We start from the raw sequence: 246,482 nt of genomic DNA on the forward strand, positions 1-246,482 counted from the left end.
TTCGACGATCGGCTGGTGTCTTTGCGGACAATAAGTCGAATCCTCCTGCTCAACGCTGGCGAAATTTTCTTGAGTCGACCACTTGAAATTCTCGTTCCGTACGCCTTAAGGTCTTTTAAGAAATTTGCAACAGCAGTTTTACTACGCCCAATCTTACCATCGATGGCACGTTGAGAGTGACCTTGATTTTGCAGTTCGACAATTCTGCAACGTTCAAACTCTGTCAACTTTTTAGCCTTTGCCATGTTTTTACCCAATATAACACAGATGTTGACAACACTAATGCTTGAACACAAATGACTAAATTTCGTTAAGTGTTTACCGATTAACGCTTCGTTTCAGTATGGTCTTAAACTTTTGACCAGCTAGTATTTAGGCTAATTTCATAGTGTTCGCACCTTCCCTGTTAAATGCTAAAAATGTTTATTTTTTTCATTTTTCCTTTTCTTATTTTCATCTTTCGAAACTCTATTCAAATAAGTGGTTGCGTCTAACAACGCAAAATGCATATTTTTTCTTTACGTTCATTGTCCTTAAGATTTTGGCCAGCAGTGAACATGCAACTAACGTCCGTTATAGTAAGATGACAGCGACTTTTTTCAAATATAAACCATAATATGGAGAAGTTAGAATTAAAACTCTTGCAGCAAGTTACTTTTATCATATCAATTCGTGTCGTAATCGTTTGTTTCAAATATATAAATGATTTTTTTCACAAGTAGTTAAAAACTTGTAAATTCTAATTAAACGTGTTATGTGTTTTTGTTTAGAAAACAGAGAGCCTCGCACTAAGATACTTTCATTTTGTTTAGGTAGGAAGTATTGCATTCATTTTTACAAGGATTTAGTTTAAGTTCTAAGACGGAAAGTAAAATTTGTGCGAAAATTTCTGAGATATTTAATGATTGGGTTATGGTGATAAATTCATTAACAGACGAATTTGTCAATCTACCCATAGAAGTGGAAAAAAACAACAAACTTTTATTACTAATAAGATTATAAGAATTATTAGTTTTTGTGTGTATATTAATTATATTTATTTGGATAAGTACATTTATAAACAAGTAATTGGAATATATATGGGCATAGCGGCATGTCTGCAGACTCACGCCGCTGGAGACCGGGTTTCGATACCCTCCTGAGCAGAGCGTAGATACTTTATTGTGTAGCTGTGTGTTTAATTCTAAACAGACAAATATTTGAGCTGTTTTGGTAACTTCTCTCTTCATTAATACGAAAATAATTTTTAATCCAGAATTATTTTCCTTAACGTACAGATACATTGACGTTTTGATTAGTATGAATAATCCAGGAATAATTAATTATATTGGCAACATTTATCCTTCAATTCTGCAAATTAAAAACACTTCTATATCAAATACTGATCTACGCTGTTTAAATTTAAACATTAACATAATTAATAATTATTGTAATATAAATATTTATAACAAAAGAAATTTCTTTCAAAATTTTGGACTTTTGTCTCCTCACAGTAATTTACCATCAAATGCTATACCGATCATTATTCTCTCATAATTTCTTAGGTATTATAGAAGTTGCAGTAATGTACAGTATAATGCAAAAGCGCTAGAATAAAGACAAATTAAATTTCAGGTTTCTTTCAAAGAACAATATGAGGTAAATCAGAGGTAAAACATCAACATGTTATTAATCTTCATATTTAGTACAACAGAAACTCAGTGGAAGAGTTTGAGTTCAGTAAACAGTTAATATTTTGTGTCCCCCTTTGCTTTATTAACTGCAGTCAGTCTTTCATGCAGTGTTACAACATATTTAATCAAAGTGTTCTTTGGAATTTTAGTCCAAATGGCTGTAATATATTCCCATAAAGTTGCTTTGGAAGCAAAGTTTGATTTGTAAAGGTTTTGATCTATCAAATCCCAAAACTGCTCACTTTGGTTGAGACTGGAGGCCACTACATTATTTGAATGACTCCAGAATCTTGTTTCTTAGCTAGGTAATTTTTTAATATGTTTGATGAATTAAGGACGGCTAGCGCAGATAGCCCTCGTGTAGCTTTGCGGGAACTCCAACACAAAAACATAAACTGATTTTTATTGGGTTTGGGAAGAAAAGTTTAACTAAATATCTTAAATTATTTTACAATAAATATTTGTACAAATTTAAAAATAGTAATTTAAACAATGTTATAATATTCACAACAAAAGTATTTTGTACAATTTATGGTATGGGAAATGAATTATTTATTGAACGTTTCATATGGTGTATAGTTAGATTAATGTAGTGGTAGTTATATCATCTTTCCTATATGTGAGACCTGCTAATGTGGGGATCCCTCTACAACCGGACCCGGCATGGCCAGGTGGTTAAGGCACTCGATTCGTAATCTAAGGGCTGCGGGTTCGAATCCCCGTCACACAAAATATGCTTGCTCTTTCAGCTGTGGTGGCATTATAATGTGATGTTTAATCACACTATTCGTTGGTAAAAGTGTTGGCTGGGTGATGATGACTAGCTGCCTTCCCTCTAGTTTTATACTGCTAAATTAGGGGCGGCTAGCACAGATAACCTCGTGTAGCTATGCACGAAATTCAAAACAAACAAATCATATTATTTGTACCCTGGTGTTGGATGTTTGTATTGAGGCTGCTATTATATTTTGTTTCATGAATTTACATTTAATTTGTATTTCATCTAAAGTTTGGATATGATATGTAGGTTCGCGCTAATCTTCTTTATGTTTTTAGGTTTTCTAAATATATGTATGTATATATGTATATATAAAAACAAGAACAAGGAAAGTGGGTGAGATATGGATATCTTAAGGAGTGGATTATATATCTGACATCGTCTATTTTTTTGTGAAATTCACTCTCCATGGTATGTAGAATCATTTTGTTTTATTTTATTTTTACTTGCTTAATAAGAAGTCTGTAAATTTCTATTGTAGTTGGTCTGTATAGTGATTTATTAGGTTGTCTAGAAATAAATGTCATTTTTCAATTGCGAATTTTGGAAAAGTATAAATCAGTGTTGTAAAACATGCTTTAATCAAAGTAAGCACCATTTGTTTCAACACACTTTTGCCAACATGTAACGATGCTGTTTATTCCCCTGTTGTAGAAGTATCTTCTTTTGTATCTGCCTGGTTTTGAAAGCATTTATTGTTCAAAAATTTTTTAAAGTGCTTGAAGAAATGAAAATCTGTAGTGGGAAAGGTCTGGGGAGTAAGGTAGATGAGGCAGAACCTTGATTCCCAATTCGTTACAATTTTTGCAACTATCTGTGCTCTGTCCACCAAGGGTATCGAAACCCGGCTTATAGCGGTGTGAGTCCACAGACATACCGCTGAGCCACTGTAATAAACAAACTAATAATCTGATCTAAGTAACAGTTTTATAAAAAAACAACAACAACTTACGTAACATAAAAAATGTGAATATTAAAGCAAAATTAATTTTTATGAAGTTTAAATTCTGTGTTGTTAAAAACAACAAAACAAACAGCAACGAGAAGAAAATATAAAATTAGAGGGAAGGCAACTAGTCATTCTCACTCACCGCCAACACTTGGGCTACTCTTTTACCAACGAATGGTGGGATTGACCGTACATTACAACGCCCCCACGGCTGAAAGGGCGAGCATGTTTGGTGTGACAAGGATTCGAATCTGCGACCCTTGGCTTATGAGTCGAGTGCCTTAATCACCTGGCCATGCCGGACCGGTAGTTTTTTTCTTTTCTTTTTTCTAAAAGCTTTACCAAAATGTGTAAATCCCTCCATTATGCACCGCAAATATTTATAAGACAATCCAGTGTTGTTGGTTTTATTTACTCAAGTCATTTACATAAGTTGTATATACCAGCACAGGAACATGTTAAAACGTTATTTCGATGAGTTTGATCATATGTTTTTTAGCCTATCGTATGAGAGTTTCTAGAAGAAATAAGTATATTTGAAGTTCAACTGTTCATTTCAGTTGCCGAACGCCGCTGTAGACGATTGTCTATGTTCAGTGCCAAAGCTCAAATGACCAGCACGTGAAGTCTCAGTTAAATATGAAACATTCTACTCAGTCTATTGACTAGTAGTGGTATTGTTTGTTTTTTGTTGTTTGTATTTTTGAATTTCGCGGAAAGCTAAGCGAGGGCTACCTGCTCTAGTCGTCCCTAATTTAGCAGTTTAAGACTAAAAGAAAGGCAGTTAGTCATTACCACACATCTCCAACTCTTGAGCTACTCTTTTAACAACGAATAATGGGATTGACCGTCATATTATAACACTCCAACGGTTGAAAGAGTGAGCATGTTTAGTGCGACGGGGATTCGATTCCCCGACCCTCAGATTTTACGAGTCGAGCGCCATAACCACCTGGCCATGCCAGGCCCAGTGGTATTAAGCGAAAGGCCTCGTCAGCAATGTCGCGTCACATACTGTGCCTCTTTCTCCTTCTAAAATGTCATACAGAGCGATATGTGGCAAATGTGCACCAGTAATATCACGATGCAATATCACATAAAACTAGTAATTAGCAAATGGTGCATCGATAGAGTTATAGATCATCTGAATATTTATTAGCCAGACCTGGTGGTAGTGGTATTGTTTTCATTCCTGTATGTGGGAACATTATAATTCGAAAAGGATTTTCTTTTTATTTTGGTTAAATTTTGTACGAAGATTGAGTATTTCTAAAGGACTAGTTGGTTAAACACTTGGTTAATATAAGTCAAAGATCAAGGTCACAATGACGCGCTCCCAAGTGGGACAGCAGTATGTCTGCGGACTGACACCGCTAGAAACCGGGTTTCTATACCCATTGTGGGCAGAACACAGATAGCCTAATATGTGTTTGATTACGAATAATCACGTCAATAACATTGATAATCAAACGTTTTTGTTATAATAGTAGCAATTGATATTTTGAAAAAGCTGTCCAACATGACCAGGTGGTTAGGCGCTCGACTCATAATCTGAGGATCGTGGGCTTGAATTCCTGTCACACCAAACATGCTCACACTTTCAGCTGTGTAACGTTATAATATGACGGTAAATTCTCATTATTCGTTGGTAAAAGAATAGCCCAAGATTTGGCGGTAGGTGGTGATGACTAGCTGCCTTCTCTCTAGTCTTACGATGCTGAATTAGTGTAAGATAGCTTTCGTTTTGCTCTGCGCGAAATTCCAAAACAAACAACAACAAAAAAAAGACATTCACAACTTGAGGCATAAAGACGGCAAGGAATTGTTTGTTTATGTTTCAAATTGGCTGCTACAAAATGAAAAAAAGACTTCGGATCGGGAGTTACATTATGTAGTTTTGTTTATTTTGAGATACTATAATATGTTTTAAAATTTTTAATTTTTTTTTCTTTGTGAAAGTTTCTTGTCGAAGTAGATTTAGATTGTATTCATTATAATACAACGCCCTCTTAACTTATTTATTAATTGTACTCATTATAATACAACGCCCTCTTAACTTATTTATTAATTGTATTCATTATAATACAACGCCCTCTTAATTTATTTATTCGTTTTTTCATACAAGGTATGAATATAATAGTTTCGGGTGGCTAAACATATAACACTGATAAATAATTCAGTTTACTACTCAATGAATACACGAAAAGCACTTAGAAATATATACTTACCATAATTGTCTGTAATACAATTCAGTTGTATTCAGAAGTAGATTTCAATATATGTAGGTACCGTAACACAAAATTAGTGTTATTTTGTGATTTTTGTATTTACGTATTTGAAACAATAAACATGCATCTATGAGAAATGTAATTTGAAGATGAATAAGGATTACCACGCTAAAAGAAAAATCGTATTTGTTTTCTCTCTCTCTCTTTTTTTTACTACTTAGAAAATAAGAACGCTTGTGAGTGGTGGCGCCTATCGAGCATTGTAAGATTGTCGTTTGGTAATTTGATTTTTTCAGTACGAATAAAAGTGTTCGAGAAACGTAAATTGGTGCTGAATGTATAGAGGTCTTATTGAAAGAAAAGTAAATTCTGAAAGTGATTGCTCTTTAGTACACATTAAAAAAAGCCTTAACGTTTATTTGTTTTGAAACGAAAAGCCAAACAATGGACCACAGGCGCTATGTCCAATATGGGTATTGCATATCGATTTTTATTGTTATAAGGCCATCGAAGTGGGTGCGGGGAGGGGGGTACGTTTAAGGGAAATTATTCCAAAAGGAGTAAATCTTTAAATGGGTTACTGATCATAATTATATATACTATGGACATTTTCCTATATTTTGAAATACAGATCACATTGAATAAATTATTAAAAATAATAATAATAAAACATTATACCCTAAACGTTACAGATTAAACGCTGTAAGCCAGTGAAATATTAGAAAATCGATAGACCTGAAATTGTTATAATAATTATTATTTCTTATGTGGCATAGAAGTACAATTACAGTGCTTTATTTGTTTGTTTGAATATAAAAAAATTAACATTTCTACAATATTTAAAATTCTGAACACAAGTTGAATCAATACTGTAGTTGGCCCGGCATGCCCAAGTGATTAAGGCGTTCGACTCGTAAGCGGAGGGTCGCGGGTTCGAATCCCCGTCGCACCCATTATCAACATTCCCTTTCAGCCGTTGATGCGTTATAACATGACGGGCAATTCTACTATTCGTTGGTGAAAGAGTAGCCCAAGAGTTGACGGTGGGTGGTGATTACTGGCTGCCTTCCCTTCTAGTCTTACAGTGTTAAATTAGGGAAAGCTAACGCAGATAGCCCTCGTGTGGCTTTGCGCGAAATTCAAAACAAAGAAACCTATACATTTTATGTGGTATATGCAAAGTTGTATTTTAGATAATAAACATATCAGTATTTGTTAGGATAATTTAGAAAGCAGATTTCTTCAGGAGAGTTTTGATCTAAAAGATTTCCATGATTATAAGTTGGTAAAATAAGGGATATTGTAGTATAAAAACAATAACAAGTTAACGTTATTGTTGTTCTTTTAGATATTTTGAGCTAGGATAAGAATATTTAAACACAAAGATGGTAAGTAACACGATAATTTGAATGAAATTAACAATGCGTTATTTCTCTGTAAACATTTTCTGTGGTTAATCTTCAGGGGTCCCTGTAGACGCCGTCATAAAAATTGAGTTTATAAACATTTAAATAATAATAAAATATTATTTTGAAATAAACATTAACACTCAAAATCGTTTTCCTTATTAGTTAGTGAAATTTGTTTCTAATTAAGCTACACAGTAGACCATTTATGCTCTGCTCACTATGAGTATCGAAATTCTAGCGTTGTAAGAAAATGGGGGACCTTTTATTAGTTAGTAACTTAACAGTGAATATTAGAACTTGTTTCTTTTCTACCACCTAAACTAAGTGTAACAATTTAAGACAAGCTAGCCGAATACTTAACTCAATAAACATGTACGTGCTTTCATCTGTCAGCGCAGATGTTTCCATTTGGGGTCTGTAAAAACCTCGAAAGAAAAACTCACAGTTAAATATCTGTATTCATTGGTTTCGGAAAGCGAACGAAAATACACATAGAAACAATCGATTTTAAAGTGTGTTCTCCTTGTTACCATTTTATCACCTTGGGTTGTTTGTTTGTTTTTCAATAGCTATCTGAGCTAGCCGTTCCTAATTTGGCAGTGTAAGACTAAAGGGAAGACAACTAGTCATCACCACCCGCCGCCAACCCTCGGACTACTCTTTTACCAACGAATAATGGGATTGACCATAACATTATAACATCCCCACAGCTGAAAGGGCGAGCATGTTTGGTGCGACGGGGATTCGAACCCGTGACCTTCAGATGACGAGTCGAACGCCTCAATCCACCTGGTCATGTCGGGCTAACTGTCACCTTGGAAGATATATTTTTTATAATTTCACAAGCAAGATTTATAATTATATTTTGTTAATTTCATATAATAATTCTTCTAACGAGCTATTTGTTTATATAGAAAGCTTTGTTACATTCCTCCATCTTAAGGATGTTTCTTTCTTTCTTGTAGACTCAGTTATATGTTAAGATATGCTACTATAATTTACTTTAAGGACTTTATTTCATGGTTATGATAATCAAATGTTATAATTTGAACTAGCTTGACGTATTTTCAACTTAAAGTATGATTAATGCTGTGAAAAGTATCGTAAGTTTCAAAATATTACTATTATTGTATTTATATTTTCAAGTGTTAAATAGGCACAATATATATATATAATTCCTTGTAACACTTGATGAAACGTTGATAATTGTTCTACCAATTATAATAGTAATCGAAATCAGAAATCACCATTTGTTCTCAGAGTGATTATCTGCTACACTGTTAAACATAGTGTACGAGTCCTAACCAAAATATTTTCTGTAAATGCACATTTTGTGTCTGAAGTTTACCTTTGGCAAACTTTAATTATATATATACACATACATACATACATACATACATACATAAACAAAACAAATAAGATTCAGTCTAAACTATTATTATCATTGAATGACTATTGGCCTTAAAATAGCTAATAGATATTAGGTTTCTTTAGTTTGTTTCCTGTATTGTATTTTAGACTTCAGATAACGTTAACAATGTTATGTATTATTAGTTAAATTACCTACAAAATATGTTTAAATCATAAATATTTTCGATATTTCTAACACAACAGTATTTCTGGACAGTAAATGTTAAGAACTTTAACAAAGCTGAGTTACTTTTTTCAACTTGAATATAAACAATAGAACACGTGTTTTAAGACACTGACTTTATTTCTAAACTACATAAATTGTTTCACATTTCTTGCTGTTTTTCTCTACAATATTAATTATGACTCGGAAAGTGACAATTTAATATACATCGCTAGCTCTCTAAAACTCTACCAGCTTCATCATTTAGAGAAAAAAATATTATATTAAAGCAATGAATTTACAATATTTCAACACTAAACATCATACATAAACATCTGTTTGGACCTATAAAAATGTTCAAATGCAGGCTATTGCATTATAACAATATTGAAGGCTGACTGTTGGATAATAAATAAATTTCAAATAGAAACTCGTACTTTATTTAACAAGGTTTTCATTTGAAATATGTTGATGTCTATGCACTTTGTAGAGGGTTAGTATTTATTCCATAAAAATATAGTATTTAAGATGTACGTGAAAAATTGGCTGTTTGGGTTTTGGGTTTTAAAAAACCGTTCTGGACTTTAAATATTGTCGTTTCAGAACGTAATTTCTTTTGCTAGGAGCGGTAACAGTTATAATCACTTTTTCGTCTGCTTATCTTTTCTCTTTTTTTTTTGCTGTCTTCTTTTACACGTTCTTGTTCTAGAATGAAACATAGAATTGAAAACAATTATCGTAGACACTTTACAAAAAACAAAACAGTCATCTAATATTCCCGAAACTTCACAGTGAGTTATACTTAAATACTGAAGTGCTCGTGTTAGACTTACTGAATATGTATCCGTTTACTGTAAGTTTATCACACTTTATAAAAAATTATTTTACTCATGCTAATATAATTTTTTGGAAATATATTCTATAGAGAGCACTGTACAAATGTATATTATACACGTATATTTGGGTGTAGAAAAAAACGAAACTTCCAATGTTTCTTCTGGTTTCCTGAAGATGGTTGATATCGTTTTCATCGAAACACGGACATTGTTTAACTAAAATTTTACCATGAACTTTATGCAATAAATTATTTTATAATTTTAAATATTCAAATACTCACGTGGCCCGGCACGGTTAAGGCGCTCGACTAGTAATCCCAAGGTCGCGGGTTCACACCAAACATGCTCGCTCTTTCAGCCCGGGAGCGTTATAATGTGACGGTCAATCTCACTATTCGTTGGTAAAAGAGTAGTCCAAGAGTTGGCGGTGGGTGGTGATGACTAGCTGCTTTCCCTCTAGTCTTACACTGGTAAATTAGGAACGGCTAACGCAAATAACCCTCTAGTAGCTTTGCGCGAAATTAAAAACAAACAAACAATACTCACTTATTTTACGAAACCACTGCGCAAGGATGGTCATAAAATATACTGAAAAGTTAACCGTTAGTTTTTTGGAAGAAACTTAATCTTCGCGCTGAATATCAATAAAAGCAGGTGAAAACTCCAGATATACTATTGACACACACACATAAACAGTATACCCACTATCAAATGGAGGAAATAAAACACACTGTTTATCAAAAGACTGACGTCTAAGTTCGAGAGGATTCAGTTGTAAGTATACTTTGCAAATAACGAACAATCAACTGCTAATAACTAAACTTAAATTACAATATTAAAGAAGAAAAAACTATTATAATTCACGAACCTTTAGAAACAATAATAAGTTGTTGTTTTTTTTAAATTTCGCGCAAAGCTACTCGAGAGCTATCTGTGTTAGCCGTCCCTAATTTAGCAGTGTAAGACTAGAGGGAAGGCAGCTAGTCACCACCCATGACCAACTCTTGGGCTACTCTTTTACCATCGAATAGTAGGATTGACCGTAATATTATAACGCCCCCACGGCTGAAAGGGCGAACATGTTTGATGCGACGGGGATTCGAACCCGCAACCCTCAGATTACGAGTCGAACGCCATGACCTACCTGGCCATGCCGGGCCTAATACATTAATTGAAACCTACATTCATTGTTTTCATTTTTGCCTTTTTTGGATGGTAAATAGTTCTTCCGTTTCACATCGATGCCTTTTAGATTTTTGTATGTATCCTTTTTCAATCAAACTGTAGGCAGTGTCCAGAACTGTCTGGGAGAGGTCACGAGGAGTGACACCGATTATTTCTCTCATCTGAAAGATTAGAATTGGAGAATGTTTGAATTTCTTCCAGCGTTATGGGATGTAACGGAAAACGAACTGAAAATATCAGAGTTACAATTATTTTGTAATCACGCAATATATTTTTACATTAGCTTTTCTCATGCAATTTCCAAATTAAAAAAAGGATCTTTAGACCCGTTAGAATTATGTGATAATGAATATCTATTTCACATTTCTCTTTCTTTCAAGTTAATAGGACATTGGTCGTAATGATTTGTTTTGAATATTGCGCAAAGATACTTGAGAGTTGTGTGCGCTAGTTATCCATAGTTTAACAGTGAAAGAATAGTCACCGCCACCCACAGTCAACTCTTGGGCTATCCTTTTACTCACGAATAATGGAATTAACCGCCACATTATAACACACCCACGCCTGAAAGGACGAGCATGCTTAATAGGACGAAGATTCAAACCCATGACTTTAAGAGTGCAAGTCAAGTGCCTTAACCAACTGCCCATACCAGACCTCACTGATCATACATTAGTTCACATTATGTAGTTAATATATTCTATTTCGATACTCTAGTTTAAGAAAAATACTAATTTATTATCACCGAGACAATACCATCTTTCAGAAACTACCGAGAATATCAAACCTACACGTTCAGAAAAAAAACAAAAACACACCCCAACAACAAACAAGTTCGTTGTATTGATTAGGCATGTATTAAGTTAATTCTTTATTGGTTTTATATTTTTAGTTTAATGATGAAGATAGAAACAAAGTGTTTTATTAACTTTCTAACGCTTCGCATGCCTACGTACAAACAAAAAATAGTTGGATGTCATTCTACAAATCGAAAAGGGCACAGAAAGCTGAAGTTGTGGCCCAGCATGGCCAGGTGGGTTAAGGCTTCGACTCGTAATCTGAAGGTTGCAGGTTCAAATTTCCGTCGCACCAAATAAGCTCGTTCTTTCAGTCGTGGGGGCGTTACAATGTGACGATCAATCCCACTATTCGTTGGTAAAAGAGTAGCCCAAGAGTTGGCGGTGGATGGCGATGACTAGCTGCCTTCTCTCTAGTCTTAAACTGCTAAATTAGGGACGGCTAGCGCAGATAACCCTCGAGTAGCTTTGCGCGAAATTAAAAACAAATAAAAAATGCTAACGTTGTGGTTGTTTCAAGAAGAGACTCCAGAAGATCATTATATTAAAAACAAATAAAAAAGCTAACGTTGTGGTTGTTTCAAGAAGAGACTCCAGAAGGTCATTAAATTAAAAACAAATAAAAAAGCTAACGTTGTGGTTGTTTCAAGAAGAGACTCCAGAAGTTCATTAAATTAAAAACAAATAAAAAAGCTACCGTTGTGGTTGTTTCAAGAAGAGACTCCAGAAGATCATTAAATTAAAAACAAATAAAAAAGCTAACGTTGTGGTTGTTTCAAGAAGAGACTCCAGAAAGTCATTAAATTTCCGTTAATATATTTAGTTGCGAAAGAAAAAGTTACTTCAATTTCATTACCTTTACATTCTTTATGACTGAGGTTAGTCCCACAGAAGGACAACGGTAAGCATACGGACTTATAACACTAAAATCCGGGGGTTTGTTATCTGGGGTAAACCTAGCAAATATCCCAACGTGACTTTGCTATAGAACAGATTGAGTGAGGTAATTTTGTTGTTACTAATAGCACTTTATTTCTTCTACAAACATCAGAGGTCAGCCATGCTTTACCATAATAGAAAACAATTTTTTTCTTTTCTTACCCTTTTATTGTCGTAAGAGCATTCCCTTCCAATTCGCCTAATCATCATATTATCCGATCTTTCGAAAAAACTGCTTAGCCACGTCACGAACAGAGGAGCTACAACAGTAGGTATATGGTAACCTGTCGAACGATGAAGAAATGCATTGATGCTTTGAACTTACTGAAAAAAATATTATATTCTTAGATATAAAAGATTATTGAATTACTAAGCCTTATGTTTTTTACACTGACTATAAACGTGAACCATTTCAAATCTACACAATGGGTTGGTTATCTGTGATCTACCCACCATGAGCATCAAAACTCGATTGCTAGCGTTGCAGGTCCGCATTCCAAGTACTAGAAACGATGGTTTGCAATATAAAAATATATCTTTGAGAAAATATTAGAATGGCCATATATTTGATAAGTAGTAAAGATTAATAATACATTTACTAGTCTTAACAGGACATGGACTAATTGTTGTCTTCTGAGAATTTATGGTTCGCGTCCCATTGTTTTGCAATTTGAAGCTGTATGTGTACTGTTCGATCAGACAAGAGTAGTCTAAAAGTCGACGGTGTGTACTATTGACTAACTGCCTTTCTTTTAGTGTACCAGTTTAAAATTAGATATGGCTAGAGCAGAGAGCCATTATGTAGCTTTGTGCGAAAATCCTAAACAAACGAAGTAAACATAATTCGCCCATTCTTGTGTGTGTGTGTTTTTCTTATAGCAAAGCCACATTGAATATCTGTAGAGCCCACCGAGTGGAATCGAACCCCTGATTTTAACGTTGTAAATACGTAGGCTTACTGCTGTACTAGCGGGGGTCCCATTTTTGTATTTCTATTAATACAAGTCATCAACTCCTTTTACATATTCTAATCATTATCTGATATGATAATTTATAGTTGAACTATTAAAGTCCTAATAAGTATTAAAATTGAACCTCCTTCTAGCGTACATGTGTGATATTGTGGTCTTTGTGTAAGTAAGGTATAACAGCATATTTCGTTAGGAAATAAGGAAGTAAAATGTAATGCATTGCTTTCTTCAGAATAGACTGCTATATAATTGGAATTTCTATTATATTCTCTTAAGGATCAACTCAAAATGTTAGGAAGAGACGTTCTATTAAAAATCTATTTTAAAAAAATACGAATCCCTAGATCACGAGTTATTTCGGAAGATGGGCCTTTCTTCATCAGAAGCAGACTGATAAGGAAAGGTCCACCCTGAGAAAGAGTTATGGTTATGAAGTTTTGAATTTTTGTCTTCGTTCGAGTTTAAAATATCAATTTCTTTGTAACATCGTTCTCAGACACTTCTATCAACTACATTCAGCATAGGTTTGTACGTAAATTACACTATGTAACAAAAGTTTTACTTTTTCTTGTTCCTGGGCAGAAAGTGCTATTTTCCAATTGCTTATGCCTAAAGTAAATGGGAAAGACCTATTTTTTCTCTTCAAACTTTGCTTTTGTGACCTGGGAGCGTATAACAAAAACATGATGGAAGACTATATTTCGGGGCTGAGATGTGAAAGTGATTTATATTACAGTCGCAAATCTCGAAAAACTACTCACTTCTAAACATTTTTGTTCATTTTTATATAACTTTAGTATAAATACATGTAAATCTTGATTCATATGTTGTGCAAATTTGCCTGTTTTTACATAGAAAATAGGTTAATTTCTAAATTTCATTATCCAGGTCACAAACGCAAAGTTTGAAGAGAATAATGGTCATTTTCTGTACTTTTACAACATAAGCAATTAAGAAATAACACATACTATCTAGGAACAAAATTTGTGTTGCATAGTGTTATTTGTGTTACATTGTGTTATTATTCTATGACATGATTCTAAGATTTAACTTGTGATACTTCTATCACCTTTAGGTTTAAACTCGGTAGCTAAAATGTGACCGATGTCCTTCCACCAAATAGATTCTGAACACACAATATGGCGATGCGTGGCTGCTGATGGGAGGGTCATGACCTTTAGATGAGCTTGTGCCACATCTCGGACATCAGAAACACAAAAATGCACCTTGGGAATCAACTGAAATGGCCCCTCGAATAATTTTTGCACGATCTGAAAGATGTGTGAGAAAGGAAAAAAAAACTCAATTTTTTTCATAGTTGGTCGCATATTTTCTTCTATCTGCTAAAAGAGTCATACACCTGTGGTTAATATTATCATAAGTATTAAATTATATTTTGGTGTTTCATTACTCATACTCGTTGTAAATATCATCAAGAAAAAACGAAACCGTGTGTAATGTTTATCACGAAAGACGCTAAGCAAACTGAGATTCATGATGCTGCTGATAGAGTTTCTTATTATGAAATGCTGTAGCGATGACGAAAGTTAATTATTCTATGGTAGACAAACAGGGGTTATTATGGGGCACATTCCTCTAGCTCTGTTACATTACGTCGCAAGTTTTACTTCTTATTATGAAATGCTGTAACAAACAATAATATTATCATTTACCTCTAAGTTCCTGCTGGGGAAGTCACACACCAAGGGACCCAAAACCAGACCTGGGTTGATAACAGCAAGTTCGAACTTCTTTTTTTCTGTAAATTATATTTGGTAAAATCAAACTTTTGTTTAATTATTACACTCACGTAGTGTAAAGTGGTATAGAGTTTGTATGTTGTCTTTAATGTCCGTGCATCTGGACAATAGCCTTTCAGTGTAAACTACTCCTTCATAAGGCTCTCATGTTCAGAGCACACATTGTTACGCTTAACTACACTTTAAACCTTTTTAACAAAACACATAGTGTAAAGTGGAATAAAGTTTTTACGTTTTTCAGGTAACATATATTTTGGAAAATTCAGAAAATGTTAGGCTCTTTTTAAAACTATCTATCGTCTGCTTAATTACCTTGAAATAATTAATTGACATATATTTTTGTGTGTATTAAAAGAGATAAGATGATTTCTACAGTATTTCGTATTGCAGAAGTATAGTAAAATATATAATTCAATGCCTTAAAATAACTGTTTTTAATTTAAGTTAAAAGATATTTCATGTTAAGTCCACTCAGTTTCCCTTCTAGCACACAACACATTAGTTACTCTGCTGTTTGGGGCCTTACATTTGTTAAGATCACTGGTGTTTCTATATAAAGAGGGTTAAGTAAGATCTGCCAAAACTACATCCAATCATGTTGTCTTTGATGTCCGTGCATCTGGACAATAGCCTTTCAGCGTAGTTTTCACTGCAAAATACTCCTTCACAAGGCTCTCATGTTCAAAGCACACCCCTTAACAGTGCATGCTTTTCATTAGTCACTTAGAGTACCTCGCTTTCTTTTCAACAGTCCGACTGCAATAAAATAAAATAAAAGTGTTAAGAACTACATCTGGTGACTTTACTGTGTATAGCATAGCATGCATATCTCAAGACGACGAGAAGCCCACATGAAGTAATTATAAACTATTCTCGTTTCCAGGTACCTCTTCAATATTTTACATAATGTTGTTGGGAGCATGTGGATGACTTTGCTAGTAATCTCTGTGCTCATAAATTCTCATTTGTTATAAGTTGCCACATGCTGCTTACCATGACTAAGAAATGACTTGTTGTAGGTCTTTTACTGGGTTGTGCTGGTACTCCAAACTGGTAATTATTATCCACTCCTGGTATAATTGTACTTTAATGTGTTTTTAGAAGTAAAGACTTGAAATAATTAATTATACGTTAGAATGTTGTATTATAGAAACTTACAGTAAGTATAGGTTATGGTGTTTTGTTAAAAAGGTTTAAAGTGTAGTTATACGTATCAATGTTTCATTACATAAATACACAGTACTTACACATTAGTATGTCTTATTATAACGACACATTGTAATTACTTGCTAGTATGAATTGTTGTAAGAACAAAAAGAAAATATGTTTTTAACCATAAAAATATTCTTGAGAGTTATTGCTTGCGAATTTTGTTGATACTGTTCTGTCAACAAACAAGACGTAAAGTGTTTTGAAAGATGTTAGATATTATAATATCAATATAGTTTTAGGGCTACATCATATTGTTATGACGACTGTACTTCTGTCTTTTTTTAAAATGACCGAGTTCTAGTTACTATCAGGTCATCCCTTAAGTAATGTCAGGTTTTAGGTTCAGAAAAAGAGAAAGGATTTCAAATGCTTTTAATGTTATTTAATCAATAATGTATGTTCCATTATTATTAATTACTTCCTGCCAATAATTCACAAACTTCTGAATGCCACTCCTTTAAAATTCTTGGGGCTTGCAGGAAAACAATGTAGAGAGGGTAGTTTTGACATCTTCATTGTTCCAAGTTCTTTTCTAACAAGATAGTTCTGCAAACTTCGGAACAGATGATAACCAGATGGGGTAATGTCTGGAGAATAAGGAGGATGTGGAAGTTTCTCCCAGTCTACCTCTTGAATCTTTGCAGATGTGATCCTTGTTGTATGGGGCTGTGCATTATCCTGGTGTAACACAACACTTTTATGATTGATCAAAGTAGGCCTCTTTTCTTTCAGTGCAACATTCAAGCGTTCTAACTCTTGACAGTAGAAGTTGGACATAATCTTTACATTGAGTGGCAGCAACTCAAAATGGATCACAACAACAATATCCCACCAAGCGCTTAACAAGACTTTCCTAGGGCGGTGGTCAATTTTGGACTGTTTTTAGCCAGTTTACATTGTTTCTGGCACTTAACATTTTTTATAATATATCAATTTTTCATCTCCAGTCATTAACGTGTCTAAAAAAGGTGAGTTACTCTCAAGAGAGTTCAGAAAAGTGCAAATGTCCACTATCGCTCTAAGATTGGCTTCTGTCAAGTCATGGGGGATCCATTTTCCAAGTTTTGACACCTTTCCAAGCTGTTGCAGATGACGTGAACTGTTGAATGGGTTGAATGAAGCTTCTGTGTTAGTTTTTCAACTGTTACAGCCCAACCTTCATCAAGTGCAGCCAACAGCAAGTCATCATTAAACTCAACAGGACGACCTGAACGTGGCGCATCACTTGAGCTGTAGTCACCTAATTTGAACTTCTGAAACCACCTTCGACATTTTCTTTCATTGAGAGTCTCCTTACCATAAACACCTTGAATGTTTCGTGTAGTTCCTGCCATACTATTGTCTTTTTTTTAATCTCATAAAGCATTATATGCCTAATGTGCTCCTCAGACACATCCATCTTCATAAAGGTTTATTTAATTAATGATCTGAAAAAGTGGGGTTAGGTTAGTTCCTTTTATTTGTCTGAACATTTTTATACACATCCTACTACATATTTTAGTCATTAAAGCTTTCTACAAAGACAGAAATGATGATGCACTTTCTGTATTAAATTTTCGGACATTATTTATGGTATGATCTGATAGACGATGTTGTTACCACAACTCTACTTGTCTTTTAAACGACCAACCTTTATTTATACGCAATACTATTACGAAAACTTTCACCTTTTTAACAATCAAGTTCCAGTTAGATTATATTGTTACAACAACTTTTAAAATAAAAAAAGACTGCTTCATATAAATAACATATGTTATTCATCTTGCTGTATCCTAAAATAAACATAATGTTATTATTGTTTTCTCCTTTCAAATTACGATATTATACAACTTACACAGGTCGTAATATGGTTCACCTGACCTGGTAATTCTCTAACGAAGTCCCACGCTGCTCTTTCTACCAGTGTGATGGTTTTGGCGCCAATCTCAAGACCCGGTGATTCAACGTGACTCCAGTCTGCTTCATTGTATAAATATTTTTTCTCTTCACCCATAAATGTTGGTTCTGTAGAGCTGTGATCTGTCATGGGTTAATTAAGAAAATGACTTTAACATTCAGCTAAATATTTAATATTTAATCTCATATTTCGTGAAGTCGTGTGGCATCGTGATTCTTGTTGAAATTGTGATTTCTGAATACATATTATACTTATTTAGGATTATAACAATGAAAAAATATGTTCCTACTAGTTTGCGACTACTGTCTTGCGGTCTGGGACAGCTGGAAAAAGTCGAAACCTTATTCAAAACAAACGAATAAACGTGTAAATTCACTCGATTTTTACAAAGTAGCGCATTTTTCAAAATGATTTTGTTTCCATCAACTACAGAAAGTTTTATTTGTGTTTCAATGAAAATCTCAGATGAGAAAAAAAAACTCACCCTCCTTTTTTTTTTTATTGCAACAGCAAGCCAACTGTGTAAATTGAAGGATATATTCATTACGTTACATTAAATTCGAGTTACTACTAAAGTGTTGGCTATGTAATTCAGTTGACACAGAGATTAATGCAAGAAAAAACACAACACCTTAACACAGTTTTCCTACCGTGAATGGCGCTTAGTGAACTCGTTAGTACGACCCTTTTCACTCCGCCGTCGTCTGCGCATGCTTGGAGAATCCGTTTTGTACACTGCACATTAAGCTTGGGGTAATCATTGTTGAGGGATGCAAACTCAAGAACGTTGGTTGCGTCATGGATGACGTACCTGCAACCCTTTACTGCACTAAATAATAATAATAAAACATATTGCTAATCAAAGCTAGTGTTAAGTTCATTAAGTGTTAAGTTTAAATAATATTTATTAAGTATAAATTACTTCGGACGAGTCTCTGATTTATGTGAATTACGTATTACTCTTTTAATTAATCGGAAATACTAAATCTATGATATTTGCTAACAAGATTAATACACACGATTTTCGTTTTGAACACAGATACATTTTAATATAGAGACAAAAACACAAAAACAATACAATTTATAATAACAATTTTTACTAATAGTTGTAACAAATGATGGTTTATATACAAGAGTTTCACAGACTTACAGACCATTACTATTCTTATATCCGGTCTAAAACTGAACATTTTGTCGACGATCCAGATACACAGTGAACAAATTAACCTCGGAACTGGAACTTTTAATCCGAGCAACACTTGTTGCGCACGTGAGCTAAAGGTTAACTCAGTGATTTAGGTATAGTTCTTTTTCCAACTACTGATGTCCCCCGCAAGTACAGCGGTAAGTCTACGAATTTACAACTCTAAAATCAGGGGTTTCGATTCCCGCTGTGGACTCTACAGATAGCATCATGTGGCTTTGCTATAGGGAAAAACACTTCAACTCCTGTTTAGATGAAAGACAAGTAGCCTGCCAGTTATATCACACTCCGCCAGTAGGGCTTTGTCTGACTCATCGAACCAAGTAACGAGAGTGATACCACTTTTATAGTGTTCACTGGCTCGAACCCTGAACCCCTCAATGTACAATTCAACACAGTGACAATTAGGACACGCCCAGCTATTTCACAACGCTAGAAAAATTCAACTAAGTTACTTTAATATCCAGTATTTTCTCTTACTCTGTATTTTTTCTTTTATCTTATTAAGCTGTCACTATTTTATAGACGCTGTACATCGGAGGAAATTAAAAAAAAAATAAAAGATTGCTTTGTACAAAGACTTAAACAAAACACTAATGATGTAAAGCAGACGTTTCAGCCTCATACTGTGGAACACCAAGTCGTCATCATATTTCCTAACCAAACATATAAACGAAACACTGGAGGTTTGGCATGACCTGGTGATTTTGGTACCAGACTCATGATTTGCGGATCGCGGGATCGAAAGCTATCGCCAAGCATGTCGACCCCTTTTCAGCCGTAAGGGCACTATAACGAGCAATAAATCTCGCTATTAATTAGCAAAGAGTATCCCAACGGTTGGAGACCCGGCATGGCCAAATGGTTAGGGCGCTAGACTAGCTGCCTTCCCTCTAGTTTTACACTGCTAAATTAGGGGCGGCTAGCGAAAATATCCCTCGTATAACTTTGCACGAAATTCAAAAACTACAAACAAATCCCAAGAGTTGGCGATGGGTGTCATTGACTCTTTGTCTTCTTTATAGGCTATCACTTTAAAGTTAGAGTCGGCCCTGAAATTGAACAAAATAAACAGAAACAAAGTATTATGCTCATTGAGTATTAACATTTTCAAAGCCTCTTGGGGGCTGGCATGGTCAGGTGGTTAAGGCACTCGACTTTTAATCTGAGAGTCGCGTGTTCGAATTCGCGTCGCACCAATCATCAACATGCTCGCCCTTTCAGCCGTGGGTGCGTTATAATGTGACGGCCAATCTAACTATTCGTTGGTAAAAGAGTAACCCAAGAGTTGGCGGTGGGTGGTGATGACTAGCTGCCTTCCCTCTAGTCTTACACTGTTAAATTAGAGACAGCTAGCGTAGACAGCCCTTGTGTAGCTTTGCGCGAAATTTAAAAACCAAAACAAACAATCAAAGCCTCTTTGCTTAGTTTACAACATTATAGGAAGTTGTAAAGTTACAAATCTAGGTAGCTTGCCAGTTACGTTGCATGGCCTACACCGTACTGTTGGGTGCTATATAGATTAAGCAGCAAATTATCACATCGGCTGGACATATTCCTAAAACATATTTAAAGAACACTGAATTTCTGTATATATGCAAAATTGACTGATTACTTGGTGTGTAGGGTAGTGACTGAAGCCATCCATATAAATTCAAGATACATCCATAAGTCAGTTATGGTCTACGAAACTTTTAAAGTCAACGAGGCCACAGTAGGCAACCCTATACAAGAAACATTTCTTTTACCAAAGATCGTTTCTAATTCACAAACATCTGTCATCACAGTAGTAATTAGGAAACACGGTTATCCTCTGGGAAGAACTGAACTACTGCTGATGTGTAGACAGATAATCGAAGTCAATAAAAACTTCGATAATGGTTAGAATTTGATAAAGAACATTAAACATGACATACATCAACCCAAAAGAAGTTGGAAAATCGCTTTTCTAAGATGCAAACAAAATGAGCACTATGTTACCAGTGTTTAAGGCATAAATTGTGGTCAGTGAATAAATAGAAAGTAGTGACGCAGTCTAACAAAACAGATTTTCTCTTTTCTGAACTGAGGGTACAATGAATATCCTATGACGCACATCCCGTGAAAGCCCATATAATGGATGTGGATAATTTTATTATGGCGGAGATTGGATCTCTTCTTTCATCCTGAATAGCGAATAAAACTGAAAATGATTCTAAATAATGTTAATATTTACATTACATTTGTAAACCTTATCAATGAGGATTAACCCAATAAAATAGGTTACCAAGCACGTTTATGTACTGTCCAAAATTAGTTTGAAGAGCACAAAAGTAGTTTTATTTATTCTACTGGCTAATGAAGATAATTTGAGATACTTTTATGATCCTTGAACTAATTACAAACGTTTTACAATTTAAAGAAGTTTGAACACTGCAGTTACTGCCGTAACTTATGAACTAACAACAGACCGTATTATTCTACAGTCAAACAAGACAAAACCTGGTATTTTGTGGTATTAATCGTCTCGAATGTTAGACCAACACATGTCAGGTTGGGGTCCTAATAAAGTGGCCAATCATCGTTCACAAAGATTGATTTGTAATTAACATGAAGGTCATCCATGTTTGGTTTTGTTTATGACTTTATGTCAATGTCACATGCTAATCTTGCGCCAATTTTAATAAGAATTTTAAGTGTCATAGGTCATCTCTAGGCCAGGGATCAAAGTTCCATTTTTCCATGGTAATCAGAGGACTTATTCGAACCAAAAGATGAAATCTTTCCGACTTGTAGAAACTAAAACTATTAAATATGAAAGTCTTATCAACTGGCTTTATGAAGTTTTTGATTTAGTTTTGTATTTATGTTTAAAGAATTACCACCACGAGGCTTGAAATAATATTTTTTGTTTTAAATAATGCATGGGTGATCTCACATAATCTCATCCACATCGAGATCAAACATATCGATAACAAGCGATGTATAGTTTCAACAACGACCGAATAAAACAGATGGTGGTAATCAAGAAATTAAAATCATTCTCAATTATTATTTATCAACGATAAAAAATACTTAAACATTAAATTAATTGAAATATCACAGGTGTCGTTTTGGAAATGTGAGGCGTGAATCGCTAAATATATTTTGTTGTCTTGGTATCGTTAATCACGAGTGTTACGTCCATTTTGTATAACATTACCTGGTAGTCTCTAAAATCAAACGTAAAAATTTTGTCATAGGATATCCATACTTTATGATGTGTGGAAATTAGTTACGTAGATGAATGTCTTTGGGTTCAACACTTGAACCATTTTTATATATCAACTACAATGAAAGATAAGTAAGAGAGAACAAATATTCAGGATTATTTGTTTTGATGATTTAACAGTCGTGAACCTTAATCACAACTCGAGAATATAACTTCAGTTTCTTCTTTTTTGTGTTGAAATTCTTGGTCAACTTTATGGATCGGGCAGTATTTCATCTCCATTATTATTTTTCCCAAACTTCCGCTTCCTTCAACTGGTAGACCGGCATGGCCAAGCGTGTTAAGGCTTTCGACTCGTAATCCGACATTTAAAACAAACAAACAAAACCTTCAACAGGTTCTCTAATCTTGTTGTAAGTTGGAAACAAATTATTAACGTTTATTCCTTATCATCTTATATTGTTTTTGAAACGTTTCCAAGCTGTGATCTGAAGTTCACAGACGCTTCTGGTGGTTGAAAGGCACAAGCTAATAATACCTTAAATCTTCCAATTCACAATTAGTTACTTGACAAAGAACTCTTGGAAATTTAATTCTTGCATTAAAAATACTCACTAGAGGAAGCACTATATACGTAAATTGGATTTAAATTTTCAATTAGCTGGGAAAAAGCAAAATGTTCAAAGAAATTAGGGATATCATCATAACAAAATTTTAATCTGTAATATATGAGAAAAATGCTATTTACTTTAAAAGACATGGCATACTTTACTTTGAAAATTACATATAATAACCTACTTCGAAAATAATAAACTTCGTAAGTTAAATTATGTTCTGTGTGGTCAACATAATGATTATTTAAATAATTTCATAACATTTGCTTCAAATTAGCTGCCTTATCGTAAGGTTTATGTTGATGATATTGGAAAGTGTGATATCGACACCTCATTAAACGTCCACAGAAACATATTAGATACCAAAAAATTCTACTAACGACGAAGTTAATCTCTGACGCATCAAAAAGCAGGATTCGTTTTTAAAAGTTTATTATTTATAATCTATTTTATAAAAGGTAAAAATAATGAAGCACGAATATCTCTCTTTAGTTTTGGGAGTTATTTTTAAAAATAATCTTGAATAGTTTGTCAAAAAAGGGCACTTAGAACAAAAGTGTGTTTGGAATTAAGCACAAAGATACACAATGTGCTATCTCTGTTCTGCCAGCTACGAGTAACAAAACCTGGATTATAGCGTTGTAAGCCCGCAGACATACCGCTGTGTCACTGAGAATATGATAGAGTGAGTACCGGTTTCTGTATCATTGAAATAGTTTTATGGGTAATGAGAAACTGACCAAACATTTATTCTTAGGCGTTCAGATGGTAACCTATTAAATTTCAAACAACATATTACGTTAAGGTTACTCGTTTTTAATCTTTGAAACAGTGTCACCTGGATGAGGTTTTCTGTTGTTTTTCTTTGCTGTTGTTGTTGTTAAGCGCAAAGCTACGCAATGGGCTATCTGTGCCCTGCCAACCACAAGTATTGAAACCAGAATTTCATGGTCGTAAGACGGCAGATTACTCAGCCACTGGAGGAGGGCAGATGAGTTTGGAATAAATTCCATTTGTACTCCTTTCCAGACGTTGCTGGAACACCACAATTATTCCTGAAATAGAACATTTCAAACGATGATGATAACTTCAACGATAGTTTGTCTTCTAGAATTTCGTATAGTTTATCTGGTCTGGAATAGAGCACAAATCTACACAATGGGCTATCTGTACTCTGCCCAGTTTCTACCAGCATGAGTCCGCAGACCTTCCGCCATGCCACTGGGGACAATCATTTGTTTGTTTCAAATTATGCACAAAGTTACAAAATGAGCCAGGCCCGGCATGGCCAGGTGGTTAAGATACTCAACTTGTAATTTGAAGGTTGCGGGTTCGAATCCCTGTCACATCAAACATGCTCGTCCTTTCAGCAGTGGAGACTTTATAATGTGCGATTATCCCAATATTTGTTGGTTTAAGAGTAGCCCAAGATTTGGCGGTGAGTGATGATGAATAGCTGCCTTCCCTCTAGTCTTACACTGCTAAATTAGGGACAGCTAGCTCAGATAGTCCTCGTGTAGCTTTGCGCGAAATTCAAAATAAACCAAACATAATGGGCTATCTGTGCTCACCACGAGTATCGAAACCTGGATTCTAGCGGTATGAGTCACTAGAGATATTCATACAGTTTTGTCACAGATTGTATTGCTTTTCTCGAGATTATTCATCATACCAAATCATCTGTTTGTTCTTCTCACTTATCTTCAATGATATAACGTTGTCCTGGAGCTTGTGTTAAGAGCAATTTTCTACAAGATATTTTCACACTTAAATACTTTTATTTTAGGTCTGCCTAAAATTATTCTACAATATGATTGATGGATCAAAACGCTGTTTTTTCTATACAAAAATTTTGTCAGGAACATAAAATAGGGCTAATCGTAATATATGAATAGAAGACTTAGTCATAGGATATTATATTTAAAAAACAAATGCTTTACAAACAGATGCATCTGTTTAGACCAATTAAACGTACCTGTTCCAGCTCTGGTCTTGAAGAAAATTTTTGTCCACAATTACTAAAATGAGACGATTTTTTTCTGAAGCAAGCTTTCCTGTCCCAACTTTGGTTTTTCCACAACTTCTGGACTGAAGCAATTTCTTACCTCAGTAAACCAACCAATCCCAGCTCCGGTCTTTTCTTGAAATAGATCTCCTTCCACAACTTCTGGACTGAAGCGATTTCTTACATCCGTACACCTATCTGTCCAAGTAGTAATTTAAATAATCTTCCAAAATTTCTACATTAGAACGATTTCTTAACTCAGTAAACCTGCCTGTCCCACTTCAGGTCTTCAAACTGGTTTTTTTGGTTTTTTTCCACAGCTTCTAGATTGAGACCGTTTCTAATCTCAGTAAACTTACCTTTCCCAACCGTGGTCTTGATATAGGCCTACTTCCACAGTCTCTAGGTTGAAATGACTTTCGGGACACAAGCTACGAAGCTGGCTTTCTTCTTGTGAGTTTGTGACAGTTGCTCGAACCCGATAACCATCTTCTAAGAGCACTGTGATCACGTGACTGGCTATGAATCCAATTCCTTTGGTAACAAGAACAGCTGTTCAGAGAAACATCATTTGATACAGTTAAATCTCGACTGTGAAAATAGTTCACCAATTGATACTTTAACTTCAGACTCAGTAAGTTTGAATTTCGCGTAAAGTTAAACGAGTGCTATCTGCGCTAGCCGTTCCTAATTTAGCAGTGTAAAACTAGAAGGAAGCCAGCTAGTCATCACCACCCACCGCCAACTTTTGGGCTAATCTTTTATCAGCGAATAGTGGGTTGGTTTGCTATGGCTTGTTTTGAATTTCGCGTAAAGGTACACAAGGACTCTCTGCGCTAGTCTTCCCTAATTTAAAAGTGATAACTAGCGGGAAAGCAACTAATCAACATCATTCACTGCGAATTCATGGACCACTTTTTTACCAACAAATAGCAAGATTGATTGAACATTATAACGCCTCCACGGTTAAAAGAGCGACATTTTCGAGACAGATTGTGAGTCGAACGCCCTGAGCGTCATGCTAAACCTTGGACTTCATGAACCACACAGTTATTTTTATATGTACGCATCTAATAACACTTATCCTGGTAAACGTCTACCATATCATTTATTTCGTCTAAACGTGTATAAATGCTAACCTGTCTATTTTCGTTTTCTTACGCATTTTTGTTCAATATTTTATAGTCTATTTAATAGTGTGTATTCAGTTAGGGCCTGGTATGGCCTAGCGCGTTAAGGCGTGCGCTTCGTAATCTGAGGGTCGCGGGTTCGCGCCCGAGTCGCGCCAAACATGCTCGCTCTCCCAGCCGTGGGGGCGTTATAATGTGACGGTCAATCCCACTATTCGTTGGTAAAAGAGTAGCCCAAGAGTTGGCGGTGGGTGGTGATGACTAGCTGCCTTCCCTCTAGTCTTACACTACTAAATTAGCGACGGCTAGCACAGATAGCCCTCGAGTAGCTTTGTGCGAAATTCAAAACAAACAAACAAGTGTTCAGTTAACTTTTACATATGTTGCCAATATAAAAATACCCTTCCATATCAGTGGATCAGCGTTAACATTATAGGCTTAAGAAGCTAATATTCAATTTTTTAATCCCGTAATGGGCAGAGCACAAATGGTTAATTGTGTAGAGTTGAGTTTAAGAACAACCAAACCAATATACAAAACATATTTCTGTAAACAAAAATTCTACAACAACAGTAATACATTCACACTTTACAAATTTAACGGCTCTAGAAACTAATTAAATTCATAGTTAGTTTTAAAAGTACAGAATATGGAGTTTAATGGCCAACTTGTGAATAGTCGCCACAATGGTATTTAAAATAATGAAGGAGGACCGAACGCGAATTCATGACCACAGTCGCTTGATGCCGACATTTCAAGAGAACTGTTCCTATTTCAAAGGCCAGGTGGGTTAAGACGTTCGACTCGTAATCTGAGAATCGCGGGTCGATTCCCTGTCGCACCAAACATGCTCGCCCTTTCAGCTGTGGGGGCGTTATAATGTGACGGTTAATCCCATTATTCGTTGGTAAAATGGGCGATCTCAAGAGTTGGCGGTGGGTGGTGATGACTAGCTGCCTTCCCTCTAGTCTTACACTACTATATTAAGGACGGCTAGCGCACATATCCCTCGAGTAGCTTTGCGCGAAATTCAAACAAAGAAACATTTCAAATTACGACACTGGCACATGCAGCTAATGAATGAAATATACCTAGGATTACTTGTTTTACAAGTTGAGGCACCAATCCTAATATGTATAAATTAAACCAAGAACTTATATTTATATACATAATTTATTTCATTCGTAATTTACTTACAACCATGTTATTTCACGTTCACATTACAGATATAGTGTTACAATAATCACCTTTAATAATACCTCCCTACAGTCTCAGTGTTTGTTGATATTCTATTGTTTTGTTTTCTACTTCTTCATGGACCACATTAGAAGTTTGTACTTCGTCCTGGGCCAAAATAAAAAGAATATTAGTGTTTCTACACTTGTACATCCAATATAGAACTGACCATGGGTTTTCAAATGCCACCTAAAGCGTCTGACCTTGTGCATTTTTTTGCTTGGAAAAAATATGAACATTTTTCATTTAAAAAACTCAATATAAAAATTTAGAAATAAAAAATGAACCCAAGATTGTAGAGTCATTGCGTAAATTAGCATATTTCTGCTGCGGGAATTGCTCAGGGCGGGTAAACCAGGTAATAATCACCCTATGACACGCCCTTTGGTCCTATGTGCCATTCTATCAAGTTTGGTTGTGATTGATCCAATAATTGCGAGTGGTTTGTGGACGAACAAAGAAACAAACTGTTACTTTAATTATTAAATTTATATCATGAAGTATGTGAATATTTTTACTTCACACGCATGCGCACTTCTTCTGTAAATCGGCCTTTCGCATGCTAAAAAAAAATCCAAAACACCACCTTTACCAGAGTGTGACACAAATTGAGTGTATTAAACAACCTTGTGAATTTAAACTTCATAACACTTGTTTTGGTTTTAATAGCGGATTTTCCATAATCAGCTGCACAGATTTCAAAAATATTTTTTTTTATCAAGTAAGGATTTTTTTACAAATCGGGAACAAAATCTTTTATTTAGATCAAATTATTATTTCGTTTACCACAATGAACATTTTTATTATGTTTGTTGTGATTGACTGGTTTGTAGAATAATCGATGAGACTCTCACGTCGCGATTGGTCTAGAGAAATTTATAGCCAGTGGTTGTCAACATGTTAAGCATATTAGAATGTGACCCGATTTCGATAAAAATAATTAACTTACGTAAAAATAAATATGGCATTTTGTGAAAATCTGTACGTGAGCGAGAAAAATATATATCATTTACAGATTAAGTGTACAGGAATCTCTGAAGAACATTTAAACATTTTAAGACAATAAAACCCGTGTTATCAGGTGCACTGACTTTAGGGGGTTAAGAATAGTAGCTGTTCTAACCTGGATTCTGCAAAAAAATTATTTCGGGGTTAAACTGAAGTCTGATCTGACTGGACTGAAGAAGGATATTGGAAAAAATTTACGTATTTCCATACACGAATAAAACAGTTGATATTCACAAGACAAAAGTATTTCACAGTAATTTTATAAATCGAAGATCTGTTACCCCTGAGAATCTGGTCGAACAAATCAATCAGTCAATTTACTTGATTGGTATTTTGGTCTTAAATCATTCGGACCTTAAAGAGGAGGCCTGAAGGACAATAAAAGAATGCTTATAAACTATTGTTTCCCTTCATATCACATGTGCTGAATTATTATGTCTTGATTGAGATGAGGTCTACCATGGGCAGGTAGTTAGGACGCTCGACTTGCAATCTGAGGGTTGCGGACTTGAATCCCCATCACGGCAAACATGCACCCCCCTTTTCAGCAGTGGGGAAATTATAATGTGTCGGTCAATCCCACTATTCATTGGTAAAAGAATAGCCCAAAAGTTGGAGGTTGGTACTGATAACTAGCTGCCTTCCCTCTAGTTTAAACACTGCTAATTTAGGGACGGCTAGCGCAGATAGCGCTTGTGTAGTTTTGCGCGAAATTCCAAAAAACAAAACAAACTGAGATTAAGGGCATGTGTGTGTGTTTTCTTATAGCAAAACCACATCGGGCTATCTGCTGAGTCCACCGAGAAGAATCGAACCCCTGATTTTAGCGTTGTAAATCTGTGGACAGAGATTCAGGGCCGAATGTAATTAAATTGGTGAATGATAATGTAGTGTGATTTAGTTTATAAATTTAATCTTGACTTGCAAGGGGATCACCAGTTGGTACTCTTTTAAGGTAGTCGAGAATGTCAAGCTTATGTGTCTGGAGACCCGTAACTAACCAGGTGATGAAACGAGGAGAAAGAAGTCCGGCGGTGACGTCAAAGATGACAGTGTTCAATATTCCAGGAAAGTCGCCAAAGAAAAGTGCTTCATAATTACACAATCTTGGTGTTTTGTTTAATAAAATATACGTTGATATAAATAATTTTCTATAATATGTATAAGAGAGAAGAAGATATTTTAAGCTGTTAGAGTTATCAGTTTAAATTAACTTCAAGTTGTGTAAATAACCGAGTAAATCTGTGAGAGTCAACAATTATGTATTGATTCCAAGAGGGTCACATGTCCCAGTTGTAACCCACGTCACCACATTATTCTCAACAAAGGGAATTCAGAGACGTCTAAGTCTCTCCACATGTGGAATATTAAAAAAATATCAAGGGTCAATGAAGCTTGATCGTTTACGATGAACACCATACAGGTAATACGGTCATCAATAGGTTAATATGTGCGCTACTACCACATGTATGATTTTTGTTTAACAAGTGTTCACGTTTCTAAACTGAAAGAATGAGACAAAAGAGAGTAACATACATTCATATGCTAGTGTAATATTACTGGGAAAAATACGTTTTACCTTAGGCTTAGAAACTGTAATGGTAAAGTGTTGCTATTCATCTCTTCGGCTAAGTTTAGCCTTTCTTACACCTCTAAGTCTGTGTAAATTGTAATGTAGGACATTTTATCACACCTTGTACAACCAACCGAGAAGTACAGCTTTGACCCAGCATGGCCAGTTGGGTTAAGACGCTCGACTCGTAATCTGAGGATCGCGGGTTCGATTCAACGTCACACCAAACTTTTTCGTCCTTCCATCTGTGGGGGCATTATAATGTTACGGTCAATCCCACTATTCCTTGGTAAGAGCATAGCCCAACAGTTGGCGGTGGATTGTGATGACTAGCTACTTTCTCTCTGGTCTTATACTGCTAAATCATGAACGGGTATCGCGGATAGCCCTCGTGTAACTTTGCGCGAAATTTAAAACAAACAAACAAACAAACAAGTCCAACTGTGAACAGCAAAGCTTTGAACTGACCTACGTCATAAACGAAACTTTCAAACGATTTCAGAGTTAACTATTAGCTATGAATCATACTTCACCCAAAAGCAAAGTGTAAAAGATACGTGCATATAATTCACCACATTTTTGTTGGTGCAAAACACAGTTCTTGTGTTAGAACAGCTGTGGACTGCTAGGCACGTGTCTCGTGTTCGTACGTTCTGAAAGCCAGCTTCCAATCTGCCATTAGCAGTGTAGTTTTTTGGTTAGGTGTTGTTAACTCAACGCAGCAGCCGGTTAGAAGGCCATAGCACATGACTTAAGTCCGTTGGAATTCATCCAAACTGAGATGAATCTGAGCGTGATGAGATATTTATCATTGTATATTACTATTTGCATCTGACAACTCTAATAGGAGAAGCGAAAAAATATCAATTTCATAGATTTCCTTAAGCTGTAATTTATTCCAGCTTAATTGAAAAGCCAAAAAAACTTTCATTTTTTCCGCATTAGTAATTTGTTTCTTAATTTAGTAGTCTTGAAAGAAATTTGTAATTACACAAATAAATCAGAAGGAGGGCTACTTCACAGATTACCTTGGTAACTTAGAGAGAAAAGAACCCAGAGGGCTCGGCTTGGCAGATGGTTAAGATACTCGACTCGTAATCTGAGGGTCGAGAGTTCGAATCCACGTCGCATTAAACATGCTCGCCCTTTCAGCCGTGGGTCCGTTATAATGTTATGATCAATCCCACTGTTCGTTGGTAAAAGAAGAGCCCAAGAATTAGAGGTGGGTAGTGTTGACTAACTGCTTTCTCTCTTGTCTTATACTGCTAAATCATGAACGGCTATCGCGGATATTCCTCGTGTAGCTTTGCGCTAAATTAAAAAACAAACAGAACCTAGAAGTAAATAAAAATTAACTTTTTTATACGACAACTACTTCAAAGTTAAGTGTTAAAATAAATCGAAAATCAAAATATGCAAGAGTGACATTAAACACTAGTCATAGGTAGTTATAGTTTTTGTTACTGCGATTTACTTCGTAAAAACTAGATTACTGTCTTTGTAGGCCATCCGATTTGTCCAGAAGAATTTTGTTTTCAGTATTATCTGAAATACAAGTCACAGTTATTTGAGTCCGCCGAAAACAATATCGGTCTTTTGAACGAAACGTCTATACATTTGTTTATAGTAGATTCATACAGCTATATTTGTAAGAATTGGCGGCATAAGATGTGGCATAATATTCTACAGCGTGCGCATGATACCAAAGTTATTCAAAAACTAGAATATGCTTAATATTTGAGGAAAGGCGGAAGCGTCAATTTTTTTTTGTCATAGCAACCAGTCATCGGAAATACTGTGAACGAGAAACAACTGCAGATTCCAAAGAGTGAAATGGCTGCTGGACGAACACACGTTTTAAAACAACAGAATCGGTGTCTTATTTTCTTCTCCCCAAACTCTAAGATCGTTTTAATTGCTTTTAATAACTGTGACACCTTAGTATTATTTATTCTTTCTGGGAAAGCGATTTTTTTACACCTTAAATCCGCTTTTAAGTTTCGCTACAAAAATGAAAGCAATGTAAACGTCATAAAAATATGATTCATTATAAATATTTTGCAAAAGGGATCATAACGGAGACTCGATTCAGAATTAAGGAAAATTTAAATATCTTAATAAAATAATTTTGTTACGAAATTGTGTTTTCAGAGTATATAAATTCCCGTCGCGCTAAACATGCTCGCCCTCCCAGCCGTAGCGGCGTTATTATGTGACGGTCAATCCCACTATTCGTTGGTACAAGAGTAGCCCAAGAGTTGGCGGTGATGACTAGCTGCCTTCTCTCTAGTCTTACACTGCTAAATTAGGGACGGCTAGCACAGATAGCCCTCGAGTAGCTTTGTGCAAAATTCCAAAAACAAAAACAATCCCTCTAGTCTTATACTGCAAAATTATGGACGGCTAGCGCAGATAGCCCTCGAGTAGCTTTGCGCGAAATTCAAAAACAAATAAACAATCAATGTCGTACATTTATAAAGGCGAAAGGCATGAATTAAACACAGTTATTATTTATCATACGACATATAATCGAAAGCCTAACGTGCGCAGCTTGCCTGGAATCGAATGAAAGGTCTTGATGGTGCCTAAAATAGATATGAATTATATAACACTAGCTACGGTACCCGTACCCTGAACGGAAGTTACGTAATTCATGATTAATGAAAGGTCATCTTAGGACATGAAAAGTTGTTTCCTTTATATATAATTAAGAAAACAAACAAATCAAAAAGCACATAAATACAACAAAACACAAAACGTGAAACCGTAAATTTGCATGTATCTTCTCATGAATAAAAAATTTCTATATCAATTTCGGTGAAGAACCATCCACACTCTGCGAAGTATCTACATGGACATGCAATAGACAGTACTATTATATTTATATAAAAAACACGAGTGTATTAAATTAGCGTATAACGTATTCGTGACGTCATATCCGCACCCTCAGAATGAAAAAAATAAAGTTCTCTGTGACGGGAAACGAAGGCTAAATAGAAAAATCATGACCCCTATTGCAAATTTACAAGCACACAGGATACAAATTTCGCGAAGTTGGGGGCTCCATTTTGCGTAATAAAAAGTTTATACAGTATCATATAAGTAAGAGTTCCATTACAGTATGATGTATGCAGATACAAGAGACGTGTGTAGCAATACGCATAGTGTTATTATGATAATTCGTTAAATGTATTACTCTGAACGTTTTAAAATTGTACAGGGCGCAACTTTACCGCTGTACCAACGAGGGGCAAATATAACAAACAAATATATATAGCAGAAAAGTTTGTTAGTCTACAGAAGTTTGCGGCTTAATAAACTAATCCTGACTATGATCTCGATCTTGCGATAAAATAAAGGAAATCTGAAGAAGCTACAATAATTTATCTTCGTTGTACACATGTGTTCTGTATGTAGCTCGACTTTCTTAGCAACATATGTCTTTAACTCTGAATATTCTACAAAAATGAAACACGAAAACATTATTTGGATATATGAACCATTAATTCTGGTTTACACTCGAGGTTACTTTGTTCAGCCAATTGAAAGGTATTGTAATAAAATACACGAAAATCCAATAATTTTATTTATTCTTTATCGTTGTAATAATTTTTAATTGTCAAGCGCTAAGATAATGCACTATTATTAATTATCGTAATAATGTATTCAAGAGATTAGAATCTTCATTCATAATTATCGTAACAATGTATTCAAGATACTATAGTCTTCATTTTTATTTCTTAAATTAATTAATTAATTTTTAATAAACAGAAACGTATACCAATAATAAGGTTTTATAATTAAAATAACATTGAGTACGTTTCAATAAGTATGGATCATGGCGACTGAGAGAACACGAGTACTAAAAAAAAGGAAAATTAATATCTGTTCTACCATCTGACGTTTATAAACGTTATGTTCTGAAATAGTGTCCTGACTTACTAGAATGATATTAACCTTACTGCTAAACATTGGTCGATCCGGGCTGAGCCCAGTAAAATCATGTTGCATTCAAGAAAAGATTTCATGTCAAAGTTGAAAAAGGCACTGAAAATAGAAATACTGATATTTAACTGAAAAGAAGGAAGTGTTACTAGTATTAGGAGAGGGTAAGATAAAATAACTTAATCTGTTTGTTTCTTTCCTTGTTCTTAAAAAACACAAAGCAATATAATTGGGCTATCTATGTTTCGAAACCTGGTTCTTGTTGTTATAAGCCTTCAGACTGAGCCAGTATGTATGGGGGCAATCCAGCCTATCAGTATTCACTTGCTTTCTAATTGGCCTAATCATGCTGACCGAATATTTGAACCATATTCTAAATATACATACAAATATGAAGGTGTAACATAGCTTAATCGAGGTACACTGTGTCACTGAGAGGCCCATGTACTGAACCAGTATATGCTGATATCATGATGTCTTCTTGTATGTTAAAGGAGGGTGTTTTTTATCGAAGAATAAGTTTACACAAAAAATCTAAGACACCAAAATAGACTAAAATATCCTAAAATAAATGCATGTTTACGAAGGAAGAGTTGTAGATCATAACTATCTACTTAGAGCAATTAATTATGAACGCCAACTTACTGTAATTCATCCTTGAGCTGTCACATGTAAATCTAGCCCACAGTGGCGCTATCAGGGGAACATCCTTAAGTTAATCGACTTAAATAACATTTATTGGCATATTCCATTAGCGGCAGTTACCGAAGTGAATTTGTTTATAAGCTTTGGTGAAAGGAAAATATTTTCAGTATTTCAAAGGGGACATGCTCCACTCTTGTGCTTGTACATGTATAGTGAAGTCTATGTTAATTTATAAAAGTAAAATTAATTTAAAATACGTGTTTCATTCTGAAATTGTATAACAGCGGGTTTCGTAACTGTGAGACTGTATACAGCAGACGGAATTGTGTTAAGACGTTGTTCGCTCCTCTACATAGTGCTTTCTCTATCCATACCAGCCGTTTTTACATATATAATGTGTTAAGACTGTAATTAAACATATACATCCATTATAATGTCAGGTTATGCCTGTTGCAGCCAAATACACATGCCTCTAAATACAGTGGAGCGCCGTTAAGCTGCGGTATTTGGGGGGTCAACCTGCTTAACCGCGGCTTAAACCTTCGTGACTGAAAAGCCGAAGTCGCCAACAGCTCCGCCGAGAAGCCTCATCCGGGCCATTGCGTGATTATTATAATATTAATGTATAGACTATTCAGATACAATTGACAAGTGCCGTTTTCACACAAACGACCAATGTATTGCGATGGTTCGCTTTTCCCTGTAAAATTTCGTCTTCCCGTGTTACATTCGGGCCGCCATGTCAATATGATGTGCTTACTATTAATTCAGAAACTGAAGTGATTTCTATTGGGTTTGTGGCCAATATTTATACAATTCCATAAAATATCGGATTATCGAATTAAAAAATAATACTTTAATTATTGATCACTTTTTTCACGGATTTACCGCGGATTAACTTTAATGTATGGAGCATGGCCTAGCGCGTAAGGCGTGCGACTCGTAATCCGAGGGTCGCGGGTTCGCGCCCGCGTCGCGCTAAACATGCTCGCCCTCCCAGCCGTGGGGGCGTATAATGTGACGGTCAATCCCACTATTCGTTGGTAAAAGAGTAGCCCAAGAGTTGGCGGTGGGTGGTGATGACTAGCTGCCTTCCCTCTAGTCTTACACTGCTAAATTAGGGACGGCTAGCACAGATAGCCCTCGAGTAGCTTTGTGCGAAATTTCAAAACAAACAAACAAACAAACAAATAATGTATGGAGAGGTGTGATTCGGTAACAATGGCGGCCTCCATAAAGCTGACATAGAGAGCGGATAAGGTAGATTAACGGTCGATTTCTATTGTAATATATTTTATTTATTTCCCAAATTAAAGCAAATCCTTTTTAAATATCCCCTTGAAGTTATAAAGACAAGGAGAGTGTGAGAAACTTTAAAAAGCCAGGTAGTAGATTTAACACATCAAAAATTTTGGGACAAGACTTGCTACAGCGACTTAAGCGATTTTGCGGTTTACTGGTCCGCGGCTTAATGGCGCTCCACTGTATGCAGTAACATAAATGTTTCCAAACCTAGAATGCTTTATTTTTAAAACGGACATGAGCAAATTACTCTTACGACAATGAGACGCCCACTATGATTTAGCTCGTGCACGCGGAGAATCGATACAACTTTTTATGGAGAAAGGCGCCACGTTTCAAAATATAACGACATTTGTAAGTCTGCAGTCAGTCCAAACATCTTTACTGGAACTACTGGGAATCAAAATAGTCGTAAATGTTTCAAAACGTTTGTGATACTTATGTGAAATATAGACTTGCTTGTACCGTAAATCAGCTAAGTAAGCATGCCATTTGGAACTGGAAATGTAAAACTTAGTGAAACAATTTGGATTTGAACTCAAAGATGTTCGTACTTTACAGCAACAAAAAACCCCAAAAATACAGAATCATGGAGTTAAAGGTAAAAACAAATCTTGTTAGTACTACACATCAAATAAATACATCTCCAGCTTATTTCTTATGAGTAAGAGTCAAAATACTCAACACGGTGGTTCTATTATGTGGGTTTCAATACTTCTGAAATCATTTCCTCTGGAAACCTATACATCGTTAACCTAATGAAATCATTCTTCTATATTGACGTTGCGTCTTTTAATGATAAACAATAAATCGAATTTAAATGAGCTGGAACACAATTTGTTTGTTTTTATTGTCCCGCAAAGCTACACAACGACTATCTACGCTAGCCGTCCCTAATTTAACAGTGTAAGACTAGAGGGAAGGCAGCTAGTCATCACCACCCACCGCCAACTCTTGGGCTACTCTTTTACCAACGAATAGTGGGATTGACCGTCACATTATACGCCCCCACGGCTGGGAGGGCGAGCATGTTTAGCGCGACGCGGGCGCGAACCCGCGACCCTCGGATTACGAGTCGCACGCCTTACGCGCTTGGCCGTGCCAGGCCAGCATTTTTGGTATGACGGGGATTCGAATCCACGTCCCTCGGATTACGAGTCGAGAATCTTAACCACCTGGGCATGCCGGACCAGAAACACAATTTACAGGTACTAGTGTACTTGTAGGTAAGTAAAATTGATGAAAGTTAATAAAGGAAGAGAGCATGGCCAGGTCCAAAATACGTTATTTTCCAAGTTTGTTTTGTTTACTTGAAAAAATATTAATATAAGAGCAAAATTTATCATTGCATTTGTAAATCATATTTACTGTTGTTGTTTTAGAGTAAACGTTCACAATGAACTATCCATTTATGCCCATCGTGGGGAATCAAGCCCTAGATTTTATTATTGTAACTCAGTGAACTTACCGCCGACCCACCGCAAGATTATTTATTTGTGGACCTAGGCGTAACACCCAAGACTTGTTACAAAAACCAGCAGGACAACCCTTCATTAAATATTTGGTAACTGTTCGATTTTGTTAAAAAGATCAGTAATTATAACAACAACAGTGTAGACAGGTAAAAAAACTCTCAGCACACTCTTACTTCCAATCATCAACACATTCCCCTTAGACTCACATTTCACCCATTCACAAATAGCATATCGTTTGATAACTTCCACATCACAAACAGGAAAATACATTGAGTCACATGTTCCTTAACAAACCTGTACTTTCTCTTTAACGAGACACTAACATTATAAATGTATTCGTCCACAGTTAACTTCCAAACAACATACAACTATCATATAACATTAAAGTTGGTACATAGAGATATCAGAGGAGTAGAACCAACGATTGTTCTTACGTGTATCATAAAACATCGGTTAGAAGCCTTAAATAAACGTATTCTGTGAATAGATATTTCGTCTGTACATCTATATGTTTAGTGTATTGTATTACTTGTAACAAATATGGCCAAATGTACGTATGAGGAACCAGTCGAATACTCGCAGAACGTACATGAGAACACTTACTAGAGATCAACATTTATTTGTGTTTCGGCACTTCAACACAGCTTGAGCACTTTCAAGAACTTGCCTTAAGTCATGCTCCTTCCAACACCAATAAAATAACCATTATCGAAAAAGAAATAATTTAGAGTGATTGTCTAATTTTTTTCAACAGTACGGTTGTACGGGAAGATTAGATAAGCTTGCCAAGTTACTTCGGTTATTGAGTGTGACGCCACTGAGAGGAATTCCGATGTTATCATAGGTAACTGGTTTTAAACACTGATTTTCTTTTATATACGTTGTGATACAAATTGACAATTTCAAACACTTATTTCTCCAAAACCACTGTCTTTTTCATATACAGAGAAACATCAACATACAAATAGCTAAGAAATATCCATAAGATGTAATAGTGGGTCCGCCACTGAAAAGTATGTCTCTCTCCCTCTTTGAAATTACATGGTGACTAGCTTGGTGACAGAAAACAAAGAAGGGCTGTAGTCAACAACATCTATCACAAACTCTTGGTTTAACTTGTTTCTAGAAAAAACATAATCTCAAACTCAATGCTGGGTTAGAATAACATAATCTCAAACTCAATGTGGGTTAGAATAACATAATCTCAGACTCAATGCTGGCTTAGAATAACATAATCTCAGACTCAATGCTGAGTTAGAAGAACGTAACTTGAAACTCAATACTCCCACTAGTGGTACAGCGGAATGTCTGAGGATTCATACTACTGGAAACCGGGTTTCGATACCCGTGACTGGCAGAGCACAGACAGCCAGTTGTTTAGTTTTGTGTTTAATTCCAAACAAACACTCGTTCAAGCTCAATGCTGAGGTAGAACTGATTTCAATTCAATGTTGAGTCGAGTCTATATGTTATTTTCTGCAAGAAGAGCCGAGAAGTTAGAAATAAAATATGTATAATGTGAAACTATTTTGCCCACAAGTACAAGTATATATCCGGATACACAAGTCTCATCTATATACAAATACTAGTTTATACTCGGATACACAAGTCTCATCTAAATACAAATACTAGTTTATACTCGGATACACAAGTCTCATCTAAATACAAATACAAGTATATATCCGGGTACACAAGTCTCATCTATATACAAATACTAGTTTATACTCGGATACACAAGTCTCATCTAAATACAAATACTAGTTTATACCCGGATACACAAGTCTCATCTATATACAAGTACTAGATTATAGCCGGATACATAAGTCTCATCTAAATACAAGTACTAGTTCATACCCAGATACACAATTCGTATCTAAATACAAGTACTAGTTTATACCTGGATACACAAGTCTTATCTATATACAAGTACTAGATTATACCCGGATACATAAGTCTTATCTATATACAAGTACTAGTTTATACCCAGATACACAATATCTGGTATCTAAATACAAGTACTAGTTTATACCTGGATACACAAGTCTTATCTATATACAAGTACTAGTTTATACCCGGATACACAAGTCTTATCTAAATACAAGTACTAGTTTATACCCAGATACACAAGTCTTATCTAAATACAAGTACTAGTTTATACCTGGATACACAAGTCTTATCTATATACAAGTACTAGATTATACCCGGATACATAAGTCTCATCTAAATACAAGTACTAGTTCATACCCGGATACACAATTCGTATCTAAATACAAGTACTAGTTTATACATACACAAGTACTAGTTTATACCCGGATACACAAGTCTTATCTATATACAAGTACTAGTTTATACCTGGATACACAAGTCTTATCTATATACAAGTACTAGTTTATACCTGGATACACAAGTCTTATCTATATACAAGTACTAGTTTATACCTGGATACACAAGTCTTATCTAAATACAAGTACTAGTTTATACCCGGATACACAAGTCTTATCTATATACAAGTACTAGTTTATACCCGGATACACAAGTCTTATCTATATACAAGTACTAGTTTATATCCGGATACACAAGTCTTATCTATATACAAGAGGCTACTTTATTGTGTTTTTGACAAATATTTCATTCTTTAGTAAGAGTTAATCAGAAACACACACACACGTACTTTACTTTTATATTATCAGAAACTGAAGTTGGAACCTTATCAGCATTAGGAGGTTTCTGTTTTCATGGTTGTATTGTTTTGAAATTTTTACATGTTCTACAAACATTCCTGTATGTTGAATCCAATGATATCCAATTATCTTCATCACTCACAATTTTTTTTTTTCACAAAATATCATGTGTAGTTTTAAATACGTGAATCATTTTCATTGAAATCAAGTTACATAGATTTCTCTAGAACAATCGCCTTATCGATCGTTCAAAAACCTACGAGAAACAAACCGCTGGTATATAAATATTAACGACGACGTGACATTTCTGAATCTGATAAGAGATTCAAGGATTTTCAGATGTTTGTGGTGCAAATTTTTGGTTGAAAACTTACTTTCTCGGACATCATTTTACTGGTTCAAAAATCGTGAGAAATAATTCATACTTTTTGCAAGAGGTTCACTGATTTATTGCAACAACATTGCTAAAACAATTCACTATCAATATCTATATGTTTTTATTTAACAGAAAAACAAGTTAACACCTACTGCACGGCTGTTTGACATAGTGTAACACAATAATACACGCTGAAACTGAAATACACTTGCAACAGTTGGCTCAGATACTTGGAGGTTATGTTTTAGAGAATGAAGTCTATAATAGTTTCTGAATGTTGTTTTTCATTCTGATTTACTATATATATATTACCATATATTTTTACCATAAGTTATTAAAAATTACGAACTATCGAGATTAGTGGGAAATCAGCTAATCAATATCGTTTGTTCAATCTTTCAGATAAGTTTAGATTAATCAAAATCGTAACAAACTTTCTATACGTTTTCTAATCTTGCGGTAGAAAAATGTTTCGAAAAACTTATGTCACATTTTCTATTGAACAATAGACAGGAAATGTCATTTTGATGTTCACGTACCAGTAATCCCATCGACTGATATATGTAGGCTATTATATTTATTGCCGATTTGTACGCTATGTTAATAAGCAAGCATCAGATTGGTGTATTTTTCTCTCTTTAAAAACGTTGTAAAAACAAGAAACTATTATTTCTATAACAGATAAAATTAGATCTATCTAGATACTGTGGAGCTGATTTTGTTTTAGCGCAAAGCTACATGGTGGGCTATCTGCGCTGTGTACACTGTAGGATCTCGATCCCTGAATTTTAGCGGTGTAAGTCCGTAGTCTTACCGCTGATCCATCAGGGAACTTAACACTGTGAACTATCACCAGAACGGAGACATACAAAATTATCTGCAAAACTAAAACATAGCAAATAATCGACTGCGGATCTCTTCTTTAGATTAGTGCCAGTATAACCACGTGGTTAAGGCGTTGTTAACACATTTAAAACCACAATACACAAATAACTTGTAACGTCAAAAACAGCACGATTATATATTTGTTGGAAGATTAATAGATATGATAATAATGGCTGTACGAAACCCGCTGGCACATCATGACCAGATGATTAAGGTGCTGGATTCGTAATCTGAGTGCCGTGGGTTCAAATCCCGATACATCAAACATGCTAGCCCTTTCAGCAATGGAGGCGTTATAATGTGACGGTCAATCCTACGTGGTAAAAGAGTGGCCCACGAGTTGGCGGTGGGTGGCGATGACTAGCTGCCTTCTCTCCAGTCTTACACTACTAAATTAAGGACGGCTAACGCAGATAGCCCTCGTGTAGCTTTACGCGAAATTCAAACACAAATAAACGAACTCTAGAAAATAAAGCCTGGCCTTATTTCAACTTGAAATAATCTTTGTATTCGATTTTTTATAGTGGTGGGATATGGGTTTTAGAGTTTTCCGGAAAGTAAAAGAAAAGCCATGTTAATAATATTAACATAGGTTCCTGTATCATTAGTGGCGTGAAAAGAGGGGCTGTATTGATATAAAAATGTCTGTATGTTTTTGTTATTGTTTTAATAACTAAAATATTGTCAGAAAATAATGTGCATTGTGTTAACGTTTAACACACATGTTCTTATTAAAATACTTGTAGTGTATGGATGACTACTGTTGCATGCAAAAAAGTACGATACGATGTATAGTGACTATTCAGTTGAATACCTATGGTGACTATTTAGTTGAATACCTATAGTGACTATTCAGTTGAATACCTATGGTGACTATTCAGTTGAATACCTATAGTTACTATTCAGTTGAATACTTATGGTGACTATTTAGTTGAATACCTATAGTGACTATTCAGTTGAATATCTATGGTGACTATTCAGTTGAACACCTATAGTGACTATTCAGTTGAATACCTATGGTGACTATTCAGTTGAATACCTATAGTCACTATTCAGTTGAATACTCATGGTGACTATTCAGTTGAATACCTATAGTGACTATTCAGTTGAATACCTATAGTGACTATTCAGTTGAACACCTATAGTGACTATTCAGTTGAATACCTATAGTTACTATTCAGTTGAATACTTATGGTGACTATTCAGTTGAATACCTATAGTGACCATTCAGTTGAATATCTATGGTGACTATTCAGTTGAACACCTATAGTGACTATTCAGTTGAATACCTATGGAGACTATTCAGCTGAATAACTATGGTGACTATTCAGTTGAACACCTATAGTGACTATTCAGTTGAATACCTATAGTGACTATTCAGTTGAACACCTATAGTGACTATTCAGTTGAATACCTATGGAGACTATTCAGCTGAATACCTATGGTGACTATTCAGTTGAACACCTATAGTGACTATTCATTTGAATACCTATAGTGACTATTCAGTTGAATACCTATGGTGACTATTCAGTTTAATAGCTATAGTGACTATTCAGTTGAATATCTATGGTGACTATTCAGTTGAACACCAATAGTGACCATTCAGTTGAATATCTATGGTGAATATTCAGTTGAATACCTATGGTGACTATTCAGTTGAATACCTGACTCTTCCTGACCTAAAGTTTATTAACATTCTCAGTCTGCACATAAACTAAAAACTGTTCCTCTGTGCTACACAAGTAAGCCTAACTTCAAAAGTTCAGGTTTTAATCTTCTGGTAAACATATTGTACTTAGGACGTATGTAACCCGGATGAGAGCTGTATGTTACCATTTAACTGGAGCACTGGCAGGATAAACACTGACATATATCTCTTCTAAACTATTTTTTATAAAGATTTTGATGAAACGCGAGTAAAAACATTAAAGGGTCGTCACGATTTAAATCATTATTTTTACAGTTTTGTATTTGGTTGCTTTTCTCTTTACCTACTATTTGTTTCGGATATTCCTGCGAAGCTACACAAAGAACTATTTGTGCTAGCTGTCTGTAAATCTGAATTAATAGACTAAAGTGAAAGTCAGGAAGTCAGCATCACCTACTTTTGAGCTATTTTAATCCAGTAATGGTATTTGACCACCACTCTTTAAAACGCACTCATGGCCCAAAGTGCGAAGCGCGATCTACGAGACTTCGATTCAAAGTCTGGCACAGTAAATAGTAGGCCACGCGTGGCCTGTTACGTTAGAATAGATGTACATTAGTTAATCATTTCTTTGCCCGTCTCAATAACTTGAAAATATATATGACACATTTCTACATGGCCCCAAAACTCCTAAGGAGTCATCAATCACTTGGTTGACTCATGGAGAATGAATGTCGCGACGCATGAGTGTCGTACGTTACAGCGTTTGTTTCTTATTATTGATTATAAGTTATATTCATTCTCTTGAGAAGAAGAGTGGAAAATATTGTGTGTATACTGTTGCTGGTAGATATTCACTTCAGACCATTAGGATAACGTTCTGGCTACTTAAAATGTACGGTTAGAAGTCCTGCAAAATGTTTATGGAAACCTGAACCCCTGTATTAGAATGAAGTGAGGCCTAGCATTATAATAAAGCACACAAAATTATTCCTGAAGAACGGAGAGTAAGTAGCCTAGTAGCCTCAATCAGCGATTACCGTAGCAACGGAGATACTTCGTGTTATAATTCGCTGTTTACACGCACATCTAACAAACTCTGGATTATAAATATTAGTTGATCGATGATATAAAATCAAAGTGTATCTCATATCTTGTGTTTATAATCATATAAAAATACTCACACAAGCTGTTAGTCGCCATCCTTCCTTATTGCTTCAGCCCCACGCTCAGGAAGGCTTCATTCACTAGTGGAGAGTTAAGTGTCTTGTGCATCTCGCGTTGTAGCGCGAGCGACTTGATGTGACACTTTGATGCATTCTGGATTATTCAAATTATATTCGTTTTTAACAACTCAAATTGCGTAAGCCTTACTAACTATAAACATCGAATAATTCTTCAAACATGCATTAGTCACTAAAATCACACTGAATTTTTAAACTTTTTTTAAAAATGTAAATATCATTATAATTATCATTTTAGGTAAACGTCACCAGATGGCAGAAGTTTCAGAATTATGTGTTTATTGTTCTTCAATTTTTTAAAATAATTAACAACGTTTATGGACATTAATGCAACATAATCATATCTACATAACAGAGCTAAATTAAACAACACGGTAGTAAATAGCGCATTGTTTCTGATATATTTTCAGAAAGTTTCTAAACAATAGAAAATGAACTAAAATCGCAGTACTGAACTAAAGCTGAATATTTGATTTAATTAGTAAGTATTAGAAAGTTAAGACTTTGGTGTAGAAAAAAAGAATTCGCAATTATAAAAGCACACAAATGGATGTTTAAACACATTCTTGCTTAAATTAATCGTTAATGTATTATAAATTAGTTTAAATATATGGTTTGTTGTACACTTTTATTAAATCGTGGCTTTGATTAATATAGTTTTTTAGTTTACCATCGTACAAAGAAATATCTTTTTATGTTTATTACTTCATTAGAATAATTTGATAAATGTTTATATATTTAACTAGATAAACATTGTTGGATCCAGGAAAGCACAGGAGAAATTAATTATTCTAAGATCTATTGTTGGAACAAGTTACTTTAACTAGTTTAGTTGACAAGAGATTGTACTAAATACTTTTTTATTAATACATAAAGAAAATTATCAAATTTCTAATGGCAAATTACTCAATATTTTCAAGTTTTATTTTAACTTGATGCAGTATGTGAAATGCTTAAGACTGTTTCTTCTGTCGTATTATAGGTTCGAAGGTTCTGAATTTTAACCCAAGTTCATCAACCATCAGAAATATGAAAAACAGGTCATTCATAACAAATGTACTGTTCATACAAATCTTTTGTATGAAAATAATTACGAATATGACATAAAAAATATATACATTTTAAAAATACTTTCTTTGATGCAAATTACCTTCACGAATATTAATTAATAGATTACGTTATGCGCTTTCATTGATTTAGGGCAGATCGACTGGTAGAAATTGAAAACTTTTAAAAAATATTAACTTATATGGGAACAGATGGCGCCACATATAAGATTTTTTTTTGTTTCTTTGATTTTGTTTTAATACAATGTGCAAAGCCACATCAAGCTATCTGTTGTGTATACCGTGGGAATTCAGCCTTAGATTTTAGCGTTTTAATTCAGCAAACTTACCACTGACCCACCGGAGAACAACAAATATGATGTCCGTATTAAATATGGTGATTACACAATTTGAGATGTTGGAATTAGTAGAATAATTTAAACTTACCGGAAATGTTTTATTTTATTTCAGTCGTGCGATTTCGTATTCCCACACATTATAGAAGTTTCAGTACATCACATCACATGTATTTATAATAGTGTTATCGTAGCTTTCAAATACACATATCATTTTGTAAGTAGCCAAAGGTCAAAGATGAGAAGTTTAAAAACATAAAATTAAAGTACGTTACTTTATCCATTTAACATCTTTAACTAAGCCTTGTTAGGACTAGTTCCTAAAAGATGTCCCTGTTTTATTCTTTAAGTGATTGCAACAGATAGACTTTTTACTAAAAAGGATCAAATAAATTTGTGAAAGTATGACACAGGAAAGATAGTTATTACAGTAATATAAATATATTATTTATTATACTATCGAAGATTGTCATTATATTCACATTATGTAATCCTTTTAAGACGACTGGTGGTATTTTGCTCTACTAAATAAAGTCACGATTTTTTTTATCCATAAACAGTGATAACGAAAAAACAAATAATTTAACAACTCATAATTTCACTTATTACGAAACAAAAACTACCGTAAATGTGAATATTTCGCAATTATTTCATCTATAAGAAACCAGGGACATTTCGGATTTCACTTTTCTTTCAAGAGTTCTAATTCGCCACTTGACTTCTAGTGGCACAGCGATATGTCTCTGGACTTACAACACTAGAAACTGTGTTTCGATACCCGTGATAAGCATAGATAGCCCATTGTGTAGCTTATTTAGGCTTAATTCCAAAATAAATTCGCTATTTTGTTTACCCTATGTTCTAATATAAACCGCGCTTTTAGTCCCTTAATGTAATTACATACCATTATATCTTTAATAATTTTAAGCTGTGGAATCTTTTGTTTTTTACATCTCAAACCAATAACTATATATCGCACTTTTGCATAAGGTAATAGTGAAATTACAGAATTCAATTAATTTAGAATTGTTATTGCTTTTACAAGAGTTTAAGTATCAGTAATCCTAAGATTGACATGTTCTTTCTACAATAATTGAATATAATTTGAAAATTATGTTTCGTAAAGCTTCAGTTACAAATATATATATATATATACCAGTTACCGGTGGGCTGAGCAGATAGCCCTTTGTGGCTTTGCTATACGAAAAACACACACACACATATACCAGTTACCGGTGGGCTGAGCAGATAGCCCTTTGTGGCTTTGCTATACGAAAAACACACACACACATATACCAGTTACTACCTATTACTGTATTGGAATACGAACACAATTCGCTTTCTTTTGCATTTATTAGTCCTAACTATGCTAGGTAATGCCTCATGTATAAACCTCCACTGTATGCCCACTTGAATTTAAAACGTATTCTCAAGACGGCTGGTATGGGCATTAAAACTTTAATTACAGTACAGAAAGTACAGAACCTTTGTTAACCTGAAGATGACCTAAGAAGGTCGAAATATTGTTCTGTATTTTATTTTAATTAAAGTTTTAATACCCTGTTCCGGATGTTTTTAGAATATATCTCAGCATCTTTTTTCCATACAGTTTTGTTATTTAGGATGTTAGTAATTCAAACCATTTTTCAGTTTTCTTTTTTATCAAACTATTGTACAAGATTATGTTGACTTGTTTTGTAACTGGTGATTTTATGACAGATGTGTTACATTTTTGCAATTTTCTGCTACTGGTTAATCCAGTAGGATTGACTATGTGTTTAAATTGTGTTGTAATTCGATTCAGCGATCGATCCAAACCTTCACCAGTCAGTAAATGCGGGTGGAAATACTAACATTTTGTTTTATTATTACTGATATAATTTACACAAAGTAAAAAGTAAAAACAAACAAAAACGGATTTCCTGTTTTATTTAATAAAAACAACGATAAACAAACAAATTTCCTGTTTTATCTCGAAAAAAATAAAACATCAAGAAGGAAAGTCACTTAACAGAAAAGTGTTTAGCATTCCTTATGTTGACACTGTTTAAAGTATAGTTGTAGAGTATATATATATAGCTCTCTAATGCTCATATACGATCTAATAAAAAATTGTTTGTTTGTTTGATTTGAATTTCGCGCAAAGCTACATGAGGTCTCTCAGCGCTAGCCGTCCCTAATTTAGCAGTGTGAGACTAGAGGGAAGGCAGCTAGTCATTAACACTCACCGCCAACTCTTGGGCTACTTTTTTACCAACGAATAGTGGGATTGACGGTAACATTATAACACCTCCATGGCTGGAAGGGAGAGAATGTTTGGTGAGATTAGGATTTGAACATGCGGCCCTCAGATTGCGAGTCGAGTGCTCTAATCATTAAAAGAATTATAAGAGAAACAAAACGCTAATATTCTCAGTTAAATATAGATTGTAATTCGAATGGGCGAGATGGTCGTTTATATAATATACTTTGGAAATATCAATCCTACAATCAGTGATTTCGAGAAAACCCACTTGTAGAAAAAAATATATATGTAAAAACGGCTCGTTTGGGTTGAGCCATTCATTATTATTTATTATTATTATCATTTACATATATATTTTTCAATCCTACACCAAATTCATTAATCATTCAGAAGTATATTTAATCCACCTTCTCCAAAAAGCGTCTCCTAGTGGCACAGCAGTAAATCTACGGACTTACAACATTAAAATACGGGTTTTGATACCCTTCGTGGGCAGAGTACAAATAGCCCATTGTGTAGATTTGTGCTTAATTACAAACAAACAAAATTCTCCAAAAGCTGAACGCAATATATTTCTATTTAAACGATGAATGTTTCTTCGAACTAATTGTATGAAAGCATTTTAGTATGAAAGTCCTAGGATATTCTAATACATATTTAAAGTCTATACCACGTTCTACATCAGATAATTCAATTACGAATTAACATTTTTTTTCCTTTTTAATGATAAGAAGAAAAAACGTTTCAACAGTTGGCAATAAAATAAGCTGTAATAATTTTACAATATTTCTATTTTAGCTCCCTCTAGATTCTTTGAATCAAAGTACTTTTATTCCAATTTTCGACAATGTAAGCCTCATTTTATTTTCCATGAACTAGACCATTTTTTTTTCAGGTATAATTAAAGTATATTTATTGTATATTAATATATTAAATCAGGTCATTGATTATCATTAAAGATTGATACTAGAAATAAACAATTATTATTTTTACATTATAAACAAAATGCCCCATATTTAATGTCAATAATAACATTCTGAAAGCAATACGATGATATTTTTATATATTTCGTGAACCGCTCTCTATAACCTCCCTGTCAAAACATAATTTTGAGTATCTTTTTTAATTAGTTACTGCTTGTGCGGTCGAATGACTTTTCATGATCTAAATCATTTACAATGGCCAAATAACTTTTATATCACGCATAGCATTTATGTTACCACAAACTCATCGACCTGGAACAAAATGAGGCCGAATCTCATAAATCAAGTAACTTCTTCCAAGTTTGTTATGGTTTTAGGAATAATTTATTATCAGTACGTGAATCCTTTGCCATTTTTTTAACTTTGTCAAGTGTTTCTATTTTGTTTCTTTATTAATTCTGATAGTGTTTTCTTTCATACTTCAATAACTATCGCATACGTGTATTCGGAGATTAAAACTTCAACCACTGAATTGGTAAACTGAAACCAGAACTTAATTAACTACTCGACCGTTAGGTAGTCATTTCCAGAGGATATGTTTAATGATAATAATCAGCAAGCAGCAGTTATTTCCGTGAGCGTTTATAAAACGTGTGTAGATTTACTCACATGTTTTGTTAACGCCGCTAAGCTTTCAAACAAGTAGTCGTTACCTTGGTTAATTAGTGTTCCTCCTGAATATAATCTCTCACAAAAATTATCCACTTATAATTTTTTAAAATTTTAATTTCGAGTTACGTTTTTATTTTTAGTCGCGGCATAACGGCTTATAGAACGACGACTCAGTTTTTTTCTCGTATAAAAACATTTAACTCATACCTCTCTCATCGCTTGACCGATATGAGATTTAATTACAGTTTTGAATTCACGAGGTTAAACCTTTTTGGCATGTGGTTAAGGCACTCGACTCTAATCAGAAGGTTGCGGGTTCGAATCCCCGTCGCATCAAACATGCTCTCCCTTTCAGCTGTGGGGGCGTTATAATGTGACGGTCAATCCCACTATTTGCTGGTAAAATGAATAGTCCAAAAGTTGGCGGTGGGTCGTGACAACTAGCTGCCTTCCCTCTAGTCTTACACCGCTGCATGAGGGACGGCTAGAGCAGATAACCCTTGAGTAGCTTTGCGCAAAATTCAAAACAAACCAAATAAAACCATTGTATTTAACCACGCCTAAGATCTTATTCATTAATTTAATCAAATCTTGCCTAAAAAAAATTCAAATGTCGCGGCTATTGAGGATCTCCCCTTCTTATTTTTCAAAGGTATTAATATAGCTTCGTTTGTACACTTTACGTTTGTCCTAATTGAAGATACTAAGTATAGGAATTTCAGTTTGTCAAAATATTTTGGTTCCTTCCTAAATTTCACATTACTTCCCATGATTAACATGAAGTTTTTTCAACGGTGAGTGCTGTACGTGTTTTCAGAAGAACTGTCTTTATTTCTAATTTATCATTTGGGTTCTTATTCATTTTTCTTATGAGTTAACTTAGTACAATTTAATCACTCCTTTTATACGGTTCCACCACTCGCTAACGTTTTAAATGATTCCCATGTTCGTTGTCTTAGAAAATCTATTATAATTAGTGTAAAAAACCGTCAAATATGACAGAGATCCACTGGAAATTAAAACTATTCCACATAAAACTGGCAACACACAAAAGAAACAAATAAATGAATATATAAATGTTCTTTCCCAATAACTTGATATATATTGCTCCTGAATTCACTACGTATAGGAACAAACATGCTATGCATTGGCATCTTCAGATAAAAGATTAAAACATATGACTACCATGTAATTATATACACCTCTGTTTTTCTGCTGATGAAATATCATTCTATTCTACATGTATAATAGGTATAATATGTACAATATGTACAATAGGTATAATATGTACAATATGCACAATAGGTATAATAGGTACTTCCAATCTGTTTAAGAAAGGTTTTTTTCGTAATAATTGCGCTATTTTTTGACTTATTTTTTACGGGAATCTTTTAGGCTTTCTTATTAGGAGTCTATCTAACTTGACGTTATAATGATGTGGATGATGTGATATCACACACATAACGTCATTTTTGACCTGGTCCTTGGAATTCCTTCCTGGACAAGCATTTACTGTATATTGGTTTGGTTTGTTTTGAATTTCGCGCAAAGCTACACGAAAGATATCTGCGCTAGCCCGTCCCTAATTTAGCAGTGTAAGACTTGAGTGAAGGCAGCTAGTCATCACCACCCATCGCCAACTCTTGGGCTACTCTTTTTACCAACGAACAGTGGGATTGAGCGTGTTATTATAATGCCCCCATGGCTGAAAGATCGAACATGTTTTGTGTGACGGGAATGCAAACCCGCGACTCTCAGATTACGAGTCGAGTTCCCTAACTACCTTGTCATGCCGGGCCAGACATTTATATAGCAGAAAAAATTCCGAAACTTAGGATTTATTTACGCCCCTATTAGCAACTAAACTCAACTAAAATGGAACGGGCATGGTAAAGAGGAAGTATTATAGAAGAAAAAAATGTAACTGGACTCACGTAACTCGCGGAATTCGGACAAATGCACAGAACGATCGATCGACACTCGGCTTTTATATATAACGATAACACTCAGTTACTGCCGTCTCCAAATATTGGCGCGCACTTCATTTCAACAAATAGAAACAAAAGATAGGCGTAAATATACCTATTTAAAAAATGTCCAATTTTATATTGTATAATAACATTTTACGTTTATTTATTGCTAGTATTAAGTAAGGTAAAATTAAACCCTAAATAAACTAAAGCAACAAACGTACACAAGTTGGTGTTAATTTATTTCTTTAACGAATACAGGTTGTACTTAATAAAAGCTTAACTAATTATATTTATAGATTTCGGTGTCTACAAATATAATTATTTTGTATTATTCTATAGATTCTGTATTTAAAGAAGTAACGTTACAATAAAGGTAATAATTTGACCACAAGCGTCTTGCGGGACTCTCCAACCAGCCCGGCATGGCCAGGTGGTTAAGGCACTGGACTTATAATCCAAGGGTTGCGGGTTCGAAGCCCCTTTGCAATAAACATGTTCGCCCTTTCAGTCGTGGGGTCGTTATAAGGTGACGATTAATCTCACTATTCGTTGATGAAAGAGTAGCCCAAAAATTGGGGGTGGTTGGTGATAATAGGTGCCTTCCCTCTAGTCTTACACTGCTAAATTAAGCTAGCGCAGATAACCCCCATGTAGCTTTGAGCGAAATTTAAAATCAAACAAACATAATGTGTTCGTGTTTTTTTATATAACAAAGCCACATCGGGTTATCTGCTGTGTCCATCGAGAAGAATTGAGCCCCTCATTTTAGCATTGTAAATCCGTAGACTTACCGCTGTTCTTGTGAGCGACACATTTCAGAATACATTCGATTTACATAACCCTAGGAGAAATAACTTGAAACTGCTAGGGAAAAGCCCCAAAAGTGGCACAGCTAGAAACCGGGCTTTGTCCAGATTGTCTTCTGATAGTGATATAAATAGGCATTCACTGGAAATAACCTGGGCCTGGTGGTTAGGGTGATCGACTCGCAATAAAAGGTCCGCGAATTCAAATCTCCCTCACCGAACATATTCGTCCTATACAATAAATGCTCGGGTCATCAACTCGGATGTAGAGATACTGGCCGTCCGAAAATGATAACGAAAACAAAATGGAATGATCTAGAAATAAAACTTCCGACTGAAAAAAATAAAAATATTCGAATCAATCCTTTGATTACTGAATAAAACAAGAATGTTAAAAAAGAATAGACAGCGTGCAATTGGAATGTATATATAGTTCAGGTAATCCATTACCCATCATCTCAAACGAGGTTAACTGGAGTGATCACGTGATTAGCGGTTGTTCTGGAAATCCGAACACAAGTTTATTAATTGAACTGAGACGAACAGGACTGTGATTCGGGATTTGACCTAAACTTGGAGGAATATATAGTTTTGTGGCTTAAACGCAGGCACAATTACTGGCTTAAATCAGACATAACTGCCCATAGAAAATTCCTTCTAATCTGAGCCCGTAAAAATCTCAGCATAATTCAATTGTTGTTCATTAACTTCTTAAGAGTTCATTGTACTTTCACGCTGTAGTTGATTTGTGTAATACATTTTACGTGTCGTCGATGTTGTATAAATAAAATCCTGACTATTTGACATAGGCCTAGTTTTCGAGTATATTTTAAAACTCTTTAAATGTTTTTTTTTTTTTGTTATAACAACGGGAATGTATTATACAACCTGTTTGTTTTGAATTTCGCTCATAGCTACTCAAGGGCTATCTGTGCTAGCCGTCCCTAATTTAGCTGTGTAAGACTAGAGAGAAGGCAGTTAGTCATCACCACCCACCGTCAACTCTTGGGCTACTCTTTTACCAACTAATAGTGGGATTGACCGTCACATTATAACACCCCCAACAACTGAAAAAGCGGGCATGTTTGGTGTGACGGGGATTCGAACCCATGACCCTCATATTATGTGTCGAACGCCTTAACCCACCTGGTCATACGGGGCTATTATACAACCTATCCATCTTTTTTTTTGCTTCTTTCGTTAAAGCGGAACAATGTATGAAACACGAAAACAGTTAATATTGATAATTTTATAGAATATGAAAGGTAAAAAAAAGTTTACGAAGGAAGTATGTATCACTGACATTGTTATTCCGTGTAAATTATTTTAATTATCGAAATGAAATTGGTAACATAAGAAACATAAACTGGTATAAATTAACATCAGTCAATTAAACTTAGGTTACGACCAGGTGAACAATTTTAGCTTTATAAGACCATTCTGGTCGGACTCATGTAGGACACAAAATGAAACCAAGCACGGTGGGCACAATATTGTTCTTTGGTCCTTTGTAAAACACAAAATGGATCCAAGTTCAGTGGGCACAAAGTATACGATTAATGTTCTTAGGTCCCTTGTAAGACACAAAATCGATCCAAGTTCAGTGAGCAGAAAGTGTACGATTAATGTTTTTTGGTCCTTTGTAAGACACAAAATGGATCCAAGTTCAGTGGGCACAAAGTATACGATTAATGTTCTTAGGTCCCTTGTAAGACACAAAATCGATCCAAGTTCAGTGAGCAGAAAGTGTACGATTAATGTTTTTTGGTCCTTTGTAAAACACAAAATGGATCCAAGTTCAGTGGGCACAAAGTATACGATTAATGTTCTTAGGTCCCTTGTAAGACACAAAATCGATCCAAGTTCAGTGAGCAGAAAGTGTACGATTAATGTTTTTTGGTCCCTTGTAAGACACAAAATGGATCCAAGTTCAGTGGGCACAAAGTATACGATTAATGTTCTTAGGTCCCTTGTAAGACACAAAATCGATCCAAGTTCAGTGAGCAGAAAGTGTACGATTAATGTTTTTTGGTCCTATGTAAGACACAAAATGGATCCAAGTTCAGTGGGCACAAAGTATACGATTAATGTTCTTAGGTCCCTTGTGAGACACAAAATCGATCCAAGTTCAGTGAGCAGAAAGTGCAAGATTACTGTTCATATACATTTATGTAATTAGTGTTTTTATTTTATATATTCAGATATTTTTTTATGATGCCTCTGTGTTGCTCTGCGACTAACTCTATCATCATCTCTTCTATGAAACGTCAATGTCACTTTTATCAACCCTTCGGAGCCAACGCCCCCTATTAACACAGTAAACTTTTTTTTTCATAAACAAGAAGAATGTTTTTGTATTGACACAAGACCCACGCTTCTTTCCGGGTATTTGTTGTCACGGTGACTCAACTCTTTCTACACTAGGTTATCCCACCCGCTACTAAAAATATAGAGGTAGGATATTTTTACAACCCTTATCTCAAACCTTTTCTGGCTTAATTAACGTTCAGGAATTATTAACCGACAACAACAATAATAAAATCCTGGATTACGTGAACGTAACGTTGAAAGCTCTTTGTTTTTGACGAATTAAGAGCATTTGCTTTGTTAATTATATATGAATTATTTGTTGTTGAGCACGAAGCTGCACAAGAGCTGACCTGCACTGACCTTACCGCAAAATTTAGCGTTATAACTCTTCTAGCTTACCAAAATTGGGATTATCAATTATGTTAATTTGGAAACGTAAATTATTTTTACTATTATTTACAGTTTAGGAAGACATATAATATATTATAAACATTACATTTATATCTATATAAATAATATATAATTACCTTATGGACAGGTATTAATGGCAACAACCACAACTTAATATTAAGCATCAAACTAGAAAAACTTTTGAATTTCGCGTAAAGCTACACGAAAGCTATCTGCGCTAGCCGTTCCTAATTTAGCAGTGTAAGACTAGAGGGAAGGCAGCTAGTCATCACCACTCATTGCCTGCTCTTGGGATACTCTTTTACCAACGAATAGTGTGAACGACTGTCACATTATAACGCCCCACGGCTGAAAAGCAAACGGCATGTTTGGTGCGACGGGGATTCGAACCCGCGACCCTCCGATTACGAGTCGTACGCCTTAACCCACCTGACCATGCCGAGCCTACATTTTAAGTTGTGTTCGGGACAACATGTTGTCTGAGAAAACGGATGATATTTTGGATATCTTGAATGTTTTATTTATCCCGTAAAATTACCCAAATAAACTGTACAAACCAGCTCCTAAGTAGATCTAGCGTAACCTGGGGACGAAAATGCTCGATTGTTAACCCGGGGGTTGTGGGCTCGAATCCCTTCATTGAATATATTCGAACCATGTGGGCGCTACAATGTGACGGTCAATTTCACTTTTTGTTGGCTATGAGTTGTTAGTGAGCGATGCTGATTAGTTACGTTCCTTCTATGCTATCACTTCTAAATTAGGAATAGGTGGCGTAGATAAGCTTTGTGTGAAATTCAAGAAATAAACAAACAAACTCATATATTCTTGCTAATTATGTCTCTTAAACCACAACATATATGTACATGTTTATAATAAATATATAGTGAATTTATAAATCGTGGACACCGGAAATGAACTGCGCTCGTGTTAAGCCTTATTGATTACATATGAGCATTGTATATTAAGTTACATATTAACTGCACGAATTTTTAACATTTGCGAAATACAATTCGTCACTAAGATACATCCGATTTGATAACTAATAATGCTTACAAATAAAAAAAAAATCCCTTTTCTATCTACAGTCAAAGTGGAGTATTTGTGCACTAATTAAGATTAAAGCGTTAGGGAAAAGAACCAGAACTTGAAACTAACTAAAATAACCGAGGAAGGTTTCTAGGCATATTAATTACGTCAAGTTTCGAGACTGTTGGCCTAAAAATAAAATAGTGGCGTAAAATTAATAAAATTATGGGGAACTTCAAATCGAAATAAGTTATTTTTAAAATATTTGACCTTGGCCCCATAAAACAAGAACTTGAAACTAAGTAAAAGAACCGAGGAAGGTTTCTAGGCGTATTAGGTCAAATTTTGAGACTGTTGGCCTTGAATTGAAAGAGTAGCGTATAATTGTGATTGTTAGGAAGAAGAAGAAAGAAATATAGTAAATATAATGTTTCTTTACCCTTGGGTGATACATAGACAATGCCTCTAAGATACCTGTGTGTATATATATATATATATATATCGCTCAAAAACAGTTAAAACATAATTGAAGTTTGAAATACTATAGTTACGAAAAGGCATAAAAACAGATTATAAAATAAGCGTCAATTACTTATTTGTTGATTTTTATCGAAATGAGGCATCTGTTCATCAGTAACGTAATTACAGATGTACATTGTTGGCTTATCTCTTAACCAACCATTTGGTAAAAGTGATTCGTGTTTTGATAGTTAAGCACAAAGCTACACATGGAACTATCTGAGCTCTGTCCACCACGAAAGCAGCTTTACGTCTTCAAAGTTAACGATATTTCAGTTTAATATGGGATAAATACAACCTGATATGGATATTAAATCTGAAAGTAATATGGAGTAATGAGAAGGTTCTGAAAACGTACTTTCGGAATAACTATATGGAGTTTCCTTTATTAGGTTGAAATTCGATGAGTGTAAATTTCATTCTCTTATGTAATTTCTTTTGTGTGCAAGAAATGCGTCGACTTGTTTACCTTGGTGAGAGTGGAGGTACTCACCATTTATTCTCAATTCAGGGTCATTTGTAATAAGGGGTCGAAGGATGTGGTCCTTATTATAGGGGGTTCTAATGGTATATTAACCGTTCTGAGACCTTTCCGCTTATGAAACGCGATGTACATCAGTAGTTATTTCAACGTGCACCATTGCTATGTGCGACATGTTCTCTTATTAACAACAAAAAAGAAAGGTTGTTTGTTTGATTTTGTTTTTTGAATTTTGCGCAAAGCTACTCGAGGGCTATCTGTGCTAGCGGTCCCTAATTTAGCAGTGTAAGACTAGAGGGAAGGCAACTAGTCATCACCACTCACCGCCGACTCTTGGACTACTCTTTTACCAACGAATAGTGGGATTGACCGTCCCATTATAGCGCCCTCACGGGTGAAAGGGCTAGCATTTTTGGTGTGATCTGGATCCGAATCCGCGACCCTCAGATTATGAGTCGATTGCCTTAACCACCTGACCACGCCGGTTCCCCCCCCCAAAAAAAAGGTTAAATCTTATTCCTGATTGTCTCTGAACGTGTGTAGACCTTTTATCTGGTTTCAGTGTGACGTGTAACTTGCCTTTACAAGAAAAAAATATTGTGCCTTATGTTTTTTACCCTCTCTGGACATATTCTTGATACATTGCAAGCCAATTATTCGTGCCTTGCTATCGATGGAATAACATCTCATTGCGCGTCTGGGATACATTCACTTTTCAAACAAATATTTTGAAATTGGACACATCTAGGATAAATTCAAGTATACTGCATTTTTTTTTACAACAATTCAAAACTGGACACGTCACATACGGAGATTGTAAAACATTTAACACACTTTCCTACAGGTTGAATCATTTTAGACAATTATTTCCATTTTTTAGATTGTCAGTTTCAAGTTTCACTAAAAGATGTGTGGGTATGGTACTTATTTACGATCTTCATCAAAAATGAGATTAAGAAATTTATGGGAATGTTCAGGCGGAAAGAGCACTTATTTGTATGTGAGTTAAATGACCAAGTCAGAGATCCCAATGAATCTGATGCAAGCAGCTCTTGCTTTGAGCAACGTACTAGAGATACATTTGTTTGTAGTTAGTAGTTAAGCACAAAACTACACAACGGCCTATTTCTGCTCTGCCCACCACAGGTATTGAAACCAGGTTTATAGCGTTATACGTCTCTAGACAAGCCGCTGTGCCACTGGGTCACGATTAAAGAGAAGTAAACCAGTATTAACCATCAGCACCTCTTTTAAACCAAATAATGAGATCAAACGGGCTCGGTTTCATTGAGTCTCGAACCTCGAACTCTTCTATACGCAGGTTGATACGCTAGTCTGGTTTGTTTGTTTTTGAATTTCGCACAAAGCTAGTCGAGGGCTATCTGTGCTAGCCGTCCCTAATTTAGCAGTGTAAGACTAGAGGGAAGGCAGTTAGTCATCACCACCCACCGCCAACTCTTCGGCTACTCTTTTAGCAACGAATAGTGGGATTGACCGTCACATTATCACGCCCCCACGGCTGAAAGGGCGAGTATGTTTAGCGCGACGGGGATACGAACCCGCGACCCTCAGATTACGAGTCGCACGCCTTAACACGCTTGGCCATGCCGGGCCCGCTAATCTGGTGTCTTACCATCGGCACGCACACGCACCATTGTTGGTCCGTGGCAACCACATTGTTACAGAACAAAAGAAAAATCTGACAGAACATTCATATATAAATATCGTGATTGTTTTGCCCTTCTTCTCGTGTTTTAGTGGTCTGCGACAGATTAGGAAAGCACCAAGCCGACACCCAAAAGGTTGGGAGGTACCGCACTAGTTAGTTAACTACTCTCAACCCATTGACAACAATGAAACGATTGTGTTTCAAGTGCGATATCTGAACATTTATTTCATATCTGTACAACTAACATCTTTGTTAATCGATAAAAATAAATTCAAACCAATATTTTACGTAAGTCAAAACAGAAACAATAAAAATATAACTAGAAAATATATTGTATATGAACAATGAAGAATCTTGTTTGTAACTAAGAGCAAAGCTACACAATGGGCTATCTCTACCCTGCCCACCACGGGTATCAAAACCCCTTTTCTTGTAGTATAAGTCCGTAGACTGTGCCAGTTATGGGCTAAGGATCACGTAACCATACATAATCGTTTGATTTACGTCGAGTTCATGCTTGTTTAGTCCATATTGGACCGATGGACTACGTGCACGATTTAACAGAGTTTAAATTTACATTTCTATCAATTCTACCCATTTTGGCCCTACATGGCCAGGTGGTTAAGGTACTCGACTCGTAACGTGAGGGTTGCGGGTTCGAATCCCCATCACACAAAACATGCTTGCTCTTTGAGCTGTAGGGGCGTTATAAAGTGACGGTCAATTCGTTGGTAAAAGAGTAACCCAAGAGTCGGCGGTGGATGATGATGACTAGCTTCCTGTTCTCTAGTCTTACACTGCTAAATTAGACACGGCTAGCGCAGATAGCCCTCGTATAGCTTTGCGCAAAATTCAAAACAAACCAAACCAAGTACCTATTTCATACAGGTCTACGACACTATCTTTTAGGTCTCGTTTCCCTGCTGTGAATAGGCGATAATCCAACATGGCTTTGCTTTAAAATAAACAACGTTAGCCTTCTTTACTATCAGACGTGTGGAGATAATATAAATATAGCACAACAATATTTTCAAATCATAAGAATTAGCATGTAGTCATATTATTAGCTCTTAAAATTGGGCCTTTTTTACTTCCAGGGAAAATTATACACAATCAGTTAGGCAAGTAAAAAATTAAATAGAGGAAAATGATATTTTTACGTGTATTATTGATAATATAGATACTTTTCGAAAAAAATTTTGTTATCCAGGAACTTGTAAAAGTCTGCATAACTATCATCATTAGTAAAATCTTCACGACATGGGTCACTTACTATTTGCGTTCAATTGCATTTGTTATGGTGGCTAAAAAAATCACGATCTCAGTGACGTATGCTATAGTGACATCATATAGTGCGCTAAAGCTTGCCTTATAGCCAGCTTTAGAAGAAAATGAGTCATTCCGAGCTTTATAAGTATTTGTACAGATATAAACAACAACAAAAGACAATAATTACACAAAACAGTCGTAACTGTTAATTCACGGTTTTAAGACTTTCATACAGCCAAAAAAATGGAAACCGGATTTTAAACATCCTTGAAGATCATAACAGGACATTGACACAGTATCCTAAAATCCGGGATACCTGGTCATTTTGAATAATTACAGTAAGATGTTTAATCCTAAAATAATCCAAGCTCTTAACATTAGCATCAAAACACTAACTCAATAGCTCTTAAAACTACTGTTTTTATTTGTATTCAAAACATTAAATTTAAATATAAAAATATAAAAGTAAAAAAAAAAAACAGTGTTTATTTGTCATCAAAATGTTGTCTTTATTTGTCATTGGAACATTAACCTTACTCAGAAAACAACAGTAAAATGTTGTCTTTATTTGGTCATTGGAACATTGACTTTATTGAGAAAGCAACATCAAAATGTTGTCTTTATTTGGTCATTGGAACATTAACCTTACTCAGAAAACAACAGTAAAAATGTTGTCTTTATTTGGTCATTGGAACATTGACTTTATTGAGAAAGCAACAGTTAAAAATGTTGTCTTTATTTGGTCATTGGAACATCAATTTTATTGAGAAAACAACAGTTAAAAATGTTGTTTTTATTTGGTCATTGTAACATTAACATTACTCAGGAAACAACAGTAAAAATGTTGTCTTTATTTGGTCATTGGACATTAACCTTACTCAGAAAACAACAGTAAAAATGTTGTCTTTGTTTGGTCATTGGAACATCAATTTTATTGAGAAAACAACAGTTAAAATGTTGTTTTTATTTGGCATTGTAACATTAACATTACTCAGGAAATAAGAGTAAAATGTTGTCTTTATTTGGTCATTGGACATTAACCTTACTCAGAAAACAACAGTAAAAATGTTGTCTTTGTTTGGTCATTGGAACATTAACTTTATTGAGAAAACAACAGTTAAAAATGTTGTCTTTATTTAGTCATTGGAACATTAACCTTATTGAGAAAACAACAGTTAAAATGTTGTCTTTATTTGGTCATTGGAACATTAACCTTACTCAGAAAACAACAGTAAAAATGTTGTCTTTATTTGGTCATTGAAACATTAACCTTACTCAGAAAACAACAGTAAAAATGTTGTCTTTATTTGGTCATTGGAACATTAACTTTATTGAGAAAACAACAGTTAAAATATTGTCTTTATTTGGTCATTGAAACATTAACTTTATTGAGAAAACAACAGTTAAAATGTTGCCTTTATTTGGTTCACTTTGTTTTTGTGTTTTATTATGTGACAGAATGCAAAAAATAGGAAATGGATGCAAAATTCCGAATCTTAAGATGTTTATGACATCAACACGTGTTGAATGATGACAGTTGTGTATCAAAAATGTTATTTTGTTGTGCAGCTCTTTAGATGGCTCGTTGGTTCGTTTTATCTGTCAAAATATATTTCTTAGAAAAAACAAACAAACTATGGAGCTCTTTAGACGGCTTGTTGGTTCATCCTGTTTTCAAGACATGTCTCGCACTTTAAGGAAAAGTATACATTTTAAAATCTTCTGACAACAATGGAGAAAAAACAAAGAAGAAACAAAATTAAAACGTATAAGAGAAATATATAAACTGAAATATCGGAAAATGTTGTTTGTTTTTGTTAAATATAAATTTTCACAATGGGGTAATTACGCTGTGTATTCCATAGGTATCGAAACTAGATATTTTAGCGTCATAATGCCCAAAATTACCAGAAAAAGCGGTAAGAATATTGATATACTATAAAAAAAATTAGCTGTGGTGGTGCTAAAACAGGGTGTGGTGGTGGTGCTAAAACAGGGTGCGGTGGTGGTGCTAAAATAGGGCGCAGTGGTGGTGCTAAAACAGAGCGCTGTGGTAGTGCTAAAACAGGGTGCGGTGGTGGTGCTAAAACAGGGTGCGGTGGTGGTGCTAAAACAGGGTGCGGTGGTGGTGCTAAAACAGGGCGCTGTGGTAGTGCTAAAACAGGGCGCGGTGGTGGTGCTAAAACAGGGCGCAATGGTGGACAAGAAATTGTATTAGTTTTTCATCTTAATTTCACTTACTCTACTGTGTACAAACCAGGACATCTCTCTGAAGGTGAAACAATATATATATATATACCTTGATGTTATATTACAAACAATAGTATTGACGTATTTGTAGATCAAATTTGGAACTGATGTATTAGTACATATATAATTTTAGGCTTCTCTTTTCTGTTTTAATAATAAGAAAACTGAAATGTACATAACTGTTTCTTTTTTCATACACATTTCAGTGACTGGAGCCTGAAAAAACAAACATGGAATAACTGAAAGAATTATCAGCAACAACAACAACAAAAGGGCAACAGGGTAAAATAAAACAAAGTACCATAGGTTGATTGATTGATTTGTTATTAAGCACAAAGCTGTACACAAAGGGCTATCGATGCTCTGCTCACCAGGGGTAACGAAACCTGGTGTCTAGCAGTATAAATCCGCAGACATACAACTGGACCAATGGAGGGTTGCACCGCAGAAGAGCTGAACACCAGACGCAAATGAGAACCAATAATATAAATTACAAGTTACAAAAACAATTACAAAAATCGAAATATTTCTCTATAATTTGGAGACTAAAGTAGATAAACGATCCTTAATGGCTTCGTAAAGACAAACTTTAGAAGTATTGTCAGAAAATCGAACCTGGTTTTCAAAGCAAGTATTTTTGGATTTGGAATTTCAGACACAGATCCAGTGTGTATATTCCAAAATATGGCCTTATATACAATCTGTGGAACAAAAATAAGCAGGTCAAAGACTGCATCTATGAATTACATCACCAATTATATGTAAGCAAGAAACACTTTATTTGTTAGTGTTTAACTTATAACTTTTAATGTCTAATTCTATATTTTTTGAGGGGGTTAGTTTTTTATTTCTAGCAGAAGTAAATTTCGTTACTTTTGTGAAAAACCTCAGTAGCATTGGGTGTATCATTGCTACCAAAGGGTGTACGTTCTGGACAATCCTGGGTGTATCACTCTCACCAAATGGTTATGTTCTGGACAATAGTGGGTGTATCATTGTCACCAAATGGTGTATGTTTTGTACAGTCCTAGATGTATCACCCTCATCAAATGCTTATGTTCTGGACAATAGTGGGTGTATCATTGCCACCAAATGGTGTACGTTCTGGACAATCCTGGGTGTATCACTCTCATCAAATGGTTATGTTCTGGACAGTCCTGGGTGTATCGTCCTCATCAAATGGTGTATACTCGTAAAATAATTATATATCATTAAATATAATAATTTGTAAAATTAGATGTAGCTGTTATATATTTCTACGGCATCTCCATAGCCTGAAAATATTCATATAAATACGAAAGAAGACTCATGAATGTCCTGAAAATTCAGAGACTTCCAACCATACTTCGTTTCATAATCCTTTTTACAATTTTGCATCTTTTACTGTTTTGTAATGCTGTTGATAATCAAAATTGACCCCCAAGTAATACAGTGGTACGTCTGCGGGCACACATTGCTAGAAAACGGGTTTCGATACCTGTGATGGGCATAGCACAGATAGCCCATTGTGTAGTTTTGTGCTTAATTGCAAACAAACAGTCAAAATTCCAGTCCAATTAGCGTCATATTTGTCGGTTGTTTCGCACACACACATCTCAACGTAACCGTTAGTAATGACACTGTAGGCCCAGGACGCGCGTTTTGTGAGAGTTACTTTCATTGTTTTCACCTGTGTCGATACCTGTGATTTAATTAACTGTTAAGGTTTGTCTCAAGTAAACACGCACGAGGAGATCCGCGTGCTCTCCTTTCCTCCCGAATAGTGGGCGAGCCCTCGTGAGACAGCTTTACGCCGACACCCTAGCAGGATGTGCGAGCGAAACTGGAGCATATATAGCGGGTCAGCGCTCATCCCTAATAAAACGTTACGAAGGAAGTCGCGCTGCGCTAGTCACATTGTTAACGTTGCGAAGAGTGGTGTGTTGTGTTTGTAGGCAGTCTGATTGGCAGGGGCCACAGAGGCGATAACAAAAACACTTCGAGGAAAGATCAATCTAGTAGACCCACCGATAGAACGATTTCTCGTATTGGACTTATTACTTCATGTGAGTTTTTATATCTTTATGTCGTGTCTATCGTTAGGTTTTCTAGTACTAATGACTTTCGTTTACGTAAACACTTCTAGACATTAACTGTGTACTTCGGTTCTAGACCGCAAACAATTTACTACGTAAGGTATTCTTTTAACCGCACTTATAATACTTCTTACTGAAGAATGAATTGTCCTTACAATGCTTCTTACTGAAGAATGAATTGTCCTTACAATGCTTCTTACTGAAGAATGAATTGTCCTTACAATACTTCTTACTGAAGAATGAATTGTCCTTACAATACTTCTTACTGAAGAATGAATTGTCCTTACAATACTTCTTACTGAAGAATGAATTGTCCTTACAATACTTCTTACTGAAGAATGAATTGTCCTTACAATACTTCTTACTGAAGAATGAACTGAAGAATGAATAAATTGTCCTTACAATACTTCTTACTGAAGAATGAATTGTCCTTACAATACTTCTTACTGAAGAATGAATTGTCCTTACAATGCTTCTTACTACTTCTTACTGAAGAATGAATTGTCCTTACAATACTTCTTACTGAAGAATGAATTGTCCTTACAATACTTCTTACTGAAGAATGAATTGTACTTACAATACTTCTTACTGAAGAATGAATTGTCCTTACAATGCTTCTTACTGAAGAATGAATTGTCCTTACAATACTTCTTACTGAAGAATGAATTGTACTTACAATACTTCTTACTGAAGAATGAATTGTACTTACAATACTTCTTACTGAAGAATGAATTGCACTTACAATACTTCTTACTGAAGAATGAATAAATTGTCCTTACAATACTTCTTACTGAAGAATGAATCGTACTTACAATACTTCTTACTGAAGAATGAATAAATTGTCCTTACAATACTTTTTCCTGAATAGTAAATCGTACTTACAATACACATCGCTAATCTACAGATCGTGCGAGCTTTTGTTTGTATTAAAATAGTAGAACAGAAACTTGTTGACAGTTATACCTAAAATGATTAAAAATCTTTCACAAAAATGTTTTCTGTGTTTGGTAGCTTCTAATATTAATACTTAGTACGTCATAACAGTTCGTATAAACACCAAACATAACTCAAAGTTACAGAAAGCAATATTTAAATATAAAAATTAACCAATACCGTGATTATAAATAAAGATTTCAATAAATACCAAGAGTGAGACCATAACAGAAATATCAGTTCTTGTTTTTAATGTCTCAGTATTTACAGGTTTCTCTAAATATCGGAGTTCGTATCTGCCTTGTATGAGCATGTTTGACTATTATGTTTCTATAACAATAATATCATAAAACAATATGTCATATGTATCTTTTGATTATCATATTTCCGTAACGCTTTTATCATAAACAACATATCGTATGTATGTTCTGATTATCATGCTACTGTAATGTATTATAAACAGTATGTCATAGACATGTTTGACTGTCATGCTACTGTAATACATTATAAACAATATGTCATAGACATGTTTGACTATTATGCTACTGTAATACATTACAAACAATATGTCATAGAAATGTTTGATTATCATGCTAATGTAATACATTGTAAACAATATGCCATAGACATGTTTGATTATCATGCTAATGTAATACATTGTAAACAATATGTCATAGACATGTTTGACTGTCATGCTACTGTAATACATTATAAACAATATGTCATAGACATGTTTGACTATTATGCTACTGTAATACATTACAAACAATATGTCATAGACATGTTTGATTATCATGCTAATGTAATACATTGTAAACAATATGCCATAGACATGTTTGATTATCATGCTAATGTAATACATTGTAAACAATATGCCATAGACATGTTTGATTATCATGCTAATGTAATACATTATAAACAATATGTCATAGACATGTTTGACTATTATGCTACTGTAATACATTACAAACAATATGTCATAGACATGTTTGATTATCATGCTACTATAATACATTATAAACAATATGTCATAGACATGTTTGACTGTCATGCTACTGTAATACATTATAAACAATATGTCATAGACATGTTTGACTATTATGCTACTGTAATACATTACAAACAATATGTCATAGAAATGTTTGATTATCATGCTAATGTAATACATTGTAAACAATATGCCATAGACATGTTTGATTATCATGCTAATGTAATACATTATAAACAATATGTCATAGACATGTTTGACTATTATGCTACTGTAATACATTATAAACAATATGTCATAGAAATGTTTGATTATCATGCTAATGTAATACATTGTAAACAATATGCCATAGACATGTTTGATTATCATGCTAATGTAATACATTATAAACAATATGCCATAGACATGTTTGATTATCATGCTAATGTAATACATTGTAAACAATATGCCATAGACATGTTTGATTATCATGCTAATGTAATACATTATAAACAATATGTCATAGACATGTTTGACTATTATGCTACTGTAATACATTACAAACAATATGTCATAGACATGTTTGATTATCATGCTACTATAATACATTATAAACAATATGTCATAGACATGTTTGACTGTCATGCTACTGTAATACATTATAAACAATATGTCATAGACATGTTTGACTGTCATGCTACTGTAATACATTATAAACAATATGTCATAGACATGTTTGACTATTATGCTACTGTAATACATTATAAACAATATGTCATAGAAATGTTTAATTATCATGCTAATGTAATACATTGTAAACAATATGCCATAGACATGTTTGATTATCACGCTAATGTAATACATTATAAACAATATGTCATAGAAATGTTTGATTATCATGCTAATGTAATACATTATAAACAATATGTCATAGACATGTTTGATTATCATGCTAATGTAATACATTATAAACAATATGTCATAGGATGACATGTATAATTAAAAAAAGATTAAATAACCCAGAAATCAGTTACTTTATGCACATATCTTAAAGAGGTCCTTTTTCAATATGTTGATTTCATACATTTTCGGTTTCATTAAACTGTTTGTTTTCCATATTCGCACAAAGTTACATATAAGGAAGGGCTGACTTACTGTGCTAGCTGTCCCTAACCTTGAACTTACAGACTAGAGGGAAGTTATTATCCACCTGTTAATATTAATAACACTCCATTTTTAAAATCAAATGCGCCCTCCGCCAACTCTGAGAATCATCCTCAAGACGTTATCGTTTGAAGGCTTGTGGTCGTGTTTTGATTTATGTTTGTTTGTTTTTTCAAACTGTGTGATAAGAATAAGGAAACGCACGAGTAAGAATTGTATTTCTGTTTACAGTTGTATGTGAGTATGATATTTACGTAATGATAACAAAATGATGTATTTATGGGTGTTGTGATATTATACGTTTTCGTTGGTATCGACACTGGTGTCTATGCAAATCTGATGGGTGGAAAAGTACCTCCAAGTGTAAAGGACCATGGTGAGAACGGACACAGCTACTACCTCACAGTGGATCGTGTGTACCAGAGACAAGCCTAAATAGTAAAGTTTTAAAATCTGGGATTCCACCAGTTTTAGTATAACAAATCCAAATTCCGCATTCTTCAAAATATATTTAACAGTTCTACGTAGCATATCACAAAGGTGAAAGTTTGAGCTGAAGAGTGAAAACTCGACACTGTAAGCCTAGAATGGACATATTAGGTAAACTATGTCATCAACAGATCCTTTTTTTAAATTACAACTCGACAATATGAGCATATAGTGGACACATTAGGTAAATTAAGTCATCACACGATACTTTCTTATGTAAATGTACCTATATGATACATATACCGATAAATATTTAGAGATATTCCGTATGATTGTAACTGTTTGAAGAAACATGGAAATCTTGTTCTAGTTCCTGTTTGTTCACGTTCTCCATTAACCCGCATGCCAATCTTACTTCTGTTTAAGAAGAACTACAAGTGTTGTGAAACACAAAATTAAGACCATTGTAGATCGAATTATGTAAATATTCAGTTGTAATAATATGTATATGCGTAATATCGTTTTATTTAGAAACACAAAACAATATGCAATAGCAAATGAAACGTCTTATCTCCTGGAGATGGCCCGGCATGGCCAGGTGGGTTAAGGCGATCGACTTGTAATCTGCAGGTCGCGGCTTCGAATCCCGGTCGCACCAGACATGCTCGCTTTTTCAGCTGTGGGGTTGTTATAATGTGACGGTCAATCCCATTATTCGTTCGTTAATAAAAAGAGTAGCCCAGGAATTGACGGTGGATGGTGATGACTAGCTGTCTTCCCTCTAGTCTTACACTGCTAAATTAGGGACGGCTAGCTCAGATAGCCCTGGAGTAGTTTTGTGTGAAATTAAAAAAAAAAAAACAGTAATTTCCTGGATGCTCGAATTCTCGAAAAATGAGGGTGGAAGCATATGAACTGGTTGAATAATATATAAATTATTAATAACAAAAAGAAAAATGTAATACGAAGCTGGAGGATTTAAGATAAAAAATGATTGAAGTTACTGTTGTTGAGACAATAACATGAAGTTATATCTACATCTTATTATTTGAAACAGCCAACCAGTTGTTGCGTTTAGTTTACAAGTTTTGAAAGTAAAGGGGTAAGGCCAATCACGAATACTGCCTGCAGTTGAATATCAATGCTCTAGTTGTATAATTATATAATATGAAAAAGATATTAAGACTTAGAGGACTATAAAAGTCGTGTAATATCATATAATATCTCTTGTGTTCGGTGTAAAGACGAGTCTAGATAAATGACCTTGTGGTCACCACCTGCATAAATGCCATATCTCAACCAGTATATATCGTAATAATACACGTGCAACATAGGAAATCAAGGAAGTGATAGAGTTTATTAACTGGAATATTACCTGAGGGACCCTGTACCAAGATTATAATGAGGAGAGAACGTATCTATGTGTGTGTTCGGTTGTTGTTGGTCATAGAACTCTTTTGAAACGTTGTGTACAGACTGTCGTTACCAGTGTGTGATAGTAATCTAAGATATATTCACTTTAATAAGAGAAGAACTGCTTAATATCGAATACAATAAAGTCACTCTAACCAAGTACGTAACATAAGGATGTCAAAAGCCGAAGGTGGTCACCCACTTAAGTGGAAGCTACTATATAATCATCCTTTAGGCTACGTGTATATGTTAGAATGGATTCAGCAGTTGTTTGTATTCTCCAAACTTGAAGACGAAAAGTAACCTTACGTCATTATTGTGTACTTCCACTTCTCCTATAGCTCAGTAGCAGGTTTTTGTAATTATAACACTAACATTCTGAGCTCTATCCCTGAAGCGGTCATAGTGCAGATAGCCAATTGTACAGCTATGTGCTTAAATTAAATCAATCATACATTAAAAAGACTCAATAAGTTGTTTATAAACAATTTTCTAATAAACTTCTATACAAATTTCAGCCTATTGTATAACAGTAATAGGTAATAAATTCACTCTTTCATAAAGGATGTGACTTTCGGAATATGTATGGAAGGAATACTATAAACCAGCAGAGACTTCCAAAACGTTTGCTGACAACTTAGTCTCTTTATTACAACAGTACTTATTTAATTCAAAAAAGTTATAGAATAACACAAATGATACTTAATCTTAGACAACGAAATGTGCAAGTCCACTTGTAATAAAGTTATTCTTTATTAAATCTTAACTAGGCCTAAATTTGTTAAAGATTTGTGTTAGTTTAGTTAGGGCTGAGCTATGCTGTATTTGATACTGCCGATAAATAAACTTATAACATTATTTTAGGATCTTACGTCAGACCTTTTCGAAAACTTCAAGCTTTTAATGTTATTTTACTGAGCGATTAATAAAGAAATTTACATTCATCTTTGTTATTCTTTCAGTTGTAATGACTTCTTCGTTGAGCTTTCCAGCTGTCTGGCGCAGGCAGGCGCTTGCACTAATTTTATGGATAAAATCTTACTGCGTATGCTTATAAGACATAGTGACAAAAGTATTATAGTATGTGACAATATTTCGCTGTCAGAGGTTAAAATTATTTTGTATTATTCTAGAAGACCTGTATTTAAAGAAGTACCGTTGTAATAAAGATGCTAATCTGAGTGCAAGTTTCTTTCGGATTTCTGTTAATCTGTTGTAATAATACTCAGTTTCTGTCTGTCATGAAATATGTACGCACCTTATAATCTAAGAATGCGCGAACACGTTATCCGTAATAGAGAGATTATCAGTCGTATTATTATATAGATAAATGTTGTATGTCTCGCTATCAATAAAGCGAACGAAGGATTTCACTTTCGAAAAATGAGAAAATAAAAATAACATGGCATTATACAACTGTGTGCTTGTAAATAGGGTACTTTCTATAGTGCTCTATATGCTTAAATATAAATAACGTGGCATTATACAACTCTCAGTAGTTAATGTGGTACTTTCTATAACGTTCTACATGTTTATATATAAATAACGTGTAAATATATTGGAGATATAACAGCTAATTCCACAGAAGATAAAATAATAATTTTACTTTCAGTATTTAAAATTGTATAACATTTAAGAGCCCAGAGAAAGGGAGAAACTTTCGTTCTCAAACAGATTTGTTGATTAAAACACGTGCTTGCCGAAAATATTTGAATAGCCACGTCGTTAGGGTGCTCGACTCGTAATCTGAGAGTCGCGGGTTCGAATCCCCGTCGCACCAAACATACTCGTCTTTTCAGCCGTGGCGGCGTTATAATGTTACGGTCAATCCAACTATTCGTTAGTAAAAGAGTAGCCCTAAAGTTGGCAGTGGGTGGTGATGATGACCTTTCCAGCTAGATTTACACTGCTGAATTAAGGACAGCTGCCGCAATAGCCTTTGTGTAGCTTTGTGCGAAATTAAAAAACAAACAAACGAAAATATTTGAAATATCAATTTAGAGAAGAAAAGACAGTCACTTCATAAGACGATGAAATCAGTCTTAAAGAGAAACTTATTTCCACATTTTTACACATGAATACAAGAAGAATACAAATATCCACTCTTGTGGCCCATGGTAAGAAACAAGAACCAAAGAGCTTCTCGGTCCTTTTTTGTGTGTGTGTGTAGCGTTGGTCTGAGAACAATAAGGATCATTTGTGTAGCACTGAATAGTATGATCTTCGGTTATGGTTACAACATAAGTCACTTGAAGTTTTCTGTTAATACTGAGTCACTGATTCGAAACTTTGCAAGAAAAGCTTGGTGGTGATTGTCTCGTTTCTAGTGCATGCCGTGAATTCCAGTGTAAACCCAAATAGACTTGTCCTATATGCGTAATATAGCTGTTGGAAGCATTATATGAAGATAATGCCCTGTTACGTGAAGAAAAGACGTCTGAAGAATCTGTAATCTGTTGTTAGTAACAATTAACGTGTAACACCATCCTCTATTCCATTTGAACGGAAAGTAGCTCGCGGTGAACTTCACGTAAGTAACTAGGTTGCTAACAGAGGGCGAGCTTCGATGTAGAATGAAAGATAATTATAAGCTAGGCTAGAGTGCACTTGTGTGTGGTTATGAATGTCCGTATGGCTTAGTTACCTAAAAACAGTGGTAGCAACAATAGGTTTGTCAGCTGTTCACTTGAGTCTTTCCTTTTTATAGACATATTAATCACTAGAAGATCGAGATATATTTGTCTTAAAAATTAAATCGTGTGTCGATTCCGTTTAAAGTTTTACCACATTTTAGTAGGACTGATAGACTGCACCATAAATGTAAGTAAGTATTGTATTAAGTTCCATTTTGGAATACCTGTTGTTGAGATTTGAGGTGACGGTATCAAGGAATAATTTGAACTGATTTTCGTGTCGTAAGACCTACATTAGATGCATTTATTGATGAATCGGAGATACATGATTTCGTACTCACTTGCTACCTAGTGACACAGCAGTTTATCTGCGTACTTAAACCACTAAGAATCGAGTTTCAATACCCGTGGTTGGTAGAGCACAGATAGCCCATTGTGTAGCTTTGTGCTTAATTCTAAACAAAATCATACGCACTCTGGCAATAATCAATAACTATTGGAAATCTATCAAAGATGACGTATACTTTGAAATAGGGAGAATTTATATTAAGAATATACACATAGTACGATCGTGGAAACATTAACGTGAAGAGTTTTAATGATGTTTTATAAACTGTTTTTATTAGAAATCGTTTGTGGTAAAAATAACTAAAAATAAAAAAAAATGTTTAAAGTGTAACGAAAAATTAATAAACCAGTAAACAAAGAACGGTCCCTATATTGGGAAGTCTTTGTAATAATGAAATATGAACGTAATATTTTAATTCTTGTTGAATATGTCGGGTGACGAGGAATTTTACGTGCAAGTATAATCTAAGAATTTTATAAATATTTAGAAGGCAAAGAATAGCCTAACAATATAGTAACGAAGTTTGGCGCTTGATTTCTAAATGAAAATAAACAACAACAAAATCCTGTACCATGTGATGTGTTTCTGGGACAGTCTTGAAAGGAAATGTGACTTATAGACAGTTTTGAAGATAATATTTCAAGGAAAACGTACCATGTAGCGTGCTTCGAAGATAGTCTTTCAGGGAAAATGTACCGTGTAATGTGTTTCGAAGATAGTCTTTCAGGGAAAATATACCGTGTAGTGTGTTTCGAAGATAGTCTTTCAGGGAAATTGTAGCATGTAGTGTGTTTCGAAGATAGTCTTTCAGGGAAAATGTACCGTGTAGTGTGTTTCGAAGACAGTTTAGGGCAAATGTACCATGAAATATAATATTTTAGTTTCTTATTAAGTATGTGGTTTATCTTATATACTCTAAACTTATATGGTAAATGTGCCATGCACGCACGCGGAGTTTATGCATGGATTATAGTCAAGTAGCAACCCGTCGTTTGTTACTAAGCAAATGTTACATAAGTGGCTATCTGTGCTCTAACCACCACGGATATTAAAACCCGGTTTCTAATAGTATATATATATGGAGGATTCATGTAGCACAATAAGAATGAAACCTTTAATCTGTGAGGTAAATATAGTGAAAAGTTCATTATGTTGTTTATGTTTCGAAAATCCTAATTACAGTAATCAAATGAAGCATCTGACACGATGCTGTGTATTATAATTGTAAAAACATAACTTTAAAACTAATCTTCTCTATCGAATACTGTAAGAAAAGCTATACAATGAAGCATCTACCACACAGACAGCTAGTAGTAAACACAACCACCCAAAGAATAACATAGATGCACCAGTGTAGTTGAATGATCTATCATGCTGTTAATGTATTTTTGATAACAGTATACAGTCCTAACACAGTCACTACACGGTGATTCTACCTGGAGTAAATCTACTAGATAATTTTAACACGATACCTAATGTAACCTGTAACAGGGTTAAATGCTGAATAGTTTTAATATAATCTTACCGTATTCGTTAGTTTTGTGTATTTTCTAAATATACAAATATGATTAAATGTCTACTTTTAATATGCTTGTAAGTTGAACAGCTCTCCATATAACACACTACGAGTATATTCCAAGTGCTAAATACCAATCAGTTTGTTTAGCTAATGCTCTTAAGACATATCTTTAGTGAAAAACTTACCTATGCTGTCTGATGAATGTTTTAAAGTTGCACATTTAGTAAAGGATGTGACATTGCTGTCCGTCCAGTGAATTTTTTAAAGTTGTACATTTAGTAAAAGACTTAACATTGCTTTTTGTACAGTGAATGTTTTAAAGATGTACACTTAGTAAAGGATGTATCATTGCTTTTTGTACAGTGAATGTTTTAAAGATGTACACTTAGTAAAGGATGTAGCATTGCTGTTTGTACAGTGAATGATTTAAAGATGTACGCTTAGTAAAGAATGCAACATTGCTGTCTGTTCAGTGAATGTTTTAAAGTTGTATATTTAGTAAAGGATCTAACATTGCTGTTTGTACAGTGAATGTATTAAAGATGTAGACTTAGTAAAGAATGCAACATTGCTGTCTGTTCAGTGAATGTTTTAAAGTTGTATATTTAGTAAAGGATGTAACATTGCTGTTTGTACAGTGAATGTTTTAAAGATGTAGGCTTAGTAAAGAATGCAACATTGCTGTCTGTCCAGTGAATGTTTTAAAGTTGTATATTTAGTAAAGGATGTAACATTGCTGTTTGTACAGTGAATGTTTTAAAGATGTAGGCTTAGTAAAGAATGCAACATTGCTGTCTGTCCTATGATTGATTTAATAGTACATATTTAGTGAAGGATGTATTCTTTTTCTGCTCATAAAAACACATCAATAATAACAAAGAGAATATCCTGATGGACCAGAGTTAAGTATACGGTCTTAAAATGCTAAATTCTGAGTTCGGTTCCGTGCGGTGCACACAGGAAGCACCACAAAGTGGCTTTGCGCTAAAACAAACAAATACTAAAGAACTGACACAATAACATTAAACGTTTAATAAACCACAGTGTGTTGTTTCTTACATATAAGTTCTTAACATATTTCTGTATTAACGCAGGTTTTGCTAACGTGTGGAACCGGAAATTAAAGTGAGAAACACTACAGTATGCTTCAACGAAGGTTACTTTTAATACCTATTGTTATTGTCTTAATAACACAGGTAAGTTTCAGTCTTACATAAATTATTTTTCTTGTAAATTCATACAAAGTGTCATCCCCTTCAAACTAAATATTGTTATTTATTTTACGAGAAAAAATTCATAATATATTTTACTGTAGCTTTGCACAAGCACTATTAAAAAGTAATATATTTTTTTTGTTACACTGGAAACATGAAAGTACTTAGAAAAGAGTCATAAATAGTAACTTAAAATCAAACACACTTAAAATGTTTTAAACCTACAGATAAATGAAATAAAACAGTAAGTACGTTTCACTATCAAACATTTTTATTAAACACATTATTATGTTCGAGTTCACGTTAAATAGCAAAGTATTCATGAATACAAATAACGCAAGCAGAATATAGAGAAAGAATATTCATGAGCAAAATTGTCCAACTGTTACGTATTGTTTTAGTAAAATCAGAACAGGTAGACTAACTAGGTAGAGAAGACCATTTGATAGATAAAGATCAGAGTACTAATGTACTATACTGTACTGACATTATTAGTCACTATCTTCTAAGAATCTTGAAAGACCCCAAGAAAATTATTGTTTCCGACTCCTTTTTTGTGTGATCACAACGGGTCGAGTATAGTATATTAAAGATGGTTTGAATATGTGAATCAAATGTTGAAACAGACACTGAGAAACCGTTGTCTTCATACACAGAATGGATTGTGAAAATCCTGCAGGGAGGAGTGGTGTGCTTTGGATAGGACATCTTTAGATTGAGGCTTTTGCAATGGAAACTACGCAGAAGGGATATTGTCAAGCGCACGGTTGCCAGATTTCAACGTGACTAAGCCTCACGATATGGACTGTAACGACATGTTGAGGCACTAAAATTATTGTAACAAATACAACTTTAGTACAAGCAACGCCTGTTGTTACTTATGATATATGCTGGTCAGTGATGTTTATTACATAACGTAAGTTGACCAATCGTAAAACATAGTAATCAATGAAGTTTGGCCCCCCCAGTGGCACAGCGGTATGTCTGCGGATGCGCACCGTTAAAAATCGGGTTTTGATACCCGTGATGGGCAGAGCACAAATAGCCCACTATGTATCTGTGTGCTTCGTTCCAAGTAAATAAACAATGAAGTTTGTTACTGACATTGATTCAGTTTATCAATATCACATCGGAAATGAATTGTTAATAAAAACACTAAAACCAATTGAGCTTTATTTGTTATGAGATAGCAACCAGCTAACACTCAAATTCGTGATAAAATATATCAATTGAGGCCTTTATTTATTAATTATGAGTTAACATATCAAATAACACCCAAATAAAACCTTTATTTGTTGGCCCGGCATGGCCAGTGGTTAAGACATTCGACTTGTAATCTGAGGGTCGCGGGTTCGAATCCGTGTCACAACAAATATGCTCGCTATTTCAGCTGTGAGGGCGTTATAATGTGACGATCAATCCAATTATTCGTTGGTAAAAGAGTAGCCCAACAGTTGGCGGTGGGTGGTGATGACTAGTTGTCTTCCCTCTAGTCTTTCACTGCTAAATTATAGACGCAGATAGCCCTTCTGTAGCTTTGCGCGAAATTGAAAAACAAAAGAACACAGAAATTGAAATATATATTTGGAATAAAAGATTTAATTACATATTAAAGCCTAAAGTAGAAATGACGTCCATTTTGTTCTCTTAAAATCTAAATTCCAGCAAACAAATTCAAACCAAACTTTTAGTTGTTAAGAAATAACATGTTAACGAATACCCACATCAAGTAAGATCTTTATTTCTTATAAGATAGAGTATAACTCTTTACTTTATATGCTTTAAATATTCTTCAAGAGAAACGTCAAATGAGAATTCAGGTAGAAGACATTCTAGCTCATATTTCCTGCCTGCAGAATTTATTTAACTTACGCCCGTGAACAATGTTAAGACTTCAGACTCTGATACTGAAAGTAATGTTAGACATATTATAGTACGTAAATTCAACCTCATGTCGTCAGTAAAAGAATCGCTGTATTTCTTCACACGTAACTGATTTTGACTAGAGCTGTATGAACCACACGGTACAAGATGACCCACTGACTTCAAGTTCGGTTTTCAGTTTAGATAAAGAATAAGACCCCGAGGCACGACTAGTGTAGCGTAAAGAAACGAAAGAAGCGAACAAATCCACTCTATACTAGCGAGGAAGTTCGTAACATCTTATTTCACGGTGTTTTTCTTCTAGTTCGTTACGGTCATACACATAATGCCAAGATAAATAAACACCCGGAGACTTCCGTGTTCGTGTCATTAAAAAATAAAAACAACAGAATACTGAGATGTCGTCAGCCCTAAGCGTGTATACAAGAAGTGATTTATTAATATGTATGCTTGTTTTTGAATTTTTGCGCAAAGCTACACCAGGGCTATCTGCTCTAGCCGTCCCTAATTTAGTAGTGTAAGACTAGAGGGAAGGCAATTAGCCAATACCACTCACTGGCAACTCTTGGGCATTTCTTTTTACCAACGAACAGAGGGATTGACCGTCACATTAGAACGCCCTCACAGCTGAGAGGGCGAACATGTTTGGTGTGACGGGGATTCGAACTCGCGACCCGCGACTTATGTGTCAAGCACCCTGACCACCTGGTCTTGCCGGGCCTTTATTAATAGGAACACAGTATCTTCGTAGGATAAACATAGGTAAACAGAAAATTAAGATTCTTAGTGGAATTTTAACTCTGGAAAACAATGTGTAAAACATTGCTGAAACAGTGTCACATGTATGTATGCTTTTTTATCTCCAAAATCCTCATCATACTATAAAGATCTTGAGGAGTTATCATTATATCTGAACAGTATCTTTCTATATTAACTCAAAGACAGAAGTTTTAAACAAACAACCGACTTACTTTCAACTGACAAATCGGTAAATCTAGTTAATAAGATCTGTGTTTGTTTAGATAAATTGTATTTTTTTCTGAATTTAAAGCATCAACATATATATTTATGTATTCCTTGTTTGCCACTTTACTAATCATGAACCAAAGCTTTATTAGGTTACTATTGTTTCTAGTTTAATTTTTATTGTTTATTCATCATTATTTCAATTTTGTCTCACAAATATGAACAGGTGAGTTTCTTCTTTAATCCTTTCTAGATATCGGCTAAAGAGATTCATAGTTCCCAGGACCTACAACAAGAAGAATTGGCTAAAATACCTGCTGAACATAGGTCTTATCCACAGATACAAGGTAACGGTCCGGCTTATAATGATGTACCTGTCTATGTATCTGGTGGAGGAGGTCCTGACCAAGGAACATACCCTGAAGTAGGACCACACGATCTATGGCCTGCAGGACGCCCAGACATGCCTCAGATTAATGCTTTGAATGTCAAATGTGAGAAAAATCACATGAAAGTGAATATCGAATTCGACCGTCCATTTTATGGGATGATATTTAGCAAGGGTCACTACAGTGACCATAATTGTGTCCATTTACCTCCAGGGATTGGTCATGAGATCGTTAACTTTGAGATATTTCTAGGTAAATGTGGGATGACTAGTAGCCAACAACAACATGGCCCACATGGAGGTGAGGGAGGGTATGGGGGTGGCCTATTCATCGAGAATACAGTTATTATCCAGTATGACCCCCAAGTTCAAGAGATATGGGACCAGGCCCGCAGACTTCGCTGTACTTGGTATGACTACTACGAAAAGGCTGTAACTTTCAGGCCTTTCAACGTAGACATGCTTGATGCTGTAACAGCCAACTTCTTGGGTGATAACATCCAATGCTGGATGCAGATCCAAGCAGGCAAGGGACCTTGGGCTAGTGAGGTAGCCGGGATTGTTAAGATTGGCCAAACAATGACTATGGTTCTTGCCATCAAGGACGATGAACACAAATTTGACATGCTTGTGAGAAACTGCATTGCTCATGATGGTAAAACTCAAACTATCCAGTTAGTTGACAATTATGGGTGTATAGTGAGATCAAAGATTATGAGCAGGTTTCAGAAAGTTCCAAACTTTGGAGCGTCTGCCTCCGTCGTCTCTTATGCTTATTTCCAAGCTTTTAAGTTCCCAGACTCCATGAATGTCCATTTCCAGTGCATTATCCAGGTGTGTAGACATGAGTGCCCTATTCCACAGTGCGGAGGAGATTTGGGTGGAGGCTACTTGCCTGCACCTCGTGACCAGTCTGCTGCTTATTCAGAGGCAAAACCAGTCAACGCTGATATTAAACCCACAAGGAAAGAACCAAATCCCAGCTCCAGTCCTTATGGCATTTCTGATTCAGCCCAGTACTTGGGACCTAACAGTCCTCATGATGAGGACTATCAATCAGCGTTCTTAAACCGTGATGGCGAACAGCTTCCAGAAGGAACAAGTGATATGAAGATTTCCACAGGATATGCTGTATCTGGTACCGGAGGGGTAGGTATGCCCCGCTCCAGTGACGCTTCTCTTAGATCAAAAGAGCTGGAACTCAATAGCACGACAAGACGACGTCGACAAATCCCCGAATCTACGGATATCCGGACTCAGAGAGTTATTCAAGTAGTCGCTCCTGGTGACGTAGACTTCACATTGCCTCTTTCAGGAACTAAAGAGACCCCTGTTGATGTGTACTCCAGCGTCACTGGATTTGAATCCAGCGCCATCTGCATGTCTGTTCCGGGATTTGTTGCTGGATTAATTATTCTCTTGCTACTCTTGATTGTCTCTTCATTAGTGGCTGCCTTTCTCTTCCTTCGAGTTCGCCACTTAACAACAAAAGACATCCCTTCTGATGAAACTGTAATATGTAATGAACACCCGGAATTTGTAAGAGCATCAACAGAGACTGCGACACAATGAAAAGTCACTGGATGTAACTGTTAGCTTTCCGGGTTTATTTATTTTTCAGGAAGACATAGCTGTTGAAGGACTGTCTATGAATATTGATGTGTAAGTAACCAAAACGCGGTACATAATGACGCTGTTAATTTTTATTCCAATACAACAAACTTCTGCCTGCTCATACTTAAAAAAAGCAAACGACACTGAAGGACGATGGAACTTCACTTAATCTGTTTAAATATAAACAAAATATCCGTCCGTGACATTTTGGTATACTTGCCTGCCAATGAGATTTCTCAAAAAGTCTTAGTTTATTTCGCTTGTTTGGAAGGTAATGGGTTTGTGATATTTTTCACTAGGTGTATCAAATGATGTAAATAAGGAAAAAAATCTATTGATAACTTACTTTCAGATAGCCTCCATCCTAAAAACGGTAGAATAACAGATTTACGTTACTCTATAGTTATTTGATAATGTTATGAATTCTATTGTTGTGATCCACACCAGAGGGATGAGTGCTTTTATTCACCTTGTTGGTATTTGTGCTGCATTGGATCTACTGAATGGATATAAATAAACCTTACTGTGGATAAACCTAATAACAATATATACTAAAGTGCTGTGAATATAAAAGGTTTTTAAATAATTGGTCACAGGTAACTTTACAGACTTAAATGCTAAAGTCCAGGTTCGATTCTCCGTGATGAACCGAAACAAACATATCATTATCGTAAACTTCCACAAGCAAGTTGTTACTTAACGTTAGACTCAAACGTACGTAAGTAAAATGTCGACATAAGTATGGTCTCATAATACCACTGCTTCCACTGAAAGATAATAATGATAAAAATAGGGTTTCTATACCCGTGGTAGGAACAGCACAAACAACTCAACGTACTGCTCTGTGATTAACCACAAACAAGAACACTGCTCCTGCAACTGTCTCCCAACGGAGTTTAAAATAATTAAATAAATAATCTAAGGATTAAAGCATTCTGTGTGTAAAGATACTTTTATAATTTAATTACTGGTGTTAAAAACAGCTAAGAGTATTTGACTGAGATACATAGTATGTAACTCCAAACATACGTAATAAATACAAATTTTAATTATAGGTCCAATCATATTTTTGGTTTCCTCGATTAATCAATCTTAACAACGGTCAATGAGACAATTCCATTGTTGTGATCCACATCATTATTTCTATTTCTATTGTTGTTATCCAAATCAGCTGGATTACCTCTTTTATTGACTTTTCCATTGTTGTAATTCACGCCAGGGGGATGACAACTTTTACTGATCTATTGTTGTGATCTGCACCAGAGGGATGGACAATTTTATTGACCATTCTATTGTTGTAATTTACGCCAGTTGGATGACAACTTTCACTGACCTTTCTATTGTTGTCATTCACATCAGATGGATAACAACTTTTACTGACCTTTCTATTGTTGTTATTGTTGTTGAGGGGGCGCTTTTATTCACCCTGTTGGTGTTTGTGTTGCATTTGTTTGTTTTTCTTAATGATCGAAATATGTGCTGTTTTTTTTGGAATTTTTACAATTGAACATGTAGTGGTAGTGTGCTTATCTTGTGCTAAGGGCTGATTTTCTAATTTAATGGACGAAAATTCTAACATTTTAAGTTGGAATGAAGTAGATCCCCTCCAAATAAAAACAAATTGCCACAATACTACTAGCATTGTAGGCTCACAATGCTGTTAGTATTGTAAACTTCAGCTATATGTTGTTTATTTATTCAACTTTAGAGCCCTTTAGTGGCTAATTCAGGCACATGAACTCATACATAATTAACAAATCTAACCTGACAGAATGATTCAAATTTAAAAGAGGACAACTTACAATAAAAATAAACAGAGTCTGTATCCTAGACTCTAGACACATCTGTTTCATAGTTCTTAATTTTATTTGAAATACTGTGTAGGTAGGGTATGAATGAAGTAATGGTTTTCTTCATGACATATAACAGACGGCGTGTTTATTTTTCAGTTTTTCCTGTGGATTATTCTGTTTAAGAACGACAGACAACGGAAAACGATTTCTTTCTAAGTATTTCTTTAATGTTCTCAACTTAAGTTATAATAAACATTTTACCTGTCCGGTAATTTAAAGGCTGTGAATAACAAGTTTTTAACAAAATTGTCTCAAAAAAACCGAAAGAGTGAAGCTTTCAAAATGGAATAAAGTAATCTGAAAACAGATTTTGTTGATTAGATAACTGAAACTAGAATTAAACGAAACTCTTCACCGTTTCCTTTGAGTATACCCTGATGTTTAAAATATGAACGAAAATTTATCATTCTGCTGATTTTCATTTTTAAACTTTGTATTGAAATATTTACCAATGACTCTTCAATTTTTTTATCTTATATAAAATAAAACACTTTTCCATTTTAAAACTTGTTTTTATTTTACTAGTAAGGATGTGAATGAATATCATTCTCAAAGTAATATTTAAATAATAATGGGATGTAGCTATTATTTAATTTTGAAACTGGGAGATTTTCAAAAGCGGAATTAAAAAAACGAATATAAATGATATTTTAGTTTTTGAATCAATCGGTGACTAAGCAGTAAGCTTCACGACTTACATCGCTAATATTCGGGATAAAATCCCGTCAGATTACATAGACCATATATCCCACTGTGCAACTTTACACGTAACAACAAACAGTCATTCTGTTTATCGTGGGCTGTAACCGCAATATGTGTTGCACAGTTGCTCTCATCAAAACGTCCCATTTTTAACAGGCAAAGTTTGTGAAAATATTTGACCTAAGTCAAACTCAGAACGGCTAACATGTTTCAAAAAGTATTTGTTCGAGTTAATTTTAACAGATTATTTTTTGCTGTATGTTTAATTATTTACCCAAACTTATTCGCATCGTATCGTTTATTGCAATATACTATAAATTTTTAACTCGTTTCCATAACAAAACAAAGTATATAACATTGAAGAGCTGACTCTGTTAAAATTAAGAACTTTGGTTTAGGGGAAAATCTGTCGTCGTTTCGTCATTACATAGGTTCCTATCCATTTCTTTTTTTATCAGACTTACTTCATGAAGTTTAAATTTGAGAATGGGTAAATTTTAAAGTAATTTTCTAGTAATGGAGTTTCTCACCAGGTGACAATGTACACGCTACTATTGCACTGTCTGTGACGGAAACAACTGAAAGATATTTTGCGTGATTCAGTGTCAACGATAAACAGGTACTGACACAACACCTAATTAAATAATACCTATTTTTCAAGCTAAAATGATATTACATGAAAAGTAGAATCATTATGTAGTTTTTGAATACATTAGAATTATTAAGATGTTATTTAGGCAGATTTTACAGTAATACACGCTTAAATTAAAACGTTATATATTTATTATTAAATCTGGTTTGTACTTAATAACTGAATATATTTTTGGAAAGTCGTGTTTAACGAGTATTTTCCGATGTCGTATCGACTAACACGAAACAGGACAAATAGTTTGCTGATATAATATAAACATTATTATGTGTATTAAAATGCTTTCTGTAACACTATTACTTGTAACACGCTTTTAGAAACCGCAGTACATGTAATAACTGAAACCATTTTGTGTAAAAAGGAAAAAAAGTTACACTGACAGTTTGTGTAGAGAATTTGTCTCTGTCAGCTGAGTTATTAAAATGTATATTTATATTTTTAAACACAGCATAGTTTGATTGTTTGTTTCTATTTAAGCACAAAACTGCACAATGAGCAATGAGTGCTGTCCCCATCATGGGTATCGAAACCGCAAGCATACCGCTGTGTCATTTGGAGGCGACACAGTTTATATAGCTCATTGTTCAAATTTGTGCTTAATACAAAAACAAACAAACGTTGCAGCAAATAAAGTTGACTTAACTTTTCCATAATCTATCCACCAAACGCTTATTTCTATAATTGAAGCCACGCATCTAAAAAAATTGTGATTTTAAAATGAAACAAAAAAATGAGTGAAGATGGTGAAATGGGCGAAGATGGTGAAATGAGTGAAGATGGTGAAATGAGATGGTGAATTGCTGACAATAGAAACAAAAACCAACGTTTCATTGTTGCTCATAACCATAGTTAATTGTTGATAAAATAGATGCTATTACAACCGAGTTTCTTCATTTTCAATTAATATTTATACTCTTAAAGGAGTATATTCATTAACTGGTATCATTTAAGTCGTTCAGTTCCAAGCTTGTTATCCATTTCTTAAGTTACTACTTATAACAGTGTAAACATTTTCAGTTCGTTATTTAGAGTACACACATCATTTATAACTCATGTTTTTATGGAGAACATGAAAGAAGCGAAACTACATCAGACTCCAGACTATGTACTCACTGTTACCACGATTTAAAAACATTATTTAGTAGTTTCAAACATAAATGTAGTTTGTTTTTACCCAGCAATTTGATCCAGCATGGCCAGGTGGTTAATGCGCTCGAGTCGTAATCCGAGGGTTACAGGTTCGAATCCTCGTCACATCAAATATATTCGCCCTTTCAGCCGTGGGGGTGCTATAATGTGACGTTCAATCACATTGTTCGTTCTTAAAAGAATAGCCCAAGAGTTGATGGTAGGTGGTGATGACTAGCTGCCTTCCCTCTAGTGTTTCACTGCTAAATTAGAGAAGGTTAGCGTGGATAGCTCTCCAATAGCTTTGCGCGAAATTCAAAAGGAAACAACACAGAAATTGAAATATATATTTAAAAGAAAGGGTTCAATTTCATATTAAAGACAAAAGTAGAAATTGGCGTCCATTTTGTTCTAAACAACCCCAGCAGCTACATGTTTAATGACCACAATAATAAATAAACAATCCTCATTTCCCATAATGCAGTGTATTCTGGTTCACAGTATGCCTTATTTCTTAAGGATTTTTTTTTCAAAATAATAATACAACTGACTGTATTATAAAGCCCAGTTATTAACCCTAAAGCAACGTAATTTTTACATTGCTCATGTTCGTGAGTCTATGACGTTGCTGGTTTTATGTCCCACAATAGAATACCAGTCGAACAACAAATCTAAAAAAAAAATGTTTGCTGGGACACCCTATGTGCTTTACATAAAATATGATAATTTGACCCCATTTTTGTAGAGTTTAAACAATGATTTTTAAATTAAGATATGCATAATATTACTCAGTATGTTGCAATATGTGGACCCTTCCGAGGTAGTGTACACTCTACAAAAACAACTCGTAAACTTAATTAAGAGGTTATGGAACATTTATAGCATTGTCGCCTTCGAGACTTTCTTATCATGTAAAACTTATGTGGAACTAAATATTTCTGCAACTTTTACAATTAATCTGGATTAATCTGAGAGTTACGTGTGTACATAGGTAAACATCATTTTAGTTACAGCAATTTTGCATCTTATGTGAGCTAAGGTAATTTAATGTCTTTTATATTATTTAATACAACCACCTTATAGTACTGTATCGAAGTGTTTAGGTTCCCAGTGTGAATGAAACTATAAAAGATTGATGCCACACAAAAACGTGATTTTATATTATATCATTTAGCTGGTTAGTATGATGCAGAAAGGTATAATACTTCTCAATTCACTTTAGTGTGATGCAGAACGGTATGACACTTCTCAATTCACTTTGTACTGGGAAACAACCTTTCTATATTTTCGATGACATTGATCCAGAGGTATCGCAGACATCCTGTGCCACGACGATCGTGGTTACCGAAATCCAAATTTTATCAAGTTAAGCTTTCGGATTTTTTGTGAGCAAAGAAATTAGTAAGGAGCGCCATCTTGTGGCAATTCTATACATTACTAATATATATAAGGCACTAGTAACGTAAAAACATTCTTCTCGTTTTGTATTTTATTTTTAAATACACAAGTTCTAAACACTGATATTTAAACTGTGTGTATGTCGTAAGCTTTTACCAAAATTATTACTTTATTTCGAAATTCTTATTGTGAATTATTAAGTTTATACCAATATTCTAAACGATAAAGAAAGAAACATCACACAATCAAATTATAAGAAAAAGATATATCACAAAAGTCTCAATGAGAAAAATAATTTAAGTTCTCTTACACTTATTTAGTTACAAATATTCTGAAATACCAAATCTGTTTATTTAAATGTTTAATTAATCTCAGTGCTTTCAAATATAGCTAACAGATGGCACAAGAGAAATTTCCATGTAACATTGTAATAACCGACGACGGATTTGGTTTAAGCCTGAATGCAGATTACAGTATTGTTTAAGGGATAAAGATGGTATATTTTTTCTTGAAAAATTTTATATGCTATACGTAAACAAATGCTGTAAATGCTTTTTAGTTTATATTAGTTCCACCAGTAGGTGATTAACAATTAGCATAAAATAACATGGTAATTTAGATAGATCTGTTTGTTTATTTGCTGCTAAATTTCAAACAAAGATATTCGAGATCCATCTGCGCTAGAAGTCCTTAGACTAGAAGGCATACAGATAGTTGACACTGTTTATCGCCAACTCTTTAGTTACTCTTATCGAATAGTGGGATTAATCGTCACATTATAATATCCTCACATCTGAAAAGATGAGATGTTCGTTTTGAGATTCAAAAGTAGTTAGGACGATTGTCCTATGCCCAAAAGATACCGCCTAATTGGAGGATCGCCAGGCAATAGGGAGGGTACAGAGAAGAGTTAGAGATGATGACGTCATAGTTCCACGAAATAGAATCAGAGGTTGTTGGTTCCATGACAACGGTAGAGTCCAATCAGATTACGAGTCGAGCGTTCTAACCATCTGGCCATACTGGGGCAGCAAAGTAAGAGCCAGAAAAGTAGGATAACCAATCTCTATCGTCAAAAACCTTATGTGAATAATGTATTTCAACCAAGACCACTTCTCACAAACCTTCACGGTTGAAAGATCTCGAAAAACGAGTGACATAGTTAGTACTGTTGGCAAAATAATTCTTAGAACTGTTACTAGGTAACGTCACATACAGGCTGAATAATGAAATATCCAACTATTAATTTTTCAGGATATTCTTACAATTTTACGAAATATTGTTTATTTTGTCCTCCCTCCCTCATTCACATAATATTTCTCGTACAGCATAGACATCATTGGGAGAATTCATAACACCTTGTAATTCAGATTTGTAATATGTTGCATTTACTTTTTCTCTAAAATAGTTTTGAACTTTACACACTGGCATATGCCGAGTAAGATATCCACCTTTAGTTACATAATCCACCCAGTGGCATCATATATTTACAGTAACACTACCCGAATACAGAAACACCTTTGTAAAAGTATGTAAGTTATAGCTATAAAGTAACATATGAAAAATTTAGATACTTTGTCAAGAACAATAAAAATCATAATTGTATGGATAGAAGAATAGCATGTTTAATTCTTAAAGCCATATTAGTGAAACAATAAGTTTATTTTTAAAATAATAATTTACTTGTAACTTTTAGGAAACGTAATTGAATCTAGACATTGATAATTAACGCACCCTCTGATAATGCTTCATAGAACTATGACGTCATCCTCTCTATCCCGTTTGGACATAGAACAAGTACTCTAATTACTTTCGAATCCGCGATTTCATGATTGTGTTTGTTTGTTCCTTTTTTTTTAAATTTCGCGCAATGCTACACGAGAACTATCTGCGCTAACCGTCCCTAATTTTGCATTATAAGACTAGAGGGAAGGCAGCTTGTCATCACCATCCACCGTCAACTCTTGGGCTAATTTTTTTTTTTACCAACGAATAGTGGGGCCCTCCGCTAGTACAGCGGTATGTCTACGGATTTACAACGCAAAATCAGGGGTTCGATTCCTCTCGGTGGGCTCAGCAGATAGACCGATGTGGCTTTGCTATAAGAAAACACAACACAACAACGAATAGTGGGATTTACCGTCACAGTATAACGCCCCCACGGCTAAAAAAACGAACACGTTTGGTGCAAAGAGGATTCGAACCCACGACCCTTAGAGTACAAGTCAAGCGCCTTAACCACCTGGCCATACCGGGCCTCAGGATGGCTGAAATTTAAGATTTGCGAATGAAGGAAAGTTGAATGAGCAAAACAATTCGGCTCGTTTACCCTTAAATCTATGAGTACTGAGGACGTGTAATTGTAGAACTTTTGTTTCACGAAACAACCAATAGTGGAACAGAATAATATTCAAGTGACATCTGCAGGGTTTCTTTACTTAAGCCAGTTTTAAGAAGTGATTTGGCTTTAATAAAATAAACGACAAAAATAAAAACATCAAGCGACACATATGAGAGATTACTAAATAATACACATCACCTGTTTATACTAATATTTGAAATACTGATTTATTGTGACAACTAATAATTATCTGCAGAAGTATGTAACACCTATTTATTAATTAAAACTTGCGTGCTATGCTGTAGTTATGAAAGAAAAAATATAAGCCATTCTAATGTAAGTGGACAATTACTGGAAAAATAGCAACAGAGCACAATCATATATTTTCAATGTAATGTGTTATAGAAATAATTTTATTCATAAACTATTATTTTCCTACAATATGTAATTAGTAAGTTTCGGGATAGTTTTGTTTTAACTACAGAGATATACGAATCAAAGCATGTAACTAAAAGCATTCTAGTAACTATGTATGCTGTGAATAAATAAAATACACTAGCAAAATAGACGTGGAAATAAAAATATCCCTTCAAATAACAACACAAAATCAGGTAATACCAGGAACAAGTGTTATAAATGTTGTGAGAAATCATTCTCTGAAAGTTAACAAGCTGTCATATGGTGTTCAGGAAAGTCCTAAATTAAACTGATTAATTATGTGTTTAGAACAGAATGACTGAATGGATTCTGTACATTAGAATGGACATACTTCCATCACACATACTTCATAGAAACCACTTTAGAGTGCATGGCGAGGTGGTGAGGGCACTCTACTCGTAATTTGAGAGTCGCGGGTTCGAATCCGCGTCACACCAAATATGCCCGCTAGTTCAGATTTGATAATAATGACTGTTACAAGTCCGTTGTTAATACATAAAAACTCACAATACACAAATAACTTATATGACGTCAAGGACAACAAGACTATATGATTATTGGAAGATAAACAAATTTTGATAATGATGACTGTACGAAACCCGCAGGTCTGGCATGGTCAGGTGGTTAAGGCGCTTGACTCGTAATCGGAGAGTCGCGTGTTCGAATCCCTGTCACACCAACTATGTTCGCCATTTCAGCCGTGGGGGCGTTATAATGTGACGGTCAATCCCACTATGCGTTGGTAAAAGAGTAGCCCAAGAGTTGACGATGGATGGTGATGATTAGCTTCCTTCCTTCTAGTCTTACACTGCTAAATTAAGGAGAGCTAGCGCATATAGCACTGGTGCAACTTTGCGCAAAATTCATAAACAAACAAAATATAATGTTAAATGACGAACTTTAGGCGCAAATCATAAAGAATCAATGGATGTGTACATCACCCAATAAGACAAAAAAATCACCTGTTTAAAGTGGCTGAAAGTCATAAATATACGATAATAAATGATGTGTGAAACTGTGTGAAGACAAGGAGTGAACTTGAGGGAAATATTAAAGTCGAGAACATCGAGCTACAGCGGGATATCTTAAAGATATAAGTTTTGTTTTGAATTTTGCATAAAGCTACACGAGGGCTATCTGTTCTATCATCCCTAATTTAACAGTGTAAGACTAGAGGAAAGGCAATTAGTGAACGTAGCCCACCATCAACTCTTGGGCTATTCTTTTAACAACGAATATTGGGATTGACCGTCACATTATAATGCCTCCACGGCTGAAAAGGCGAGCATATTTCGTGTGACGGGGACTCGAACCCGTGATCTTTAAATTGCAAGTCTATCTCCCTAACCATTTGGTCATGCCGGGCCATAAATGTAAGTAACCAAAGCCTAATTTGTGCCTGAAGGTAATGACTTATTGTAAGAGACTTGTAAGAATTGAAACTTTGTAAGTTGTTTTCAGTAATAGTTGGTCATAGAGGATACTTTGTATTGGTTAAATAGTGATGTGAACATTTCAGTTTGTAAAAATAAGAGAAAGGCTGGTGGACAAATGCGACGTGAAACATACCAGTACTTTCTAGTTGACGAACGAGTAATAGTGAGTTGTGTCTCTAAGTACATAATTACTTAAGTAACATAATTATGGGTTGCTTTAAAACTAATTTATGTTGCATTCGTTGAGAAGTTCAATCTCTAACTTTTCTAGGAACATTTTTTTACCATCGTTATTTAATAAATATTGATGTTAAATATTCATGTTAATGACTCGACAAAAGAGAAATATGTACAAAAAATAAGTGATAATAGTTCGATCTACATGAGTGAGTGTAGCTATGTTGTCGCTCTTCCATTTTCTTTTTCACTCGGTTCCCATAACAACAAACTTATTTTTAAATCACATTAATTCTCATAAAATGCTCTTTCATAGCACCTGAAGCCACTGTGACCAGAATGTCGTCCCAAATATTCATTCTATTTCTGTTTATAGCTGTCCAATCTCAACAACTGAACTCCAGCATGTTCCTTCAGTTTGTTCTCTCCAAAGAACCGACCACCGGACATCTTGGGCCTTCTTACACGGTGGTTTCTCTCATCCACTGTTGCGGCTTGTGCTTCAAGAATGAACTCTGTGTAGGAATAGGTTACAGCATGAACTTACAAAAATGTCAGCCGTTGGCTGGGATTTTAGACAGCGGTTTCATGGACAACATGGATTACAGTGTATGGGTGAGAAAAGTAAGAGGTCAATTTTTTAACCCTTGTTTTTAAATTAATACTCAATATGGGAATAGAATTATCTTGTAATTTTTATACAACTGTTTGTGCTTTACCCACGTATTTGATTTGTCATGTTTGTAAAGCACCATTATTACGTGGTTCCGGTTATGAATTACAATGACAATTTTCATATTATCCTCTTTTAAAGCTTTGATCTCACTTTTGTCTTGGTTTTGGTTTGCTTTTGACTTTCGCGTAAAGCTACAAAAGGGCTATCTGTGCTAACCGTCCCTAATTTAGCAGTATAAAACTAGAAGGAAGGCAGCTAGTCTTCACCACCCACCGCTAACTCTTGGGCTACTTTTTTTACTATAGAAAAGTGGGATTGACCGTCACAGTATAATGTTCCTACAAATGAAATGGTGAGCATGTTTGTTGTGACGAGGGTTCGAACCCGCGACCCTCAGATTGAAACTCGAGCGCTCCAGCCACTTGGCCATGCCGGGCCTATCTAACTTTTGGATGTGAGGATCGATGTGTTGTTCTCTTTTCTATAAGTATTTAATAAATTTTGTAATTTTTACTTCTATTAACTATCGGGAAACAGTAAGTTCCTTCTCCTATATTTTGGGTGTAAAACAGTTCGCGAGTCTGAATTTGTTAAATGAGGTTATCATATTTCACGAAGTTTTTAGAGGACGAAATAAAAATAATTATAAAGATTCGTGAACTGAAAAGCAATAACAGCATCTTAAGCGGGTTCGAATCTCGGTCGCACCAAACATGCTCGCCCTTTCAGCCGTGTAGACGTTATAATGTGACGGTCAATTCCACTATTCGTTGGTAAAAGAGTAGCATAAGAGTTGGCGGTGGGTGGTGATCACTAGCTGCCTCCCCTCTAGTCTTACACTGCTAAATTAGGGACGGATAGTGCAGATAGACCTCGAGTAGCTTTACACGAAATTAAAAAAAACAAGCAAACAAACGAGTCCAGAGATATGCCGCTGTGCCACTAGGGGACCAGTAGGTTGTGATATGATATATTTTTTGGAGTTGTTTGTGTTTGTTGTAGCACAAAGCTACACAATGGGCTATCTGTGCTCTGCCCACCACGGGTATCGAAACCCGGTTTTTAGCGTTGTAAGTCCGCAGACATACCGCTGAGCCACTGGAGGGCCTTTTTTTTTTTTTTTTGTAATGCACGATATAACATTTCCAAGTTTGGGGAATATGCTATAAAACAGATCTAGATTATAGAGAGCAAAGTAAAAGCCAAATTTTGTACATGATTAAAGTTTGATATACACAATTTGATATATAGTTATAATCATTTTGGAAAAACAATACAAAAACATTATTTATTAATACAGTTCATCGATGCAATCCTTTTGACACAAAGTGACTGTTACAAATAAATAAAAAAGTGTTCTACATACACATAAAATACAGTCAACAAGAAAATTGTTTCCTAACATAAGTTTGTCAAAACGTCTACGACGTTTGCGTAACATTTGTTTAATTTTATAAAGCTGTCTTGCAAGGAAAATCCATGCAAGAATGGAGCCACTTGTCAAGATGATTCCTATGGTCTTTACAGTTGCACTTGCTGGTCCGGCTTCACAGGATACAACTGTGACACACGTAAGTTGTGTTTCTTTCATCTTTCAGCACCTTGAATACCTCATATTTTCGTCTAATAAAAATAAGTTTTGATTGAAGAGTTCAGTTATAAGTGGAACATGATTTTATCCCGGAAGTGAAGACGAGAGATGGACTAAAAGTTCCTCCTTTTGTGTTTATACTTCCACATCATATGAAGAATGTTTCATCCATGACAGACTCGGCATGGCCAGGTGGTTAAGGCACTCGACTCGTAATCCGAGGGTCGCGGGTTCGAATCCCAGTCACAGCAAGCATGCTCGTCCTTTCAGCCGTGGAGGTGTTATAATGGGACGGTCAATCCGTTGGTAAAAGAGTAGCCCAAGAGTTGGCAGTGAGTGGTGATGACTAGCTGTCTTCCCTCTAGTCTTACACTACTAAATTAGGGACGGCTAGCGCAGATAGCCCTCGTGTAGCTTTGCGCGAAATTCAATAACATAAAACAATCATTTATGACGTAGCTTCTAAATCACCTTGTACTTGTATCTTTTCTTAGTTTTCTACAATAAATACAACATTTCTTTCCTTGGTAACGCATTTTTTATAGTGTTGAAACATCACAATGAAGCAAACTTAATATTTATAGCAAACAAACACGAAACAGAATATCCAATACTATTAACAGTAGGTATTATCTAACTGAAAGTCATCATGTGTTCACGTCGGCTAAGTGGTTCCATTGGATCTCTAGGTTTAAGATATAATCGAAAGTTCTGTGATAACATTCACCGACAGAAGACATAGTCGCAAGTCAGCTAACAACGTTCACCGACATAATACATAACCGAAAGCCAGCTAAAGCATTCGTTCGTAGAAGACATAACTGGAAGTCAACTAGCAACATTCACCGATAGAAGACATAGCCGAAAGCCAAATAGCAATGTTCACTAACAGAAGACATAACCGAAAGTCAGCTAACAACAATCTTCGACAGAGGAGTTTTGTTTTGTTCTGTTCTATTAACAAATAACAGAATTAACTGTTAATTTTATAATGTTCGAACTGAGTTCAATAGCATCATAACTTGGACCACGGAACCTTCAATAAGCAGCCCACCATGTTAACTCCTAGTCCACCGCTGACCTAATACTATTGCTCTAAATTAGAATACAAACAAACATCAGTTTTTGTCTTAAATTTATTCTGATAAAAGTACGTGCTTCTTAACATCATAAACAAATATTTAATGTAGTTAGAAGTTTAATGTTCAATATATTCTAAACAGAAATAAATAGTAATAAAACATTTGGTAGAAGTTAACTTATTTCTCTCGAAGTTTTTAAGTAAACTATTAACATTTAATTTCTAATTCAACTACTTCTCTGTTGGTTTAGTTTTATCCTTTTCTTTCAGCACCGGATGGATACCAGTTTCACAACGGATCATACTTCAAGTATTATACTGTCACTAAGACTGAACCAGAGGCTGCTGCCGCTTGCCAAGCAGAAGGAGCACGTCTGGCTAGAGTGCCAGATTTGGCTACCCATGAATTTTTGAAGAGCATTATTATTCCTCCTGCCAGTACCTGGATAGGTCTTTACCGAGTAAATGGCGTTTGGCAGTATGAACCGAGTGGATTCACAGCTTGGGCGCCCAACGAACCACATGCAAGTGATTGCACTCAAATGTGGAATGCTGTTAATCTACTATGGGATGATGTCCCATGCACGTCCTTTTATCTTCACTATATATGCGAATTTAATTTCAGTCAATAAAAACTCCTGGATTTCCTGATTCGTTTACCTATTACAAGGACACTGCTTCTGCAAATTTAAACACACAGTAAATTATTTTTGCCTAAATTCTCCATTTATAATTACATAATAATTCTCATGATGTTGCAATTTTTTGAATATAATTACTTTACGATTAACCACGTAATAAAACACGAAACATAATGTACCTACTCAAAAGACAAAGACCTTAAATATCCCTCATTTATTGCAATTAACATAATTGACTGACCAAATCAATATTAGAAATAGTGAAACCTTGTGGTTTGTTACAAAAGTAAGAGTCCCCCGGTTGGATACCGGTAAGTATACAGACTTACTACCAGGCATAATTGTGAGGTTAGGTTATTTAATTGAACAAATGAGCCCAAACAGGCAAAGCTATGTTATTTCTGACCCAGTTCAAAGGTCTCGGAACAAATTGGGCCTGCATGGCCAGGTGGTTTAAGGTACTCAACTAGTAATCCGAGGGTCGCGGGTTCGAATCCCCTTCACACCAAACATGCTAGCCCTTTCAGTCGTCGGAGCGTTATAATGTTACGGCCAATCGCACTATTCGTTGGTAAAAGAGTACCCCAAGAGTTGGCGGTAATGACTAGCTGTCTTCCCTCTACTCTTACACTACTAAATTAGGGACGGCTAGTGCAGATAGCCCTCGAGTAGCTTTGCGCGAAATTTAAAACAAACCAAACCAAAACCGAACAAATTATTAAAACTAACGTGTTTTAAGTACAGAATAGTTTTGGTTATTTGAACACAAAATCACGAAGTCCAGTGTAATAAGAACTTACTTCAGAAAGGTTTCTTTGTTTTGAATTTCGCGCAAAGTTGCACGAGGTATATCTACGCTATCCCTTCCTAATTTAGCAATGTAAGACTAGGGGGAAGGCAGCTAGTCATCACCATCCACAGCCAACTCTTGGGCTACTCTTTCACCAAATAATAGTGGGATTTACCTTTATATTATATCACCCTCACGATTAAAAGGACGAACATGTTTGGTGTGACGGGGATTCGAACCCGCTACTCTCAGATTACGAGTTGAGAGTCTTAACCATCTGGCCATGTCGGGCCTTTTTCGATCTGCCTTCACAGATAAATAACACAATTTATTAGCGTTATAAACCATACTTAAATTCTAATACTAGAAACTGGAGTACCAAGAATTTTGAAAACTCTATTAGTTGTATACGTTTGGTTTTGTAGTAATTCCTAACCGAGCTAAATGCTTTTAGCCATCAAAAGGTTCGATTTTAAAATTTGGCAACACCTGAACTCTATTTTTTCTTCTCTTGCCAGTTTGCAAATTTACTGAGATTAGACATAGACTTTAATAAATAATAACGCGAGTACCTTATCCCACATGTAATATATAATTACAATTAATTAGTAATAGCGTTACAGCAAGTACCTGCCAAAGATTATTAACATATATCAAAACGTCAGTGCAATTTGTCTGCCTAAATTCACGTGAGCACAAAGAATACAATTATATCCATTATTTGTCCTGTGCTCCTATAATCCTTACACAGCCCTAAATGTAAAAACCTTACAAATGTTTTCGTACGGAACACTTTGCTATGACAAATTATATTATAATGAGATGAACCCTACGTTGTAGTAAGTTCCGTGTCAATTGATGCTTGGTGGAAAAAATGCATTTGTACTCTTTGTTTCGTATTTTTGGAATAAACATGCATACAGCGACCTGAGGAAGTGTGATTCATCTGTCTGTATATTTGATTTGTATGTTTCCACTTGTGTAAAATGTTGGTATTTCACTAAGTCTTGTGAGGTTATGGTGATACCAGTTTACAGTATGTTTATATCATTTGTCTGGTGGCTATGTAATTATATGATTTGCGTGGTGTGACTTTGTGGTTATGTAATTATATCATTTGTATGGTGTGGCCTGGTAGTTACGTAATTATATCATTTGCCTGGGGTGGTATGGTGGTTATGTAATTATATGATTTGCCTGGTGTGATATGGTGGTTATGTGATTATATCATGTAGCTGATGTGACCTCATGGTTATGTGATTACATAATTTGCCTTGTGGTTACGGAACTCGACACGCAACCTGGATGCTGCAGGTTCGAATCTTGTCACCAAACACGCTCGCCCTGTCCGTTGTGAGGGAACTATAATGTGACGGTCAATCCGGCCTTTCGTTGGTAAAAGAAGAGCCAAAGAGTTGGCGGTGGATGACTATTGACCAGCTACCTTTCTTGTAGTTTATCACTTCTAAAGTGGAAACAGCTTACACAGAACACCCTTGAAGTTCAATAGAACACAGTTTTCCCCTTTATGTTGCAGCTTTGTGAGGTGAGGTTGGTTTTTGAATTTCGCGCAAAGCTACACAAGGGCTATCTGCGCTAGCCGTCCCTAATATAGCAGTGTAAGACTAGAGGGAAGGCAGCTAGTCATCACCACCCACCGTCAACTCTTGAGCTACTTTTTTACCAACGAATAGTGGTATTGACCATCACATTATAACGTCCCCACCGCTGAAAGGACGAGCATGTTAGGTGTGACGTGGATTCGAACCCGCTACTCTCAGACTACGAGTCGAGTGCTTTAACCACCTGGCCATGCCGGGGCCTTTGTGAGATAGGTAGTACAGCCATTTTAAACGATGACCCATTTGAAGTTTGTATTACGTGAATGTCGGTTGAACTCCTGGTGACCTATATATAATTACTATGTTGGAATTTTGCAGTTTTTCTACTTACAACTGATTATACGTTCTTATTAAATATTGAAATATTACACTTAATAATATATCTAAGATTTGAAAGATTTAAGTTTTGGGAATACCATTGTTAATATTATAGTTTTGCGTGACTATAGGTTTTCTATATGTTTCTGGCGTAACTAGTAATTAGAGTCATTACTGGGTGTTTTCATGCTTTGTCATGTGATTTTAAAAATCGACTCTTTTTTATCTGTACTATTATGGATTTTATGCACGGCGAAGGCTTTATCTTGGTTAGTTCTAATTATGTTTATTTTCTTTGATATTAATTATTGTTCTATTTACATAGCCTGTTCGAATTATACAGCGTAAACAGAAAAAAAACAACAACACACTAATTCTAGAACCGTTTAAGCGGTACTTCTTTTAATTGAGCGAGAGGAGGTGTTTGACAAAACGATCTGATATACGAATTATTCTATTTAAATAATAAACTCAGAAACTGTTCACTAGATATTTTGTCAACATTTTGATAAAGTCTTGTTGAGATCATATATATTAACTTTCTGCGAATCTTACGTAACTCTACGATTCATAAATTTGATGAAATAATTTTTAACCTCTATGATAATACAATAACAGAGTTGTTTACAATTCACTGATTTTGAATGTTCTGATGACAAAATTAGAATACTTAAAAAGTTTCTGTTAGAGGGTTTTGGATGTTGTCATGTTGCAAGAATTTTCAAATTTTCAAAATTGTTTTAACTTATTTAAAAACGTGAATAAAACAGTTTGCATTCGAAACTTTGATCACAGTAGCAAAACCTGTTTGCTAAATAAATATGCTAATCTTTGTTTTACACTTTATTTCCGCTATTAAACAATTTAAAAGGTTTATTAATTTTTTATCTAACTAATTATCTTAGGTTATTAGAAAATCAAGCGTTTTTCAAGTGTTAAGAGGCTTAAAAATCAACCAGGAAAGAGTACGTTAAAACTAGAATATGTTTCACACTACGAATACAGTAAAGTTCAGTTTCAGTAGCAAATACATGACTCAATATGAAGTGGTGGAAACATACAAGTATTCTGTATTGTCTATGGAATAGCATGGAACGAGTACTTGATTGTTGTTTCATTTAAAACGAACTGATTTACTCTGGATTTCTAGCTACGTACCTTGTTAATAAAATCGAGTTTTACTTGATGAATAAAATACCGATAGTTGAAATAAAAGATATAATTCAGGTTAGGTTAATACATTTTAATTTCACCGAAGAAATAAATTAAACTTTACATTCTGCACTAAGAGTGAAACTAAATTCGTGCATTTAGGCTTAGTTCACTATCTTGTATTGTGAATGGAACAAATAAATTATACTTTATCGAAACAAATGTTATTTTATCTGCTTCTCTCTCTCTGTGAAGGCCCGGCATGGCCAGGTGGTTAAGGCTTTCGACTCGTAATCTGAGGATTACGGGTTTGAATCCCCGTAACACCAAACATGCTCGCCCCTTTCAGCCGTGGGGGCGTTATAATGTTTCGGTCAATCCCACTATTCGTTGGTAAAAGAGTAGCCCAAGAGTTGGCGGTGGGTGGTGATGACTAGCTGCCTTCCCTCTAGTCTTACACTGCTAAGTTAGAGACTGCTAACGCAGATAGCCCTTGTGTAGCTTTGCGCGAAATTAAAAAAGAAACAAACAAACAAACGCTCTGTTAACCTCACTCATATTCCGATATATGCTTCAGAGTGAATATAATGTAATAATTTACTAATGTTATTTAGTAAAGGTAATATTAGAAAAACAGTGATTAAAATTTTCTTACATCACAGTTTTATGCACTAGAAAACGTGTTTATATCCGTAAAAGTTCAGGCCCACAAAAATAGCTATTCACCCATATTTATTAGTCCATCTGATTGGTCTCATCTTCTAAAGTAAACTAAAACTATTGAATAAAAAATCAACTTAAACCTAGTTCTTGTCATTCAAATAGTTGTAAAGTTTTCTCTTAAACTCAATTAAATTTACAGTATCTACAACATTCGAAGACAACCATTTCCGTAGGCCAACCACCCTGCTAGAAATATGAAACTGTCTTAGCTGAAGATGGCTTCTACCTAACAATACTGATAGTTCTGTTCCCTAGTTATACTTTTGTCACCGTTAATGTAAAAAGGACTTTACTTAACAGCCTTAAACAATTCAAACCCGGGTGATTAGAATGCTCGACTCGTAATCCGAAGATCATAGCTTCGAATCCCTGTCACACCAAACATGCTCGCTTTTTCAGCCGTGGAGGCATTATATGTGACAGTTAATCCGACTATTCGCTAATAAAATAGTAGCCCAAGAGTTGACAGTAGGTAGTGGTGACTAGCTGCCTTCCTTCTAGTCTTACACTGCTAAATTAGGGACGGCTAGAGCAGATAGGCCTCGTGTAGCTTTGCGCGAAATTCAAAACACAAACAAACAACCCCATCAGATTCACTCTAATACTTAACCTCTTCCATATAGTGGGCCCAGCATGGCCAGGTGGCTAAGGTACTCGACTGGCAACCCGAGGGTCGAGGTTTCGAATATACGTCACACCAAACATGCTTGCCCTTTCAGCCGTGTGGGCATTATATAATGTGACAGCCAATCCCACTATTCGTTGGTAAAAGAATAGCCCAAGAGTTGATGATGACTATCTGCCTTCCCTCTTGTCTTACAATTAGGGACGGCTAGCGCAGGTAACCCTTGTGTGGCTTTGCGCGAAATTCAAAACAAACCAAACCCGTATAGTGCTGTATATTACGTTCTTCAACTTTTTGAATTATCTTTTTCAATATCAAACATATTTTCTAAGCCTGCTACCGAGCTTTGTTTCAAGTAGGCATTTTTCACTTCTATCTCTATTCAGTTCAACTGGAACAAAGCAATAATTTGTAATTTGAAAATATATAATAAATATTCCACCAAGAGATGGCACTAACCTCACACTTTCTGTTTATAGCTATATCTTGAGGTCTTACAATATTTTTACATATATATAAATTAGCTTAGACATGTGTGAACTCATTACAATTTTTAATCACAGATATGAATAGAATCTTAATTAAACATAACACACTTATTTTTTTAAATGGAAACAATTACAAACGATTAAGACGAACAAGTATTAAAAATATAAATATAAGCAAGCATTTTATTAATGGGAAATAGTGTTTGGATAGATTTTTCGCTTTAATTGCTTCAAATGTTACTGGAATATAAGATCTGGCACGAAAATCATCTGGTTTTGCAAAGAAATATGTTTTCTTTGAGATGAAAAGTCAGACTTCTTTCTAATCTTCAGCAGACAGTGTATTATTGAAATAAGATTTTTGTACAAAATGCATATAACCTATAAATGTCCAGATCGTAAAATACGATGTACAAATTACAAATGGTTGAATTTATATATGTATATTAATTTCAATTTTTACATATGCTATAGCCTTTTACGAAATTGCATTCAAACAACAGTGAATATCACTGCTTTGTGTAGCTCAGACGTTATAATGGAATAAATATGATACTAGTTATACGTTCTATTGAGAACAACCTATTACATCACTACATTATAAATCACATTGATCATCTTCAGTATACTCTTCATTGTTATCACTATGGTAATTATTTAAGTGTATTGTTTAGTTTTAACAACAAAAATTTCCACGGCTGTGTTATTTTCACCCTGGAACTGAACAATAAATACTGTATGAAATTTCTAATAAGAACACTATGTAACACAAATTATGTTCCTGGATAGTATGTGTTATTTCTTAATTGCTTATGTTGTAAAAGTACAGAAAATGGTCATTATTCCCTTCAAACTTTTCCTTTGTGACCTGGATAATGAAATTTAGAAATTGATCTATTTTCTGCGTAAAAACGGGCACATTTGCACATTTTCATTTGCATAAGATCTGAATAAAACAACATATGAATCAAGATTTAGATGTATTTATACTATAGTTATAGAAAAATGAACAAAAAATGTTCAGAAGTGAGTCATTTTTTGATATTTGCGACTGTAATATAAATCACCTTCATGTATCAAACAGGATACATTGTAGAAGAAGCAGGGATCATCTTGACGAGTGAAGAAGCTTGAAAAATGTTGGTATCGTTTCCTCTGACTTGCAACTTGCACACTTTCATCTAACAAATTCCACTCCTTGAGCCTAGATGTCAAAAGCTCTGCATTCGACTTTGTTAGACCAAGATCTCTGATCAAGTCATTGAGGTCTATTTGGTTGGATTATTATGGGTTTCTCTCACCAGCTACACCTCTGAAATTGTAATTTAGATCTTCAACGTCTACCTCCTCTTCTGATTTCTTGCTCTCTTCTGAGGATGGCTGCTTTCTCTCTGGCAGAGTGGGTATAGGGAGCTCAAGGCAGTGTGGCACTGGAACGATGGATGATGGAAGGTCCGGATAAGTGATAGCAGATGCATTCTTGCCAGCCCGATGTTTGAAAGGTTCAACAAGGCAGAAGTAGGAATTGCTTGAGTGGTCAATGTGTTCACGCCAAATTCTTGGAATAGCGAACTTCATGGCTCTCTTTTCTTCTCTGTACATCCTGCAAAAGAGCAAAAAATTGTTATTATGAAGAATAAATTTATTTCACCCACAACTAATGTGTAAGAGGTTCATGTAAAATATTTTATATGTGATATTTTTCTATACTATTGAAAAATAAAAAATAAAAGATATTTAAATTTTAAAAGGTCTAAAATTTGTGTAATATAAAACCTTACTATTCAAGCAAGCAAAAATTGTTCGTCTTACCTTCTAGAGTTTTTTGCAGTGCTCGCAGGTAAAATGAGGTGCCCAAGGTTTGTCTTGATCCCCGACAAGTATGCCGAATTCACACATTTTAGCAGATGCTTTCACAGATTACTTTTTCGCTCTTGTCTTGATAAGTTGGCCGTATACATAGCAGAATGCATCTGGAGAATGCTTGTAGCTTCTTGATGCCATCTCTTATAAAATCAGATAGGTCTATGTGTTCACTTAGGCAGCTAGAACTAAACTGAAGTGGTGAGCCCCTTTTTATATGCTACCGTAGAAGTTCTAGAAAATTCTAAAGCATTCTAGAAAATTCTCTATCAGCTATTCAGCACTGAATCTACCTGGAATGTTCTAAAAAAATGAGTAAATTTAAAAATTTTATTACCCAGGTCACAAACGCAAAGTTTGAAGAGACAAATAAGTCTTTTCTATTTACTTTAGGCATAAGCAATTGAGAAATAACACTTTCTGCCTAGGAAAAAGAAAAAGTAAAAATTTTATTACATAGTGTAATACAAGTTCTATGTTTGGGTGATCTAGTCCTTCAAGCTTTAAATAAAACCTTTACAGTTGGATATTATGACTCTGAGTGTCTCAGTTTTCTCTTCAACATAGCACTATCATTAAACACTTTCTGTGACTGCACGAGTCTGGTCCTCAATAATAACGTTCTGGACACTATCACTATCAGTTGCTTTAAATCTCTAGTTCAGTCCTCAACAGTAAGGTTCTGGACACTATCAATATAAACTGCCTCAAAGATTTGGTTTAGTCGTCAAAAACATTTTTAAATTTTTGTGATTTGCTATTACAGCCTTGATCATTAATATTAGATACCCTGTTTGTCCAGTTCTCAAAATTATGACTATACCTGTTCAGACATTAAAATATAATTCAAATATCTTTGCTTGTTGAGTTTTTATTTTTACTTTGAAGCAGCCCGGCGTGGTTAGGTAGTTAAAGCGCTAGACTTGTAATCTGAGGATTGCAGGTTCGAATCCTCATCGCACCAAACATGCTCACCCCTTTCAATCCCACTATTCATTGGTAAAAAAGGAGCCAAAGAGTTGACGGGGGGTGATGATGACTAGCTACCTTTCCTCTAGTCTTACACTGCTAAATTAGTGACGGCTAGCGCACATAGCCCTCGTATAGCTTTGCGCGAAATTAAAAGCAAACCAAACTTTGAAGCAATAACGCTTAAGGCTTAACGCTTTCAACATGATGGTGCAATGTGTTAAGACTTAGGTCGGGTGGCGTAATCATCCTGGTCAACAAATAACTCCTGTTGAAAAACAGGAAACATTGTTTTTAATATGGGTCACTCAGAGAGAAACAGACGTATCACTAAAACAATATTTTGTTACATCACGACACGTCATGCGACGTCATTTCCTGGTCGGTAAAGCAAAGAGTTTCAACTTACTTCCGTGTTTTGACAAAAAATGACAGTTTTAAAATAATAAAACGTATGCAATACTTACTAAACCTTTCTCCTGAACATCAAGTAACGAAATTGAGATTGTAAATAAAAATACTTAACAGTGTTTAAAAAGTTAAAAATTCCAGTAAAGTCCTTGAGCCACGTGTAAAATCCCCAGTTGTAAGAATACATTATTTAAAAAGGTTACAGATTTGTTTTGCTTGTTTGTTGGCTTTCGTCCAAAGTTTGTTCTTATATAGAAATGATAGACTAGATGTAAAGCGGCTAGTCAACACCAACCCTGTAAAGTTTGGGGCGACGAACTCTTAACCAACGAAAAGTTAGATTGAGCATTCCATTACAGCGTCCTCCCTGTTGAAAGGATGAATATGTTTGATGCTGGGATTTTCACACTAGGCCATTTGAGACCATTTCACGGTTTTGTTAGTAACTGGTCTGTTAACACTAGTTGATGTGATAGCATTTAAAACTTAGATAAACCTTTGGCTCATTATTTTTCGGTTCAATTCCTTTGACTTTATATTTAAAGAAACTGAAGAATAAAAACATTGTCTTTCATTAAGCATTAAGATACCCTGTTTGTCCAGTTCTCAAAATTATGACTATACCTGTTCAGACATTAAAATATAATTCAAATATCTTTGCTTGATATTCCTAGCTTTTGGTAATAATTCGGTGTTATTTTGTGTAAATTAATTTGACTTTATATTTAAAGAAACTGAAGAATAAAAACATTGTCTTTCATTAAAATAGTCTTTAAATGAAACACCTCACCTTCATAAAGTTCAAATATTAGTTAACCACGTGACATCTTTCGACCACTTGAATACAGATATTATGGTATTGCAATATAGATATATAAATTTCAGTTTTATTAATTAGAAACTCATATAATTTTCCATAAAATTTATTTGACCAATTTAAAACGTGATTATGTGTTCTAAAAGTTGTGCTGATTATAGTACAATGACTATCGCGTTTATTTAGGTGTCCAACTAATACTGGGTTGGACTAATTTCCGCTCTGATAATAATAATGTAGCAAATACTTCATGAAGTTCCACAAGATATCTTGTTCGGTTGTAAATGATTTATTAAATAGACGGTTCTGCTACTGATTGACAGCTCAGAAGATTAGTTTGGTGGTTGCTACGCTTATAAAAATTCGATAAAATGGGTTACGTTAACTACGGAAAAAAACGACTGGGTCCCTTTCGCGGTCCTTACACCAAGTTTGGACAATACGGTCGTAATGGATTGCTACGATGTTGTATGAAAAGAGCTGTTGTCTGTCAGAGCTCTGAGTCAGCATTTTGGAGTGTACAGAATCTGCGACAACGTTCAAGTGCAAAGTACACTGTTAGATGTCAATAACCTCTCCAAATTTCTAGATCCCTGTCATTAAAAGTTTCCCACACTATTATTTCATTTCCAGGAATTTAGTTTTTTAACAACACAAGCAGAGTCAAATATCATGCGTCTTTACATTTCTCAGCGTCTATACATCTCAGCGTCTATACAGAAAGGTAGGATGTCTTTCATCTGACCACATCGCATACATTCAGTCATTCAATAATCATATCTTTAACTCTTTATTAGTGAATTTGTGTTTTCCTAATATTTTTCTAAAATAAAAAGTTTTAGACTACAATGCCAGCATTTTAAAATATTTTTTGTGCAACGTGCTTCCCGAGGTACAGTCGCACATAATCCAATACTTTTTGTTTGTTTTTGAATTTCGTGCAAAGCTACACTAGGGCTATCTGCGCTAACCGTTCCAAATTTAGCAGTGTAAGACTGGAGGGAAGGGAGTTAATCATCACCACCTACCACCAACTCTTGGGCTGCTCTTTTACCAACGAATAGTGGGATTGACCGTAACATTATAACGCCCTCGCGGCAGAAGGGGGAAGCATGTTTGGTGCGACGGGGATTCGAACCCGCGATCCTCAGATTATGAGTCGAACGCCTTAACCAACCTGGCAGAAATGATATAAACTGTACTTTCAGTCAGCAGTTCATATAATATTACTTAGATTTAAAACATAGATAAATATTAACTGTTCTATGCATTGAAGGGTTAGAGATAATAGCGTCTTATCTTCATTCTGATAGAAAGGTGCAACGTATAGTCAAGTGGTTCTAAATCAGCAAGAACAAAACACGAAGGTACGTGAAACACTCTAGCATTTTGTACTCTTGGTAGGAAACTTGGAAAGACATGAGGTTATGTGAAACACTCTAGCATTTTGTACTCTTGGTTTGGAACTTAGAGACATGGAGCCACGTGATACACTCGAACATCTTTTAGTTTTCGTTGGAAACTTCAAGAGACATGGGCTATGTGATAAACTCTGGCATCAAGTACTTTCGTTTGGAAACTCCGAGACAAATGTAGCTATGTCATACACTTCAACATCTTCCATGTTGTTACGTTTTACATATTTTATGTTTGGGTGAAAACTGCTGTTACTTCTCACGTTTCAACACATTTCGTGTTTAGTTGAGAGCTCTTATAACATACGGGTTAGATTTTACACTGTAAATGTACAGTAGGATAGAATTACTTGTAAATGCTTTATCACTGCATAAAGTCACTTAGCCAGGGTGAGATTAAGTCACTTAGCCAGGGTGAGATTAAGCAACTTAGAATCATGACTGATTTGATGTAGATTGTCTGGTTTTGCAACCCAGCAGAAAATGGGATTTCAGCAAGTTTTCTGTGGATCTATTGTGTGAGTAATTATGGAATAGTCTCATCGCTTACTAAGGGTCCCTTAATCTCTATTCATCTGAAAAACCCCAATATGTAGTCCTAAAACCTTATAATTATAGTAACTGTATTAAGATACGTAAAGGATGTTCATTACACCTTCACAAACACCCCTTTAATTAAAGTGACGTCATTACAATAGGATACATAATACGTACAAAGTCGAGACTCTCCTAGAATCCTATCTATTAGGCACGAATTTCGTTATTCTGCACGTATGTGATAAAGTATGAAAAAATCCCTGAAAAAATACTTTAAACATATGATATAGCCTGCCCTACCCTAATGGATCAGCGGAATATTTTCAGGTTTATCATACTAAACTTCGGGTTTGATACCCGTGGTGAGCATAGCAGAGCGAGTCATTTGTCCAGCTTTGTCCTTCAAACGATCCAACCAATGGATAAAATACCATCTACTAAAACATATTCGTCATCACTTGCAGGCAGAGATTGACAATATTGATGACGGGCTAAATAAATTTGTTTTCTTATAGAAGACGTGATAAAGAAGTGAGCTACGATGAAGCCAACCAAATCTCTGAAATAATGGGTAAGAAAGGGTCACCATGGTAACGTTAAAACTAATTTAATACACATAACGAGTTTATGGCCAGTCTCAGTGGAAATTTTTCGAGTTATTCTTAACATAAACTTAGTTGTTTAACGTTAAAATATACTAAAGTTAAAACTAGTTACCGAACTTCATTAACAACATATGGACACAGACATAAAACAATATTTTTGTCATGTTTGTGTCAAATATTTAAACTTAATGCTCTTTTTGCAACACGCGAAAAAAGTCCACGTTTCTTTAGAAGACCAAAACACAACCATGTTTAGGAATCTTCACTCGTAATCTGAGAGACACGAGTTCGAATCACCGTCCCCCCATCCCACTATTCGTTGGTAAAAGAGTAACCCAAGAGTTGGCGGTGGATGGTGATGGCTAGTTGCTTTTCTCCTAGTCTTTCACTGCTAATTTAGGGACGGTTATCGCAGATAGCCTGTGTAACTTTGCGCGAAATTCAAAACAAACAGCTCGAACAGCTAAAGCGCTCGACTCGCAATCCGAGGATCGCGGGTTCGAATCCCCGTCATACCAAACATGCTCGCCCTTTCAGTCGTGGAGGCGTTATAATGTTACGATCAATCCCACTATTCGTTGGCAGAAGAGTAGCCCAAGAGTTGGCGGTGGGTGGTGATGACTAACTACCTTCCTTCTAGTCTTACACTGCTAACTTAAGGACAGCTAGCGCAGATAACCCTGGAGTATCTTTGCGCGAAATTTAAAACAAATAAACAAAAACACACGTTTCTTTAAAAGGAATCAGTAACCAGTATTTATTCCGGGATGAATAGAATAATAGCTTCCTGTCACACAGTATAAAAAGCTTAGCTGTAACCTCTGGTGAGAAAATTCGAACGTTGTTTCTTCCCACTACAGTGTTTGTGTGTAAACACCCAGTTCCTTCATTATAATTCAGGCTGAAATGCACCTTTTTTTGTATAAGACATAGTCAACCTAGATCTCGTACGTACATATGTCGTGAAATTGCATCCGGGGATTGACTGAAGAAACACTAAGGAAACCGCTTCAACTATTTATTTGCTAGTCACACCCCAAGTTTTGCCTTAAAGGAAGGACTAAAAGGAAATAACCTGAGGGAAGAAGAGGAAATGTACCGTTGGAGAATCTGTTCAGCCTAATAACTCGTCACTGAACAAATGATAATCGAAGCCATCCAATGACCTGTTAAGTTTACAATACCATTACCGTCTTCTCATGCTTTACATTTGATTCATATGTTTTCGGGGAATACCTTGAGAGTGTGTGTGTTTTATTACAGCAAAGCTACATTGGGCTATCTGCTGAGTCCGTCGGGGGGAATCGAGCCCTGATTTTAGCGATGTAAATCCGGGAATACCTTGAAATAAGCTTTTAAAATTTTAAAAATTATTTTAAAATCATTGTTAAAATAGCAAGTTTATGAAGAAAAATTCATTTTGCAAAGTCTTAGAATAGTTTAGTTTATTGAAACAATTGGTTACTCTGGACATTTCCGAATGTCTGAAACGGATTTTCCAACGAGCATACCCAACATTTCTCACCTGCATAACACAGACGAACATTATGTGTCAGAACAGCTGGTATTATTACTCTTATTGATAAGCAGAGAACAGCGTTACGACCTTCCTGGGTCATCTTCAGATTTAGCCTTGTTTTTATTACGTTTATCAGGCACGTTAACCTGAAGATGACCTAGGAAGATCGAAACGTTGTTCATTGCTTATCAATAAAAGTGTTAATACCCATACCAGCCGTTCTGAGAGACATTTTTATTTCAAGTGGGTTTCTCGCCATCAAGGAAGACAGACGGACACTCTTCGTGATGACGTGAAACCCACTTGAAGTAAAAATTTATCTCAAGACGGCTGGTATGGGTATTAACACTTTTACTAATAAAGCAGAGAATAACATTTCGACCTTCGTAAGTCATCTTTAAATTTCATCTTGTTTTTGTTACGTTTATCAGGCGCGTAAACGATACCTTTAGTTGTTGGGGAAACGATCATGTGAGAAACTGGTTTGGGAAATCTTCAAGGCAAGAAGGCACACTCAAGTAGCCTTTCTATACGTGGAAACGAATTGTCATACGACCTAAAGCACACGTTAAGAGAGATCCCAGTTTGTACTCCCAGAGGCCACGGATGTCCTCTCGATACACGGTGAAATATCATGCGCACTGGCTTGTTCGATTGTTTCAATTTGTGACCACATGATAAAAATATTACTGGGTGAAACAGTGCTTTTGTAAAGTTGGAAAATCAGCTATGTAGTAGCTATATGTCCTATTGTTTCCAAACAGGAGTACCAAATACATAAAATCGATACATTATAATTGAAGGTTACAATCAAGGCGAAAAATTATGAAGTCTCCTTATATATCGGATGGTTCAAGATCATACGAGTACTTCTGAAGTTATATCGTTTATAACTTGAATTTGCAATATAAAGATTGATTATACCACATACAACCTATTTTTAACTTAACAATCAGTTAAACTCAAGTCAGTTATCAAGGTCTGCTATGATCGTATTTTAAAATCTCCGATGGCTCAGTAAACAACTGTTATATTCACTTTCTGCATCTTTGACTGTAAGATACTGACGAGTTTATTAAGAAATTTTATTCTTATTGTTAAAGTTTGTTTGTTTTGAATTTCGCACAAAGCTACTCGAGGGCTATCTGCGCTAGCCGTCCCTAATTTAGCAGTGTAAGACTAGAGGGAAGGCAGCTAGTCATTAACACTCACCGCCAACTCTTGGGCTACTTTTTTACTAACGAATAGTGGGATGGACCGTCACATTATAACGCCCCCACGGCTAAAATGGCGAGCATGTTTGGCGCGACGGGGATGCAGACCCGCCACCCTCGGATTACGAGTCGCACGTCTTAACCCACTTTGCCATGCCGGACCAATATATTGTTAAAGAATAACATGAATGTACATATTGTAGTTATTATAGAACTTGTAAAAAATATATTCTATTTGCCTTAATTGCGTAAATTTCGGCAAAAAAAAGGCACGACTATATCTCCCCCCAAATATCTTTCAAGATAGTGATGTTTCATATGAAATTTGACAAGCATGTTAAATACATGAACGTACGTCATGAATAAACTCACATCAACACTTAATGCAACGTTACGATTAATGGAAAAGGAAATGAACTAAAATAAAAAATTTCGACATAAACAACAGCTACTGCGAGTGTGGGTTAAACGACCGATGTCAGAGACCTCTAGCGCTCACTTGCAGGTGTCCCTAATTTTGAAATACTGACTAGAAAGAGGGTGGGCAGCCAATTGTACTCGCCTTTAATATGCTGAATATTGATATTGATTGTTATTTTAGAAAGTGCCCACAGCTGAAAGAACAGAGCATTTTTTGAGTCATCACGTTTCGAACTATGCTTACCATGCAATACGCTAACCTTAGACAGTGCCCGACTCACAAAGGTAAAGCTAAAAATGAAATTACTTAAAAGAAACGAAAGGTGTTAGATAACAACTGTGTTTAAAATGGCCTACATACACGAGAAAGTAAAATATTTCCTTCTTACTAGCAGACTAGGCTTTTCACTAGAACACTTGAACACGTGTATAATAACTCAGTTTCGCCGACAGTTTTACAAGGAATTGTTTCATTCACCCCTCCCCCCAAGTGGCACAGCGGCATGTCTGGGGAGTTATACTGTTAGAAATCGTGTTTCTATACTCCTGGTGGGCAGAGGACAGATAGCCCTTTGCGTATCTTTGTGCTTAATAACAAACAGATGAAAGAATTGCACATACGAATACGATTTTTAAGTTCGTTCCAAGCAGACAGAATCTGGTAGATTGTTCTGGTTAAGCATTATCATTGTTGAATCAGTTGCAGCGAAGGTGTTAATGGTGAAATCTTGTACCAGTTTGTATCAGTATTGTAGAGTGAAGTGGCATCATGGCTTAGGTACATCTTAGATGTTATTTACCCTTCTCATTGGATCAAACAACGAAACCTCACCAAAAGAGAGGTTTCTCACCTTGTTACACTAACTATATGCCAACCACTTATACTTTCAAAACAACACAGAGTTAAGAGTGTCAGGAGATGTAGATTTTCCTTATTTTCTTCTGTCGTGTAAGTTAGTCTAGAAGACAAGAATTTTATTTGTTGTCCAACTTCCGTGTTGTAAAATTGTTGTAAAGAAAGCTTACTTTTCTGCTTACACCTGAAAATGAATGAATTTTAGTTGTTTTCGGTTGTCATATTACTGTTTTGGTTACGTCATTCCTTTGATATGCTATTGGGTCATTTGGGAAACAATATGACGTATTCTGGATATTAAAATTTGTTTAATAATTTATGACCCAAGTATCATCAGTAGTTGAAGATTGTAGCTCATTCGTGGAAGAATATGGACTGTAATTACATAGTAGCTCATCAGAGGAGGATTACATTGCCATTATTGACTCAATAATAAGTCCTAACACTTAAAACGCTAAAAATTGGGTTTCGATACCCACGGTGAACAAAGCATATTGTGTTCTTAATAACAAAAAATTGCTGTTTATGGGTTCTAATAGATGTCTTTCAACTGCTAGTATAAATAAACAGCCTCTAAACAACATCTCTGCCAGTTATGTTACTGAAGTATCTTATCATTAGAATCAAGTTTTTCTTCTCTCCTTTCAAAGTATTTTTCTCTGTATGATTTTATAAACTGTGTTATCTTTGTGTGATTTCTATATGTAAAGCGAAGCACCTCTGAGGTTCTTGCTGTTGAACCACTGTGTTGTGGGTTAATTACGCTACGAGCATCTATGTTTTCTATAGAAACGTTTCGTTTGCTTTGCATTTACGAAAGCTAATAACGAACAAAACGTGTTCACTGTGTACTAGCTGGGGTACCCGTCTCCTGGACGGAATTTACATATATACATGATTAGCCCTTAAGCAGTGGGAATGTTGTAGGTAACAGAATCAGTTGATGATGACCCAGTTTAAGGGTTAATGAAGGGTTATCTTAGGACGTGAATAGATGTTTCCCTTACAAGTAAATGTAAAAAAATAAAATAAAAACACACACATAAATGCCCATAAAAACTGAAAAACACAAAATACGAAACTGCAATGTTGCCTGCATCTCCCCATGGACTCAGCAAACTTCGATGATCAAATTTGGTGAAGGTAAAAAATGCCTTTAAAAACATAAAATTTAAAACAAAGTTTGTTTGTATCCATTTTTGGACCTAGTGAACCCTCTTATCAATTCTGGTGAAGATCCAACTACATGGTGTGAAGTAGTTACATGGGCATGCAACAGACGACAGACAGTACTATAATATTTATACAGAGTTACTGCAATAATATTTTTCGTATAACAATGCTTCCTTTAAGTTTAAGCAAATTACTGTTCGTGAATAGATTGAATAATATTCTGTTCAATGAACAGCAATGATATTTCCAAGTTATTAATTCGAAGGTCTGTTATAAACGTTAGCGGCGCAATATGGGAAAGGTGTCTGTTGTTTGTAGTACGGACCTAAAAAAACAGACTGAAGCAATGAATGAAAGCGTATCCTAATATCTGCACGAGATAAGATTAACGTATGTTTTATTGGTTTTGAACTTTCGCGCAAAGTCGCGTCAGGGTTTTCCGAGCTAACCGACTCTAATTTAGAAGCGACAGATTAGAGGGAAGGAAGCTAATCAACGTTACCTACCGCCAACTCTTCGACTACTTTTCTAATAAAAAAAGTGAGATTGACCGTTACATAATAGTGACCTCAAGGCTGAAGGACGAGCATGTTCGGTGACTGAATTCGAACTATCAACCCATATATTGCGAGTGCGATCAAACTAACCACCAGGCCGTGCAAAGCCCCTAATTATCGTAAGATAATATCAAAAGAACAAAAGTATACTTTTTATTCAATTCAACATTTATATGTTAAACTAGACGATCCATTAAGATTCTCTGAACACTGATATGAAATTGAGTTCGAACATTTCCTTAGGTTGTAATGAAACTTTCAAACTCAATAATAATAATAGAACACTCAAACACCTAATACTTCATATAATGACGTTTTGTTGTTTTGGAACTTATAAACAAGGTTAAACCTTCAATCTCAAGGTTGACGCTTGTTTTTTGGCAGCTTACCATGTTTGTGTTACTTAATATGCCAGTATTTCTTTGATTCAATACTCTTATAGTTTCAATATCAGGTGTGACGTCATAATTCATAAAAAAACTGCCCGTGTGGAATATTCAGACTGAAAGAGCCCCAGTTTTGACACATATATTTAGTGTATTAATTGCAAATACCAGCCACGTCCTTACGTGCGACCCCATTTAATCTACTGATTGCTAAAACTGTTAGATAGGAAGCCAAATAAATTTCTTTAAGTTAAACACAAAGCTATACAGGAGTTAACTGTGCTTTGCTCCCTATACACACACACACACATCAGTGGCACAGTCTGTGAATTTACAATGCTAGAAACGGGGTTTCCATCTCCGACTTAGTAACTTTGAAATACAAATTCCAGTTTCTTTCCGTATAAAAACAATAATATATTATACTTAAACACAAAATTTGAATTTGACTTTGAGAACGTGACCTTTCAGTCGTGTGTCTGCTGACACACAACGCTACTGCAAACCGGGTCTCGACATCTTTGGTGAGTATAGTACAGATAACTCTTTGCGTAATTTTGTGTTTATCTATAAACAAACAAACCTTTCATTGTGTATGATACTTTGTGTGAAACAAGTCTCTAAACGTTGAACAAAACAAGTTATCAGTTTTTATAGATTTTATTTTCTACACCGCAAAAAAAGATAAAAAACTCAACTTTAGATGAACATTTTCATACAGATATCGAGACATATCTTCTTAAAACTTTTAAGATTCCTTGCAAAACCCGAAGCCATATTGACGCATTCTTATTGTGCCTAAACATTTCGTTTTAACACACGTACACGTAACGATGTCAAATAAGGTAGACCAGCTTCTACATCCGTCAAATGAAGATGACGTAAGATGAAATTAGGACAAAGCCATTGGAATTAAACTGAAGGGTTGAAGAATTGTGACCTCTCTGAACAGGCTAGTAATATAAATGTGTTATTTAAACTTCAAGAAAACGAAAACAGTAAGTATCACAAAGTCCAAAGGACTTGGAAAGTTACACAAGTGAGGCTTAATTTCGAAAAACAACAACAAAAAACACCTAGTTAACAGCCGATAACTGTACCGTAAGTTATTTAATGATAAGTGTTAAAGTAACAAAATATTACGATATTTTATGATGTAAAATTCTAAATTCAAAACACTTACTTATTCACACAGCAAATAACTAAAAACTTTTACTTATTCACACAGCAAATAGCTAAAAACTTTTACTTATTCACACAGCAAATAGCTAAAAACTTTTACTTATTCACACAGCAAATAGCTAAAAACTTTTACTTATTCACACAGCAAATAGCTAAAAACGTTTACTTATTCACACAATAATAGTTTATTGTCAAAAAAGGATATCCACATTGTTTAATATTCTGCTCCAAGTTCATTTCTTTATTATCAGAATATGTAATATTTTCTTACATTGTACTTCCTAATTATAAAATTTAAAACACTTACAAAAATACCCATAGAGTTTCAAGTTTAAATACAAGTTGCCTTAAGTAATACTATATATATCTGTTGGAAAGAAGCTGGTATGTAACAGCGTGTAACTCTGAAATCTAGTACGTTTGAAAATGGGAAAAAAATATGTCAGATATAGTTGTGGAACAAAGCGCTCGGTGAAGTAAAAATCATATTCAACTTCTGTTTACAGTTTGCCTATATTGTATATTTATTTTGATTTAATCAGTTCGGATGATAACATTAAGGACATACCAATAAGTGCTGGTTCCCTTTTCTTGTTCTTTATACAAAACCAGTTCTTTCTTCAAAGCAACCCGGAACCCGGACTTACAGGAATTACAAGTTGCTTATTCCACATTCTCGGGCTTTATTTTTTTAGAGGGACATATTATATGATTAAAAAGCTAACTTGATATGACCTTCCAAATTTGTTCATTGGTTACTTTTTATATTTATGAGTGTAATTTGTAATTTTTCGGTCATACTTGTTAAGTTCAAAGAATGACACTGCTGGCCAAAATCTTAAGGCCAATGAACATAAAAAAAATATGCATTTTGCGTTGTTAGACTCAACCACTTATTTCAGTAGAGCTTTGAAAGATGAAAAGAGAAATAAAAACTTTTTAGCATTTAATAGGGAAAATGTGAACACTATGAAATTAGCCTAAATACTAGCTGGTCAAAAGTTTAAGACTATACAAAAAGAAGTTTTAAATAGGGTATGAAATGCACGGCCGTCATTGCAAACTTTCGCTTTGGCATGGTCAATATAACGTTTGCAGAAGGCTTGCTGGAATGTTATTCTAAGTGGTGAAGATGGCATCACGAAGATCATGCACTGTTTGGAATTGATGTCCATTTTTAAAGACTTCCCTTGCTATCCACCCCAAACATTTTCATTGGGATTCAGTTCGGGCGAACACGCTGGATGGTCCGACAAAAGCAAGTTATTCGCCATTAAAAAGTCCTTTGTTCTGCGGGCATTGTGGATTGCAGCATTGTCCTGCTGAAAGAACCAACCATTTCCACACAAGTGAGTGCCTTCAGTCAATAAGGATGCTCTGTACAACGTGCCAATGTAGCCAGCCGCTGTTTGACGCCCCTGTATAACCTGAAGTTCCATTGTTCCATGGAAGAAGAAAGCACCCAGATCATGATGGAACCTCCTCCACTGTGTCGTGTAGAAAATGTCTCCGGTTGGTTATCCTTAAGCCATCTAGACCATTCAGGTTAAATTTTTTCTTATCAGAGAACTAAACCTTCTTACATTTTTCTATGTCCCATGTTTGGTGCTTCTCAGCAAAGTTTAACCGAGCTGTTTGGGATGTGGAAAGAGGCGTGGCCTTTGAAGACCTTTACGGTTTTTAAAGCCTTTCTCTCGTAGATGCCGTATTATTGTTCTTGAGCTACCTTCTGCGTCCGTAAGGGACTTAATCTGGTTCGACGATCGGCTGGTGTCTTTGCGGACAATAAGTCGAATCCTCCTGCTCAACGCCGGCGAAATTTTCTTGAGTCGACCACTTGAAATTCTCGTTCCGTATGTCTTCAGGTCTTTTAAGAAATTTGCAACAGCAGTTTTACTACGCCCAATCTTACCATCGATGGCACGTTGAGAGTGACCTTGATTTTGCAGTTGGACAATTCTGCCACGTTCAAAGTCTGTCAACTTTTTAGCCTTTGCCATGTCTTTACCCAATGTAACACAGGAGATGTCAGTGGGAGATGTTGACAACGCTAATGCTTTAACACAAATGACTAAATTTCGTTACGAGTTTACCGATTAACTCTTCGTTTCAGTTTGGTCTTAAACTTTTGACCAGCTAGTATTTAGGCTAATTTCATAGTGTTCACACTTTCCTTATTAAATACTAAAAATGTTTTTTATTTTTATTTTTCCTTTTTTTATTTTCATCTTTTGAACACCTATTGAAATAAGTGGTGGAATCTAACAACGCAAAATGCATATTTTATCTTTATGTTCATTGGCCTTAAGATTTTGGCCAGCAGTGTATATATATTATTGTTCGGTTGAAAGAGATTATTAAAAAAAGAAACAAACATAGTTGTTCCAAGCTCCTGGCACGGAAAACATGAACACTGTGTTACTTTTATACCAAAACTATCTAGCTTTGAAGTGGCTAAGTTTATGACAGTGGAAGCGTCTTCTGGTTACCATAAAAAATATATATTTATCAGGATAACGGTTACGTTTACAGCATGATGAAAGTTAGAAAAAAACACCACAATATCATGTATTCCATGTCATCACTAAAATGTAGGTTTTTGTGTTTTCTTATTATTCATATAAGGTGTTTCATGTTATTTCATGGTCTGTGTTCAAACTTATCATTACCTTTGATAAAAACAATAACGAAGTTTTATCTCTTGCTTTCTCAGGTTACTTCTCCAAATATTATTATGACAACCATCACGCCTGCTATTTCTTCAAACAATATCGTAACAGCTATCCGCGTCTACTATTTCGTCAAACAATGTTATGACAACCATTTACGCCTGCTATTTTGTAAAGCAATACTGTGACAACCATCCAGTTCAACCACTTCTTTAAACAATGTTGTGATCATGCAGACCCGCCACTTGTTTGAACAATACCAAGACAGCCATCCAGGCCTACCACCTATTCAAACAATACCAAGACAACCATTCAGACCTGCCACATATTCAAACAATTCCAAGACAACCATTCAGACCTGCCACATATTCAAACAATACCAAGTCAACCATTCAGACCTGCCACATATTCAAACAATACCAAGACAACCATTCAGACCTGCCACATATTCAAACAATACCAAGAAAACCATTCAGACCTGCCACATATTCAAACAATGCCAAGACAACCATTCAGACCTGCCACATATTCAAACAATACCAAGACAACCATTCAGACCTGCCACATATTCAAACAATACCAAGACAACCATTCAGACCTGCCACATATTCAAACAATACCAAGACAACCATTCAGACCTGCCACATATTCAAACTGTATCGTTACAATCATCCCTCACTATCTACTATCATCTCCTGCCTTTTTCTCAAACATATGAATTATAGTAAAGTTAAATAAAATAAAACAAATAGTACTAACAACAAACACAGGTAGATAAATAAATATTCAGTGTTAACTTTAAAACAAAATAGTGTTGAGTTATCAAGTTTTAGAGTGAAAATCTGATTCATAAAATGACTTAAACAACCCTATGTAAGACAAATTTTGTTCCTGGATAGTATGTGCTATTTCTTAATTGCTTATGTTGTAAAAGTACAGAAAATGGTCATTATTCCCTTCAAACTTTGCTTTAGTGACCTAGATAATGAAATTTAGAAATTAACCTATTTTCTGTGTAAAAACGGGCAAACTTGCACATTTTCATTTACATAAGGTCTGAATAAAAGAACATATGAATCAAGATTTACATGTATTAATACTAAAGTCATACAAAAATTAACAACTATGTTTAGAGGTGAGTAGTTTTTCGAGATGGCTGCTTTCTCTCTGCTGAAGGGAGTGCAGGGAGCTCAGGGCAGTGTGCCACTGGGACGATGGATGATGGAAGGTCTGGATACATGGTAGCAGATGCATTCTTGCCAGCCCGATGTTTGGAAGGGTCCACCATGCAGACGTAACAATTGCTTGAGTGGTCAGTGGGTTCACGCCAAATTCTTGGGATAGCGAACCTCAAGGCTCTCTTTTCCCCTCTGTACCATCCTGCAAAAGAGCAAAATATTGTTATTATGAAGAATAAATTTATTTCACCCACAACTAATATGTAAGAGGTTCATGTAAAATATTTTATATGTGATATTTTTCTATACTATTGGAAATTAAAAACATAAAAGATATTTAAATTTTAAAAGGTCTAAAATTTGTGTAATATAAAATATTGCTATTCAAATAAACAAAAATTGTCCGTCTTACCTTCTAAAGTTTTTTTGCAGTGCTCGCAGGTAAAATGAGGTGTCCAGGGTTTGTCTTGATCTCCAACAAACATGCCGAAATATGCCTTGTATTCTTCACACATTTTAGCAGATGCTGTTAGAGTACTCTTTCGCTCTTGTCTTGATAAATTGGCCACATACATAGCAGAATGCTTGTAGCTTCTTGATGCCATCTCTTATAAAATCAGATAGGTCTATGTGTTCACTTAGGCAGCTATAACTAAACTGAAGTGGTGAGCCCCTGTATATATATTACTATGGAAAGTTCTTGAAAATTCTTGTACGTTCGAGAAACTTTTCTATCAGCTACTCAGCACTGAATCTACCTGGAATGTTCTGGAAAATGGGTAAATTTGAAAAATTCATTACCCAGGTCACAAAAGCAAAGTTTGAAGAGAAAAATAGTTTTTTTTTTCCATTTAATTTAGGCATAAGCAATTGGGAAATAACACTTTCTGCCTAGGAACAAGAAAAAGTGATGAAAGTTTTCTTACATAGTGCAATATTAGCATTATTCATAATTCACTTCCTTAATCTGGTTCATACCACATCGATCGTTTCTCATAAATGTTGATAATATATATATTTAAGACACTCCTTGTGGCACAGCGGCATGTCTGCGGACTTATAACGCTAGAAACCGGGTTTTGATATCCGTGATGGTCAGAGCACAGGTACCCACTTTGTCCTTAACTTCAAACAAATAAACATATATAGATACATAACGCCTAGATCATTTCTATTTTTGTCGTATTCAATCCAACCTGAGGGACCGGCTCTGTTACTGGACAAAAGGCCTTGTCAGGATATCACAGGTGCAGTTGGTCCACATATTTTAACATATTCGTCTTTGCTTTTGCTCATGGACCCTTTGAATAATACCGTGACAACTGTTTTACTGTCACTTTTGGAACGATTGAAAACGGTTTACTCTTGTCCCTCCTTGAAGAAGGATACGAAACGAACATTTCCTTACTGTCACTTTCAGATAAGTAAAATTATGACAATAAACCCTTTTGTTACGGAATGGAATATTATATTAGTCACACTAGCTTTATCCTCTCAATTTGTAACATCCTCTGAGAAGTTTTATTTGTTTGTTTGTTTAAATTTTGCGCAAAGCTACACGAGGGCTATCTGCGCTAATCATCCCTAATTTAGCAGTGTAAGACTAGACACCACCACCCCATGCCAACTCTTGAGATTATTCTTTTTAACAATGAATATTGGAATTGACCGTAACATGGCACTCCGGTTTCCCCCACATCTAAATTTTTTCCATTGGATTTATAGATCCTTGGCACCCTGGCCCTGGAAAAACCCCTTTCTCTATATCTCTATAACCCCTTTTGTTTTGTTTTCCTTCTACCACTCTCCCTTTCTCTCTTTCTTTCCTGTCTTCTCTCTGTCACATCTCCTTTCTTCCCCTATCCCCTACCCTATCTTTACCGATATGTGTTTTTATTTTTATTTGTGTGTGTGTTTGTTAGTTTTTCTCTCCCCCTCTCTCACCACTCTCTTTGCTTATGTCAATGATTCCTGTGATAAAGCGTGACGGGCTGCAGTTTGGATCTCTCTCCTTCTCCACGAATTTCATATTAGGAAGTTCTTTTAACACGTTTTAATTTATCTTCACCGAAATTTCCCAGCTGTCCTGCTCCTCAGCATTCCTGTTTTTCGAGTTTTCCTTGACAAAAATAAATAAAGATGTTACCCTATCCTACAAGACGGGTTTAACCTAACAACACTACCACCCACTGTTTTGGGTTTTCCCATGAAGGTTTTTAAAACCGAAACGATTACAATGATAAATGAGATTGACCGTAACATTATAACACTCCGACGGCTAAAAGGGGCGAGCATGTTTGGTGTGACCTGGTTTCCAACCCACGACCCTGAGATTGCAAGTCGAGCACTTTAAGCACCTGGCCATGCTGGGCCTACTTTTCTGACAAGTAATATCTAACTTTGTCACATATTACATTATTCCAACAAAATCACATCTTCGACTTTCTGACAAACAATGTCATGGAAACAAAGTTTTCTCTTGTTTTGTCACGTATTAAGTTCCTACAACAAAATCTGTATTTCCAATTTCTTACAAATAACATCAAAACCATCAGCGTTCTTTCATTTTAAACGCAACTTAATAATATTCCATTAGCTGCTTTTGCTTTCTTTAGTATTACTATTGGAATCAACTGCTCTACTTTGTTGTATTGTTTTAGGACATTGCCATGGTAACTAGCCCAGCTGTGTTCAGGACCGTATTTCATCACCTCAAGGAATTCCTTCTGTTACACCTACGAATATCCAGCTACTAGCTGACGAACATTATAACAGCAAGCGCCCATTCTTGTTACTGAAATACCTTACTATCAGAACCAAATTTCTCTTCTCTCCCTTCAAAATATTTTTCTCTCTTGTAGTTTTCTAAACTGTGGTAACCTAAAGAACTAATTCCTCCTGGCTACACTGAAATACGATTACACCGAACCGTCTTTTGTTATGCTCTGAATTATATTAACGCTACAAGTAGGTTTTTCTGTCATCAGACACCACTAAAATTCAACCATCTCCTGTTGTTTACAATAATATAACATTGAGTTAACGACTGTTCTTACATTGTTTCTCTATGTAAATTGTCATAGTAATTAACTCTTGCTTGTCACTTACTAAATTATGAAATTAACTCAACTTTTACGAACAAAATACAGCTTGAAGACAAACAAATGTTCTTACTAAAACTTCATGGAAATCCAACTCTTTTCTGTTATTAATGAAAAGAAATATGATGAAAACTAACTTTCTTTTGTTACTTCCTCAAATATTACAAGCTAGTTGTTTAGTCGCTTTCCAAGCTGTGATATAACAGCAACCAATTTATCATGTAACAATTTGATCCAAAATGATTTTGGTGGCGTCACACGACACTTTGATACTTCTAAGACATGTTTGTTTGTTTGTAGTACAAAGCTACACAATGCACTATGTTGTACCCACCACGGTTATTGAATTCCGGTTTCTAGCGCTAAAAGTACCACTGAAGGCCTACAGAGTTTTATAGCTATGTATTTACTGCATTTGTCATGAGAAAATTAAATATATATTATCACTAGCTACCGTAGCTGTTATTAGGGTGGAGAGACTTTCCTCAAAATCTACGTGGAGCCTGTACCCTGTGTCTGTCCTTATGTGGTTTTGGTGAATCTAAACTTCGGATCTTTTGTTTTCAAAACAATGAAAATGACTTTGTTGTAGTGTTTTCTCTTTCGCCCAGAGTCCAAATTCTGGTTCAGAAGGTGGCTTTAGCCACCTGCCTGTTTTTAGAACCATCACACACAACTGAATCATGGATGTAGCCAGAGGGTGTCGAAGTAAATGGAACATCTTCCACAGATGCACTTGAAAGTGAAGTGGGTCTTAAGTCAATGGCAAATATTTTCGAGTCATCGAATTTTATCCGTTGAAAAAATCTGGAAGCGGTAACTAGATTTTTATGTTATATGAACCACAGAAATAGTCTCTGCAAAGATACAGAAGACATTACAGTTGAAAAACTGGTTATACTACGTATAAGTGAACTAACAAACATTTACTGTTTCTTGTTTTCCTTTGGGCTACCGTTAACCACTGTATAATGACAGATGTTAACTATACACATATCACGTTCCCATGTCGTGTGCAGGTACTACGCACGATTGTACATATAGTTCACACATAACCATTGTATAATTACAAGTGTTGACAATACATATATCATGTTCCCATGTCGTGTGCAGGTACTACGTACGATTGTACATACAGTTCACACATAACAATTGTATAATTACAAGTGTTAACAATACATATGTACTGTGTATAGTGCGTATTTCAGCAGTAAATTTAATTAAGAGCTGACAACAGTAGAATAACTACGTAACTTTAAGTACAGAATTTTCCATCAAAGTCATGCCAGTGTATTCTAAGTGATTAGGCATAACCACCAATAACTTAGCGTTACAACATCCTCAATCGTGAATCCCAGGGCTAAAGATAAGATTTCTGGCTCTCAGAAGAACCGCCTCTGTCGGATGCAGGGTTAAATGGACCCTTGCTTACCTATTCTGTTTGTATTCTTACCTATGAAAATTGGGATGCGTAGATGACATAGGCCTGGTCACAGTCTTATTCTTACTGGACTAGTCACAGTCTTACTCTTATTGGACTGGTCACAGTCTTACTCTTACTGGAATAGTCACAGTCTTACTCTTACTGGAATAGTCACAGTCTTACTCTTACTAACCTGGTCACAGTCTTACTCTTACTGGAATAGTCAAAGTCTTACTCTTACTGGACTGGTAACAGTCTTACTTTTATTGGACTGGTCACAGTCTTACTCTTACTGGACTAGTCACAGTCTTACTCTCACTAACCTGGTCACAGTCTTACTCTTACTGGACTGGTCACAGTCTTACTCTTACTGGAATAGTCACAGTCTTACTCTTACTGGAATGGTCACAGTCTTACTTTTATTGGACTGGTCACAGTCTTACTCTTACTGGACTGGTAACAGTCTTACTTTTATTGGACTGGTCACATTCTTACTCTTACTGGACTAGACACAGTCTTACTCTTACTTTACTGGTCACAGTCTTACTCTTACTGGACTGGTCACAGTCTTACTCTTACTGAACTTGTCACAGTCTTACTCTTACTGGAATGGTCACAGTCTTACTCTTACTGGACTAGTTACAGTCTTACTCTTACTGTGAAAGTCAAGATCACGGTATCTTTTCTCATCCCACTTCTCCATTCGCAATTTTCCTCAGTGTTTTACAGAAATCCGTTCCAGGATATTGATCTCCTAAAATAAGATCTGGTATTTGCCGTTTTCTTGTTTGAGATTTAAATATCAATGCAATTTATCGTTGACCGTTTCACTGAAAAAAATAATTTTAATTTTTCTGTACACTAGAGAGAGCTGACGATAATGTTTCCTCAGTCTTAAGAGAAAATGTCAGTTGGACCCTGGTTTGGTTTGATTTGAATTTCGCGCATAGCTACACAAAGGATATATGCGCTAGCCATCCCTAATTTAGCAATGTAAGACTGCAAGGAAGGCAGCTAGTTATAACCACCCACTACCAACTCTTGGGATATTCTTTTACCGACGAAGAGTGAGATTGACCGTCACATTATTACGTCACCACGGCTGAAAGAGCGAGCATGTTTGGTGTGACGGAGATTTGAACCCGCAACCCTCAGATTACGAGTCGAGTGCCCCATCCTCCTAGCGATGTCAGGCCCACTAGGACCCTTAGAAAGTGAAATGTCTAATTTCAGTGATTAAAAACTCCCAATACATTTTGTGTTCATACCTTCTATTGAAAGTACTGATAACAATAAGTATGACATCTTTCCAGCGATGTTTGTTAGTTATAGTGAGATGACAGAAAACAAAATAATATACAGAATATAGTGAGAAGTGTATCTGGTGCCGAGAAAAATAAGGTATCAACGCTTTTAAGACTGTTTGTTTGAATTTCGCACAAATCCATAATAGTGTAAGACTAGAGAGAAGACGGTTAGTCATCATTACCTACCGCCAATTCTTGGGTTACTTTTGTACCACCGAATAGTGGGATTGACCATCACATTATAACGCCCCCACGGCTGTAAGGGTGAGGATGTTTGGTGCGACGGATATCCGAACCCGTGACCCTAAGATTATGAGACGAATGTTCCCTAACTGCCTGGATATACCAGACCAGGAGATAAATTCAGAAAAATAAGTCCCCCGCTGGTACAGCGATAAGTCTACGGTTCTACAATGTTTAAATCAGGTGTTCGATTCCTCTTGGTGGACTCAGCAGATAGTTCGAAGTGGCTTTGCTATAAAACACACAGAAAAGTAAAATAAATAAATAAAATCGGTGCTGATGATAAAGAAAAGAAAAAAAAACTAAAGATACAGTGAACTTTTTACGCCATACAGAGACACTCAGGTCTTTTCCTTTTAAAAACAGTTACCTCAATTGTGGTTTAACAAACACTTTACACGTCAGAGTAGTTAAATATTAAACATATCTGCGTCTCTGTGAGAGAGTAATTTCATGACATAATATGTACTTGTGATATCTGTGAAACACGCAGAAAGATTATGAAGAACACTCCAGCGGCACAGCGGTGTGTCTTTGGACTTACAACACTATAAACCGGGTTTCGACATCCATGTTGGGCAGAGCATATATAGCCCATCATGTAACTAAGCTTAACCCTATCGCCACGAGTATCTTTTACTGTGCATGACACATAGGTTTAATGCCTTACATTCAAACTTTTATTAAACTATATTTTGTTTATGTTACACTAATTAATCCAAAAATAGATCCAGCGGATCAACGAAATTAAATCCGATAATTTTCAGTTCAATTTGCAGAAAAATATTAAAAATATTACACAGATATTACACAGATATCACGCATTGCAACCTTTCAAACTATTTTTATCTATACTTTTTAAAAATAAATATACTAGTGTTTCAATTATATCAACTGGAGTAACACGATGTCAATTGTACAGTTCCCAACTGGAGATGTCTCCCAAGAACGAACTGCATTAGCTGGACAACTCGTCGTACTCTTGTTTAACAAGGAGGTAGCAAGTTCTTCCCTGATCACACGCGAGTTTTTTCGTATCTGAAGTTGTATAATGTATTGGTAAATACATGTTTAAACTCGATAAACGTACCTGGTCAAATATCTGAATTTCCTGATTAATAAACGTTAATCGCAGTTATAGTTTCCGAGGTTTATAGTATAACAAGTATAGCAAACCAACAATATATACTGTCGCTCAGCGCGTTGCATTGCTTCAATTTTATAAACGCGAGGCGAAGTTTTAGAAAGTTTAGCTTGCACAACAATATTGACTATACATTAGTGCTTTCGTACATACGTATATTGTTAATTCTTATGTTTGAGAATCTTCTACAATTAAAGTGAATAGGTGGGAATATTATTTTGCAATACGTGTTTAACAGTGTAAGTTACATTTCTAAATATAAATTGAACTTACACAAATGTCGATGTTAAAATAATTATATAATAGCAAATCTGTCGCACAGTCTACCCTCAAATCGAAACTCTTCTAGGTAGGGTCCAATTAAATTAACCTATGAGACCTTGGCTGTCATCAAATACCTAGCGTAGCTTTGCGCGAAATTTAAACCAAACTAACATGTTTTCTTTACCTATGTCTTAAACAAATATGATCATGAAAATTGAAAGTAATTCCATTTTCAATTTACTGTAAACAAATTGAAGATTCTTTTTTATATAGAGATTTTTAAATGACATTCAAATACAAATTTTAAAAATAATACATTGGATGTTGTACTTTCTTTACTCAGGATTATAGAGTACTACAGCCCTTACGTCCAGTGGTAAGTACCGCAGAGGACTTAACTGTAGTCCAAACTCGCGACATGCGTGCTCAAAGATATTGAAACCGCATAAAAATTTCCTGCAAAACCATCTTATGGTGTGTCGTATGAAATTTTCAACATTCTAATAAAGAGAGTGATATTCAAATCTTTATTCGAATATCAGGAATTCAGATATGTTGGTTTACTGGTACTAAATACAGGACAAGGAACCTTTACAAAGGTCAAGTTTTCACAATGTAAAAACAGATTGGTACAAACGGGTTCTTACAATATAAAAACAAGTGGTCTCACTTACGAACAGAGAGTCAGGTTTCTATGGTGCAGATGCAAATAGTAAGAGTCAGACTGCTATTAAAACCCCCGGTCGCAAAAAAACAACCCATATTTAGGAGAAAAATACGTCAGGGTCGAAAAAACAGATTGGAGGTGCCAGAATACTGAACCATAATCCAATAATACAATTTATAAAGTTTCTTCTTCTGATTGAAAAATTATACTCATAAAAATCTGTAAAATTCTTTACCAGGAACATGAACATAGAAAGAAAAGACACTAAGGTGTTTATAGATGCTGTCTACCTTTGAATGTATGCTCGAATAAAACAAATCATATTAATTGGGAGTGAAGAAATGATGCTGAAAGTAGAGGAAAAAGATTAATGAGAGAACAAGTGTCTTGAGAGATCAGAATTGGATTATATTAAAAGAAATCAAGATGTATGATATTGATTCTAGAGATTATAGAAACGCTGAAACCTCTAAAACCATTACTGCTATATACAGCTGTATGTTTTACATACTTCATGGAGTTCAAATACGATAAAATATTCTGAATACAAAATTAAAGTAACTTATTTCTACTAATTAGCGCATTCTGGGATATCATAATATTTTAAAATTTGGCCTAAAGAGGTCGAATTTTAGTGATAGGAGGTCTTAAAAGAAGTCATTCTTCAACAAATATAAGTACTGCTGAATGAAGAACCACAATAACAGTCGAGTAAGAGAAACTTTAAATGAACGTAGAACGTGTGAGAGGTGTGGCGGTTTAAATAGGAATAACACTAATAAAACACACCTGACTCTCTGGGTTTTGATATCCATCAGTTGTCATCAAACGAGTATAGAAGCAGACGTATTGTTTTGTGTCTTAGAGCTCTAATTCCTTGTACTTATTTTGTTCAGAAACTAGGACGTGGGATACTGTTAATTCAAGCTAAATGCTTCATTTCTATACCAGTGTGGTAGTTTTGTCTTCTTTCTTGTTCTCTAGATTGTTGTTGCACTTTTTACATACCTCAGTACAAACTTACAAAGGAAATGAAATGTTCAAATACTGTATCGGTACAGTAGTTTGTTTTTTGTGTTCAAATTGTAACGATATCATTTTTAAAATGTATTTCAATCAGAGTTGGCTTCAAAACTTATCAAACTCCAATTTTGTAACACAGTTCTTTAAAATTGTCTGATGTCAGTATGTTTTAAATATTATTGACATGTATTTAATTATTGTATGGTACCAGTGCCGTATGTGATCTCACTTTATTTTTCGCGGTCTGGGTCCTTTGGTAAATTATCTCTTAAACCAGTTTGCACAGCAAGGCCAGGTCTCATAGATTAAGATTAAAAAATTTCAAGTGCCGCACCTATTGAGTATTCCCTCTTGTTTCTTTATGTAATCGTCATGAGAATTGTTCACGTATGCTTATAACTGGCCACATGATTTTCATTAGAATAAATAACACTAAAAATATAACAATAAGTCAGGATATATGCCCCGTTACACCAAATATGCTCGTTCTTTCAGCCGTGATAGAGTTATAAGTAATGGTCAATCCCACAATTCGTTGGTAAAAAGAGTAGCCCAAGAGTTGGCGGTGAGTGGTGGTAATTAGCTGTCTTTCCCCTAGTTTTACACTGATAAATTGAGTACGGCTAGTGCAGATAGCCCTCCTGTATCTTTGCGCGAAATTTAAAATATACCCTATAAAGATGTTGCGATAGAGCAACACGGGTATCATATCATGAAGCCTTAATACAGTTGTATCGATACATAGTCCGATACTATTTATATCTTCACAAAACTAGGCAAGCTTTCAGTAAACATTAAGTCTTTTGTACAGAAAAAATCAGAATTTTTAATAAAGTATTTTTGATAAAAATTAATAATTCGATAAAGGAAGATGAGTACTGAGTACTACACGATGTCTTCATTTATTTTATCAAAACAAACTAACAATAACAAAAGAAACAAATATTAAATTTGTCATTGTTTCCTCTCGATGGATACCCTGATGTGGCTTTGCTCTAAGAAAACACACTCACTTTTATGTTACTTCTCTTGCCAACCGCTATTTAGTTAATCAAACCTGATAAACACTGTAAAGTGTAAAATACTTAAATAAGACAATGTTAGTAATATAGATAATAAATTGGTACAAGACTGTCGGACTTTGTAACAAACTGTTGGTAAAACTTTTGTATCCAGATACGTATTGTATAGACTACTATCATGAGATATGCACTTTTAATACCTACTTTGTTAACCTGAAGATGACCTAGGAAGATCGAAACGTTGTTCTCTGCTTATCAATAAAAGCGTTCATACCCACATCAACCGTTTTGGGATGTATTTTTATTAAACATTTTTCTGCGTTATGTTAAAACTATATCAAGTTAAAGAAATAATTGTTTTATGCAATAAATACTGTTTAGTGTTTTTAATTCGTTTTTTTTTTTTTTCCCGAATGAATCCTTCTAAACTTCTGTTATTATGGTTGCATCAGTATGGATATGTTTGCCAGTGTATGTATGTTTCAAAGATAAACCAAACACGCAGTTACTCGATATTCGCAATAAATATAATGTTCGAGAATCTAACTTTTGTAAGAACAACTGTAGTGATCTATTGTAGATAGGCCCGATATGACCAGGTGGTTAAGGCACTTGACTCGTAATCCGAGAGTATGGGGTTCCAATCCCTGTCGCATCAAACATGCCCGCCCTTTCAGTCATGGAGGGAGTTATAATGTGACGGTCAATCCCACTATTTGTGGGTAACATAGTAGCCCAAGAGTTGGCGGTGAGTGGTGATAACTAACTACCTTCCCTCTAGTTTTACACTGCTAAATTAGGAACGGCTGACGCAAATAGCCCTCGCGTAAGCTTTGCGCGAAATTCAAACCAAACCAAACTATTGTATTAATAGATAAAGTGAAGGAAAACAAGGCATGGTGTAAAATTACAATAAAACTCTTTAAAATATATATAATGTTAGTTAGTTTGGATTACTGGGTTGTGTGGTGGAATTAAAATGAAATAATCTGTATTTGGGTGGAAAGAGTAAATAAAAGAACGCTGTATTGAGCAAAATGTAAATCAAAACACTTTAATGATTATATTATGAAGATAATTCCTGCACTAAATAAAACAAAGATATTACTTCATGACACATATGGTTTTTTAAAAGATCAAAAACCTACCTGTTAAAAAAAAAATAACAAACTCCGATACTGAGTTCACAGTTCACTTTACGGATGACCAGTAATAAAGTTGGATAACGGTCTACAGCTCCGTAGACACAAAGTAGAACAATAAAAAACACGTTGTCGTTTGTAGTAGGTAGGGATAAACTACAGGTAATGGCACGAGCTGTAAGAAGGCTTAGAACTGGAAAAACTAGATATACGATTCATTCGTGCGTCCTTTTCAGTCCCACGTTATCTTCAGGAAGGAAAATAATCCGGGGTTCGATTTTTTCGCGGTGGACACAGTAAATAGCCAATGTAGCTTTATTATAAAACAGTCCAATAAACATATCGCCACTTTCTTTTCAGTTCGACTCCTGAATTCGCTAGTATGTTTAGACAACAAAGTCCATGTTCAGATAAAGTCCATATTTTCCATTTTTCAACGTCAAGCTTTTTTTTTTCTGAAACTCGAAAGTTTTAGTCACACCGCTGTTACAAAAAAAAAGATATAAGCAAATACAGTTACAATTTTTACTGTTTAAAACCCTGAAAATTAGAGCAGCATAAGTTAAACAATATAGTATTCTTCTGATGGTACTTAGCGACATTTTAAATATCCTTTTCGAAGTTAATGAACTTTATTATTTATCTCCCCTCCTTGGTAGCTCAGCATTAGGTTTGAAGGAATATAACACTAATTATTGGACTTTGACACCCGTGATGAGTAGAGAACAAATAGCCCATTACGTAGCTTTGTGCTTAAAAACAAATAAATAATTATCCTAAAAAGTCTCTTAAATAAAAACTTTTAATCATGAATACTGTTGGTCATTGGTCTACACCAAATGTCGGCTGTTATTGTTATTAACCTACACCTGACGTAGACCGAAATTGATGGTGGTTAAAAATCTTTGTTCTTGAAGGTTTATTAGGGGGATTAAGCTCATTAACTTTAAGAAAAGTGGATTGTTACTGTCAACGGTATTATCTCTCACAAGTCCACATACAAAAGTATGCTGCTGACAAGATTAAAAACAGTTTCTTGTTGGATACAATCTATTCACTTGCCCACTAAACATCTTTCAGAGCGTCTCGAAGGTTTCTATAGGACTGTTATGGTATTGGAGGTTCTCAGAATATTTTTAAACTTCTTATAGAAAGATACGAGTTGTTGCAGAAATGTTTATGTTTCACCGCATGGATTCAACAAAACTCTTTACTTTCTGTAAAGCACTTTTTTAAATAAAAGTAATAAAACTAAAAGCTCATGTCAACCAGTCTCGCCCATATATTATAACTGTTCTTTAGAATATAGTACGAGTATTGTTTTAAGTCAATAGTAAGTTTTTTGTTCGTGTAAAAGGAGCTTTGAGTAGATAGTTCATTCAGTGTGCTACTAAGTAGCAACTACAGTTCATATCAATACCTCAGTCTCAACCACCACAGGATCTATATGAAATAAAATGCACTCAGTATCATATAATTTTTATTTCAATACGCACTTCTTGTCAGTCGAACCGTTTAATTATGAGAGAACGATACGTGACGCTCAACCAATACAAGAACAAAGGATGTTCTATATTCCAGATTGACCTAGACATAAACCCGTGTCTATACTTGGGTTTAAGGGTGTTTTACACTATTGTAATACAAAACTGGGTTATCCTTTATTCTTTATCAAGTCCATTCATTAGGAAAAATCCACTTTATGTAGATTTGACACAGATGATGTCACAATTGAACTTGAACGTGCGGACCTTCACGTAGTGATATTTTTTCCCAGTAACTTGTGAAATGTATTCTTAATTTGTAGAGTGACACATTTTTAAAAGCTTTATATGAATAGTTTACGTGTTTAATCTTAAAGTTATTTCATAATAATTGTCTTTGTCCCAGTCTTGAGGTTTTTAAAACCCTTGCTGATTTAGAATACGTACAAATTAAAAATCTGTACCAACACGTTCTTGCTCAGATATTTCCCGTTTTAACCTACAAAAGAGGCGTACTAAAGCGGACCTTGGACTTACCTCATATCCTTGTGTGCGGATTTCGTTGTTTACCTAAATCTACTAACCTTGTTCGGTTAACTTAAGTATTCTATCCGGTGTTTTCTGCTGTGTTTGCTACCAGGCGCCACCTTGCTCTACGTCGGAAGCTAAGGGAAAACTCCGCCCAAGTGAACACCGCCCGAAGTTTTCGTGTGATCCGGGACCTGGGGTGACCGCAACCTTGACGAGGTGTGTGAAAACGAGACGTTAACCGAATATACTCACATGCAGTTACAAACTATTTTTGTTCGACCTATTCCTGCACTCGAAGAACAGAAAGGTGGACCGTTCGTGAGGCGTTTCAACATTATGATTTCGAAAGAAAAATGTGTGCTCTGTAAACAACTGTATTTTTCAGTCCTTATAAGTCTTTGGCATTCTACTAGTCACGAGTAGTGTACGTTTTCTCTTGACTGAATTTCAGAAAGACACTAGATGTTTCAAAGACTAAGAATTACATAAACAACCTGAAAATTATTAGTTGGACTCAGTCGCGTTTTGGTAGAGTTTCGACTTCGAAAGGTGTCATTAACATAACTACCAAAATGCCACCTGTGTTTTCTCTTCTCGGTGCATTGCTACCAATTATGGCCTTATTATTTTTTCGCTCTACTGACAGAAGAATACAGCTTCCTGACGCTCACTTTGATATGGAGTATGATTACATAATAGGTAAGGAAATTAAGGTATTGACAAAACTGGTTAAGTGTCGCTGTCGGCATTCTAATATGAAGTATATGAGAACTAATCAAGATTTATAAATAACTATACTGTATTTTTTTTTCCTTCTTCAGCTTTTAAACCAAATTATAAGGTTTGAATCTTTCATTGTTTTTTTTTTTGCTTTTGCTGAGGAAACTGCTTTATCATAAATAATAACTTGTAACTTATACTGGACACAGAAGTTGTCTGAACAGCAAAATACATAGCGTAATTATGCCCGGCATGGTCAGGTGGGTTAAGGCGTTCGACTCGTAATTTGAGAGTCGCGGGTTCGAATTTCTGTCGCACCAAACATGCTCGCCCTTTTAGCCGTGGGAGCGTTATATTGTGACGGTCAATCCCACTATTTGTTGGTAAAAGAGTTGTCCAAGAGTTGGCGGTGGGTGGTGATGACTAGCTGCTTCCCTCTAGTCTTACACTGCTAAATTAGGGACGACTAGCGCAGATAACCCTTGAGTAGCTTTGCGCGAAATTCAAAAACAAACAAGCGTAATTACTTACAATGTAATATATTTTCTTCAATCACATTTTTGAAACGTTATAAAAGACGGACATAATTATAGAACAAATATTAATACAAATGTTAAAATGTTCATTCATAAAACTTTCGAAAAATAATACCTTACTTTTTGTACCCACCTACGTGACTTCACACCCAACTGTTTCATGAATCTAAAGATCTATATATTACCTGTATCTTTATCCTGCTACAACTGACAAAGTCAGTTGTGTTTTTCTTTCTTTTTTGTTTACCTACTATTTACGTGAGAAGAAACAGATTTTTAACAGGCTTGAATCTCCGCCCACTTTCGGCATCCATCTCTTTATGTCCTGTTATTAACTAAACAACTTTATTTATTTATTCATTTAGAGACGTCATTAACAAGATGCAAATTTAAAGATTACTCGTTAATACAAACTTATGAAATTTGTTGTCTTCGTTTTCTTGAATTAGAGGAGTTCGAGACAATGTAAGTTAACATTAGGTACATTTTCGCTCCAGGAATATTTGAGAGAATAGCGAATTTTCCGTTAATTAGAATCACACAATGGCTTAGCTCTCAACCGTCACCCATGACCTGTTTAAAGAATAATCGTCCACTTAGCCACAACTACTGCTTTTTATGGACTTTCTCCTCATCCTGATATTCCTGTAACTTGCCACGTTGTTCTGATTCAATGCTGTGTTTTGGCCTTGATGTTCAAGATATATTTTATTTACTTTTTAAACAGTGACATTTCTTTTTATCTTATCACTTTTTAAACAGTGACATTTCTTTATGTTATCACTTTTTAAACAGTGACATTTCTTTATTTTATTTACTTTTTAAACAGTGGCATTTCTTTATCTTATCACTTTTTAAACAGTGACATTTCTTTATGTTATCACTTTTAAACAGTGACATTTTTTATTTTTGACATTTCTTTATTTTATTTACTTTTAAACAGTGACATTTCTTTATGTTATCACTTTTAAACAGTGACACTTTATGTTATCACTTTTAAACAGTGATTTCTTTTCATTTCTTTATTTTACTTACTTTTTAAACAGTGACATTTCTTTATGTTATCACTTTTTAAACAGTGACATTTCTTTATGTTATCACTTTTTAAACAGTGACATTTCTTTATCTTATCACTTTTTAAACAGTGACATTTCTTTATGTTATCACCTTTTAAACAGTGGCATTTCATCACTTTTTATTTCTTTATCTTATCACTTTTTAAACCGTGACATTTCTTTATGTTATCACTTTTTAAACAGTGACATTTCTTTATTTTATGTACTTTTTAAACAGTGGCATTTCTTTATTTTATCACTTTTTAAACAGTGGCATTTCTTTATTTTATCACTTTTTAAACAGTAACATTTCTTTATGTTATCACTATTTAAACAGTGACATTTCTTTATATTATCACTATTTAAACAGTGACATTTCTTTATTTTATTTACTTTTTAAACAGTGACATTTCTTTATTTTATTTTTAAACAGTGACATTTCTTTATCTTATCACTTTTTAAACAGTGACATTTCTTTATGTTATCACTTTTTAAACAGTGACATTTCTTTATTTTATTTACTTCTTAAACAGTGACATTTCTTTATCTTATCACTTTTAAACAGTGACATTTCTTTATTTTAAACAGTGACATTTCAGTGACGTTTTTTAAACAGTGACATTTCTTTATCTTATCACTTTTAAACAGTGACATTTCTTATCACTTTTAAACAGTATTTCTTTATTATCACTTTTAAACAGTGACATTTCTTTACGTTTTTATTTTACTTTACTTTTAAACAGTCATTTCTTTTATCACTTTTTTATCACTTTTAAACAGTGACGTTTTCTTCATTTTATCACTTTTAAACAGTGACATTTCTTTTATGTTATCACTTTTAAACAGTGACATTTCATTTCTTTTATGTTATCACTTTTAAACAGTGACATTTCTTTATGTTATCACTTTCACTTTTAAACAGTGACATTTCTTTATGTTATCACCTTTTTTCTTTATTTTATCACTTTTAAACAGTGACATTTCTTTTCTTATCATTTTAAACAGTGACATTTCTTTATTTTATTTACCTTTTAAACAGTGACATTTCTTTATCTTATCACTTTTTAAACAGTGACATTTCTTTATTTTACTTACTTTTTAAACAGTGACATTTCTTTATTTTATTTACTTTTTAAACAGTGACATTTCTTTATCTTATCACTTTTTAAACAGTGACATTTCTTTATCTTATCACTTTTAAACAGTGACATTTTTTTATCTTATCACTTTTTAAACAGTGACGTTTCTTCATTTCTATCACTTTTAAACAGTTTTACTTACTTTTTAAACAGTGACATTTCTTTATCTTATCACTTTTAAACAGTGACATTTCTTTATGTTATCACTTTTTAAACAGTGACATTTCTTTATGTTATCACTTTTTAAACAGTGACGTTTCTTCATTTTACTTACTTTTTAAACAGTGACATTTCTTTATTTTATTTACTTTTTAAACAGTGACATTTCTTTATGTTATCACTTTTAAACAGTGACATTTCTTTATCTTATCACTTTTTAAACAGTGACGTTTCTTCATTTTACTTACTTTTTAAACAGTGACATTTCTTTATCTTATCACTTTTAAACAGTGACATTTTTTATCTTATCACTTTTTAAACAGTGACATTTCTTTATGTTATCACTTTTTAAACCGTGACATTTCTTTTGTTATCACTTTTTAAACAGTGACATTTCTTTATGTTATCACTTTTTAAACAGTGACATTTTTTTATCTTATCACTTTTTAAACAGTGACATTTCTTTATGTTATCACTTTTTAAACAGTGACATTTCTTTATGTTATCACTTTTTAAACAGTGACATTTTTTATGTTATCACTTTTTAAACCGTGACATTTCTTTATGTTATCACTTTTTAAACAGTGACATTTCTTTATGTTATCACTTTTTAAACAGTAACATTTCTTTATCTTATCACTTTTAAACAATGACATTTTTTGATCTTATCACATTTTAAACAGTGACGTTTCTTCATTTTACTTACTTTTTAAACAGTGACATTTCTTTATCTTATCACTTTTAAACAGTGACATTTCTTTATGTTATCACTTTTTAAACCGTGACATTTCTTTATGTTATCACTTTTTAAACAGTGACATTTCTTTATGTTATCACTTTTTAAACAGTGACATTTTTTATCTTATTACTTTTTAAACAGTGACATTTCTTTATGTTATCATTTTTTAAACAGTGACATTCCTTTATGTTATCACTTTTTAAACAGTGACATTTCTTTATGTTATCACTTTTTAAACAGTGACATTTCTTTATTTTATCACTTTTTCAAGCGTCTCGAGAATTCTAGAGCAGTTATAAACAGTATACCTGAAATGGACACAATTTGAGTGTAGCTGCAAAAACGTCTATTCCGGGGCAATAATATATAAGATACAATGACGGTTTCAGTTCTTCAACTAAGGGAAGGTTTACTAGAGTACAACTCATAGTTCACCATGTACCATTCTATTTAACTTACATATTTAAGGGCAGGTTTACTAGAGTACAACTTATAGAATGGTACATGGTGAACTATGGTTAGACACTGTAATGTTGTATTTCTACACCATTCCAGTTCACCTACATAACTTAAATGTTAATCAGTGTATTGTTGTATTTCTCTACCATTCTAGTTCACCTACATAGCTAACTGGTTAGTCACTGTACTGTTGTATTTCTCTACCATTCTAGTTCACCTACATAGCTAACTAGTTAGACACTGTACTGTTGTATTTCTGTACTATATTAGTTCACCTACATAACCATATAGGTAATCACTGTATTGTTTTACTGTTGCATCAATTGGAAGGCATATTTTGGTGTTCTTAAGATCTCGGGTGTTTAAAACATTACATTGTCTGAAAACCTCAAAATGAGTTAAAATACAGTTGAAGGTACCTTTTTTTTGTTAAAAATATAATAATTCAGTTCCTTAGGCAGTATTTCAGATTAAAAATTTGATACAATATTTGCGTACTGCTACTAATAGATTATTACATGCATAATGTATTTCTGTCCTGTGTGAAAGATATCATATCTAATCTTCCAGCTGAGGGTCTAACGGTTGTAGTCATCTGTTCTATTTCTTTTGAGGTCCATTTCTTTCGTCTAACATTAGGATGTTTCTTCACTTCTTATCGGCCCGGCCTAGCCAGCTGGTTGAGGCACTTGACTCGTAATCCGAGGGTCGCGGGTTCAAATTCCCATCACACGAGAGATGCTCGCCTTTTCAGTTTTGGGGGCGTTATAATGTGCGGTCAATCCTACTATTCGTTGGTAATAAAGTAGCCCAGGTGTTGGCGGTGGGTGGCGATGACTAGTTACCTTCCTTGTAGTCTTACATTGCAAATTTAGGGACGGGTCTTGTAGCTTTGCGCGAAATTCAAAAATCAAACAAGCCACTTCTTATCAGACTAGCAAACATAAACCATGTGGTAATGTTCTTCTTTTTCATTGTCTGTTTCAGCCTCAATTTGCAACTTTATTGGAATTATTAGTTGACTTGTTATAGCATGACGTAATGTACGGACCATATAACGACTATGTGGGATTTCAAGGCTGTATTGCATCTGTGTATCCATTCTCGAGAGAAAGTATAAACCTAAGGACGTTCTTTACTTCTTAAGGAAATTATTTATTCTCCCTTTATACCTCGTTAAAGCGCTGGCCTCCATTTCTGCCGAAGGTATCAAGTTCTCCTGTTAAAAAACTAACACTGTTTTAACCTCTCCCTGCCTGTTGAATCTTAAACTCGTGTCCTCTTTTTTGTTAATTCAGCATACATGAACCAGAAGCTTTTATCTTGTTAATATTCCGGATATCTTCATCAACTCTAATAAGATTACCTTTTACACTTTTTTTCTCAACAGAAAACAAGTGAGGAAATGTTAATCTATTCCTACAAGCTGGCTCTAAAAGTGTTAATGTGCCTGTACTTTGAAGCATTTCCAATGAGCTAAGTTCCCTTTTTCAAATACGAATACCAAAACTGTACACGGTATTCCTTGTGAAGCCTAATTGTGTTGATATTTTTTGAAATAAGATATATCTATATAATATTCAAGAGTGATGTCAACAAACTTATATTTTTATTTATGCGTACCTTGGAGAAGTTACAGATTTAAAGCTAGAGAGCGCGAATGTAATTAAACTATCCTTAGGTGCCTAATATGGGATACAGCGAATCTTGGCTTTTGGTCAAGTGACATAAATATACATTTTAAAGTTTAGATGTCTCTTTTGATTTGAGACCCGAGTTCGAGTACTTACCTAACTAACCCTCATACAATTCCATAGATAGTAGACTAACTGAATTGGATCCTCCAAAACAGGAGATGTATACTTATAATTGCCACTTCTAACTGTATGAATGTTAGATTTATTCTATCTGTTTAAAAGACAAAATTATTAATGGATACACGAAATATGCTAGCTTATTCTTTATAATTACTACTTTGATTACCATAAATCATAATACAAGTTGTACTTCCAGTTTCTTATAATGTTCCGTGTTAAGAGAAAATAAAACCATTTTTATTTCTTGCTTTTGAAGTTTATGTAACATGTGTCCTATCCTACACGGTACGTAATTTTTCTCGTGATTCATAGCATGCGCACGTTTTGATCACATCACAACAGTACAAATTGCAACGTAAAGAGTCCCTTATGTGACATAGTGTTAGTTTCTACTGACTGACTGACAGACAACTCAAAGAACAGTGGTGTGAATGGCTAAAACACGTGACTCTTCCAAGCGACCTTAGACTCCCTTTGGGAGAAATTATGTGTTGCGAAGTTTTGTATTTTCTTTGCTAAATCCTAAACTACAATACCTTTAGTAATTCTTCATAAACATATTTAAAGAGTTTTGCAGTTTCTGGTCAACCAGCGCAAAGTCAGCTAGCTATACAGTCGTTTACAGTCACATACCTTTTTTAAAAATCTTGGTCAGCTATCGGGAGGGAATCCGGGCAACGTAATGTATTTATATATACTTCTAATTGGAACAATTCTAACTGCTATTTGTTTCTTTTAGCATTTCCCATTTTTAGTATCGTATGATCATACAGTTTAAGTAAACACCAATAAGACTAGTGATTTTCAGAGGGAATCCCTGTACTTCATGTACTTGATCAGAGGGAAACCCTGTACTCATGTATTTGTTTAGAGGGAAACCCTGTACTTCATGTACTTGTTTAGAGGTCCTACACTTCATCTACTATATTGGTTTAGCACTAACATTCTTAATCGTTCTGTAATTGCTTTTAGAAATTTGTAATTTCCCTGTTCTTATTTTCATATTCATGTCGTTTTGAACTACAATAGAATATCTTTATTAGTTATAAGCGTATCGTCTATTGCTTCCAAACAATTGTAAGATTAATATTACTTTATCAAGATCATTCATCCTGTAGCGTAAAGATGGCTTCTTGAATTCTTCTCTCGCGCTTTAGACTATTCTTCATAGGGATTTTGTAGTTCTTTCTGTGAATTCAATCTCCAGTAGTATGTCAATTATTTTTAGCAGGTTTGTACGTTTAGCTAATGTAACTGTTTTAAGTCGGAAGCATAACGTCTTACACTTTCACTCTTCGATCGGTATTCCGGTTTGAGTAACTTTAATCACTAGAAAAAAAAACATTGAAAAATCTACTGAGTCGATCACAGAGTCAGTTGAAGAAACACCATCAGCTGTTCTTATGTCTCTAACGGTTGTTCCAAAGTAGATGCCATCAACTCTCAAGCACTACCTTCACATTGTTATAGCCTGAAACAAGTACCTTCACATTGTTATAGTCTGAAACAAGTACCTTCACATTGTTATAGTCAGAAACAAATACCTTAACATTACTATAGTCTAAAACAAGTAAGTTCACATTACTATAGTCCGAAAGAGGTACCTTCACGTTGTTATAATCTAAAATAAGTATATTAACATTACTATAGTCTTAAACAGGTACCTTCACTCTGCTATAGTCTGTAACAAATACCTTCACATTACTGTAGTCTGAAACAACTGCTGTTGAGCGATAATGTCCACTGATGTAGCAAAATCTACAATAAGTTGTCATTATTCTCTATGTTCACACGACTTTTTTTAGCAATGTGTAATTTCCCTGTTTTAATTTTCATATTCATGTCGTTGTAAGACCAATATTATTTTATCTAGATCATCTATCCTGTAGCATAAAGATGGCTTCTGGTATTCTTCTCTCATGGTTTAGCTTAAAGTTTTACAATGTTTTCTAATTTCCTTTTTACATTTTCAGTTTATATTAATTTGCAAAATATAAAACTTCCCTGAACTTCTGGCTACGTTCGTTTCATAATACTTTCCGTCGTTGCTTAAAAATCTTTAAAACGAAATGTCCTCAGTTTCTGTAGACTTGTTACGAGCTGAAACGTTTCTAGCCATTTGTTTCACTCCTAACTATATATTGTATATTACTCTATCTTTAACTTGTATTCTTTAGAGTTTTACAAATGACTTGCACAGTTTTTTGATAAAAAATAACTTGATATTATTTATTAAATATATATTTATTGGACATATACAGGGCGTTCAGAAAGTCACTGTGCAGTTTTCTAATAATATTTTATTCAGTCTATTTCAAGCCAGCAACTGATAGTGATGTTTAGACACAAAATAAGAAGGATCCAAGTCTGTATTGACGCCAACGGGGGTCACTTTCAACATTGTTTATAATTGTCATTCATATTTACCTCCTGTATTCTATATTGAAACATGTCTGTTAATAAATATATAAGTGCACAGTGACTTTCCGAACACCCTGTATAAATCAAGTACCACAAACTATTTAAGCATATTTTGCAAGTAGTGCAAGTATAACTCGTAAGCTATAATGAAAATAAAATGTATTGTCTACTTAAATCAGAGTAATAAAACATCAAGCTGTAAAAATGAAAGTGCTTGACTATGACCTATGATTTTTTAGCCTGGAATAGCTTGGAGCAGTGCCACATCAGAAGGGAATAAAACTGGTTTTCAGAATGTTAGCAATTACACCCACTCTGAGCATCAGATGTAGTTTTGTAACATTGTTTTACAACCTGTATTATATGTAGTTTTCTAACGTTGTTTTACATCCTGTATTAAACATAGTTTTCTAACGTTGTTTTACAACCTGCATTAGACATAATTTTGTGACGTTGTTTTACATTCCGTGTTAGACAGTTTTGTGACGTTGTTTTACACCATTTATTGGACAGTTTTGTGACATTGTTTTACACCCTTTATTAGACAGTTTTGTGACGTTGTTTTACACCATTTATTGGACAGTTTTGTGACATTGTTTTACACCATTTATTAGACAGTTTTGTAACGTTGTTTTACACCCTGTATTAGTGTTCAAATATACGTTTTATGAATGTTTCCTCATACCGTAATATAAAATGTTCCCCGTTTAGTCCAGGATCTTAAATAGGTGAAGCAGACCTAAAATATTTCCCTTAAACTGTTTGCACGTGTATCTTATGAGATGACGTTCTTTGAAATTTTCGTAAGGCCTTTAAACTTTTATTTTTAGAATTATTTCTACAGCCATCCTTCTACACTAATGAATCCAGTAGTCAGTATAGTTTTCTTACAAGAACGACTATCACGTAAGCCATTAGCTCTTCCTTGATACTTCCCTTGTATTTTTTGTCACTTCTCATCTCCTGTTCATGGCCCTTTAACCAGTTCATTATGCATTTCTCCTTTTTTTTAGCAACATTGCATTGTATAACAGGTTTAAATGACCTAACATATTTCTAGGTTTTAAGACAGAGTAGTGTTAAGAAACCATAACCGTAAAACAAATTAAAAAGGATTCTTTTTCCGTCTCTCATCAGACGTGCGCAGAAATGCACTATTTTAACTGTTAGTATACAGTGTAACCATAAGAAGTAGAAAGCTGAAAATGCGTACAATAGACCATACATCATATTGCATCATATGTCGTCACATACATTAAAATGTAACGGGATGAATTGTAAAGAATAATGGTAAAGGTGTTTATTAACATACAATCGTAACTATCGTTAGCAGCGAGGGTACGGCTCTGAGGATTTCGTTCATACCAAACCCTAATTAGACAGCTATATAAAATTTTCCGTATTAATTATTGGATCAATTTAAATCCTCATCTGGGTATCAAGTTTGATCATAAGTCACATATAATCATATTTTACTTGTGAAAAAAACCTACTATATTTAAGGTGTCATGTGAACCTGGGGTCATTAACTTCATGAGAGGCTCATTCTTAAAACAAAACTGTAGACAGATATCTTTCCTAATTTCATGACGGGTAAATAAATGCCTTAAGATAAAGCAAAATATGACCGCCACCTAAAATTGATTTTACTTTAACATAAACAATGTGTTTAATTTGTTTTTAAGTAAAACATATTTACAACCAAACCAAACATGATTGTTGTTAGACCAAATTTAAAAATCTCGTGGCTGAAGAAAAGTGTTCTATGACCTCTAGTGTTCAGATTCTTGTTTTTTTTCTTATTTGGCCCGGCATGACCAAGTAGTTAAGGCACTCGACTCGTAATCTGAGGGTCGCGAATTGAAATCCCCGTCACATCAAACATGCTCACCCTTTCAGCCGTGGGGGCGTTCTAATGTGACGGTCAATCCACTATTCGTTGGTAAAAGAGCAGCCCAAGAGTTAGCGGTGGGTGGTGATGACTAGCTGCCTTCCCTGTAGTCTTACACTACTAAGTTAGGGACAGCTAGCGCAGATAGCCACCCTGTAGTTTTGCGCGAAATTCTAAAAACAAACAAGCCACCAAACCAAACCTTATGATCTTCTAAGTTGTTTAATATTTCTTCAAGAACAATTTGGTTCCCTCATTTTCTAAAGAGATTCTCCTTGAAATAATAAGTTTCTGGTAAGTAAATGGCTCTAAACTCCATATTTGTTCTTTTACAAATGTGTATAAATTCTTGTTATAGTGTTTGATCATTTTATATTTAACCTCTTGTTTATTTTTGCGTTAGTAAAATCTCTGCTAACATTTTATAAGGCCAGAATTGGCCTAGAATGTAGGTATTGGTTAGACACGCGAAGCTGCCAAACATGATTTGATTTGTGGACAGGATATAGAAGTTAGAAGCAGTGCCAGTTTTCGTTTCTGAAAGTTAGATAAAATCTTTGCAGCATGGGGTACTGCTATTTGCTCTCTGTGTAGCCAGAAACTCAAAATTCGGATCTGATCTACATTAATTCTAAAGATGTCTTAGTACCCGTTCTGATAACCTATTCTTTTCATCCGGTATTTATTAAATTGTCTCATAACCTTTTCACCTAACTTGCCTCTCCGTTTAAGTTTAACTTGGTTTGTTTGATACGAATTTTGCTCAAAGCTATATGAGGGCTTTCTGAGCTAACGGTCCATAATTTAGCAATGTAAAACTAGAGGAAAGCCAGCCAGTCATCACCACCAACTCTAAGGCTACTCTTTTACCAACGAATAGTGAGACTGGCCATAACTTTACAATATCCACATGGCTAAAAAGATGAGGATGTTTGGTGTGACGGAGATTTGAACCCGCAACCCACAGATTGCTAGTCGAGTACCCTACCCATTTATCCATACTAGGCTAAGTTTGGTTGATAGTGATTTTAATTTACAATATTGTTTTCAACCCTTTCTTGTTGTTCCATTAAAGTTGTAAACGAAACATAGAGAGCTTCAGAGAAAGATGACTGATGACCTGATCATCCAAAACTGTAAACACATTTGGATTGTTCAACGAAAATAATACATTCCTCATAAAATTTGATTATTTCATCTCACCTGTACATTAATCAATCAATCGTAGCACCTTTTTCGATCCAGAAGCTGACAGTCTTCGGGTAGTCCTTTCTCTTTTATATTTTTAATAGCGAAATTACCTGGCTTCGTGCTGGTTAGTAGGCTGATATATTTTAACAAGTGCATTATGCATTCCTTGCGATAGAGAAAGCAGATAAGCTGCTACGGAAGGACACTACATAAATAGTAGGTCAAACCGTAATTTGCTATGGAAGGGTACTATGGTAGTCATAGATTATTCAAATATAGTAGTAGTATACAGTTTCAAGTTGCTAGGAAAGAGAACCTTGACACTCATAGATCGTTAACTACGGTAGTTATTTATAGTTTCAAGTTGCTAGGAAAGAGAACCTTGACACTCATAGATCGTTAACTACAGTAGTTATTTATAGTTTCAAGTTGCTAGGAAAGAGAACCTTGACACTCATAGATCGTTAACTACAGTAGTTATTTTTAGTTTCAGTGTTATCTCTCATGACTACATAATTTTTTTCATGTTAGTATACTCAGCAAGGAAAGTTAATTTCAATGATAGTTAGTTAAGTAGCTAATATTTCATAGCTTCGAATTGTTTTGAGGTGAATTCCTAACATGAATTTCAGGCATAGGTGAAAATGTTAAGTTAATAACATCAATGATTCCCGTACCCCGAAAACACAATAAACTTATGCTGTAACTTCAAAGACCAATAGCAGAAAACCGTCTTCATAGATCAAGTTTGAAAATATGCCTGATAGTAAGGTACATTACAACATAGCAACTCGTTATAAATTACTTAACTTGAAGTACAAATGTATATAGATTTTTATATGGCGATGAATAAAAGTAGTGTCTCAGTATGTCAGATTATAGTCACTGAAGAAAACGAAAATATTGTTACATACGCGTGTTTTCCAAGCGAGTGAATAGAATATGTTATTCATTTACTCAGTAATACTATAGAATGGAGCAATACTAATGGTTTTGTTTGTTTGCTTTAAATTTCGCGCAAAGCTACTCAAGGACAATCTGCGCTAGCCGTTCCTAATTTAGCAGTGTAAGACTAGAGGGAAGGCAACTAGTCATCACCACCCACAGCTAACTCTTGAGCTACTCTTTTACCAACGAATAGTGGGATTGACTGTAACATAATAACACCCTCATGGCTAAAAGGGCGAGTATGCATGGTGTGACACGGATTCGAATCCGCGACCTTCGGATTACGAGTCGAGTGCCTTAACCCACCTGGCCATGCCGGGCCCCAGTACTAATGGAGACGTTATTTTGTCAATTTATAATTTATAAGAAGAATGTTTGTGAATTTTTATTGAACTTCTGTGATGGATCTCTTAAACTAATTATTATTTTTTATTTCATCACAGAAAGTTTAAACAAATAAGACACTGCCACTTTATGTATTGATGGCTGAGTTTATTAGGTTTAATAACAGCTACTTTCTGCAAAGCTTTCTGCACTCATAATTAAGTATATTCTTGTTCAGAGTTTCTGCTTTCCAGAAAGATTTTCGTGTTAAAGGCAGAGTATAATTGGTTCATAACATGCTTTCCAAAAAGCGTCCTATATTGATAGATGAGTTTATTCGGTTTCAGAGTATCTGACTTCCACAAGGATTTATGTTGAGGCCTGAGTATATTCGGTTTCAAAACTTGTGTTTTCCACAAAGCTGTGTGTTAGAACCTTCTTTTCTCGGATGTTTTTATATTACTATAATAACTAGTATTACACACTCTTGTTTTCTGCTTTTCTCTTTACAGGTATTTTCTCAAAACTACGAATTAAAATCTTTTAAGGTACCGTATATCTATCTTAGCTATCTTGCACAAACATTGCTGATATATATATATGGACACACACAAAAAAAATAAGGAAATTTTTCGGTTTTTCATTGGAGTTGTATTTATTTTCTGTTTTATGTAAGTCCCTCAGTGAAACAGCGGTAAATTTAGGGAGTTATAACATTAAAATCTAGGATTTGGTTTCCCAGAATGTGCACAACAGATAGTCCAACGTAGCATAGCTCTAAGACACACAAATTTCTTACTTTCTGTAAACATCTATCAGTATTCAAACTTTTCCTAGATTATCATTCTATTAATAACATTTTCCAGAAATAATCGGCATAAATGTTTGATTTGCACTGTAGTCAAACATGTATAACATTTCAGACTTTCAATGTAATGAACAAAGTAAGAATTCGAGTCCATTCAAGCAAAACGTTTTAAAAGATTTAACGTATAACACAAAACAGTTAAATGTTAATATCTCATCCAGTTGTTTGTAAGGATAACGTCTAGCACTATCGAATGACACCATACGTAGAATAAACAATGCGAAAAATGTGTTACATACAGCATTTGTATTGTCATAAAAACAGATTTTTTAACGAACTCATTTTTGTATAATTCGTCATCAAGCCAGTGGAGCCTTTCTTTAAGCTACAAAACCTTACCTTTGTAACGTACGTTTCGAATAATTGCATATGACGTCAGCTAAAATTCTGTGGGCTTAGGATAGGATATTATAATGGAAAATAAAAATTAAAGGCCAATTAAAATAATTGTTTGATTTTACGTTAAGATAGTTGAAGTAGGAAGGACATCGCGAACGGCTGGATTGAAACAGAGCGTGACCAGCAGCTGATAAAACGATTGTGATTGGGCCAGAAAGTACAGGTATTATTTAAATATCTGTTCACCAATGAGATTTCTGTACCAAAGTAACGGTGTATTCATCAGGAAAATTCTTTTTTGAACAACATTTAAACTTTTTTTTTTATATTCTACATGAAATGAAGCTTCCTGTTATGGTAAGAAATAAACGAAACATTGATTGAAATGATATACCAAGGCTTTGTTAATATTAATATCACTCTAGGAAGAAAATAGTGACAAAGTCTTTGATATAAGCTGTATTTCTAAGTGTTTAATCATTTCAATATCACACATAAAATGAAACAGACGAAACAGTTGACGTAAGCTGTATACCAAGACCTAATAACATCCATATCACGCACATGCAGTAATGGACGAATCGATTAACGTAAATGAAATGCAAATACTTTAATAATATAAGTATCAGTTATGGAAAGACGTAGAAAATAAATTCATTCAAGGGGTACATATAAGAAGCATAGTAGTGTGTTGTTTGTCAGTCAGCCAGTAGACTCTAAAACTACTTCGCTTCGAGGACTCTTAGCGTTGCAGTTTGTACTGTCGTCAGTAAAACGTGCGATCGTCATGAATCCAGAGAAGAATAATGCACCCTGTAGGCTACAACATGAACTTCAAAAGCAAGAAATAAAAATATTTATTACTCTTAATTTTGTCCTCTTCTTTTATTCCACGATAATTAGAAATAGAAGGTTCTTGAAAGATAGGCTTTTAAAGTGTTTATTACTCAGTCTTAAGTTTCTTATATTAACTCTTATCGTCTACGATACATAAATATGTATTTTAGAAAAACAAACATTTTCGATAATTTTTCTACATACGCTGCGTAGCATGTTTAATGCCTAAGTCAAACTTTAGAAACAAAGTCAAATATTGTTTTAATTTTATAACTAAGCAACTGCTGATAAAGGTTTTAATTTTGGACGTGGATTATTTTCCAAAGTCATCATTAGTATTCTATACGATCACTCACGTCTAATTATCAGTTAGTTACTATTTTTCATACTAGGTTATAATTATCTACTTGTAGACATCCTATATTTTGGCGGGTCAAGCATGGGTAGGTGGTTAAGGCACTCGACTCATAATCCGAGAGTCGCGGGTTCGAATCCCCGTCACACCAAACATGCTCACCCATTCAGCAGTGGGGGTGTTATAAGGTGACTACTCGTTGATAAAAGAGTTGCCTAGCAGATGGCGGTGGGTGGTGATGATTAGGTGCCTTTCCTCTAGTCTTACACTGCTAAATTAAGGACGGCTAGCGCAGATAGCCTTCGTGTAGTTTTGCGCGAAATTCAAATCAAAGAAACCTATGTTTCGGCTGTTGATCTGTGTTTCATGGTGGTATAGAGTCCGAGGTTCGATCCTCGGCTTTCTCGTTTCAGCTGATTGCGTTTTATAAAAGTTCACACTTCGTTGGTTAGTTGGTTCGAAGTTAAATACGAAGATACAGAATGGGCTATCTGTATCTGCTCGCCATAAGTATCGAAAACCAGCTTCTAGCATTGTAAGCCCGCAGAGGTACCAGTGTGCCAATGAAGGGGATAGCAATATTTGACAGAAATACATTTTATTTTACGCTCCAATCAGGACGACAAACTATGGCTCTGGTCTTGCGATTACAAACACGACAAAACCAGTTGTTTGGTTCAGGTTTGTCTCTAAATATTAATCACTTTTGGAACTTTTTATAAATAATATGATAATGGATCAAATAAGCTAAGTTGGGTTAATTTTGAATAAATATTAAAACTAACGTCTTCAAACGTGTTCTACGAGTTTTGATTTCTATCACTTCGATCGACATGCTTTGAATAAAACGTTATTTATATCGGGTGTTATATAGTTTTGCTCTGGGATTAAGGAGATGGCGAACCAAGTTTGAATCAATGTAATACCTCAAAATATTCCCCTCACTTTAATGTGTGGGTGCATTATAAGAGTAACATTCAGTCCTTTAGTGTGGATTCTAGAAGGTTGCTAACTGGCTGTCTTCTATTTGGTCACTAAGTGCTTCAAAATTAGGTAGGTCGAGAGATAAGACTCGTAATCTGAGAGTCGCGTGTTCGAATCCGCGCCGCACCAATCATCGACATACTCGCTCTTTCAGTCGTGGGTGTGTTATAATGTGACAGTTAATCCCACTATTCGTAAAAGAGTAGCCCAAGAATTGGCGGTGGGTGGTAAAGACTAACTGTCTTCTCCCTAGTCTTACACTGCTAAATTAGGGACGGCTAGCGCAGATAGCCTTCGTGTAGCTTTGCGCGAAATTCAAAACAAACAAACCGATCGAGAAATAATTAATTATTTTGTCTTTCTAACTTGTTTGGTTTTGCATATTTGATATTTAGTGTTTATTTTTTCTTACATAATAGAGATTTTACTCGAACAATATTATCATTGTTTTAAACGGCAGAGAAAAATATAGTTAGTCCATTAATCGTAACATTAAACGCAAGGTTACCCTTAACTGATTTGTCGTTGGTGTAAGATTTGACAATATACACAAAAATACGTTACTGTAGTAAAGTTAATTACATACTTTAACAGTCATTGAAAAATCAGTTCAGTGAGAAAAGTACAATATTTATTTTATCACTAGGACTAATACTTGAATGAGAGGTAATATTAATGCTACAGAATCAGTAACAGTCATATATGTGATATATACATACCTAGTTTACTGATATATTGAATGTAAATTTTTACTAACTGATAAGCTATCGATTAAACGTAAATGGTCAGCGCTTGCGTTTTATTTAAAATTTAATAAACAATTAAAATCAACGTTTTATGTTTGTTCAATTTTAAGAACTTTATTGAAGCCGTCATTGGCTTCCACTTTAATAGAACACTACATATACGCTGCTTCGACGTCTTCTTGAAAAGTTTTTGCAAGACACAATAATTTTTCCCATGTTATGTGATATTTCGTTACATTGTTATTTATGTAATTCTTTAATCAACTTTTATAACACATCACGCCACATTTCTGTGCACTGACTTAATTACCCTTTGTCTCCTTCAATACTTCTTTTTATGTTATTATTTCTAGTGATTCTCTGATAGTTCAATCTGTAATATTGCGAGATTAAGTTTAACTTGTAATTTTTCCCCATAAAACAAAATTATGTTATATGGTTTTTACGTGTTCTGTTACGGCAGAGCTTTGTATTTTATTATTTCTTACGTAACTTGCATGTTACTGTAATATGTATTTTAAATTCCCTTTAGTTTAACCAATATAAATACTTCCACATTTACATTTTATTTTGTAAGTCCCAGTTTTATCTTCTAATTCTGTTTTGTAAATCTCAATTTTATCTTTTAATTCCATTTTGTAAATCTCAGTTTTATCTTCTAATTCCATTTTGTAAATCTCAAATTTATCTTCTGATTCTATTTTGTAAATCTTAGTTTTATCTTCTAATTCTATTTTGTAAATATCAATTTTACCTTCTAATTCCATTTTGTAAATCTCAAATTTATCTTCTAATTCTATTTTGTAAATCTTAGTTTTATCTTCTAATTCTATTTTGTAAATATCAATTTTACCTTCTAATTCTATTTTGTAAATCTCAATTTTATCTTCTAATTCTATTTTGTAAATCTCAGTTTTATCTTCTAATTCTGTTTTGTAAATCTCAATTTTTTCATCCAATTCCATTTTGTAAATCTCACTTTTATCTTCTAATTCCATTTTGTAAATCCCAGTTTTATCTTCTAATTCTGTTTTGTAAATCTCAATTTTTTCATCCAATTCCATTTTGTAAATCTCAATTTTATCTTCTAATTCTATTTTGTAAATCTCAGTTTTATCTTCTAATTCTGTTTTATCTTTAATATTTTCTAACATTTCTTCAAGCATTATAGGCTTAAAGATGGAATACAAATTTTATTGTTTCTTAAAAGCTTTAAATTATTAGCCTGTTAGTCCTAATAAGAACAATAGGATCAACGTATCATACCTGAGATGGATAAAAATGAAAACTTTATAATTCTTGTCAAACAATCAGATAAGTATGTCAACTGCATCTTAACTGAATTCAAGAACTGGCCACTGTGCTATTCCAACTTAGTAAGTGATTTTTTTAAAGTTTACCCTACCTCATACGTTCATAATAATCAAAGCTCATCCACACAATACCGTCCAGTATTCTGCTGTCAAATTGTTTATTAAAATAGAAAAACATAAAACTCTCAGTGGGTATGAAACTGAAACTTCTTGCTGCATTTTAGTTGGGGCTGGTTCGGCAGGAGCAACTTTAGCAAGTCGACTCTCGGAAGAACCCAATACAAGTATCTTATTGCTGGAAGCAGGAGGTTTACCAGATGTACTTAGTTCTGTACCCCTACTATCTGCCGAACTGCAACTTACCAAGTACGACTGGGCTTTTAAAACTGTACCACAAGAAGCTGCCTGCTTCGGTCTGAAAGGCAAGGTAAGTTAACAAATGTGTCTTTGTTTTGGTTGGAACCTAATTCAAAGAATTGAAAGGTAGGCTTTGCTTCGTTCTTTTGTTTTACCGAAATGTTACAAGCATATTCACTGAGTAAACTAAATGAAATAAATAAGCAACACAATATTGCCTGATAAAGTAATAAGGGTGGATACTGCTTTCCAATCATTCAAATTCCGTTACATTGTAGTTTATGTTTGCAATTTTTTTGGATATAAGAAAAAAAGCTTTTATTTTTTAAATATTTCAGTCATATCTTCTCTAAATCAAATTAAAATTTGAAATTTTAATGTTGGTACGGGTTGTCTCTGTGGTACAGTACTGCATTTTGGACTTGGCGGGCCGGGTTCAAATGCATATGATAACCACAAAATACACCTGAATCTTACACCGAAATGTGTGACAAAAATATCAGCCAATCCTTTATTCTAGACAGTAGGAGGATACTGCTGATTGGTTACCTTTCGTTTGGTCAATATTACTGATGACATAAGATAAATGCTTCATAATAAATACGAAATACAAATTTAATTTAATTCTAAAATCGAAACATTTATCAAATAATATAACTATATCCAAGGTAGCGTATCGCAATAAAGCTACATCCAGCCTAAGATAAGACTGATCAAGTTAACCTTTTTCTAATATCACACGAATTGGTTTTTATACAGAGAAGCTTGTGGCCTCGTGGTAAGGGGCTTGGTGGAACAAGTTTAATGAATTATATGCTGTATATACGGGGAAATCCTCGAGACTATGACAAGTGGGCAGAACATGGAGCTCGTGGTTGGAGTTGGCAAGAAGTGCTCCCTTATTTTCTCAAGTCCGAAGACAACCGTGATCCGTTATATGCTTTCAATGGTAAGTTTTATGATTGAGGTTGAACTCGCTGAATGAGAAACCAGAAATGAGAATGTCGTTGAATTATCGCGAAATGACACTTTTCACTCGTTACAAAAAATTGGAAAGTTGATATACAAATACTGTATAGTAAAATCTCTCATCAACGAATGCCACATCTGTTTCATAGAATAGTCACATTCATTTGTTCTTAGTAAAAATATTCTGATTTACTCTTTTAGGATACCATGGTATAGGAGGTCCACAGACAGTTGACACTCCTCCATATATTTCACCATTAGGGCAGGCCTTCGTAGAGGCAGGCATGTCCCTTGGATATCTTAATATTGATCTCAATGGGCCTCATCAAACAGGTAAGCTAGGCTTTATAACACCATCATATATTTCATCCTCAGGATAAGTCTTCATAGTCGTAGGCATGCCCCTTGGATATCATAATATTTATCTTAATGGGCCTCATGAAACAGGTAAGCAAGGCTGTTATAACATCATATATTTCATTTTTAGGATAAGCCTTAGTAGTCACAGGCACGCCCCTTGGATATCGTAATATTTACCTCATTAGGCTTCATCAAACAGGTAAGCTAGGTTGTTATAATACCATCATATATTTCATCCTTAGGATAAGCCTTAGTAGTCGCAGGCTAGTCTCTTGGATATCATAATATTTATCTCATTAGAACTGATCAAACAGGTCAGTAGTATGTTTAAGCCACTATGTAGGCCTAATGAATGAAGCAAAAAATAATGTAAGTTTAATTTTTTTTCGTTCTGACATACATCTTAGCCTATTACGTAATCAAATATAGCATTCCTAGTCTTTCGTTTTTATATCACAAGGTACTGCCTAGAAGACCCTTGTTTATTATACCACACTAACTTGAATCATTCAAAAGCTTATTCTAATTAAGTACCACAAGAAGTTAAAGTAAAACGTGAAGCTGTGGAAATGGAAAAACAGTTGTTTTTTTTCAGTTCTCGTTTGGTATAGGTTTAAGTAGTGTTTCGGACACCTTACAAATATTTCATAACTAGAAACTATATGATACGTTTTCTATTTTCTTTTAAAGACGTTTCGGTCTCAATACTGAGACTTTTACGAGTCAACTATCTAGAATAATGTTTATTTCTACAAATAAATCGTTGAGGTATGGTCATTACAGAGAGCTGTATTTGGTTAGGGCCTCCAAGGAGTTACTAGAAAATTAACCTATTATTAAATATTTACGTTTCAAAAATGAATAATTAATTTGAAAAAAACTGATATTCATGGTTCGGTATTACAATTATCAAAAAATTTTACACTATAAATAAATTTACAGGATCTAGTAAGTGTGTACGATATGCTGATGATCATGAAACTAAAACTTTAAAAAATATTAAACAAAATGTATTAATTGTGGAGATAAACATCATGCAAATTATGGCTTGCATCATAAATTTAAAAAATAGAGGCTTACTTTACAAATTTGCCAATAAATAGAAATAACAGAACATACATCAAAATATTGAAACAAGACATAATTATATCTAGTTTTGAATAAACCTTAAGACGTTTAAAATACTAAACGACATTTCAATTTACAAATATTCGTGATGAAACTGTGATAAAATCAAAACATTCCAAATTCAAACAAAGTGACATTGTAAAATTAATTTTTGGTTATGTATAAAATTTGGTTTAGTTTCATCCAGATCTTGAACTCGTATATCTATTAAAATGTTTTAAAAATGGACAAAATATTAACAATAAACACTCAAAAATTTTTAACTAAAAATAACTTCCATGAATATGTAACGTGTTTATTAGACAGCTTAGAGTAATAATGAAACATTTAATGTTATTTGTATGCAAGAAACCAAGTTAATTGAAAAGAAAGTTTAATGCCATAAGTTTTTAATGTTTGTAAATATGAGAGAATTCTGAAAAAAAAACATATTCCAGGTTTAGTAAAACACGTAAATTAATGTTGCTGATATATCGTTTGTAAATAATATAAAAACTAAAACAGCTAATATTCATGTTTCACAAACAATTATTGCGGTTATAATGAATTCAAAGATTATAAATTAGAATTCAAATTTAGTTACCTCAAAATATTTGAATAGTAAGCATTTGGTTACTTAAAAACGAACGAGAATAGTTCTCATTAACAGGTTAGTATAATTAAGAAATATAATCTCACTGTCTTGAATGGTTAAAGAGGCCATGAATATTACTGATGAAACTGATATTAAATATTTTATTTTTATTGAAACCAAATTTTACAGATATATAAACAACTTTGAGATTGGTTAAGGCGTAAGTAATGATAACATCCCAGGTAATACTTTTTTTTAGATTATTTAAGTAAGGAAAATAACATTAATATAAATACTTTAAACACTAATTTATGGAAGCTGAATGGAATTATCTCTTTAAAATTATAATGTTACCAATATGAAAAATAAGGAACAAATAAATACATAGTAGAACATTCGTTAGCAAAATTATTATCAATGCAGCAGATATGGGTACTTCAAGTTATGTACTCAAATACAAGTTGGAAATTCACTTAAGAAATAAATGTAATAATTAAACAAAATGGAAGACATAAAATTCATACGATAAAAACGTAATCAATATCTATATATTAAACAAAACAAAAAGAATTGATTATAATCCAAAAATCACGGATTATAAGGAATTTTTTAATTATTTAGACAAAATAAAATTTATTGGTGAATTTGGAAAATATTTAATAGTAATAAAAATAAATATACTGTTTTATAATATAATTATGTCAGATTCACAATGATGAAAGAAATGTTCTCAGGAACTTGAGAAAAAACAATGGTATGTGAGTGAATTAATGCTGCAATAATTAATGATGAATGTTTGAACTGCATTTTAATTAATAATTAAATTTTCAAATTTCTCATAGCAATTATAGCCCTTACAGTTTCAATCAGCAAGGTGTCACAATATTTGAGATTGAAAAAAATAATTGTAAATATCCAATATACTAAGCCTAATTTTGATAGTCTACAGTATGTTATGATAATAAAATGTTTGGTTGTCTTTTACATCAGCTTTTTAACAGATAATGTAATTGATGATTTTAAAGATAAAAACTGATAGATATTTTAAAAAACATTTGATAAATTCTGGCATAACGGATTGATTTATAAACTTATGCATATTTTTTTAGCAACGATAAACATTAATTAAATGAATGAATGATTTTATTAAAAATAAAAAACACTATAAAAATTTTATACTCTTCAAGTGAGATCTCCATGTTTCAGTTTTGTTTTCTGTATCAATAAGATCTTACATCCTTCCTTTCAACTGACTAAGCATATTAATATAACTCATTATGTTGATCTTATTGCATACTATACATCTTCAGCTATATAGAAATGATAATTAAATGTCACATACTTAACTTTAATAGATTTGAAATTATAAGATAATTATAGGATGTAGAATCATCAGTTATTATTATTTGTAGGAATACTTATATTTAAATAAGCTCTTTATGAAGTTAATAATGCTAAGATCCAAACTGATAAAATTAATATTTGATTGGTTAATTTATTTAAATATCTAAAAATAATATTTAATGAAACGGTCTTGTCTTCGTTTAAGATTAAAAAAGAAATTTTGTTAACATGATAGGTTCTATTTCATCCAATGGAACATCTTATCGATAGAAGGTGTAAAATAGAATGATATGAATATATCTTGAGTATACGTATGCAATTGTAGCCACTGTGATGCAAGGAAGGGTACTAGATCAGAATTAGCTGGCTGGCCTCTGTTCTAAGGTGGGTCAATGATACGTTGACAGACTTACAGCACTAAAATCGGGTATTCGATTCTCCGCGAAAGACAGAATACAGAGAGCTTGTAGTATAGTTTTGTCCCGATAAACCTGCAACAACAACGTGAATAGTTTCTTTTATACAGATTTTAGTACGAAGAGAATCGACTTCAAAAACTAATACTGTAAACATAACTATCAACCTTTAAGTTTTGTATATTCTGTAAAATCTCGGTTTCCTTTCCAGCTATATTTATTATAACAGAACTGTTTCAATGAACTTATCTAGAAATCTTACAATTTATTCATAAAGTACAATTGTTTCTAAGACGTTACACATGTTCCACGAAAGATTCCTTCATATTCGTGTTAAGTAATATTCAAATAAGAAGGCAGTAAAGAAGTCAGTGTGAATTAGCAGTTTATTTAAGTTATTTTAAGGCCTAATTCAAGCCACAAATGTCTGCAATTTCTATATAAAACGAAGATCGATTTATGCTTATCAGTAGACTGACTCTTGTTATTTTAATTATCAAGTAAATTCCTTGTATTTTTGTAACTTTTATGCGCAATCGAAAAAAATGTTCTCCGACTTGAAAGAGATTATTCGAACATGATTTTTTGTCATTTAATTTTTTAGAACGGTTGAACGATGATTTTTCCCATAGTGTTTTCAAACTCAAACTTCAAATCACGTTGATCAGAATCAATGACTATATTTAATAATAGTTATGGGGATCAATAGTAATTTTACAGTAAATATGTGTGTTATTTCTACTGTTATGTTTAATATTGAAGTAATAACACATGTTTTTGAAAGCACTTCACTATCAAAGGCTTCTCTAACACAGGTAACTTCATACTTAAATTTGTTGCAATTTGCATGAAAGTTCCTGATTTTCATCATTAAAACAATTAGAAAACATAAGCCTAGTTTCTTGTTACGATTGTCGTTTCTCACCATAACTATTAAATATAAAATGTACAAACTGATTCTAGGGACTAATGAGTGAAATCAAAGAAGATTATATCATGCAACTGATTCTATGGATTAATGAGTGAAATCAAAGAAGATTATATCATAATATGTCAACAACATTATATCTTTTCCATATTCAGTGCCGACGAAGCTTTTTGTTTAATACCAGAACTCATCAAAACAGCTGATATACATTAGGCATGGTATTGATATAAATGCTACTTGTAACGTCAAGCGATAGTCCTTGTGTCGTTCATGAAACAAATATGAGTTCATATGAAGTATCTCTTGGATATCTTTCCAACTTGAAGTAATTTTTGTCGTATGTTGGGTTTACAATGAAACTAAATAGCTCAACTAAACAATAAGACAATTTCTCTTTTTTTTTCAGGGTTTTCTGTACCTCAGGGAACGATCAGAAATGGCCGGCGATGTAGTGTCTCTAAAGCCTATATTGAACCAGCTCTAGGAAGGAAAAACTTGAACATTCTTCTCCAAGCTCACGTGACGAAGGTAGACCAAACTAATTTAATCTTCATTATGTATTCAAACTTTTCAGTCCGCTTACATTTCCAGTTATCTGTTGATACGTAAATACTTACAATAACTTGTTAATTATACATCAGCCACGTGTTTCTCTCGCCAATGTTTCATCATAAATAGGCTTGCAAGAATATTAAATTGTAACTGAGATGTCTTTCTGATATTATAAATATATTCCAACATTGTTGCGGGTGCCCAGTGTACTGTTTTTAAAGTTAGTCTAGTCAGCCTGTTTCTAGTAAAACAAAAAATGTGTTTCAAAACCTGTTCAAACGATTTTACACCATACAAAACTTTTGTTTATGATATTTTAAGATCCTGTTTGACAGTCATCGTTGGGCACGAGCGGTGAAGTTCCTTCATAAAGGCTTACCACGTGTTGTGTTCGCTAGGAAAGAAATCATTTTGTCTGCTGGGACCATCAACACCCCTCAAATTCTGATGTTATCAGGGATTGGCCCTCGCCATCATCTTGAAACGCTAGGTGTAGGGATTCGTATATATATATTTTTTTCAATTGTTTTGCTGTAATTTTATCAGCAATGAGTAGAATTATCTATTTCCAAAATACATATTTTATGAACAAACGGTATAAGTTTATGTGCAGTTAGGTCTAAGGCGCATTATTTCAAAATTTAAACATTTCATTTTAGTTAAATAACCTTCTATTTCAAATTAATTTTATAGTTGTACGACTGTTTTATTTTAACACTACTGTCGTGATCTATTTGGTGTTTTGATATTTTATAATAAAGTCCCAAACATATATAACTTTTTGTTTTTCTCTTTAAAGATCCCTGTCATTGCCAATTTGCCAGTGGGTAAAAATCTCCATGACCACGTGGGCGCCGCTGGAATACACTTCTTGATTGACCAACAAATTTCTATCATTCCCACTCGGTTCACTAGGCCAGCTATTGTACAGAGTTTTTTCCTATATGGTAAAGGTAAAGTATGTTTTATTTCATTTCCTTTCATGCGACTGCCCTTTATATAAATAAATAAATCATTGAAACTAGACACGGTGTAACGTGTGGACAAGTTGTTGAAAGTTATACAAACACCTTGTTGGATCGTAAGGTCATTAGTGGACAGCGGGCTTCAAAATAAGATTTTCACAAACCTGAAAACGTTGACTTTCAAGACCACTTTTAAACAGACAAAGGTTAAAAGTCCATTCTTACTGTTGGGTACTTTAGCACGACACATGGTACTGCTCTACCATGCTAATGCAGTGGTAACAGGTTTCAAATGGTCCTATATTAAGCAGTACTGCTACATATAATGTTGTTCTACCACACTAATGTAATGGCAACAGGTCTCAAATGGCCCTTCACCAAGTTCATTCTGATTAGTTTATTGTAACATCGGAATGCCTCCGAAGGTAGCACGATGTCCTCTGCATTGTATCGGTTTATCAACTTAAATGGCCAAAAGCAATAGTTCTTATTGTAATTGGGCCCGGTGTGGCAACTGAGTAACGTGCCGGACTGTGAATCTGAGAATCAATGGTTTGTGTCCTTTTGCCACAAACATATAATTCGTAATCCAGGGATTTGGGTGCTATACAAGAGTAATAGCCCAACCTCAGTATTCCGTCACATAATAATAGCCTGAGAGTTGGTTGTGAGGTATGACTTTTCTGTTGTATGTCAGCTGAAAATTAAGGACAGCTAACACTAATAAGCTTTGCATGTGCTAAAGAAAAAAAAACCACCTACTTTTTTATGGGAATGTAATTTCAAATTGTCGAAATATAAAAGACTCACAACTCGACCTGGTGCACGTGAAATAACATGATATCTTTGGTCGGTGTTGCTGTAACAGTTTCAGACTCTCAGTTAATAACCATTTGTGTAAAGATGCGTTTAATAACATTTTTTATCTCTTTACTCAGGTTGGTATTATTAACCATGAAAGTACAAGGTTACAGTTGTCTCTCTCAATTGTTTTATTTGTTTTCCTCAACCTTGTTCTAAGTATGATGTTTTAAACCACCTTTTTAATGGATTTTTTTGGAGCAGATGGATCCGTTTCTTTACTTTATGGATGTAAGTGTTCTTCTGGGTTGCCGTTTAAGGTTGTTTCTGTTTTACAAGTTTTTTTTTGTTTCCATCTAAACACTTGTGTATAAGAAATGTTTTGTACTTTAGCTCTATATTGTTTAACAATTGTTACCACATGAAGGTTATGTTACGTAAATAACTCCAACCACAGGTTTCCACTGTTGACAACATTGTCACCATTTGAAGGCTGTGGTGTATATATACCTCCAACCACAAGTTCTACCTTTTGACAACAATATCACCATTTGAAGGCTGTGGTGTAGATATACCCTAACCACAGGTTCCCCCTGTTGGAGACAATGTCACCATTTGAAGGCTGTGTGTATGGTGTATATATATATATCTTCAACTACAGGTTTCTACTGTTGACAACAATAAATATTATATATGATCGTGCTAGCTGTTTGCTTATGTCTTTTATTCTCAACATCTGAATGTCACTGATAGAGTAAAAGTTATCTTTATTTTTGGATGCTTGTTTTATCTTTTGTTTTCCAGTAGCATCAAAGCCACTTAGAATGTGTCAATTTTACTTATTCTTATCCATTGTGGGCAGATTATACGTCCTTATGGGCTAACTTTAAAATTTGTGTTGCTTAAAATGTGGCATATTTAGATAACCCAATGTTATGATGAAGATTTCTATCATTTAGTATAATTACTGGTTAGAGGAAATGAGAAATATCACATAGTAGTAAGTAAAGTATCATCTTAACATGGGGCTATATCATCTTAACAAGGGCTATATCATCTTAACAAGGGACATGGGGATATATTATCTTAACATGGGGCTATATCATCTTAACATGATCTTAACTGGGGATATATCATCTTAACATGGGGCTATATCATCTTAACAAGGGGCTATATCATCTTAACAAAGGGCTATATCATCTTAACGTGGGGCTATATCATCTTAATAAGGGGCTATATTATCTTAACATGGGGCTACATCATTTTAACAAGGGGCTATATTATCTTCACAAGGGGCTATATCATCTTAACAAGGGGCTATATCATCTTAACATGGGGTTATATCATCTTAACAAGGGGCTATATCATCTTAACATGGGTCTATACAGTTGATAATGTAGCTCATTATGTCTGCATCTCTTTTTCACATTACCCTGGTGCTAAACTACATAACAACAAGAAGCAAAATATTATTCCAATTTCATAATAATTTGATTAGAACAGAGGACGTATTAGAATGTTTATGTCACTACTGGTGTTTCTACAAAACAAGAGTTTGATCTTGACTTGAAACCTCATGTAATACTTCTTAGTATGATGATTTTGTAATAAAACCCAAATCTTGTGATTGTATTTACTAATGGATTTCACGTTATTTTTCGTGTAATAAATACGTACTTAAAGTTTTTTATGAGATAAATCACTATATCTTCGCTTCAGATAATCTAAAATAAAAATTACACTTCATAATTCATGGTACATTTTTCAAAGCTCGAATAATATTCCAGACATTAGTTTAAAAGCTAGAATTTTTTTATCAGTTTAGGTGTCATCAAACTTTCTGGACGAAACGTTATAAGAAGTTTTTATTATATGTTAAAGGTCCTCTTACCATGTTGGGTGGTGTTGAGGGACTTGGATTTATAAGGACTGGTTTTAGTAACAGTTCTGATGATTATCCTGATTCTGAGATCCATTTCATATCCAGCAGTCCGTCTTCCGATGGGGGCAGAACTATACGCAAAGTCCAGGGTGTAGGAGAAACGGTAAGTTTAAGCTAAAAGAAAACAGAATTAATGAATGACGATATTAAGGACAAGGCTTATTCTAGCTGCAAAGTAAAATATTGATTTAAATGTTCTAAGAGCTCTATAACATGAACAGAGACAAAATCCAGCTATAAGCTGAAGGCAAGATTACCCAGAACGTGGAATAAAAAGTTAAAATTCGACGAAAGAGTCAAAGCAAGATTGGCCAGTGTATTGAAGTTAAAACTAAGCAGTAAAGAAAAGATTCGCTAAACAGTGAAAGCAAAATTGGCAAATATATCAAACAAAGTTGAAATTTAACTGAACAGTGAAAGCAAGATTAACCAGTGTATTGAAAATGTTGAAATTTATGTGAAAAAGAAAGATTGTTTAGTCTGTCGAAGAAAGTTGAAATTCAGTCAATAAATGAAAAGAAGATTGCCCAAAGTGCGTTTTTTGTTTCAGAGTAAAGCTACCTGCTGTATCCACCACTGTGAATTGAACCTCGACTTCAGTGTTGTAAGTCCGTAGACTTACTGCTGTTTCACTAGAGGACTCAAAATACGGAATAGAATAGCAGTTTTAACAAAATATGGAATAAAGCTGAAATATAATCTAACAAAGTAAGATTTTCCATTAAATTGAGAAAGTCCCTCAGTGAGTCAATAGTAAGTTAAAGACCTCTCAGTGCTAAGATCCGGGGTTCAATTCCATGTGGTAAACAGACCCTAAACAACAAGCCTCACCTTTTGAGGTTTATTCTACTGACTTAAGTTGGTTTAGTTATGAAATGAGTTTTATAACTTCTACTTTTTCAATGATTAATAAACCATAAACTAACTTTTGTTAATTTTTAACTATGGAAACATCTGCATCCTTTACTTCTTTAGGGTGTAATGCACCATCTTTTGTTTATTTCGTTAAGCTATAGAAACAGGTTTACCACTTCTAATTCTTCAGGTTGTAATGCACCATTTGTTGTTTACATGTATAGCTCTTAAAAACAAATTTAGAATTTCTTCTTTGTCAGGATATATTTTACTAAAAGTTACTTATATTTTTAGTTATGGAAACAGGTGTACCAGCCCTATTTGTACAGAGACTCCTTTTCCATGTATCCGGTATTACTAAGACCAAAAAGTAGGGGTTACATCAAGTTACGATCTGCAGATCCACACAATCCACCTGTTATTAACCCTCGATACCTGACCCATCCAGACGACATTAGAACTTTAGTCGAGGGTATGTATTGAACAGAACTTTGTTCGTTATACAAGTTATTTAAATAAAAAGTCCAGGTAATGCTCGCTTTATTGAGTATATTGTTGTTTTATTTTTATTAAATCTTTTGTAATATGTGGTGGAAGAATATAGGTTGACAAGTTTATGAAACCAGCAATTTTTACAGACGTACCTATTCATGACGTTTAACAGCTACTATTGGGATTTCGTAGTAAGAAGGCAAAGAGTAGGTTTAACAATCACCATTGGAACTTTGCAGTAAGAAGGTTAAAAGCAGGCTAAATAATTACCATTAGAACTTCAAAGTAACAAAGTAAAGATTAGGTTTAACAACTAACATTGGAACTCCTCAGTAGAAGGTAACATTCCAGGATTAGTTTTAAGCACCTTTTAGCTTTTGTGTTGTTTTTAAAGTTAGTGTAATCGTAATTATCGGACAAGTGTAGCATCGTCTTTTTAATCAATGTCATATAAAGAGATTCAAGATAATTGTGTTTCTAATTATTTTAGCGATGAAGATTAGCATTGACGTGGGACAGTCGGAACCATTCAGAAGATTCAAGGCTAGAATGTTTGAAACAGTTTTCCCAGGCTGCGAGAGATTCCCAGTATTAAGCGACAGTTACTTAGAATGTGTCGCACGTACCTATACAATCACCATCTACCATCCAGTAGGAACATGCAAGATGGGAGACCCATCTGATCCAAGCACTGTTGTTGACTCTGAACTGAGGTGATTTATTATTAAATAACTGAAGTGATTTATTATTAAGTAATGGAGGTGGAGTATGCCCTAATTGACGAAACTGTTAGAGAGTGTTCGCAAAAGACTTCTGATATGTTGCAAAAGTTTTATCACAACTTTTATATGACTGGACACAACAAGAAAGTAAAATGCAATGTCTACTTAAAGTGTCCATATATTTATATAAAACAAACATTACAATAGAACTATGAAAAAAAAATGTTTTTTGTCAGTTCTAGATGCTGACTTTAAATCGTAACAGGTAATGTCTGTGATCAAATCACACAAATGCCTTATGAATATTCCATCTATCAGACAAAGTACAGACGTTGTTGTCAAACTATCTAACAGATATTGAAAATCGGTTAAGGGTTAGGATCTAAGAGGTTAATATACAGCTTCTCAACATCTATTGCCTTTCATTGTCCGCAGCCATTTGCGGGAAAGCAGAAACCTATAATACGTACATGTAGATACAGTACTCTCAAAGTAGAAATTCGACCACCCTAAAGCTTCTACAACGTAAAACTCCCAGCTTTCTCACTTTCTCTCAAAGAGTTGTTCACGTATAACCTGGGCTAACTGAGACAAGCCCAGGATCCTGAAGTTGGTCTTTCCATCCGGTATAGTAAGCGAAATAGTAGTAATAATAATAAATTTAGTTACTTCTCAGCCAAGGATAATCTTGAGTAACTAGCGACCTCTAAATTCTCCATAAATTAGTTTCCATAATCGATAATTTATTTTTAAATAATTTCATATTTATTATAAAGAATACTTTTTTTTTCAAAATAAACTTTTCTTCTCTTTCTGTTAATAAATTTATATTATATATATATATACAATATTTTCCGAGATAGTAATTTTGACATTAATAAACGAACGTTTGTTAAAATAATTTATTTGAATAGAATGAAGAAAACCTTTATTACTACTTTGAAATCTATGTAGGTTAATTCTTAAATGTAAATAATTAGTTGTTTTCCTCATACTTAAGACCATATATACCACAAGTTAATAGATAAATCACATTATCCATTTGAGACAGTGACATATCTCAACTCCTACTGTCTTACCATAATAGTTTCTAAACTCTCAACTTCTTTCTTTTCCTCTCAAGCATGATACATTTAAAAACTAAATTGTTGATTATGAAAACTTCTGTGTAAAGAATTTAGAAGCCGTCAGTTACTCAAGGCTATCGTTGGCTGATAAGTAATTAGATTTAGAATTATAATTGTTTTCGGTACACTGGGACAGAAAGACTATGTCGAAGATTACTAGGTTTGTGTCAACTCACCCATATTATAGAAGAGAAAGAGAGGATGCTGGGAATTTTACCTTGTATAATTGTTAGAGTGATTTCATTTCTAACTTCAAGTTGTATCTAAGTATTAATGGTAACTCCCTTCCCACAACTGACTACAGACAGTGGATGGTGATGACTAGCTGCCTTCCCTCTAGTCTTACACTACTAAATTAGGGACGGCTAGCACAGATAGCCCTCGAGTAGCTTTGTCCGAAACTCAAAAACAAACAAACAATGACAACATACTTTATCAGCTGTGATTAAATGCTTGAAACTAAGACTGATAAAGGAAAATAACTTCAATTTTAGTTATATTTTTGTAATGCTTGTTTTGTATTAAGTTCATTATTGTTTCATAATGTGGATTTAATCGCCTATTAACAATTAATTTAACTGAAAGTGTTAGAACTATATATGTATGTTTATCTATTTATTTGGCTCCGTCCAAGTCTTAACATGTCACTTCCAAAAACTAAAAACTTAGAATTATAAGGCTGGCCCATCCACGAAAGGCAATAGTTTGATGATTTGAAGGATCAGCTCAGGTAAAGAGTTTCGTAGGTTTGAATCCCCATCACACCAAAACTTACCCACCATTTCAGCTGTGGGGACAGTATAAAGTGACGGTCATTCCCGCTGTTCGTTTGTAAAAAGGATAGCCCAAGAGTATGCAGTATATGTTAATGTCTAGCTGTCTTTACCCTAGTCTTACATTGCTAAATTAGGGATGGCTAGAGCAGATAGCCCTCGTTTAGTTTCGTGCAAAATTCAAAACAAACAAACCCATCCAGCTATTTTTTTTACATTTTTTCCCAATTATGTATATAATTATAACTAATTTGAATGTAAATAATTTACTAACATTAATTAAAACGTAAGTCAGTGGATCGGTACAACATTCATATTGGTGAAAGTGTCTGGTTATAACGTTTGGAATTAAAACCAACTGAACCTTTTTCTAATGCAATATTTAAAAATCATAATAGAGCAGCTTGACATGATAATTAAATATTACAAGGCTTAATCTGAGTTGGTTCTATTTCATCAGGCTTGGCGTAGTCCGAAGATCGCGGGTTCGAATCCCTGCCGCATGAAACTTGTAATAAATGAGAATGTGGGTGGTATGGTTTTCAAAAATATCCTTTTGCGTATTATTTTATTAATACTGGATTGGCCTAATTGCTAGTGTGCCAGACAATAAATGTGAAAATTCATGGTTTGCATCCCAACAGTTTGCAGAGCGCGCTGTTCATTAGCTGCATTCCTAGACAATCAGTAAAACGTTATGGGCGGTTTGTTGCAAATAACTTTCGTATAAGTTTGTTTGAATATAGGTAGACAAGGCCATATGATTTGTCAGCTGACACGATTATCAAAATGTATGAAAGTCGTTGTTTAATAACAACGGCTGCGCTTTGTCTAACTAAAAGATAGAACACTGTGAAGATCCCATGCTTATTTTAAGAATCGTATCTTTGAATGATCTAATTAATTGAATTACCAAATACCTTCAGTACATTATATAAGATTTATACATGCTTATTACGGTTTTTTTTAAAGAAAATAGCATGCCGCAAGTTATATTTGTAAATAGGTAAAAATATTTTACGTGATGTATAATAATTTAGTAGAAAATGGATCATTTCACTTTGATAATGTCACTGATTTATTTATTTTTAAGAATACGGTTGTATTTCAGATATTGGTGTAATTCGGAGCTTTTGTACAATAAAAAAAAGATCATATCTTTAATGCCATCTTTCTGAAAAGAACGGTTATGAATGTATATATAAGTGACTTTGATAATTTGCTACAGGTAACAAAAGGGAATCCACGTAGGTGGTGGTTATTTAAGCGAAATTTTTAAACAAATATTAAATGCATGTGACACAAAACCACCACCTCATTCGTTATAAATAGGTTCCGTATTAGAGAATGCCAATACTTATTTACTGCTGTCATCGAAACTGCTGTAGGTGTAGTTTGCTTTCTATTTTGTTCAGACTGACACAAAGTTTGAGCTTAATATATTAGCTTTCCTTAACAATTAATATTTCGTTAAATACACATCTGTAAACTCACAATTAATGTTTCGTTAAATACACATCTGTAAACTCACAATACATAAGAAACAGGAAAGCTTTGTTTCCATACAAATTTGTTTATTATTGTGTCTGTTGTTTAATCCTGTTTTGTGTTTTCCCTAGGGTTAAACACGTTAAAGGACTACGCGTTGTGGACGCCTCAGTCATGCCCACTATAGTCTCTGGTAACACTAATGCCCCTGTAATCATGATTGCTGAGAAGGCTGCTGATTTAATAAAAGGAATCCAAATGTTTATAACTGAGGACGACTTTAAAAGGTGATATTACTATAATAACGTTAAAACGGATTTTCTAGTCTGTTACCGACTCACTAGAGGAAGATAGCAAGGAAATGTACAATTGGCACCCTTTTCTGATCGACCGAATGGAGAAGTGGTTTATTAAACGTGAAAACAAAAGCCGTGTGTTACAAAACACGTTCAGAGAAAGCCTTGTTAATGTGATATAAATAACGTGTTATTTTTCCCACTGTTTGAGAAACAATTCATCACAAATATAACAGGCTTTAATTCACTGTAATATTTATCCAGGCTCACTGCAATCACATTTCGCAAGATAAAAGACTGAAAGAAACAAATACTACTGCTTTACAGTAGACCTATTTAAGTAACTATCTTAGGTGGCTTTTGAATACGCTAGTACCAGAAATTTCGGAATACGGAAAATACTTTTTTGAGCGCTATGAAATCTTCTTCTTGTCGTGCTAGTCATTAGGATTTATACCATCTTACCCCATGAACTGAAGCGAAATTTCTCGTTTCAAATCAGAACCTTTTTTTTTATTATAATGTTACTAAAGGAAAAGATTCACTCAAACTGACAGATGGATTCGTTATTTGTAAAACAACAACAACAACTTACATGGAAATTCCAGAATATTCACTTGAAACAAAAAACGGGTTTTTATGTGTTTGTACTAACAGATGGATTCGTCACTTGGAAAACAACAACAACAACTACTTGAAAAAAAAACGGAGTTTATGTGTCTTTGCAATTTCAATAAATTACTCATGATTTGTGTAACAAAAAAGGTTAAGCCTTATCTGTATTTAAAAACAATATAGCAAAGAAATACATCTGGAATACTTTTCAGTTACGTTTCATGAAGACCAAATATTCTTGAAAACAGTGTTTGACTCTTTTGTTTCCTATATTTAAGTTTACCTTAGTGGTAATTCAGTAATTTTAGTTCCTATTACATGGCTATAGAAATAAATTAATTTATTCAGAATTACTGATAATACTTGAAAACTGGAATGCATAGATAATTAAGATAGTTTGTAAAGATTAAGTTATTAATTTTTGATATTCTTAATCGGTTGTATTATACATAATTTTGTAAGTGAAATAATGCATCAGTAATAAAGATTAAAATCGATAATTGCTGGTGTTTTGTCTGAGTTTCTCTTTTCGTTCACGTTACAAACAAAAAAGCTCGATTTTCAATATCCTTTTCTTATTTGAGCAGTTTTTAAGTAACTTCCCTTTAAAGTAAAGACATATCACTTTAGTTTCGTAACATCCATAATTCAAGTAGAATTTTCCCTTAGTATCGACATTTCTACAAGTTTATCAACGTGTGTATACGTACGTGCGCGAGCGTTGAAATTGAAAAAAACCGTCATGAAATAGAAGTTCCTTGTAGAGTATAGACTATAATGGACCGCTTCTAGAGAGTTATGACTTTTTGTCTTCGATACCGAAACCTTTATCAGTTTGAAAACCTTAATTTAGAAGCCAAAACGTCAAGCCTCTCTAGAAACATAAAACAACAACAAAAAACCATTAACGCTAAAATTCTACGATGTCTCTAGTGCATAAAATATACCTGAAAAAACAGTCACTCATTATTTTAATTATTTCTCACCATAGCTTTTAAATAACTTGCTGGTAGTGCACATTGCTATTTATTGGTTACATTGAAGCGGTAAAGATAAAAAAATGCAGGGTATAATATTCTTAAAGGCTGTTTTATAAGGCATCTTTAGAACTATTCTTTACAATCGAATGTATTAAGTTGCTAAATGACATTGGTTCGACATCCAAATAAATGGTATGATTCACTTTTTCTGTCAAAATAACCGTTAAAATAATCTGACAAATAAAACAACCTTTGGAACGATTTGTTTACATAAACGGTTACCTGCACTATGTCCACCGTGGGTATCAAATCCCAGTTTTTCCGGTGTTATTAGCTTTCAAAATTACCGTTAATAATTTACAAGCAAGAAGTTTCGGCTTTGGAACCAAAACTAGTTAAAACATGAACACGTTATACCATAGGATGTATGAACGTATGATGTCGAAGCTGTCTAAGAATTATCTTTGTCAGGAAATAAAGTGCCTAGTATCTTTAAAGTACAACATTCATTATCTGAAACACTTGATTCTAATCTGGTATGGGTTAGGATAAAATATAGACCAAATATTACGTGGTAGCAAATATTGTTGTTTTAGAAAATGTACACAATAACTACCTGTTCTTGAAAGACCCTGAAACCAGAAAAATTTTCTACGAAGCCAAAGGTTCGCGAAACGTGACAATAGCATTAAACAGACTGATTGAAACATAATAACAACTTGTGTTTAATATAAAACAGAAATAAATATGTAGTAACGTCATTTGAAGTTACTTTATTTATTGCGGGACAAAGACATATTGGGTTATCTGCTGTGTCCATCACTGGAAACCAACATTTCCATCTTCCTGCTTTATGACACACAAGCCAACTTGTTTTCTGTAGTCAGTTTTTATAAGAGTAGAAAATTAATCTAACTTTTCATTCAAAGATGTTCGGGCTTCCTGTCGGTCTTCAGGGACGTTGCTGGTTCATTGTGTGCGTGTGGGCTTCCTGTCGGTCTTCAGGGACGTTGCTGGTTCATTGTGTGCGTGTTGGACAGATGCAAGGTTACCAAGTTTCATTCATTATAACTTCATCTCCAACAACTGTTTAAATTTACAGAGAAATGTATTGTTTATTAAACGTTTGTTTGTTTGTCTTAAGAGTCACGTTAGGCTATTAATTGTGTCCGCTGCTTGGAATCGAACTTCGGATTGGAGAGTTAAAAGTCTGCAAACTTGCAGTTGACAAAAGGGGAGAAACGCCATTTAAGATGTTTGTTATTGTCGAAGTCAAAGATATTTAATTAATATAAAGATTTAGTTCATTATTTTTTACAGTTTGTTCTGCAACTGGAATGTTTAGCTCAAAGTTTGAAACTATTTTAAAAATGATTATTTACCATTTTACATATTTTTAAAACTACAGACCGTATAGTTACATGTACATTATAAAACTACAGACCGTATAGTTACATATACATTATAAAACCACAAGTTGTATAGTTACATATGCATTATAAAACTACAAGTTGTATACTTAAATATCCATATATATAGCTGATACTTATTGTGTCTTTCACTGTCACTATTTAAAAATTATGTTGGTTTAAGAATTCAATAGCAGTTGTACGAAAAGACAGTTTCTAGAAATAAAAGTTTATACATATATATATGTTACAGTTTGGTAGATTCACCACTAGGGGATCCATCTCTCTGCTTCTGTGTACTTTGTAAATGTGATGTCCCATTAACCTTTGTGTGTGAGCGGATATTTGGTTCCTCACGTGGTAAAACCGAAAAAGTCGCCAATAAAAAACGTAATTAAACTCGTACCTTTTTATTATTTTCATTTATTACATAGAAAGTTTATTCAAGTAATTTTGGAACGGCTCATGTTTTAGATAAAAAAAAATCCTATAAAACCTCTAAATCAATAGATATCTACATGAAAAGGCTGTAAATGGACTAAATAAGGAGCCATTTTTCAGTTCTTTTTGTTTCTTTCTATTCCAGTGGTAAATAAAAAACAACGAACAAGAAGCCAACCAGCTTTAAGTTTAATACATTTTGAATCTTTAGTAATCATTTGTTTAGTTGTTTAGTCGTCTTTGCTTCTTCTCTCAATAGTTTTAAATCAGTTTTTTGAGGGTATTTTTCGGTATCTGTTGGTTGATATCAGTATGTCTTAATATTACAACATCGGGTTCTGATGTGTGCAGTGCTCTCAGAGTGCTGCTTTTAGCGCCATCTACAGGGAAGGTTTTTCCAAGTTAAAAAGTTTCTAAAAAGTACCAAATGGTCTGTTGCAAGAGAAATTTAAAACTTTATTGTCATAACTTAATATCTACATAAGAAACACGTGAATGTTGATTTGTATGTACTGAAATAATTATAGAAGATATCTTCCAATTTTTGTGCCATATTTATGCACCGAATGGAGTCTATAATTAAATACCTTTCACTACGACACTCATTAATTAAAACTTACAGCACGCCCGGCCAAATTTCCGTTCGTCTTCTGTTGTTGTTTTATTTATTATTAACTATTATTGTTAATTTATAGCTAATCAATTATGAGTCGATCAAGACTTAGTGGTTAACGTGCAAGGCTACAGATCCGAAAGTCATAGGTTTAACAGCAATGCTGGTGGACACGATTGGACTTTCAGCTGTTGGGCATATTGTAATAGCTAGTTCTGTTATTCAGTTTTAGAAGTTGGATAGTGTTCTAGTGGTGGAGATGTTGCTGACTATGTGGTCACTTTCTGCTCAGTAATTAGAGGTGGCTAATTACAATAACACTATGTCGTCCGTCAATTAATTATAGCCATCTTTCAATAGCTTAGAATAAAAAGCGTGCTTATATTAACAATTGCTATTAACAAACAATGTTTGACGTACCAGTTTTTGAGTGAATTGTATAGTTTTTCTCGGCATGGCCTGGTTATTAGCAGTATTCAGGTTGCGAGTTCAATTCCCTTTCATTGAACACGCTCGCCCTTTCAGCCGCACGGGCGTTATAATATGACGTTCAATCCTACTATTCATTGATAAAAAATAGCCCAAATGCTGGAGGTGGATGACGACGACTAGCTGCCTTCCTTTTAGTCTTACATTGCTAAATTAGGGGCGGCTAGCGCAAATAGTCCTCGTCTAGCTTTGCGCGAAATTCAACCTGAGTCAATACAATAGAAAATAAAAATACAGATACTTGTTCAAATCATATATTGCACCCATAAAACGAATGTATTTATTTATCTGTTATTGTTTTTAATTTCGCGCAAAGCTACACGAGGGCTATTTGCGCTAGCCGTCTCTAATTTAGCTGTGTGAGACCAGAGGGAAGACTAGTCATCCCCACCCACTGCCAACTTTTTGGCTACTCGTTTACCAACGAATAGTGGGATTTACCGTAACATTATTATGTCTACGGATGAAAGGGTGATCATGTTTGATGTGACGGGGATTCGGACCTGCGATCCTCAGATTACGAGTCTAGCGCCTTAACATCCTGCTCATGCCTCCACAATGTCTATGCAAACATAGAGTGGATACAATCCACCATGTTTATTAACAGTATATGGAGCTGTGGTGGCTTCGATTATGATGTAGCTATTATCAAACCCAAGTATAACTGATAACACAGGATAGAGTGTTGTAGAGGCTCCATCATTTACGTTATGCTTACTTTTGGGGTGAACAAATGGAAGGGAAGCAGCTAGTCATCACCACCCACCCGCCAACTCTTGGGTTGTTTGTATCTGTTAAAACATTAATGTTCTTTTTATTGGGAAAAACGTAATTTCGTTTTAAGTATCACTATATCAAAGACAAATAACACTGAAGTGCGAAGTTTCAAACAAACTGAAGCTGAAATCTGGTTTTGCGTTTCCAGGTGAGGTGCCCTAATCCTGATAAAGAAATATTGTTTTATAAACGTACGTGGATCCGTAGAGTGGATGATTATGGTTCTAATATCTGACAGGAAATATATCAATATCGTAAGAAAAACGTATTGTAGGCAAAAATATTGAGAAAACATTCACTGTCGTATTTACTAATACTTAAGTGTATCAATCGAAACATTTCCTGGCCCGGCATGGCCAAGCGTGTTAAGGCGTGCGACTCGAAATCTGAGGGTCGCGGGTTCGCATCCCTGTTGCGCCAAAAATGCTCGCCCTCCCAGCCGTGGGGGCGTTATAATGTGACGGTCAATCCCACTATTCGTTGGTGAAAGAGTAGCCCAAAAGTTGGCGGTGGGGGTGATGACTAGCTGCCTTCCCTCTAATCTTAGACTGCTAAATTAGGGACGGCCAGCACAGATAGCCCCCCGTTAGTACGGCGGTAAGTCTACAGATTTACAACGCTAAAATCAGGGGTTCGATTCCCCTCGGTGGGCTCAGCAGATAGCCCGATGTGGCTTTGCTGTAAGAAAAACAAACAAATGAAACATTTCCCAGTGGTTGACTCAGCGGCAGGCCTGAAGGTTCGTTATATTTGAAAACCGGGTTTCTTCTCGAAAGATGATTACAGTATAGGTAGCCAATCAAGTAGCTTTGCGCTAAACAGCGAACAAACAAATGCACAATCGTATACATATATATTACTCTTATCTGTTAATCACGCAAAACAAATTTTTGTTTTACAAAAGTGATCCAATTTTTAGAGAAATGCGTCTATTCCTGTGGTGGGCATTTCGTAAGAGAAAACAAATTTCGTTAATACAATAATTTATTTTGTAAAGCAGGTTAGTGACTTCATTCTTAAGGCATATTTTCTAAAATCTCAGTTGTACCGGTTTTTCAAGAAGGCCTAACAATTTTTTGTATTGATATTTAAACTACGAAACAGGTTAACTACAAAATTTTAGCTTTTAGGCGAAGGAGCACGCGATTCGTCGCATACGTTATCAATTGCTTAACGTTCCAAATTAAAATGAACCTACAGGAATAGTCGGTCTGACATAGAAGTACGTGTAAAATCTACTTGTATTGTACAGGTTGTGTTTAACGTGACTTATAAGTAGAGAAGTGAAAACTTTTATAACACTTGTATGGCAGAAATAAGTTTTATTTTTCAGGTCCCTCGAAATACAGAGGTATTAGTACTTGAAAGGTAAACTAGTAACCTATAATTGTTTGAAATATTCATGAAAAGCTTTGTCACAAGTAAAACAACAAAATAATATATTTCCTGATAGCTATAAGTCTGAAAGTTTATAATTCTAAGAACCGGGTTTCGATACCTGCGATAGGCGGAGCACAGAATATCTCGTTGTGTAGGCTTGTGCTTAACAATAAATAACCAGTTAATTTAAGGCACATTTTGTGGTCTGTTTTGAGATAATGTTCCTGGCCAGGATATTAACGTAGTTAATATATTGATTTGTTAAGAGTTTCGTTGGGTAAAACAATGTGTTGTGCGCATTTTTTATAACCGGACCACAAAAGATAGAATATAGGCTCCACATACAATTATACATTTCTTCAGGGATAAACATAATGAGGCATAGTTGTGTGGTATATGACTGTATTTGTACATATTTATCGGAAGTTGTAGTCATAATAAAACGTGCAGATTAATAGGAAAAGGTCTAGTAGTTATCGTGCCGGATTGTGAATCCAAGATTCCATGAATCCCGTCCCTTTGGCACGATGAATCCCACTTTTGTTGGCAAAAGAGGGGCCCAAGAATTGGCGATGAGTGCTGTTAAGTAGCTGCCTTCCTCTAGTCTATCATATGCAAATCAGTGATGGCTAGTACAGATAGTTATCGTGTAGCTCTGGTGTTTGTGAAACAAGCGAACAAAACGAAATTTCTGCTTCGAGATCTTTCCTCTTATCTCTTATTTTTATTTTGTTGGGGACGGGTTTGAACAAATGTCAATAAGTGTTTGTCTATTTTCCTAAAGATATTACATCTTCACATGTGTGGTTTCAAAGTTACACAAATAATTTATGTAATATATTACTATTGTTTCATAAGAAATTGGCACTTTTCTGAAGTTGTAGCAAAGAATGAAGCCCGAACTTTATCAGTGTTTGTTTGTTTTAAGAACTTCGCGCAAAGTTACTCGAAAGCTGCCTGCGTTACCCATCTCTGATTTTCAAGTAACAAGCAAAAATACTCGTTCCCACTGACGGGAATAGCTTAAGTTAATCCAGCAGTCCCTGATTTAGAAGTGACAGACTGAGGGAAGGGTGAAGGCAGCTAGTTAACATTGCCCATCAACAGCGTTTGGGCTACTTTTTTTGCCAAAGAAAAGTGGGATTAATCGTTGAACATCAATGCCACACGATTGAAAGGTTAAGCATATTTGGAAATAGGATTCAAGTCAAGCACTCTAGCTACTAGATTATGTAGGACAAAACTTTATCCCCGAATAATAACACTGAGTTATCGAGGAGAGACGATTTCATTCGGAAAATGTTGCCTAAATATTCAGCCCAAGGATGTAAGTTTCCATGAGTTACTTGTTGTTTTTTATTTTGACTCATCGAATTTGTATCTTATTTTACCAGCAGAAAATCAATATCTAAAGTTATCTTTTAATTAATAAAATAAACGGATAGACCTTGTTCACTATTTCACAATGTAGATGAAGATATCTGGCAGGGGCACTTGACAAATTGTGCTTCACGAGTTCGAATCGTGTTATCGAACATACTCGTCCTTATTACTGGCGCTATATATAGTGACTGTCAATCTCATTATTCATTGGTACAGAGTATCTCAAGAGTTGGCGATAGGTGATGTTTACTAGCTGCTTTCCATTTTAAGCTTACACTGCTAATCCCCGTCGCGCCAAACATGCTCATCCTTTCAGCCGTGGGGGCGTTATAACTTGTGGTCAATCCCACTATTCGTTGGTAAAAGAGTAGCCCAAGAGTTGGCGGTGGGTGGTGATGACTAACTGCCTTCCCTCTAGTCTTACACTGCTAAATTAGGGACGACTAGCACAGATAGCCCTCGATTAGCTTTGTGCGAAATTCAAAAAACAAACTTACACTGCTAAATTAGGAACGGCTAGCTCTGACGGCTCTTGAGTGGCTTCAGCGTGATCTTCAAGAAGTAAACAAGCAAATACGACAAACAATCTCAACATAAACATGTTAATTCACGAACGTTTTGATGTAAGAAACGCTGCAGGTTGAATTCATTAAGGCTAATCTGGGCCTTGAAAGCCACAACGATAAAATCTGAGGTTTGATTCCCATTGTCGGAATAACGTAGATAGTTTATTGTGTAGCTTTGCGATAAAACAGAAACAAGGTCTGTCATATAGAACAAATATATTTGTTGCAGTGAAAATGTACTTTAGCAAATGTAATACGCATTGATTGTGTATATAACATAAAGGTTTGACTATAAAGAAAGAGAGCGAATAAGATAGTTTGTAACATTTTATACTACTGTGCCTTGAATAATATGCATCCTATGATTGGGACAAAACTATTTTCAAAAGTGCACTTATGAAATATGTTTATTATGCTGTTTATCAATACGAGGTCTGTTCAAAAAATACGCGGACTGACGTCATAAAACAAAATGTACTATATTTAGAAGTTACAGGTCTGGGACCCCTTCAAAGTACTCTCCTTCCCAACGCACACACTTATCCCAACGGTGTTTCCACTTGTTGAAACAGTCCTGGTAAGCTTCTTTGGTAATGTTCTCCAGCTCCTTCGTCGCATTTGCCTTAATCTCGGGAATTGTCTCAAATCTTCTTCCTTTCAAGGGTCTTTTGAGTTTGGGGAACAAGAAAAAATCGCAGGAGCAAGGTCAGGTGAGTAAGGGGGTGGGGAAGAACAGTGATCGAGTGTTTGGCCAAAAACTCACGAGTTCTGAGGCACAAATTTCGCAGCAACGCGATGCATCTTCAATTTTTCGGTCAAAATCTCGTAACAAGATTCAACTGATATCCCACACTCTTCAGCAAGCTCCCTGACAGTTGACGTGGAAGTATGTCCAGGACGCTCATCATCTTCAATGGACTGTCGACCATCCTTAAAACGTTCATGCCATTTGAAACATGCCGTACGCTTCATAGCAACATCACCGTAAGCCGTGTTAAGCGTAGCAAGTTTCAGTCGCAGATTTTCCAAGTTTAACACAAAATTTCACAGCAAGTCGTCGCTCCTTCAGGTCATTCATTCTGAAATCCGCCAAACGAAAAAATTGCACTTCACTTAAAACCGCGTAGTTAATACACAAATGAAGATATCTGCAATCGGAAAATGGCGTCGTAATCAGCTGATCTGTGCAAACCTAGCGACACCAAGCGGATTCCCCTGGAACCAACTGGAGCCGCGCAATTCAAACAGTCCGCGTATTTTTTGAACAGCCCTCGTACATGTCCGTCTTCCTTGACACAATAAATGTTTAATGTGCCAGGCTGTGAATTATGGGCTCTGTGGCTTAGACCCTTTTACCACAATAAGAAGGTCGTCCTCCGTACTTCGTGATAGTGGGTGCATTATAGGAGTGGCAGTAAAATCTTATTATTTGGTGAGAATAGCCAAAGAGACGGCGGTGGTTGGTATTGGTTAACTGCCTTCTCTCTAGACGTTAGAGATGGCACGTGCAAGTAGTGTGAAATTCAACAAGGAGCAATGACGTCATAAATGACATTTATCGATAAAATATTTATAGTCGTGGATGGTCTTCTGAAATGTTGTGACTAAAAACGCAGAAAAGAAATTTAACTTATAATCTTCAAGTTAATTCAATAGGTATCAGTATTGCATCGCGTAGTATCGCGAGCAATGCACGAGAGTATTGTAAATGTCGCCTGTCGGGTTATTTTATAATGTTTATCCTGCATTTATCGACCTTACAAAACTTGGTTTTAATATTTTTATTATAGGAATATTTATAAACCACGCAATCTACACTTAGAAACAAGTTACTTGCCCACATTAGGCTATTTGTGGTGTCTACCGCGGGATACTGAACCCTGAATTGTGGCGTTTTAAGTCCGTAAACTTATCGGTGTCCGTAAACTTATCTGGAAGATGACAGGTATCAAGTCCCGCCTTTCTTCATATTAATTAGGGTTAACACACACACTGCTTTAAGGTGAGATAAGTAGCAAACTTTTAAGTTTGCATTCAGGGTATAGTGGGAAGTGTGGAGAGAGAGAAAAATGGAAAGAAGAAAAATTTGTAGCAACAAGAAGCGTTCAAAGCATACCGTTAACCCTAATTTTACAAAGACGAAAAATGTTTCCTTGTTAAGATATTTTGTATGGATTCGTATTCTTGGAATAAGAAACAAGACGATCAAATAGCTAGGAGGAATTTGAGTGTAAATTAGGATTTTAGAATAATCAATATTAATATGTAAGTATTAAGTATAACCACGTGGAATTTATCTCTTTTACTGCGTATAACAGCTTTATTACCAAACTGAAAGAGGAAAAAACGTATGTTTTTATTAAAATATAAACAAAAAATGTCTTAAAGTGAAATGATTTATTAGCGTCGCGTGCATTTCCGATTGTCCCCCGCTAGTACAGCGGTAAGTCTACGGATTTACAACGCTAAAATCAGGGTGTGTGCTTCCACTCGGGAGGGGGGGGGCTCAGCAGATAGCCAGATGTGGCTTTGCTATAAGAAAAACACTCACACATACATCTCCAATTCCAAGACTTTGCTTTCCATTAACAGATATAATAAATATTTACTCTAGAAATATCATTCACTGTACGTCATGTTAGACGTAATTTCAATATACAGCCGTTGCTTCTAGTAACTTAATGATTTAACGTGCGATTTTTCCAAACACAGCAAGAAGAATGTCTTGACCAAAGAAGATCCAGATGAGTGAATAAAAACAGGTTAAATGATAAGACGAGTAAGTGTTAACGGATATGATAACATTGATTCTTCACTTATGTAAAGTTGGAATGTCTTCAAGTTAGACTGAGTTTTACAATACAAAATTAAAATATACTTTGTGTGCGACTTTTATGAATCACCTCCATGTACAATTATAACACACAGTTTATTGATTTGTCCAATCTTCAAAACCAAACAAAGGATTATTCAACACATTTGTGGCAATCTCCTTTTATTACGTAACCTTTAATAAACAGTATTTTTTCACGCTGTTTAGAAAGAGTCATCATGAATAAGACGGTCAGTTTAAGTTGGAAATAATAAGAGATTAAGAGTTTTTAAATTAAATAAAAAATTATAATATACTTAACATTGTGTGTGTACATAAACATAAAACTATTGTTGTTTATTTAGAATTAGGGAGTTCTAGGAGATCCACCATGACCAGGTGGTTAGGATGTTCGACTCGTAATCTGGGGTCGCGGGTTTGAATCATCCGTCACACCAAACATGCTCGCTCTTTCACTTGTGGCGATGTTGTAATGTGTCGGTCAATTCCTCTATTCGTTAGCGGTTGGTGGTGATGACTAGTTGCTTTCCATGTCGTCTTACGCTATAGCTCTCGTATAACTTTGCGCGACATTCTAGACAAACAAACAACCAGTAGTTCTCAGAACTTTTAATTTACGTTTTCGAACAAAATACTTAACAAGGATATTAAGTCCTACCTATGAATTGTAACCAAAGTACCAAACAACCTTCCTAACCAATAGAATTCAGTAATTAATGTCTTACACCTAAGAACCACAGTTGAATCTTCAATGTACCGTGTTCTTTGAATGTTCTACTCAAGTACTGTAACAAAGTCATTGAATACCTTATCTATAGACTGTAACCAAGAGTGTTTTTTCATCCTAACTATAAATTTTAATAAAATTATTTTCCTTCTTTCTTTTTCACTCGAAGAAAACGACTTATCTTATTGTAACTTAGCAAATTATTCTTACTAGCTGGGGTAGCCGTACCCTAGACAGAAGTTATGTAAATTCATGATTAATGAAAAGTTATGTTAGTTCATGAAAAGTTGTTTCCTTTATATACAATTAAAAAAACCAAACCACTCATAAAAATAGTAAAACATAAAATATGAAACTCAAATCTGGATGTATCTTCTCATAAACCCAACAAACCTTCGTGTCAAATTTGATGAAGATCCATCAACAGGGACGATGTAGTTGTATAAAATTACAAAAAAACACTCATAGAAATCGCAAAATGCAAAATTGAAAATTTGTGGATATTTTTCCCCAGACCTAATGAGCTTCTGTATCAATTTTGGTGAGAATCTATCCACACCCTGTGAAGTATTTACATGGACATACAACAGACAGTACTATTAGATTTATACAAATGGCGCCAGTACATTAGATCCGCGTGTGACATATTTATGACGTAACATCTGCAACCTGAGAATGGAGAAGAATAAAGTTTTCCGTGACGGGAAACGGAGGCGAAACCGGAAAATCGTGACCCCTATTGTAAATGTACATGAACATAGGATAAAAATTTCACAATGTTAGGGGTTGCACTTTGCGCAATAAAAACTTTTTCCAATATCATATAAGCAAAAGTTCCATTATAGCATGATTTTACTTTTGTAAATATCTCGTAACTCTCGTCTTATTTAAACATTTCAAGAAGTAGTTACCATGTAAATATTTTGGATGATGAAACGTGTATGAGTTTTGTGGTAACAATACTATTGCTTATTTGTTTATTTATTTAATATAGCCCCTTGCTTCTTGTTTCTTTTCGGACTAACAAATATATTTACATGGAAAATATAATGCTAATTAAATTAATTGCTTCATTTCTTGTGATCTGTGAGTTCATTTGGCTTAATCCCTTTGATTGTATCTGCAGCTTTCTCGCCTATCATGATCACGGGTGCGTTGGTGTTGCCCGAAACAATGGTTGGCATTATGGAAGCGTCAGCAACCCGTAGGTTCTTTATTCCCTTCACTCTGAAAGAGAAAAACAGTAACTCGATTAACACCAAATGATTTATAAATCACGCGACAAAACAAAGATAAAAGTATTTAGGTTGATACATATAAATTATTGAAAAATTATGGAAGTGAGTTTGCGGGATTACTCGTGTAGAAAGTCACGCGCTCATTATATGAAACATAACTAACGTAACTGATTTTAAGCAAACTTAAAACACTCACTGGCTCAAACACTAACGAATATTAATCATGCACTGTGACTACCAAGGGTAGGCACTCCAAGCATTCTATTATGTTTAGTGTATCAACCTGCGAGTATCTTTACTTCCAAATGTGTTTTTTATATCTCATACGGCCGTATATCTTGCAATCATTATCCATATAGACCACAAAAAATACAGTAAGTTGAGTACGTTATAATACTAAAACAGCTTTAAATGTGCAAATCAGTGTGCCACCTTAAAATTAAAAATTTCAGCTGTTTAATTAGTATTCAACTTTAGTTTCAGTTTTTTGGTGGTTAAAGTTTATTTTACGCTATAACCTTGTGACTGTTGAAACTGCGCATTATTTCTAAGCAATTTTCATTGTATTCTCATCACGCTTGTAATCTTGAGTCCAATTGCATGTATATTCTTGAAAAACAACCTAGATTAGGTTTCGCGTGATATCGTATACGCAGCATAAAGCAACGCCTGGTTGATCCACGTAGTCTCATCCACATTTATAACAGACATAACAATAAAAAGATATGAACGTTTACGATTATTGATTCTGTTCTCTACCAAGAAAATATTAGATATTCTCAATACAGATTTTAAAGCTACGCACAATTTTGGTACTTTGTGTGGTTAACCAAAATTGCATTCATGAAAACATTTGTTCTGTTAGGCTAGTAGTTTTGAATATAAGCAGGTGCAGGCTTTTGGACTCTTTCTCTTAAACTGTTTTAAACGAATAAATACATGATTAGAAACAGTTCTGAGATTTCTAAAAAAAAAAAAAAGCTTGGGTGATTTGAGATTTGACTAAAGGTTTGTTATGCACGTTTCTATGTTGGTTCTCAGTGGACAAATGTTCCTTGTGTTGATTCCAAGTACAGAAATATACATTGTGCTGGTTCGAAATAGACAAACATTCCTTTTGCTGGTTCCAAGTACAGAAATATGCCTTTTGCTGGTTCCAAGTACAGAAATATGCCTTTTGCTGGTTCAAATTAGTCAAATATTCCTTTGCAGGAACTAATTGAAATGCAGAAGATTGGTTTTCAAAATGATGACATCGTAGAAAGGTTTTAGGTAACAGGTTTTTAGTGAATTATTAAATTCTGCTACAAAAAATCTTTTTTACATGTGATAAAAAGATGGTGTTTCCATGAGAGGTTTTTCAAAATAAAAAACGGTGAATCAACTCCAATGTTCTTTCACTGTTTATTGACATATTTATTCTCAGTGTGAACGAGATTATTGTTCATACAAGCTTATAAAGAACATCTGAAGCATAATAATGGAAAGTATATACAGCATCTGTATCTACCTAGAAAACAAATGTAACGGGACTAGAGCTTTGAAACAATATGTGATTACAACATTGAACAAATTGTAATGATTAAAGAAACCTTAGCCTTCACAAAACTAAAACCGAAGTATTAAATACAAGCGGTACAAATTCGAGATGGAACTGAATATATCAGAAATAATTTTGACATTGTCTGGCGTTTAAGTACTGTGATGTCACCTAAAGTTGATCGCTTTTGAGAAGATTACGTGACACTCCTTACTAACCAAAATAATCATACACTCACACCATAAAAACGTGTTCGTGTGATGCACTTAGAATTACCTGTTGTATTTAATAATATTAGAAAACAAAGGAATGTAGATCAACATGATGCGTCAGAGTCACCTTGAAAAAGACCTGAAACAGGTCGTATCTAAGTCATGGGAAGCAAAATGCACTTCCTTATAAAGTAGCCGCTGAGAATCCACGAACACAAAGGTCAACAACGAAAGTTATCCTTATGTATCAGGCAACAAAATCCAAAACGATATTCCCTTTATGGAAGCGAACCTAACAGAGTATGAATTCACCAAAACCATGCTTCCAGTCATGTCCTTCTTTCAGTCGTCGCATACCTTAAGCATCTGAGGAATTAAACTGGTATTTATGCTGTTCCATACGAAGCCATACCATTCAAGTTGTTGGACTTATAACCGGTGGTTCGCTAACAGGCTCGGTGGAGTCGTATTCTGTTATATTCAAGTATGAAAGACCATCTTAGGAATTAGTTACCTTGTGTTTAGCCTGATCTCTAGAAATAACGGTAAACCAACAAAATTGTTAGAGACCTTACTCTTTCATCCTCAAATGAGCATCTTTCTGAAATTTCATTACCTGATGGTTAAAAGAACCATGGATCTGGTGTTTAAAGACAGAGTCCCAGACATGAAATATTTTATAGGAAAATCCATTCAAGCAATCAGTTACCTTGTGGTTAACCTGAGATCAATTGGTGGTTAGGTAGCAGACTTGTTGAAGATTTATATTTAAGTACGAAACATCTTTGAATCAATTTTCCCATTATTAGTCTGTGTGACTCGACTGTTAAAACGAGGGCTTTGATATAGTCGTCCTCCTATACTCGATTGATTATGAAGAGCATACAGGGAGGAGCGGTGTGATTTGTAAAAGACAGTTTAAAAACGGAAATTTTCCATAGAAACCTGCAACGCAGAGCTATTGTGAGGATGTAGAGTCATCAGGTAGATTACGACTGGACACGTCGACATGGACTGTAACGTCGTGGTGGTGCTCTTATTCGCTTGGATATAAGGATTCAACCTCTATAAGTAAGTTAAAACTTATACTTTTAGAAATTTATATTACAGATCTTAATTAAAGGAGCACTGTATTGAATAAACTAATAATAAAACACTACATTTAATATTTATTCATCCTGAAAGTTCTTTCCACAGGACATAAAGATGACATGGAAAATTATTCAAATGCGATTTCGTGTTTTCCCTTGCATTCTATTCCAACACTAGAAAAGTAAATGTTTAGCTAAGCAGACAGAAAACTAGAATGAGAAAACTGTCGTACCGCAGCTTAGAGTCCACAACTGTCGTCGGATCTGAAGAGACTCCCATCTTACATGTCCCCACAGGGTGATAAATGGTGATTGAGTAGGTACGAGCAATACATTCTAGGTAGTCATCCTCCCACATCTGATGCTTCTCACAGCCTGGGAAAGGATACTCGAAGAGGGTTGAGTTAAAGGCTTTGAATGGTTCAGACAAACCCACTTTAATAGTGATCTTCAAGGCTATTGATATAGTAAAGCGACAACAGCATGAGATAACTCATATAATCATGACATTTAAAATACGAAAATATTTTGTGTTGTTTTAGTAATTAAACACAAAGTTACACCAAAGGTTATTTGTGCACTGCCCATGACAGTTATCGAAACTCAGTTTTTAACGTTTTCCGCAGACGTATCGCTGTGCCTCTGGGGGCTTTGTGTTGAAAATCAGTTTAGACAGCTTGTGTTGTAATGGTTTTGAATCTTACATTTGACTGATTTATAAGAAGGGAATTTCGAGTTATTTGCTCAAAACCTTATAACGTGATTAATGTTTCCATCTCTGTGCTAAGACGTTCATCAGGATATAATAAGGTCCGAACTAGTGTAAGATTAATATTTAATGTCAAAGGTCAAAAGGTTGGCTATGTCACTATGTTGTTGTTAAGAGCAAAAATAAATTAAAATAAAAAGAGATATATTGTGATTTAAGTAACATATTGCTGTATTTTGCAGACATTAACAAAGCCAATATTGTAGTATCGTCTAAATATGTTACCATTAGCAAAGCGAACATATCAGTAGCACTTGGTTATATCATCATTAATAAATTTAACATCGCAGAAAAACTTGATTACGCACAATGTCACCGTATAATAATGTTTATTTACATTGCATGAAGAAGCATCTCAAGTACATATAATTACGTGTGACATTAATAAACATCACAATTATGCTTAATTACGTAACATTAACAAGAAAGAAAGTTTAACAATAACGTTTAATTACGTGATATTAAAAAGAAAACTTCCCTATAATGCTTAACTTCGTAACGTTAAGAAGAATGCTTCGGTGTAGCTCTTAACTAAGTGACATTAAAATAGAAAGCTTGACAATAGCGTTTAATCACGTGACATCAATAACAGCTTTGTAATAACAATTAACTACGTGACGTTATGAAATAAAGTTTGACAATAACGTATAACTACGTGAAATTAAAAAGCAAGTTTGACAATAAAATTTAATTACGTGATATTAGGAAAATAAAACTTTTATTTACGTGACCCTGAAAGAAAAGGCTTTAAGGTAATATTTAATCACGGTACCTTAAAAACAGAAAACTCACAATAACATTTATTACGTGACGTTGATAAAGCAAACACTACAGCGAAACAGGGTGTAACAAAGTGGAGTTAAAGTAGTTTTAAATCATATGTATATAATAGGTGATATATACAAGGGCTTTAATTATGATACTAAAGTGAGTTGTTTTAACATTATAAGACGAGCTATAACCGGTTTTGTTCCAAAATAAATTTTGAAATATTATCACATTTTTCTTATTTTACCACTTTTTTCATAAGAATTATACTACCGCTGTTGCCATAGCAAACATTTAAAACCAACATGTTTTTGCTGTTTACTAATTAGCCGTTAGTAGAAAACAGTTTTTTCTTTTTTTACTTATTGACAGACTTCGTTCAGCTCGGCATCACTAGGTGGTTAAAGCACTCAACTGATAATCTGAGGGTCGTTCGAATCCCCGTCACACCAAACATACTTGCCCTTTCAGCCGTGGGAATGTTATATGTGACGGTTAATCCCACTATTCATTGGTAATAAAGTAGCCCAAGAGTTGGCGGTAGGTTATGATGGCTAACTGTCCTCCCTCTAGTCTTAACTTGCAAAATTAGGGACGGCTAGCGCAGATAGCTCTCGTGTAGCTTTGCGCGAAATTCAAATCAAACCAAACCAAACCATTTAGGCCACACCCATCGCTTTGTGTTGAGCTTTCTCCCGGCCAAACAACAATACAAATGTTCATAAATGTCCAAATTAAAAGCACATTCTGCAACAATACTTGATAGCTAATTTACATAAATACATAAAACATTTACAGATACCTACCTTCTCTAAGTGTTTTTATATCGTCCGGATGTGTCAGGTAACGAGGATCAATGATTGGTGGATCGTATGGATCTGTGGATCGTAATTTGACAAAGCCACGACTTTTCGGTCTCAGTAATACCGGATACATGGAGAAGGCGTCTCTAAACACGTAGGGTTCATACACCTGTTTCCATAACTAAACATAAATAAGCGAATATTAATAAAATATTCATATAAAAATAATCAACTTATTAATTTGATTTCATAACTAAAGAACAGATGTTTGTTTGTCTTTTGAATTTCACGTAAAGCTACGCGAGGGCTATCTGCGCTAGCCTTCCCTAATTTATCAGTGTAAGACTAGAGGGATGGCAGTTAGACATCACCATCCACCACCAGCTCTTGGACTACTCTTTTACCAACGAATAGTAGAATTGACCGTAACATTATAACGCCCCCACGTCTGAAAGGGCAAGCATGTTTGGTGCGACGGTGATTCGAATTCGCGACCCTCAGATTACGAGTCAAACGACTTAACCACTTGGCCATGCCGGTGTAACGATTTCATATTACCTCCGTTTTGAAGTTAACCCCCGGTAATATGAAATCGTTTTCAGAGTACCGTGGGAGTAACATGAAATCGATTTTAAATTACCCCCTCTTCTAACGCCAAAATGACAAACATAATGATTGCTTTTAACATTTGTAGTGCGTGTCGAGTACGTATCTAAGTACATGATAATAGACAAAAGGCCTATTATTTCTTTTATTAAAATGGATAATTTATATAAGATAAAATGTATTTTAAGGGCTCGTTCTCGCCAGACCACAAGGTCTACATACGAGACTCGTACTGTCTGCATTTAATACATTGTAATTTATACATATTAATTGTTTTTATATTTCTTTATGCGCACTGAAATAAAAATGAGTGATTGATAGCATGAGATATAAAACATGATAAATCTTCGAATTTTTACATTATTATTAATGTGTTAATTTCATTTACACACACTGAGTGCGATAAAAGCCTCTAGCATCTTAACAAACCGTTAAAACGAGTCTATCGGGAAGGGGGTAGTTTGAAATCAAGGGGGTAAGATGAAATCGATTTCAGACTATCCCCGGAAGTAACCTGAAATCGATTTTGTCATACCTCCCCCGGTAATATAAAAACGAATTCAAATTAACGTGGAGTAACATTTACAGGGGGTAGTTTGAAATCGTTACACCGGGCCATGATGTAGAGTTGTTTTAAAGTAGTTTTGTCTTATCCTAAACTCATTTTAAAAATAATTTTATTTATTACTTAAGTCTGAGTTTGTTTGTTGCTGTGTTCTGTCCTACAGTCAGTTTAAAAGTAATTTCATTTATTACTTAAGTCGGAGTTTGTTTGTTGCTGTGTTCTGTGCTATAGTCAGTTTAAAAGTAATTTGATTTATTATTTAAGTCTGGGTTTGTTTGTTATTGTGTCCTGTCCTACAGTCAATTTAAAAGTAACTTTTTTCATTGCTTGAGTGTGGGTTTGTCTCTTTCTGTGTTTTGTCCTACTGTTAGTTTTAAAACCATTGTTTTTGTTTTAGTCGGTTTATCTATTACTGTGCCTTTTCGTACTGTTAGCTTGAAAGTATATTTATTTGTTGCTTGGATCTGGGTTTATTTGCTGCCGTGTGTTGTTCTACAATCAATTTAATAGTGATTTTGTTTATTGTTCGTGTCTGGATTTGTCTGTTGCAGTGTTTTGTCTTCCAGCTAGTTTAAAAGTGATTTTATTAATTGCTTATGTCTAATTTTCGCCACTGCTTTGTCTTGTCTTAAAGCTGGTTTGAACGTTGTGCATAAATAATTGAAGTAAAATTTAATAACAGAGTTTATATATATACGAAAGTTGGTCTACTCTCTTTTGAAAATAGAACCAGTTTGTAAAACCCACTAAGTATCAAAATCTGCAGTCTCCGTTCCTTTTGCAATACAATTATTTTGTCACTATACATATGTACGTATATATATATAAATACAGTATTAAAAATAAATATGAGAAAGGTACAAAAAGATGGTGTGATTATTCGTTTGTTTTTGAATTTCGCACAAAGCTACTCGAGGGCTATCTGTGCTAGCCGTCCCTAATTTAGCAGTGTAAGACTAGAGGGAAGGCAGCTAGTCATCACTACCCACCGCCAACTCTTGGGCTACTCTTTTACCAACGAATAATGGGATTGACCGTCACATTATAACGCCCCCACGGCTGAAAGGGCGAGCATGTTTGGCGCGATGGGGATGCGAACCCGCGACCCTCAGATTAAGAGTCGCACGCCTTAACGCGCTTGGCCATGCCGGGCCAACAGGGTGTGAAACACAAATACCACTGGAATGTAATCCATCTATTGTGCCCCCCGCTAGTACAGCGGTAAGTCTACGGATTTACAATGCTTAAAATTACGGGTTCGATTCCCTACACTGGGCAGATAGCCCAGTGTGGCTTTGCTATAAGAAAAATACACACACACACACACACACCATCTATTGTAGGAAAATAAACTTCATAATATTCAAGTGATGCACGTGTTGATAGTTTATACTACGATTGGCTGTGGTCTGGTGAAGATTCAAAACACCCCACATCAGTATAAAGAGTATGACAGTAAAGCAGTCATTGTAATCCCCATTAGTAGTAGTGTGAATCTAATAGCGGCTTGTAGTATCCCCCTTAGTATTAGTGTGAATCTAGTAGAGGGTTGTAGCAACCAGGTTAGTAGTAGTGTGGATCTAGTAGCGGGTTGTAGTAACCCCCTTAGTATTAGTGTGGATCTAGTGGCGGGATGTAGTAACCCCATTAGTAATAGTGTGGATCTAGTGGCGGGATGTAGTAACCCCATTAGTAATAGTGTGGACCTAGTCGTGGGTCATAGTAACATAACACGATAACAAGGGACCTGCTGGTCCATCTCGGCTGTCCTATCCTCTAAGCTAGACTAAAAATAAATTAAAGCTAGCTCTTATTATTCATATATCTATCAAGCTTTCTTCTAAACTCACCCAAATTTACCGCCTCCACAACATCTGAAGACAACCCATTCCATAGGCCAATCACCCTGTCAGAAAAATAAAACTGTCTTAAGTGAAGATGACCCCTGCCTTGCCTAAATGTTCCCTTAACGAAACCTTGTTGATTAGTTGATAAAAATCTGTACTTTAATCTTATTGGAAATAGTGTGAATCTATTCGTGTGTCATAGTGATTCTATTGATAGTAATATAAAATCGAGTCGTGGCTTCTAAGACTGACACACCACATGAAAAACAGATAAAAATCAACATTTTGTCTGATCAAGGATATTCTCATGTTTTAATAGTAAAGATAAGCAACAACAAACTCTAAAGAAGTTATACGAAACTCTTGTTATTAGTAATAAAATCACTAAAGGTATAAATCCTAAACCCTCCAGTAGTGATGTTACATATCTTAAGCTCTATTCCTTATGAATTAGTTAATGTTGCCAACGGTTTTACTGAAACCTCTGATAGGAATACTACCTCGAGAACAGCAAAACGAAGTGTTTGGTCTCAGTAGATGTATGTACTCGAAACTTGTTGATGAGATGAGGGAACCGAAACAACAGGCTGATATTGGCAACATACTACAAAGAATAGAATAAACAACATGTACTTGTTACAGACTAGACCATGTTGAACTTGTTCAGCGATAACTAACTACAGAGTTTAGAAAGAATGGTGAAGAATACGAAAACCAATGTACATCGTGTACAAAGAAAGTTACTACATTGCAGTGAAGGTGTACATAAAGCTAAAGGCACTCTCATTGCTGACATACAGACAATTCCCTATCTATTATGTTGGTTCCTAAGAATCACGGGCTGTAGAGGACGGGTCTTTTCATCTTCTTCCAAGAAGTTGTAAATTCACATAGACATTAAATCTATAGAAACGGCATTTTGAAGTATATAAAAAATTATACACTTTATTTCGTTGTAATTAACCACAAAGCTACACAATGGACAAAACGTGTTCTGCCCACCACGGGTATCGAAACCCGGTTTTTAGTAGTTGAGTCCGCAGACATACTGCTGTGCCAATGGGTTTGGGGGTGGTATATGGAAAACTCGAAACCATGCATTAGTGTACACAAAGTTTTGAAGTGAATACACATGAGGCTGAATGAGCTTCTGCAACAACAGAGAAGATCAAAATGGAAAAAACAACATCTTGGCTGAACTGTGGGGAGTAGTGCAAGATATTTGGAACAGTAGTCCACTATAGAATATTGATAGCATTCTTGGCAGAATGAAAACAAATGGTAATGTCCTGTGTAACGCAAATGGTTCACGTGAGAAGTATTAATGTTACAAAAGTAAATAATATACAAATATCAACTATATTCATAATTAAAAACAAGTCCAAATAAAGATAAATGAAGTCACCATAGTAGTTTTTTTATAGCTTGAGAAATATTAAAGTATATTCTTGCTGTTGGACACATTGTATATTTTCCACATTAACTTGCACACTGGTGACTTCATTTATATTAAATGTGCAGCGTTTCATTTTTATTTAGATTAATTTTGAATTAGAATATCACATATTTCATCATAGGCTAAACTTTGATCTTTTTAATGTAGTCATTCCTTCTACGTAAATATTAGCTTAACTGTTGAAACAACGCTGTGTATTTCTTGTCGTGACAATTTACACCAATAATAACTTCCCTGTCTAAGCGCCATCTTGCTGATGCTATTATTTGTGCCACTTAAATGTTTTTATATTTCAGTAATTACTTGCGTTACTATATCTGCACGCACACATGTTAATATATACATATACGAGATATTTTTATTTGTAGCCTAAAAGGCTTATTTGTTTGTTTGTTTGAATTTCGCGCAAAGCCACACGAGGGCTGTCTGAGCTAGCCATCCCTAATTTAGGGGTGTAAGACTAGAGAGAAGGCAGCTAGTCATCACCAGTCACTACCAACTCTTGGACTGCGGATCGAACGCCTTAACCCACCTGGCCATGCTAGGCCTAGCCTAAAAATAATTCATTCTCTTGTATTTATTCATTTTTATTTAATTATAAAAACGCAATATTTGTTTGCTCTAGTCGTGACGTTATTAAATCACAGTATATCAACATTTGTTTTATTTTAAATTAGGCATTCTACAAAACTATATTAACGAGGTTTAGAGCTAACCACAAAACTATCTTTAGGTGGTTTTGACAGTTCCAGCTACTTTCCACTGAATACGTACGTATGTTTATTACTTCTCATTATTATTCACCACATAAACAAACACCTATAATCACGTCTTACCTCGGGACCAATACCTTGCACTTTTCGAATAGTCCTTCCACCATCAGAGGATGGAGAGCTGGATATAAAGTGGATTTCAGCATCAGGCAGGTCTTCGGTACTGTTGGTGTACTTTGTTTTTATAAATCCTAAACCTTCACAGCCTCCTAGAATGGTGTAAGGCCCTAAAATATACAGAGAACGCCCTTGAAATTTTGATTTTTTACAACTTGTTTCACTATATTTGAAGGCTGAAGGGCTAAACGTAGTATTTCAGAATAAAATAACAACAAAGTATTGATATTTCATTCGCTTTCTTTAAAAAATGTCATTCTGACAGTTACTTTGTAAGAACGGTTATAAAACACCACATGGTTAAACTATGTACACTGAAACAAGCATATTATTTTTCTTATATACTTTAACCACGTGCATCAATGTTATTACTGGCGGTGTAATATTAACTAATGATGTTTCTGTAGTATATTGTTAACAAATGATATTCCTGTAGTATATTGTTTACCAATGTAGTCAACCCTGTAGTATGACATGTCGTTAACCGATAATGTTCTTGTAGGATATTGTTGGCCAGTGATGTTCCTGTGGCTATACGTTGTCTCCTGGTTTTTTGTAGTTGTATGGCTTCTGATGTTTTAAAGTTCTATGGGCTATTTATACTCTGCCCGCCACGGGTATCGAAACCCGGTTTCTAGCGTTGCATGTACGTAGATATACCTCTGTACCACTGGGTGAGATAAAGTTCGATGGATATTTAAGTACAATTCGTATATTAAACTGCACACACATACACAAAATTAAGTAAATAATATTAATACTGGGTATGTAACTTACAGTTATGTAAAAATATGAAACAATCATTACACAATTACGCAAATTATGTAAATAAACTGTGAACGTATTCAATGTAGTCTTGTTTACTGCGGAAAAAGTGGATTTTTATTATTTCTAATAGCAATATTAATATAGTAAACCACATTTAGATCAACAGTTCCAGTTTCTTCTTACATTTCTGTTATTTACGTTCTTGGAATTTTTTTTAAAAACAAGTGCGGAAAATTCATACGTATGAAATGAAACACTTTCGTACCAGTTTCTGTAACACATCATCTGTATCCAACATAAATATGTATACAATTTCTCAGAAAATAGAACTGTCCATATGAAACCTTTTTCTATAGTGTATTTACTAACTGTTTGATGCCACTGTGCGATTAAGGAAAGTACATATTTTTTCTATCTCAGAACTATAGGTTACTTATGTACAATTAAGCAATATCATTGTTACTCACAGTATTGGCCTTGAAATAAAACTGTGACGTTGAAACACCTATATTATAGCCAGAAGTTGTGTTTCACTTACATACCCTACACGACTACGACGTTCAGCCATCATACGGGGAATGAAAGTGTTACAGATACTTTCAGTTAATGAGCTACAATTTAAAACTTATGTAAGAAGAAACAGCCAGGAAGTTTTTACTATCGAATATCTTGCTCCTACTAATAGTTTATCTTCTACTAACAGTTTATCTTCTAATAATGGTTCAGCTTATATTAAGGGTTTATCATCTTCTACTCACAGTTATCTTCTACTGACGCTTTTTCTATAAATGGTTTATCTTCTAGTTACCGTTTATCATCTACTAATGGTTTATCTTCTAGTAACTGTTTTTCATCTAATAATGGTTTATCATCTTCTACTAATAGTTATCTTCTACTAATCGTTTATCTTCTGCTAACAGTTTATCTTCTACTATTAGGTTATTTTCTACTAATGGTTCATCACAGTAATACTCATCTGGTTTTTCTTTGATAAGATGAATGTAAGGAGAAGTATGTGAAAGTGATATCACCTTCAGAAAGTGTGGTAGCTGTATCTTCACTTGGCGACGTTTCGAACAAACGCGCTTTATCAAGCCACAAACAAGCCTGTCGGATCAACAAATATATATATGTGGACACGCACGCTGTCACTTCTAAGCCAAGAGATATCTATTCTGAGAAACTGACAAGTTGTACAAAGACCCATCTACTCGTGTACTTACCTTCACCTTTAAGCAAAAATTCGTGAATGAGACCTGAACTTTTATAACGAGGAAGTATAATTGAATAAGGCTTGTCGATTAAGAAATGGGCCCCTGCTGATCCCACGTGGTCCTGGAGGTTTAATCCAACCGGCAAATCAGCGATCACGGGTATCTATGCACAGAACAAAGTGTTAATTAAGATTGGATGCAGGAGAAAAACATAAGATATTAATTTCGGTTATAAAAAGAACTTCCAAGAAATATTAATTAAGTTTATAAAAAGGCTTAACATATGAGCAACAATTATGTAAATTTATGATGAAAACTGGTGAACATCAGTCAAAACTGAGAATTAGTTTTGTGATCCGGTTAGTTAAATAGTTAGAAAAATATATTCTAAAGATTTAAAACAATAAAGATGGACATTGTCTTCTCAGAGATAATAAATAACAATTGTATATAAATTAGTATTTTCTGTTTTGGTATCGCATAATAACTGGAATTTATAAAAATAAATAAATAAATAATTTAATTATGAACTGCAACACTAGGTGATTTTAGATAATGTCTAAAATAACATTTCACATCCAGCCTCAGTTCAAAGTTTTCTGAAAGATGTTATTGGTTCTCACATTGTTCATTAGGTTTCCCTTCGATAAGAAGAATGGTTTACTGTTAATTTAATTTGTTTACTGGAGATAGTAATAAATTCATTCTACGGTTGATTGATTAATCTAGGCCCGGTATTGCCAAGTAGTTAAGGCGCTCGACTCGCAATCTGCTCGCCCTTTCAGCCATGGGGGCTTCATAATGTGACTGACAATCCCACTATTCGTTGGCAAAAGAGTAGTCCAAGAGTTGGCGGTAGGTGATGATGACTAGCTGCTTTCCTTCTAGTCTTACACTGCTAGATTAGGGACGGCTAGCGCAGACAGCCTTCGTGTAGCTTTGCGCAAAATTCAAAACAAATAAAAAACAAATTGACTATTTTAAGATAAAGACCGTTTCGTTCTTACATTAAGGCTCTCGAGGTGTTTGCGAGGCCCGATACCAGACAGCATGAGGAGCTGGGGAGTGTTAATAGATCCAGCTGCTAGAATGATTTCTTTTCTAGCAAACACTACTCTTGATAACCCTTCGTGATCAAACTGGACTGCTCGTGCTCGTCTTTGGTTGTCAATGTGAATCTATAAAAATAATTAAGGATAATTATATAATAAACATTTTGCAATATTACGGATAAATTATATTCACTGAACACTGAATTAGTATGGCAGCAGCGTAAAAAAAACAACTGAATTTAGAGAAAGTACACAAGAATTAGTAATCTGATACACTACATATAGTGAACGAGCTTGTGCAAAGTGTATACCACAGATACCTTAACCTTTTAATTTCTTTTTTAATTCATAACGACAACAGCTTTAATTTGACCACAAGTTAATAACATATTCTAGTTAGACACAGTTATCTCGTTGGCGAGTTCTTTTAAATTATCTGTAATAATAATTCCACTTCCAGTCAAATGTAATACTTTACTTCCTTCCTTAACGTTTCTGCAAACTTGAACACTTGTAAACTGCCGTAAATTGTTCTAGGCCTACGTTACAAGTAACGTTAATTAAAGTAAAACAAATTAACATACTTATACAAATTAATCGCAATAGCATACATAGCTGCTGATTTACTCGTTATCTTGAATATAATCCCACTGACACTTCATGCCTAAACAAAACTGGATGTCTCAGGCATTATAGCTTTCTAGGCGTTCTACACTCTCTATCTAACAAATAAATAAAACATATCTTACAACAATATATTTTATATCATCAACTTTCTAAGCTCACTAAAAAATATCGTCTAGACTTCGTCTGTTTATTTTTAGAAGTACTAACCATCTTTCATCTCGCAGAACCTTTACCCCCCCCACTTCACTTATGCTACTTGTTTATAATTATATCTTACCTTTGTCACATGGGCGTTGGTTAAAATCTTTAAATTAGGCCTGTTCAGAATGTCCTGTAAAAATGCCTTAGAAGTACTGCATCGTGCACCGTTTCTAACAGTTCCTTGGGGAACAGTAAAACCTGATGTAAAAATGGAAAATAATTATATTTCACTATTAATTTTTTGCTCTAATGTTTAAAAAAATATATTTCTATCTAAGTGTGTGTGTATGTTTTCTTACAGTAAAGCCACGGCGAGCTATCTGCTGAGTTCACCGAGGTGAATGGAACGCTTGATTTTAATGTTGTAAATCCATAAACTTACCGCTGTACCAGAGGGGGAACTTATATCTAACTAATTATCAAATTGAATGCTCTGTTGCTAATAATAGATGTCAAATATGTGAAACGTTTTTATTTTAAATAAAGCATTGTATGGGACTGACCTGTTTGTACGGGTCCATTGATATCAATATTCGGATAACCTAGTGTTTTACCACCTTCAACGAAACTGTGACCTAACGGTGATATAAAATTTGGTGTTTCGATTGTTAGAAGACCTCCTCGTCCATGGTAACCTGTAGAAAAATTTGCGTGAAAAACACTTGAATAATTTAGTAACAATCTCATGCTTAACTAATTACGAATTATATAAAACAAAAACAAACCGAAACTTATTCATTTTGACCTATCTGTTGACTAGGACGGACTTCTCGCAAAGTGAGGATCTTGGATTTGAATCCTTCATCGAACATGCTTACCATTTTAAGTAATGCGGCGTTATAATGTGACGGTTAATCTTGCATTTCGTTGACAAAATGTAGACCAAAAATGGTTGGTGATTGGTATTAAGTAGTTGCCTATCCCTATAGTTCGTCACTCCTGAATTAGGGACGACTGGCGCTAATAGCCCTCGAGTAACTATGCATGAGATTCAGCACAAGGACTCATTATTCAGTTTAAATGAAAAACAGCATACACATCCAGGATAAGCTGTGAATGTTGAGATAATTTCTGTAAACATATTAAGGCTATTCTTCTTCTAAAACGTTATCTTAGCTGTGTTATGTTAAAACACACCTAACTGTTTCTTCATACGTTCTGTCATAGTTTTAACGTCACAGATAAATATTCATTTTCTACTCCTTATGTCGCTTGAGATATTTTTAAGAGAATTGTAAAGTAATATAGAGGGCACCACCATAGCTATCAATGTATTCTCAAGACGGCTGGTATGGGTATAAAAAGTTTTAATGCGCATACCAGCCGTCTTGAGAGTAGATTTTTACTTCAAGTTGGTTTCTCGTCATCATGTACCATAGCTATCAGTATTTAAATAGTAAAGATCTAAATATACACTGCTGGCCAAAATCTTAAGGCCAATGAACACAAAGAAAAAATATGTATTTTGCGTTGTTAGACTCAACCACTTATTTGAGAAGAGCTTCGAAAGATGAAAATAATAAAAGGGAAAATAAAAATAAACAACTTTTTAACATTTAATAGGGAAAATGTGAACACTATGAAATTAGCCTAAATACTAGCTGGTCAAAAGTTTCAGACAATACCGAAAAGAAGTCCTAAACAGGGTAGGAAATGCCCAACAAGAGGTCTCAGTAGTGACTTGCAAGGCTGTCATTGCGAGTAACTGCAAACATTCGCTTTGGCATGGTCGATATAAGCGTTTGCAGAAGGCTGGCTGGAATATTATTCCAAGCGGTAAAGATGGCGAGCATGTTTGATGGGATGAGGACTCGAACCCGCGACCTTCAGATTGCGAATCTAGCGGTCTAATCACCTGGTCATGGCGGGCTTTGACAGTGAAAACATTGTTAAAACTTCGAAACGTTGTCCTAAACTGTAACTTATCTTCATCAAAACACACTTTAAATTTTCTTCTTCACCCACCACTACCATGGATTCGAACCCATCACTCTCAGATTAGATCTCGAGCGACCTGACTACATGGCCATGCTGGGCCTGGATTTATTCGTCTAACCTTCATCCAATGCAATCTTGCCATTACCAAAATAGTGGGTTAGAATTCTTGTTTCTCTAATTGTAGGTCACAGTGCAGAGGTGTAAGAAAGTAACTTGTGTGTAAAGCACTCACATACTAATTATATTTCTATATACGCAGAACACACCTGATTAAAAGCAGGTGTTTACAAAACATAAGTGTTCAAGGGGGATTACAATCAACAATATTCATTACAAAATCTTAAACAAAACGTAAATTATTAATTTTATTTGCACCACGTCGTGTTGGATAATGTAATCCCCAAAATAACTTCCTATAACATTATTATTATTTCGTTTCATATAACCTTACTGTTGAAAGTTTTGTATTCTTCTCGTATATTACAAAGTAATTGTACTTTGTCAAGATTAACTGACGTAATATAGCCCCCATCCTCTCTCTTACAAACGGAAATGACGTTGTTATTTCGTAAAGATGGTGGAAAAACTTTTAGATTTTTTATTACTGCCTTACGTAACCGAAATATTTTTTTAAATTCTCAATTGTTCCTTTTTTTCAATAAATTTTAGTTTTATTCATTGCTGGCTTTACCTTTTTGTAATTCGTTAGAAACGACAGAAACGGGTACAAAATAAAACGTGAAAAGACATATGAGCCATTGGTAACTGAAAATAATTTTGTTCAGTTCAGTCATATTAGATTATGCTTTTTTTTAAAATAACGACAACAAAGACCCGGCATAGCCAGGTGGTTAGGGTACTCGACTTGTAATCCGAGGGTCACGGGTTCGAATTCCGGTCACACCAAACATGCTCGACCTTTCAGCGGTTGGGGTGTTTTAAAATGTGATGGTCCATCCCACTTTTCGTTGGTAAAAGAGTCGACCAAGAGTTGGCTGTGGGTGGTGATGACTAGCTGCCTTTCCTCTAGTGTTACACTGCTAAATTAGGGACGACTAGCGCAGATAGCCCTCGTATAGCTTTGCGCGAAATTCAAACAACAACAAAGATTATGATAATCTTTAGATGTAAAAAATACGTTGCGCTAATTAACAGTTAACATGATTTTATATTAAGGTTGATGCTGAAATATCTTGTAAAGATGTTTATTTTTACCACAATATTTAGAGACTTTTTATTTGAAAATAGATAGCAAAATTAATTATTATTTTTTTCTTAAATTGTAGCTTCAAGATATTGAAACTGTCATAGTTGGCAGCTTCAGATATCACTCGAAATGATTTTCTTTTTAATTACGTTTCTACCATTTCTCACTGTTTGCGTTAATTAGTTTAAAATGTTTCTATTCAATTAGTTGTTTGTTTTTGGAAGTTCGCGCAACGTTACAGAAAGGCTATCTGCGTTAGTCGTCCCTATTTTAGCCACGTAAGACTAGAAGGATGGCAGATAGTTATCTTCACCCACCGCCAACTCTTGGGCTTCTCTTTTACTAACGAATATTAGGATTGACCGTCACATTATAACGCCCCCACGGCTGAAAGGGCGAGCAAGTTTGGTGTGACGAAGATTTGAACCCGCGATCTTCAGATTACGAGTTGAGCACCTTAACCACCTGGCCATGCCAGGCTCTACTAAAGTGTTGCAATAATTACAAGAGCTAAATTTCGTTAATCGGATACACATACATATTCTCGAGAAACACTCTGAATACACGTATACTTACCATTGTAAGCGATATCAGGACTTCTGTTATCTTCAGACTTCAGAAAGTATGGAAAGACATCTTTCCAGGTCCAACCATACGCCCCCTGTTGGGCCCAGCTGTCATAATCACGCGGGTTACCTCGCACGTATAACATATAGTTAATCAAACTGGAACCACCTAAGCCTTTTCCACGTGGCCATTTGCTTCTCTGGAAAATAAAATAAATTTTAAATGCAAGATTTTATCGTCACAAAACTGCTTCATTTAAAACACACAAATTGTAATTTTTTAATATTGAAATGTCCTTATATCATGAATTTAAAAAATAAAAATAAAATATTTCTGGTGATATGCGAAATATTTATATAGTAAAGATTCTGTTATTTTGTTACTTAATGGTTAACGTGCTTGGCTGCGTACTGGAAGATTTAAAGTTTGGGCTGTTGAAGACACATCACAATTTCAAATGTGAGTTCACTTCAAAAGAAGCCATCAGTTCCATTAGTTGGTGTTTGTTAGTAAGCACAAAGCAACGCAAAGGGCAATCTATGCTCTGTCTACAACGGGTATCGCAACCCGGCTTCTAGTAGTATAAGTCCGAAGACTTTTATCCGTGGCATTACGTTATTAATACATGAATTGTCCACTTACTCTCTCTACTTGGCCAAGACATGCTGCTTTTTGTGGCTCTGTTGAGTAGCCCCAGTCATACCGTGACTCTTGTAGTTCTCCGGCTAAAAGAGGAACCTCAGTTATTACATCTGGTAGTCCACCAGCTTCCAGCAATAACACATTTACCAAGTGGTCATCTGAAAGCCTGTTGGCTAGAACCGCTCCCGCCGAGCCTCCTCCGACTAAAATCAAACAGTTATCTATTAACAGATTTTTACTATACAAATGTGAATTACCATAAAATCAAACATATGTATATTACACAAAATGTTTTGGAAAACTCAGTTTAAAAAATTAAAGGTAATTTCTATCGGATCTGATATCGCAACTTTTAATACCTGATTTTGACACAGCCTTTAAGTTCTATCGCGGTTATGCGTATTTGTTCTAGTTTTCTCACTTGCACTACTAGTTTTTTGTTGTGACCTTGAACTTTGCACCCTAATTTTATATTGCATTCAACATTTTTTTTATCTTTTCTGGTGACACTCCTGCGGTTACCTAGAGACAGCTCCAGTTCCGGATCCGAAAATAATCCCAGTTAATAATCGCGTTAAACATGTATACATTCGATCTACTGTCTGAGTAATGTCTACTGCATCGAATATTTCTCGGACTAAATAGGAGGACTATTTAAACGTCGGCCTGACATGGCCGGCCAGGTGGTTAAGGCACTCGACTCGTAATACGAGGGCCGCGGGTTCGGATCTTAGCAAACATCCCAGTCCTTTCAGCCGTTGGGGCGTTATAATGTTCGGTCAATCCCATTATTCGTTCGTAAAAGAGTAGCCCAGAGTTGGCGACGGGTGGTGATGACTAGCTGCCTTCCCTCTAGTCGTACACTGCTAAATTAGGGACGACTAGTGCAGATAGACCTTATGTAGCTTTGCACAACTTTCAAACAAACTTTAAACAAGTAAAACCGTCTCGTTGCTGGCAGGTTAACTATCCAACCAGATTACTGTTAGGATTGAAATGTTTTACGCCAGAACAAATATATCAGTTTTATTTTCTTTTAATAATCTGCGGATTATGGATTTGTATTTTGTCACCTAATGTGAGCACTCTGTGAGCCATGGGGAAGCTACAATTTACGATCAATCCCACTTTTCGTTGATAAAGATTAATCCCTCTCGTCTTTGTCCCCATGCGGGACAGCGGTAAGTTTATAGACACACAACGCCAAGATCCGGGGTGGACACAGTAAATAATCCAATAAGGGTTTTCTCTAAAATAACTAACCTCCAGTTTATCAGAATTGGGGACAGCTAGCGCAGGTAGCACTCAAATAGCTTAGCCCAAAATCTGAGAAAACAAACAAACCTTTTAATACTGTCTTTTTTCCCATTAAATATCAAGTGAAAAATGTAGACCTGAAGTCAGGGAAGCTGATTTATTAGCAAATAGACGTCAAAGTTATCGCAGATTGAAATTTTATTTAAAGTAACAACAAACGCATATCCTTGAAATGAAGAATCTTATTTAAACCACTACGTGAAAAACAAAACAGTAAACAAATTTATAGTATGCACACTAACGTTTGTCGCACTTATACGTCATGGAGTCTATTCTTAGTATCTGAGTTCAGTAATTTGGGTGCCTGGTTAAGGCACTCGACTCCTCATCTGAGGATCGCGGGTTTGAATCCCCATCACACCACACATGCTCGCCTTTTCAGCTGTGAGGGCCTAATAAGTTACGGTCAATCCTATTTTTCGTTGATTAAAAGAGCAGCCGAAAAGTTAGCGGTGGGTGGTGATGACTAGCTGCCTTTCCTCTAGTCTTACACTGCTAAATTAGGGACGGCTAGCGCAGATAACCTTCGTGTAGCTTTGCGCGAAATTCAAAACAAACCAAACCAAACCAGTAATTTGGTTTTAACGGGTTCAATGGCCGAGAACGTACAGAACGTGACTTATCCACGAGTTTAAGTGTGTTCATAAACAAAAGCTACATTTCTTGAGTTTCGTTGAATACAATACGTATATGGCCACTTATCAGGTAACTATATGATAGTTTTTGTTATTCTGAGCTGTTATTTATTTGGTGGTCCCATTTATCTAAATGTTTTGGTCTTGTTTTTTATTATTTTTGGAGAAACAAGCTTACAGTTTTAACCAATCAACTTCTCTTAGCAACAAAAACAAAAACTTATACTGATATTTCAATTTTAATATGTCCAGATTTTTAAGCCAACAAGAAGATGGAGAACAAAAAGGCATAAATTAAAGATGCTAGATTTTATCTTAAGATTTGTTTGTTTGTTTTTAACTTCGCGCAAAGCTACACGAGAGTTATCTGCACTAGCCGTCTCTACTTTAGCAGTGTAAGACTAGTTGGAATGCAAATAGTCATCACCACTCACCGCCAGCTCTTGGACTACTCCTTTACCAACGATTAGTGAGATTGACCGACACATTATAACGTCCCCACGGCTGATAGAGCGAGCATATTTGGTGTGACGCAGATTCGAACCCGCGACCTTCAGATTACGTGTTGAGTGCCTTAACCAGCTGGCCATGTCGGGCCTTAAAATAAGTGGCCCAGAAAGAAGAGTTTTGCGTGAAATTCAAAACAAACCAAAACCAAAATTTTCTTGCTAGAAACACTTCAAACCTTAAGCTGATTAAGTGATAGATGACGACAAAACGCTGACAGATGTTACTATTTAGTGTAGGCTTAAGAACATAACAGCAGGAATAAAAACTGGCCCAAAAATACGGTTGCGACATCTTTTAAAATTGTTAGATCTCTGTTAAGAAGACAGAAAAAAAAAAACCCTACAAGGTACAGAAACGTAATGCCAATTCCTTGATAAGGTTTATCCCCTGATAAAAGTACGTAAAATAATACTGGTATGATTTAATACTCTACAGCTGAAAATCTTCGCTGTTTGTAGCATAGAGCAATGAGTAATTAGAATTTTCGCTAACCAGCGACACTGCATGTTAAGGTAAACATATATAGAATAAAGTATCTAGTATCTCACCTGTAAGTTGACGTTTGTAAATCATTGCAAGATTCTAAGGTCACACAACTGATATTTCTGTATTTTGGCTCACGTAACATGACATAATTAAATGAATATTTGCTCTTTAAACAGAAAATTTTGTAAAATTAAGAATGTCCTGTAATTGCGACAGTGGTTATATGTATTTGTCTATAGAGTTTCATAATGTTTATACAAAGCTGCACGGAAAGCTCTTCCCTCATATAAAACAGATGGTCTAGATGGAAGACAGCTATTCAAGTAGCAGATATCACAACCTTTTGGACTGCTCTTATCTCACTAATTAATGGGGTCTGACTGTCACTCTTATAGAACAACTGCAACTTCAAAGTGCGGAACTCATTTTTACGACAACGGCATCTAACAGATAGTTCTAGAATTCACTTTTCGGATACGCTAATATTTAGGCCACATCCATGCTAGATATATATATATTTGTAACTCAAGAAAGATCCTGGATGTTATAACTAAATAATCTGATTCATTATTAATACACGCGATTAAAGTTTCTCAGAACACATATTGCATGTGGGTTACAACAATAAGCAATGATATGTGAAATAAACCACTTCCACATTATTTCACCATAGATTGGACAGTGACATAAATTTAGTGCCTAAAATAACCATTAAAAAGCAAAAAAGTGAGATTTTTAAAACTTGTTTATAGATTTTTAGGTTTAAATTTAGTTACATAAGATAAGTACATTTTAATACTGCTTATATATTTGGTTTTGAGTTCTCGTTTGTAATACGTAGGTTGGGTGATTTTAAAAAATATGAAGAAATTCATGCTTTAATGACCATTAGCATCTAATTATTGTACATCACGAAGGACATATATAGATATATAGCAGACACGCGAAAATCATACAGTAACGGTGAAACTTGACAAAACTTCTATTGTTCAGAGAGGGACACAAAATATAAGAAATTAGGTTACAGTAAAAGAACCAGACTTTAATTCTAAATTAGGGTTGAAACGTTCAAAGTGCTGTATCATCCAATAATGTCAGAAAATGATTTGCAGAACTGAGACATGACCGATAAGATAAACTGATTCCTGCCCAAGTTTCAGTTCTTCAGATTAATATATTCTAAAAAATATTATATAATGAGCGTTAAGAAAATTTGTTTAGCCAAAAATATCCATTTAAATCTGTTGTCATTTTATAAGGGTCAGTTAAGAAAGAAAATAAGTTTTGATTATTCTAAGTATATTAATCGTAATGATGTCAATTATTTATTTCAATTTTATTCTAAACTTGTTCGTCCATGTTCACGACGTTACACTATTGTGTGTCCTTTGATATGAGATATTACAGATAGTATTAGGTGCATTCAAATGTATATAACTGTGTATTTGATTGTTGTACTTGTTTTGTATGTAATATATGTGATTATGAGGCTTCTTCAAGAGGTTTGTAAATAAAAAAAAAAGTCTAAATCTTAGAGTAGCGTTTACTATGGGCCACCCTGCATAGTGTGAATTAATACTAAATATCTCATCTAGAACTGATAATTGAATATACTTTGCATATTATTGGAGTAGGGTTTACTATGAGCTGGCCTGCATATTGTGAATCAATACTAAATGTCTTATCTAGAACTGTTTACTCTGCCCGAGCTTAGTAAACAATGTTCTGTGCTCTTAATAATTATAATACAGATTTTGGACAAGCCAAAAAATCTACAAAGTCTTTCAGTTGGTTATTTTACTCCTCAGAAACAGTATTTTCGAGCAATTATTTTACTCCATGGTGACCATATCTTTGGACAACTATTTATCTTTGGAGCAATCGTATTTTTAGGAATATATGAAATATATTATTATCTCCAACTGAAGGTAACATTTTTACAATGTAAGACACCTGATGTGGTCAAACGACCGACTACAGCATAACTTTTTAATTACTAAATAATGCACACCAATGAGTTCATAACTTACTTTCTTTGTGAAACAAAATCTTTAGGTATTGTACGTTTTCTCCTTACCTATAACGTAGTCATATTCAGATCGAATTCTCTTCACATCCATCTCGAACTGTCTATCCCAAGCTCTATAAAAGAAGGCAGAAAGTATAGGCAGCATAACCTGTTCAAAAGACAATACACTTGGCATCGTGACGACCGTTCGGGAACCAGAGGATATTGATCAACGCTGTTCGGTACACAAACTAGTTATTTACTTTGTATTACGTTGTCCAGTGTAATAGAAACGGGTAAGTAGCAAGATGAAAACGAAAGTTTCCACCTTGCTCGAAGCTGTAATCTAGCTTTACAGTAACTTTCACTTTCACAGCTCTCTTAAATAAGTGACAGCCAATTAATCAAACCTTTATTTTGTGTGCGCAAACCAGAAATTGTGTGTGCTAGTTGAAGTAGGCAGGTCTTATTGTGTTACCGCCCACTTTGATATACCATGGTATAGTAAAAGGTATTTTTAAGTTGTTTTTTTTTAAACTAGGACAGGAGGTTAAGAGGATTATATATTCTTTGTGCATCCAACGTGTGACCTCTGATCTTCTGAGACGTCTGAAAAGATGGTCTTTGTGTAAGATTTATTAAGTAATGGAACTTATATCCATTTTAATCAAACAAAATCCTGCAATCCTTATATTTAAGACACATAAACGTCGACCTGTTTTACTGTATCTCAGGACTGTTCTCTGCTTTATTAGTGAAAGTGTTAATGTTCATACCAGCCGTCCTCAGATATAATTTTACTTCAAGCGGGTTTCTTGTCATCACGAATTACCAATGTTTTAATATGTGTATATTTGTACACTGAAATGAAACCGTGTAATATTTATAGTTAACCCATATAATCATAAAGTAAGTTATGAGAAAAATCTAATCTACAGTCACTAAAGTCCACTGAACCACAAGTTGAGTATTGTCTCTACTTCAAGATATCTTCAGCTGTAGTTACAATAACATCTCACGTGGTTTGATCAGCCTAGAACATTTAGGCTGTACCTATATTCACATATTAAATTAGCAATGTACAATAGTCCGAATAAGAAAAAACAGTTAAACTTATTATAACTAACCCTATTAATGTAACTAATCAAATGGTACAGCATGTCAATACTTTCAAAATACATTAAAACTTGCGGCAAATTTTCAGTATGACCTGTATTGTTAAAAATATACAATATTACATAAATGCACCAATATATGTCCAACAAGAGAAACGTTAAAAAATCCCACTTTTTATTTAAAAGTTTAATAAAATTAACTAAGCTTTAAAATGCGTGAATTTTGAGTTAAATGAGTACATAGCAGATGTAATTTAACACTTTAAATAACTTACAACAGACGAGTAAGAGCCACTGATAGAAAATGGTTGGTCAGTATTGAAATAATCAACTTATATATATATTTTTAAAGTTAAATCTTTCGATTAAAAAACACACACTTGCAAAACACCAAAATATGAAACATATGGATGAAATGTGTGTTTTTCTTATAGCAAAGCCACATCGGGCTATGTGCTGAGCCCACCGAATGGGATTGAATCCCTGATTTTAGCATTGTAAATCCGCAGACTTACCGCTGTACTAGAGAGGGGCGTGGATGAAGTAAGAGTTCTCACCTTTACTGCAGACTTGTTATCTGAGAATCCCCTTTATGCACAGATAATTTTGTTCCAACTTTTGTTTCTTTTTGCTGTATTTTTCTTGTGAGTGTAAGCAATAATCAAGCATTACTTTTCGAAATATTCGAACAGCCTACCCTATACTCTCGCCCCGGCATGAATGAAAAACTGAATGATTATATTAAATATTTGTTTTCCTTTTACCGAAGGCAAAATAAAAAACTGTAATTTGTGACGTAGAGACCCCATGCATTTTTAAATCGACACACAGTCAACTGTAGACTTCAGCGACGGCTGTTTGAAACTCATCAGTAGGACGTGAATCAAAAAATGAAAAAAATACAGTTAGATCTCTGATAATGGTGAAACATATAAAATATTAAGGGGGTTTATAACTCACCACATAGTTACCTAAACGTAACTGAGTGTGTGAGTAGTATTATGTTATTACGTGGCGAGTTAGGATTGAAAACCCCAAAAATAATTATATTAAATTTGTTACCTGTAACTTGTAAATGTTAAAACGTATAAGAAGAAGGTTCAATATTTTTTTTTTTTTGTTTTAGCAGTCAGTTTTTCTAGGCCCCGGTATAGCCAGGTGGTTAAGGCACTTGATTCGTAATCCGAGGGTGGCGGGTTCAAATCTCTGTCACACAAAACATGCTCGCCTTTTCAGTAGTGGAAGCGTTATAATGTTGCGGTTATCCAAATATTTGTTGATAAAAGAGTAGCTCAATAATTGGTTGTGGGTGGTGATGACTATCTGTTTTCCTTCTACTCTTACACTGCTAAATTAGGGACGGCTACCGCAGATAGCCCTCGCGTAGCTTTGCACCAAATTTAAAACAAACAAGCAAACAAACCTATGTTCTCTATGGTTCTAGGAACTAAACTAAATATTTTCTCTAAGATACATCCCGTTATTGCAAAAACCCAACTGAGCACAATGAAAGGCTCAGGTAGAGTGCAACCTTACGGTTTCTTTACATCTTAAGGTTATATAGAAACGGAATTCTCGGGATGGAAACCCTTTTATTGATACTTTGTAACTATTCACAATGTTGTGTGTACATTTTTTAAGACACTATACGTCATAATGACGCCATCTTATGGAGCCTTTATAAATCTCTCTTATGAGTATCAAACGGTGTTAATGACACAGAATACCCATTTAGGCTACTTAAAACATTGTTACAGATCTGCTAAATTCACTAATCTGAAGACAATTGTGGCTTGTTACTACCAGTGTATGTGTGTAAGTACATTTACTTTTTTCATCTTTTCCAGAGGTCAAAGTATTTAACAATTGTTTTATCGTCACCAAATCACGATTCATGAAGAAAATGGAGTTCATTTGTAATATTAGACTTGCTACAGCTACAGAAGGGTTTCGGAAAATTATAATCCCTCAAAAGTGGAAAATAACTCGGGATTTGTCAAGATATGTGTGACATTACATATACGTGACATGTTCATAATGTGACAGCAGTGTTCAGACACTTTTTTGCAACGTGCAGTGACTCAGAATCCTTTATATGCATTATCTCACATGTTAAATAACCCGGCATGGCCAAGCGTGTTGAGGCGTGCGACTCGTAATCTGAGGGTCGCGCCAAACATGCTCGCCCTTTCAGCCGTGAGGGCATTATAATTGTGATGGTCAATCCCACTATTCGTTGGTAAAAGAGTAGTCCAAGAGTTGGCGGTGGGTGGTGATGACTAGCTGCTTTCCCTCTAGTCTTACACTGCTAAATTAGGGACGGCTAGCACATATAGCCTTCGAGTAGCTTTGTGCGAAATTACAAAACAAACAAACACATGTTAAATATCTTTGTTATGAATTCTGTTTTGGTTATAACATACGTGATAGATAAGTGCAAGGCATTTCTAATATTTAAAGTTTTAATGACACCTAGTGACTTCAAAGTAACTTATGTGTGAATGCCTAATTACTAGTGTTTGAAAGTGAGAGAAAAATGAATATAAGAAATAATAGACGTAGATTAATCTCGACAATTTAGCTATTAGTTCAGGTAGTTACTGTGCTAAATATTATAATAATATCACGCTTCTGTATGTAGCGCTAGTACATAATTTACAGTGTTCTGAGCATGATGAAAGATTTCTGGACAAGAGCATTCATATGTATTCGCTTAATATTCAAGGTTACGAGAAAGCGACATCTATTCTCTTATGAACTAACTTTAGGTTACTACGATTATTATTATTATTTCTACAAAATACTGCTCTGAATGTTCGGGCAATTGTTATCAAAAGAATATATTCGCTGTGAGTAGCTCATCTATTTAAACAGTTATAATCGGTCACCATCGGTGACGTAACGTAAGTACTCTAGATTGTCAAAAATATGTGCAACGTAAATAATATGAGAGAAATACGAATCACGGTTTTACGTATACTGATAGATGCCACAGCTGAAAAGAAACCAGAATACTGGTTTTAACACCAGGATAAGTTCGTTGCACATATTTTTGACGATCTAGATTACTTTCGTTGCGTCACCGGTGGTGACCGATAGTAACTGTTTAAGTAGGTGAACCACGTGACTCACAACTAATATGATATTTTAATAAAAATAGCCCAAACACTTAGAGCAGTATTGTATAAAAAACATACTCGCAATACCTTAAAGTTATTTCATAGGAGAATAGATGTCGTTTTCTCGAAACCTTTAATATGAAGCGAAAATATATATAAATGCTTTTAAAGACTATCTACGCGAGCCGTCACTAGAGGGAAGGCAGCTCGTTATCACTAACAATTAGAATACTCTTTTACTAACAAACAGTGATACATTATAACACCCCTACCATTGAAAGGTTGAGTATACTTGGTATGAGGGTGGTTCGAACCAGCGAACCTCAAATTAGGGAGTCCAGGGCCTTAACCACCTGCCTATGCCGGGCCTTTAAGAATTATGAATAGCCCAAGAGTTGGCGGTGGGTGGTGATGACTAGCTGTCTTCCCTGTAGGCTTACACTGCTAAATTAGGGACGGCTAGCGCAGATAGCTCTCGTGCAGCTTTGCACGAAATTCAGAACAAACAAAAAAAAAACAACCCAGAATTACCTAATCCTAAATAAACAACAGTCAATTTCGGTAATTGTGATTACCAAAAATAGACACTTTTAAAAGATACAACTTTTCAAAATGTTGTATGTAAAATTACATATAAGTTAAACAATTCAACACAAGTGCTTTAATAAACACGAAAGGCAAAGCTGGTAGGTAACAAAGAAGGCCACTGGTGAATGTTATTTAGGTAATAAAGTTACCTAAATGCTGCTAGTTTTGTAAAATGATCAGATTTATATTCGCTGGTCTTTTTGTGTTTGTTTTAATCGCAAAGCTACGCATTGGGGTATTTGCGCTGTGCCACCCATGTGTATCGAAACTCGAATTTTAGGATATTAATAATTCAATCTTACAACTGAGCCACCCGGAGTACCAATCACTGTTTACCGTTTTGTTATTTACAGTAAAAATATTCTGATGGAATATTTTATGCTAAAAGCGTAGAATTATATCTATAATAATAATTAAAATATCAAAATGATGAATAAACATTAAAAGTAAACTCTGTGTTGTATTAGTAGATTTTAAGACATCGTATGCACATCATTACACGTCCAACTGCTTAACAGTATTAGTAGACAACTGATGTTTAATTATAGAAACTATCACCTAGCGACAGTTACATATATTAATTTCTACCAAATCGGTCAAACCCACATGAAGTTAACTTTGTTAAACAGTCACAGCAACCACCAGTTGTCAAGGGCGAACTATTCACATGATTGGTTTGTTTTGAATTTCACCAAAGCTGCACAAGGGCTATCTGTGCTAACCGTCCCTAATTTAGCAGTGTAAGACTAGAGGGAAGGCAACTAGTCATCACTACCCACCGCCAACTCTTGGACTACTCTTTCACCAACGAATAGTAGATTGACCGTCACATTATAACTCCCCCACGGTTGAAAGGGCGAGCATATTTGGCACGACGAGGATTCGAACCCGCAACCCTCAGATTACGAGTCGAATGCCTTAACCCACCTGATCATGCCGGGCCTCATAAAAGTTGTAGTGTTTTTAATAACAATTTTTCCATAATTCAACTATACGTATTCAGAAACGCACCCCAGTGGCTCAGCGCTGTGTCTGCAGATTTACAACTCTCAAATCGGCGTTTCGATACCCGTAGTGGGCAGAGCACAAATAGCCCATTGTGTAGCTTTGTGCTTAATACAACAACAACGTATTCAAAAAATAATATTCTTGTTTTTCTATCACATAAATATTTTTTTATGTTTTTTACAAATCGAAAAGAAATAAAATCTTACTTAAATTACATTTACAACAAATTTACCATAAATATAACAAAATATATTTCGGTCATTTATACAACCCCTCGCTACCATAGCGACGAAAGAATAATAGTGAAAAGAAAAAAATATTGTCGAAGTGAACTCCTAAACACAGTAACACGTCATGTAAACTGTTAACCTATTGTATACTAGCAGTGAGTACCTCGCTGATTCTAGATCGATCAATAAGAAGCTAACGTTGCGATTGGTCTAAAGAAATCTAGAACAATCGATAAGACTCTCAGGTCGCGATTGATCTTGAGAAATCTATAGCTAGTGGTTGTCAACATATTATGTATAACAAAATGTGACCCGATTTTAATGAAAATGATTCACTTATGTAAAGGTACGCATGACGTTTTGTGAAAAATCTTTAAGTGATGAAGAAAAATGATTCAGCAAACATTAATTAATGTAGAACATGTAAAAATTCCAATAGAATAATAAAAAAAAGGCAGACCTGTGTTATTGTAACATATTTAAGACAATAAAACCATCGCAGGCCTGTATAACAAGGAACATATTTTTAGGTAGAGCAAGAAATTTTTAACTTCACGTCCTGGTCTCACCTGATAAAACTGATGTGTGAGAATGTCCGAAAAATACTAAATATGGGTGAAAAGATAATATATCTTTTAAACATGCGAGTTTGGCTTTCTTTTTGAGAAAAGTAAATATTTCTTTAAAGTAACTCCCCGCTAATACAGCGGTATGTCTCCGGATTTACAACGCTAAAATCAGGGGTGCAATTCCTCTCGATGGGCTTAGCAGATAGTCCGATATGGCTTTGCTATAAGAACATACACACACACATTTCTTTAAACTATACAATATTTTTTCCCTGAAAAGCTTTTGTTGTACAGTTCAACAATTCTTTACAGTATAAATCTTTGTTTGTTTTTGAAATTCGCGCAAAGCTACACCAGAACTATCTGCGCTAGCCGTCCCTAATTTAACAGTGTGAGGCAAGAGGGAAGGCAGCTAGTCATCGCCATCTCTTGGGCTACTTTTTTACATACGAAGAGTGGAATTTATTGTTATATTATAACGCTCTCACGGCTGAAAGGGTGAGCATGTTTGGTTCAACGGGGATTCGAACTCTCGACCCTCAGATTAAGAGATGAGCGTCTTATCTATCTGGCCATGCTGGGTCAAATCTTTGTTATCCTAGAGATTGTGTTTACTTATTTGTTATTTATAAGTCCATTAACTTAACCTTTTCCCACCAAGGGAAGGCAGGATCTTAATAAACTAGAGCGGTAAGTCTTCAGGTTTACAACGCTAAAATCAGGGCTTCAGTTCCCCTCGGTGGACTTAGCAGATAGCCCAATGTGGTTTTGCTATAAGAAAACATACATAATCCACAGATGCGAGTTTCTTTTTAAACATTTTAAGAAGATGAATTCATAAACGATAAAACATATATTCTCAAAGAACATTTTCCAGGGTAAAAAGTAAATTCTCTTAGACTGAAATTATCATTTCCCAGGAAAAAAACAAAACACTTTGATAAAAGGCCAATATCACTTATAAGTGATAAACTTGAAACTTCAATATTGGATGATCTAGATGATGTCACTCAGAAATGCGAATTGTGTAGTTTTTCTTACAAATTTTGCGTGATATTGCTATATGTTCGCAGCTTTAATTTGGGTATGGTTTTGCCAGTGTGAGGGTAATTATAGCCACTACATGTGTATTCATATGCGATCCTGGAACACACAGAGGTAGGTATGTCCTTATTTCTGAATAGATTTTGTATTTTGAATGATGGTTTAAACATCATTCGTAGTTGAACTTCTGAATGAAATATTTTGATTGTTCTTAAAGCTTGTGGCTTCATTATGAAACTTTTCTCACCTGATAAAGGAGCGATTAGTCTTAGTAGATATTTGTCAACAGTGTATGGTTTCTTTGAGAGCTGAATTTTTTTAAAATTATTGTATTGGAACATTTTACAATGTGGCGATAAGACATAGTTAGAACAGATGTTATATGTTCCATTGAGGAGAAACTCTGTATAATGTTAGTTTTAACGAATTCATAATAAAAATGTCGAATCGAACGAGTAAATTCGTACATGTTTGTTTCTGTTTTTTGTTTACTATAAACAAACATGGAGAAATGATTATCCAATCAGCTGATTTGGATATCAAGAAAAAGCAGCTTACTGTTGGGTTTTGGTTTTCACTTTCACAAATAAAATGAATGATAGGATGTTTCGAATTTAAACAACATCACTTTCAATTGGTAAGCTGTGACACCCTGGAAAACACATTCTCTATTAGGGAAAATCTTGGCGAAGGTTTTCTTTAATTTGCTAAAATAACAATACATGATTTTATACAAAGAAGAGGTCTAGAAAAGCAATTGAAATTGAGTGTTTCACAATCTTAAGTGTATTTTTGAAGACCTACTTAGGGCGTTGGCACATTGACTGGATAGACGTGGCAACAGCCACGTAATGTATACCATTATATATGTAATTAGAAGAAATTAAGTCATTCATTCCAGTTGGGTTGGGCATTTCCCAGAAGCTAGCGTTGTAGAATGCAGACAGTGGACATAAGGTTCGCACTGCAATGCCTGTTGAGCAAAATCCGCACTCTTCTGGATGCGTTATAAAAGTGACAATCAGTCCCTTTACTAGTATTTCTCTAAGTTTTAAGTTTCACATGGAATACAAACTTTGAAATCTAATACACTGTCAAACATGGTTTGGTCAAGTCATTTCTTATGGTGAACCCAAACTTTAATGTGTCCGTCCCGACGCCTAACTTTAATGTGTTCACCCTGGACATAGATAGCAATTGCCAACTGAAGATCGTGAAGCACAACATTCTCGCCCTTTCAGACTTGAGGGCGTTATAATATGCCGGTAAATCCTACTATTCATTGGCAAACTGTAAGTGTAATTGACTAGCTGCTTTATTTTAATTCTAAAACTTAAAAATTGGGACGGCTATCTGAGATAGCCCTCGAGTAACTTTGATCGATATCCAACAGAAACAGAACAATTTTAGTAACAAAGTTTTTAACCCACTGCCCTTTTATTTTTCTACATTACTATCGTATATTGTTTTTATGCCACGCTCTACATTTCTGAGAACTTTATATTAAAACAATTTTTAGTATTTATTAGGAAGTCCCGGTACAACCACTACGGATGTAACGTTGTAGTGAAATAGAATGCACGAGAGCTATCTTTTAACATTGTTTACTGGCTTGTTTTATATATAGTGTGATTGTACAAAAAAATATCATTTTTGGAAAAGGTGTGAAACAGCCCTTTCCGATTCAAGATATTAATACATTCAGATTAATAACAGATGTTTATATACCGGATTTAAAATTTTCAAGATAAAGACATCCTTTGTACTTAATTTACTGGAATATAAAAGAATGTGAATCAGTTTGGGATACCAGAACCCTCCAGCAAGAAACCTCTAACAAGTTATACCCCAGCCATTGTAAGCAAAGTGCAGCATTTTGTAACAGGTAAGAATACAAAGGTAAGTGGCAAAAGAAAAGACACAAGTTAGGTGTACACAAGTTGCTTCATGACAACTGTTCAAACAGTTGGTGAAGTAAAAGGGTGTTCATGCTACTGCATACGAAAACATTCCAGTCAATTCGTTGAATGCAGCACATATTCACCTATGAGAAACTGTAATTCCTGTATATTAGATGTTTTATGGATAACTTAAAGGAACAAATAGTGTGCTTTAAATATGAAACCCTAATAAATAAGCCTTTGAAACGGAAATTATTTCGTGGGACTATTGTTACAATATACTGTCGTCAGATAGAGTATGACCAAACGTGGATGTTAAGGATGTAGTGAGGCTTTAAATTAGTTTTAATATAACGTACAAAACTTTTGTAGTGCAACAATATTTAAATCGCTGTTCACCATTATCACAATAAATTGTTATAACAAGTTTTACAATGAACATTACTGTGCTTTTAGAATAATCCGTTCTATATTTATTTCTGAAGTTCTTGCACTGTCAGTAGCCCGTTATGAGAAATAGCCTCTTTCATTGATAAGCGGTAGGTTAAACGAAATACTGACCCGGCATAGTCAGGTGGTTAGGGCGTTCGACTCGTAATCTGAAGATCCCGGGTTCGAATCTCATTACACCAAACATTCCCGTCCTTTCAGTCGTGGAGGCGTTATAATATTACGGTCAATCCCATTATTTGTTCGTAAAAGAGTAGCCCAGAGTTGGCGGCGGGTGGTGATGACTAGCTGCCTTCCCTGTTGTCTTACATTACTAAATCAGGGACGGCTAGCGCAGATAGCCCTCGTGTAGCTTTGCGTGAAATTCAAAACCAAACAAACAAAATGTTAACTATCAAGTCTTACTACTAGCTACACCTTTAGATAATTCCTTAAAGTATTTTCTTAATGAACTTACAGAATAACAAATAGAGCGGGCAAAATTTGAACCAAAATTTTATTAGATAGTATAGCAAAGTAAATATCACTGTACGAACTCATCGTGATGCCATAAAAAATATTTATATATTTTTTCTTTCTTTGAGATATTACTTTGTTATGAATGTCCATTCTTTCCATGGTTACATTTTATCAAAAATCGTACAAAGTTTATAGAAAGATATTTTTTTACAAGTGATATTAGGAATAAATTGCGTACAGACACTATTTATTACATTTTAACGACAGTTCAGCAATAGATAAAAGCAGGTATGATTTAGTTAAGTTTTAGTGTTATTGTTACTTTCCAGTTGTCCTGATTATTTTCTTTGCTATACGAACATGACATGTTTCTTTGTCAACAAAAAAGAGAGAAAATTAAATTTTACTTCTGTTTTGGAGCTGTGACTAATTCCACATAACTTTCGTCACAAGATATTTGATATAAAGATATTCTATGTGTTTACAAAGCTGGATTTTCAAGTTTCAATAAACATGTATTTATTTGTTCATTATAAATTACAACGCTACCGAGAGAAGGTATCGAAACCCGACTTTTAACATTATAAGTTCATCTCACTGACTTACCGCTGAGGCAGCGCCGGATCACAATAAAAGAAAAAAGAAAAAAGTTATTTTGTTTAAACAACGCCCCCTGGTGAGTTAGGGATAAGGTTTATAACGTCTACGTTGGAGGTCTTACAGTTTTGTGCATACTACCAAACAAAACTCTTGTCAAAATCAACTGGAAAGAGATTCCTGGAGGTCCCTACACTTTTATAGAATTGTAACGAAGATCTGTGTCTCTAATTTAATTGAAATTTGTTTTGTAAGTCGAGATAACTTTATTTTTCTTTTTTTGTTTCATTTACCTCTAAAGTGTATTTCTAGGTCAACTAGCAGGCCTACTCAAACAGTGTTACAATCAAATTAAACTTTTCTGTTCCCACGCTAGATGTCCGACTTTTCACTCTCTGGAATACAGGTTTTGTCACAAAACGTGTGCAAGTACACACACACACGTACAAAATAAAATAAACGCGTAGTGGCCTAATTCTCACTGAGCTCGTCTCAGTACGTATCAGTAGCATCCGGTTTAATAATTCTGAAACAATTATTCTGTATTAGCAGCAGTGTGAATTACTCTTTTATAAATCATTTATTTTGATAACTAATTTGTTCATTTTCCTTTTAGTGTTTCTTTATTATTTGCTGACTTATTTTGAATTTCACGCAAAGCTACACCAGGGCTATCTGCGATAGCTATATCTAATTTAGCAGTATAAGTAAGACTAGAGGGAGAGCATATGGTTATAACAACCCTAGACACGGCATGGCCACGTGGTTAGGACGCTCGATTAGTAATATGATGGTCGCGGGTTCGAGTCCTTGTCATACCAATATGCTCGTCCTTGCAGCTGTAGATTGTTATAACGTGACGGTCAATCTCCCTTTTTGTTGGTGAAAGATAGGACTTTTTTTTTTTTTACAATCCACCTGTACACATATATACGTATAACAGAGTGACTTATCCTAGTGTTGTGTCTTTTTTACTTTATGCCAACAGAAAACAACATACCAAAGTTTCGTAAAGTGTTTGTTTTTAAGCGCAAAGTCACACAATAATTTATTTGTGCTCTGCCCATCGCACCTGGGCCAGCGGGAAGCCATTTATAAAAGTTAAAAAGGACTTCAACTTTAAAAAAAAAAAAAAAGATTAGGAGAGTTGGAAACTGATTGTTGCTGTCATTAATATTGTTATTTATTTAATATTAATGAAGTAATTAATGAGTAAAAATATAAGCAATCGGTAATAAGAAAGATATCTATCCAAGATATCTGGCCTAAATCTTCGACTTACTGTCGTATAAATGTAATAGATATATGTGAAGTGTTAACTCATGTCGTTAAATTTTCGTCTAAATTATCTTAAATATAGTAAAGTGTTTGCAATTAGTTTTTTAGGAATACAGACATTCACACGTGCACGTCGTAAAACATTTCTCACGAACTTTATTTTAAGTAGTAATAGTTACACGTAAAATTACGAGCTATTATTTTTGGAGCTGAAAGTTATTTTTAGTTTATACCACAGACTTACATATTAGGTACATTATTACTAAAGAAATTATGATTCATACTCTTGTAAAACATGCATTCAATTTATTTGTTTTGAATTTCGCGCAAAGCTACACGAGGGCTATCTGCGCTAGCCGTCCCTAGTTTATCAGTGTAAGACTAGAGGGAAGGCAGCTAGTCATCACCACCCACCGCCAACTCTTGGGTTACTCTTTTACCAACGAATAGTTGGATTGGCCGTCACTCTATAACGCCCCCACGGCTGAAAGGTGAGCATGTTTGGTGTGACGGGGATTTGAGTCCGCGACCCACGAATTATGAGCCGAGTCCCTTAACCACCTGGCCATGCCGGGCCTGGAAGGCTTCTAGTTTCATACGAAGTTATATAGAATTTTAAGGACGTTTGTGCTTTCAGCTTATCACTAATTACAGACGAGATAATTATTTCTTATAGAAAATCAGTAGTTTCACATGAACGACATTCTCTTTTAAAGAAACTGGTACTTTCAACATATTGGTAATTTCAAAAGAGACACATGCTTTCTTATAAACTATTGGTATTCTCTACTAATAAGTTTTTGTCTACTTTTGGCTGAAAAGATATGTTAAAGCTAGAACATATTTTTAAGAAAACGGGTATAATCAGGTATAGGATATTATTAACTTAGGAAGATATGGAATTAGAAACCTTCTAATCAAATAGTGTATTCTCTTGAATAAATATATTATTTTCATCTCTTATGAGAGTTTACTAATTTCGTCTAGAAAAGTTAAATATCTTATAAGACTTTAGTAGTTTCACCCAGAAAACTTCACTATAGTATCAGAGTTTAGTAGTTTCACATGAAAAAGTTCACTCTCTCATGGGAGTTTAGTGGTTTCATATGAAAGGGTATAACGCTAGATACCGGGTTTTAATAACGGTGATGATTATAGCACAGATAGCCCCTTATGTGACTTTGTGCTTAATAATAAACAAACAGAACTAATTCCAAGTACAGGTTTTATGTTAGCTGAGAAAGGTGATAATGAAACTTCAGTAATAACCATTACGTTACCTAACTAAGTTGGTTCGAAGTTCTCTTCGCAAATGGTTGTCATGGCTACTAGCTTATATGATCACCTAAGTTTAATTATTAAGTAGTAACCTTTTCTGCTTGAAAGACAGATAACGTCTTCCATTTTTTCAAAAAAGGCCTGAAAAGGACCGTTTTTAATGGTAGTGGCTGAGATTTGAACCTAGATCTTCTTGCTCAGTAGGCTGGTTACTGGTTAACCCCACCACACAGACGTCTGTAGCCAGTAATTACTATTACATATTATAATTTATCTCGGTTATTATAAGAAATGGTGTATATACAAAAGTTTTATAAACTTACAGACAGTATTAAGTCTTCTATTCGATCCGGAACATCCTGGATATCCTATCGAGGGTTCACGATGAGTGAAGTAATTTCGAGTTGATGTAGATACAATTCACCAAACGGGGAGCTAGTTAGCTCTTCGTTGATCACACGTGAGCTTTTCACAGCCGAAATATATAAAAGTTCCTGGTCCATAATCTGTAGTTTCCTGATTAATAAGCGTTTGCCAGTTATAGCTTCTGAGGTTTATAGTATATTAATTGTAGCAAACCAACAATATATACTATACCTTGGCACGTCGGTTTATAAACATTAAGGCGAGGCTCTACAAATTTCAGTTGGTCTAACAATACGATATTGCTTTCGTAAAACATATATTGTTAATTTTATACTCGAGAATATTCTACAAATTTAACGAACAGGCGAAAATTTAGCGATAAACATTTAAAAGTATAAGTTACACGTATTTTGAAATGTGATTTTAACTTGTACAAATGTCGATATTAAAATAAATGTATAAAAGTAAATCCGTTACGTTACACTTCACAACTTTATGTCAATTACTCTATTTACAAATATTATAGTAATGTTATCTTTTAGAATGTTATTTTAAAAATACACTGAGGGTTATTCGTACTTGAAATAAATAATATTTCAGGTCCACTACAGCACATGGAACTGTTTCCTCCATTGTTGAATGTTTTTAAATTCAATGTCCGTAATTGTGCTCTACTTGAAGAATTACAATTCCCATTGCAATAAGCGTAAAAAGCCCAATTCGTACTTAGACCTCACGTTCTGACAAATTTCCTGTACCACAGCTGAAAGTCGGTTTATGAGGCCATGTTCAGCCACGTTTAAGCAAATCAAAGGCACATTGAAGCTTCGGAAGATAACTAAATGGTAGGATAAAACCGTTGCAACTTACATCTTTCTTCGATCATCTTTCTAATGAAAATATCCGCTGATTTCGAGGTGTGGCTGTAAGGTCAATGTATTTTCTCTTGTAACCATAGCCTTCACTTCGTTGTTGAAGATGTTGCTCTGAATCGACTTGAGTTGGTTCCGGATCTTGTTGCTGTCATGAAGGAAGAACATTGGAGGTTTCTTGTTTTCCTTTCTTGTGTACATCGTTTTACATTCACTTCCAGTGAGTCTATCAGTGAGGACATTTCATTGCTGAATGGTGGAGAATCTTCCATTCCAAACGTACAGCTGCTAAACATATCTCATGTGGCGCCACGACTTATATACGAGTCATGCTTGTAATGTGGACCTAGCCCTGCATATTAAGTAAACAATTAATCATGTATAAACTCTACCCACAAGTTGTGTATCCGATTAGAAGCCTGATTTTGCAACTGTTATCAGAAGCAACATATTAGCTGAGTAAACTTGATCATATTTTCGAAAAATGACAAATAATACAAATTATATTTTTCATTTCTCCTCATAACTGTTTACGTTGTAATTAGTTTATAGAAATATTTTCTGCTTTTTTTATTTAATCTAACAAGTGTCTACCTGTATATCTTGTAAAATAATAGTAATTATTAGGAAGAAAAGATTGAGACTACAATAACATTAAAACGTTGCCTGAAACGTCTATGAACGCATTATTTAACAGTTGTAACTCTATAAAAAATTAATTTGTGTTAACAAATAATGATTTCCTAGATTAGTATTTTTGCACTTGATATAAAGTATTTTAAAAACTTGTAACTTACATTTTATATTTTTAACATTTTCTTTTTTTTTTTACAGCATAGAAATAGTCTTTGTCTAAACGCTGCTGTAAAAACCTTGACACGGTTCAAGTTTTGGCCTATTCTGTCGGCTTTCAAATCGCCCAGGGTGAAACTCCAGCCAGTTGGCCTCCTTCTAACCAAATAAATGGTGTCTATGGTTCTCACTTTGTTCTCAATACGTTGTCTTAGAAACAACACATCGTTAAGCTATATAGAAAATCGTTACTAAGTGTTGTCTATAGAATTATAATGATAAACTTTAAGTGTGTGTGTGTTGTCACTTCTGGTACTTAAGATTTTGTAGTTTTTGTGCACACCAATCTATTCGTAATTTCTTTTTTGTAATTTACGTTTTAGCCAGTATGGGCGGGATAAAGGTGGGTCAAATCGAACACCTAACAACGAGTTATTGTATGGTAAGTCATAAGACAAAGCCATGCACTACTGCGCAAGCACTGAAGCGACGAAAAGGCTCCTTTTTATGTAACATAACTATTATCAGTAATCAGAAAATAAATTAAATGATAACGCGGCCTGACAAAATGTACTCCATCACTGTAGTAAGAAATGCATCCATATGAAAGGACGCTTACAATGGCTCCTCACGCCGCTATGTAGCAAACAATTAATTTAAGACGCTTTTACAATTGTATTTCATATTCAGTTGTTTTCCAAGTTAAAAAATACAAGCCATTGATCTATTTCTCAGCTCAACGACATCAGCACGAATAAGAGGCAGTGTAAAACCTAAAGTAATATCTGTACCAGAATGGGCCCCAGCATGGCCAGGTGGTTAAGGTACTCGACTCGTAAGCTGAGGGTCGTGGGTTCAAATCTCAGTCATACCAAAAATGCTCGTCCTTTCAGCCGTGGGAGCGCTATAATATTACGGTCAATCCCACTATTCTTTGGTAAAAGAGTAGTATTTAGAAACGCAAAACAATATGCAATAGCAAATGAAAACGTCTTATCTCCTGGAGATGGCCAGGCATGGCCAGGTGGGTTAAGGCGTTCGACTTGTAATCTGAGGGTCGCGGCTTCGAAACCCGGTTGCACCAAACATGCTCGCTCTTTCAGCTGTGGGGGTGATATAGGTGACGGTCAATCCCATTATTCGTTGGTAAAAGAGTAGCCCAACAGTCGGCAGTGATTGATAATGACTAGGTACCTTCCCTCTAACTTGCCAAAAGTACCTCTAATAAAATGAAATAACTTGTTAAAAAAACAATTCCCTTAATATTGAATGGGTTGGTTTTGTTATTGTCGTTTACTATGATGACGGTAACGTGGTCATTAAAACATGCTTGCTAATTAAACACCAGATGATCATATATTTAGAAAACGTTTATTTACAAAAAGTAAATTATTGAAAAACAAACGTTTTCTTTCATTAACCACAAATAAAGTTTCGTTTGATTCTAAAAATACAAATTGTAAACGTGAAATCAATTGGCCTACGCCTTAAAGAATGTGAACCGTTATCAAATAAAAAAAGGTTAAAAAATTGTTTTGATTATTATTAATGGTATCACAACGTCATATATCCTCGAACTTGAAGTTTTTCTTAACGTTCTACACCAAGGTCATGACTTCCAAATATTTTATTTTGCCGTTCAAATAAACCTCGTTCGTGTCTTTTATGGGGCTATTTCCTTGGAATAATGCCAACTACCTTTTTGGTTTGTCTGTAACAATAAACTACGAACGTTTCCGGAAATCCTTACGTGTATTTACACTTTTTTTTTTTTACAGTTCTGAAAATGCAAATAATGTTTTTAGCTCAAGCAATTTTTAAAGTAAGAATCCTTCAAAAATTGCTCACTAAACAAACGGACAGATAATTCAAAGTTCGAATCTCGCTATCACACTTAAGAAGTTTCGAACTCTCAGTTGTGGATGCGTTATAAGTGTAACACTCAAACCTTCATCCATTCAAGAGTCGCCATGCACGAATCAGATGCTGCTGCTGCCATCCCTCTATCCAAAAATTATAAATTAGCGAGCAAATTTTATATTAATTGAGAAATACGTGGTTCACCAGCAGTGAATACATTCAGCAATGTTAAAGAGGAAATAAGTCCTTCAGTATAGAAACAAACGTATTGGACCTACATAATTTACTTATGTCTTTCTTGGTTGTTATAAACAATACTTTTGTGACCTAATTTTCACTATTAGCTGTCATTCTACCAAATCACCCACTAGTACAGCGGTAAGTCAACGGATTTACAACGCTGAAATCAGGGGTTCGATTGCCCTCGGTGCACTAGCAGATAGCCTCAGATAGCTTTGCTAAATGAAAACACACACACACACTCTACCAAAGTATTTAGATGTTGGCGAAACATAAAACCTGTTGTAAATAATGTATATATACTTGAAGTTAAAGGATTAACCAGACAGGTTTACTGTTTGTAAGCTTTGGTGCATGTCAGTTGATAAAATAAGTGGTGTGGATATCGAGAAATTATACGTAATATTACTGATCACAATACGTTTCTTAATTTGCTTCAAATATTACGTGCATTTTAAATAATAGCTTAAGTTCGAAAATAGGTAAAATGGTTACACGTTTGTTAGTTTTTTTACAAGTATAGCCAAAAAAACAAAATCTTCAACTCTTAAGTAATTAGTTTGTTTCAGATCTGATAGGTAAATTAGACAGGTTAACAATATAACGATTATCAAATGACCTTAGTTCTGAATAACTCAATCCCTTAATATTTTAACAGTAAAAATATTGTAACTAGCTGAACAATAGATGCTTCTTCGATAAAGGTTAGGAGGTTTGAGATTCAAACCTTGATACGTTACTAAACAAGCTCCGAACTTTCAGTTGCATAACCCTAATGCTCAAGTCTTTTATTCATTGAAGAGCTGAATTTTTTCTGTCCGTCAATTCTAACTTCGGCCCGGCATGGCCAAGCGTGTTAAGGCGTGCGACTCGTAATCTGAGAGTCGCGGGTTCGTATCCCCGTCGCGCCAAACATGCTCGCCCTTTCAGCCGTGGGGCGTTATAATGTGACGGTCAGTTCCACTATTCGTTGGTAAAATTGCAGCCCAAAAGTTGGCGGTGGATGGTGATGACTAGCTGCCTTCCCTCTAGTCTTACACTACTAAGTTAGGGACGACTAGCACAGATAGCCCTCGAGTAGCTTTGCGCGAAATTCAAAAAAAAAATTCTAACTTCGATATAGAAATGCCTAAGCTTTGATGTTTCTGGTGTGGCCATTGCTTTAACTTAAGGTTCCGTTCAGATTTAAAATGCGAAATTTCAGTGAGAAAAGGTACATATGTAGAAAATAATTTAAATCCAAGCTCGCGCCAAACATGCTCGCCATTTCAGCTGTGGGGGGGTATAATTTGACGGTCAATCCCACTATTCGTTGGTGAAAGAGTAACACGAGAGTTGGCGGTGGATGGTGATGACTAGTTGCCTTCCCTCTAATCTTACACTGCTAAATTATGGAGGCTAACGCAGATAGCCCTCGTGTAGCATTGCGCGAAATTCAAAACAAGTCAAACCAAACCACTGTAATCACTTCTCACTAGGTACCGTATTTATCGTTTTAGTACATACTGCAAATATTATAAATATAAATAATTTTCAATTAAACCTCCATGTCAGAAACAAATTGTAAAATATAGGAGCATTACATTAAACATTTAGAAATCTTACATTTTTTATAATACCTTTCACGAAAAAGCAGGCATTTCTGCACAAATGTTTGTATAAAAAGAATATTAAGAACATTTTCCTCTATTTTCAAAATAAATCATAACAAAAATAATCTACATTTCAACCGACCTAAATTTCATTAAATAGTACAATGTGTTGCTCATATTAATGTTGCATATGCCTGGAAATCAGATTAACCTGCACATTTCAGCATGTAGATTGGCTTAACATGCACCTTTCAACGTGTAGGTCGGCGTAACCTGCACATTTCATCCCGTAGATAGGCTTAGCATGCATCTTTCAGTATATAGATAGGCTCAACTTGCATGTTTCAGCACGTAGATAGGATTAATATACACCTGTCAGTATATAGATAGGCTTAACATGTACATACCTAGAAGTTGTTTGTAAGCCACGGCAAACGTGTGTGCATTAAACTGTTTCATTTTTGTTACCTTAGTCTAGGACAACGAACAAAATTTCACATGTAAAAGCAACGCTTTTACATCTCTCATGTAATTTCATTTGTCTTAAAAGGTTTTTGCTTGAGTAACCAACTGAAGCTTAAAAGGCGAACTGTCAATAGACAACACACACATATATATATATATAAACGTGTGTGTAAGTATAAAAAATGTTCCAATTAGTAAGACATTCAGGTTAACTAACATGAACCACCACACATGTAATAAACACTCCATCATTATATGGAGCCTGATGTTATTCATTTGATTGGTCCTTGTTCCTGGTTATAGATCAGATGTGGAATTATCTAAACTAGTGTAACTGTCTGACACGTAATGATTACAACGATAGATTGGAATTCATATATTCTAATCACGACATAGAAGCTTCTAGGACGGCTCTGTGTATTTTTATTTGTTTGTTTTTTCAGTGCAAACTTTTAGCTCATAGCAACGTCATCTCTTGACCGAGTTGGAATCTGATTGCATTTTTGCACTCATGAGGTCGAATCTTTTCGATAGATGTATTTGACCACGTCCAAATTCTTATAGATTAATTTCCTTTAATCCTGCGTGAAAGAATTTCAATTTCAGGGCAGGCTGGTATAGGTCATGATGATAAAAAAAAATCGGATCGGGTGTGCGCACGCTCCAAGCTTAGTATTGATGGTACATGAAAATATCCTGCCTGAAACAATTTCATTTGCTGCGGCTATTGAAGATTCCCCCCTTTTTTATTATATTATCGAAACGTTTCGTAGATATGTATCTTGGCTTTCCAGCTGGCACGAGAAAGAGGTCAGTGGTGAAAATGATGACCTACAAACAGGACACCTGCAGCCTTCCATATAACGTTATGTGTTTTTTTTTTCGAACTCTTTAGATTTTGAAAGTACAAAGATGTTGCCACTAAGTCTATATCACAAAGAAACTTTCGTCGTTATTTGAAGAATGGGTAACAGTGTTCATTACTAAACTCGAATTTCAAGTACCAGAGACAAAAAAGTATTGTACAGAATAGTAAATCCCAGCTTGTTCATATCAACTACCCCTAGTCAGATTTTTCAGCCAGCTCCTTAACCCTGGAGCAAATAATACGTTATAAAAACTTAAAGATTGATTTGCAGTAACAAGAAGAAAACTCAAAGAAATAATTCAAGTGTGAGTCAACAATAGACGAAAGCTGGTCTCGCAGAATACGTTGGTAACTCGCTGAGACTGATCCTCCAATTTTGAGACGTGTAATTTATTATCTTTTAAATGGTTTTTCAAAGGTTCTTCCCATCCCTTGGCGGGGAGACGTATAGAATGACCCAGCATATAAAGTGAATAGGGAGTGATGGTTTGGGGCAGTTCATGTCCTAACTTTAAGACAGTGAAATGAGGTCATGGACATATTCTGCTGCAGATTTTAAAACAGCTCTTGCTCACTTATTTTGGCCTTAGATATAATTTGTTGAAAAAAGTCATAAACAACTTAAAAGCAAAGCAAAGTACAGGATATGTAGTAGTAGCTGTTGTCGTTGTTTTGTATTAAGCACAAAGCTACACGATGAGTTATCTGTGCTCTAGCATTGTAAGTCCGCAAATATACCTCTGTGCCACTGGGGGAACATGTAACAAAGCACAGATTTGGGAAATGAATGAGAATTCTACGTTTCGCAAATATTTAATTTATTACGATCATGATGTACATGATGAAGCTTTTACTGATAAATTTCGGTTCTTCTTTTCCTCAGTTCTGGAACTATGTAAGTTTTACTAACATACCAACGGTTTCATATAGTATTTACATGTAAGAACCTCATTATCAAAATGTTTCAAAGTGGTTTAATGTTGCTTCAAAATTATATATTTATACCTGTTCGTCAAGCAGAAAATGCAGCTTCGAAGTACATGGATCACAACAGCTAAAGGATAAAGATAATTCGTAAAAGACCATCTATACCAATGCAAAAAACCACTATTACAAATTAATATTCGTCGCCACACTGTTGAAGTAACTGTTGGGGAAATCTGAAATAAAGTTATTGATAATTCAGCCGACGCTAGTAAATAACCATCTGGTAAAGGCAATCTTACATCTTTACAATTCAGTAAATCTCGCTTCAATAGTACTACTATGTACAGTATCATGTTGCATCTATGAAATCACAATGTTGGAGACGGTCTGCTCTGAAAAAAAGATGATTTTAGGACAACTCAAGAGTCTGGAATTACTTGGAACGATGATTCTTCCAACAGTATTCTTTACAAACTAAATCTAACGTCGATGGCTTCAATTTGGTTTATTCTGAATTTCGCGCAGAGCTTCACGAGGGCTATCTTCTCCAGACGTTCCTAATTTAGTAGTGATAGACTAGAGACGAGACCCACTACCAAATTTTGGGATACTCTTTTACCGACGAATATGAGAATGACATTATTACATCTCACAGTTGAAAGGATGAAGACATTAAGTGACAGGGTTCCTAACCACAAACAAGTAAAGGATTGTGTTACTTGCTGCTAAATACAATAAATATATAGAGGAATAGGATACTTGCTTCCAAGTACAATAAACAAGAAAAGGACTGAGTTATTTGCTACTAAATATAATAAACAATTAAAGGACTATGTTATTTGCTACTAAGTATAATAAATAAATAGAGGATTGGGATACTTGCTTCTGAGTAAAATAAATAAAAAGGACTGGGAAGTAGAGGACTGAGATACTTGCTGCTAAATACAATAAATAAATAGAGGACTCTGATTCTTGCTGCCAAGTACAATAAACAAGTAAAGGTCTGGGTGAGTTGCTGTTAAATATAAGAAACAAGTAAAGGACTAAGTTACTTGCTACTAAGTACAATAAACAAGTAAAGGGCTAGGTTATTTACTGCGTAAATAAACAAGATACTGGTACTTACAATTGGGTAATGCTTGCTGATAAATGCAATAAATAAATAGAGGACTGAAAACGTAAAGTACTGGGTTACTTGCTGCTAAATACAATAAATAAATAGAGGACTGGGATACTTGCTGCTAAGTACAATAAACAAGTAAAGGACTGGGTTACTTGCTTCTAAATACAATAAATAAATAGAAAACTGGGATACTTGCTTTAAAGTACGGTAAACAATTAAAGGATTGGGTTACGTGTTGGTAAATACAATAAATAAATAGAGGACTGGGATACTTGCTGCCAAGTAGAATAAACAAGTAAAGACTGAGTTACTTGCTGCTAAATATAATAAACAAGTGAAGGACTGGTTATATTTGCTGCTGAAGTTTGCACTCGTGTAATAAATTGGGTTATTTGCTGATAAATGTTGTAAACAAGTGAAGGACTTTTTTATTTTTTATTAACTGGTTTATTTGAACTAGTCAACTAAAAGAGTGTCATTGGTTGGAACTTGTATAGACCGAAGTGAACAACAGTGAGAAATAAAAACTATCTCAATCGTTCATAACTGAATTCTCTCCCGGTGAGTTAGTAGTAAGTTTGCAGGATTACGAGACTAAATTTCTGATTTCGATTCTCTGCAGTAGCCCGAGTGGAGATGGCACAGTGTATGTCTTTGCGCTAAAACAAACAAACTTAACTAAATCTCATTAACGTAAAATTGTACTAGTTCCTCTGAATTAATGACACTCAAAGAAAGCCAGTTTGCTGTTAAATACTTCGTTAAATTTACTCATTTACTCGTGCAAATAACAGGTGGAGTTGTTATGGATTGTATTTGTTTATTAGAGCAAAGTTACATCCGTCTAGCTGCTCTGTCTAACGCAAGAAATTATACCCTGGATATTAACGTTATAAGTTTTTATACTTACTGCTGCCACAGTGGGAGGGACAATTATGAATGGAAATTTACAAAAAAAGAAACTGTTACTTTATAACGACAGGTTAGATTTGTTTAAACTTATAAATTTTAGTTATTTTTAAAGGTTTTTTGCAGTGTGTTTAGTAAGTTAGTTTGAAATTTATATACAATCAGCTTACTATACTATTTTTATATAGCAATACATGTGATTTCTACGGTGAGACAGTAGTAAGTTTAGGGACTCGCTAAACTACGAGGTTCTATCCTCGAGGAGAACACGGCAGCTAACACAAAGTGAATTTGTTGTAAGACAAACAATGCGCTCATGTATTGATGTGTGTACTTTGCTTCTATTACTGAACATTTTTAGTATACACATATCCTATTTGTGCGTAACCCAGTGGAACAGTAGTACGTTTACGGATTTTAAACCTTCACAAGTACAGGGTTCCATTACCCACGGTCGATACAATAGATAATGCAGTGTGGTTTTGTTGAAAAAAAAATACAACTTAGTTATATAACAAATTAAAAATTTTAAGATTAACACTGTTTTAGTGGTGTATAAAATTTTCGTGGCGGTGTTTATTAAATGAAAAACAAAACATGTTAGGTTTGAAATACGATTGTGACGAGATTCGACGACTCGTTTTACAGACACTTCATATTAAACTCTCGTCTATGTTGACAAGCATAAAACACCTCAAACTATCATCGATTGATTATAATCGATAACAGATAGACGTTTAACAGTTTTTTTCAGTCTAATGTTCAACTTTATATCCGTTCAAACTATCCTATGAGTGAGCCCATGTTTTCTGCATTGTTGATAGAGCAACTGCTTTAAAAATACGTTTATAAGTATTGCTTCATTAAACTCTTTTTGGGGCTGCTGTATCTGATAGCACAAATAAAGGACTATTCTTCAAAAGTAATAACGCAGTTTCTTAGACTATAGTAAACTTCAATACTACCTAGCTACCTCGACGATTATCTCTATAATACGATTCGCTATCTGTGTGTGTCACGTAACTCTGCTAAACCGCTGGACTCACTAACTAAAATATAAATGGTACCGAACAAATCGTCTCGACCTCGATTTTTGAACAAAGGTAAAATGTTTTAGCCATTCCCTGGTTTATCGCGAAAACACTTTTGACGGGGATTCCCCTGATTTACATTAGGGCACCAAAATAAATAGGCTTACTAATTCTCGTTTGTAAGTTACTTAAATAAATAAAACTTTCATTATATCGGCAATATAAATGTGAGCCATAAGCTCAAGGGTTTGCTAGTTTCTATAATACAAGACGTTTTTTCTAACCACAATATTCACTCACAGATTAGACATTTGGTATGGCCGTGTATTGATTTCACTAAAAACGTTCAATTCTATTTCTGAATAGACACGTTGTATAAAATTCCTGGATATATGAAACACTGTCTTGTGAAATGAATATAAATAAACAAGAGAAAGTGATACTGCTTTTCAAAACACAAACTAGTCACATCTGATAAAAAATGTACATGAAAACATTCAAGTTAGAATTAATAGGTCAGTCCTTCTTGATGATGAAAAACCTAACCCACTTGAAATAATAATTTATCTCAGAACGGCTGGTATGGGTATTAACACTTTTATTGATAAGCAGAGAACAACGTTTTGACCTTACTAGCTTAACCTGAAGATGACCTAGTAAGGTCGAAAAGTTGTTCTCTGCTTATTAATAAAAGTGTTAATACCCATACCAGCCGTTCTGAGATACAAATATGTCAGTCATACAAAGATGTGACATAAAAAATAGCCAATAAAAGACAAAGTAGATACAAAAACAATAGTTCTTTACATTGGTGGGTCTGTGTTCCTTATGGAAGAAAACGTGGATTAAAAGATTTCCGTGGCATTAGTAATGAATCCTGTATTGTAACTGTCTCATTACAGGCTTTATTACCTTAACAATTTAACAGAAGTGTCAGACTGACACAATTCTAACAGTTGTATGTCTTTAATATTTAAAAAGTTTCGGTTAACTTAATAATTATGGTTCGGTGTTCCTTTATAAACTATAACATATTTAAAGTTTAGTGTAACTTTATAAACTATAACAACCTTATAGCGTATCTTTACAACGAAAGTTCGGGTAATGTTGAAATTAAAATCATTTGTTTTCAAACCTTGTTCCACGTTTTCTTAGTTTACTATCACATTATAACGCTTCATCAGTTGAAAGGGGAAGAATATTCCAAGAGGGAAATACGATCTCGCGACCCAGAGACTGCCAGTCGACGGGTTGGTGATTTGAAGTTGCTAAATTTCCCAAGACATTGGCAGTCAGGTAAAGCCTGGACAGGTAGTATTAAAAATAAGGAAAAAATGGGTTAATTTGAATCTCTCTTACTTTCACGTTACACTAGACAATATCTCTCTACATAATCTAGATTCATGAGAATACGAAACAAGGCATCATTTACATTTACCCTAAAAAAATAAGTAACTTCCATTCAGTGTTAACTAACGAAATTTAATTCAGAGAAACGTAAGAAGTCGTTAAATCTGCTAGTTAATGATCTATACCGTTCAACAGCTATTGTTGTTTTCACGTATATTTGGAACAGTTTCAGAGAGAGATTTACATTTGTGTTAGTTTAAAGAAGGCAATGAATATTTCAAGATATACACCGCTGACCAAAATCTTAAAGCCAATAAACATAAAAACATATGCATTTTGCGTTGTTAGACTCAACCACTTATTTGAGTAGAGCTTCGAAAGATGAAAATAATAAAAAGGAAAATAACAATAAAAAACCTTTTAAGCATTTAATAGGGAAAATGTGAACACTATAAAATTAGCCTAAATATTAGCTGGTTAAAAGTTTAAGACCATACCAAAAATAAGTCCTAAACAGGGTAGGAAACGCCCAACAAGAGATCTCAGTAGTGAGTTGCACGGCCGTCATTGCGAATAACTTTAAAAATTCGCTTTGGCATGGTCGATATAAGCTTTTGCAGAAGGCTTATTCCAAGTGGTGAAGATGGCTTCACGAAGATCATTCACTGTTTGGAATTGATGTCCATTTCTATAGATTTCCCTTGCCATCCACCCCCAAGCATTTTTAATGGGGTTCAGTTCGTGCGAACACGCGGGATGGTCCAAAAGAATCACGTTATTCGCCATGAAAAAGTTCTTTCTCCTGCGGGCATTGTGAATTACAGCGTTGTCCTGCTGAAAGATACAGTCATTTCCACACAAGCGAGGGCCTTCAGTCAATAAGGATGCTCTCTCCAACATGCCAATGCAGTCAGCTGCTGTTTAACGCCCCTGTACAACCTGAAGCTCCATTGTTCCATGGAAGAAGAAAGCACCCCAGATCATGGTGGAACATCCTCCACTGTGTCATGTAGAAAATGTCTCCGTTGACATATCCTTATCGTGCCAGTAACGTTGGAAGCCATCTGAACCATCCAGGTTAAATGTTTTCTCATCAGAGAATAAAACCTTCTTCCACTTTTCCACGTCCCATGTTTGGTGCTTCTCAGCAAAATTTAACTGAGCTGTTTCGTGGTGTGGAAGGAGGCGTGGCCTTTGAAGACGTTTACTATTTTTAAAGCCTTTCACTCCTAGATACCGTCTTATTGTTCATGAGCTGCTTTTCTGCGTCCTTAAGGGCCTTCAATGATCGGCCGGTATCTTGTTGGACAATCCATCGAATCCTCCTGCTCAATGCCGGCGAAATATTTTTGCGCCGACCGCTTGAAATTCTCGTTCCGTGTTCCTCAGGGTCCTTTAAGAAATTTGCAACAGCAATTTTACTACGCCCAAGTTGACCAGCGATGGCACGTTGAGAGAGACCTTGCTTTTGCAGCTCGACAATTCTTCCACGTTCAAACTCTGTCAAATTTTTAGCCTTTGCCGTGTTTTTACCCAATGTAACACAGGAGATGTCAGTGGGAGATGTTGACAATGCTTGAACACAAATGACTAAATTTCGTTACGTGTTTACCGACTAACGCTCCGTTTCAATACGGTCTTAAACTTTTGACCAGTTAGTATTTAGGCTAATTTCATAGTGTTCACATTTTTCCTATTAAATGTTAAAGAAGTTTTTTATTTTTATTTTCCCTTTTCTTATTTTCATCTTTCGAAACTCTACTCAAATAAGTGGTTGAGTCTAACAACGCAAAATGCATATATTTTTTTATGCTCATTGGCCTTAAGATTTTGGCCAGCAGTGTATATTCTGAATTGAAAATATGAAGCAATAATGAACGAGATACAAACGATAATCAGCGATAGTAAAAATAACATTTTTCCTCGAGTGTAGTTGACTGTCTAATGGATATTCCAGCATTACCAACCCCATTTTTAATCTGATTTCAAAACTTAAGTTTTGGACAGTTTCAGTTATACCATGTGCTGTCTGTCTGAGGGTTTGTTTGTTTGTTTTTAATTTCGCGCAAAGCTACGTGAAAGCTATTTGCGCTGGCCGTCCCTAATTTAGCAGTGTAAGACTAGAGGGAAGGTAACTAGTCATCACCACCCACCGTCAACTGTTGGACTACTCTTTTACCAACGAATAGTAGGATTGACCATCATTTATAACGCCCCCACGGCTGAAAGGGCGAGCATGTTTGGTGTGACGGGCATTTCAACCCCTGACCCTCAGATTACGAGTCGAACGCCTTAACCCACTTGGCCTTGCCGGACCAATTAATAAGACATATATATATGTTTCAGCTACTTCTTCTTATACGTAGCCCCCTAGTGGCACAATAGTGTCTACTGAACACTAGAAACTGGGTTTCGATACACATGATGGGCATAGCACAGATGTCCATAATGTAGCTACGTACTTAGCCTGAAATTAACTATGATGAAACCATATATGTACGCTAACAGCAGTTTTTAGTGTAAGACTAGAAACACGAACCACTGTAAAACTTCAATTATTTGAATATCTGTTGGGTAAACTGTATGTCAATCTGATTAATTTTTAAATAACATTCACAAGTTTTCAATGAGCGAATAATTGCCTCCAGATTTTAAATTGCAAGAGTAAAAATATAATTTATTCACTCAGCTGTTAAAGAAAAGGTCTGTATACGTCAACATAAGTTAATCAGTTATACAAGATAGACATATTTAGTTAAAGAGTGTTTCTTAAGTGTGATATCCTCAAATATAACTTAGTTTTCTTGGAAAAATAAAATAACGGAAAATTCGAAAAAGATACTCATTGCAGAGTATTTCTGAACTTGTTTTGACACGTGCTAAGTCCGTGAAAAGGAAATGGAGAGCCTGAACACAGTGGACAATATTTATTATTTATAAAACAAATGCAGTGGTTTTTCCTTGGATGATGGACAGATTCTGGATCTGAGCTATGGTCTCTTCAACTTACACTCGATGATAACATCTCCTAGATTGTTTAAACTTCCCGTTATCTACTTAATTAACTTAATTAAGTAGGTCTTACCGAACTCGACTGGCGCTACCCACGTGACTGGTCGTTCCCATTCAAATTTAAGGAATTTTGTTATCACGTGGCACACTTTATTTATCAATGAAAGACACTGTTTCTACTTTCATGCACAATGTGCAGTCTTACAGCCATATCTATATGTGGGCAGAGCAGACATTATCTCAAGAGCATGACAAAGAACAAAGATCGTCATGGGGGTGTTATAATGTTACGGTCACTCTCACTATTCGTTGGTAAAATAATAGCTCGAGAATTGGTGGTAGGTGATGGTGATTAGCTGCGTTTTCTTTAGCTTTATACTGCTAAATTAAGAACAATTAGGGCAGGCAACCATCGTGTAGCTTTGCGCAAAATTCAAAAACAAAACTGTTAGGCATGAAAAATGAGAGTGTGGCCTAGACCCAGTAAAACTTGATTATGAAAAAAAAGCTCAATCCTTGGAGTTATATATCATCTAATCAATCAACAGTCTTATAGACCTAGGGCGATGGTTTAGAACTTGACTGAATACTTCGATTCTGGAGTGAATTTTCAATTTTCATCTGGTAAACGTTTTGTAAAAAAGATTTATAACTGTGTTTATAATTATAATTTTCTTGAAAACTTTTAAACTCAGTTGTTACGTTTATCTAAAATAAAAGAAAAAGTGCCTGTAATTTAAAAACCTTTTTTTCATCATCATCCCTGGAGACATTTGTTACTGTTCTTCGTGATGATGGGAAACCCATGAAGTAAAAATATATCCTGATAGTTTCAAACTCTCTTTATTAACCTGAAGATGACCTAAGAAGATCGAAACGTTGTCTTCTACTTTATTTCACTAAATGTTTCAATACCCATACCAGCTGTCTTGAGATACATTGTTACTGTTATATATGGTTGGTGGTCATTTTAAATCTTATTTCAACTTTATTGCCATTTTGATGAGTCATTAGCTCTAAAGATGTTTCTTAATTTTGAATACACAGCTGTAGGTTTTTGTGTATATAGTGACTGAGAGCTCTTAATATCTGACCATGGTCCACAGGGCTCAAGCGATCAAGTTTGACCTTTCGTTTGTCGAATTTACAGTGTATCATAAAAATGTGGAGTTGTGTTAGTGTGTGGTCTGTCCATTTCAGAATAAAACAACACCAGTGAAATACTTACAGCCTACCTTGAGGTAATTTGTCCAATGGGCATTTTATCTGTATTAGACTTCTGCAGAATTGTTTCTTTGGAATTTCGCGCAAATCCGTCCCCAATTTAGCAGTCTAAGACTAGAGCGATGTTAGCTAGTCATCATTATCCACTGCCAACTAACTCTTAAGGCATTCTTTTACCAAAGAATAGCGGGATTGACTGTTACATTATATCATTCTGGGGCTTGAAAGAGCGAAGATATTCAGCGACGATGATTCGAACCCGCAATCCTCAAATTGCGAGTCGAGTGCACTAAACACCTGGCCATGCTTCTGCACGACTGGCTTATAATTTGTGCTGTTGCCCGGATGAATGGCTATATAAGTTTAATCTTCTTGTTGCCTGGATGAATGAATATATACGTTTAACCTTCTTGTTGCCTGGATGAATGCTTGTATAAGTTTAATCTTCTTGTTGCCTGGATGAATGAGTATATACGTTTAACCTTCTTGTTGCCCGGATGAATGACTATATATGTTTAATCTTTTAGTTGCCTAGATGAATGCTTGTATAAGTTTAACTTTCTTGCTGCCTGGATGAATGCTTGTATAAGTTTAACTTTCTTGTTGCCTGGATGAATGACCATATACGTTTAATCTTCTATTGGTTTGCTGATACTGATTTAAAAAGTCCATATTTTTCATGTTGTGAAATTGTCTTTAGAATAAAGTTGTTGTTGTTGTTGTTTTATAAACTACAAGCCTTATAGGTAGCTGTGAAATACTTAACTTTACTAATTTAACCGCGTAGTGTTTTTTTTAAAGCTTCAGCTATTTAATGATTAGAAATTTTCCGATTTTGAAAGTTTTATAATAAAGAAAAAATAAATTGAAGTCACTGGAGTGACTTTCTCAGCTATTTTACTTTAGAAGCTTGCTTATTCCTTTCAAAGTTTTCTTGCAAAGCTATATACAGAGCTATTTTTGACAAAGACTTCCCTAACGTTTAGCTGGCAGATTAGAGGGAAGGCACCACCCACCTCCTAAGACCTATGTGAATATTGGGATCTGACCTTTGGTAGGGGAAGAGAACAGGGGATAATATCTTGCGTTCGTGACACGTTGTCTATCCGTTCTAAGAATGAGGTCACAGTTTGTTTCTTCGTGGTTATTGAGTCATGTTTACGTAATGTTGGTGTTGTTAGTGACGATAGACAGGAAAGGGAAGTGAACTAGCTCATAAAGTTATTAACGTTTTTGGGGGTGGCTTTTGAATCGATAAATAATAGTTTGTATTTTCTGCTTCAAGACCATAAAAAAAAAGTCGAATAAATATTACGTCGCTACATGAAAGTTATGTTTATCATATGATGAATTGGTTTCTCATCTGTTATTAAATATACTTTCTCAGAGACAGAGCCTCCGTAGTTTTAATATTTCTTTGTAGTATTTCTTGAATTCAAACTAAATGCAGCTGATTTAGTACTCCATATGTTTCGATTTTAATTCCAAATTCTGGAAAGTTTTTGGAATAATACCTGCTTAAAAACCTAATATTTTAATTTATTGACCATTATAGTAATCTTAGGAAACATGTTATTCGTTTGTTTGTTTCGAATTTCGCTCAAAGCTACATAAGGGATAACTGCATTATTTATCCATAATTTAGCGATGTAAGACTAGAGGGAGGTGGACTTAATAAATAGCCCAATGTGGCTTTGCTATAAGCAAACGCACATACACACACACACTAAAGGAAAGGCGGCTAGTCATCACCACCAACCGCCAATTCTTGGACTACGTTTTTACCAATGAATAGTAGAATTAATCGTCACTTTATAACGACCCTCAATTTGCGAGTCTAGCGCCCAAATCACTTGACCATGCTGTGCTCCTAGATAAATATGGTTTCGTTTATAATTCTGAGTGATTCTAGAGAGCTTGCATAAAATATTACTCGTTTCTTCTAGACGAAAATTCAGAATTGTTAGCTCATTTAGGCCTAGCATGGGCAGGTGGGTAAGGCACTCGACTCGAAATGTGAGGATCGCAGGTTCAAATCCCCGTCACACCAAACACGCTCGTTCTTTCAGCCGTGAGAGAGTTATAATCTAACGGTCATTCCGTTGGTAAAAGAGTAGCCCAAGAGTTGGCGGTGAGTGATGATGACTAGTTGCCTTCCCTCTAGTCTTATACTGCTAAATGAGGGACGAATAGCGCAGATAGCCCTCGTGTAGCTTTGCGCGAAATTTAAAAGTAAACAAACTAGCTCATTAACTTATGTGAATACAGTGAAAAACATAGGTAGTAGTGGCTACCTGAAGTAAAATATTGCTTGAGATAACCTCGGAATATATGAAATTTACATAACAGAAAATACACATTGCCACATGAAACAGAAGAGTGAGAAATAGCCAATGATTATAAGTTTGCTGTTTCGAAAAAGCCGGTTGTTTACACACTTCACTGTCCTTGACCTCCTTCAGGTTCAAATATAAACCAGAGTAACTGAAGTGGCCCACCTGTCACTTCAGCCTGTGGGTTACAAGCACGTACATAAAAAACAGCCATTTATATGTGCGATGCTACTGCCCCCTATAGCGAAACTTGTAGTTAAGAATGTTTCGCAGCTCCTTTTGAAAGCCCCTTAAATCATTATAACTCTTCACTGACATTTCAGTAAACGCAGTGACAGAAAATAAGTAATTATCCAAAACCATATAACTCCATCTGGCTGGGGAAATAAGTACCTTTATGGCTGCTGATCAAATTAATGTAGATGCCAATCAGCTGTTAAAATACATACTATAATAATTCTTCCTTTTGGAAAGTAAAATAAGAGATGCCATTCATCAAATGTTTGGAGATTAACATAAGAGATGCCATTCATCAAATGGTTGGAGATCAAAATAAGAAATGCCATTTATTAAATTGTTTGAGATTAACCTAGAGATGCCATTCATCAAATGGTTTGAGATTACAATAAGAAATGCCATTCATTATATGGTTTGACAGTAAAATAAGAGAAATCATCCTTATCAAGTGGTTGGAGAGTAAAAAAAAGCCAACAAAAAACATTCTCTTCAAATTGTTTTTGTTTTTTTGTTTTCAGTTACTTGTAGAGGCTTGTTTCCAGACTCTGTTTTCAGGCATAGAGTAATATCGTTCCTAAAGAAGTGTTTAGGTTAATAACAGTAAGAAGTATAATGAATGTAATAGGAAAACAGTTAATATTGCGAATTCTGTTAAATAACCTCACTTAAATGTAGAACGACTCTGATTGGCTAGACAGAATAATGACTGCGCGGGAAACAATAGTGCCCTAGTCAGTTTCTTAATTTTTTTACAATTTCCTGATAAATATTTTTGGAACGTTTTACCTTCCTGTTTCAAGTGCTATTTTTATGTTCCTGTGTCTATTGAGCTAAGCTCTGATAGAAGATAAAAAAACGCATTTTTGTATAAGTTAATAATGTTCTTTTTTCATATCAATTAGCACATTTTAGCGACCAAAAGTAACCGGAAGACTTGTTGTACTCTTTCGTGCCCCAAAGTCAGTCGGCGAAAAGTCTGAGGGCTTATAACGCCAAAAATCGGGTTTTGATCTCACGGTTAGCAGAGCAAATATAGCGCATCGTTTAGGTTTGTATTTAGAAGAGAAACAAACAAATAAACATTTGTTTGTTTTGGAATTTCGCACAAAGCTACTCGAGGGCTATCTGTGCTAGCCGTCCCTAATTTAACAGTGTAAGACTAGAGGGAAGGCAGCTAGTCATCACCACCCACCGCCCACTCTTGGGCTACTCTTTTACTAACGAAAAGTGGGATTGACCGTCACATTATAACACCCCCACGGCTGGGAGGGCGAGCATGTTTGGCGTGACGCGGGCGGGCGCGAACCCGCGACCCTCGGATTATAAGTCGCGCGCCTTACGCGCTTGGCCATGCCGGGCCAACAAATAAACAACCACTAGCACTGAAACTCGATAGTGTCTTATGTTTCGTGTTTGTATAGTAGTAGGATGAGAAATGTAAAGTGAGTAATTCGTTAAAAACGTATTTTTTAAAACAACAAAGCCTTTAGAAGACTAGTTTCGAGGCTCTAAGTATAATTTTTATCATCTTATGGTTTTTAGGACTAAATCTCTTAATCAAAATCAACTTATTTGGTTTGGCTTGTTTTGAATTTCGGGCAAAACTACATGAGGACTATTTGCGCTAGCCGTCCGTAATTTAGCAGTATAAGACTAGATGGAAGGCAACTAGATAAAGTTATGAGCTAAAACTTCGTGCTAAAAAAACCCTGAAACAAACTCAAAGACATTCTATCAGTTGCTGTGTTGCGGCTAATAAATAGTAATATACAGTAGCTTAGTAAAATTAGTTGTAGTATTGATGGTAGTGGTGCTTATGGTTTGAATGTGGAGGCCTGGCATGGCCTAGCGCGTTAAGGCGTGCGCTTCGTAATCTGAGGGTCGCCGGTTCGCGCCCGAGTCGCGCCAAACATGCTCGCCCTCCCAGCCGTGGGGGCGTTATAATGTGACGGTCAATCCCACTTTTCGTTAGTAAAAGAGTAGCCCAAGAGTTGGCGGTGGGTGGTGATGACTAGCTGCCTTCCCTCTAGTCTTACACTGCTAAATTAGGGACGGCTAGCACAGATAGCCCTCGAGTAGCTTTGTGCGAAATTCCAAAACAAACAAACAAACATGGTTTTAATGTGACGCTTCTTATTAGAGGTCCTGTAACCATCAAAACGTAATCACTGGGACATGCCAGGCCTAACAAAGTCGTGAAACCACAAACATTTTGACGTAAAAATAATTTAGAAAACTGTCCATAAAAACCTTTGACTATGTCGTGAAACCATAAACAGTTTAAAAAACTGTCTATAAAATTCCTTTGACTACGTTGTGGAACCACAAACAGTTTAGAAAACTGTCTATAAAAATCCTTTGACTATATCGTGGAACCACAAACAGTTTAGTGTATAAACAGTTTAGAAAGCTGTCTAAAATTCCGGTGAGGATGGACCACGTTGATAGTTCATGAGTTAGGGCTGAACATTATTTTATTGTTAATTAATGTGCAGTTTTATTTGTTTTTTTCTTCAGCTAATAATCAAAGATATACTTTCATTTCACTGCTAATCACCAGAATCTTTTGTTTTGTATAGTTAGTAACTTAAAGGTTGATCGTACTTGTTTTTTATTTCCTATTCGTCAAAAACCTTTACTTGAATTTTGCTTGGAATTTGTAAAACCATTTTTCTCTCCTTTTATAGCAAAGCATCAAGCTCTATCGTTTGTCTTTTAATACTAATTATGGTTGTCCTTTCGTGGCTCAGCAAAAAAATTTACACATGAATACTTTGTGCTGTGCCAATCGCAGGGATCAAAACCCGAATTTTCGAGCTATAAGTCCCCAAGCTTACTGTGTTTGTGTGATTTAATTGTAAAAGATTTTGTAATCATTTCACTGCTAATCACTGGAATATTTCCGTGTTTTATTGCTAATTATCACATGATTTCGTTTGGGCAGACAAACTATAAAAAGACATACTATTGCTGACTTTCCTAATTGTCCCCCGCTGGTACAGCGGTAAGCCTGCGGATTTACAACGCTGAAATCAGGGGTTCGATTTCTATCGATAAACTCAGCAGATGTGGCTTTGCAGAGAAGGGGAAAAAGTCATAGAAAAAAAGGTATAACACCAGGAAAAGCTTAAAATATATTTTTAATTCACTTATGTGTTGTGTCATACAACACATTTCTCAAGTTGGAAATTACAGGCGGTTCTTTTATGTCAACACCTCAGAGAAAGACAGCTCGAAAACCTCAAAAAATAAATGATAAAAGTATCTGTGGATTTGCTAACTACCCGAATGAGCAGAATTAATAAGCACACGTTTGTTTCGCTTGTACTTCAGGGTATTTATTAGTTACTGAGTTTATGTGTACCATTTTTAGTGATTACATGGATGTGTTAAGGAATAAAACACTTTGTGTTGTACGTGAATAAACAGACACTGCTATACGAATGAAACTGGAACAATTCTGAGAGTAAACAACCGATTTTAAAAGTTACGACTAACGACTGTCACCAGGACGGATTGTTTTAATACTTTATTTCACCACAAACGTATTACCACAATTGAATTATTTGTTCCGGTTTGTTGTTGTTAGATCACCTATCAGACTACCAACAAACAGTCTGTGATGCTCCCAGAAAGTAACATTATAGCCAGACAAGTGTTAACAAGATACACTAGGCGCATTTGCATAGGGCCTTCATCCCAAAAAGGTACTTGATTACTGTTACCGGAAGGCACTAATTAAAAAAAAACAACAAATCAATAACACATAGCAGTACCTTTCCATTTGTTCTTCCGAGTTTGCATTGGTTTACAAAAACAAGAAAGCACCATACACATACACTCAAAAGAAAGGTACTGGTACATAGTTACAATTCTATTATAAAATATTTAATCAAAACTGGATATCGATTCCTCCGAAAGAGAATTAATTAAAGATATGGAACGGTGGGGAAAATATCTGTTAGCAAAATTCGGTGGGGAAAAGATCTGTTAGCAAAATTCGGCGGGGAAAAGATCTGTTAGCAAAATTCGGTGGGGAAAAGATCTGTTAGCAAAATTCGGCGGGGAAAAGATCTGTTAGCAAAATTCGGTGGGGAAAAGATCTGTTAGTAAAATTCGGTGGGGAAAAGATCTGTTAGCAAAATTCGGCGGGGAAAAGATCTGTTAGTAAAATTCGGCGGGGAAAAGATCTGTTAGTAAAATTCGGTGGGGAAAAGATCTGTTAGTAAAATTCGGTGGGGAAAAGATCTGTTAGCAAAATTCGGCGGGGAAAAGATCTGTTAGTAAAATTCGGCGGGGAAAAGATCTGTTAGTAAAATTCGGTGGGGAAAAGATCTGTTAGCAAAATTCGGTGGGGAAAAGACCTGTGAGCAAAATTCGGTGGGGAAAAGATCTGTTAGCAAAATTCGGCGGGGAAAAGATCTGTTAGCAAAATTCGGTGGGGAAAAGATCTGTTAGTAAAATTCGGTGGGGAAAAGATATGTTAGTAAAATTCGGTGGGGAAAAGATCTGTTAGCAAAATTCGGTGGGGAAAAGATCTGTTAGTAAAATTTGGCGGGGAAAAGATCTGTTAGTAAAATTCGGCGGGGAAAAGATCTGTTAGTAAAATTCGGTGGGGAAAAGATCTGTTAGCAAAATTCGGTGGAGAAAAGATCTGTTAGTAAAATTCGGTGGGGAAAAGATATGTTAGTAAAATTCGGTGGGGAAAAGATCTGTTAGTAAAATTCGGTGGGGAAAAGATCTTTTAGTAAAATTCGGTGGGGAAAAGATCTGTTAGTAAAATTCGGTGGGGAAAAGATCTTTTAGTAAAATTCGGTGGGGAAAAGATCTGTTAGTAAAATTCGGCGGGGAAAAGATCTGTTAGTAAAATTCGGTGGGGAAAAGATCTGTTAGTAAAATTCGGTGGGGAAAAGATCTTTTAGTAAAATTCGGTGGGGAAAAGATCTGTTAGTAAAATTCGGTGGGGAAAAGATCTTTTAGTAAAATTCGGTGGGGAAAAGATCTGTTAGCAAAATTCGGTGGGGAAAAGATCTGTTAGCAAAATCCCTAAATTCAGCTATTATTTTAGTCAAATAGCAGCAAACAATGACCTTTCACCTGACAGAATGTCAAGTTAAGACTGTGTTTAATAGCATGGTTTAGTACAGTCTCAACTAGAGATCCCACCTGAAAATGTCTGCGGCTAAAACGAGGACAGATGACTCTAATAAACCCGATGCTCGGTCGGCGTACCCAACTGGAAGCTCATGAAAATGTCCGCAAGTGATGGATTTATGGGGATCCTTCCCTCTGCTAAAAACACGACTCAGATTTACGAGCATCTCAACCACAGTGCAAATGAATACTCGGTCTGTCTTGCTAAAGACCATTATATCTCACATCTGTTTCGTGTGCACATTTTCTTTTGAGACGAAGGGCATGGTTTTCACGATAGATTCGGTGATTGGTCCTATTCTACTACGATGAATTCATTGATTGGGCCAGTTTTAATTCTTAAGATACAGAACACGCGAATCGCATTCACCATAGACCTACCATGATGACGTCAAGTCATCCAGTGTCAATATTAGAAATAAACGACATTATAACACCAAAATGTTGTTTTTATTCAAGTAAACCCTCAGCGTTTCGCTTTACTACCTCCACAGTTTTGAATAGAAGTTATTATTTAAACGATTTCAAACTTTGTACTGTCAGCTTCGGTGGATGTTTTAGAGAATGCTTCAAAACAAGTTGTAAAGCGAAACGTTGAATGTTTAATTCAATGAAAATAACACGTAAGTGTTATAAGGTCGTTTATTTCTAGCATTAATATGTCTTATATACACTAATACACACTATAGAAACTAAATAATAAATCATACAGTGTATTGACACTAAACTTTCCCTTCAATTTAAAAGTAAGAAGCGGTACTGCTGAGAAGTTTCAAAGCGAGTTGCGAAAGTATTTCAATTTCATGCCGAAAGAGGGCACAATGTTTTCATAACAGAATTATTTTAGGTTGCGGGTGGGATGTTAGAGCTGATTTCCTAATTTAATAACTTTTTCGCAAGTGATATTGAGGATTTTTATAATGAGGATCGTGGTAAGCCATCATACTTTCTCCACTGTACGAAGTGAGCGTGCGGTTGATGAACGTGAAAATTCAGTCCGTAGGCCAGAATGAAATGCATACTACAAAATATTACTATCCATCAGTTGACATCAGCCATGATGTGTCTCATGTTGATCAACTCACATTCTGTCTCCGTTTCGTTAATGAAAGAAGAAAACCAGTTGAATACTTTTTGAAATCTATGCCCGTTTTCAGCGAAACGACGAAAATCTTGTTGAAAGTGTCAGTGCTGCTCTAAACGGACTAAATATTAATATTTTGGACTGCTGTAGTCAGACCTAGGACAATATGACCAAAATGTCAGAAACGTATGGCAAATTTCAAGTACGTATTAAAGAGGTTAATTCTTTAGCAGATTGTGGGATTTTCCAACGACTCTAGGATTTCTCCGGTGCTTCACGCACCGCTGGAATATACATACCTCTTTGGACTTAAAGAAAATAAAAATTATGAAATCTGGCGCTAAATCCCTTCCTATCACTTATTGATCTTACGGCGTAGAATCCACGAAAGCTGTCAATTGCAATTACAAAAATTTACGAGAGAATCTGGATAAAGTCGGTGAAGACACTACTGGTCGGTGCGACGACATAAACAAAAGCTCATTTCTTGAGAGACAAAATGGACCTTGCTGAAACTGCATTCATGGCAGAACTGTGGAGTCGTATACTTCAGTGACTTCAATCAACAAGTGTCACACGTCAGAAAGTCTGGAACAAACGTGTTTTCCTTGTCCAGCTTCTCGTGTGTTTTTATCAAACCTAAAGGATCAATTTGGTAATATGATAACACAATGTGGCCCGGCATGCCCAAGTGGTTAGAGCGCTCGACTCGTAATCTGAGGGTCGCGCGTTCGAATCCCTGTCACACCAAACATATTCGCCCTTTCAGCTGTGGGGGCGTTATAATGTGACCGTCAATCCCAAGAGTTGGCGGTGGGTGGTGATGACTAACTGCCTTCCATCTAGTCTTACACTACAAAATTAGGGACAGCTAGCGCAGATAGCCCTCGTGTAGCTATGCGCGAAATTCAAAACAAACAAATGAGCGGTAGACATGTGAAACCAACACATTGAATGGAGATCTGCGAGGCTCATCAAAATGCGTATTCTAAACGTTTAACTTCATCATTACCAAGCTAAAAGAATCTGTATGAAATAATCTAGAATAGTGTAGAACTTTAACAACATACGTCACACGTTCCGCAGATGAAACTTTTTAGACAAGTTTCGACAATTTTCTCGTCAAACAAAAAATTTAGAACAAGTTTCCAACTAACCTGTTAAAGTAACTAAGGTTAGCCAACGAGGACATCATTCGTCATTATAACTTCACCTTTTCAGTTACAAAATACAGAAAGCCCGGCGGTTTCGAATCCCCGTCACATCAAACATGTTTATTATAATGTGACGTTGTAAAAGAGAGTAGTCCAATAGATGGCGGTGGGTGGTGATGACTAGTTGCTTTCCCTCTAGTCTTACACTGCTAAATTAGGGACAGCTATTACGGATAACCCTCTTGCAGCTTTATGCGAAATTAATAAACAAATATGGAAACCGAAGTCTGATTTTCCAAAATGAAGGTCTTCCCGTGACAGTCTACGAGCTTATAACTCAAGAATCTAAATTTCGATATCCGTGTAGCTTTGTGTATAATTACAAACAAACCAAAATGAAGACGGTTAAAAACATTGACAGCTCAACAAAGGGAAAAGCCAGAATAAACATGCTCACCGTAACTCCGCCGACGACAACTTCGCGAGAAAGGCGGACTTCAGTGAAATAATTAAGGACTTTTCAAGTTTCTACTCTCAGAAAAATAGTCCCCCTCTCCAACACAGCAATAGTGCGTGAAAATAAGAGTGTTTGTTCTAAGGTTGTGTACAGTATTTTCAGTCGCTAATTAAATATTTACAAAAAAATCAAGATAAAGAACTGTAGTTTAATCCACTAATTGGTAAAAGTCACAACACGGATCATTTATTTTGAAGTGAAAATCTTATTTCAATGGAACTTGCGACGTATACATACAAAACTCGTATCTTGGAAAATACCACACCGATCACCACCAATCATAGCTAGGTAATATTGTTATAGCTGAGTAACGAATAAAACAGTTGACATTTTCAGAGAAATAATGTTTCTGATTCAACCAATAAAAATTAAAATAAAGGAGTCAGTTTCAAATATGAAACATTCAAAAAGGAAAGTTAGAAATTATTTGCTTTTCCATAGTTAAAATCTCATGAGTGTTGGTACAGGAAAGCGAGGCACTTTTTTTATAAGGCGTTCGACTCGTAATCCGAGGGTCGCGGGTTCGAATCCCGGTCGCACCAACATGCTTGCCCTTTCAGCAGTGGAGGCGTTATAAGTGACGGTCAATCCCACTATTAGTTGGTAAAAGAGTATCCCAAGAGATGACGGTGGGTGGTGATGACTAGTTGCCTTCCCTCTAGTCTTACACTGCTAAATTAGGGACGGCTAGCGCAGATAGCCCTCGAGTAGCTTTGTGCAAAATTCAAAACAAACAAACAAACACTTTTTTCATATCTGCATCTACAAATAAAAACGGGGATGGTGAACATTACTGAATGTCAAGTATATGTACATTGTTGTAGAACTATCAGAAAAGTCCAGAAAAAGTCCCAGGTCCATTTGTCTTTCAATCCGCATATTCCAACTGTTTTTTGTTTTTTTTTAATTTCGCGCAAAACTACACGAGGGTTAGTCTTACACTGCTAAATTAGGAAAGGCAGCTAATCATCACCACCCACCGCCAACTATTGAGCTACTCTTTTACCAACGAATAATGGGATTGACCGTTACATTATAACGCCCTCACTGTTGAGAGGGCGAATTTCCGCTGGTATTATTAATTGCATTTCATTAATTTGCATTAATTATATAAAAGGAGAATGTTTATTACGACTTATTTTGCTACCAGGCTGCTCAGCGGTGAGTCAGTGAGCTTAAAACACTAAAAATTGAGCTTCGATAGCAAAGTTGATGGAGCATAGATGGTGCTTTACAACAATGATTTTGTTTGTTTGTTTTTCTTTTAGCAAAGCCACAAAGGCTATCTGCTCAGCCCACCGAGGGGAATCGAACCCCTGATTTTAGCGTTGTAAATCCGTACAACAAAGAAGCAAATAGTTTTTATTTAGTATTTCAGTTAGTTCAAAGAAGCAAATAATTTTTATTTAGTATTTCAGTTATATTGTGTATTATTTACTTTTTTTGAGAGGGAAACAATTACAGTGGAGTAAAAGGCCTCATCACAGGTTTATCTCGTACTAAATGTGCAAACAATTATAGAGTTTAGATTCACACATTTACTACAAAATTGAAAAGTGTTACAGAAATTTAAGAAGTCCTCTGAATCGTTTAGCAATAACATAAAAATTCGGGATAAGAAACAAAAAATAAAATAAACCAGAAGATTACAAAGACCACACACAAGAAATATGTATTATTGCAGACAATACCACCAAACCCCTGAGACTGTTCCTCTTTGTAAGCAAGCCTCTTACAGTAGGAGATACCACAATGACATGTCCAACTACAGAATGTGTGGCATTGTCTTAACTTAACTAGACAACATTGTAACCCACTGATGTGGAATTACGGAAAGTGTTTGGGAGTTTAGTGGAGTCTGTTCTAGCTTGGATTTACCATGGAATATTATATTAATCTACCTACATTACATTATAACCCATTGAAAGATTGTTCTAATGTATTTTAGAAAAAGTCTTTGTGTAACTACGTACTTCCTCCTGTCACCCACAGATAGTCTTGGTTTGGCCTCGTTTACTCATTCATTGTGACTACATCCGATAAAGAAAATAAGACAAGATGTAACCAAAATTTTAATGGCAGTGTCCATTGAAAAAATAAAAAAAAATTAGTTCGGAATTCAAGTTATTTGATTTTCTGAACATTCGTTCAAAATTACGAAAGGCTACCTGTATTAGTTCTTCTTACCTTTGAACTGATAGACAAAACTGAAAGGCATCCAGTCAAAACATCCACATTAGTATGATTTGACTATCACTTATATAACACACTCATAGCTCCATACTACTTTAAGCTTTATTATAGCAGAAAGGGAACCGAACCATGAACTCTCCAAACCACAGTTCGGCAAGCTATCAACTAGACCACGTTCGCTTCTCATACAAAATAAATTTGTTTATGAATCATATATGTTTAAATATAAGTATGTGTAGATGTTACAAATCAAATCATTTTACTTATATCGTGGATAAAGAAAGCAGAATTTAATTTCAAATTAATTTTTATTAATTGTACAAAAAAGCAGGCCCAGTATGGTAAGATGGTTAAGGCACTCAACTCGTAATCTGAGGGTCGCGGGTTCGAATTCCCATCATACCAAACATGCTCGCCCTTTCAGCAGTGGGAGCGTTATAATGTAACGGTAAATCCCAATATTCGTTGGTAAAAGAAGAGCCTAAGAGTTGGTTGTGGGTGGTGATGACTAGCTGCCTTCCCTCTATTCTTACACTACTAAATTAGGGACGGCTGGCGCAGATAGCCCTCGAGTAGCTTTGCGCGAAATCCAAAAACAAAAAAAAAACCTTTATTGT

At 34.9% G+C, this 246,482-nt stretch overlaps 6 protein-coding genes across 10 annotated transcripts; 3 read left to right on the forward strand and 3 right to left on the reverse strand.

The window, feature by feature from the left end:
- Nucleotides 1-8,732: 8,732 nt before the first annotated feature.
- On the reverse strand, nucleotides 8,733-44,439 carry LOC143239145 (uncharacterized). 2 transcript variants are annotated; one of them, XM_076479992.1, is made up of 9 exons: nucleotides 44,309-44,439; nucleotides 25,580-25,772; nucleotides 18,858-19,036; nucleotides 18,171-18,329; nucleotides 15,012-15,097; nucleotides 14,408-14,609; nucleotides 12,530-12,651; nucleotides 10,629-10,792; nucleotides 8,733-9,315 (listed from the first exon to the last, which is right to left on the reverse strand). In XM_076479992.1, exons 1-8 carry the CDS (start codon nucleotides 44,325-44,327, stop codon nucleotides 10,640-10,642), a joined length of 1,113 nt encoding a protein of 370 aa, XP_076336107.1. In that variant the 5' UTR covers nucleotides 44,328-44,439; the 3' UTR covers nucleotides 8,733-9,315; nucleotides 10,629-10,639. The 2 variants fall into 2 exon arrangements, with proteins under 2 accessions (XP_076336107.1, XP_076336108.1); XM_076479993.1 differs by lacking the exon at nucleotides 10,629-10,792.
- Nucleotides 44,440-64,209: 19,770 nt separating this feature from the next.
- On the forward strand, nucleotides 64,210-82,163 carry LOC143239671 (uncharacterized). Its single transcript, XM_076481017.1, has 3 exons — nucleotides 64,210-64,372; nucleotides 74,904-75,005; nucleotides 78,127-82,163. The coding sequence occupies exons 2-3, from the start codon at nucleotides 74,952-74,954 to the stop codon at nucleotides 79,831-79,833; spliced, it is 1,761 nt and encodes a 586-aa protein (XP_076337132.1). The 5' UTR covers nucleotides 64,210-64,372; nucleotides 74,904-74,951; the 3' UTR covers nucleotides 79,834-82,163.
- Nucleotides 82,164-90,337: 8,174 nt separating this feature from the next.
- LOC143239471 (perlucin-like protein) lies at nucleotides 90,338-98,057 on the forward strand. The gene is made up of 3 exons (XM_076480556.1): nucleotides 90,338-90,621; nucleotides 92,133-92,244; nucleotides 93,616-98,057. Exons 1-3 carry the CDS (start codon nucleotides 90,403-90,405, stop codon nucleotides 93,975-93,977), a joined length of 693 nt encoding a protein of 230 aa, XP_076336671.1. The 5' UTR covers nucleotides 90,338-90,402; the 3' UTR covers nucleotides 93,978-98,057.
- A 17,828-nt stretch (nucleotides 98,058-115,885) lies between these two features.
- LOC143238343 (uncharacterized) lies at nucleotides 115,886-131,014 on the reverse strand. Of its 2 annotated transcripts, none has more exons than XM_076478492.1 (4): nucleotides 130,880-131,014; nucleotides 128,818-129,294; nucleotides 117,888-118,243; nucleotides 115,886-117,677 (listed from the first exon to the last, which is right to left on the reverse strand). In XM_076478492.1, the coding sequence occupies exons 3-4, from the start codon at nucleotides 118,078-118,080 to the stop codon at nucleotides 117,427-117,429; spliced, it is 444 nt and encodes a 147-aa protein (XP_076334607.1). In that variant the 5' UTR covers nucleotides 118,081-118,243; nucleotides 128,818-129,294; nucleotides 130,880-131,014; the 3' UTR covers nucleotides 115,886-117,426. The 2 variants fall into 2 exon arrangements, with proteins under 2 accessions (XP_076334607.1, XP_076334606.1); XM_076478491.1 differs by having other exon boundaries at nucleotides 130,833-130,972.
- A 47-nt stretch (nucleotides 131,015-131,061) lies between these two features.
- LOC143238342 (glucose dehydrogenase [FAD, quinone]-like) lies at nucleotides 131,062-168,613 on the forward strand. 2 transcript variants are annotated; one of them, XM_076478490.1, is made up of 11 exons: nucleotides 131,062-131,525; nucleotides 149,892-150,094; nucleotides 150,784-150,973; nucleotides 151,195-151,326; nucleotides 156,150-156,271; nucleotides 156,617-156,787; nucleotides 157,095-157,248; nucleotides 159,943-160,106; nucleotides 161,153-161,330; nucleotides 161,841-162,063; nucleotides 168,281-168,613. In XM_076478490.1, exons 1-11 carry the CDS (start codon nucleotides 131,399-131,401, stop codon nucleotides 168,420-168,422), a joined length of 1,806 nt encoding a protein of 601 aa, XP_076334605.1. In that variant the 5' UTR covers nucleotides 131,062-131,398; the 3' UTR covers nucleotides 168,423-168,613. The 2 variants fall into 2 exon arrangements, with proteins under 2 accessions (XP_076334605.1, XP_076334604.1); XM_076478489.1 differs by lacking the exon at nucleotides 168,281-168,613 and adding an exon at nucleotides 165,592-166,871 and having other exon boundaries at nucleotides 131,090-131,525.
- An 8,717-nt stretch (nucleotides 168,614-177,330) lies between these two features.
- Nucleotides 177,331-203,315, reverse strand: LOC143237910 (glucose dehydrogenase [FAD, quinone]-like). 2 transcript variants are annotated; one of them, XM_076477655.1, is made up of 11 exons: nucleotides 202,996-203,312; nucleotides 197,971-198,173; nucleotides 197,338-197,527; nucleotides 194,120-194,251; nucleotides 193,693-193,814; nucleotides 192,744-192,914; nucleotides 191,746-191,899; nucleotides 189,701-189,864; nucleotides 184,394-184,571; nucleotides 182,284-182,506; nucleotides 177,331-179,196 (listed from the first exon to the last, which is right to left on the reverse strand). In XM_076477655.1, exons 1-11 carry the CDS (start codon nucleotides 203,120-203,122, stop codon nucleotides 179,040-179,042), a joined length of 1,821 nt encoding a protein of 606 aa, XP_076333770.1. In that variant the 5' UTR covers nucleotides 203,123-203,312; the 3' UTR covers nucleotides 177,331-179,039. The 2 variants fall into 2 exon arrangements, 1 of the variants encoding a protein (XP_076333770.1); XR_013020326.1 differs by lacking the exon at nucleotides 177,331-179,196 and adding an exon at nucleotides 187,412-187,467 and having other exon boundaries at nucleotides 182,367-182,506; nucleotides 202,996-203,315.
- Nucleotides 203,316-246,482: the final 43,167 nt, after the last annotated feature.

This window comes from Tachypleus tridentatus, chromosome 13 (genome assembly GCF_004210375.1).
Source record: "Tachypleus tridentatus isolate NWPU-2018 chromosome 13, ASM421037v1, whole genome shotgun sequence".
NCBI classification, from domain to species: Eukaryota; Metazoa; Arthropoda; class Merostomata; order Xiphosura; family Limulidae; genus Tachypleus; species Tachypleus tridentatus.

Bases quoted from the DNA above. Each gene is read 5' to 3' on its own strand.
- LOC143239145 (XM_076479992.1), bottom strand. The intron at 12,652-14,407 runs GTGATAGAAGTA...ATCGTTCGACAG, and splicing joins TACCGAGTTTAAACCTAAAG to GTTACCATATACCTACTGTT. The intron at 10,793-12,529 runs GTAAGAAAAGAA...CTAATCTTTCAG, and splicing joins GCTCTTACGACAATAAAAGG to ATGAGAGAAATAATCGGTGT.
- LOC143239471 (XM_076480556.1), top strand. From the start codon at position 90,403: ATGTTCCTTCAGTTTGTTCTCTCCAAAGAACCGACCACCGGACATCTT. The intron at 90,622-92,132 runs GTAAGAGGTCAA...AATTTTATAAAG, and splicing joins ACAGTGTATGGGTGAGAAAA to CTGTCTTGCAAGGAAAATCC. The intron at 92,245-93,615 runs GTAAGTTGTGTT...CTTTTCTTTCAG, and splicing joins AGGATACAACTGTGACACAC to CACCGGATGGATACCAGTTT.
- LOC143239671 (XM_076481017.1), top strand. From the start codon at position 74,952: ATGCTTCAACGAAGGTTACTTTTAATACCTATTGTTATTGTCTTAATA. The intron at 75,006-78,126 runs GTAAGTTTCAGT...AATCCTTTCTAG, and splicing joins TTATTGTCTTAATAACACAG to ATATCGGCTAAAGAGATTCA.
- LOC143238343 (XM_076478492.1), bottom strand. From the start codon at position 118,080: ATGGCATCAAGAAGCTACAAGCATTCTGCTATGTATGTGGCCAATTTA. The intron at 117,678-117,887 runs GTAAGACGGACA...GCTCTTTTGCAG, and splicing joins CTGCAAAAAAACTTTAGAAG to GATGGTACAGAGGGGAAAAG.
- LOC143237910 (XM_076477655.1), bottom strand. From the start codon at position 203,122: ATGCCAAGTGTATTGTCTTTTGAACAGGTTATGCTGCCTATACTTTCT. The intron at 198,174-202,995 runs GTAAGGAGAAAA...GTTTGATTTTAG, and splicing joins TGAATATGACTACGTTATAG to TCGGAGGAGGCTCGGCGGGA. The intron at 189,865-191,745 runs GTAAGTACACGA...TGTATATTTTAG, and splicing joins ATTTTTGCTTAAAGGTGAAG to GGCCTTACACCATTCTAGGA.
- LOC143238342 (XM_076478489.1), top strand. From the start codon at position 131,399: ATGCCACCTGTGTTTTCTCTTCTCGGTGCATTGCTACCAATTATGGCC. The intron at 151,327-156,149 runs GTAAGCTAGGCT...TTTTTTTTTCAG, and splicing joins CAATGGGCCTCATCAAACAG to GGTTTTCTGTACCTCAGGGA. The intron at 156,788-157,094 runs GTAGGGATTCGT...TTCTCTTTAAAG, and splicing joins ATCATCTTGAAACGCTAGGT to ATCCCTGTCATTGCCAATTT.